The following is a 264,438-nucleotide window of genomic DNA, read 5'->3' on the forward strand; positions in this document are numbered from 1 at the left end:
AAATCATCTCATTGATCGGCTTTTTCTCCTGCCTTAGGGCTTACCCTTGGAATCCAAGTACTCAGGTCAATCACCCTTTTCCTTGATCATATAAATCCCATCCTTAATTAATTATCTCTACAAAACGTACCCACATTTCTCATTACCGACAAGATAAAACGCCAGCAGCTTCAAAATCCTAAAGACTAGCTCCTGCCTACCTCCAGGCTGACCTCTTTCCAGGTACTCATCAAGCCTATAATTTCTCTGTAGTTACCTGTGGTTTCCTCGGCTTCACTCCATGTCTTCCTTAAACGCTCCATGGCCGGGCTTCCCCTGCCTAGAATGCCATTCCCCTCTCCACCTAGGAGCAGTACATCAACTTTACCAGTCAGCTCAGCCCAACATTTTCCTTATGAACATGTTCCTGATTCTTACACAAACACACACGTGCACACTCACCTGTCCATCTGGTCACAGAGCTTAGCTCTTTCCACTGCCTCCCTGTTCTTGTTTTATGGATTTAATAATTCTCCAATTGTCTCTGAGTATGCTGAATAGAAGCTGTTGGTTTTAATTATATAGTTAATAGTTGGTGTCTGTATTTCTCAAATTCCATTTCCACAAGGATCAATTTGTTTTTCTTGGATTACCTTATTCATGCTGCTGGTTTCCCAAACATGTCTGATAATTCCACATTCCACTATTCAATTTGCCTTTCAATTTCTAATTTTTTTTTTAAAGAATCTCTTATCTGCTGATAATGTCCCTTTCTTTCTCTTTGGTGTAGAGGTTGATTTCATTTTGTATATCTATACCTTTATTTCAGGGAAGTATGGGGAAGCACAATTCATATGTTCAAATGTCCTGTCTACCACCCTGGATCAGAAAACCAGCTGACCACCCTAGAATCCACTAAGTCAACAGATCTTTCCTAATCATGAAGAAAAGGCAAACAGAGGGCCTGGGTGGCTCAGTGGATTAAGCCGCTGCCTTCGGCTCAGGTCATGATCTCAGGGTCCTGGGATTGAGCCCCGCATCGGGCTCTCTGCTCTGCAGGGGGCCTGCTTCCTCCTCTCTCTCTGCCTGCCTCTCTGCCTACTTGTGATCTCTCTCTCTGTCAAATAAATAAATAAAATCTTTAAAATTTTAAAAAAAAAGGCAAACAGACAAATTTCTCAAGACCGAAAATATTTAAGAATGTAAGTCAAGAATATTGTAGTTAAGCAATAATTATTTATATTAACTCTGAAGCCTGCAGGGTAAGCGTTTTCAAGGAAGAGGCTACCTCCACATTTTTGAACCACAGTGCCTAACACAGTGCTTCACCAGAGGATGGCTCAATAAAGAGTTGTTGAATAAACATAACATTAACAAAAGTTCTAGAAGCAATCCTCTGGCTTTCTCTTGCTGTGATCCTATCTGTACTAGAATATGGCTCTAATCTAGCTTCTGTACTAGAATATGGCTCTAATCTAGCTTCCTTTTTAACTGGGAGGTAGAGAAATTAGACCAAAACAAAGTACAAGAAACATGTGTGGAGTAGAAATTCCTACTTCTCTTGTGTCGAGGAATATATTTTCTGGATAGGTGAAGCTTTGTGACTGAGTGTGGACAGAAAGGAACACACTGAAGGGGGAAATTCAGTTTGGAGGTTTGAGAAGAGGTGGAGGACCAAGCAGTGAATTTGAGAAAAAGAGTTGACCACAGAATCCAAACCATTTGTGTCTTGGACATCCTTAGCCTTTTTCCTTTTCTACCCAGAATTCCCTAAGAAATAATAATCAATGTGAACCCCATACCCTCTTCTTCCTCTCCCATACTTCCACCCACTTACAGGTTTTTAATCCCAAATTCAACGCTTACAGTCCACAAATATGGAAATTTGGCCAAAGTGTAAACTTAATGTATGTAATAAAACAAAATCTAGGACTGGAATGTCCAGGGGGATTACAATCACATTTAAGAGCCCCAGAAAAGTCTTGATCAATGAGCAAAGATTCAAGAGGCACAGCTGTTTATCTGAGACAAAGTAAGAGTATATAGTATCTTAGCTGTCTTTAGCTGGAGAGCTATTTTGTGGATGGTGCTAAATAGCCATTTATTCCTTCCACAGAGGGGAAGAAGGACTAGATTTTGCTGAGGGTCAAATATCTGAAACTATTCTGAGGAAGAAGTTACAATAATGAACAAAAAAGACTGTACTCGAAAAGTTTAAAGACCAGTGGCAAATACAGACAAGTAAATAGGGCAACTACAAGAAGGTGTGATCACTCTACAATAGGATGATCCCCAGGCATTCTGGGAACATAAAGAGGAACACATGCTTGCAGTGAGGGGTCAGGGAAGTGTTCCCAGGGGGAGTGAGAGTTTCTTTAAAATCTAAAAGATTAATGCATGTTATCCATGATAAAGTCTGGGGGAAGTTATGGTAGAAAAGGAAAAGAGAATCTCATGGCAGAGGAAGCATCCCTGGGGTCAGAGGGAAAGAAAAGTAAAAAAAAGTCCTACTAGGACCCCTTTATGTCTGGGATATTATCTGTGAGGCAGAGGGGGGTGAGATCTGCAACAGGAGAAATAAGCAGGAAAACCACTAAGGGACTTAGGCCTTCACACTAGAGAGCTTGAACTTGACCAGGAGGGCAGTGTGGAGGGCAAGGAACACGTTTGGTGAGATGAAGCAACAAGATCTGATTTGTATTTCAGGATGGTCTCTGTGGCTATATTGTGTAGAATGTATTAAGAGTTGAAATTGATTGGGCACCCGGGATAGGGAGCTCGAGGGGGATTGTGTGGAGCAACCTCGGGAGAGTTGAGAGTGGTCCTAGACTAAAATACTAGCAGCAGATCAACGAGAAGTGGATGGAATCCATTCGAACGATATGTCTGTGGCAGAATCAACAAGAGCAGGGAAGAGAACCTAAAGCCACACACTAAGTAAGCCTCTTTTTCATGGTGCAAGGGCTGCAAAATGGTCAGCTATTCACAGTGGGATCTCCTTGTGGGCTCTTCCTGTTTCCCACCTGTTTCTCCTTCATGTCCCTCATTGTTGCGTCTCCCCTTTCCATAAAGGGGATATTCTTTTAACAACTCTGCTGCCCTCTCCATCTTCCCCTCCAACCCAAATGATTGGTCTCTCATGTCCCCTTCTTGCCCAACCCAATCCTATACACAGCTCAAAGCTAAGGGGCTCCTCATGGAGTTGCTTCTTGAGGCCTTCCATAGAAAAAACAATGACAGCCCTTGACTACCCAGGAACTTTGGAAGAATGAAGGGCATTTGAGGAAGGGGAAGAGGGATTTCCAGGCAACTGATCTCTTTTAAGCTCTTACCTCCACTGGGAGTCAGTCCTGTATCTTGATTTATCCCACCCATGATCCATCAGTCACTACTGATATAATTGCACGTGAGTTCATGGACACACAAAGTGTTCAAACGCACACACCCATCTCCAAAGGACAAACACTAGTTCTCAAAGATAGACACTCTGTGAAATGATAAGGGAATAGCTCAACATTTTCCTAACGACCTCACAGTTTGCAAGGCCCCTCTCTTACACAATAGAGTCAGTGTTTTACTCCCTCCTCAGCTTTTGAGCAGAACTTCTTTCATGTTGGCCGCAATAAGAAAGGACCCATTGCCAAACCTGGGTAACACCCCTCCCTGGTCACTTTTCTCATGGTCACTATTCAGAGCTTCGAGATTTCGCGTCCTAAAGTACTTTATGAAATTCTTCCTCCAAATTACTTATCATCCTCTGTTTCTGTCTGGGATGAAGAATGGTCGGTTAGTCTTACTGTTTTAGATGTATCTATTGGCTGTGCTCTTCTGGCCAATGATGGAAATTACTTAGTGGTAGTGCAATACTATGGAAATGACACTCATTCAAGTAAGACCTTGCCTTAAAATGTTCACTAACCTCCTAATACTGAGTGAACTTTTTTTCTGAGCCTCAATTTCCTCATCAATAAATGACAGGTGGGGCGCCTGGGTGGCTCAGTCGGTTAAGCAATGGGCTCCTGATTTCAGATCAAATCATGATCTCAGGGTGGTGAGATATAGCTCCGCTTTGGGCTCCATGCTCAGCGGGGAGTCTCCTCAAGGATTCTCCATCTCCCTCTGCCCCTCCCCCTGCTCCCACACACTCTCTCTAAAAATAAAACAAATAAATCTTTAAAATAGATTAAAATGATAGGTTAATGGGTCAGTTTGTTTTTCATAATCAATTTATATTGAGTGCAAATATACGTGTAAAAGTAGCTGACATATTATAATGGATGTTCAAAAATATATGTATTTATTTTTGATTAAAGTCAGAACTCATCTCATGCAACCATTAATTTCTGCACATGACGATGCTGAAGCACAGAGAGGGGTAAGATTTTCCCCATCCCACAAAGTGGCAGAGTCAGAAACAGATGTCAAGTCTCCTGATTCTTGCTCAATGTTCTTTCCATTACGTCTTCTGTAGTGAGCCTGGAGTATGTGTTTAAGGAGTTGGAAGCCTTTTATTATAGAATCTGTGCCCCAAGGACATGTCTTCCCCCCACCCCTGCCTCCAAATGTCTAGGTTAATATGCCAGTTACAGTCAATGTCCATGTGGTTTTGCCTTGGATGGAAAAGGTTTTTTCCAGCACCACCTATCCTATTATTCTGTTTTGAAAGGGTAATCTGTCAGGTACATCAAACATTAAAAGCAGCAGGAACATTCTGAGGTTGTAGTGTGTATATTTTTCTCACCGATTAAATCTTCACTCCTCAGCTATCAGGCAGAAGGGAGGAAAAACTGTTCCCCTCCTCCCGTAAAAGGAGAAAAGCTTTTAAAACAGTTGGCAGAACCCACTATTCAAAGTGGAAAAATAAAATTTTCAAACAACATCAGACGAGAAAGGCAAAAGAACACATGTGCTCAGGACAAAGTTTGTTTTCTCTTGGGCTAAAATATTGCTGCTTCATGATTCTAAGCGATTATCATTAGAGCCAGATTGTTGCCAACAATTTTATCAACACAGTTTAATGCCTTCCCTAGGTTACCCTGATCAGAAAAACAGAGTGGAAGTTTTCAGTTGATCTCATCAAATCACAAAAAAACTGACGGTGAAAATGCAATGTTTCTAAATGGCACAGAAAAGGACTGATAGGCAAGACTCGATTTTCTTCTTCTCCTATAGCTGATATGTGTGACAGAAGTTATCTCCAGCACTCTGATATGATCACCTAAATAACTGCCGTCAAGGAGGGCCTGGGCTCTTGAATGTCCTACTGGCATCTCACACTCAATACATTTAAATTAAACAGGTACTTTTCTCCCCCTCCTCCAATTTATTCTCCTTCTAACAATCCTGATCATCCCAAAAGCACCATCTACCCTTGAAGACATCAACTCCTTCTTTCTTCTCTTATCTTTCTCCCATCCCAAATGGTGTCTTAAATCCTTTTTTAAAAGCCCTGAAGTGTCCCCACAGAATCCACTGCCACCATGCTAATTCTGAGTTTCTCCGTTTCTTGATATATCGGCATGAGGGTTTGATGAATTGGTCCCTTCGAGTCTAATCTATATTTCTTATGGTACCCAAATTGCTACTATAGAATGTAAAGCTAATGATGGTCTAAGACTTTCTATGACTCCTTGTTGGCTAGTAAGGCCAATTTTCATCTGGTCTGAAAGAATTTTTTCAGTCTACCCAATCCACTTTTCAGCCTCCTCTCTTGAGCAACTACCACCATGACCTTGCAGCTGAAGCTTTGATCATTCCCAAAGTATTTGTTCTTCTCTATGCCTTTGTTTATGCTGTACTCTCTGCTTGTAAGTGCTACATTACATTTGAATCCCCATTGTCTACTGGGTAGCTTTCTTCTTAACCTAAAAGACTCAAATTCCACCTCTGTCAAGTTTTCTTTAAGAATCCCCAAAGACTTAGTTGGGTCTTTCTCTATGTTTCTGTACCATAGTTAACAAACTATTATTATGTCAATTATCCTGTTGCATTGTAACTATTTGTTTGGTAGGGAATTCTTTGATGAGTTAGTTTGTATTATCCCTATATCCCCAGGTCCAAATACAATGTCCGACACAGTAAAATTCAAATGTTTGTGAATCCAACTATCTATCCCTTCCTGGGTGATAATAAATGAGAGTGATTTTCATGTATAATCTCACTTAAATTTCCAGTTATGAGAAAAGTAGATTGGTTCTCAAGGCACAAAGGTGTACTGCTAATTATATAAAGTGTAAATTACATAAAATTATGTAAATTATATAAGAGCACAGTTTCTGCATATCCCTCAAGCAGCAAGTTGAGTGGATCATAAAACTGAGCACAGGATAGAATAAACTTGGTGCATATAAGAGCTTTCAAAGTAAACTGTAATGTAAAGCCAGTAACTCCAAAAGTGCTTTTTTTTTTTTTTTTTAAATTAGAACAGACAAGGCCTTTGCCTTGCTGTATAAGAGGGTATTGTCAGAGCAGGCATTCATCTTAAACGAGGAGTCCATGTTCAAGGGCAATCAAGGGCATAGACTTGTAACTATAGGTGTCTTCTAGCAGGGTGAGCTATTGTTAGACCATATTGCTAACTTCTTTGGGATAGTCAACATCTTCAATTCCGTGGTCAAAACATCCTGTATTTGAAAGCATGCCTAAAAGGTAGAGAAGTGATTGAGGCAGAATTGTGGAACATTAGTTTGAAATTGACAGCCTGGATTTCAATCCCAGCTCTGAACTCACTACCTCTGTTGACCTTTGCCAAGTCATGTTAGCCTTGTTGGCCCTCAGACTGGCCTGCTCTATGACAAAACAGGGCCTACTTCATAAGATTGTGGGAAGTAATCAAGTTGAAAACAGAGTCTGGCTCAGAGTAAGGCCCTAGTAAATGTTACCTACTATTATCTGTTGACATTGATGGTGTATTTATTTCTATGGTCTGTAGTGAGAACAAAATGCTAACTTCATGTCATCAGCCTTCCCTGCTACTGCTGTGATCTCCTAAATTTATTATTTTTATTTTTATTTTATTTTACATTTTTTTAAAGATTTTATTCATTTATTTGACAGACACAGAGCACAAGTAGTCAGAGAGGCAGGCAGAGAGAGAGGAAGAAGCAGGCTCCCTGGTTAGCAGAGAGCCTGATGCGGGGCTTGATCCCAGGACCCGAGATCACTACCCGAGCCGAAGGCAGAGGCCCAACCCACTGAGCCACCCAGGCGCCCCTAAATTTATTATTTTTAAAGATTTTGTTTATTTATTTATTTGAGAGAGAGAGAGAACATGCACAAGTGTTGGGGGGTGCAGAGGGAGAAAAAAAAGAAGCAGTCTTGAAACTGGACAGGGAGCCCGAGCCAGGGCCCCAGGGTTGAAGGCAGAGGCTTAACTGACTGAGCCACCTAGGCACCCCTGGGATTTCCTAAATTTAATAGTGTAACTTGCTTAGTTCTGGTTCTTCCCCTTCCCGGAAAATCTACTATGATTCAGAGAAAAAGAGCAGAAAGCTAAACACAGTTGAGTTCATGTTTCCTCTATGAACAAAAGTTCAAATATGTAGTCCTGTATCTGATTAGAAATACCTATTCTCTGAGAAAATCAAATCTAAGCATTTCTGGCTGATAGGTGTCCCTTCCGAAAACTGGTACAATCAAAGAGATAAACAATAATTATCAAGTTTGCTTGGATGGTAAAGTGAAGTTTAGTTGAGGAGAGCTGGTGAAACTTGCAAAACACCACTTGGGGAAGCAGACAGGAGAAAAACACCCAGAGGGGAGAAAAATGACAACAATTCTATCAAAGATACTTACAAATTGAGAATATATCAAGGGAAAGCTCGGGCTGACTCAGGGTATATAAGGACATGGGAGAACATTAACTTTTATCTGACTTAAGGTTAAATAAAGATCAATGGCGAGAAATATTTATATGCGCCTATAGAATTCCACAGCAACTCCACGCATTGCTTCTGTAATCAGACATGTGTAATTTGACTCTTGAAAGTAAGTAGTAGTGACCTATGAACCTATGATTCATGACATAATTGTTTTCATCCAATCATCAGAGTTTGGCAGCTGCAGAGGGCAGGTATTAACACCTACCTCTTGGGGATACTGTGATAATGAGTGTTTTCAACAATGTTTTCAATTGAGGAAACTCAGAAACAAATGAGGGATGGTGTCTCGTAGTTATCAGACACAACTATTATTCCTTTTCCTGTAATCAAAGATACTTCAGGCCCATGGCCTCCTAACATTCCTATTTATGAATGAATTAACATTCCTTACCCAAACAAGGACTCTTCCCTCAATTCAGTCTGAAATCAGTATGTTCCAAAATAAAAAGCCTCCTAAATACATCAAGGTCTGGTTCTTGCACCCATTATCAGTGACCCCTTCATCACATCTGGACACTTCTACTCCTCACAGCATTTGACATGGGTGGCCACTACCCTCTTTCTTTAGTATTATTTTATTTTATTTATGTATTATTATTTTTTTAAGATCTTATTTATTTATTTATTTGACAGAGAGAGCACAAGCAGAGGTTGCTGCAGAGGCAGAGGGAGAAGCAGGCTCCCCGCAAAGCAGGGAGCCCGATGCAGGACTTGATCCCAGGACCCTGAGATCATGACCTGAGCCGAAGGCAGACCCTTAACCAACTGAGCTACCCAGGCACCACCCCACCACTCTGCCTTTTTTTTTTTAATGTGTTTTTATTTAGATGGCAGGTCTTTGGATGAACAATTTTCCTTCATCTAAATTTTCCAAAATTTAATCATTCTTTATTTTGTGGCCACTATGATGTCATATTTTTTTTTCTTTCAAGTTATATAAATTCCACTTAGTTAACATATAGTGTATATTAGTTTCAGGTCTAGGATTTAGTGATTCATTGCTTCCATACAACACCCAGTGCCCATCACATCAGGTGCCCTCCTTCATCCCCATCACCTAGTTCCCCACCTCCCCACCCCACACTACACCCCTCCCCACCTCCTGATACATTTTTCTCGGTTTGGTGTCTGCTTTGTAGGTTCTTCCTTGTCTGTCCATTTTAGTTTGCTCCTTTTCTAGGTCCTGTTCTTTGCTTTCTGGATTCTTTGCTTCTGAACAGTATCACCCATTACTATTATGGTTTCTTATGTGAAAAGCACTGGGTGAGGAAGGAGCTCAGCGTTGGACCTGCTCGTCACAGAGGCTGTTGTGGAATATGTGATATTTCATTTGATTCCTTAAGAATGTGGTAAAAGGGGACCATAAAGTTTCTGGTATAAAATTGAAGTTATGCTTGTGGAAAATTTTGTCTCTCATTCTATTGTCTGTTTTAACTTGCTCTTCATAAAGGAAATCATTTCCTCTAAAGGAAAAGAGTTAGTTTTCACGTTAGTGCCGCAAATCTAAAATTAAGCCCATTTTATATTTTTAATTTTTATTTTTATTTTTTATTTTTTTAAAGATTTTATTTATTTATGTGACACAGAGAGAGAGATCACAAGTAGGCAGAGAGGCAGGCAGAGAGAGAGGGGGAAGCAGGCGCCCCACTGAGCAGAGAGCCCAATGCAGGGCTCCATCCCAGGACCCTGGGATCATGACCCGAGCCGAAGGCAGAGGCTTCAACGCACTGAGCCACGCAGGTGCCCCATTTAAGCCCATTTTAAAGAGTTATAGAAGAAAAGATGCTCAGCTCATTCCGTACATGTGCTCATTTGAATTCAATAAGGTATTGAATGGAACAGTTCTGTTACTCTTTAGTCCTTGGGCTTTTCAAACAAGATTTCTTGTGATGGCCGAGTATTTGCTTCCATATGGGGAGAAAAACACACTTCATCTGCATTTCTTATATTCAAATGAGTGGTTGAAAAAACAAATTACACACTTTTCAAAACAAAAGGTTTAACTTATAAACACAGTTTTCAAGATACTAATATCTAACAGAATTCTTTTGCATCACACACACACACACACACACACGCACAGTAAACAATTTAAAGGGAGATCTAGGGGCACCTGGGTGGCTCAGTGGGTTAAGCCTCTGCCTTCAGCTCAGGTCATGATCTCAGGGTCCTGGGATCGAGCCCCACATCGGGCTCTCTGCTCCGCGGGGAGCCTGCTTCCTCCTCTCTCTCTGCCTGCCTCTCTGCTTACTCGTGATCTCTCTCTGTCAAATAAATAAATCTTTAAAAAAAAAGGAGATCTAGGGGCGCCTGGGTGGCTCAGTGGGTTAAGCATCTGACTCTTGATCTCGAACTCAGGGCCATGAAATCAAGCCTCACTTAAGATTCTCTCCCTCTGCCCCTCCCGCACCCACTATTGTACTCTTCTCTCTTTTTCTATCTGAAAAGTAAATAAAATAAAATAAGAGACACCTGGGTGGTTCAGTGGGTTAAGCTTCTGCTTTCAGCTCAGGTCATGATCTCAGGGTTCTGGGATCAAGCTCCGCATCAGGCTTTCTGCTCAGCAAGGAGCCTGCTTCCCCGCCTCTCTGCCTACTTGTGATCTCTCTCTCTCTCTCTGTGTCAAATAAATAAACAAAATCTTTTTAAAAAATAAAATAAAGTAAAGTAAAATAAAAGAAGATCTAAATATCTCTCAACAAAAGCAAGAACAGGAGCTAGGAGGAAAGTCGGCTCAGGGGGGTGTGGATTTGGATGGCTTCCCCGAAGGAGACAGGTGGTACGGCATCTGGATGACTCTGCAATTTTGTGGAACATTTTTATATTTGCAAAGTGCTTTAAAATAACTCCTCCTGACAAGCATGTAAGCCAGATAACCATTATCATCCCAGTTTTTTCCAAAGATGAAATAGAGATCAGCGAAGCAATCTGCCCTCTTCTAAGAGAAAATGGCAAGTGGTAGCAGATTAGAAATCACTGAGCCTGAAATTCCATTTTGCTGGGTGAGCCAGCGCCCAGGACGACCCACTGGAGGAGGGTAGCTCGGCAGTTGCCAAATTTCGACGGACACGGCCACGCACAGTGTGACAGTTCATCCAGACAATTTAGGTCAGAATTTCCCTGTGACCCTGGAATCTCAAAAACAATGTGACCTGAAGGATGGCACACGCTCAGGACGTTTCCCTTAGCCTTCCTGAGGTGGGCCCGTTCCTCTCACATTCGAGTGGGCTGAGATAAGTCACAAGAGGGATGGGAATCGTGAGGAGAGGGAGGTGTTCACCACAAAAACAGGCGAAGTTAGCCGTGTTTCCTGTGTCTCCCGTTTGGACAATTCCCCTCACTGAAGAGGCATCTTTATTTTACTCTTGGCTACCTCTGTGGTGTGCTGGGGAACATCTCTACTCTCTCCGAATAGGACCTGAAATGTTATTTAATGTTTATATTTAAATAAGTTACTATTCAAATTTATGACTGCATGCCATATTAAAATAACTGCTCCCAGGGACCCTCGTGGGTTCTGACCTGCCCCACACTGGCCCAGCTGTAGAGGCCCTCAGAGGCACGGGCACTAGCCTAAGCGCTAGGTATCGCTCAATGTCAGTGCAGATTAAAGAGAAACAAAGCAGCTTGTTTTTCCTCTTCAGCCTCTCTCGAACCAAAACACAGGAGGACCTGAGCCAACAGAGCAAAGCCGCCATGGGCAAATGACTCACTGGAAATCCTGAATGTTTGCTAAGTAAGGTCTTCTGCAGCTTCCCAGATCAAACAGCCCAGGCCCCTCCTTCGGTGGCCAGCCCTGACTCACTCTGGAGAGGGCCGGAAGGCCTGCTGCCTCTGGAAGACACTTGTCTGGCGGTGGCCTCATTGGCTTCTGAGTTCTTCCTGTTCGTTTTGCGTGGTTTTTCTCGGTTGTTGTTGTTTCATGGTGAGAGAATAAGGGCTCCGTATCAAACATTTGGAAAGGACCGGAGGTTTTTTACACCAGCAGGGAAGTCATCCCGTAGAATCCTATTACTGCAACCTGTTAGCCCCCCTCTGTCATTTCTAACACCGAGGTTTCTCAGCCTCCGTGCTGTTGACATTTTGGGCCGTTTCAGTCATCGTCCTGTTTGTGGGGGCCGTCCCAGGCCTTGTAGGATGTTCTGTGCACCCCAGCCTCTACTGGCTCCGTGCCAGCCGCATTCCCCCCAGCCCCGCCTCCAGATCTCCAGTGCTCTCAGTGATCACTTGGGGGACAAAATTGCTCCCATTAAGAACAACTGTTTTAGATGGTAGATTACTGCAGAGCAACAGGGTTGATTTGAGATTCACACAGAGAAGAACTTTGGGAAATTCCTGGCCTAGAACTCAGTCCACACTCTTCATTTCCCAAGGAGGAAGGCTGAGAGGAGTGACTTGCGTCAAGTCGCCCAGTGGATTTGTGGGGCAGATCCACTTAGTTTCTGATCAACTGATTTCTCGAACTCTTCTCTTTGCGTAACTCTTTCTCTTTGCGTAACTGTGGTATCCTTACCTGAGTGTCAGATAGGTGGGACACAATCAACACAGGAGGTCTTTGCGGCTCTTGAACTTCAAGCGTTATCATTCCTAGCGTGCCAAGTGACTCTTCCCTGCTCTTCGTGCTTGTCCCCTGCAGACAGTGACGGGGTGCATGGTGACGCAGACTGTGTTTTACTAAAAGGAAATCTAGCTTTCTTACTTTACAGTTCTTCTGCTCATGTCCCAAAAGTTCTTGTGTTTCAGAGTCTGGTAGCCTCTCTGTTTTTGTTTTTGTTTTCTTTTCTGTTCCTCGTTAGTTTTTTATCTCCATAGGGCAATGATCCAGTGACTTAGGGTACATTGTCTTCCCTCTTTGTTCTGACCCATTAATCTCCCCTGGAAAGCCCCTGCTTCCAGCCAAATTCAAACCCCCATCAACTCCCCTCTGGATGGAGGGAATCGCCTTCTTGCTTTTACCCTTGTTCTGCTATAATCCATAATCCATCCTTCACAGAGCTCTTATTATATTATTATTATTTTTTTAATGTAAATCAGATTATGCCACTGCTCTGCTTAGAATCCTCCCATGGCTTTCTGTTAAATTTAAAACACAAATTCCTTGCCCTGGCCCACAAGGCTTTATGTCCTGCCAACTCCCCACCCCCTCTGCTCTAATGACACTGGCCTTGTGGTTGTTCTCAGACATTCCAAACTCTGCCCACCTCAGGGTCTCTGCACTTGCCCTTTCTTCTGCCTGGAATGCTTCTCCCCCGTGTTCTGTGACTGCCTCCTTCTTAACACTGACACCTCATCTCCAAGGACAATTCTTCAGAGAAGGTTCCCTCTTATTAATGTACTTACCCCTGCCTGGAGCTCAGTCACTCTGGGACATAGTAATCAGTTTCACAACCTTCCTAGTATTTATTGTTATAGCTGCACCTGAAGAATCCTATCTATTACCACCTTTCTTTGCCCTATTCCCCACAACAATGTGTCTGTTTTCTTCACTACTGGATCCTTACTCCCAATACCCACCCAGCAGACAGTCCTTAGGTGCTGAATAAATATTTTTGAATAAATGAATGAGTGATACATCAACAGATGTATTCTGCAAGCAGAATTTAAGATCCTTGCCATCCTTTTCTAATCACCATCACCCTTCCCATTCAAATTCATCCTTCCCCTCCTGCCCCGTTTTCATTGTGCTACCTAATACAGCAGTCATACCCAAAGCCTTGAAATGTTCACTTGGTGACTTTGATTGAATAACCCACGGCCTATCTGACATTAAGTGAGTCACTTAGACTTCATAGAATTTCCCAATGACACAAGATGTCACAAAGAGTTCTGCTTCCTTTTTTTTAACCTTAGTCATGCATTCATTTACCTGAGTAACATCATCTAGTAGTTAGGCCCAAAGCCAAAAGAACCCCAGGGAAACAGAGTTACTTAGTGAACTTCACTTATTTGCATGGGATTACTATTACCATCTACGTCACCCGGATATTGTACCAACAAATGAGCTATTATCAGTAGAACATGTTAATCTTAATAGGAAACATTCCTACATGGGAAAAGGAAGTTATTGATTTTCTGCCTTTCTAATGTGTCCTTTATATGCTTTTTACTAATAATTATATTAATCAAAGGTCAACTTTTGTGCATTTCTCATAAGTCAAGGGGAATCTAGTTGCTTAAGGGACCCAAGAGATTCCAAGTCAGAATTCAAGAATGTTTCGGAATAAAGCAGCAGAGTAAATTTCAGGAATTTCTACCTCCTTCACTCTTGGCAGACTTCAACTATTGTCATAGAACAGAGAAAATCAGAGAGCAAGGAAGCCCCTTATTAGTCACCTTTATTTTATAGATGAGGAAGTAAAACTCCTAAAATCACACACCAGAGTCCTTCAGGCTTGTAGGTAGTCAGTGCCTGCCTAATGCCAGCTTCCCCTACTTTCACTCCAGAGATGGCTCTGTGATGGGGCCTGTTGTTATTCACGTGCCCTTATTCTATTATTGTCCTTTACCTTCCAAAGGTCAGGCTGCAAACCAGGAAGGGGGGGTAAAAATGCTAAGATCAAGATCTCACCAAGAAAAAAGCACATCATTTTGTCCTAATATTTCTAGATTTGGGTCTTTTAGTGAGAAATAAGCACTCTCATTGAAGGTATGCAAATAGGCATTTGGAAAGAATTCAGGTCAGCGTGGTCAACATTTCAAAGCCTTGGCTAACTTGGATACCAGCTGTCTGGAATGCTCCACAAGCTGGAACAGTACTGGATGCAGAAATAAGTAGCGTGGGGCAAAATTCAAGGGGGAAAAAAAATGTTGACTTGAAAAGTATTTTTGGCTGGAAAGAGCCGCCCTTAATTATTCAGCAACTGAATGAGCAGTAAGTGAGCATAGCTAAGAAAAACTGAAGACCAAAAGACAACACCCAGTATAAGGATGCCAGTCAACTCCTTGCAAGGAAAAAAAAAAAAAGAAGAAGAAGAAGAGAGAATAGAAACTAGTGCTTATAAAATATCAAGACCTTGAGGAATTAAAAGGCAAGAGTGTGTGTGCTGTGGACTGTGAAGAAATATTGTTAGTCTTTTCTACCCTTTTTGAGAATACAGAGCAATTGTAAATAAAATTTTTAAAGGACTTCCATTTGTAAAATTTAAGTTCTGTTAACTCAAAAACAGAATTCGTTTCTACAAAGCTGTAGGGCTAAAGCAGTGCTTAGACACACACACACAGACACACACACACGACCTAAGAAGGATAAATTGAGATGGCTCCACATGAGAATTGGTACCATGATCTCCAATCATTATGTGTCTAGGGCTGCAGAAACCCAATTACCTATAAGAGAAAATCTAGATGAAAGTAACCAGAGTAGTTGCTATACGTTGAATCAGCTACTTCTACCTGTTAATATAGAAGAGATAAATTTAAAATAAGCCTTTAAAATGTCAGGCTGGGGGAAAAATGTATCAGCAGAAGTATAGGCAGGCTGATAAAATATGAACACTCTATCGTGGTGTGAATTCTACTTTCTCTTCTATTTCATGCTTCATTTTATTCTTTTTTTTTTTTCTCGTCCTTCTAAAATGTAGCAATAGAGAAGACTAGAGAATCCATAGCTGGGCTATTACATAAATAAATGGATTTCATTCGTAATAGTCGAAGTTAAGTGAAATGTTTAACTCTACATTCAGTTTTCTTCATCCTGGGGTGGTTAAAGCAGCCAAAAAACAAACAAACAAACAAACCAAAAAACCCGATAACATGGCAACTAATATGTGGATATGCTTTATAACCTGGAACACTAAACTTACATTTTAAAACACAAAGAACTGAACCCTAAAAGGCACATTCTATGCAATGTTAAGAATTATGTATGTATATATGTGTGTATGCATATTTACACATATATTTAATACTTCCATTTTATTTTATTTTTTAATACTTAAATTTTAAAATAAATCTGCATCACATATAAAAAGAAGAGCATTGAGATTTGCTGACACTACCCCTTTTTTTTTAATATGATAAAAAGAACAACCATATATATCAGAACAGAAATGATCACAATGTACCAAAATCTAGTTACTGTTATACCTTGGTACAAACAACATAGGTGGTTAGTTGGTTGGTTTCACCAAATAGCAAGTAATTCAGAGTAACTCTCAAGGTGCTCTTACCAGGCCCAAGTTCAGAGCATCTCCCCTCCCCACCACACACCCTCTTCAACTCCTTCACTGCAGATAACAGACAACAAGCCACATCTTAAGGCACACAGCAGCCACAGAACTTGTGTGGAGCGGTTTCAAGGCCCGTTGTACTCATTTTCCATTACAGTAACAAACCACCACAAATTAAGTGGCTTAAATAACACAGATTTGTTATCTTACTGTTCTAAAGTCAGAAGTCCTGAGTCAATGTCACTGGGCTACAATGAGATGTCAACAGGACTGCATTCTTTCTGTAGTCTCCCTCCAAATCTTAGAGGCCCTTTGCTGCATTCCTAAACTCAGGGCCCCTTCCCCTACATTCCAAGCCAGAAGCAAAGTAGCACCTTTAAATCTCTCTGTGTCTTTACAGTTGATTCTAACCTCATTTTCTATCACTGCTTCTTCTCTGACTTCCCTGCCCCCCTCTTTCCTTTATCAGGGTCCTTGTGTTTACATGAAGACCAGCCAGATAATCCAGGATAATCTCCCCTCCCATCTCAGAATCCTTAATTTAGTCACATCGGCAAAGTTCTTTTGCCACTCAACCTAACATATTCATTGTTTCCAGGGATTCAGAAGCTGACATTTTAGGAAGGCCATTATTCTGCCTACACCTTTCCCATTTTTCACTCTATATCCGCTTTCTCAAACTGGAGCAGCTTTCATTTCAAATCCACAAGTTACAAAAGACCTTGCTTCACCTCTGTGTCTGGATATGGGGCCGAAATGTCCTGCATCCCTCAGTGAATTCAAGCTGAGATTCTGACTTACTAAAGAAGAGCCTGCACAGTTAAATTCCTTAATGAAATACGGTTTCTGATGACCCCTTGTGATGGGAATATATGAGTGTGCAATACAGACCTCTCAATGCACTTCTGAGGAGTAATAGAACCCAAAGGACATGTTGTGAATACACTGCTTCTTTGAAACACTAGTCCCTGGGGATCTCTTGTTCCTTATGAACTATTGTAAAATCTCCCTTCATTCATTTATTCCACAGATATTACTGCCTGCCCACAATGTGCCAGGGACTGTGGAAGGCACTAAATACAAAGGTGAACAGAGGGATATAGTTTCTTCCTTCACGAGGAATAGGAACTACAATCTAGTGGAGGAGAAAGACACCTCACATAAACAAACAAATAAATATGTAATTGCAAAATATTACAAATGTTCTACAGGAGATAAAGAGTATTTGGAGCTGAAGATGAAATGGAGGGGGCATGCATATTCAAACCTGGGAAGACCAGTCTTCCTGGTGTAGGTACCCACAGTTGGGAAACTGTATTTAGGAAGTTCAGGAGCAGCAATAAAACTGATTAAAATCAGCCTGCTTTTTGTCATCATCATACACTGGCAAGTCTAAACAGTGTCACTAATAAAACACCTCTCCCAGAAAAAAAAAAAAAAATCTTTTGTTGATCTGAGTCCTAAACAATTGCTACAGTTACTACTGAGTTTTGAGTTTTGATAATATACATGTAAACTACAAATTAGCACATTTTTATTACTTTTCCTTTAAGACACAGTTTTCTACATGGAAGTTAATCAATCAGCTCTCAATGCACAAAGACTCAGTCTTGTGGTCTGAAAGTTCATGCTCCCCCCCACCCCCACACACAAATCCGTATGTTGACGCCTAAATTCCCCAATGTGGTGTCTCTTGGGGAGATAAGTAGGCATGAGGGTGGGACCCTCACAATGGGATTTTTGTTCTTATAAGACAAGACACAAGAGAGATGACCTGTCCTGCACTCTCTATTCTTTAGCATGTGGGGATGCTACAAAAAGATGACCAAATACATAGTAGCAAATATGGTCTTCCCCGCTTTCAGATCTGTCCGCACCTTGATCTTGGACTTCCCAGCCTCCAGACTGTGAGAATTAATGGTTATTGTTTAAACCACCCAGTCAATAGTATCCGGTTACAGCAACCCGAATTGATGGACACACTCAGTGACCTATATCTGTTTCTACATTAGGTTCAATGGGGTGTGTGGAATAATCCAGGTTAACTTTTGTCTCTGTTCAGGCTTCCAGTCTTTGGTTCTTTCCAAATGATAGTAAAGAAGAGTAATGTGCCACACCATGATCAAATGTGAAGGACTCAGTGATGTCCATATTGAGGCTGGCAAATTGGAGAGAAAAGACTTCGTCTTGAGTTTCTTTCCCATTTCTGGGAGAACTGCTGTTGATCGCACATGAAAGTCACAACACAACTGGGTAGGGAAGGACGGGACATAAACCTCTCTCATGGTCAAGGACATAGATAGGCTGTAATGACAGCTGTTACCTACAGCAATGTTTCGGTTAAAAAAAAAAATCAAGAAATTAATCCAAATCCTTATCTGTACCTTGTGCAAATCATCCTCCAAACCTTTAAAGAGTTCACTATTTTGGAAGTTTTTCTTCATGTGTGATATTTTGGGGAAACAGAAAAAAATGTATTCCTTCTTTTCATCATTTTGAAAAGATTCATTGATGGGAAATGCTGCAGACTGTAGGTATAACAGTGAAAAGGCTTTTCTGGACACAGTGGAGTATTCATTTGAAGCTGTACACAGAGTAAAGGCAAATTTTGAAAAGTTAATTCGAACCTTTGAAGTCCTCTAAGATCCGAAAGAAAATGTGGACACCAGAAGATCAGTCAAGATTTTGCTCCCAGCTGAGGCTGTTTTTCTTTTCTGAATTAACTTTTTATCTGGAGCGAAGCTTTCGATGAGGTTAATCAGACAAACAGGTTTGCAAAGAGACAGAAGTGGCTTTGAACAATGTGTGTGAAACACCAGGCATTTAAAATTTTTTCCTTGAATAGCAGCATACGCCAAGTGTGGAGATGACTGATAAACATATAACAAATGTAAGAAAACGGACATTTACATAGGAAAAAAAAAATCAAATTTTGAAAAAGACCAGCAGCAACAACAAAACCAAAAGGACAATGTTTGAGTGCCACAATCATTTTTACCAAGAATTGGACACTCATTCTAAAGCAATGGATCAAATATTGTCAATGTTTCCTGCCATTTCGTGATTTTTGTCTGGCCTTTTGCAGCAGAGGTCTTTAGAAGTTTTCTACCAAATACAAAAAATTCATGATAAATTTTCTAGTGAAGATACTTTAGTGAAGTATTTTTTTGAGTGAAGAAAAATTTGAAAATCTGAAAGCCACTTTAAAAAAGCAAGAATACAGCCAATTTTATAATTTCTGGAAATTACTGTGCAGTAGGATTTTCATGATTCTTCCAAATGTATCCATTTGTTTAAGATTTTCTGAATTATTTTTATATCTGTTGCTTAATATAAAAGGGACTGTATAAAATTAAACTCAATACAAATTATTCTTTGATTCACTGTGAGTGAAGACAGGTTGACAAATCTGGTAATTCTATTAAACCTGAATATTGAAAGATCAACTTTAAGGAAGTAACTGACAAATTTGCCAAATAAAGTTTTAAAAACAGAAACTGTAAAATCATGACACATTATTGTGACAGACAAATATATAGGTATAAGGGTCTTTTTTTTCCTTTTTAAAAAAAATACACATTAACGTCATCACAAAGTACTAACTCTGATCAAGGAGGAAGAGCCTACCATTCAAAACCCAGGGCCAAGACTTTCTATGAAAGAGGAACAGCAAGGGCAAAGACTCTGAATCATGAAAGAACAAGGATTGTTTCAGAAATTAAAAAGAGGCCAATGTAGCTGGAGGACGTGTGCAAAACAGTCTTGGTTTGTGCTTAGAGAAGCAAGCAGGGGCCAGATCCTGCCACCCTCTAGGCTACTGCAATGAATTAAATTTCATGTTAAGCACAAAAGGAAAATACTGAAGTTTCTTAAGCAGAAGAGGGGTGTGATCAAATTTATGGTTTTACAAGAAAACTCAGGCTGCCATGCTGAAAACAAGCTAAAGGAGGGCAAGAGTGAAAGAAGGTTACCTGGGTGATCTGAAGGAACAGTTGCTGGGGCTTGCATTCAGACGATGGTAAAAGAGAGGAGATGAGAAGAGTGGATAGGCCTGAGATCTGGCAGATAGTTTTAGGATCTATATTTGTGGCAAACTGATAGGATTTGCTCACTGAGAGGATGGGAGGAGTGAGCCAGAGAAAGAATCAAGAAGTCCCAGACTGGGGCGCCTGGGTGGCTCAGTGGGTTAAAGCCTCTGCCTTCAGCTCAGGTCATGATCTCAGGGTCCTGGGATCGAGCCCCACATCAGGCTCTCTGCTCGGCAGGGAGCCTGCTTCCTCCTCTCTCTCTGCCTGCCTCTCTTCCCAGTTGTGATTTCTCTCTGTCAAATAAATAAAATATTAAAAAAAAAAAAGAAGAAGAAGAAGTCCCAGACTTCTGGCTTACAAAATGAGTGGTGGTGGTGTCACTGGAGAGACTGGAGCTGGGTGAGGGGTGGGGGGTGGTGTTCAGACGGACATTGGTTTAAGGAAATTCATTGTCTCAGGGCTCAAAGGCAACTTCACGAGCACAAGTATCAAAATGAAAATAAAATACAAAGAGAAGCCCTCATTAAAATATATCTATATATAGTCATACAGAGAAAATGAAGACAAGATCCAGCCCGTGCTTTCATCTCACATGTTAGCTGGCTAAGGTTTAAAGGGGAAAGATAACCCGTCCATCAAGTCAGAGCCCACGAAGTCATTCCTTTCTTCGCTCTCACACTACAAATATTTTAACCAGTTTTTTGTTTTTTGTTTTTGTTTTTCATAATCCCTTTTCCTCTGTATCTTCATTCGGCTATTAGGTCACGGCTCTTGCTGGAGGCTGTGAGCTCGATTCTTACAGGGGGCAGCCTGAGGCTGCTCTCTCCCCCGCCCACCTCCCTCGCCCCCACCATTGTGGACAACGATGGTTCTTCCTGCCTTCAGATATTTCTGGTGAGCCAGACAATCATCCTGAGATGCACAAAGAACGTTGGCTATCAGGACGTGTTCACCCATCAGGTCTCTTCCTCTCAAGTCTATACCCCTAAAGCCATTCTGGGTGGCTTCTAGGCTCTTAAAGAAAAGTGTTGTATTCTAACACTGATTCATAATTCAAATACTGATTCCATATCTAATGTTCTGAAGGCTATGAATGAATCAAAAGGAGATTATTGATCCCTCAATAATGTCAGTGTGGTTGGAAAGATTAAGAATTGGGTAAGGGGGGCACCTGGGTGGCTCAGTGGGTTAAAGCCTCTGCCTTCAGCTCAGGTTATGATCCCAGGGTCCTGGGATCGAGCCCCACATCGGGCTCTCTGCTCCGCGGGGAGCCTGCTTCCTCCTCTCTCTCTGCCTAGTTGTGATTTCTCTCTGTCAAATAAATAAAATATTAAAAAAAAAAAAAAAGAATTGGGTAAGGGACTGTTCTGGTCAGTACAAGATTTGACCTCAACATAGGTGGTTAAGACAATGAAGATGATGGTGTTTCAGAAAAGGCCATTCAAGAGAGTGAGAGACATGAAAGATTATGGGGTTCTCATGATCTGTGGAAATCAAAGAACAGTTTTGTTTTAAGAGAAGAAAAGGAGGGAGGCGCCTTGGTGGTGCCGTCGGTTGAGTGTCTGACTCTTGGTTTTGGCTCAGGTCGGGATATCAGGGTCATGAGACTGAGCCCCATGTCAGGCTCCCCACTCAGCTCAGAGCCTGCTTAAGATTCTCTCTCCCTCTATCCCTCACCCACCCCCCATGCTCTCTCCCTCAAATAAATAAATACATCTTTTTAAAAAAAGAAAGAAAAGAAGAGAAGAAGAAAAGGAGGGCAGATGCAAACTTTAACTGAGACAAGCCAATCCAGCTCAGGGCCTGGCCAAGACCAAAAAGGAGTCAGAAGTTTTCATGAAGAGCAGTGGTTCTGGAAACTGAACTTCTCTGAGGTAGAGCAGCTTACCTGAGAAGAACAACTGATCAGTGTACTTCTAGTAATTCAAGTAAGCCTCATGAGGACGTAGTATGCTAGCTCCATTTTACAGACGAAAACGCGGCATGGAATGCTTGTGTGATTTGCCTCAGTCACACAACCAGCACCGTGGAGTGCTCCGCCACAAACCCAGAAGATTCTGTTACAGAGCCTGCTCTCTTACTCACCACAGCACGTGGCTTCTCGCATGAGTGCTAGTGGTTTGTGACACTCTGAGGGAGGGGCACCGAGATGACCAACGTGAAGTCTGGAAATAGCGACGAGGCACAAGCATAAATGAGTAGCAACGAGGCAGAGCAGAGACAGCATCAGATGGCAAGGACAGAAGCAGGCTGGAGGGCCAGCCTCCAAACAGGAAAAAAGGGTATGAACGTGGAGAACAGGTCTGGAAAGAAATAGCTCCTGGTTTAGTGAGAGGGTGGGATTCAAAGAAGAAAAAGAAAAAAAAAGTTGTAGGGTGTAGGGCAAGCACAGCCCATGATAAGCCTCCCTTGAGGTGGAGTCCTGGCAGAAAAGTGATCTGGCTGTCCCCTGATTTCACTACTCAGGCAGCGACCTTTGTCCCTGCATCCTCAGGAAGAGTCAGGACAGCCTCCGGATGGACAATAAACGGAGTAAAACTTTAGAGTGGAGATCGAGCCTGAAGTGCTTCGAGCACACTCTGAACCTCATCTTCTTTTCTCCCTCCTGAGGTAAAGAACAAATACGATAAAGTATGAAGAAACACGGCCAACGACGTGTGTCAGGGTGTAGAATACTGACGTGCAGGACGGGTGGCTAGAACTCAGTCCTGGAGGTCGTAGGGAGCCTCCGAAGCCTCTTGAGGCAGGAAGAGGACACAACTGGCAGAGCAAGGACCCTCATGTGACCGTGGTCTAGAGGTCAGATTAGAGGGGAAAAAAAAAGGTGACAAGGGGAAAAGTTTAAATGCCACTGAGGCAAGACACGTTATCTGGTATGAGAGTATTCGAGAAGGCAGTTCAAATAAAAGGTAAGAAATATGAGCTTCCCAGCTTCTAGGGACGACTTGTAGCAGCCCCGGGAGAGCGTCTTCCTGCCATGCGAACAGTTTAGAATGTACTTTTGCACATTCAACAACATCCTGGAAAAATGAGTCCCTGTGAACAGAGGTGAACCGTGTAATTTTAGGTAGACTCATAGTTTCCCTTAAAAACATTCTTTCATCCATGATAAATATAGCTTTAAGCAGTATCCCACATGATTCATGTGGGCTGTAACACACCCAACTAGTTTTTCTTTCTAAGAGACCCATGAATCAACTCCCTTTGTCTAAGAATTGGGACAATTTTCGAGGATCAGCCTAACAGATAATAGATACACACCTGAAGCAAGATAGTGTTGCTGAAAATAAACCATTTCTACTCTGGTATTAAAAAAAATTAAATAATCTTCTTTCACCAACTCTTTAAATACCCAAATTCTTTATAACAGGTTATCTGCTCCATTATTTGTTTTTTGTCATTTTAAAAAATTTCTTAACCACTATTTTCAAAGATATTTTTTAAGCACTTAGGATGAAAACCTAAAAGTAACTTTATTTATTTATTTATTCATTCATTCATTCATTCATTCATTCATTCATTCATTTATGCCCAGAGTGGAGCCTAATGTGGGGTTTGAACTTACCACCCTGAAATTAAAAGTCAGATGCTTACCGAGCCACCCAGGTAACCCCCCTTCCCCGCCCCAAAAAGTAGCTTTAAAAATATCTTCAAATCCTGTCACTCAAATTCTCTGTTCCTTCATCAGTAAAATAGGAAATTAGGTTGGATGTCCTCCCAGGAACTAAATAGATATGATTCCATTAATGTTTTCATACATATTTTTCTGGTAATGCTCTTGAAAATAGCTGGGATTTTTTTTTCTTTATATGCCAAAATAACATACAGACTCAGATACTAAACACAAATTTAAGAAATTCTGTAATCGACATCCGTTAGTTATTCCAATCAATCATAATCGTTTTGTAGATACAATCTTTTAATGAATTGTTTACCAGTTGTCAAGTTGTATGAGCGAAGAATTTTTCCAGAATGTTCACAAATATAACAAGCTGGATCATAACAGAGAGCTTTTTTTGGTGGGACCCTTTTATAATGTCTGTTCAACACCACCCTTCAAATCCCTGCTACCTTTCCTGGGGAAATGCTCTCCAACCAGATGATTAAAGGGATGGATCCTTTTAATGTCCCATTTCTGTTTCATGGCCCTCCCCTAGACCACAGTCTACTGGACGAGAGGAAGGCATCCAACACCAGAATTTGGAATGGGAAGAGAAAGAGACAGGTTTCTCTTTCTAGGTAAGCAGAGTGGAAATCTAACATCAGTAACTTTCAGCAATTGTTTCTTTTTTCCATTTGCATGGAAATATAGAAAAAGCTAGTTCACAGAGGTGGGGGTGTGGGGCGCAACCCTGAAATTAGACACACGGAGGTGAAGTGATCAAGTCTCTGGTCTAATTTGTTCCTGAAGCTCACTGTTTCTCTGTCTTAGATTTTGTGAGGGTCCTGTACCCTCACATACGTAAATTCTCATGATTTTCACAAGCTACCTTCCATGTTCACCTCTTCAGGACTGTCATATGACAAGCAGCATGAGGCTGTGTGGCTGGTGTCTCCCCAGCCCCATCGGGTGACCCAGGCACACCGAGCCACAGCTCTGGTGGTCACTGAGAGAGACGTCTCTAGTAGAGTGTGTCCAGGGTGAAAGAAGGGCAGCGGCGGTCTTTCCTTAAAGCAGCTACTCACGCTGGGCAAATGCCACATCATTCCTCTTCCAACGTACCTCCCAGCTGTTGGTCTGGAGGAAAGTGAATCGTCTGGCTGCCCAAAGTTTCTTGCAGAATGAGAGCTCTCTCGTGGGTCCCTCACGATCTCTCAAGCCTAACTCAAGTCACACATATTATGAACTGTGGGGATTCCCTTCATGGGTGTGCTTCATGGCAAAATGCTCAGATTCTGATGGGCAAAGCAAGAAGAGGGAACACAGCTAGTCCTAGCAGCTGTTCCATAAGCATCTCCCCTCCAAGATGAGGGACAAAATAGGCCTTCCTATAGAACGTAGCTTCCTCCTACAGAGCACAGTAGCCCCTCCCTCCTCACCCTCACCCCCACTCCACGTGAAGGCAGGTTAAGGGATGAGCCAGTTTGTCACAATAACAGGATCCTCTCTGCCAAGGAGCCCAAGCCCAGACGGATAGGCTGACTCCCATGAGAAATTCAGAGCCACGAGGTCATTAAAAATAGCTGGCTTTCCTTTTTTCCTTCTTAGGTATTCCTCAGACACTCGAAAAACTCAGTCTCATCAGCAAGCTCTACCAAGACTGCATTTGCATTTTGTCTTTCTGAAGATTCATTTGAATCTGTCCAAGGAAATTAAAATACAGTACAGTTCTCTTTTTAAAGTCTCGCCATAGTCTACGGCTCCAGATCACCATGGCTCCCAAGAGTCTGTCTCATCCCACCTCACCATTTTTTTTTTTTTTTCACAGTCATGGCCATAGCCTCAAGATGACTTGGCTTTCAGTCTGGTAAAGCATTTTTAATAAAAACTTCTGCTTCTGTTGGAAGACTAAGGAATGTGAACCAATCCTCTCACAAATGATGACTAAGAAAGCTGGTGAAATTTTCAGAGACAAAAAATCTTGAAAGCATCACAGGGCCAACAGGATGATGATGATTTACCAATCCCAGATATAGAAGGGATGGGAATCCAAAAAGGTAAGCTTGGATAGTATAGCCATTTGGGGGCTGGAGTTATTTGCCAACTGGAAGAAATGTGCCCAAGAAACTGAGCCATACTTTTGATGACTTTACAGAGCTGGGAAGAAAAAAAAAACAGTGTCCAGAGCCAGGCAAGATAGGAATTCCATAAAGTATCCCTCACTACGGACTGGTAGCTCTAAGAGCTGTGCCCTAGAAGTAAGGATAAGCCAGAAATAAACTATTCCTTTTAGGAACTACAGATACACTGAGTGGCCTGGAATATATCAAATCTGGAACTTGGATGAAGTTTGTTCTGAAGTCTTAGTGTCCCCAAGCACTTGGCTAAAGAAATTATATATTCTTTTTGGTGGACAAAACATCATTCTAGGCTTCATATTATTTGTGCATTCTGTGTTTGAAAAATTATTTGCTGGGGCGCCTGCGTGGCTCAGTTGTTAAGCGTCTGCCTTCGGTTCAGGTCCCGCCTTTGATCTCAGGGTCCTGGGATTGAGCCCCGCACTGGGCTCTCTGCTTAGCAGGAAGCCTGCTTCTCCCTCTCCCACTCCCCCTGCTGGTGTTCCCTCTCTCACTGTGTCTCTCTCTGTCAAATAAATAAATAAAATCTTAAAAGAAAGAAAGGAAAATTATTTGCCAAAAAAACATGTGTTGCATGCAGTCAAAAGTATCTGGGCATTGACAGAAACTAGACGCTGTGACTATAATCCACAGACAACCAAAATAGACTGCAGAGGCTCCAGATATTGAAATTTTATTTCATTTATTATTTTTTAAGATTTTATTATTTATTTGAGAGAGAACATGAGAGGGGGAAGGGTCAGAGGAAGCAGACTCCCCGCCAAGTAGGGAGCCTGATGCTGGACTTGATCCTGGATCATGACCAGAGGTGAAGGCAGTCGCTTAACCAAATGAGCCACCCAGGTGCCCCAGATATTGGAATTTTTAAAAAATTTTAAAAAAATTTTATTTTTTTTTTTTTAAAGATTTTATTTATTTATTTGACAGAGAGAGATCACAAGTATACAGAGAGGCAGGCACAGAGAGAGAGAGGGAAACAGGCTCCCTGCTGAGCAGAGAGCCCGACACGGGACTCGATCCCAGGACCCTGAGATCATGACCTGAGCCGAAGGCAGCGGCTTAACCCACTGAGCCACCCAGGCGCCCCTTAAAAAAATTTTAAAAAAGAATATGAACAACTGTGTTGGCTGTATTCAAGGAGATAAAGTCAAACTTTAACATTCTGGCAGAAAATAGGAAACAAGTGGCAAGTTCAATATCTTAGAAACGAAAATTTTGATACTTGAAACCAAGAAGTCAATCAAAGGGGCACCTGGGTGGCTTAAGTGTTGGACTTGAGCTCAGGTGATGGTCTCAGGGTCATGAGATCAAGTCCTGGGTCAGGTTCCACGCTGGACATGGAGACTGCTTAAGATTCTCTCTCCCTCTCTCTGTCCCTCCCCATGAGTCCCCCTCCCCAACTCATACACATACTCTCTCTCTCTTAAAAGACAAAAAGGAAGTAAATCAACAGACTTAACAGTATAGTAGGCATAGCTGATAAAAGTATGAGTGATTTAATCCAGAATGAAACGCAAAGATACAAGGATGAAAACTACAAGAGAGGAAGTAAGAAGCATAGAGAATACATCAGGAAGATCTTATATGCATTTCACCAGGGATCTCAGAAGAAGGACAGATAACGGGACAGAGGCATTATTTGAAGAGACAAGAGCTGAGTTCTTCTGGAACTGACAAAATACACCACTCATTACACTGTAGCCCTGAAATACACCCAGCAAGATGATTCTTAAAAATGAAGGAAGACATGGGGTGCCTGGGTGGCTCAGTGGGTTAAATCCTCTGCCTTCAGCTCAGGTCATGATCCCAGGGCCCTGGGATGGAGCCCCGCATTGGACTCTCTGCTCAGCGGGAAGCCTGCTTCTTCCTCTCGCTCTCTCTCTCTGCTCAGCAGGGAGCCTGCTTCCCCCACTCTCTGCCTGTCTCTCTCCCTAGTTGTGATCTCTCTCTCTGTCAAATAAATAAATAAATCATCTTTTAAAATTTTAAAAAAAATTTTTTAAATGAAGGAAGACATATCAGGTGTGGTCAGTCACATATCCTGGCTGCCTCCTCTTCCACATCCCCATCCCCATCTGGTGGTCCACTGTTCTCCACATAGGACCAACTGTCCCTGCTGCATCCTTTATTGTCTACTGCAAGATCGTCTGGTCTGGCAGATTTCTTCCATGGCTATGCAGTGCTCGCCCACATGAAATACTCTGTGGCTCTTACGCTGCCCTGGGGTTTGAACAAACTGTGAGATTGTCTCACGCCCATCGGTCCAGATACACCTCAACAGTATTTTCTTTATCCCGACTACCTGGTGATCCTGTACAAATTCTCAAGTTCTGCCATCTCCCCAGACCTCTATTGTTGACCTCTCTGACCTTCACTCCCAAACCTATGGTGGGGAGGGGTGGGAAAGTGACTCTTATCTCTCAATCCTTGGAACCTGGGCAAAACCCTTATCAAAAAGTCCAAGTCTTGACTCCCTCCTGCCTCTCCCCTTTCTCCTGGAAACTCCTCTCCACTTGTAGGTGGGGAAACTGGTTTAATCTGGTATTTATATTCTAAATTTTCTTATGCCCAGAACAGTGGATCTTCCACTCAAAGGACAAACATTTGATTCTCTGTCAAGTGGTTCTTCTGGGTCACTTTTTCCAAGAAGCAATGAAAGCCATAGGAAAAAAAAACGAAAAAATTAAAATAAATAAATAAACAAACAAACAAAGCAACAAACAGAATGAAGAAAAAGAAATAAAATCAACCCAGGAACAGACTTGAATAAATATTTCAAATTATTTTATAATTTATGAAGCCAGAAGTCTAAATTAATGCAAATATATGTATCTATCTATATATAGCTAGATATCTATCGTAGATATATCTATATATCTATAGATATTTTGGGGGTGTGTGTGAATATATACTCTATATATCTATCTATCATAGGTAGATAGATAGATATATCTATGATAGATAGATATATAGAGTATATATTCACACACACACCCAAAATATGTTAAAACTGGTCTGGTAAACCTCTGCAAATTACATAATTTTTGGCCTCATCCACTCTTCATGCTTCTCAGCAGTCTTTTACAAGTTCACCAAAATAGTAGGGAGTGAGTTTGCAATTATTTATCTAAGCCTGTGAGAAATCTCCCATGTAAATGTGCCAAAGTTCATAGTGAAGCCCAGTTTATAGGCCTACCTATTTCAGGAATCCAGGAAGTGTAGGCAGCAATGTGGACTCCTGAAAAAAAGAGAAAAAAGAGAGAAGGGCTTTAGGGCTAGGAGCCAAGTCTTGGGTACTCAGATTCAGAAACTCTGGAAGGAGAGGTGGGCTGCCCTAATTTCTGGGGGAAATGGATCCTAAGAAGATGGGCCTACTGGAAAGCATGGGCCCCGACTCGGGTCTCAGAGAACAAGAACAGGAACTCTGCTGCGGAGGGGTGGGTGCCGGGGTGGGTGCCTCCCGGGGTGCCACAGCCACTTAGTGGAAGCTTATAGAAGGGGAACACAGAATGCGGAGCATGGAGGCAGGCCTGTCCTTCAGGCATGGCAGCCTGATTGTGGGGACAACAATCAACCAATGATAAGAAGGTCCCCTAGGCCAAGTGAGGGACAGAACAAACAATAGCAGTGGGGGGGGGGGGGGCAGGGGGACCCCAACCTGGGCACACACAGAGGCAGCAGGCATGTCTGCAAAAGGCACCGCGGTGGTGTTGGCAACCACAACAGAGGCGAGCGACAGGAGGCGAGTGAGTCACTCAGGGCCCAAGGGAGGGCAGTGTGGGGAGGAGGACGGAGGAAGGAGGCCTCTCTCCTGATGGTAAACAACACCCAGAGGGGCAGAAGAGCCTCTTGATTGCACAGGCTCCGCCCACAAAGCGGCTACTTCGGCATATCTGGGAATGGAATCAAGGAACTGGAATTCTAGACAACTTCTTGGGGTGGTTTTCCAGCAGTAATTGCCCATAGATCTGAGCCACTGGGAATCCTGCCCTGTTCCCTTAGTTTTAGAGAAGCCTCTGCCAGCCATGCTCCTCACAGTGCAAGGTGTCCTGGGGATCAAGGAAACATGCCCAGCAGCATCCCAGACCCACCCATACACAAACCCCATCTCCACCCAGACCGTCCTCCAAGACCCTGCCTTCCACGCCCAAACGACACCGGACCAATTCCAGGGCCTGGTGGAACTCTTCCCCCCATCTGTTCTTCCATAGCGAATGAACCTGTGTGGTGCACACAACTCTAAAAATGAGTGTTTGCCAAGGGGCTTGGTGGGCATGGGCCTTGGACTTGACTGCTGGGCTGACCACATATGTTCTCTAAGCCTCTGGCCCTGGGGCAAGGACAGGAGTGAGGAGAGAAGCGAGCCTCCTCCTTCTTTCCTTCCATCCACACTTGTAGCCTGGGCCCACAGAGGTTAAGGACATCTACTGGTCTAGACCAGACACTTACTCATTATTTTTGGCTCTTTCTTGAAGTCATAGGAGTTTTGTTTAGTTTGGTTTTTGTTTTTGTTTTGTCTTGCTTTACTTTGTTTTTAGGAAACAGAGAGGGAATGAAAGCCCTTAGGGTCCAAATGCCAATTATAAAATGAATGGATGCTGGAATTTAATCCTGCTGTGACTTTTCCAGCTCTTGATTTTTTTTCCCCTTGGCACGTGAAGCCTTGGAGAACAAGGCTTTCATGTTAAGCAGCATCCTAAAACTTTGATTTCATTCAGTTAAAGTAGTATCTGTTGAACATTTATTCTGTGCTGCCCGTTGTCCTAGACAGTGAGAGTTTCAACGAGATGTGAGCCAGGCCATTGGATAATTCAAGTTGTACACACGGGAGGCAAACGTCTCAGCCATGTAAAGGAGTATATTATTTTAAGGGCTACAGCGAGTGCTCAGCTGTACTAGAGCACTAGGAACTTAGTGCATCTTTAACAAGATCCCTTCTTTTGATTCTCTGGGTTGCCACTCCAGGGGGTCAGACACACACACCCCACCAGCCTGTCTACATGAGATCCCTCTGCTTTCAAGGGTCAGGAACAAACAAGATGAGTGAATGATACTTTGTGTGTCAACATTTCTTTAGTGTCTGCTTTTAAGGATTGTTTTTGATTTTTGGTTGTCTGTCTGTTTTTTCAGGCACAACATTTTCAGGTGTTTTTCTTTCTTTCAGTAATGACCCATCCACGGAGCCTACTCACTGATGACATGCTCCGCATCCGATACCCGCCGATGGACTCTGACAGGCTGAGTGTGCTCGTTGTTCCTTTCTGGGGGGGATATTGAGCAATAAAACTTAGGGAAGAGATTCAATTATTCACACTGTTGCTAAAGATCGACCTACATTTTGCCCTAAGTTTACCATTAACACAAATCTAAGACATCTGATTCAGTGCAGACACTTACCCCTGGGGTAGTATCTGTTTCACTTTTTTGCCAATGAAGCTGTGCCATGGAGGATAGAAACAGCAGAAATGGGATGCAATGACCAAGGAGTGAGCTGGAAAGTTCCAGCTGCCCTCCTGCCCTACTTATAGAGAATAGAGATGACTCATTGTTAAGAAGCAAACAGATGTTGACTTGGCTAACACAATCCCATGCAATATTTAAACTCTCTGGGCCATTGCTTCCTCTTCTGGGAAAAATAAAACAGACAGGTTATTCTGTTTGGACACCTGGATAGCATTGTTCAATAATGGTGTGAAAAAAAGAGGCATATGTGTATTTGTTTGAATGTGCTCTTTCTTATGACCTTGACGATGGCCTTCTCCTGGAACATACCTATTTAGAAAAGACAAGTTATACAAAAGCTTCAGCAGCACAGATATGTGAGGTCTACCACTTAGAAAGATATGGAATTTTTAGGTGTGCACACCAGTTGGGAAATTCCCAGCTATCCACGCAAACATAGATGTCCAGAGGCCCAGAGGTCCAGAGGTTACAATCCCGGCTCTATACTAAATAGTTATGTGGCCTTGGCTTCCTTATCTGTGAAATCGAGAAGCTTGACTTTGAAGCTCCCCCTGCCTTTATTCTTTTTATAGACTCTTAAAGAGTTAAAATTACGTACGTCTACTGCCCACCGTCTCCATTATCTACCTACCAAAAGAATAAGTACTTTTATGAGATACAGAATGTTTCTGTTCACAGTTTTCTTCCACTATAGGAATAGGAGAGTATGTCATGGTTAATACTGGGTCAAGGGTAAGATGCAATGTGTAATGGGGTTAAAAACATTTCCTTATTTACCTCATTGAGTGGCGGTAGTCATCCAATGAGATCACATCCTACAGAAGCTGACCATGTATTGTACTCTCTGGAAATGTTCCCTCAGACTTCTTATGTTGAAACCCAATCCTGAATGTGATGGTGTTAGGAGGTGGGCCTTTGGAAGGGGCTTAGTTCTTGAGGGCAGAGCCTTCCTGAACGGGATTAGCACCCTTATAAAAGAGACCCCTGGGGCGCCTGGGTGGCTCAGCGGGTTAAAGCCTCTGCCTTCAGCTCGGGTCATGATCCCAGGGTCCTGGGATCGAGCCCCGCATCGGGCTCTCTGCTTAGCGGGGAGCCTGCTTCCTCCTCTCTCTCTCTCTGCCTGCCTCTCTGCCTACTTGTAATCTCTATCTGTCAAATAAATAAATCTTAAAAAAAAAAAAATAAATAAAAAAAAAATAATAAAAGAGACCCCTGAGATCCCTTGCCCCATCTACCATGTGAAGTTATGGCAAAAAGATGGCTGTCTGTGAACCTGAAAGCGGGACAGCACCTTGATCTTACACTTGCTGGTCTCCAGAACTGTGAGAAATAAATCTGTATTGTCCATGGTATTTTGTTACAGTGGCCTTGATGGAGTAAGATGAAATGTTGATGCTAATAATAAATGTAAATCTATTTACCCAAGAAACATTGGTCTATACTTCAGACATCGTGCTCAACCTTAAGACACTGACCCTGTTTTCCCAGAGCTCACAGGCAGCCAAAAGAGTCCAGTAAAAGGACGACAATTTTTATCCTTACAATTGTTTTCTACCTTTATGAAAAGTTTGAAATGGAATAAAGGAACAAATGGTCAGAGCTCTTTCCTCCCTATTTTCAAGCATTATGTATTTTTTTTTCTTTTATAAATGTCCCTGCCCCAAAGCTGAGGGAAAACACCTGAGATTCTGCAAAAGCTTAGCTGATTCCAGTGCCAGGTGAAGAAATACGAGAAGCTGCAGTCTATTAACTGGTGCACCAAGTACAGGGGCAAATCATTAATGGGCTCCCCAGCAGTGACGAGAGACAAATGGATGATAACCTCACCGTAGAAGATAATAGAAATCTGACCTTGGGCTATGAACAATGTGTTTGGTGGCCTTGTGGCTGCAAAGCCCACTGTCCCCCTTCGCACTTTATGCTTGGATGACACACCACTTACCCGCTTCTGGGTCCTTGAATGTAACCTGCTGGGTCAGGCCACTGCCTTTTTTCATTCCCGGCCTCAGCCCCGGAACAAGTAATTCCCCATCACTCCTCCCTCCTTTCTTCCTCCTCCCCCTCTCTTCTCTTTCATGTCTCCCACAGGCTGCTACTCAGTATTCAAGATGCCACTCCACTCCTTTTCCTGCCCAGAGTCTCCTAATTTCTCTCTCCGCCCACCCCTCATGCCACCCCCCATCCCCCAGTCTCCATGAGGTGCCCGTACCGGCAATCTGTCAGCCCTGGGGTGTCATAGCACTTATCACTGTGTAGGAGAAACTTCTGTACTTTGTCTGTTTCTTTCATAAGCACAGTGGTTCCAGCAGAGTAGGTTTTGTCCCTCCGGGGCATTTGACAGTGTCAGGTGACATTTTTCATTGTCACAATTTGGCAGGGGGGGCGGGGGCGGTGGGGGGGAGCTGGGAAGAAGATGGTGCTATTGGCATTTACTAGGTAGAGCCCAGGGATCATCCTACAATACACAGGGCAGTGGCCACAGCAAAGGACTATCCAGCCCCAAATGCCAGTTGTGCAGAGGTTTGAGAAGCTGCCCTGGACTCTAAATTACTTTAAAGCAGGACATTTTTGGAGGCCTCTTCCATTAGCTCCAAGAGTGCCAGTGCTCAATGCAGGGAATGCAAACCACTGTAAAATTAAATAAAATTCACCTTGGAAATGTCATTGGAAAAAAATCTTCCTATGTATGGTTCTACAAGATAACTAATAACTGAGTATGTACCTCAAGTTAAAGAAAAATCCACACTCAGGATAAAGACAGGTGACACCCCCAGTCTTTCCCTGACACTTCCTCCCATCCAGCTCTCTCCAACGTCACCCCTGTCTCTCTTTTATGCATCTGCACTCTCTTCCCTCTCTACCGTCATGTGTGAATGCCACTGTTAAGCAGGAATTCACACATAGTGCAATCCATTGTTGCACATGTATTTATAGTAGGCATTTGTTCAATTTAATTTTAATATTTAAATAGATCAGTTACTGCCTGGCATGCTGGACACTGCAGAAAAAAACCTGATGAATAAGGAACGAAGCCTCTCCCCATCCCGGGAAATTTCAGGAGCAGGAGAATACAGGAATTAACAGTTTCATTTTCATGAATGCATCACGGAATGCTTCATAGAGGAGGAGGCCTTTGATTGAGGTCTTCACTCGTTTCATAAAGTGCTTTAAATATGCCACTCATCTGTGATCATGTGGTCTTTCCGCTCTGACACCCGACCTGCAGAGTTCTAAGTGCCGCCCCCGGACAGTGATTCAGAAGATTCTGGCTGGGCGCCACCCCTCAGAGTTTGTGATTCAGTAGGACTTGGGTGGAGCCCCAGGATTTGTATTTCTAGCAGGTTCTCAGATAAGGCTATGGCTGCTGCTGCCGCTGGCCTTCTAATCAGACTTTGAGGACCGCTGTTTTGGGATAATCAGCCAGGTATTTCTTGCCTGAAATTCCCTGAAACTCATTCCCTTGCCTGAAATGTAGGTTCTTCACTTGGCTGAAATGATAAATTCCTAGTGTTCGCAAAGAAAACAACTTGCAGTTTTCTGCAAGCAGGAGTGGAGAAACACATTCCAACCTAGTCCTATAACTAAGGAAGGGCTCAGTTTTCAAAGGCAAGTTACTCTCAGAACCACACCCGCTGTACCCAGTGCCCTGGGGGGAATGTAATTGTTTTTTGGAAATATATCAGAACTAACATAACATTCTTGAAGATCTTTATAACTAGGAATAAAATACTGTATTTGTTTATGTGTTCAACTCAGGGCCCTAACATGTAGACTTAACCCTTGTCACAGGCATAATAACATATTTGCAATGCCGTCAACATGTACTTGGATTATAGTTTTTGGTTACTGGAATCTGATGCTTCCATTTAATAATTCCTAGGTTGTTTTCCTTTTTTTCCTCCCCCTCTATTCTCAATCAATATTCTCTTTCTTCTATGCCCTTTGTCTATGTCATTTTGTAATTCTGGTTTCTCCTAGGCTGTTTGCGCTCTCATCCAGTCTTTCATTGGCATGTTTTCAATCACTTCTAAGACTTACTACACAAGGTGAACCATTTTTATGCATCTTAAATCGTTTAGCCTTTGATCTGAAAATAAGTGCTAAAAAACTATAATGCTTGTGAACATATTATGCACGATAGTAAGTTCAGAATAGTTGACATGTTCAAGCTGTATGTCATAGATATGCTAAGATCAACTTCAAGCAGATGAAATAAACGCGGAAGTGCATGCTTTTTTTTTTTTTTTTTTTTTTTTTTTTTGGTACACAGCTTCTTTGTATCTCCTGTTTGTCAGCAGCCATTAGGAGCATGTAGGTGTGGTTTTCAAGGGATCACAGGGCATTCATGTATGTGCATGATGAGGCCACACATGCCTATTTGGGAAATGCATTCAAATACACTTAATAGGACCTCCTATAGAAAGCATAGGGTCCTCTTCCACATCGGACAAGAATTAATTTCTGTTAAGCTTCCTTCACAAAAGAATGTAGTAAAAGGAGGAAACTGAGGCCTTATTGAGAAATGTATCTATAAGGAACATGAGCTAATGAATAACTCTAAGAAAGCTCTCATAGGCTTTTTTTTTAACCTTTACTAAAATAGGCTCATGAAATAAATTATTGATGCCATTTAAAATCTTAGATTAATATGACTGAATACTGTATAAATAATTTCCCTTTTTCATTTTCTCACTTGCTCAGAGCTTTCCAGAAGACCATTTACTCTAAGTTTCAAAGAAAAATATAAACTACAATTTTAAATTTAGACCATATAAGCTACAAAACTATGATTATAAGAATACTGTAAGATTGGCTTTATTGCAAATAGCTTGCATGCTTATAAGTGACATTGTTTCAATGTGTCTGGTCCTTTCTGATTTTCGCGACTTAAGAGTTTTAACTCCTATCATCTCATTTCAGGGAGTTTAAGATTTAAGAGTAGATGTTCAAAAGGCACTCCATACACTGGCCTAGTTTTGCACAATAAGGAGTTTATTTTTTAAACCTTTTTCTAATATACATATTATTAGTCATGGGCTCTTTCCAGAAGTTATTCTGGCCAAAGGACCTTCTGAAACACAACTGAATTCTTACCATCTTAAGAAAGAAATTAATGTGGTGTGAAGGCAAGAGTCGCTTCATCAACTTTCTTAATCTCTTCCCAAGTTTTACTAGAAAGATCTCCTTCTACATTCATTTCTATATTTAGCCATCACCAGCACTGATCATGTGATAACCATGTGCTAAGTTTTATACGCATTATTTCATGTAACACTTAAAAACCACTTTATGAGATGGATGTTAGTAATATCCTCATCTTATTATGGCTAAGAAGATGGAGGTTTCTAGAGGTTTAGAACCTCATCCAAAGTCACACAACTAGAGGATGTGCATATGTGCTGATGAAGAAAACACATAAGGGGAGGATTTGAACCCAAGTCTGAGGCAGTGTGAACCTGGCCCAAGAAACCAGAGTTCTTGGCCACTGAACTGGACTACCATTCATCTCTCCTCACATCCCTGTTCCTATCCTCTAGTCACTTCTGGTTTCTCAGTGTTAAAATGATTTGCAATTTACTGATATGTGATTAGAATTTAGTATACTAGAATTTGTTAAAAGATGGTGTAGGGGAGAAAAAGAAGGAAGAGGATGAGAAAAAAAATGAGCTTTTTTTTTTTTTTCTGGTAAGGAAAGACTCTGGACTCACATATTAAGCAACTAAAACCTATACAGTCAGAATAATACAACCAGGGCTGACTCATAAGATCTTTGCATATGTCTTGGGGCCTTGCACAGGGTAGGTGCTGGGTGAATGTTTGTTGGACTAAATGTGCAATCAAGTGAGTTCTAGAGGCACTGAGAGGTCTGATTATGGATATGACTGCCATTACTAATGAAGAGTGTTAGGAAAATATACATCTCTTATTTACAATAGTGGATATTAACTGCCCATGATGTATTTTGAAGGCTTGATTTGTTCACAATGCTGGCAAAAATTCCTGCATAACTATTCAAACTGTGGTCAGGATAAAAAATGGTAGTGAATGTAACCATATATTACAAGCTTACTTTTCTCTAAATCAGAAACGTTCTAAATTAGCTTAGGAATTTGTGATTCTAGGCTAATTTACAACAAGTACCCATTTATTTCTGCTATTCAGTGTTTTAAATATAAAGCAAGCTATGTCTTCTGCAAAAACATAGTCTTTAACATTGTTTTCTGAATTTAGTATGTTTAAAAATATACTAAAACCAAAATGGGCTACGGATTCCCACATGTCACAGTAAACTCACTCAGATCTAGAATCTTCCTCCTATAATGGAAAACTCTAAAACCCTTCCCTTTCCAAATAGTCCTCACTGTATTTGACAAACCAAGAGATCACATTTACTGACACAAATAATGAACCACTTAATTTTACTGGCAAGACACATTCCCACTGTCACAAAATAAAATGGTCTCAGAAATGAGAATCTATGTGTAGTTTCTCAACTTCAAAACATTTTTATCCTGGCACAAATCATTATAGCAATATAATAAAAGAATGGACTCAAGAAATGAAATCTATTTTTCAACAATCAACACCTATGATAGCAAAGGACTAAGACGATGACAAATCTTAGAACAGATGGCCATGTTCCATCCAAATGAGAATATGAGAAAGGGCTCCTCAAAGAAGAGGGACCAACATGGGAAAGAGCAGTCACTTATAAGGATGCTTAGTAGTGCTCTTTTTAATTTTTTGATTCATGAATCTGAATACGTCATTCTATGCCATTCTTAAACACCTCAAGGGTTCCCATTATCCACAATATAAAATCTAGCCCCCTTACCACAGCTCTCAGTGATGTGACTGAAACTCACGTCTCTAAGTTCAACCCTTGGCACTCCCCAAAACACTCCCTAAATTCTTGTCATCCTAGCTTCAGGGGCTCTCTGAATAGCCCATGGGAAAAACTGCAAGACTTCCATCCAGCAAACAGAGAAATTTGTCTAGGCATCCTTGCTTTAACACACAGCCTCCCCTCAATGAAATGTTCCCTCCTTCCTTACCTGACTCACCTTCCAAATCCAGGCCAACAGAGCCCTTCTTTGAGAAGCTGTCCCAAACCACCTTCCTTTTTTTTTTTTTTTTTAAAGATTTTATTTATTTATTTGACAGAGAGAGAACATAAGCAGGGGCAGAGGGAGGGGAAGAGGCAGACTCCCCACTGAGCAGAGAGCCTGACAAGGGGCTCGATCCCAGGATCCTGGGATCATGACCTGAGCAGAAGGCAGATGCTTAACGGACTGAACCACCCAGCCTTCCCCCAAACCACTTACTTTATTATTACTAAATTATTATTATTTTAGATTTTATTATTTTTTTAATGTAATCTCTGTTCCCAATGTGGGGCTCAAACTCATGACCCCAAGATTAAGAGTTGCATGCTCTATCAACTGAGCCAGGCAGGTGCCCTGCTATTGTTTTATTTATTGTAGGTATTTGTTCCCTTTTAAGTTGGAAAATCCTTTAAGGCAGAGGCCATGTCTTAAATACCTTTGTATCTTAGGCCCTGGCAGTTTCAGGCATATGGTAGATGTTTGATAAATGTTAACTGTTGTGTAGCTGTGGAATCCTGAGTTGACATAAGATATATATTTAATAACTATATGTTAATAGCTATAATTTTTATTTAAAATTATATTCTTGCAATATCTATATGTATACTCTCCCTACATTTTATCTTGCCTCACCTCAAAACTCCTTGCTTTTCTACTGGGTATGGTCTCTCTTACAAGTATTCCCCTGGCTTTATTGTACACCACCACGATGGTCAGCAAAAGGACACAGTCCATGGAAATACCTCACTTCACTTAAGAAGAGAGCTGTCCAAAAGTTATAGAACCAGTGTGTGTGTGTGTGTGTGTGTGTGTGTGTGTGTGTGTGTTGCACACATGCTACTGCATAATTTGGAATGGAGACATGAGCAGAAGATAAATTTGAGTCAGGTCTTGGTTATCAAGACCTTGTCCTCAAAGATTGTATAAAACTACCAATAAAATGATAATAAAGAACATTGATCCAAATGTCTCTTGACTTTTTTAGCTTGTGGCTACAAAGAATTTCACATCATCAGTTATACTCAGACATTCTGGGGAAGGAATTTCAGACCTTTTCAGAGTGTTCCCTCCTTCCCCCATTGCCCTTGATGTCAGAATCGCTCAGGAAGCTCTTAGAAATCACTCCCGGTCATTGCACATGGATCCCCACGTTGGCGGCATTGTTGGCCATACCTGGATTTCTGCAGATTGTGTTCCTCCTGCTGTTTGGTGTCACTCTAAGATTGTCCACAGCCAGTAAGAGAGTGGCCAGGGGGATAATATGCTGTGTTTGTGATGCTCTCCTTGGGGACTCTCAGAAGTGCGGAGTGGCAGTGGGCAGAGGTGAAGAGCAGCAGGGACTTTGGGCTCTGGGTTACAAGGATGGTGAGGCAGGTGTTTTTTCTTTTCTTTCTCCTTCAACTGACACATAGGGTGGTTTTCACTAGAACTGATTTCTAGTATCAGTCGCTACACTTTAACACCCCTTTTCCCCTCATGAACCTTCCAACCTTTGGTCTGCACCTGAGTTTGACTTTTTCAGCAGAACATTTTCCTTACTGTGCACTCCTTATCAAGGACTCCACCTACTTTCATAAAACTTGTCGCCTTGTGGCCCCATCTCCAACACTTGTGCATTCCAGCTTCCAACCTCAAATCCACAAGACCTGTGAAATCTGACCTCTAATGACAAAACACCTATATTGCTTGTTCTTTTCTATCAGGAAGTTTCTCAATACCTTTGGGGATCAGTAATTACAAAGACAGACTCCTAGGGAAGAGGAACAGGAGTGTCACCTAACTTCATGTCACCAAAGTACCCAAAACAGGCTTGAATCAGAGATGACTTCATGATGGCAACTATCATTATAAGAAATACTTTAATTATTGGCATTTGAAGCTTTGGGGAAATCCAAGCTCACTCAATTCAAACTTCTAGAGTGAGTATTGCTGAAAATGATGACCATAAAAAAAAACTGGAATGTGAACTGGATAGCCATTGAAAAATTAAATGGTAGGAAACACATTTGTTTTTCTTTATGCGGGGAAACACAACTCTCTTCTTTGACTTGGCAAATCCTATTGGCATAATATAGTTATGACAGGAACCTCTCTTTTTCTGATGGTAGGCTTTGGTTTGAGTAATTTCCTTCTGCAACTGGGCCACAGGTCAGTTTTGACGATGATGCAACATACTGCATAAACTCAGGTTTTAAATGCAAGAGCTAATTTTAATGTCAGTTACACCAATAAGATTTTGTTGAAGATAAAAAGAGTTTGCTGAATTTTTGTAATTCCATAGGTCAGAAAGAGCAGAGTGTGTCCATTCCTAAATTAGGGAGAGGCTATTGACCACTCTGTTTGAATTCTCTGGTCTCCCAATGTCACGGTGGCTCATCTCTGAGCAAAGTATTGGACAAAGGTCAGATATTTCAGATGACTGAATGTGGAAAAAGCACTAAAGCAATTTCCTAGAAAATGTATCTAATATATTATTCGTTATACTGCTGGGGTATCTCCAGTGATTGAATCATTTATTTTGTATGGTTATACTCTGACATTATAGGTCAGACCAAAATGGCAGATGAGAGCCATAGAAGGCCAGTTGCCCTAAGTGCATATGTAGTTCTCTCTCTGCTCTAAATGCTTCCAGATATTGCAGTTATATGAGGTAAAGCTGGCTGAAATTTTTTGTTTGTTTGGTCGTCTTTGACCTTCAAGGTCACACCCTTAAGTTACCCTCCCAAGTAAAAAACCATGCAGTGCCAGTATCATTGTCCTAGGGGGAAGAGTATACAGCATTTGATTTTATCCCAGTAGCTGGGTAAATCTGCCCAAGTCCTCATAAGCAGAAATTTTCCTTGGAATGGAGGTGGTCTAATTTGCATAAGGATCTGAGCCCAACACTGGCACCTGAATACAGCGGTCGTGCTTTGGAGAACAGTCAATGAGCATGAAAGTGTGAACTGAAATTTGTGGTTCCTCTGTGTGATATGGTGACTTATAATAAGAAATACATATTTGATATTTGTCCCATTTCTAGCACAGAAATTCTAAAGCCCTTGGAACTTCCTAAGTGGTGAGAGAGACATGTGTCTTTTGTTATGTTAATGAGGCAACGGTTGGAATGCCCCCGGGTCACCAAAAGGATGTGGTCGGGTCACCAGGGAAACAAACCCTGTAATTGGAGGGTTGGAAGTTTCAATCCCACTCCCCTGTCCTCCATGGGACTGGAAGGAATTGGAAATTTAACCAATCTCCAATGGCCAATGATTTAACCAAACATTCCTATGTAAGGAAGCCTCCATAAAAGCCCAAAGGGCAGTGTTGGGGGTGCTATCTGGGTGGTGAGCATTTGGAGATTTGGGGAGAGTGGTCTTCAGAGGGAACATGGAAGACTTCATCTGGATGCTCCTGACCCACTGCCTAATTTACAAAAAACCAGTAATCTAGTAAGTAAATTGTTTCTCTGAGTCCCATGAGTGCCTCTCATAAATCGATGGAACCCAAGGAGGGGGATATGGGAACAACTGATCCGTAGAAGCTCAGGTGACAGTCTGGACTTGGATCTGGTGTCTGAAATGGATGAGGAGCAGAGTGGAGGACTGAGCTCTTAACCTGTGTAATCTGACGCTTTCTCTGGATAGACAGCGTCAAAAGTGAGTGAAATTGTAGGATACCCAGCTCACATCAGAGAATCACTTAGTGGTGTGGGAAAACCCCCACATAAACACACTGGAATTAGGAACTGAACCCTTTTTTAACCCAAGGCCCCAAGATGAATGAGTCCAGTCAAAGATGCAGGCCAACCAGACCATCCCAGTGGCAATGTAGGGTTTATCAAACTGTGCAGGACCAGTCTTCATCCATGATGTTCAACAGCAAGAAGCAACAGTGGTATGGTCAGACCTCACACCATCATAGTCATCATCATCTCCATCTTTATCTGAGATTCTTAGACTATTTGAGGGAGGGGAGTCACAAGAAGAAATAAGATTCTTATGGGGATTAGCATAGGAAAGGTTAAGGGTCTCACACAGAAAGTCAAGTACCTCAGATGACTATGGTTAGTAAAAGAACTAAAAGAGCTACATTTACATTATAATTCAGAATATAAATATCTTCTCCGATGACTTTTAATTAAACTTTTGTAATGTTTGACTTTTCCTTGCCATGTAAATAAAATCCAGCCACTAACCAAGGAAGTAGAAGACTCTGGGGCTAAGACAGAACACAGAAACAAAAATAACTTGTTTTTCTAGTTTTACCTCTCTTAGCAAGGCCAGAAAATAGTAGAGTGGTGACTTTGGTAAGACTGAAATGTTTTAAAAGTGAGAATCACCAAAAACACAGCCTCAGCCCATGTAAGAATACACACACACACACACACACACACACACACACATTCTCTATCTGTCTCCTCAAAAACATCAAGCATTAAATGTCTAGAGATTTTGTTTTTTGTGTTGGGTTTTGTTTTGTTTTGTTATAAATCATGTTTTAGAATTCCCTCCACAAAGAGGTGCCTGGGTGGCTCAGTTGGTTAAGCATTTGCCTTCAGCTCAGGTCATAATCCTGGGGTCCTGGGACTGAGCCCTATGTCAAGTTCCTTGCTCAGCAGGGAGCCTGCTTCTCCTTCTCCCTCCCCACTAGTGCTCTCTCTCACTATCTCTGCCACTATCTCTGTGTGTCTCTCTCAAATAAATAAATAGAATCTTAAAAAAAAAAAAATGAATTGCCTCCACAGAAATGACAAGTCTTACATTCTAACTAGTGGCCAAGGCCTGTATTTTATGACTCAGACTCTCAAGTTCATGGTAGGAGAGAGGAAGGAGCACAGTACATTTTAGTTTATTCAGTTTTCTCCAAAGCTACTAATCAGCTAAGGTTACTCTGAAGGTTGAAGTTAAGGAATGATCACTCTCTCTCTGTTTTAAGGGAAGGGAGATATACAGTGATTGTCTGTTTTGTATTAAATTTCCTTTCTAGGGGCGCCTGAGTGGCTCAGTGGGTTAAAGCCTCTGCCTTCGGCTCAGGTCATGATCCCAGAGTTCTGGGATCCAGCCTGGCATCGGGCTCTCTGCTCAGCAGGAAGCCTGCTTCCCCCCCTCTCTGCCTGGCTCTCTGCTTACTTGTGATCTCTCTCTGTCAAATATGTAAATAAAATCTTTAAAAATAAATAAATAAATAAATTTATTTCCTTTCTAAGGACCAGCCGTTAATGCATTAAAAAAAAAAATTAGAGGTGATTTTTCAAATCCAGTTGGATCATCCAGTACCCTCACTTGCTTTGGGGTAAAATTTGGAGAAATCTATTGCAAGCATGTTATGAACTGTGGGACTAAGGAAAAAAAAAAAAAGTAGCCAGTCCCTTCAAAGTCCTTCAGTTGACTGCATTTTTCATGTGCTTTAAATGTTATATGAGAGTGAGCCGGACTCTCCCCCTCCTCTTCCAGCTCCGGCCCACCGCATCTCCACACCCATCTGAAAGATAAAAGCAGGTGAACGCTCTCTCTGTCTACTCAGACTCCTGGAGAGTAAGAGCAACAACTTTGACAATTTTCCAGTGTAGTTAATCTAACCGATGACGTTATTTCACGGCGGTGAGTCACATTTGTGTGGTACTGTGGGACTTGGGAGATTTCCTGCCTGAGCCTTACACAACCCAACGATATAGGTAGAAGAGAAACTGCTCGACTCCTGTTACACAACAGGAGAAAATCGAGCCTCCCCAAGGCCAGGTGATGACTAAAGCCAGCCAGCTAGTGGGTGGAAGGGCTGGCTTGCCTGCCTTCTGGGCCTGTGTTGTTTTTAACCACATTATTATTATTTTTTTAAGATTTTATTTATTTATTTGTCAGAGAGAGCACAAGCAGGGGGAGCAGCAGGCAGAGGGAGAAGCAGGCTCCCACTGAAAAGGAGCCCAATGTGGGATTCAATCCCAGGACCCTGGGATCATGACCTGAGAGGAAGATAGATACTTAACCAAGGGACCTCCTCAGGCATCCCTGCCACATTATTTTACCTCTTTCCAACTCATGTGACTTTCCACCTACCCTGTTTCTGGTACTTGTAGCATTTATATTATTCTCATCGGGTATACGTCAGAGAGCAATAAGCAAAACAGAGGGGCAGACTGAGACAGTTCTCTCAGTAGGCTGCCTACTCTAGATCTAAGGACACATTCAAATCTCTGTGAAGACTGCACACAGCCTTTACATGAAATTACCTCTATATCTCACAACCAAAACAAAAGCAGCAATTAATGTTTGGAACAGGAAAAATTCATAGGCCAAGAAATTTCTCTGAGATACCATGATGGTCCATTTAAAAAACTCTTACCTTTATTGATGTCATTAGTACCCAAGAGTAATTGAAAATATAATTCCACAAATATGTTTAGATTTCATGTTTTGGCATTTTGTGAGCTTCTGAATACGTGAACCCATGTTTGCCTTGGTCTTGTTGCAGTTTAGCACAGTGCCTTGAGTTTACTAAGCATCTTGTAATTATTTGGTTTTGTTGTTAAGCATTTTGACTGCTACCTATAAGCCACCAGACGTTCTGATCTAAGGTGACTGACGGGGCATCATGTGTCTCAACAGAACTTTAAATAAAACTTCCTTGTTCTCGGGGCGCCTGGGTGGCTCAGTGGGTTAAAACCTCTGCCTTCAGCTCAGGTCATGATCCCAGGGTACTGGGATGGAGCCCCGCATCAGGCTCTCTGCCCAGCAGGGAGCCTGCTTCCTCCTCTCTCTCTCTCTCTCTCTCTGCCTGCTTCTCTGCCTGCTTGTGATCTCTGTCTGTCAAATAAATAAAATAAAATCTTTAAAAAAAATTAAAAAAAAACCAACTTCCTTGTTCTCTTAACATGTACATTGACACAGTTTGTTCTTTAATAGATTCACTGAGAGAAATTGTTTGTTATCTTATTTCCTTTTGTTAAAGATTTTATTTTTAAGTAATCTTTATACCCAGCATGGGGCTCAAACTCACAACCCTGAGATCAAGAGTCACATGCTCCACCAACTTAAACAGCCAGGCGCCCCTATGATCCTGTTTTCAACCATAGCATGTGTTGATCAAACTGAATTTTTAGCTTAACAATCACTGTAACTTCGTAATAAACGTGTGTGTGTGTGTGTGTGTGTGTATGTGTGTGTATGTAGGGAAGAAAAGGACCAGCAGTATGTTTGAATTTCATAAGCATGTAGGCATTTATGTATTGTTCCCTCACATGGCATCCCCTTCCTTCATTCTACTATAAAACAATTTTCACCCAAATATGTTTAAGATTTTTAAAAGGGGGGGGGGGGGCACCAGGGTGGCTCAGTTGGTCAAGTATCCAACTCTTGATTTCAGCTCAGATCGTGATCTCAGTGTCCTGGGATTGAGCTCCATGTAGGGCTCCATGCTCAGCACAGAGTCTGCTTGTCTCTCTCCCTCTCCCTCTGCTCCTCCCCCTGCTCTTGCAAGTCTAAAATCTGATGGGGAAGGCCAGCAGGCTGAAGACCCAGGAAAAGAGTTACAGTTTTGAGTCCAAAGGTAGTCTGCTGGTGAACTGGAAAGAATCAATGTTGCACATAACATCCACAGGTGGTCTGTGAGCACCATTCCCTCTGGTGTGGGGGACATCCACCTTTGTTCTATTCAGGCTCTCAACTGATTAGGTGAGGCCCACCCACATCATGGAGAGCAATCTGCTTTATTCCAAGATTTAAATGTAAATCTCCTTCAAAAAGACTCTTACAGAAAGATACAACATAATTTGGACCAAGTATCTAGACTCCTTGTGGCCTAGGCAGGTAAATACATAAAGTTAACCACCACTCATGGTCATTCCTCCAGTTTACATTCTTCATATCCCTCTGTATGTCCAAATTTCTTCTTCTTATAAGGATACTGGTCAGACAAAATTAGGACTCATTTTAACAGCCTCATTTTAACCTAATTACCTCTTTAAAGGCCTTAACTCCAAATCTGGTCACATTTTGAGGTATTGGGGGTTAGAACTTCAACATCTAAGTTTGGGGGGGACACCATTCACCCATAGTCCTCTGATTACTGCTATACTTTACTAGCTCTACAATCTCATTACTACTATCATGCTCCTTGGATCCTCATCATTTTCTTCTTATTACTAACTATTCTGTAAAATACCTCCCAGTTTCAATTTTCTGTGTACAGATGAGATGGCACCAGGAAGCTCAAAGTTTCTATCAAGATTGCATACAAACTCAGCCAGAGTCAGTTCACGAAACACATTGTAGCACTATTGGAAAATAGTTCAGGATATAGGAATTTTGGTCAAAAGTAAATGCCAAAGTATAGAGAAGTTAGGCCAGGAAGATTGGAAAAACCAAGATAGTCTAGCCAAGGGGAGTTTGAAACTGCCTGTGATTACAAACAGGAAGGTTATCCTGCTTAGGGACACAAAACATTCTGGAACCAAAGACTCAGCAATAGTTGTTTATTAGATGTCACTGGAATGGCTGGTCTGGTTTCCTCAATAATAATTGCCGAAGGAAGGGCTACCCTTGATTCCTCATCCAAGCATTAATTATATCATTGCACTTATAGATTTCATGGTAACCTCTAGAAAATAAAAAAGAAATATTGCCAGGGAAGGACTAAGAGGTGAACCCGGGTAGAAGGTATTCCAAATATACATATGCATTCACACTCCACAGATGTTTTAACAGGCCAGCAAATAATGGGTTTTCTCTGTTTCACCTTCTGCTCCGTGTGAATGATATTTGTGCAAAGATAGTAAGATTCCCAAAGATGAATGCTGAGTCGTTTTTAAGTTTCTGTCCCTCATTCAGTGTCTTTCACATCATCTTCGGTCAGAAGATATCTGCTGAGTTTGGTAGAAAGAAGACGTACAGAGTCTGATGATGTTAGCCCCACTGCTGCTCTACCTCTCCTCCAGAAACATGTACCATGTGAAGCTACTCTGCTAACCCTTGAACAAAACAAGGTCATGGCACAAACCTGCCCCGGAGCTGGAGAGTCTATATAGCCCAGTGCCTGGTTCAAGTCAGCCCAACAATCACTTATTTGGCCCCTGCTGTATGTTAAGATGCTGTCGAGTCAATCATCCATTAAAGCAATCTGTGTGTACACGAATATCCATAATTCAAGACAATTTGCTCTATTAATAGAGACATAAATAATGTACTGTGCACAGGAACATGGCTAAGAAACTGAAACTGGTGCCAGACCGTGGAGCAGTTTGAAGGCTGAGCACTACTTTAAGCGCCTCTGATAAATTCTCCTCTTGCCATTCTTAAAGGTTGACAACATATGGAGACACCAAGCCTAGACAGCCTTGTTACCCTAATAGGCACAGAATGCAGTAGTCTTCTTTTTTTTCTTTTTTTTTTTTAAAGATTTTATTTATTTATTTGACAGAGAGAGATACAAGTAGGCAGAGAGGCAGGCAGAGAGAGTGAGAGGGAAGCAGGCTCCCTGCCGAGCAGAGAGCCCGATGCGGGACTCGATCCCAGGACCCCAAGATCATGACCTGAGCCGAAGGCAGCGGCTTAAACCACTGAGCCACCCAGGCGCCCCTGTAGTAGTCTTCTAATTCTGAGAACACTTCAGGGAATAACACCGCTTTAGTGATTAAAGAGCCCAATCTCATTCTCTCCAGAATATTCGGTATGAATAATTATATACCAATTTCTTTGTATTTTGTTCAATGCTTTAGTGATTAAAGAGCCCAATCTCATTCTCTCCTGAATATTCGGTATGAACAATTATATACCAATTTCTTTGTATTTTGTTCAATGTTGTCAAAACAAGCCAGATTTTAAACTCTTTAGTGCCATATGCAACAAGATAAAAATGATCAAAGGAGGGATATTTACATAATCCCCCCAAGGCCAACTTTAGGTGGTTACCAGACCTATGTGCTGCTCTGGGTTCCCATCCATCTCCGGGAGTGATAGGAAAGGAGGGAAAGAATCTGTGGAAGAGAAGGTGGATCACAATTAAAGAGGCTTAAAGGGAGCAGGAGGGAAGACAGAGTACAAGCCACAAGGATGGGGAGAGAGCCTAAGTTGGGGGGTGGGAATGGGAAAGGGAAAGGGGGCAGTTAGTCCTAAATAATAAAATGTGAAAGAATTGAAGAAAGGAGAGAAAAGGATACATGATGCCTATGACTTAGATTCCTAGAATGTCCTTCAAGAGATACAAGCAAAGAACGGATTTCCTTTTTGATATGGGAGGAGAGATGAGATTGTCTACTGAACTGTGCTTCTCGAATGGCACTTTTTTTCAGAGACCGAAACCTTGGGGTCTCCAATTTATTGGGATTGCAATAAAACCTAAAACACTTTGGCTGAGGTGAAATGTAACACATGTACACCTGACATTTCCTAACTAGCAATTAAATTCTGATTTAACCCAGAAAAACGTTTTCTTAACCTAGTGATACAGTTTCAAGACAATGGATAAGGAAATGAAACATTTTAGGGATTTTAATTAGGACATGGGTCTTTGTTGTTGTTGTTGCTTAACTACCTATTATTTTTCCCAGAAGCAAGCTACTTGAAGTATCTAGGTCAGAAATGAAAACCTTCTGCGCCAGCTGAATCATAAATGCAAGCAGTTAATGAAAGCTTCATTTCTTTACAGTCTATGGAATATGGAATACATTAGCCAGTTAGTGTTGATCTCTTAAAATGCCATGTCTTTTATTTATAATAAAAAGATATGTATGTGTGCATTTATTCATGCCACATAAGCGACATACACTGACATATTTATCAAATGAAGTATATTGTAATAACCACAATGCCATACACACACAAAAGCCAGCCTTGCAAATTTCTTTATTGTTAATATCTGATATCAAAGCTCCTGGAGTCCCAAAGCTGTAGCCCAGATAATTAAAAAACAGACAATTTATTGCTCAGTGCTCCAGAAAATCTATACCTCCCCTCAAGCAAGCTAAAAGATTATGCTTAGGTTATAATACTAAAGGGACTGAGTATTTGCATCCAGACCCAAGACGGCTCCACCACAAGTAAATGGGTGAGGGGAAGAATCACACAATCCATAGCAGACAAATACTCTGTCAGAGCCTCTGACATCTGTGAGGTCAGCATGGGACTAGGAATCTAAAGCAGAGGAAGGATGGCCCTTCCAGAAATAATCTGTTATCAACTGCTTCTCAGCATGGCTTATAACATGCCACCACTTAATGGCCATGAACATGACAACCAGCTGGAACTTACTCATTCAGAGCACAAGTAAACTTCAAATTTACATGAACAATAGTAATATATGGAGATATATCTATATCTATATCTACATCTACATATATGAGATACATGTAAGACTGTGGTGGGGAGCCCTTTGCAGTGTTGCATAAAGGAAGAATTTCATCTTCCAGTTGAATAAAAGTGAAACATAGTTCTAAACACAAGTTCTCCTGTTCCCTGAGGATTGTGAAATGAGCGTTCTCTGTTTTCAATGAAAACAGGTGGAAGGGGGTATGCTGAACCATATCCTGATATCCCTATCTCCAGAGTCCCTTCCAGTCCTGAGCCATGTCTCAAGAAAAGAGAAGGTTGGTGTGAAATAAGGAAAAAGAAAATAGCTCCAGAATCAATTTAGGGCAAAGCGGATCCTGGCAACCCACAGTATGTTGTTTGGCTAACATGGTACTTTCTTTTTTTTTTTTTTTTAAGATTTTATTTATTTATTTGTCAGACAGAGATCACAAGTAGGCAGAGAGGCAGGCAGAGAGAGAGGAGGAAGCGGACTCCCTGCAGAGCAGAAAGCCTGATGCGGGGCTCTATCCCAGGACCCTGGGATCATGACCTGAGCCAAAGGCAGAGGCTTTAACCCACTGAGCCACCAAGCACCCCAAAAATTTATACTTAAAATAAATCCAGGGGAGCCTGGGTGGCAGAGTCAGTTGAGCATCTGACTCCTGATTTCAGCTCAGGTCCTGATCTCGGGGTCGTGGGCTTGAGCCCTGCGTGGAGCCCTGCCTAGGGCTCTGTGCTCACTCTCTCCCTCTCTGTCTCCCCCTCCTACTCATGCTTTCTCTCTCAAATAAGTAAATCTTTAAAAATAAATAAAATAAATCCACATTTCTAGCATTTATATTTATAAAATAAAATATATAATTATGTATTTTTGTATGAATTTATAAAATAAAATATATAATAAATATTTATAAGGTTAGAATGGCCATAACTCTCACTGAGCTATGAACATCTTTGATTTACCAAATCTAAACCCATGCATCCTGGGTTGCCCTTAAGTTGAACTGGATTGAACTGATTGTTGGGGGACCTCAGGGGCTGAGTTGACTTGGAGGTAGAAATCACATGACCTGCATGGGGGCAAGTTGGTGTACAGATGGAAAAGGACTTGCCTAGTGCAGAGGAGGAAAAAGTTCCTTCTGTCCTCCTAGGTTCCATGGCTAGGCCTAGGAATTAAACTGACATAAGACAGATTAACGGGAGAAAAACATGCAAATTCTGTTCCATATTTTCATGTGTACACAGGAGTCATCAAACAGAACAAGTAGACTCAAAGATGCCATAGGCCCCAAAGTTTACCTGCCTTTTGAAACAAAGAACAATAAAGTGTGAGGATGTGACAAGACAAAGGGACTTGGGCTGAGGCAGTAATTTGAGGGACAGCAACTAGGAAATAGATGGGGAGACTAATGGGAGACGGGGGTTATTTTAGTAGGTGTCTTTGTACAGACCCACTCCAGGGCTGACTTCCTGTCAACCCCTGTGATAAGAATGTTCTTCTTGGTACAGGGAGGGCACCTTCTTCATAAGACATTCTATGACCAGATTTTAGGTAGAAAGAGGGAACATCCGCGAGTACTTTCTGCATCTGTTCTTTCTCAACCACCTTTACCTCAAAAAGATGAATATGCCAAAGTGGTCTCTTTGGGGGTAGCATGTTCTGACCCCTTCACTAGTCATTAGCAGTCCTGGATGCATTCATTCCATAGACAAATATTTATTAATTGCCTACTGTACCCTTGGTGCCAACGACACAAACATGAAGACAAGGTGCCTAAGGAGTTTAGCCCAGGGAGCATTCAAATGAATAAATAGTGTCAGCGAAAGCCATGTGAACGTGGGCATGTCATTTATTCTTTCCAAGCTCATTTTTCACCAGCAAAAAGGGGGTGACATGTCTCTTTCTTGGGGCTTATTCTTGTTATCATGAGAAACAAATGAAACAATAAATTCCACACTTTGCAAACTAAACAAGATGGTAGAACTGGATTCTTAGGACTCTAATATAATCAATCCTGGTCAAAAATGAGACACACTTCACTCCAAATAGAGTTTTAGGAAGGAAATGGCCCTCTGAAGAACCTATGGCATGGCAATTGAATGTCTCAGGAAGAAGGATGCTACAGAAAGGAATCTTTACTTCCCACCTGTCAATCTCTTCCATCCCCTTCATGCCTCAAGACCTAGGGAGAGAAATGTAGTTCAAAATACATTGTCCAATAGTTGGAAGCAGCAGAAGATCCTTGCCTGACCAACACTAAAGACAACTAAGGCGGAGTATGGATGGTTCTTGGGAAACGTAGAGGTAGGAGAGGACCTAATTAATTGCTTTGGTGGTGGATCCGACAGGGAGCTGCTGTGTTGGGACTGCATCAACCACTCTAAGTTTGCCTGAGCAAGAGATAAAGATGTTTCCTGTTGGCCAAAATGAACTACTCAGGAAAGAATGGCCTCGTTACTCCTGGGTCCTGTTGAGTTGGGCCACGTGGAGGTATGAGGTGACCTTAGTGGAAGAAGGCTGGATGCATACTCCATATCCAAGAACTGATCAAGGGGTTGCTAGTGAACACCTGGGATATGGATACATCCATAGAGGTAAATCAAACTACAGAAGAAAGGAGTCCAGCAAAGGAAGAGTCCATGAGACAGCCACACAGGAGAAAGAATCCATTTTTATCCTAAGTCCCTGCCAGCCAAGATTTCCAAAAAAGGCTGTTTTTACCATCTGCCAAGTCAGAGAGCCAAAGCCACCTAGCCACGTAGACAATGGTCTTATGCGTTTCTCTTTCCCTTCTCCCATGCTGGATTTGACCTTAGAGAGGAGGTGAGCAGAGAACATGCAGGGAGAAAAGGACACAAACCTGCTCACACTCCTACTAGAGACTTCAGGCTGAAGTAGGAGAGATTTTAAGATTTCAGATTTGAGGCAGGAGAGATCTGATGTTAAATTATATCTGGAGTTTTTACCTCGCCTGGCCCTCGACATTGTGAAGAGTGAATTAAAGCTATGTTTATGACTTAAAATGACCATAGGGCCATTGTTTACCTTCCTCAACAGAAGAGACATGAGAGTAGCTCAAATCTTTGCCAGGATCAGTTGAAGATTACCTTCTACTAACAAAGAATCCAGGGAAAGTAGGAACCATAAACAAAGATGCATTTGCTCAAAATCCATATGTCCTGTACCATATGTATGCATCATATAAACAGGAATAATTTTGATAGATAGTAATGTTTTTTCCTCTTCTCAAAATGCAGCTTTTAATAGTGAATTATTGCCAGAGTTGCCATAATAGGCTTTCTCTAATTGCTTATTGTTAAGTCAAAATATGGGGAAAGCCTACAATGGAATGATAATGACTATAGGTCATGCCACAGATCTGAGATTGAAGGTCAACTGAGGAGCCTGGGCAGCATTTTTATTAGAGGGTGGACACATCCCTGATAATGTTAATTCAATCATTCTCCCTCGCTTGAAAATTAGGGCTTTCTTCAAATTTTGGAAACATGAGCAGTTGCTGTATCATGCCTCATGCCTCAGTGCTCAAGTTTCTGTGATCTGTCAGTCAAGTGGAATCCTTAGAAGCACCAACTGGTCCCACTTGGCAATGAAATTGAGTGTAGATGGAATAATTATGCTATGCACCTGTGCCTCTATGCCACCCTAATAAAATTTCCAAAGTGTATCCTCATGCTCCCTGCCACCCTACTCGGGAAATTTAAGCTTCTTATAAAGGAAATTTAAAAGAAAAGCTCTGTGATTCAAATAAGGATGACACTCAAGATTCTGCCATTTGGCGTATTCCTAAAATATGTCTAATGTGCCCATTAAGTCATCTTGTGGTTAATATCTGTGGTTTAAATTAAAATCTCCCCAAGAAATTAGATTTACTCCTGTACTTTAGCCTTGAAAAAAATATAGCCCCGTAGATTCTTAGCTATAAGTTGCATATACAAAGCAGGCATTTATAATTGAGGATTATGAGGGTGGAAACAGAAGAAATGTCCTCCTTCTCCCCAAAGGTACTCTTCTAGATTTCCCATCCTGATTCCTTCTCTCAGTTCCCTCCTTTCTACCCCTACAGCTCCAAATTTTATCTGGAACAGTTTCAAGATTGATGAAGTACCTTCCTTAGTTTCTGTTGTGTTGCCTTGAAGTCATAACGCTTATCTTTCAGACAGTTCCGGCCACCTCCTTCACCCCAGCCAATTGTCAGTGACGGCTCTGTTTAACAAACAATCACCTCAGTGTCATGAAGATCACTGCTAATTAAACTCAGCCAGAGTATTTGCTGGGTGTTTGGTGTCTGTCCTTCATTCTGCATTTTCCTAACATCTTCTTATCCCAAAGTTAATTATACCAGAAGACAGCAGATTGTCTGAACCTCAGGGGGGAATTTTTCCCCAGTTTGCATTTTTGCTGTTATTCTTAGAGCTTTCCTCCTGATCGTTTGTTGAGGAAAGTGTTTTGAAAAATAGACAGAATTTACAGTAGAAGTTTTAAATTTTGAGGAGGCTGATGTTTGGTTAACATTTACTACATGATATTAAGCGAAAGTATATACAGAAATATATGCCATTGTATTTCACCATAGAGGAATGCCAACAGGCATAGAATAAATCGAGACTATAAACAGAAACACATACTGCATTACAATAGCTATTTATATATCATTATATGCTTAAAAGAAATATAAGGTGTGGGCCATGCTCTTAGAGACCCACATAACCTAGTTGAATGGACCTGACTTTTGAATTTCAGGGACTAATAACATTTCTAGAGATAAAAAAAAAAAAAATGGGAGGGACATACAAGATACAGACTTCAACTTTTTCTTCTGTCTAGCTAAACAATAAAAATGACTAACATTTACAAAGTGAAATCTATATGCCAGACATGGGTCTAAGAGCTTTATATATAACCTCCTGACATTTTATAAATATACATAAAACATGAGTATTTATTAATGTCATCAACATATTATCACATACATTATATTATTGATATATCTATACCATACATAGCATCATATACATATATGTATGTATGCATGTGTGCAAATGCACACGTGTGTATGTGTGTATATAGTTATTACCCCCACTTTTCAGGAAACTGAGGTCCACAGAAGCCAGGAACTTCAGCAACGCTGGGATTTGAATACAACCAGTCTGGCCCCCAAAACCTTTAACCACTATACTCACATCAGTTAATGCCATCATTTTGTGAAAGATACTTATCTTAGTACTGAAAGAATAAAGAAGCTGACTAACTGCAAAATAAAGATCTGTTAGATACAACCTATTTACCTTTTGATAAAAGCTACATTGTCTTCATTGTGGTCATTTTGTATGGACCTACAGAGAGAGACTGGCATTTGGGACCCAGGAACAACTTTGAAGAGAAAAGCCCTATATTCATAAAATATAATGGAAGTATGAATCAATTTGTGATCAGGTGAGCTGTATAGATCATAATTGCTAAAGAAGCAGACCCACTATGGCCTCTAAAAGACTGAATGGTAGAAAGGAGTGGGGAGAGAATTTCAGACAAGCACGGGAGATAGGCAAAACTCCAAGGAAGGAGATAACAGAAGTATATGAATGGGGAAGAGGCCAGTTTGGCTCAATCAGAAATTTGACCCAGAATAAATAGTATAAACTATAGGCCCATGAACTCTACAAGACTTACAGTTATGTTTTTGTCTGGCCTGAAAAGTATTTTTTTGTAAAGCAACCTAGTTTTGTTTTGTTTTTCAAAGATTTTATTTATTTATTTGACAGACAGAGATCACAAGTAGGCAGAGAGAAAGGGGGAAGCAGGCTCCCTGCTGAGCAGAGAGCCCTATGCGGGGCTCGATCCCAGAACCCTGGGATTGTAACCTGAGCCAGAAGGCAGAGGCTTTAACCCACTGAGCCACCCAGGCGCCCCAGCAACCTAGTTTTAAAAATACAACCTACTTTCAGAAAAATGCACAAATTGTGTGTTACAGTTCGATAAATTGTTATGAATTTTGAATGCAGCCATGTAACTCCTCCCAGATCAAGAAACAGAACACCTACAAGCATGCCCATAAGTCTCCCTCATGCCCCCTGCCAGTCACTACCCCCCCCCAACAAAGTGATCACTATCTTGACTTCTATCACCATGAATTGGTTTTGCCTGGTTTGGACTTTATATAAACAGAATCATAAAATGTATATAATTTTGTATCTGTGTGTATATGAATGAGATTCATCCATGCTGCTTCTGTAACAATCATGCATTCCTTCTCACCACTACATAGTATTCTGTTTACGAATATGCCACATTTTATTTATACGCTCTGTTGTTGGTGGAAGTTTTTGTTGCCAGTTTGGAGGTTTTATAAATGAAACTCCTCTGAATATTTGGGTACATGTTTTTTGTGTACATTTCCGACAGAAACAGAATTGCTAGATCACAGCACAGGTGTATGCTCAGCTTTGGGTACTCTTGAGCAGGTTTCCAAGGAGGTTGTCCTTGTTTATACTCCCACCGACAGTATCTCACTGTAGTTGTAACACACATTCCCTTAATGATTAGTGAGGCGGCCACTTTGTTTCAGTTGTTTACTGGCCAGTTAAACATCCTCTTTTATGAAGTTCAAGCCTATTTTTCTATTGGGTTGTGTACTTCTTTCTTATTGGTATACAGATTTTAAAAATATATTCTGGGATGATGCACTTATAAAATATGTATTTTTTTAAAGATTTTATTTATTTATTTGACAGAGAGAGAGAGAGAGAGATCACAAGTAGGCAGAGAGGCAGACAGAGAGAGAGGGGGAAGCAGGCTCCCCACTGAGCAGAGAGCCTGATGTGGCCTTGATCCCAGGACCCTGAGACCATGACCTGAGCCGAAGGCAGAGGTTTAACCCACTGAGCCACTCAGGAACCTTAAAATATGTATTTTATATAACAACCCTTTCCACTCTTTTATTGGTATCTTTTAATAAACAGAAATTCTGACTTTTAACTTATGACTAGTATTTGTTGTATCCTGTTTAAGAGATCTGTGCCTCCCCCAATGCCATGAAGATACTCTTCTACTCTCTCTTCCTTAGAGTTATTGTTTTGTTTCACATTACATACACAATCCATTTGGAAGTGATTTTTATGTATTGTCTATGGTGGAGATCAAGATTTATCTTTTTCCATAAAAAATATCCAGTTTTCCCAGAATCATTTATTTAAGAGATTATCTTAACTTGCTGTACTACAATGTCACCTTTGTCATGAATCAAGTGAAAAATCTATGTGTTTTTTGCTTTTGGACTCTGTTCTATTTGTCTATCTTTATATACTTTACATCTGGTAGTGTGTAAGTCCTTCAACTTTGTACTTTTTCTTCATGACTGCTCTATTCTTAGTCCTTTGTATTTTAGAATTGACTCATTCTCACCTACACAAAATAAAATTTAAAACAGTATTGAATCGACAGGTTAACTTTAGAGAAGAATTTGCACCTTTATAATATTGAGTCTTCTAATTCATGAACATGGTATATCTTTCTGTTTATTTAGAATTACTTTAATTCATTTAATACTGCACAGAACACCTTTAAATATTGCCATTATTCGAAAATCTGAAGATTTTATGTACCAATAAGGACTTTCAGCTTCTCTTGAAAATAAGAGTATCTGGCAGGCCCAATTCAATACTCCTATGTGGCAACAATAGGCAAGAGCTGCCCATTGTAAGCAGGACATGTGTTTTTCAGTTCAATACAGTTCCTACCACAAACAAAATGCATAAATCTGGACTCACTAACTTCACTCATTTACTTTGCCTGCTGGGTCCACAATCCGTGAAGGGGAAAATGGGAATAATGAGAAACATGAGAACTAATGTTCATTTACTCATTCCTTAAATATTTATTAAATTCTAATTATTTGTCTTGTTGGGATATGCCAATAAACAAAAAAGAGCACTGTATTGTTATGTTTTCATCCCCAGGACTTTAATATAATCATTTAAGTCCAAATTATAGCAGTGTTGAAAATTTTTAACAAGAAAATATTTTGTGGGGCAATCTTCATTTGGCCAATTAAAGGGAAAAGTCTCCACAGACGTGGAGAAAGAGGTTGTCATTGTTTTGTCATATTAACAGGTAACTTTTCAAATATGTCAGACCATTCTTGGTTCACTATGTTCTGAGGTTCAAAATGGTGGACACAAAATGCCCGGCTGTAATGAGCAATGTCAACAAAGGAGGCTGCCTATGAAGCTTCCATTCTAATAGCAAACAGGCTGGGACCCAACCAGGAAGGTCCTTCAAGTTCAACCTGAGGAATTTTAACATTATTCTCTTACTGATGGGCAATCGGTAGAATTTCACTACCTACTGTTCTGCGTTTCTTAGTATACTCACAGGAGCCTGTTTCTTCATTGCACCCCAGGTTTGAGATAACCATGACCCTCAGGTGAGTAACCAGACTTCTGTAAATATGGGGAGAAAAAAAGAGGGGGGAAAAATGCTCCCATCCAATGAACATTTAGAATAAAAAGAGGTGGTCAAGGGTGAGATGTATTTTCTTTCTATCTTTCTTTCTTTTTAAACATTGTTTTTTAAAGATTTTATTTATTTATTTGTCGGTGGGGGGGTAGAGAGACAGAAAGAGCGCACAAGCAGGCAGAGTGGCAGGCAGAGGCAGAGAGAGAAGCAGGCTCCCCGCTGAGCAAGAAGCCGGATGCGGTGCTCGATCACAGGACCCTGGGAGCATGACCTGAGCTGATGGCAGCAGCTTAACTGACTGAGCCACCCAGGCATCCCTATTTATTTCTTTCAACAAGAACTTGAAGCACCTTTCCCTCTCTACTCAGTATGAATTTGCTATTCCAGGCAATACTATAATACCAAGAGGGGTATGTGTGTGTGTGTGTGTGTGTGTGTGTGTGTGTGTGTGTGTGTAAGAAAGAGAGAGAAAGAGAAGGAGAGATCAGTCAGGGGAAGAGGGAGTGAAAGGGAAGTGCCATTTAGTTGTTACTAATGGATTTCTAAATGTTCCCCTATGTAAAGATTTTTCAGCCTTCTCTTTCTCCTGTGTCTTATGTCATGTCTTGCCATCCAATAAGCCAAACCAGATGCAAGCCCATTAACTCTTGCAGGCCCCTAGGGTACCACTGAGACCATTCAAGGCACTTCTGCAGCTCTGTTCTCTGAGTGGACCATACAAGGATGCTCTTTAGTTCAATACACTAGTGATACATAAAACAATCCCCTGACAGCTTGAAAGAGTTAACCCGTGTCCCTCCCTAAACATCTGGACTAGTGCGTGGGATTGACTGAGAAACTGGGGAGAATAGAACCTAATATCTCATTAACTGGCAAAAAATCCTAGTGACATAGGCAAAAATAGACAGTATCGTCTTTAGTATACAAATGGAAATACTGAGAACCCCTAGAAGGTTTTGCCTACGGCCACACGATAAGCTGATCTCAGAGCCAAAACTGTTTTCAGGTCTCCAAATATTCCATCTGGAACTCTGCCGATGGTTTCCTGCAAATCCAAACTCATGTAGGGAAGGTGTGGATGAAAGCATGTGAGGGGGCAGAGGTTAACTCAGGAGTCCTTGTAGGCCTTTCCAGGTCCACATTTCTACATCTTTTTTTTTTTTTTTCATGTCTCTGAAATGCAAATATTGGTCTGTTTCCCTATAAACCTTGCTTGAGATGAAACTGAATTTTAAGTTTAAGATGAAACAGAATCGGGGTGCCTGGGTGGCTCAGTGGATTGGGCCGCTGCCTTCGGCTCGGGTCGTGGTCTCAGGGTCCTGGGATCGAGCCCCGCGTCGGGCTCTCTGCTCCGCGGGGAGCCTGCTTCCTCCTCTCTCTCTGCCTGCCTCTCTGCCTACTTGTGATCTCTCTCTCTGTCAAATAAATAAATAAAATCTTTAAAAAAAAAAAAAAAAAAAAAAGATGAAACAGAATCTGTAAAACCATCCCTTCCCAATTTCCTTCCTGGACAGTTGTTACAGTCACCTCTGACCACACCAAACCCAACAGCCTTTCCACATTTTACCTCAGTTCCCAACAGTACGTTTGCAACTTCTCATGATTTATTTTCATCTCTCTCCAGCAGACAAGGTCTCTTGTGAAATGAGAGAAGGAGAGGTCAACACACACACACTGGCTTGCTGGCTCTGCAGAAAACATCACCCAAACCCAGGGAGGCCTGCGCGGGAGCTACCAGAAGGCCATAGAGCTACTTGGCACGCTAGTGCCGCCTTTCGATTCCTTGTGAGACAGAAATCTCAACTTTCAGTCACTCTGTGGTCGGAGAGGGAGCTGGGGATAAAGCGGGTGAGGGGTTGCCATGGGTTTGCAATTGGACTGTGACCCCAAGCCCTTCACGCCAAAGTCTAGGATAATAAACCTCGGAGCTAGAAATGAATTTAGATATCATCTGGTCCAACTGACACCTTACCATCAAGAAAACTGGGCCAATAAGGAAGTGACCTATCCCAGGCCACGTGATTCACTAGTGGCCCAGTGGGTGAGAGCATCTCAAGTATAAGGAATAGAAAGACGGAGGCTCATGTTACCTCAGATAATACGGATTTGTTTTAAGGCTGCACAAGGTGGGGAATGTCGGAGGGAGCATAGCCGAACTTCACCCAGTGCTAAACACAGCAGGTGCTTAAGGTACAAAAGAGTAAACACGCAGTCTGCTACTTTCGCTCTGGCAAGCACTCCTTAGATGTGGGCATCTGCTTGCTCTAATCCTCTGCTATTATCGGCATGAACTACTCTCTGCCTCTGCTTTTCCTGCTCTTGTTCACAGGAACATGTAGCTAGCTATCTGTTCTACTTTCTGCTTCTGAATTCCTGCATTCCAGGGCTTCTGGTTCCTCCAGAGGGTTTCTGATTTATTTTCCATATACCTCCTGCCTTTTGCCCCTCTACACGTGGTCAACTACCCTTGGATAGACTTCTATTCAAGTTCCGCCAAAAGGTAGGATCTGATGGGTTCACTTAGTAACCCTGCAGTAGTAGTTCTATAGAGCTCTCCCACCAGACGTCAGGGGTACTCCCAGTGATGGCTGTCGGGATATACCCTTGCCCGGTCAGGCAATCAAGATAGGACAGAGAGACACTGTTAAGTGGTCATCTTTCCTCAGAATGGGGCTCTGGGCATAGAAAACACTTGGAGCATAATAGAGCCCTCTCTAAATTAGTACTTTGGGCTAGATTCCACATTTTCTCAGTTGTAGTGTAGTATTCAGTACTGAATAAGAAGATATTTCTGGAGCCAGGCTGTCTGGAGTTTAGTCCCATGACCATTAGTTTCCAGCAAGTTATGCTTCAGGCAAGTTATGCAATCTCAGATTCCTTATATTTAATATAACGATTACAATATTTCCTGTCTTACAGGGTTGAGGGAGGACTGGGGTAATTTACATGGAATATTTAGAAGACGATCAGACATATAAGTACTCAGTAATGTTAGGTATTATTGTTACTACATTGGGTTGTTGGGTTTTTTTCCATAGCACCTATGATAGTTTTAAAATGTATCTGCAACTTCTTTAACACTTTTCCTACAGAGAATGGAGTCTAATTTATCTCCTTTGAATATGTTCCAATTTAGTGACTTGCTTCTAATAAGTAGAAGGCAACAAAAAAGTGATGTTGCATGATTTCTAAGGCTAGGTCAGAGAAGGAAACATAGTTTCTGCTTCATTGGAATTCTAGCCCTAGGAACTCAGCCATCTTGCTGTGAGGAATCCCAGGACCCCTGGAGAAGCCACACATCTAGGCATTCCAGCTGACAGCCCAGTGAAGGTCTCAGCTGACAACCACTATAACTGTGGGATATGTTAGTGAACCAGTCTTAGCTATTCTCAGCCCCTAGCTTTCAAGTCGTCCACCCAAAGTCTCAGACATCATGGTGCAGAGTAAGTGATCCACTCCAAGTCTGACCAACAAAAATCTGTGAACATCAATGGTTGATTCATAGCATTTACTTTGGAGGTAATTTAGGCAGCCTTAGTAAGTAGAACAGCCTCTTTATTTCCTTACCTCTATGAGAGTACTGTTCATGGGGACTCTCACAGGAATCAAATGACATTGGATTATCTCTAAAGCTTGGCTTCTACATTGCAATGTTTCCTAACCAGAGGGTGGATTTAATGGTATCAGAAGTGTCATCTCCATGGATATACCTGTTCCCCACCCTGAATTTGGAGGGCCATAGCTGAAGACCTTCATCCATACTCATTAGGAGTTTACTAAGAATCTCTATGTGCTTGGCTCACAGAGCCAAGGACCCTGATGGGAAGACCACACTCCCATTGTGGGAATGAATTAGAAGTACATTTGATATTTCGGCATCTAAGCTTCTCTTGATAGAAACCAGTCAGGAACAGAAAATACCAAACTACAGCTTCCAGTAGTAAATTTCTAAAACATTGGCCTTAAACTGTCACTTCTTTCCTTCAAAATCTAGAGAGCTAGGAATAAGACATCCTTCTACAATGCAATGTACTAGAGATTCTCGCTAAGGCAATTAAGCAAGAAAAAGATGTAACAGTCCTACAGATTGGAATAGAAGTAAAACTATTTCTATTTGCAGATGACATGATCTTATATACAAAGTCTGGAGAGTTTCATAGTGTGTCCTTCTGAGTTCTAAAAGCCAAAGGGGGTTTCTCACTCTCTCCCTCCCTCACTCCCTAAATCAGCGATCTTCAAACATTAGTGTGCAAAAGAGAGTTCTTAAAGAAAAATTCTCAGCCTCAACTCCCAGGGATTCTGATATACTGGCCTAGAAAACTTCTAAGAGGCACCCTAGGAAAGTCTGATGTAGATGAATTTCAGAATAGACTTTGTAAAACACAGAACTAAATCTTTGAGAAGTCATTTAGCACAATGACTAAGAGTATGATGTCTAGAACTCAGTTGCCTAGTTCAATTCTTGGTTCTTCTACTTGCTAACTGTGTGAACTTGTACAGGGCACTTAACCTCAATGAGTCTCAGTTTCCCATACTATAGAATGGGCTTAGTGATGGTACCTACCTCACAGGCTTGTTGCAAGCATTAAATGCATTAACATACATGGAGAAGTTAGAATAACTGTTTTGATTGTCAATTACTTGCAGGAGAGGAACCATCTGGCTATCCCTGGAAGCTAGGCCTTGCCTACAGACAACTACAAGATTCAGTGACATCAATAAGTATAGGAAAAAGCACAGTGAGTGCTGGTTCTTTGTTGACCTTCTTTTCTTTTCTCACTTTCTCCTGTCCCTCAAAGAAGCTACGACAAAAAGATACATTTTCTTAGAACTCAAATTAAGTCATGAGCCAGCCAATCTTACAGTTTAAGTCCTTCTGCTTTAACGACCATATCTAATCTTCCATTTGATCATGATATTTGGCATACTACCAAGGTTTGGGATTTTTTCCCCCCATTATTTTGACTTAGGCCCTTAGTGAATTTAAATTTCCATGCTGCTGTTTGGGGTTTGGGGGAGGTTTGTTTGTTTGTTTTACAGTGCATTTTATCAAGAGTTCATTTCCAAATGTGAACACCAGGACTAATATTCCTAAAACTTTATGACTCACAAAATGTATATCTCCCCACCCTACCCCCATTCAGTAGCATGATAGCAAATCTTTAACAGATTGCCTTGCACCTAGGGAGGTGGCTCCCAGTGCTCACATAAATAATTTATGCTGATCAACACTTGCTCAAATTAATGGAAATGATAATGTTGTAAAGAAGGCATTCTGCTGGTTCCAAGTCTCTTCATTGGAGGAACATTATTGGTATCCCTGAATATGCAGGAAACCTGAGAGTAGAAAGCTCAAAAATCACAGGTATAGGCCTTGTTTTTAAAAATGTCTTGAAAGTCAGCTAAGAAGAGCATTTTCTTTCAGTACAAGGTCTAATACATACTATGTACTACTAACACTTCACTGGGGTGGGGAGGGGTGCAGAAATAGCTCTCTCTTTGGCATTGCTATAATTTTTCTATCAGCCAACAACTGTGGTTTCCTGAAGTAGCTAAAATCTGAAAAAAAAAAAAAAATGACACAGTTCAGAGAGAAGGAATGGGAGGGGGCTGGTGATTCATGCATCCTCAGGAAGAGGGTTGGACATGACCTCTGAGACACTTCCAACCCCGTTTTCTTGTTTTTATACCATTCTACTCAAACACTAATTTATAGCTTAATTTTAGTTGCACCTCAAACATGGAGAGGTTTTCCCTCCCCCTTCCCCATTCCCCAGCGTTTTGGTTTTATACCCACCCCCCAACCCTGCCAAAATGGATCAGATGTGTATACAAGTTAATTTGAAGCCACTTTTTTTTTTAACATTTTTTTCCCATTTTATTTATTTTTTCAGCGTAACAGTATTCATTCTTTTTGCACAACATCCAGTGCTCCATGCAAAACGTGCCCTCCCCATTACCCACCACCTGTTCCCCCAACCTCCCACCCCTGACCCTTCAAAACCCTCAGGTTGCCCCAACCTCCCACCCCTGACCCTTCAAAACCCTCAGGTTGTTTTTCAGAGTCCATAGTCTCTTATGGTTCGCCTCCCCTCCCCAATGTCCATAGCCCGCTCCCCCTCTCCCAATCCCACCTCCCCCCAGCAACCCCCAGTTTGTTTTGTGAGATTAAGAGTCATTTATGGTTTGTCTCCCTCCCAATCCCATCTTGTTTCATTTATTCTTCTCCTATCCCCCTGACCCCCCATGTTGCTTCTCCATGTCCTCATATCAGGGAGATCATATGATAGTTGTCTTTCTCCGATTGACTTATTTCACTAAGCATGATACGCTCTAGTTCCATCCACGTCGTCGCAAATGGAAGCCACTTTTTATTCATGTAGTTTTTTGAGGCCCATAATAGTTATCAAATGAGTCCGGGTGGCATTAAAGAAAAACTCCAAACCAAATATAGCTCTGGCATTAAAGTCTGGATTTCACCTAGACTGTAAGACAACACTATTTGCTCTTTTGGAGGAAGAAGAAAGGATATATTCTTGACCTTAAGTGTCCTATTCTTGATCCCTTGTAAACATGAAAAGCTGGCAGCTGGGTGTTTATGTGCTAAACTCCGCCCCCTCATCCACACACCCCATTTGGAGAAACTCAGAGGCACTTCCTGTTTGGGGTCATGACCTCAGGCCAGAAATTGCAACTTAGGCAGAATGAGAACAACAATATTAGCAAGTGGGACTGGCATCTCCTAAGAGCCATCCTGGTCTGCCAACAAACTCAGAACCCAAACCTAGGCAGAGGGCAGCAGGGGAGCTCAGGAGCTCCATTCAAGAGACACGGCCCCTGCTTGTGTCACTTCATGCTGTGTGAGCTCATCTTCAGCACCATGCATGTCTCTGTGTCTGGATCTTTCTCTCTTATACATACGCTCTCCTGGGGGTCAGAGAAGTGGCTCACACACAGGATCCCAGTTCTCTCAAGCAGTGACTTTCATGACAGATCAAAAGGACTGCCAGTAAGGAACCTCATGGGCTGAGCTTTCCAAAATGAATCCACGTAAAAGCTACCTAGTCATAGAGGGATAAGCGAGCAATACCTGTTTCATCCTGAAGGCGACCTTTGCCAGTTTGCAAATCACCTTAGTTAATTAATTCAGGCCTTTTAGTATATGTGCTGCCGAAGCGAGCACAAATTCAGGACTTTTAGTAATGGAACTAATTGAAAACCGAAATATCCATCACGGAACAGAAATAGATCTACTGTTTTTATCAAGGTAATTACCAGGGTAATTGCCAGACGTCTCCTTAGTTTTGCCATGTATTTTTGCCATTTTGTATTTACATTTGCCATGTAGTTTTGCCATCCCATGTAAGCCAAGTCTGCTGGCTTACATGAACTCTACATGCATATATCCTTGGATTAATAAACAAGTGTGTTCTGAGGATAAATTTATAGTCAGAAACTTCCTTGCCAGAGGTAAGGGTAAGAAAGAAACCAAGGGCTATGTTTCTAATCCAGGTTGTCAGCTTGATGTAAATATATGAAAACTTTATTTAAAAATCTATGTCCTGGGGCCCCTGGGTGGCTCAGTGGGTTAAGCCTCTGCCTTCAGCTCAGGTCATGATCCCAGAGTCCTGTGACTGAGCCCCACATTGGGCTCTCTGCTCAGCAGGGAACCTGCTTCCTCCTCTCTCTGACTGCCTCTCTGCCTACTTGTGATCTCTGTCAAATAAATAAATAAAATCTTAAAAAAAAATCTATGTCCTTGTTGTACCTATATTCAGAAGTTTCTATATATTATAATAACATCTTTTACTGGTGAATATTGACTAAACAAATTAGTAAATATATTTAGGATTATTATACAATTTCAAGCTACTTCTGGTAATGGCTGAAGTTTGGGAAATTTCCTCCTTCCCATCTATGGAAGGATTTGAGAAGGTGTTCTCACCTCTTCCTATGGCTCTTCATATCCCCATGATCTCCTGACCAGGTGTCCTTCAGTTACACCTGGCACTGAACTGATCTGAGACTGCTCCAATTCTTCTTTACTCTGAGTCACCACACACAAAGTCATGACTAATCCAACCATGTTAAAAGGAAGTGCTAGAGAATTTTCTTCAAAGCAAGGGTCTCAGACCCAAACACCCACAGGGAACAGGTAGATAGTGCATAGCAATGGTTGGGGAGGGGACAGCTGGAAAGGATGGCCCCAGTGACTTCTGCAGTCTTTCCCTGACTCCAGCCAACGTTTGCTATGAGAAATTATAGGACTGATTTCGCCCCATTTTCTCATTTTTTTTTCTTTTAAAGATTCTATTTATTTATTTGACAGATAGAGATCACAAGGAGGGAGAGAGGCAGGCAGAGAGAGAGAGAGAGAGAGAGAGGAGGAAGCAGGCTCCCTGCCAAGCAGAGAGCCCGATGCGGGACTCGATCCCAGGACCCTGAGATCATGACCTGAGCTGAAGGCAGCAGCTTAAACCACTGAGCCACCCAGGCGCCCCCCATTTTCTCATTTTTAAGAAATCTGCCTTTGTTGATATTTGCCAACCTGTAAATGTTTATAGTAAGTTCAAGTTTGCAAAACATCGTGCTGAGAAATCAAAGCACATGTGTGAGAATAACCAGGAGTTTGTGACCTGTGACTTTTAGTGTCATATTCTGCACATGTCGACACACGTGCAGAAACAGGTCTCAGCCTCAAAAGTGATGGATCCTGGGAGTTTAACTGGTCAGACATTAATCATCCTTGAAAACAGCTTGTGTTTCCAAACAACTTGTTTGGAAACAAATTGTGTAACAGTACTATCTTTCACTCATTTATCAGTTTATTATTGGGTAGATATTTGCCAGTAAAAAGATTTTATTATAGTTTAGAGAAACCCACTGAGCATAAGTACAATAAGTACATAGATTTTTTAAATGAGATTCCCATTCATTTACTTAACTAGGAACTCCAATAAGAAAATTCTGTTTAAAGACTAAAAACGTATGTATGTAGGGGCGCCTGGGTGGCTCAGTGGGTCTGCCTTCCGCTCAGGTCATAGGGCTCTCTGCTCAGCGGGGAGCCTGCTTCCCTCTCTCTCTGCCTGCCTCTCTGCCTACTTGTGATCTCTGTCTGTCAAAGAAATAAATAAAATCTTTTTTTTTAATTATTTTAAAAATTATGTATGTATAAAAGTATGTGAATTATATATTTTATTTATATACAAATAAATAAAACTGTAATGTAAATACAGGCAAAAATGATATACTCAACAAAAAGTAAAAAAAAAAACAATGTTCTGTCATCCAAAATTTTATTTATTCTCAATAATTACTAGTGAGTGACTTTGAGTCAGAGAGCCTGAAATAACACTGAGAGAGGTCAGTGTTCACACCTGCGTGAGGTAAGTAGTTAGTCAACAACAGACAATTACTAGGGTGTATCCATGATGACAAACTTCTAGATGTGTATTCTTCTACAATGAATTTTTTTTAAGGTATAAATGGGAGCGGAATAGATGGGTTGACTTCTGTATTATATGGCATATTAAAACTTTCATATATCATATTAAATATCATAATAAAACAGTCAAGCTAAAAGGCCTCAGTAGTCAATAAAGCCCTTACTGAACAACTAGATGATAAAGAAGGGACTCTTAAGGCAAAATGACTTTCAAGCAGAGATAAGTAAGTTCTGTCCTGGTTCTTAATTAAACAAAAATATCTACAGAGAGTTGTTCTTTGGGGGAAAAAAATGACAAATTTCATGTTCAAATACATGTTCATGGTGGATCGAGCATGAAATATACATGCAAGAGACATTCCATGGAATGTTTGTTATAGAACTGAACAGTCAGTATGCAATACTGATATCTTTTTCCTCCCCCCGCAAATAGTAGCCTTCATTTTCCTGTGGAGATTGTTGAAAGGGTTTTCAGTGTTCAGAGAATTGGGAATCATTATGGGATGCACATTGAAAATAGTTGCTTACTCAGAACAAGCTGAAAGCGAAAGGCTATTATTTCCAGTCTAAATCGTCCTAATGGGATTGGGTCAATCCATTTCATTCCTAGATCTCTGCATTGAAAATGTTTTCCTTTTCTCTCACTGAAATCATCTGTTGCTTAAGAGCAGAGTAATGGCGTTTGCAAACTCCTGGCAAACCTGCGTGAATACCCTTTTTGTAGATTCAAGACTTGGATTCCAGTGCCATATATCACAAAAACGCTGCTTAAAATCAGAGACCTTTGGGGGCGCCTGGGTGGCTCAGTGGGTTAAGCCTCTGCCTTCAGCTCACGTCATGATCTCAAGGTCCTGAGATCAAGTTCCGCATCGGGCTCTCTGCTCAGCAGGGAGCCTGCTTCCCCTCTCTCTCTGCCTGTCTCTCTGCCTACTTGTGATCTCTCTCTGTCAAATAAATAAATAAAATATTTTAAAAAAAAATCAGAGACCTTTGTCTGGACTGAACTGTGAAGAGAAAGTTTTCTTTCCAAATTCACAATTGTTCTTCTGTGAATACCCATAAACCAGTTTGCCTCTTTGACTGTCAGGCAATTACTACCTGCTCTGTTTAAAGAATTTAGAAAACATCCCTACTATATGGGGGTGGTTTTGGAATCTGAAAGCTTCTGCCCCTTAGTAGCTGAGTACTCTTGGGCAAACCCCTTAATCCCTCTGAGCCTTTGTTTCTCTATCTGGAAAGTGGTATTAATATCTACTTTTCAGGCTTGTTGTGAGATTAAAAGAGAAAATGCCTGCAAAGAGTGAAGCACAATAACAAAAATTTTTAAAATAAGTATTTTTTAAAAGATTTTATTTATTTATTTGACAGAGAGATAGATAGCACAGGTAGGCAGAGAGGCAGACAGAGGGAGAGGGAGAAGCAGATTCCCCACTGAGAAGGGAGCCCGATGCGGGGCTCGATCCCAGGACCCTGGAATCATGACCTGAGCTGAAGGCAGACACTTAACCAATTGAGCCACCCAGGCGCCCCTTTAAAATAACTATTTTAGGACAAAAGCACTTTCAGTTCATTAGAATGTAGGCAAAAGAAATAACTTTCCAGGAGAGGTCAATAAATAACCTTCGGAGGACATTCTTCAGTTCCTAAAGTTGGTTATTTCCAATTAAATAATTCTTATTAGTGGTTACTATGATCCTGAAGAATCTGTCTGAGGGGGAAGGGAGAAGAGAAGGAAGGAAAAGGGAGCCGTCTGGATAGCTGAATCCATTCCTTAAAGAATTTAAACTCGAGTTGTAAACGAGGAGATAAGACTTGACAGCAAATGACTATAAATCAGAACAGAAAGTCATCCAGGCAATAGTACAGATGGAGCTAAAGAGCAAGGACAGTTGGGAGGAGGAAGAGAAGGTTATTTTGCCTCTGAATTGTTCCCTTTTATAGCCATGACTCTGAAAACGATGACAAAGCCCACCCCCCAAAATAATTTTTTCTCAGTCAGATAACCCAGAGAATTTTAGAATTCAAGTATATAGATATTTTTTAGATTTTATTCATTTATTTATTCGAGAGAGAGAGAAAGAGCAGGGGGAGGGGCAGAAGGAGAGGGAGAGAGGGAATGCTCAAGCCAACTCCACACTGAGCAGGGAGACCACCATGGGGCTCTATCCAAGGACACTGAGATCATGACCTGAGCCAAGATCAAGAGTCAGACATTTAACTGACTGGGCCACCTAGGTGCCCCTTAACTATATTTTTAACAGTTTGTGGCTAGAATACCTTCATTTTACTGATGAAGAAATTTGGGCCCCCAAAGATGGAGTTAAGTAACCAAGGTAGGGTAAGGTCAAAACAAGAAGACATCAATGGTGCTCCTCCTGCTTCATGCAAACAGTAGATTTTCTTTGTCTGAGTCAACTGGAAATACCCTTTGAACATTATATGTCTCTTCTACCAGAGGAAGAGAAAATACAAGTTGCATAAAAAAAAAAAAAAATCTCTGCAATACTTCAGACTTTAGGTTTTCCATGGCTTTAGTTCTTTAGCCCTTCTCCACTCTGCTTTATGCTAGATAATTTTATTTCTGCCCAGAAGGCATACAAGACTTTCTTTTGATAATTTATTGTTTAACAAGCAAACTCAAGTATCTGGGGATTAATGGCTTCTTTCTTTCATCTTGTCTTCCTTCCTATCTTTCTTTTCTTCCCTCTTTCCTTCCTTTCTAAGACACTGGACTTTGACCTAGTATTCTCAGATTGACCAGAGATCCCTAGGGCTCAAATGTGGCAGGAGATCTAAAGGAGTCCTCGGCGTGGTGAACATATCAGCAGGATTCAGGATAGACTGAGGTCAATGAATAAGAGGCTGTCCACTTGGCCCAAAACTGAAGGAAGAGGGACAAGAATCCCTTAGATTGAGTTTCCCACCAGTCCATACCAGAGTTAAAATTAAGAAGAAAGGAAAAAGGAAAAGAAAAGAAAGAAGAAAGGAAGGTAGAAAGGAGAAAAGAAAGGAAGACAATATTTCTTACATAAATAAGATGTGGGCTGACATTCATCAATGATTTGCACAATAATATAGTGATTATTTATCTTTATACCTCATAAGACAGAGATTATTATTCAACATATAGAGCAATTAACCTCAGCCAGAATAAAGGTTTCATACCTACCACTGCTGATCATCTACCAGGAGCTTTATCTACATTGTTTAATTTTAGCTGATCATCATGACAGCCCTATAATTTTCATGTTATTGCCCCCATTTTAGAGATGAACACAGCAAGGCTTAGAAAGTTCAACTAACTTGCCCAAGATCACACAGATAGTTAAATGGGAGGGGGGACTGGGATTAGGATTCATGTCTTTCAGGAGCACAACCTGTACCATTTTCTCTAAATCAGTCTGTTGCCTAGGACCGTTCACTAAGTCTAGATACAGTGACTGGAGCTCTTACTGAAAACTGGGGTATTTGGGATTTACTCCAATTCATATTCCTGATTATTTCTCAGACTTTTCCATAGATTTGGATTCTCATACTTCTTTACTCACATTTGTGTATTCTATGGTGCTAATTCTCTTTTTGAGTCTGACCACAATCCCACCTCAAACTCATGGCCTCCTGTCAATGTTCCCTTGGCATCAGGTCCATCCTGGGTTTGCTTTTGTTGTTCTTGCCTGGTGCTAACAGTTTACAGAGCCCACACCCACTGTGCAGCCCAGAAGAGACAGTCAGTATCAAGGCAGTTATTCAGAAAAGGTTGAGAGGACCACAGGATTCATAATCGGAAAAGGCTCCTGGTTGAGGGAAGTTGAATGGGAAGAGATCCTTGAGTAGAAAACAGGGGGATGACATTGTATCTAGTAAGGAAAAGGATAAAAAACATGAAAATAAGGATGTGGATGTTAAGTAGACCACACTGGGAGAAGCAGAGGATTGATCATGATAAAACTCTGAGATAACCTGGGGTAGCTGGGTTAGGATTAACTGTGGAAAGTCTCAATATTTTAAGATTTAAACTTACCTGTCAATGTTGTACAGTGAGTTTATGTATAAGAAAGATGGAAACAGGAAAACTAATGATTGTCACTGGGAAACAGGGAACATCCAAAATGACTCCACAGATCTAAGCCACAATAACTAGAAGAATGACTGAGACCACTGGAAGACCCAGAAAATTTAAGAGGCAGATACTATGTAAAGACAAAGAATATGCGTATTCCCTTCCCCATGATGAGTCTGGGGTAATTCGATGATGCTCTAGTAGAAATACTATCAAAAAGTTAGAGCTGAAGGACTAGAACTTGTAAAGTTGGTTTGGGAAAGATTATCCATGCAAAAGTAAGATTTAATTTCATGACAACAGATGAACTAACCAAAGGAATATCAGAGGTAAAATCGGAATTGATCACACAATCTTGGATACATTTACATCTACAACAATTTACTGATGGTTTATGGTATTCCAGGACCACAGAAGATAAAGCCAATTTTTCAGTTTTTAGAACTGACAAGCACACCTGGTTAAGTTTTTTAGCCCTTTTTACATGTTTAATTGTGACAAAATACACATAGCATAAAATTTACCATTGTAACCATTTTAAAGTATACAGTTAAAGTGTACTGAGTATGTTCACATTATTGTGCAGTCATCACCAACATTCATCTCCAGAACCCTATCTTGCAAAATTAAAACTTCGCACCCGTTAAACTATAACCCCGTACTCTCCCCTCACCCCTCCAGTCCCTAGCAACCATCATTCTGTTTTCTGTCTCTTGAAATTTGACTATTCTAGGAGCCTCATGTAAATGGAATCATACAGTAGTTCTTTTGGGGACTTGCTTATTTCTCTTAACATAATGTCCTCGAGATTCACATCTGTTGTAGCACCTGTCAGAATTCCCCTCCTTTTACAGGTTGAATAATATTCCAATGTATGTGTAGAACATGTTTTGTTTATTCATTCGTCTTATCAATGGATACTTGTTTGCTTGGGAATAATGCTGCTATGAACAGGAGTGTACAAATGTCTCTTTAAGAACTTGTTTCCAGGGGCGCCTGGGTGGCTCAGTGGGTTAAAGCCTCTGCCTTCGGCTCAGGTCATGATCCCAGGGTCCTGGGATCCGGCCCCACATCAGGCTCTCTGCTCAGCGGGGAGCCTGCTTCCCTTCCTCTCTGCCTGCCTCTCTGCCTACTTGTGATCTCTGTCTTTGTCAAATAAATAAATAAATCTTAAAAAAAAAAAGAACTTGTTTCCAGTTCTTTTGGGTATACACTCAGAAGTGGGATTACTGGGTCATATGGTAATTTCATTTTTAATTTCCCGAAGAACTTCAGACTGATGTCCAAAACAAGTGCATCATTTTCCATTCCCACCAACAATGCACAAAAGTTCCATTTTTTTTCACATTTTCTCCAGTACTTGTTATTTCCTCATTTTCTGAAAGCAGCTATTCTAATGGGTGTGAGGAGTTATCTCTGGTTTTTGATTTGCTTTTCCCTGGTGACTAGTGATGTTGAGCATCTTTTCATGCGCTTCTTAGCCATATGTATATCCTCTTTGGAATTTCTTTTCAAGACCTTTGCCCATTTTTTTTTAAAGATTTTATCTTTTTATTCGACAGAGAGAGATCACAAGTAGGCAGAGAGGCAGGCAGAGAGAGAGAGGAGGAAGCAGACTCCCTGCCAAGGAGAGAGCCCGATGCGGGGCTCGATCCCAGGATACTGGGATCATGACCTAAGCCGAAGGCAGAGGCTTTAACCCTCTGAGCCACCCAGGCGTCCCCTTTGCCCATTTTTTAAACAGTTGTTTTGTTGTTGAGTTTTAAGAGTTCTTTATATATTCTGGATATTAACTCCTTTTCAGATATATAATTCTAAAATATTTTCTCCCATTCTGTAGGCTCCCCTTTCACTCTGTTGGTTGTGTCCTTTGATACACAGAAGTTTTATATTTTAATGTGGTCCAGTGTATCTGTTTTTTTCTTTTGTTGCCTATGCTTTTGGTGTCATAGCCAAGAAACCATTGCCAAATCTAATGTCATGAAGCTGTACCTTGTTAATTAAAAAAAAACCCTTGTGTTTTATATTTATATATATATATAACATATATATATATGCTATATATATATGTTATATATATATAACATTTATATATATATAACATATATATATACATATATATAACATATATATACACATATATATAACATATATATATACATATATATAACATATATATATACATATATATAACATATATATATACATATATATAACATATATATATACATATATATAACATATATATATACATATATATATATCTATAGGTTTGTTAAGGGTGTGCCTTCAGCTCAGGTCATGATCCCAGGGTCCTGCGATCAAGCCCCGAGTCTGGCTCCCTGCTCAATGGGGAGCCTGCTTCTCCCTCTGCCTGCCCCTCCCCCATTTGTGCTCTCTTGCTTTCTCTCTGTCAAATAAATAAATAAAATCTTTGAAAAAAATAGAATATTTTCACTACTCTGGAAATATTCCTCATGCCAGCTTATATTTAATCCCTGGTCCTATCCCCTGCCCAAGGCAACCACTGATCTGTTTTCTGTCTTTATAGATTTTCTAGCATCTGATTCAATTATGAAAGTCATTTTCAAATGGTCCTTAAAAATAAACTAGCATTTCACAGAATTTAGGGGGAGAGGGAAAGGAGGATCTCATATAATCCTCCATTGTGCTTTGTGTGTTTTTACACATTCCTTTTCACTGATTTGCCATCTTACTCCCTGCCTTTATTTTTACTTTAATCTTTGTCAAAAGCAAATTTGAAAATCGATCTTGTTAGTAAGTGGCACACTTAAAATATGTTATTAGAATGTTATTTAGTCCCTAGCGTGTGTCTCCTGTCACTGAATCTAATTTCCTTCTAAAATAAGGCATGACATTTCCACTAAGGCACCCAGGTGAGTTATATGCCTGTCCTAATCAACAGCCACCTGTCACAATCCAAACAGGTTTCTAGGTTGTTTAGATTCTCTCATCCTCCTTAAGACTCAACTCAGTTCCAATCACATGTACTCTGCTCATGCTTCCACCTGTACGGGGTGGAATTCAGAGGCCTCGGTTGAGATTTAAACATGCTGTAAATGAATTCCTTGAGGCTTTGGTATGTGGAGGCCCACGCCTGTGTTATTTTTCACATTGAGTTCCTTCCAAAACAAGTTATTCACACACACACACACATACATACACACACACACAATGTGAAGAAAAAAGAACAAAAATTAAAAAAAAAAAAAGTTGTTTGGGGTTGGTTTCAATGAGCAAATTACCTCTGATCCCCAAGTCAAAGTCAGAAAAACCTGATGATAAAGAAAAAGGACATAGAACACTAGAGACAGATTTTTAAGTCCAATTTCCTGATGCGATGAGGTCAAATTCTGAGCTATGGGGTTTTTTTCAAAGCTCAACTTAAGAGTAAGAGATCTGTGTTAGGCTAGTCCCTATGATGTGTAGGTGCCCTCGTGAGTTTCATTAAGGATGATTGATGCCTTTCACAATGGAGTATTATGCCTCCATCAGAAAGGACGAATACCCAACTTTTGTAGCAACATGGACGGGACTGGAAGAAATTATGCTGAGCGAAATAAGTCAAGCAGAGAGAGTCAAGTATCATATGGTCTCACTTATTTGTGGAGCATAACAAATAACATGGAGGACATGGGGAGATGGAGAGGAGAGGGAGTTGAGGGAAACTGGAAGAGGAGATGAACCATGAGAGACTATGGACTCTGAAAAACAACCAGAGGGTTATGAAGGGGCGGCAGGGGGGTGGGGGGGGGGTGGGAGGTTGAGGAACCAGGTGGTGGGTAATAGGGAGGGCACGTACTGCATGGAGCACTGGGTGTGATGCCAAAGAACACTGTTATGCTGTAAATAAACAAATAAAAATAAATATTTAAAAAAAAAAAGGATGATGCCTTTAATAGACTGAAACCACTTAATTCTAGTTCAAGAGGAATAGGATTAGGACTTGAATCATATCATGTCACAGCAAGATAAGAGTGTGGGAGGGTATTATCACAGGCCAGGTTATGTTTGTGGCTTGAGGAAGTACCCCACACTCTAACATCTTTGCATATTCAACTCAAAGAAAGCTAAGTAGGGAGTAAATGCCTGTGTCTAGAGGCCAAGGAGTCTCCAGAAAAAGAAAATCTTCAAACCCTAATGACTTTCACCATTATTTAACAGTCCTGAGATCAGTGAACAGGGAAGGCCCCCAAGGATGCTCTCCCAAAGGGGACATTTACATTAAGAGAGGAGAACAACTGGCCAGTGGTCTGGTCTAACGTCATTACCTAAATAATCCGCAGGAGAGCTCTGCACCCTGTATATAACTGAGATAAACAATCTCTCCTGGCCTAAGTCTCCAGTACTATGGATATGCTTTTATGAGCAGCTATGCCTGTTAATATAATAGCAAGCTGTCTCATTGACTTACCAGGCATAAAATGATATGGAGCAAGTATAGCCAAGTGTAACACTACAGGGAGACTTCTACCTCCCTCCCCTGCACACTGGTCCTGAGAAGTTACTGCCAAACCATTGAAGTGAGGATATTGGGGGACCATAAAAGGCTGCTTGTTTTCAACAGAACCCCTATGAGATTGGTTTCTTCAGTTGCCTCTCTGGGAAGCTCTTGGCAGCGAGTTTGGCAATGTTTCCTTTCTGGACTGTCTACCAGGACTTTTTTTTTTTTTTTTTTTTTAAGCAAGAGTTAAAAAATAAATTATAAAGGTTAAAACATTATGACATAGATTTTTATTTTTAGGTCATAACTAAAGATAAAATCCTCTTGCTCTGCAAGAGGAGAATTAACAAAAACATGCCTTCTTGCTCTTTGAGTCTTCAATATAGCAGAGTGACCTGCAGGTGATAATTTAACTTGTATTGGAATTTTTAAATTCTATATGAAAAAGTCTCCCATCCATGCAGTGGATGGAATAAAAGGTATTTTATCACCTTCCCCAAGAAAGGTAGTGGACAGATTCCTGTATTTCTGAGGCCCAAGTTCTTCTTAATGGTCCTTTAAATTTTACTGTAGGAAGGAGGAGAAGGTACCATTTATATTTTAGGAAGATGAAGAAGGAAAGAAGCCTGCCTCCTGAAAGGATTCTAGGATTCAAAAAAAACATTAGTGATTGTCATTTCAAAGACAAGAAGATGTCTTCATATGCTTCAGTCAGGTGAAAGACCTTGTGGGACTACGGTTATGCAGGCTCTTAGAAATGACATCAGCGTCCTTTGGTAGCCTTGGGGCCTGAGCAAAGAGTTCTGAAGGATCAGAGAGCAAGTTGTCTTATCCTTTGGTGCCATCCTTCCTCAAGGGCCCTGCTGCTTGGCAGGAAACCGCATAAACTTATGTGTTGCTAATGTCTGAAGCAGCAGAACCAGACATACAGTGGAAAACTGGTGGTCCTAGCAGAGCCTAGACGGGAAGACAGCAGAGGACAGATACTCGTCAGGGCCCCTTCTCACGAAAGACTACGTGTTGTTGCTTACGTGCCTGGGGATGATCCAGAAGGGGTTGGGAAATGTCTCAGTCTGTTTGGGCTGCAGTAACAAAAAGATCATCAACTGGCTTTCTGATAAGTAACAGAAATTTATTCCTCATCATTCCGGAATCTGGGAAGTCCAAGAACAAGTTGCCAGCATATTCAGTATCTGATGAGGACGCTTTCCCTGATTCAGTGTTTTCACTGTGTCTTCACATGGTGGAAGAGGTGAGGGAGCTCTCCGAGAGTCTCTCTTTTATAAGGGCATGAGTCCCATTCCTGAGGGCTCCACCATTATGATCTAAGCACCAATCAAAGGCCCCAGATCCTAATGCCAACATGTTGGCGTTAGGTTTCACCTATGAATGGGGGAGGCGGGTATTCCCCAACATTCAGTCTACAACAGGAAAGGAGGAGTGTGATACTGGGTCTCCTCATTTCTGGCAGGGGGTGACTAGAGCCAGTTCTGCTTCAATCCAGAAAGAAAGAAAATAGAGCCTGGTGCGAATCCCAGGCCGTGAAGTACTTCATACCCGTTTTATAAACCAAGACAGTTAGATTTGAGGTTTCACAAATATGTTAGAATTCATTTAATCAATTCTTGATTCAATCAGCAGCTAATTAGGAGAAAAAAAATAAATTCAAAGGCTGTGTTCTTAACAAGCTGGTGACGCTAACCACCCTGGAGCGAGTACTTAATCTAATACAATGAGGTAAAACCTACAATGAGCTATTAAAAGTGAGCTATAGGAGCATAGCAGAGTGAGGCCCTAACTCGTCCAGGGGGAGTCTGGAGGGTTTCCAAAAGGAGCGACATTTGATTTGAGTCTTGATGCGTGGGAAGGAGTTTGCTATTTCTCCCAAGGCCAATCCTTTAATGGAAACACCACCAGCCAAACCAACTTTCCACCAGGAGCATGTCGGTGAGATTCTGTTCCACTGAATCAGATAGTCGGCAGCTCGTTCTCCTCTTTCCTAGTTCTCCAACCTCCACTTGGCCACATTTACAGGAACTTCACCCCCAGGCAGCTATCCAGCAGTCACCTTTACCCTTATCCCTCCCCACCTCCATGGCCCCCATCCCTGCAGAACCATCCAGGTTCACTCTCCTGGGCCTCTTGACCAAATCGGATTGGGGGTTGGGGGAGCTGTCTAACATTCTTAGGTAGAGAAAGAAAACTGGTAGGAAATATTCATGGGTCTATGACACGCCTGGATTCCACTCATTTACCCCTTTTCTTAGTATGACCTTTGAACAGGCCATAATTTAGCTTAACTCATATTTACCGAATAGTCTTGGTAGCTACTTCAGGTAGTATCTTAGGTTGAGCTGCTGTAACAAAATACCACAGACTGTTTTAAACAACAAACATCTCTTTCTCACAGTCTGGAAGCCCTAGCAGATTCAGCATCTGGTGAGGGCGCACCCCGCAGACTGCTAACTTTTCACTGTTGTCTTCACATGGCAGGAGCCCGGTGGAGGGTGCTTTTTCTAAGGGCACAAATCCCATTCACAAGGATTTCACCTTCTTAACCCAATCACCACCCAAAAGGCCCCACCTCCTAATATCATTACCTTGGAAAGTAAGAGTTCGACGTGTGAATTTGGGGAAGCCGGTAACAACATGCAGTGAAGGAGCAAAAAGATAGGGGCTATCAGGCCATAGTGGCTTAGAACAGGAGCTCAGACACTAGGGTTAAGCTTAAATTCAGTTTCTCCACCAAATTCTCATGTTTCCCCCAACCTGCTGCTTCCAAACCAAGGAGAAAGGGTCATTATGCCACGGTTTAAGAGCTACTGCTTCTATTGACAATGGGGTATAGCCCTCAGATGTATGAGGGTAGAAGATACATTAAGAACTGCTAAAATTATTTATGTAAAGGGCCTAGTATATACTTGGCACATTGGAAGCATAAATAAATGGCTGGCTTAGGGACATGAAATATAAATAGAAAATGTGTCATTTGGGTAGCTATTCTTTCCTGCCTGGGATTTACAGGCTTGAGGACTCAGAGGAGAACTGTTCACGTGTGAAACTCCCTGACAGCTCTATCCCCACAAAACACTTGGCTGAAATACCAATTAGTGAGTTCTCATTACCTAAACTGTTCCAAATCTAATACACTCGCAAAAAATTCTTTTTCCTCTATTTCCATTCTTCGCCCCCAGGCTATTAGTTTTCAGTATGGACCTGCCACAGATAGCCATATGCTTGGGGAAGAAATAAGACTTCTTCAGTCAGGAGACTAGAGCTCAGTCTGCGGTTATTGTGAATTCCTCCATAAAGTATTCAAACGAAGCATTATGGAATTAAAACTGGTCTCACTCAAAAGCGAAACCTTTATAGGGTAGCTGACCCTAAACACGAGAGGGGTACGCCTGGCATTTTATGTCTTCCCCACAAATTGCTTCCATCCATGTCTCAAGTGCCAAATCTGTTTTCGTGAATTTCAGTTCTAACCGGCAACACAGAGCAGAGGGGCGTGAAAGTTGTACTGGGAGTAGAAGGGGCATTTTGACATTTGCAGATCCCCTAGAAACTGTGAGACTTGCTTTCCAGACTGGCTTCCTGATGTAGAAGAAGCTAATGAGAGACCAGACTTTCTGGCCAGTCTAAGAGCAGACATCAAGTTCTAAGTTTTCTCCTTGAACAAATACAAAAGTCAGAACTTCCACAGTTGGGTTAAAGTTGAGAAGAAAAAAAGAACTACTGGAGTCAAATATAAATAGAAGAAATATTGCAGTCTCATGAAGAAGGATTAGACAGAGCTTTGACAACAGCAGGTGCTGTTTCAGAAAACATGATTGTTCCCAGATGACAAAAAATTTAAATGGACATAACTACAGAGATGTGAAATTGTAGATTTGTTTTGGCCAGAAAAGACATAGAGGAGGTATCTCATTTCACACAGTTCAGTGGTGTGAAGGTGGGTTCTTTGTATCTCGAGAAATATAAAAGATATTTAAGTGATTGAGGCAGAATTTTTTTCCTAAGGAGAGTGATTTATTGTTTCGACCCGAAGTGAAAAAGTCAATATCCTCAAACCCCTCTTGGCCCCAGAAAAACTGCCATTTCCAAACACACCAACATCTGTAAAGCACACCTATTATTTATCTAAGAATCAATAAGATTCAATACAATCTGTAATGATACAATAATTTCTCCAGCAACAGAGGGAAACAGCATCAAGCATGTCAGTTGGCTAACTGCCTATGGAGAGTACTATAAAAAGCAAGTTGAATCAGTAATATCTTTAGTATTTAAATAGCTAGAACTAATGAAAGACAACACTAATGTTGACAAACGTAAAATATACAAAGAAGTCTGTGACGGTATGGGATAAATATTTACACAAAAGTGCATGGAGATGAGTTATTATAATTCATGGCCTTCTAGCAAGCCTTCAGCAGGTGAGGGAAGTCCAGTCAAAGGCAAGTTCAGGCAGAGCTAAAAGCTAACATAACTCCCGTAGGAAGGCTGAACACATATATCATTGTCTAAATCAAGGACTTCTAAAATTTTAATCCCATGCATCAATGAATAATACAAAATTTAAGCATATACATATGTGTATATATGATATATATGTATATATTATTACATGTTATATATGTATATATTATTATATATTGTATCTACATAAATATGTAAATATATTAAAATTATATGCATATACTATTGTATTAACATTGTATACATAAAAACATACTCAAAATAGAAATTGTAAAACAATGAGATAAAGGTAACATAAATAATGGTTTATTTTACTTTATTAATTTAGAAGAAAATATTTTTTTTCTCACCTTTAAAAATCATTAACATCACTAAATTTTGTGTAAACAGTGTGATTTGATAGATTTGGTTATTTTTTGAAAATCCTGGTTATCATTTGTGATTCAGACCAACTTTACATGCATTATTTCTGTACTTGATTTTAATGACTGCCATAGCCGAAAAGTTAATTTCCAATGATAGAAGGATGTGAAAAGAAAATGGACATCATTATCTTGCCTACTAAATCATGGCACTCATTTTTTAACCCAAGCCACCAATTATGCAAAAGTTTTGTTTAAATTTGACACAGTATTCAACTAGGGTGTGGTCTATAATGATTGGGGAAGTAAATCCATATTCAATATATATTTTCCCATCGCTTCAAAATTCAACAGAATTTATGAATTACACTTTTACTTCTCTGGCTGCTGACGGACTGATTCTATAGGATTAAGAGAAATGTCAACTCTGCCATTTTTTCTCCACTATTAAGCGGTGCATGAATTATTATCTTCAATGTCAGATATTTTTACAGGAATCTTTGTATCCATTTGTTCATTTTATGAAGTAGATAATGAAATCCCTAACTCTACTTAACCAGGCACACACACACTTCAATTTGTGTGATTATATGGAAATCAGACAAGAGAGATCGCCATAGCCAGTCCTTTGGGACTGATTAACTGCTACACCTCCCTTAAGAAACTCAAATACCTGTCTGATTGTAGTTGTGCAGGGACTGGGGCCAATCTGTATATTAAATATCAGTGAAGCTTACTTTCTTTTTTCTATATTAACTTGAAGCCATAAATTATAATCTTTTTTTCCACACACCAATGAATGGTCTTGTTCACACCCTGGTGAGCATGTCCTGCACTTTGAAATGAATGTCTTTTCATAAAGATTTGTCTCCTCTCTCCCTAAGGAGTAGGTAAATGTGTGCTTTATGGCCCATGGACTAATTCTGGGGGTGGGGTTACAGGTTAACGATTGCTAATATTTCTAGTGACTTCAGGTCCCTGAGTTAATTTCTTTTTTGTGGAGAGTGCAACTGAAAATTATCATCATTCATTTAGTCCATAGATATTTATTGAGATTCTATTATCTCCCCACTTTCAAATTTTGTATAAAAAATGTGACTAATAGGGGCGCCTGGATGGCTCAGTGGGTTAAGCCGCTGCCTTCAGATCAGGTCATGATCTCAGGGTCCTGGGATCGAGTCCCGCATCGTGCTCTCTGCTCAGCAGGGAGCCTGCTTCCCTCTCTCTCTCTCTGCCTGACTCTCTGCCCACTTGTGATCTTTCTCTCTGGCAAATAAATAAATAAAATCTTTAAAAAAAAATGTGACTATTTTAGGACCAAAATGAATAATCTCTAAATAATCTAGACCAGAGACCTGAAACTTTTTCTGGAAAAGACCAGGTGGTAAATATTTTGGGCTTTGTCGTCCACATCTGTGGTTGTTGCTGCAAATAATCAACTCTGCCATTCACTGTAGCATGAAGGCAGCCATAGACAAAATGTAAAAGATTGTGCATGGCTGTGAGTCAATAAAACTTTATTTACAAAGATAGGTCGCTGGAAGAATTTGGTCTGTAGACCAGTCTTTCAACCCCACATCTCAACAATTGCTTCACTTTTCCTCTGATTTGAATATAGTGATATGGATCTATAATTTTACATCTCTGACTTCTGAGTCATGCTATATTCTTTTACTTGAATAGATAAGAAAATTAAGGAAATCTCCTAAATCAGAACATGGCAGATAGTACTGGCTCAGTAGATCGAAAAAATTTGATAATTATTATTACAGTACAATCAGCACTGCATTATGATTATTACTGTATCCATAAAGAGAGCTATGAAAACTGAAAGCATGTAAATGACAATTGAGTGAGAAAGGAAGCAAGGGAATTTACAAATCTTCAGTACCAAATACGGATGCTGTATGAGAGGGTAAGAAACTGTAAGAGTTAAAAAAAAAAAAAAAAGAAAGAAAAGTCATAACTGCTGAATCATCAGGTAATCATTAAACCAACCTAGAGACAAGCAATGAAGGAAAGAGGGGAAAAAAGGCCTTCATAGCTACTTGCTCATATGTCACAAAATTGAGGCAAAGACATGTTTATTTTGAGATCATCCGGGTCCTGGCCACACTTCTCTGACTCTTTTTGCCTGAGTAAACCTGAATTCTAGGTAATAAAATCAAGAAAGCAAGTGGGACTCAGGGAAAAGGGAGATTTGCAAACTGTAGCTGAAGTCAGGGAGCCTCAGTAGACTCCCAGATCTTGGTTGTTCTGCCATTTGCTTTGCCCTTGGGCAGAGAAGCCTGTGGACTATGTTCTGGCCCATCCTGGTTTGTCCATTCATTCATTCATTCATTCAATCCATATTTAAGGAGCTCTGACAGTGTAGCAAGCATGGTTCTAGGTACTTGAGTACATGAAAGAAACAAAACTCTGGATAAAGGACCTCTCCTGGTAGAACTCGCATTCTAGCACAGAGAGGCAAGAAAAACCAGGCGTGATGACTAAGTGATGATATATAAAAGGGAACTTAAGGGGGGGAAGGAGAGGGTGGGGTGTGAGAGGTGGTCAAGGTCAGCTTCTCTGGGAAAGTAAAACCTACTACACAAAGACCTGAAGGGAGGGAGGGAGTTGGGCCAGCCACTGGGTGATAGAATGTTCTCGAATGATAGAATGTTCGAAAGAGAGAACAAAGAGATCTTAGGACAGGAGACGGCCGACTTCTCAAAAAAAAAAAAAAAAAGCCGAGGACGAATTGGCTGAAAGACAGCAAGTGCAAGAATAATTAGAGTTGAAAGCAAAGAGGTCATTATTGAGGGGCCCAGATCACTGTAGAGCCTTGCAGCCCATTTATTGTAAGAACTTTGGCCTTTCTCTTAGGGAAATGAGCAGCTTTGCATGCAGCTTTGAGCACAGGAGTGACGTGATCTCATTGGTGCTCACCCTAGCTGCTGTGTTAAGAGTAAACTGTAGGAGAGGAAGCAGAGCTCATAGCAGCAATAATCATGGGCCATAATTCATTACCTCCAGCAACTAAGGGAACATTTCGCTTGGGAGCAGCTGCTGCAAACGCTAATCTCCTCTCGCTCTTGATCACTGACCCCTAACTGAAGGTTCTAACTTGCCGCTTAGTTTTGACCTCTGGCCACTGTGCAATCTAATTATATGGTCCCAGGCATCCTTTGGTTCTTTCAAATTTGCTTCAGCTCCCCCCGAAAAGGGGCCTAATGTTCAATCTTTTTCATCAAACAACTTCTAGAGTTCGTTACAACATTAAAAGTCAATTGGTCATTAGAAGCACTTGAAACCTACTCTATGGGATAATAAATGTCCTATCTTGGGTTTCCACTATATACCAGGTGCTATGCTCTCTGTGCATGATTGGTTCATCCTCACAGCCCAGTGAGCTAGTGTGTTATTGTGATGTCTCAGTGGTAAAAATTATGCCTTGATGACAGTAAGCTCTTAGTAAGAACAGGAGATAGACTTCAATCCCAGGAATTGGTTCTACTATATAATATGTAATTAGCTTTGAAATAAATATTTATATCTCAAAAGCCTGGAAAAGAAAAGTGCTCTGTGGGATCTTACTCATATTATTCATTAGTATAGTATATCCTGTTAATATTGAAAGAACAAAGGAAACTTGGAAATTTGAGCCTGATGCTGACCTCAATATGATAAACAGGAGTAAATTCTGTCTAATCGGACAGAGTCGGAACGGGTAGTCACTGGGCAAATAAAAAAAAATGAAATGAAATGAAATAAAAGCTACAGTGAAGAAAGATAAGAAATTATACATGCATATCTAAATAGCTTGTTTTTGCTTCAATCATTTCATTGTGTATTCATTCATCAATCTCTTGTACAACATTGTCTTATAGTCTGATTGGAGTTCTGTTACTTTCTTGCATAAAGCATCAACTTTGATCTCCAGTTTCAGCTTCATTCAGATGACATTTAAAAATAAAGTCAACTGCAAAGAAAGATGAAAATCGACCTCTCTAGATATTTATGAGTTTTCTAATATTTTATAATGTCTTTCACTACACAACTCTCCCCCATAGATTCTATCCAGAGCAATTGTTTTAGTTCTCATGGAAATAGCTCTCTTTTCACCCTTCATATTTCTTTGGTTTTCATACTATTTGATAAATTATGTAATTTCAATAACAAACACAACTGGCATAAGCAGATTTGGGAACAAATTTAGCTAACTCTTGGTGCACACAAAACTCAACCAATGGGGGCAGAAAGGCATGGACATGTTGAACAGTTTTCTGGCTCCCAGTACTTTGTGATGGTCATTGTCCAGCATGTTTTTCCAGGGAATGACAGTGCAGTTACTCTAGTGGGTCAGTTAAATGGATTGATTAACTGAACATCAATTGATGTTCATATTGATGTCTGGTAACAAAATCTTATCGGGAACTGGAGAACACAGAAACTGTGAAGGGCATTAACAAAAAATAGCTGGCATAATCCAATCATTTAACAGATGAGAAAATCCAGACCTTGGGGATATCTTCCCCAAATCACTTCATTACCAGGAAGAGGATCAGATGTGACATTTGTTCAGTGTTCCCTTCCACATTAGAATGTTTCATTTGGTCACTACTCGAGAAATTACAGAAATGGCTGAATTTTTTCTTTTCTCTACTCCTCTGTTTTTCAAATAAAGGGCAAAGAAAAAATTCTCTCACCTGAGACTAATATTTTTATTACCCCAAATATTAGAAATGTTCTACCTTGAGGTTTTTAATTAAAAATAGACTAGCCTTTTTTTTTTTTTGAGTTTTCATTGTCAATTACATGAATTTTTTTTTTTTTTTTGAGATTTCAATGTCAAACACATAACATTAGTGTTTGTCTCTTCCAAAACATGGAAACTCAGGACTGATTTTTCATATATATGAAAAATATAGATATAAATATAGTATAACCCACTGAATTCACAGCGACTCACATTTGGACATTGGTCAGTGACTAGAAAATAGCTTGAAGGTGGGGGAGGGACTGAAATACTAGAAAGACTGAATAAATAAACAAGAAACCAACCTTGCAACTGACTTTTCCAGATATGTTGCCAAGATGCCTAGGGTCACTGGTAAATAGTTCTCGAGTAATACCATCAAAAATATCTAACCAAGGCGAACCATAAGAGACTATGGACTCTGAAAAACAACCTGAGGGTTTTGAAGGGGCGGGGGTGGGAGGTTGGGGGAACCAGGTGTTGGGTAATAGGGAGGGCACGTATTGCATGGAGCACTGGGTGTTGTGCAAAAACAATGAATACTGTTACGCTGAAAAAAATAAATAGATTTTTTTAAAAATGGGAAAAAAAAATCTAACCATAGAAATAATCAGAAATCGTAATATTTTCTTTGCAGAAAGTACAAGGCTTGTACAATGTGTGCTAATGTATATTTATAAAAATGGGTCAAAATATAATGTAATAAAAGTCTAAAAAAGGAACTGGGGAATTAGAACCAGATTCCATATTCTTCTATTCTTAAAATGTATTTTTTTTTTGCTAGAAAAAAATCTATAAAGAATCGATTTGGCACAAATAAGCATGTACCTTATGAATTCCACCTTCAAGTTGGGCCCCAACCTTCCAGTAATAACAAGCTCCTTTTCAGCGTCAAGCCTCATGGTTACTTCCCCCAAAGAGAAATGGTGGGTGCTTACAATCACCTGTGGGGGAGCACAGCTGCTCCCTTCTTTTTTTTTTTTTTTTTTTTTAATTTTTTTTATTTTATTTACTTGACAGAGAGAAATCACAAGAGAGGCAGGCAGAGAGAGAGGAAGGGAAGCAGGCTCTCCGCTGAGCAGAGAGCCCGATGCGGGACTCGATCCCAGGACCCCGAGATCATGACCTGAGCCGAAGGCAGCGGCTCAACCCACTGAGCCACCCAGGCGCCCACAGCTGCTCCCTTCTTGCTGTAAATCCTCACCCTGCATGAAGAGGGTCAGACTGGAGCTGGCTTGGGGGTCACTTGGATGATTATTCTAATTTACTCTGAAGTTTCCATGATACTGGACTCCACTGGTTCTTTTCAAACCCCTCTGATTTTCTCTGTTTCCTCACAGATATTTTTCTTTCATTTTGTTGTGAAATATTAGGATTCCCCAGGGTTCCAGAGTTGGCCCATTGTTCTTCCTAGTCACCTAGTCTCCTAAATGATTTCATTCCCTCTCAGCGTCTTGACGATTATGCTCTAGGGACTCCCAGAGCTGGGCAAATGAGAGCCACCTGAAGCCTTCTTGGACAGCTCTACCCAATAGCCCTTGGACATTTCAAATTCCACTTATGGAAGACTGAACATGGGACGTGTTGCTCTCTCACAACTGTTCTGCCTCCTGCGTTTTTTCTCTCTCTAGAAAAAACAACTACCCAATGCAGAAACTTCTGAGAAAATTCTAGTGATAATTCTTCAATTGGATTTTTACCAGTGAATTTGGATTTTTTTTTAAATATTTTATTTATTTGACAGAGAGAAATCACAACTAGGCAGAGAGGCAGGCAGAGAGAGAGGAGGAAGCAGGCTCCCCGTAGAGCAGAGAGCCCGACGCAGGGCTCGATCCCAGGACCCTGAGATCATGACCTGAGCCGAAGGCAGAGGCTTAACCCACTGAGCCACCCAGGCGCCCCGTGAATTTGGATTTTGACTAGGAGGGTAACTACAGAATCTCGAGATGACACTAGTCTTATTTAAATTAATAAATTATTGTACTTAAGAGTTACCAAAGGTACAGTGATGAATGAATCCACGAGTGGATTTCCCTAAGTACTGTATAACCACTATCATCACCACCACCATGTTTGGCTCTATCATGCCTGTTTTTTCTTCCAACTAAAGCTCTCAGCAGACTGGCAGTCATATTATACATTGAAAATTCCCAAATTGGGTAATCTTGTGCTTTTCTACGAATACAAAAATCAAACAACTGAGTATGTAGGTACATAATTATATTTTTATTCTCCAGCACTAAGAAATAGGAAAAGAGGGAAAGGCTTGGGAGGTGGGGGAGGGGGGAGTTTTCTCAAAATAAAAAGGAAGGGAAGGGATGGATTAGGGGGAAAAGGTGAAAAAGTATTAATTCATTTTCCACTTACATTAATGAAATCTAATCACAGCTGACAACTAACTATTGTGTTGTGGGTTTATAAAGTCAGCTTAAAGGCTGCATTCCTGATTAAATCAAGTACAAGCAGTCCTAAAGTCAGTAATGATAAAGCACGCCCCAATAGTGTGTTAAAATATAAAAGGATCCTCTTTCACAAATCAATGTATTTCTATTTAGTCAGAGCCTCCCACTCTGAAAATACGTCAGTAATCATTCTTCTGTCCTTCTTGATCTTTTGCTACTTTCTCCAAGGCCTGCAGTCAACTGTGGAGGGGGAACAATGAAGTCTTTCATGTGGAAGAAAAAAAGAGAGAGCTCCCTGTGTGCAGTGCTCTCTCTCCTTTTCTGTGTCACTGTGAACATACTAAAAGAAACAAAAGGGAAGGATCAACCCCCTTTCCAGTGGTCAAAAGGTATTTTGGAAATAAAGGAAGAAATCCTTGAGAATGGCATTGTGTCTGTCTGTCTTCCAATTGACTGTCACTGATAGTACGTGTGAAACCTCTTCAATGTCAGGAATCCAAGTCCAGAGAAGACAAGTAAAACACAGACTTGTGTTTTCTCTTCAAAAGCAATGAATGACATTTGGCTAAGGTGACTGAGAGCCCTTGACATTATAGAGAAAAAAATGCTGGCATCAATGAGATTTTGAATGCTGAGCAGACAAATGGGGACAACCTCCCAATCTTAATCTTACTTATTGTTCTACAAAATAATTTTATAAGATGAGCAGGGAGATCGATCCTGGAGCTTACATTTAACTTCAAGGTCAGGAGAGAAGCCAAGGAAAATACAGGGACCTTTGAAAGATTAGTGCTTACAATGGGTTAAGATCTCAGCTGTTCTATGTTCTTTGGAGGAAAGTAAAAGCAAAGCCAGACTATGTAGAAGGAGAGTTGGTGTGATCAAAAGATCTAATCTCTGTGTTGCTTCTAATCCATAAACTGCTTGAGAGGCAAAGGACTCAGGAATCTTTGTCTCTGCTACTTTTTAAAAAGTACATTACCCTCATTAAATATTTTAGGTAGAGGAGTCTTGCTTTAACACAGTGTTCAAAATTTTAAAATAGTATTCCTTTATACAACTGAAGGGGTCTAGCAGAATTTTTTCATCATTAGCTCATTTTGTACTCACTTCAACAAGGATTAGTATTGTGCCCATTACTGATCAGTCACTGAGTGATACCAATTCCGTTTTGTAAATGGAAAGTCAGAGCAATTGGGGAAGCTGAGAGGACTAAGCAAGAATCTTATACTTTGGAAGGAGCACAGCTAGGACTAAAACTCAGTTCTCTACGTGTCCAGCATTAGGTTAGCACATGAACAAATTATATTTAAATAGTGTAGGAAGCTCCATTTGGTAAGAGACAGTTTTAATCCAATGTAACTCATCATAACCCAAAGCAAAAGCAGTTGTCCAAGAATGTTCAACCACATAATCAATATCTAGCCAAATGCGTTTGGAATGGGAGACCAATGCTACATGAACAAGTAGCCATTGATAAAGTTAATTATTTACATCTTCATCTATTTTAACCGAGGACCATACTGAGAATGCAGGGACCCCTGCTGAATCCCACTCGCCCAACACTTTAAGTGTTAACAGCTAATACCAGTTTTAATATTGCTGATTTACAAGCCGTAATAAATTTGTTTGACTGCTCTTCCCTGGAGGCTTGTTTGGATGTGAAACCAAAGGGACTAGTCATAAAGATCCTCATTGTTCTGAATTTTTTTTTTTTAAAGATTTTATTTATTTATTTGACAGAGAGATCACAAGTAGGCAGAGAGGCAGGCAGAGAGAGAGGAGAATGCAGGCTCCCTGCTATGCAGGGAGCCCGATGCGGGGCTTGATCCCAGGACCCCGAGATCATGACCCGAGCCGAAGGCAGAGGCTCAACCCACTGAGCCACCCAGGCGCCCCTTGTTCTGAATTTTGTTGGGAAAGCAGAAAGGGACTACAAAGATAAATACGTTTGAAGCATCGTGTATATTTTCAGTATACTATTAGGTTCAGTCAACTGAAGAGCACAATGCAATGGAGATTTTCCAGGTTCTATATATTTTAATTTCACTAACACTTACCAAGCAGTTAGTATCTGGAATGCATTATATCAAGGGGTTAAAAAGTTATCAACTGGATTTGGGAAAGAGGGGCAGTGAATTGAACACAAGAATCTAACTTCGTTCTCACTAGAAACCCCTGTAAAATCAAGTAAAGGAGGGGATAGATAGATAGATAGATAGACAGACAGACAGACAGAGAGATAGATTTTTAAAGGTATATATTCAAGGGTAAGTGGAGATAATACAACAGCACAGTTTTAGAAAGAAAGCAGACTGATGAGTGTTAACCAAAGGGCCTTCTGGCCCAAGAGGCTAAAACTAACCAGCAATGAGGAAAGCTAAAAACTGACCTAATCTTCATTTCAAAAACCATCAGTCTCAGAAATTAGCAGCATCATATATTTCTCATTTGGGTATTAAGAGCAGGTAAGTAAAGAGCCAAAAGAAAAAAGATTGGTTGGAGGCTGCAATGACTCATTGGATCTCTTTCCCTAGATTCTTTTGGCTATTGCATGTATTTGAGTTAGTCCCCTTCCCAAAAATGAGATCAGAAAGGTTAAAAGGTCTCTACTCTGGGGGAAGCCAAGCATAGTTGAGGATGTGAATTTCATCCTGAAAATGTGTGGGTTAAGTGAATAATTACCTGGCTACCAGCTTGCTAGCAGATAGGCCTTACATTTCTGGCAGAATACTGGGTGATATTTCTCTACGTAATCAACCCAAGTGGAAAGATTTAACATGAGTATCAGGGGTTCCTCCAACTAGAGACCAGTCAAATTATAGGGAAACTCAGTATCAACAGGAAACACTCATACCCTCAGAGATTCCAGAGATTCCAAATAGGAAATCAGATTCCCCTACTCTGAATCAGGAGCAGTCAAGCAAAGATTACCAGAAATCAGAAAAAAAAAAAAAAATCCTAATATGGAACACAGAAGTGAGAATAAACAAAATGAAAACCTTGCAAAAAAACAGGCTAAACGGAGAGAAGGAAATTTCAAAAAAATTCTCATTTATGTTCCCAGAGAGAGGATTTTCTTTTTTAAGATTTATTTATTTATTTGACAGAGAGAGATCACGAGTAAGCAGAGAGGCAGGCAGAGAGAGAGGAGGAAGCAGGCTCCCCGCTGAGCCGAGAGCCTGATGTAGGGTTCGATCCCAGGACCCTGAGACCATGACCTGAGCTGAAGGCAGAGGCTTAACCCACTGAGCCACCCAGGTGCCCCCCCAGAGAGAGGATTTTTATAGATTCAGATTGCTACCAACTAACTACCAACAATGAAAAAGAAAATAAGATGATAGAAAAAAGAATTCTGGGGGCGCCTGAGTGGCTCAGTCAGTTGAATAGCCAACTCTTGATTTCAGGTCAGGTCATGATTTCCTGGGTCATGAGATTAAGCTCCCCTTTGGGCTCTGCAATCTGCAGAGAGTCTGCTTGAGATTCTCTCCCTGTGATCACTTCTCAACCTTTTGACTAAGATCAAGTGTGGAGATTCCTCCCTCTGTCCCTCCCCCAATTCACATGAGCCACACACGCACGTCTGTGTGTGCACTCTCTCTCTCTCAAATAAATAAATAAATCTTAAAATTTCTGAGGGCAAAAAGAACTTTTGGAAAAGAAAATACGGGGCACCTGGGTGGCTCAGTTGTTAAGTGTCTGCCTTCAGCTGGGGTCATGATCCCAGGGTCCTGGGATTGAGCCCTGCATCAGGCTCCCTGCTCAGCAGGGAGCTTGCTTCTCCCTCTCCCACTCCCTTGTGTTCCCTCTCTTGCTGTGTCTCTCTCTGTCAAGTAAATAAATGGGAACTTTAAAAAATAAATAAATAAAAAAGAAAAGAAAATTTGATAGCAGTGGGAAAAAAGTCAATAGAAGTTTTGAAAAGGAATGTTAAGGAAATCTTCAAGAATATTATGAGGCTGAGAGATCCCAGAATGAATGTAGAATATGACAGAACAATCTAATGGTATTCTAAATATCTGGAAACACCCTCACCCAAGGGGAATGAGAAAAAGGTGCTGACCTTAGCAGCACTGCAAACAAATACAAACAAATGGAGTCTCTAAGACTAAAGGCAAAAGGAACTATCCTGGTCACCAGTTGATAAAGTTGTTTCCTTTAGGATGCCAGTTAACAACTATGATACTGTGATATGTATACACTGAAATTGAACAATCCAGTAGGTATATGGGGGATGGGAGGAAGTAGGTTTCTTTCTGTTGGGAGTGGGAATTTTCAGAAAAATGAGGGAAAGTGGCTGGAATGATCCACATGGTAATGGATTAGAGTTGGAGATATCAGTACGAACTTACGTTTGCCTTAATACAGATGCAGATATAACTTAGAGAAATACTTATAGATACACGTATATACAGGAGTTGATGTACACACGTTTTCTTGCCATGTCAGCTGAAGGAGCCACAAGCAACAATACTCCAGTAGCAACACACACACAGATTTTGGTTCCTAATACCATTCTCCAGGGATGCCTTGGTGGCTCGGTCCATTAAGTGCCTGCCTTTCGCTCGCATTGTGATACCAGGATCCCGGGATCAAGTGCCACATCAGGCTCCCAAGTCAATGGGGAGCCTGCTTCTCCCTCTCTGCTGATCCCCCGGCTTGTGCTTTTTCTCTATCAAATGAATAAATAAAATCTTTAAAAAAAAATTCTCCAGTAAATGGAACCAGGCATCCTTGGAGAAATGTCTAATTCTAGGACTAGGGTGAGAAATATACAAAGTAAGCCAGGAGCATCTTACAGTGATGGAAAATAAGGAAATGCTCAAAAATGAAGAAATAAATACAACTTTGGAGGTATATCAAAGGGACAAATGCATCAACTGAAACCTCCCAATTACCAAAGCTGGAACAATCTGAACAACAACAAAAAGTATTTGATTACAACCCAAAGTATAAAGTAAGTATTCGAGTCCATAATGCTATCAATAAATAACTGAATAGATAAATAAGAGAGTAGAGAAAAATTTCCCATGCCGAAAAATTCCAAATAATTTATGTAGATACTCTGCCCTCAATGAGGCAGAGCACAACTGCCCACCTGCACGTGAGCTGCGCATACTAATGTCTTTTGAAAGAATACAATATGGGAAGGCAATAAAATAGTAATTTTTCCAGTACAGAAACATAAGATACACTATCTCAGGCAGGTGATCAAGGTTAGCATGCAAAGTGATGTCATGTTAATAGCATATACCCTACATATAATGGAACAGAAGTGGCTCTTTACTTCTGTCCCTCCTCTCGAAAGCCCATAACCTCAGTCGAATCATGAGAAAAACATCAGACAAATCCCAACTGAGGGACATTCTACAAAATACCTGATAAATACTCTTTAAAACTGTTAAGGAGATCAAAAACAAGAAAAGTTTAAGAAGCTATCACAGCCAAGAGGACCCTAAGGAGGCATGACTTCTAAATATGTGGTACCCAGACGGGATCCCAAAACAGAAAAATGACATTCGATAAAGACTAAGGAAATCTGGAAAAAAAAAAAAAAAAGATGGGCTTCAGTTAATATAAATGTATCAGTATTGGTTCATTAATTGTACCAAATGTACCATATGAACATAAGATATTAATAGGGGAAATGATGTGCAGAGCCCATGTTCTCTTTATAAAATATTTGTAGTTTTTCCATTAATCTAAAATTATTTTAATATTGGAAGTCTATTATTTTTTTAAATTGGAAGGTTAAGGCAATAAAATATTTGAAAAATTAGAAAAAACACAAAGATAGAAAATATGAGAGAAAAATAGTAGTAGTAAGAGCCATGGAACATCTAGACATAATGTCCAGTGTTCAACAAAAGGTATTTCAGAAAGAGGAAAGAGATAACAGAATTGACAATCATCAAACTAAAAATAGTAGAGAATTTTCTAGTACTAGTGAGACCTGAAATTGAAAAGGCCCATTAAGTATGTAGCATATTATATGGAGGGAAATAAAGTTTATATTCACTCATATAATTTTAAAATATCAGAACATTACAGTTAAAAGGTAAGATTTTAAAAGCTTCCATGAAGAGACAGATAAATAAACTAGGTCGGTCACTTACAATGAAAAGATCATTTGATTGTCCACAATTTCACTGAACACTAGAAGATGAATTCTCAAGTAGAATTTTTAATCCTAGAAATTTGAATCAAACTAAACTACTCATAAATATAAGGGCAACTTAGAAAGTTACCTCACATGTACCTTTCTTAGACTTTTAACTTTTTGTCATATTTCTGTAAAATGAATTAATTAACCTAAAAGGAGGAAGTCAGTGGATCTTGGACAGGGTAGATTCAACTCAGTAAGTAATGAAAGAAAGTCTCAGACGACAACAGGTTTGCAGCCATTCTAGCTAGCAACTAGCCCATGTTGAAACAGGAGGATTCCAGGGAGGAGGTACTCAAGAAAAGAAATCCATATATCTGATTCCTGTTGGAAGAGTTAAAGATATGATAAAAAGCAGACAGCGGAAGTAAAAGAAAGGCAATTTAGAAACCATAGGAAAAACAAAATTCTAAACAAGAAAGTCAACATGTTTAATTAGACCACAAACAATATTAACATAGTCATAACAATGCAAGCACTATTTACAGGCATTTATCCTTTAGAATCTACCTATTGACAAAGCACAGAGACTTAATTACAATTCCAAAAGAGAAAGCAAATGTGACCAACCTTAATCATATAAAAGAAAAGGTACAGATGACAGAAGTTAGAAAGTAAAAGAAGGAGAGCTGAAGAGGAGAGTATGTGTGATAACGGCCCAGTCTTTCAGTGCAGGAAAACAAGAGATGGTACGTATAATGGATAGAAAAAAAAAATATTTATTTACCAATTAAAATTATAAAGTTAACCAATAGAGGAATTAGAAGGAGGCACAATTATTTGGGAAGCAGAGATGGGATGGTAGCCTAAGAACACGAAATCCCTTTCTGTTATATAGGAACACAATCTTTAAAGCTGACAAATCAGGAAATAACAGTAAAAGCATACTTTTAGATGAACTGAAACGACTCCAGAATAATTAAAATCCGAAAGTATTAAGAATTAGACACAATTTTCCTTGGAGGATAAGACGGGGTGGGGGGAAGGCTAAGGCCATTGCTCTTTGATATTATTGGAGATTTTTAGCTGGCAAGTGCAAATATTACTTGAATAAAGATAAGAGTTATTTTTAAATGACTAAGATGTCATTCCTGCCTGCCAGGAGGAGTCCAGTACAGAAAACTGGTAACTAAAATGTAAGGGAGGGAGGGAGGAAAGGAGACAAAGAGGGAGGGAGAAGGAGGGGAAAGGACCCAGGTGGTTGGGGGGCGGGTGACAAAATATTTACTGAGTGTCTACTTAGTGCTGTCCATTCTGCGGGATGATTCACATATACTATCTCATTTCAACCTTCTGCCTTTCCAGCGATTTCCTCCTTTTTCCTCTCAACAATGGGGCTTGAAAAGGTAGGCAATTTATTCAAGATCACAAAGGTCCTATGTGCCAGGAATCAAATCCAGGTCTATCAAAGTCTAAATCCATGCACTTTCTCTTCGAGCAGGCGGTCACCTAAGGGCAGAGGATATTTGGATATCGGTCTGATTTCTAAGATAAAAGCTGCCTTCCTGCTAGAGGAAGTTACAGCCCAGGGCAAGCGAGTTAGCGCACAGATGAGGATTTGGCAGGACCAGGCAAGCTCCCACCCCTTGGTGAGGTCTTCTCCAGAGAAGCATACCGCTGAGAGCCTCTTTCTGGTGTCTGTGTCCTATCTAACACATTCAAAACTTTTAATATCTGGAGAGATGAATGCTTCATCTGAACCCATTTCGGGAGTCATGAAACCTTTCTCTTTGTTGGAGCTAGACACCAGATTAACCAGGAAGAGAGATGGCATCCTGCAGATCCTGACCACAGCCAACACCAACCCCTCCCCCCTCCTGTTCTGCTTCCCTGCCTCTCATCTGGGAGATTTGGGGCCGGGCTAATTTGGTCACATTATTTCTCAGCTGGGCCCTCCCTCAGAAATCTTTTTAGGCATTGCTGGTCATCGAATTATTCCTTTCCTTGGAGTCATTCTGTTCAAATTTCTCACCACCTCCTTAAACGCTCAGTTCCCCTTCCTCTTTTCCTCCTCCCCATCTCTCTCTCCTTCCTCTCCCTCCTCCTCCTTCACCTTCTCCTTCTTTTCTTCTTCTCCTCCTTATTCTTTTCCTATCCTCCCTCTCTTTCTCTCTCTTTCTTAGCTGATAATTAGGTCTACCGTTTCTCCAGGAAACACAAACCACTGGTCTTATAAATCCAGTCAACACACACGCATTCTTCCTTTCCTCCAGGTCAGGGGCACAGCCCTTCTCCCAGGCAAAGCTAATGCCTCTACTTTCACTTTCTGTCCTGTTTTTCTGGAATCTGGGCCATCTCTCTTATCTCTTCTCAGTGAGCACCTTTCCCTTACCTGAACCATAGCTAAGCTTCTTCCACGACCCTTGCTTTCTTCTCAGCCCCATTCCCTCTTCCACAGACATTTGTGGAGCACCTGGTATGAACCCAACTCTGTACCCGATGGAGGGACAACTTAGGGGCCTGAAAGAGGCCTCCCTCTACGGAGCATCCAGGCTAGTGGAAGAGCAGAAGATAATGAATATAACATTACAAATTTCCACAGATGCTAGGAAGGAAACAAATGGGGTGAGAGAATAAAAGGGGGGGAGGTCACCAAGTAAGAGTACCCAGGAAAGGGCTCTTCCAATTCCAACCTCCAATCCCAGACTCCAGGCTGTCATCTTGTGCCTGGCTTCTGAGGACCTCAAAACAAGTTCCCTGCTTCCAAATTCCACCTTTTGGTCCTTCTCGCATGTGGCTACTGTAGTCAAGTTTCTAAAGCAGATCACATCTTGTCGGTCCTCTACTAAAGCCTATGGTGGCTTCTCAATGCCTCATACCCTGATGCTTGAGCCCGACACTTAAAAATGCCTGAGTGGTTGAAAAAGAGACTGTGAGATCATGATATAAACAGATCAGTGCTGTGAGGAACGCTCTGCGCTGACTTCCATCTCCAGGGTTCTCGTGGGCTTGTTAGCTTTGCCAATGGCTTTGGCATTTGTTTTGTTTGAGCAGCTACCCGGTGGGAAAGTTAGAGCAGTGGCCTTCTCCTTCATGACCCCTGAGAGCTTCCGAGAAGGAGGCGGGCGGCTGTGGGATCTGCAAAGGGGAGAAGAAGTGACTAAGACTTTGGAGAAAGGAAGGGCGATCCTGAGCAGAAAAAGAACACCTAGAAGATGAGCAGCAGGAAGGAGATATCAGAGTGAGCTCGGATCAAACTTGACACAACGGCCTCTCTGAGCCTCCTTCTTCCAGCTACTGAGAGAGACCAGGTTTAGCCTTCTTCCTTAAGATGTTCTTCGGAAAAACAGTCAATTAAAACAAAATAAAAATAAATTTGTTGCATTTCTCATTCGGTGAAAAGAGTTTCTGGGAATTGGCCATTGAGTGGATTTGCTTCAAGAGTCTAGGGGAATTTGACTTTCTGCTGGTTTGACCGATTCTGTCACAGGGGACGTGAGTTATGTGGGTCAAGTTGAATGCCATGGGCGGAGGAGCTTCTACTCTGCTTCCTTTTTGGTGTTTGGGAAGATATTGCGTCACTGGTTGCTTCTGCATCAGCTTGCGGATAGCAGAGGGTGGGCCTAAATTTAGCTCTCCCAAGCTGCCCCGGAAAGGGGATATGGAACTTGGTTGAAGGCTTGACTGGGAGCATGTTGGCAGCTATCCTGACGAAGCAGAGGAAGTAATGGCCAGAGGTGGGCCAGAGCTGGTTCTGTGAACAGTGAGGTGACCGTCGCATTGTCAGAAATTTTACAAGCCAGTTGTTGGACACAGAAGTTATTAAGAAATAAATTGTTCAAACTTACAGTTAAATAGGTTCCATTAAAAATAAAGATAATGAAATATTCAAAGTTATCGTTCTGTAGTTATTTTACTGCCTCTTACTATTATCTTGCTCTTGAGATTATTTATATCAATTGTATCTGTATTGCACATCTCTTCCCAATCTGCATTCAGTGACACCATCTTAGTAGCTTGCTATGCCAGGGCTGGAGTATTTAAACTACACAAGTTTGCAAATGCTACCAACCAGGGCTCTCCCCCTCCAGCAATAACTGCTAGTCATCTAGCACCATGACGTACAGGCCACATGGCAGGGTAGACTGCCTGCCTGAGCACCTAGAGCAGTCACACCAGCCCTCCTCAGTGGTGATAAGGCAGGACCCAGTCAACAAAATGGGGATGGTCCATGAGTTACACCAGCTACAGGCTTTAGACTCAGACATCAGCAGAACACCCTGGGGGAGCCCCGGTCCCCCTTAGTGATCAGCAGTGCAGGGAGCAGCCCAGACCAGCCATGACACAGCAGAGGTCACCAAGCATTCAAAGGATACCAAGGACACCCAACCTCCCTCTGCCACCATGAGATCACTTAAGTCTCACATTCAGATGCCATCCTGGAAAGAAACAGAGGGAGGAAGCAGAAATCTGAAAAAGTGAGCACTTTATCCAACAGAGATAAGAATTCACCTAAAGAAATGGTTTTTTTTAATAGAACTGAATGAAATTCATCTGGTGGGACTGAAACTGCCCTTATCCCCTAGGCTCGACTGGCTTGGGCAGAGGGGCTAGAGGGAGGGAGCTCTTTGGTGAAGACAGACCAATTAGAGAAGAAAGGAGCCATAGTTTGCTGTTTGTGCACATTTAAGAACAATGTATATGAAATCACACCCTTACTGCCCTGGAGATGTTGAGATTGTATTATGCAGTAAGTATGCTCCATATCCTCCATACGCCAATGAAGAAATGAAGGCTCAGGAAGCTCATGAGATTTACACAGCATCACACAGGTTGGACATGGAAGGAGTCGGGCCTTGAAAGCAAGGTTGGGATGACTACGGAGATTGAGTCCTTTGGTTCGACTGCCTGTCATCAACCCTCCTCGGACCTTGCTCTGGTTCTTCTGTCCATGTAGGTACTGCCGTGTGACTGGGACAAACTAAGGAGGGGGCTTCCTCATGGGGAAGCATCTGGAACAGACAACCGGGAAACCAAGGCAAGTCAGGAAAGCTATTACTTGAGCAGCTGACCGTCAGTAATTTCGGATCTAGGGCAAGAAATGAAATGTTACTGGAAAGGAAACTGAGGTCAGAAGGTAAGCACACACATCATGAAGAAGGGAAGTGGGCCCCAGAGTCAGCAGCTACCAGAGCTGAGGGGCAAAGGGTGACTAAGGTGCGGAGCAGAGAGAGCCAAATCCAGGAACACTGACCAAGCATTCCCTTCTGGAATGCAACGCATCTCACCAGAGTATCAGTGGCGAGCAGGAGCCAAGCCAGGCATGAAACCAACCTTTCTCCAAAGTGTGATGATTACTCATGCCTTACCCCCAACTGCCCTGCATGCCTTAGGACTGCTTTCTCTATCCTCCTCTGTTTGGAAAAACAAGTATTTTTACTAGTTTATCAAAGTAATACATGCAGATAATTTTAGAAATGGCTATAAGACAAAAGGGTTTATAAGAAAGAGCAGTAGTCACCTGGCCGGCCCCCTACCCCTCTGGATTTCAATTCTCCATACTTTGCACTGGACCTCTGTAAACTTGCAAATGCCCTATGCCCTCCCCTAGCTCTCACAAAACCGCACAGGCTGGAACCTGTCCCAAGATTCCTCCCCTGGTTTTATTATCCCAGCAAGAGTGGGAAGAGCCAAACATAAAGGCCCTGAGATATAGAGCTTTGGTGAAAACAAATAGAGTGAGGCCCAGAGCAGGCACAGGAGGGAAGGGAGGGAACCTACCCAGCCCCCTTTTGTTTCACTGATTTCTATGGGCGGATGGATGGTTTCTCCCCATTGTCTGGTGCATACTGTATATTTTGCCAGTTCAAGGGAATGAGTCAGCTTCTCCCTCCCCCTTTATTCCCCATCCACTTCTATGGCAGCTCTCTACAACCTCACTGACTCCCTTTGAGGCAAAGAAGAACGAACCTCAAACACCATTTGAACCCAAAGGCACATTTTTTCATCTTGGGAGAAGAAGTTTGCTCTGGGCCTGGTGTTGCAAAAACTTAAGAAGTCCTTTGTCTGCTGTCCTTACAGACATCATCTGTGCATTCATTCGTTTCCCAAGCATTTGCTAAGCATCCATTCTGGGTCAGGCACGTGCTCAGCACGATGGACAGTTTCATGTGCACTCTGCCCTCATCTTGCTAACTGCCTAGAGGGAAAGTCAGATGAAAAGTGGTGAGAGCACTCACGAAAACAAGGTCTATGGAAGCATCTGGAAAGGCACTGTCCTGCTGACTGAGAAGTCAGGGACAGCTTTCCAGAGTAGGGAACCAAGGTGAGTTTTAAAGGTCAAATCTGAATGAGAGGCTTTGTGGAGAGCATCGAAAGCATCCAGGGGTGTTGGGTGTGGTTGGAGCAATCCTCTTGTGATCAGGACTCCAAACAGCTGATGGATATTCACAGTATCTCAACAATGTCTGTCAGGTTCCTGACCAACAGTCTAAATCCTGATTTTTAGACAATGGCACCTGCGTCCCAGGTCTGGGGATGTTCTAATAGATATGGGCTGTTACAAACCAGTTTCCCAGTTTGAGAACAATCTCCACACCCAAGTCTCTCCATACCTATGGAAGCAACTCTGTTCAGGCTGTCAGCCCTCTCCCAGTTCTTTGGGTCTCCTTGGACTTCTGGTTCAGTTTCCTGCTTCTGGAGGCTCATTTCCAATATTTACCATTCAGATGCTTCCTTCCTTAGCACTCCAAGGCCCCTGAGAGAGGAAGTAAAGTGCTTCTCAAAGCTGCATTCCCACTGTTGCATGAAATTGCATGAAAGACAAAGGGAGCAGGACAGTAGGACACATGGAAGTCCCCCAGAATCCCAGTCAGTCTCCCCCAGAAATTCCACTTTGGTATTTCATCCCTTTGTCTAAATACTTTAGTAGCTATTAAGCTGAGATTCATCCCAGAAAAATAATATTTGGAGTACATCAGTTCCAAACTTTTTTTTTATTTTAATGGGAAAAGGACATAATAACATGGAACAATAGAAAAGCAGACACCATTAAAGAGAGGAAACCATTCCGGTCTGAAAGGTTGAATGATTGAAATGTCATAACTTTGCCCAGGGTTAGACCTGCCTTTAAAGAGAGAGTAGAGGAGTGCCTGGGTGGCTCAGTGGGTTGGGCCTCTGCCTTCGACTCGGGTAGTGATCTCGGGTCCTGGGATTGAGCCCCGCATCAGGCTCTCTGCTTAGCGGGAAGCCTGCTTTCCGCTCTCTCTCTGCCTGCTGCTCTGCCTACTTGTGATCTGTCAAGTAAATAAATAAAATCCTTAAATAAAAATATAAAGAGAGAGTAGAGAAAGGAGATGAGGAAAGAAGCAGAGGGAAAGAAGAGATCAGGAAAGCAACAGAAGGAAGGAGCTAAAGGGAAGGGCAGGAGTCTGAGCAAGTAGAGAGAGAAATAACATAACCAGGACCACATAAATCAGGACAATTTTATGGGAAATGTTCATGAAAATAGGTACTGAAAAGGGGCAAAGGAGATGGGAAGACAAGATAGCAAAATTATGGGTCATATCACACTTGGTCCATATAGAATCATTTTGGCTTTGGCTGGTTGTAAACAAAAAAGAAAGAGAGAGAGAAAGGGAGAGAGACCAGAGAAAAACCAATCAAATGTGCCACTTTCTGCTTTCTTCTACACACAGGTCTCAGCTAACCCACAGGCTCAGCATGGTCACTCCAGGAGAGAATATGTAACTTGTAATGGATAACTTAGAACTGCACTAGGAGTCACCTTCCCGAACTTGTTACATGGAGGACAGTTGAGTTCTGTTCCTTTTCACAGTAAAATTGTTTCTTTTGTCCATTTTTGTGAATTCCTTCTGAATCCTTCTGAAATTACTCCCCCACCCTCCCGGCCTCATTTTCTCAGGGGAAACAGTCAACTGAACAGAGAGTTCAATTGTTCTCCTTTTGTGGCAGAAACCGACTACAGTAACTCTGAGAAATCATTCCAGAATTACTTCACAGCATGAAAAATTCTGCACATACACACTTGCCCTCATGTACACACACACAAACACACACACACACATTCACACACAAACACACACATCTACACACCATCCCTAGGAGCCTTGATCTTGGAAACAGTATTTCACTATCGATCCACTAAAAAGACAAATCCGGGGCTCCTGTATGGCTCAGCTGGTTGAGCGTCTGACTCTTGGTTTGGACTCAGGTCATGGTCTCAGGATGGTGAGATTGAACCCTGAGTCCCTGAGTCAAGCTCCACACTTGGTGTGGAGTTTGCTTCAGATTTTCTCTCTTTCCCTCTGCTCCCGGCCCCCACCCCCACAACCACTCACGTATGCGTGCATGCATGCTCTCTCTTCTCTCTCTCTCTCTCTCAAAATAAATAAATAAATCTTAAAAAAAAAAAAAGAAAAGAAAAACACAAATCCAATTTTAGGCTAGATGAGGACACTTATTTTCGAAATGTCTGTTGGGTACACACTGAGGGCCCTTCTCTGCATATTTCATCAATATAGTGCCCAACAGGGAATTGTAGCTTCATATTATAGAGATCAACCCACTGGTGAGGAAGAGGTCTGTTCAGATTGTTCATCCAGCATTCAGAAGTTTATCTTTCCAATTCACAAAAAGTGTCAGGAGAGAATGTTCTAGTCATGTGTATCTCCTGACAAAAATAGAGAAGAAAATAATGCTGTACCCTAGGAGTTGAGAATAAAGCTGACAAGAGTACGTTCAGGAATTTTTTGAAGCACCATTGGGGAGTACTTACAGATTTAATTGTAGGTGGTAAATTTGGAAAGCCATGTTGCCCTGAAACCATTATTTATTTTTCTCCCTGAGCTTTGGAAAGCATTGATTTGGAAATATGGATTTATTTGCCCATAGAGTCTTTTGGAAAACATGTTCTGGTTCTTTTCATGATCCTAGCCTGTATTCCTGACTTTATATGGAAGTTAATTTCTTTTACCATTATATTCATTTCCTTATTGAAAGCATACACAAGATTCGACTACATCTCTCCAGAGTTTTGTAAATATCCTACTGAGGCTTTCTGGAGAAGGAAGAACTTTAACTCCATGTGGGGAAGGCTGATTAGTAAGAAGGACTGTGGGTCAGTTTAGCATGAAACAGGGGTTTTCCTTGAAGCAAAAGGGAACTAGTTAAACAAGAGAATGGTCAGGTGTGCATTGAGGAGAACTCTTTTGACAGATACAATGCCTCATAAATTCTGACACTACCAAGGAATACTGACTACAAGTGATGTTTAAAAAAAAAAATTACCTATTAGATCACCGTTTTTTAAACTATTTAAGTGGTAAAAAGTTTATAATGATAAAAGTCCTAAACTATACAAGAAAAAAAAGCCACACTGAAACCATCTCTATGAGAGAGGTTTATTGCGAAGATACATAGGAATGTAGGCTCCAACAAGAAATCACTCATTAAGCACATGGCCACCCTCAGTCCAAGCTCTTCTGATTCTGGTATGTGACTGGCTTCCAGGAGCTTTGAAGGGGTAACCTAATGTGCCAGACAGCAACCCAGTATAAATAAATGATCCATCTTCTTTTGTTCAATTAACAAAACACTTTTAATTTCCCCAGAAAGAATGTGGATAAATTTTCTAGCACTGGATATGAAGTAACCTTGTTAGGTAGAGAAAAGGCAAAGATAATCTCCATGTAACAAACCAACTTCCTCCACATATTGACTCCCTAGTTAAATTCCCTGTGGCCTGGGACAGAAGGGGCTATTTGATTAAGAAAAATGCTATATCAATTGTATCAGATTCTACAGGAAAGAAATGATTACAGTCATCATTCTTAAAGGTTACTTTCCCACAATATTCGAAAAAGAAAAAAAAATAGAAAAAAGAAACAATATATGCAACACAATGCCCATAATGTAAAAAGTGCTCTAATAAATAAAAAAATATATGCAACTGAAAAAATGAAGGAAGCACATCTGTTCTTTTGGGGGGAGGGGTTTACACAGCATTTGAATATCCACCTAATGCAGACAAGTATTAACAGTGTATAAGCTCCCACTTTTTACTAGAGTCCCAAGATAGTGGCATGGGGTTATGCAGATGTCAATAACAGAATACTAACTATCCCATCTTACAGCATTAGATTTATTGCATTCCACTGTCTGGCCCTCCTTTGCTAAGCCTGGTTCTCTAACCACCTCACTGCTTCTCTAAGGTCCTCCATATCCTTCTAGCTAAATCGGTTCCTATCTAGGCTAACCAGAATTAACTTTTTAAAAAGTTTTATTTACTTAAGTAATCTTTACACCAAATGTGGGGCTCAAACTCACGACCTCAAGATCAAGAGCTGCACACTTCTTGGACTGAGCCAGCCAGGCGCCCCCAACTAGAATTGACATTTACAGCTTGCTATTAAAGGTCCCTGATTAATAGAGGAAATTGATTAAATAGAGGAAATCAACTGACAGTTCCTAAGTGAAGCAAGATATATGGGAAAAATACAGAGAAAGATGTTCAACTTCACTAAAGATCAAGAAAGAATAAAGAGAACAAAATATACTTTTTTACTAGTAGATTAGCAATGATTAAAAGAATTATTGCAATCCACTGTTGGCAAAGGTGTGGGAAAACAAGCAATTTAATAAATCATTAATGTGAAGGAGCATATATGTTGATGCAACTTTTCCAGAAGGCAGACTGGAAATACATAACAACATTTAAGCATGGATACTCTTTGATCAGCAATTTCATAACTAGCAATTTACCTTAAAGTGGTAATTAATTAGCCAAGGAACAGCATTAACGTTTTCATAACTGCAATGTTTACATTTGCAAAATGGAAACAATCAAACCCACAGAGAAATTGTTAAATTATGATAAATCCTTTTAAAAAGAGTATTATTTAGCAATTTAAAAGGCCAGGCTCTGTTTACTGAGAAACATCTTCAAAGCTTTCACGGAAGAGTAGAAAACTTTGCAGAGGCATAAATATTGTGTAATTTCCTTAAAAAAAAAAAAAAGTGTTTTTCTGAGTAGTACAATAGGCAGAATTCTAAGATGTGCCCCAGGACCTTTGTCTTGGCTTTTACACCTGTGATCATGTTATATTACACGGAAAAAGGGATTTCACAGATGTAATTAAGATTACTTATCAGTTGACTTGGAACTTATCAAAAAGGAGATTATCCAGTTGGGCCTGACTCTTGAATAGTAGGGCTGATGGCATACGGGGAACTCAAAAGTTCAAAACACAAGAAGGACTCAGTGTGTTTTTACTTAGGCTTCAAGACAGAGGGGACCACATGGATAGGATCTGACATCACCTCTAACAGCTGAGAGTGACCCCCAGCCAGTGGTTAGCAAAAAACCTCAGTCTTACAGTCTTATAACTGTAAGGATATATATTATGCCAGCAATCCAAAAGAGCTTGGGAGTGGATTTTTCCCTGAAACCTCCAGATAGTATGTGCGTGTGTGTGTGTGTGTGTGTGTACATACATGATGTGAGATTTTACATATATATATATATATATATATATATATATATATTGCTCTCATAACATAATCTATATGTTATTGTTGCTTCTGGACAATGAGATTTTTGAGGGGTGCTATTTAGTTTATTTTTTATACCACTTTGTATTGCTTGATTTTTCTTCACAAATATAATCAAGATAAATATTTTAATATATGGACAACATAGAAATCATGTAATGGACCTGGAAGTCACTTGCCTCCCTGTGTATTTTCCCTGCAACCTGCATGGGAGAAACACCTTCTCCCTCCAAAGTCAGAGACCAGGAAAGAAAGGCTTTAGGTCCACTGTTGTTTCATCTTTGGTTTGTTTGTTTTTGCCTGACTCACAATCAGAAAGAGTTTCAAGTGTGGAAAAGAGGACAGTTCTTAGAATCAAGAAAGTGGGGTTCAAAAACAATGTTGACAATCACCATCAGTCTTTCTAAATGTGTTTCCTCATTTAGGAAGTGAGGATACAATAATACCTAATGTAAGGCTGTTGCAAAGATTAACCATAACAATGTCTGTGAAAACACATAGCATCATACCAGATGGATAATAATAGCCAACATACATGGAATGTTTAGAATTTCCCAGCACCCACCTGAGTGGCTCATTCGGTTAAGTGTCCAACCCTTGGTTTCAGCTCAAGTCATGATCTCATAGGTCATGAGATCAAGCCCCACCTCAGGCTCTGTGCTCTGTGGGGAGTCTGCTTGAGATTCTCTCTCTCTCTCTCCCTCTGCCCCCCTCCCCCAACTCACACGTTCCTGTGCCCTCTCTCTCTCTCTCTGAAAGAAATAAAAGAAAGAACCATTCTGTGTGCTTTGCCTCCCTGCTACTGAAAATGTGATGTACCCTGGCCATCACCTGGGAGCTTGTTAGATGTGAAGATTCTCAGCCCCCACATAGATCTACTGAATCAGAACCCAAGTTTTAACAGGATCCCCAGGATACTTAGGAGCATATTAAAGTTTGAAAACTATAGCTGTCATTTAATCCTTGCCTTCATCCTAGGAAGATGATGCCACACATCTTTCCCACTTTACAGACTAAGTAATTTGCCCAAGGTTAGTAAGACACAACCTGATTCCAGATGGTCAAGATCCAGAGCCCACAAGCTTAGCCATTCTGCTCTACCGCCTCTCCCAGCAAGTGTCTCACCGAAGATAGCTGAATTTAATTGTAATTCCAGAGCCCTCCTTGTCCCCCTCAGCACTGTCATCCCTATATAGCGATGGCCTGGACTTCATCTCCCAGTTGCAAAGAAGAAAATGAAATAAAATACCATTTTAAAGCCCTTTGGGGTGCTGAGCCAGAGTAGATTTAGAACAAGTCCTTGTAATATCTTCCTCTTTCTATTTTTCTCTTACCATTTATTATTACCAAATGTAATTTCCCATGTTAGTATTAGTCTAAATATCTACATGCACAGTACTCTTCTTCTTACCAAAAGGTCAACCTGGAGAGAGGCACTTACTGTTGATGGGAACTCCATGCTCAGTGAAATACATGGGTCCTTGGTACACATTCAGTTTGTAAGTAAAATCGAAGGTGGATGAGATGTATTCAATTTGAACAGCTGACTCAAGTAGTGATATTTGAAATCTTTGGTTGTTAATAAGACCTAACATTTGCGTGTCACCTTCCATAATGGTTTCTGTATGTCACGGTTCCATGAAATCGACAATCTTAACCGCAGATGTTATTGTTTTGGTCTAAGTGAGGCATTGTGAGTAAGTGGGAGAATTGAGGCTTGAACTTGCACTTGGAACACACCCAAATCTAGCATGTGTATTGCTATAAAACAGCTATCCTCAATCATTATCTTGTTAAAGTCCCGTCCCAATAATACAACCAACTGGGGGAAGATCTGTGTGAACTGCAGAATTCTGAACTTCAATTATATTTAAAGAAGCATGTTTAAAAAAAAAATAATATGAGAGTAATATGCCTTCTGGCAGAGACTTAAATATTTTCCCTACATTTATTTTTATATTATTAATTTGCATGCCGAACTCTTTCTTTTGTAGGTTATGCAGCAAAATAGCATTCATAAGAGCAGCTGGCACATGGGAGACACTGAATAGAAGTTATTTTAAAAGAAACACAAAAACTTTAGACAAGCACTTGTCCAACCCATCACAAATTCTATTTCTCAAAATAAATACAATGAAATCCTTTTTGACATTACTTCATAGGTAAAAAACAAAACAAAACAAAAACCTCTACACTCTAGGGCCTAAGAGTGCTCTGATATATTTTGGCTACCTGTGACCGTCTCTTTTGTGTCAGTACATGATAGCAGCATAGATACAAACCAATGACATTAACGATGATGATCTACCATATTCTTTATTCCTTTTGTTAAATACCAGTATCTTATAAATCTATAGAAAAACAAAACAAAACAGAATTCTTTGGCCCCAAATGGTAACTTCTGTTACCATCATATGCTCTCAGTGCTTTCTTGAGCACAGAGGTAACTGAGTCTCAGATGTACATTTTAGCACTCAGTATAGTTGGTTTTTTAGAGTTTCATTTATTTATTTGAGAGAAAGAGAGAGGGAGAAAGAACATGAGTAGGCAGGAGGGGCAGAGGGAGAAGCAGGCTTCCCGCTGAGCAGAGAGCTGGATGCGGAACTCAATCATCGGACCCTGGGATCACGACCTGAGTCAAAGGCAGCCCCTTAACCGACTTAGCCACCCAGGTGCCCCTCAATGTAGTTTTGTTTGTTTGTTTGTTTGTTTAAGCAAGTGTTGCCCTTATGATGGAGACTCAAGCAGAAAATGTTTTCTTTACACATAAAAATTTCTCAAATTGGAATTTCCAAAGATTTTAAACTCTCTTTTTCAGAGGTTAAAAAAAAAATCTAGCATTGAAGGTTGAATCTTGTACAATACGTGTGTAGAAATAAGGAGGTTAAGGATCCTTCCGGGTCTTGTTGTGCAGGCTGTCATCCCGCTGGGAGGCATGGGTGTGCCTCACCTTACTGAGAAGCGAAGCCAAATAAATTTCCTTTTCACTGTTGTGAAAGGCATGTCATATTTCAGCAACATTGCCAGGGTGGTAGCCTTCCTTTTGCCAACTGGGCGTACATGAGAATAGTTATTTCTGAAAGGCCTCTCCAGGATAATGGCTCTCTGTCGCTATGTGGACATGGGAGGAGCACACCCTTCTTTTTCTAGTGGATGGAGAACGGGTGGCAAAAAAGAGAAAATCCATGTGCTCTAGTGAGTGCCGTTCATGACAGCCACTCTTCTCTGCATGGTGATTTCAAAGGTTACTGACCTTCACATAAGGCAACGTTCCTGTTTATCCATCTCAATAAGTTAAGCGTAGAAAAACTGCGGAGAAAGAACAAGGAGCAGCCCAGAGAAAAATCATAAGAACAAACAACCTAGCAAGGGCTCACTCTGGACAAGAGTTATTTTTATATTTATTATTATAAATATAATATAATGGCATTTATTATTATAAATGCCAATAATAATAACAATAATAATGTCAACTAGCATCTATCATGTACTTATCATGTGCTAGTCACTATTATGAGTGCTTTCTATGTATTCACTTATTTAACTATCACAACTTTACAAAATAGGAAGTGTGATTATCCTCATTTAACCATGCGAGAACTGGAAGCACGGAGAAGCTAAAAATCACGCTCCAGACCACACTACCCATCAGTAGCAGGGGTGGAACTTGCATCCCGCCAGGCAGTTCCAGAGCCTGGGGTCATAAATGCTCCAACATTGTTTCATGGAATCTTTATGACATGACCTATGATTGTTAGAATCCCAAATTATAATCCTCATTTTAAAAAAAAAAAAAAAGTCAGTCTATGTCTTAGAAAGGTAAAGTGTCTTCTTTGAGATTACTCAGCTGGTTAATGTGATAACCTGGGACTTAATGACAGGCCCAAATGACACCGAGTTTCAGTTCATTAACCACTTGACAGTTCTATCACTGAGTTTAAAAATTAAAACGTTAGACTCTACGGCCACATTAAATGATCTGCACATCGCGGTTAGAGGCAGAATGTCACAGGGAAGGAAGCTAGCTGGACGTCACTGCTGGTAGTCAGAAGGGGCTAGTGGTGACAGCCCATTGTCTTCTATGCAAAAGCTTCACCACTGAGCTTCTTAGAGGGCTTCACCAGAGCAAACAGGTGATCAGAAGAAGAGCTTCTCACCTAGAACCAATGTCTGGCATCTGTAAACACTGTCATTTATTCCAGAATCTAATGTTCTCAGCCTTTATCAGAAACCTTCACAGAGTCAAGGCAGGGAGATGGGGCATAAAAACAGCAACACACCTGAATCCAAGCCAAGTATTACAGATAGAAGTAAACATTTGTTACAATGGGTCCTCGCAGAAAGGCCAAGAGATTCAACAGTAACTCCTCGAAAAACCTTGTATGAGATAAAGAAAAACTAGAAGAGGAAAACAAAAGAGGAAAAAATCATGGGAAGAAAATTTACTATGAATAATTAAATTATGTGTGGTTCTGTCCTCCTCCTATCTAATATTATTTTGAATTTTCTATTTTTTAATAATAAGCATGCATTACTTTAAAAATAAAACATAAATTTTTAAGCTTTAAAGAAAGTAGCTGGTTGTAACTTTATGATGGGAAAAAAATGTCCAGTGATGTAACGGAAATTTTTACTTATCAAAGCAGTGCCCTGAAGGGAGTTGCTCAGAGCTGCCTAAATTGCTCCTAAAGTAAATAAATTCTCAACTGGTTATAAGTTTCTGCATAGGCCATGCTTAGATCCACAATGGAGGTCTTCACGTATCACGGTTTTGCTGAGAAAAAGAGAGATGGAGATCCTACTGGAGAGGAAGATTAGCAAACAGGGAGCATGGATATTTCATATCTTTAAAATGAAATCAGTAGGATGAGTCTCTATCGTTAGGCCACCTCACCTGGCCTTTTCCATTTAAAAAGCCTCTCCTAGGCCCCCACCCCGCCATGGCTCAGTGAGTTAAGTGTCTGCCTTTAGCTCAGGTTATGATCCCACGTGCGGGGGGGGGGGGGGGGGGGGGGGACACGAACAGACTGAGTCCCACATCAGGCTTCCTGCTCAGCAGGAGGTCTGCTTCCTCCTCTTCCTCTGTTCCTCCTACTGCTGTGCGCCGTCTTTCTTTCTCAAATTAATAAATAAAATCTTTTTAAAAACTTAAAATTAAAAAAAGCCTCTCCTAGAAGCCACTTTTGGTTAAAGACAGAATGTGGCAAATAACCAGCAATAATGCTCTAAATTATGCTCCATTCCAGTTTTCCTCATTGAATTATCTAATAAATTCACTTAATCATCTGATATTTTATGAAAAATATTCATCTCTTGGGGCACCTGGATGGCTCAGTTGGTTAAGCATCTGACTCTTGGTTTCTGCTCAGGTCATGATCTTATGATCTCATAGGGCTCTGTGCTCAGCATGGAGTCTGCTTGTCCCTCTCCCTCCCGTTCAAATCCCTCCCCACTTGCTGGCGCACTCTCTCTCTCTAATAAATAAATAAATAAATCTTTAAAAAGTATTTGTCTCTTCAAATTTTTTTAATCTTTTTTTTTTTAAGATTTTATTTATTTATTTGACACACAGAGAGAGATCACAAGTAGGCAGAGAGACAGGAAGTGGGAGAAGGGGAAACAGGCTCCCCGCTCAGCAGAGACCCCGATGTGGGGCTGGATCCCAGGACCCTGGGATCATCATCTGAGCCAAAGGCAGAGGCTTTAACCCACTGAGCCACCCAGGTGCCCCTTGTCTCTTTAAATTTTGTAACTACATCCCATTTCAGATGAAAATTTGTGACATATTATTCACTTTAGATGCTTCCAAGTATCAGTCTGAATTTTAAAATATATTGGTTTAAGTATTTTAGGTCAAACCAAGTATAAACAGAAAATATTAAGAAAAATATGTTAAAAAATCAAACTTCTCAAGTTTTCTTATTTCTTATGCATTACATTTCTCAGGGAAGTGAATCCCACTTCAGGTGAGTAATAGTACACTGGAAAAGATGAGGCTGGGAAGCAGGCCAAATCCTAACTTGAATAAATCTTCCTTATCAATAAATATGCACATGCACACCCAAATTAACATCTAATCTATCAGCTTGCTAGGGCAATCACAACAAAATATCACAAACTGTGTGGCTTAAATGAAAGAAATTTATTTTCCACAGTTCTGGAGGCTAGAAGATCACAATTAAGATGATGTCATGTTTTGTTTCTTCTTAGGCCTCTATCCTTAGCTCATATATGACTGGCCACTTTCTGGGTATGTTCTCACATGGTATTTCCTCTGTATTCACATATCCCCTAACTCCCCACGTGTCCTAATCTCTTCTTCTCTAAACCACACCAATCAGATTGAATTAGGGTCTACCCTAGGGACCTCGTGTAATTTAATTATCTCTTTAAGGGCCCTGTCTCCAAGCACAGTCACATTCTGAGGTCCTGGAGGTTAGAGCTTCAACATATGAATGGGGGAGGGGGGAGCCACAATTTAGCCCCTGTCATCTGGGAAAGTGAAAACCTGAACAGTCTACCCATTCTTGAGCCCGTGAGAATGACAACCGATTCACGTAGCATCTCCATAATAAAGTAACACTGTGATTACTTAAAAGAGTGGTTTTTCATCTTCGTCACTACTGATGTTTTGGTCTGAATAATTATTTCTTGTGGGGCACTGGGTCGTATAAGGTAGCTCATTTAGCAGCATCCCTGGCTTCCATTCAATAGATGTCAGTATCATCACCCCTCCCTCCCCCAGTTGCAGCAAAATGTTTTCTTTAGACAGTGACAAATGTCCCCTGGGGAGCAAAATCACCCCTGACTGAAAATCAATGCTTTAAAATGACTCAGTTATTCAGTCAAGGCTAATAAGAATGAAAAAAGAAAGAAGGAAAGTGTTGATCACCCTCCTTCTATTGACCGGGAACTGTGCCAAGGTGGTTTCCCATCATAATAAGTCATAAAATCTTGAGAAATTGATGACAGCATCCCCATTTTCTAGACTGGGAAATGAACGTGAGAGGACGAATTACTTGCCGCTGGTAAGTTGTGGGATAAGAATGTAAATCTAAGTGGGCATCCCAAGTCTGAGCCCTACTAACAGGATCAGAATTAACACTGTCGTACACATACACACAAAAAAATCATACACACTGACAGAATACACACAAAGAGACCAAGATCCCTGTCCCTGTGAGGACCACACATAGGTAATGTTGTTGTCATTTCACAGTTAAGAAGCTGGATAGTTTAGGGGCTAATAGTTGAATAAATAGATCTGGAATCCCAGCTCTGCTACCAACTAGCTGTGCTTCAAGCAAGTAATTGGAAAGCTGTACCTCATGGAGGCGATGTAAGGATTTCATGAGACCATATACATTAACTTCTTAGCAAATTGCCTGGCACATAGGAAATGCTCAATATAGATTTGCTATTATTTATGTGTCAAGGCAAATAATCCAACCAAACAATGCTATGGCATTTCTATATAACCAAGTAACTGGTGTATTAGTTTCCTAGAGCTGCCATAGCAAGCACCATGAACTGAATACATTAAAATAACATAAAGGTATTGTCTCCCAGTTCTAAAGACCAGAAGTCCAAAATCAAGCTGTCAGCAGGGCCATCTTCCTTCTAGACACTAGATAGAACCATTTCTAGTATATTTCAATAAACAAATAGGTAAAGACCTTTGGTCTTTTGGAGACCAAATATTTCCCTTTTAGTTAAATTATCTCTAAATACACAAAATAGTTGGAATTATTGGGCTCTCAGTCTATGCCAGGCACTGTTCTACATGCATTACTTTTTTAGATCATCAGAATAATTCTAAGGGTAGATATTAATGAGATCCCTATTTTACTGAGGCAAGGGGAGTTAAGCAAGTTGACCAAAGTTCACACAGCTACTCAGAAGAGCAAAAAGCAGAACACAAACTCACCAAGCTGGCTCAGCACCCAGGCTCGTCAATACTGTACCACACTCCAGCCTCTACGGATAAGACATTGACAGACTGGGAAGCACATACTGAAAATTCTCCATTCTTATTCCCGTAATATTAAATATTCTTACATACTGTGACTTCGCATAATATCTTCCAACCCCAAAAGTCTAACCCTTTATCATTAAGCTTGTATTTAAGTAAGTATTCTTGAGGTGTTAGGTATAAATCAAATACTGGTAAGTTAAATCACAGATCATGCTTGACAAATACATTTTCATAGATGATTTCACATTTTCACAACACCTTTTGTGGCCAACGGTTCTTAATTCTTAAGTTCACTTGTTGACAGATACTTGGCAGATAAATAGTGACATAATTATGGATAATTCCTCCATAACATCTCTCTCTCTCAGCAAAGGCTGACATATACTAGGAAAGATTGCTATTTAAAAGAACCACCAAAAGAATGTTTTTGAAATAAGGGTAAATGGACTTTAAATTAGATATTCCTCTCTGGTATCGGGCTCTCAAATGCAGCATTAGCTGAGATCTATCAGCATTTATAGCTGCATTCATTATAGGGAAAATCAGTCCTAGTAAAGTCAGTTTCCTCGGGTCCCACAACAAAGCCATGCTGAGTGCGAACAAAAATAGCTCATGGGTATTTTTTAGACATATTTGTGGAAAAATATGACTGTAGAAGGCAAAAACTAACCCCCCCCCCACCAGTCCCTGAGACTCCACAAGCTTGGCGACACTCGGCCAACTGTAATTAATTTTATATACTACTTAGAATGATTCAGTTCCCCATTTAGGAGAGAAACGAGAGCCAGATTAGGAAATCTTCCCTATTGTTTTTCTTTGCAAAATTTAGGGAAAGAACTTCATTGGCAAAACTCTTCATGTTGGAAGGGCTCCTTCACTCAGCCCCCCACAACACAATGCCTGGGAGCAGGGGACAACAGGCAGAGTGATACCTGAAAACACTGCTTTGGGGGAACTTGGGAGGAGAAGACAAGGGAATCTTGTTTCAGTTACAGCTGCGTAATATTGAGAATGCTCATAACACTTAAGCTAAAGGATCACACACATAGGAATCTTCTCTACTCTTTGTCTTTCCCCAACCTGATAGGAAGATCCTAAGGGTTCCTTTGTTTCCTTTATATACCGAGGGAGTGCCTACACAGGGGCAAATGGAATACTGCTAAAATCTTCAGGCCAAATTACTAAGGTAGCTACATGCTACATACATGAATATAATATAAATCATAGAGTATAATAGAACATACAAAAAACATAAAATGCTAGGCAGAATGTAAAAAAAAAATGTAGGAGTTTACAAGTAGCATAGGAAAATGGTTATCATGTAGTGGAAAGAGTATCGGCCTCGGCAATTATCAAGTATTTTAATCTCTGAGTCTGCCATTCACCACTTGTGGATCTTGGCAAATCCCTTAACCTGTGAGCTAGAACGTCTTCATCATCATAATGTGATAGGTCCTTCATAGGTATATCTAAAAAATTAAAAAACCTAAAACTCTGTCCTCTAAGTAGTTTCTGATCTGAAAGCAGAAATACATATAAATGTGGAGTGAAGATTAATCGTGAGATACAACTAACCAAGAACACGATGCTTGACATGTGGGTATAATAATAACTATACTTACAGGGTTATTTTGAGAAATGGATGCGCTAATGTATGTGAAAGTGCCTAATAAACTGTAAAACAGGTTTTGAAGATTCCATGCTATAGTCCCATTTCCATGAGGCAGGTTTTCTGTTTCTGTTGCATTATTTGACTAGAACATTCGCTGTGTCATTCCAACAACAGGTAATGTTGCAAGAGACACACTCAATGTACGTGAGCCCCAAGGTGATCCGGACAAGTGTTCCTCTACCCCCTGAAAAGGCCTAAGTGCCTTGTTTCTCTCCCGCTTTCCATCTGGAACCACTCCCTACGTACACAAGAAATGTCTTGTCATACCTGGGAAAGAAACAGCATCACTACCACCTACAGAGTAAAAATCTCTTTCTTCTTATCAAAGAAAACACAAGCTCAAAACCTAGGTTTGAACAAAATGCTTTTTCCTTGATTAGTTTCACCATAAAGTCCCTACCATCCCCGTTTTTGTCTTTTGGGTTTTTTTTTTTGTTTTTGTTTTTGTTTTTGGTTACCTCAACCACGACGACTAAATGCTCTGGGTTTGAGCTTGGAAAGCTTGCAGAATAGTTACAAGGGAAAGTGATCACATAACATGACAGATGTGATGCAACGGAGTTCTTCTAAAGGAACTAGAGATGACCACAGCGTGAATTTTCGTTCTTCAAGTTATATGAGACTGTGTTTAAATTTAATTCACTTCTCCTTAAGCAAGCATAATGATGTGTTGGGGACACAGGGTGAATCCATCAAATTCCAAAAGAGCCAGTAGCAGTTGGGCAGAAAAGCAAGTATGAGAGGGCTAATGGGCATCTCAGCCCACAGCTTTCGAGGATATAAACAGGGGATTACTTTGTTTGATCTTATAATGGAAGAGCGGGCGAAAGCCTAATTGTGGATGGTAAATTCTGTGCCTTAAATAACCATATAACAACAATCTGTGTCAGTTCATGGCAGGCAGAAACCAGATTAATTTTGGAACACAGCATGGTAGAAAAGAATCCATTAATTCTAAAGACTCTTAAGCCCCAAAGATTGCTGACACCACTGTTTCTGTGCTGCGGTCCTTCCCCCGTTACCACCCCCCGCCCTGCGATGGGCAGCAGTAAATAAATGCCAGCTAGTTAAGCATTTCAGATGAAGTTGGTGGATGAGAACGAGGAGTCCGTCTTGAGAGCAAGGAGTCCACAGTTCAATGGCTCTGACTCTTTGTATTTCAATCATAATCCCACATTCAGGTAGCTGACAAAAATAATAAGGGTCAGTTCAACTCTGAGGCTTGGGATTCCCCTCATAAGTATAATAAATAGGTTGAATGACAAAACCATCTGGAATGACAGGCATCTCTGTGAAACAAAAATCCAAACCAACCTAAAAAGTTGGCCACTAAAGGGCATTAGGCCTTGATGAAAATGTATACAAATAAGTCATAGACCACACACATAAATAAAAGAATATCAACATTCAACAAGATTTGGAAAGAGCAAGTGTGTGATGTCCTTTGAGAACAAAGATTTAGGTCAGGTCACACGTTGAGTATGTCTTACGTTCATGATTAATTAACCCTGCAAAACAAGCAACTACAAAATCTCAGTAGCAAAACAAACAAACAAACAAATCATAAAGCATTTAACACCTGTTAGGGATTCAGCTGCTGTACACTGGGCTGGCGCTAAGCTGTGCATTTGTCTAAGGCTGGTCTGTGTAGGATCAATTTCCCACATCCCTCTTGGACCAGCACCCAAGACATATGCAGGCATATTTCAAACCTTTGCTTAGTCACATCTGCTAATAATTCACTAGTCAAAGCACTAAACCAAACCTAAAGCTAAGGGGCAGGTAAATATACTTTGTCCATCCTAAGGGCCCAGCAAGGATATGAATGTATAATTCCTCTGGCAAAGGGCATGAAAATTGCAACGGATAATTTAATCAGTAACATGGTGGATGTCACAAGGAGAAATGGGTGAATTGTGCCCATACTAGACCTTTATATATCAGGAAACCACTACATTAAAATAAGAACCTCGGATCCTCTGAGCTGGAAAGAACCTTAGTCTACCTCCCTCACTTCACAGATGAGGAAACAGAGGTCTCAAAAGAGGAAGTCTTCCCCACAATCGTGTAACAGCTTAGTGACCTACGCAAGCTGGGCCAATTCACGTTCCAACACGCAACAGAGACTCCCCAGTGGAAGGGGAGGAGCCTTGTTCTCAAGCCAAAGGGTATCAGTTCCAGTAACAAAGCTTTCCTGAAGAGGCAATATTCTTTGTAAAATTCAACTGTTTCACTAAAACACAGAAGTCCTTGGGTCCCCTGGAAATTTCTACCAAAAATGTAATATTATACAGACAACTGCCAAGCTCACATTTTGTATAGCCAGTTATAATTCCTAATTAAAAAAAAAAAATCGGGGCGCCTGGGTGGTTCAGTGGGTTAAGCCTCTGCCTTCAGCTCAGGTCATGATCCCAGGGTCCTGGGATCAAGGCCTGCATCAGGGCTCTCTGCTCAGTGGGGAGCCTGCTTCCCCCTCTCTCTCTACCTGCCTCTGCCTACTTGTGATCTCTGTCATATGAATAAATAAAATCTTTAAAAAAAAATCATATCGGGGCACCTGGGTGGCTCAGTGGATTAAGCCACTGCCTTCGGCTCAGGTCATGGTCTCAGGGTCCTGGGATCGAGCCCCGCATCGGGCTCTCTGCTCTGCAGGGAGCCTGCTTCCTCCTCTCTCTCTCTGCCTGCCTCCCTGCCTACTTGTGATCTCTCTCTGTCAAATGAATAAATAAAGTCTTAAAAAAAAAAAAAAGTCCTCCTATATACTCTGTAATCTTTACCTTCCTCAAATACAACCAGAAATACCATAAGTCACTGCCAAAGTTATTTTTGTTTATTATTTTGCCATCAGTCAATCTGTCCTTACAAGTGTCCAGCACTTCACTCCTCACCCAATCCACACCAGGAGCCCCTTTACCTCTTCCAAGGTCCTCCCTCCTGATATCTCAAATCAACTCATATCCTCTTTTTTTCTCTACATGGTAGCCCTCCATCTTCACAGAACTAGTTTTTCACTATCATGTGTTCCTCTCCTATCGTTGTTAAGTTGTGAAGAGATCAATGATTTGTCTTAATGGTTTAACACCAAGGCCTGACCAGGGCCATGTAAGAAGCCGGTGTGCTGAGTGAATGAGGCCAAATAATCAAATATGAAAAATGCAAGAGGTGTGGCAGCTATTCCAGTCAAACAAACCCTAACCTAGAGCTAGACTTGCATGTGTATGACCAAATCCTTCCGGATGAAGACGACAAATAATTAGCTACTTACACAAAGGAACGCAAAGCTCTATCACATTCAGAGAATAAAATTCTGCATTTCTGCTGTAGGTAGGAAGATGGGGTTGGGGTGGAGCAGGAGACAGTTCCCAGATCCCTCAGATCTTCAAATATTTAAAGGTCCATCCATCAGAAGAAAGAACACTCTTAGTTGGTGGAGCTCCAGGAAACAGAACTAGGACAAGTAGGTGAAGGTAGGAAGAGAAATTATTTACGCTCAAAATATGGAATAGCTGGATAACAATTAGCGCTATCTAAAAATGGACGAGGCTGCCTCCTGTGGCACCAAGTTCCAGGTCACTGGTAGCGTCTGAGGAGAAGCAAAGGAACAACTTGTTAAGAGGAGGTTCGGGGGATTCTTTCTGGAGATGGGGGCTGAGAGGGGATGAGGCTAGGAGTTTCTTTCTAAGATCCTGATTGCCACCCTCTTACCTTCTCCCAGCTTCAGTGAGGCCTGCCGAAGTGGTAGTGGTGAAGTGGTTAAGAAGAAGGGCCAGGGCAAGAAAACCTGGGTTCGAATCCCTCCTCTACCACTTACTAGCTAAGTGATCTTGAGGGAACCACTTCACTTTTCTGAGTCTCCACTTCCTCAGCGGTAAAGTGGAGTTTTCTGCTACTACTGGTTAGGAGGGACCAAGGAGGTATTATACGCGAAGTGCTTCAAACACTGCCTGGCAAAGACTAGGTGCTCCTCAAACGTTAACTTTGATGGTGACTATTATGACTCAAAGTAGCAGAAAGCTAGAAGAGCCAGAGCCCTAGCAGAAAGGACACCATGATGATCTCACTACCATCTCCGGTCCCAGCAGGGTGAACACAGAGTGAAGGTGGTATAGACAGGGTCCACAGTGACAGTCCCATTAGCATGCCAGGCTGCATGGTCAATGTCATGAACAGTCATGGGATTTAGATAACTTTCTGTTTTTTATAACACTTGTTGATTCACAGCCAACACGGGATGAACTTGAACACTACCCCCCCTCAGTATGGTCTCTCCTGTCAAATTGACCCCACGTCCCTGAAAATATAGCCAGCTGCCCATACTTTGTCTGTACATAGACAAAGACAAAACAGTGTATTCACGGGGCAGATTAGGAAGAGACATTTCCAAGAGCTACTGGCAAATGACAAGGAATAAAGGAAATTATATTCAGTGGGTTCTTTTTGGGCCACTTGTTGGTGAGCACACTTGACACTTCTATGTGAGTCCTTTTGCCCCACGTTTATTATTTCAACCCACTGAAATATCTGGAGCAACTTTTCCTTCTGTTTTCTCAGTCCTGAACCCCATGGCTTTGAATGACTCATTTCCTACATCTTCAGACCAGAGCCCTAGCCTGACTTCTCCCATCATATCAGTTATGCACTCCACTACAGTGCTGTGTCAACTTGTTCAACAGTGTTTAGGTCTGAGCTCCTCTGGGAAAGGACCTTGTCATTTCTACTTTCACTTTGCAAGGTGTCACGTGTATTCCCAGCACTGTATAAAAAGCAAGAGCGGGTTAAAGGTGGATTTTCTATGTGTTCAAGTTGCTAAATGAAAACTGGTAACTTCTGTTTCTGATTTAAGTGTTCTCACCCGCTAACACTCACTTTATTGTCATATTTGTGGAGAAATGAAATATCTCATTTTAATTTTAAAAAATATTTTATTTATTTATTTGAGAGAGACAGAGAGAGAGAGAGCACGAGTGAGTGGGAAGGAAGAGGAGAAGCAGACTCCACACTGGGCAGGGAGCCCAGTGTGGGGCTCCACTCCGGGAACCTGGGACTGTGACACAAGCCGAAGACAGATGCTTAACCGACTGAGCCACCTAGGCGCCCCTCTCATTTTAAACCTAATCTAGTTATCTTTTGAGATAAAAGAGGGCTGCCCTTGAGAGTTTAAATTTAAATGCCAGATCACCATGCAAAAAAATTCAAAAGCTTATTTCTCCCTCTAGCAATAACTGATTTTAACTACACAGTGTTTTTTTTTTCTTTACCTCCATGTAGTACAGATCTGATCAAGTTTGTTGAATGAGTAAACAACTAAGAGTCAATGAGAACTCATGGCAAGACTAGGAGATTAAGCTGATTTGGGAATGCTTTTCCCTTTTTACCACCGAGGTAAACACTTACCATTGGTAAATGGCATGGTCATGATCTGAATCCAGATTTCCCGACTCCAAGTCCTGTTAAATTTATTTGATAGTCATTCCTCCACATCAGTGTTTCCCAAACTTCAGTGATTTGCATACCACCTTCAAGATTTTGCCATGTCTACATATTGCCTGTACAGTTTACTTTACATTTTCCTTTAATTTACTTCATTTTGATGCATATGATACTAGATAACAATGGTTTTTAAATGTTTGTCCATATGGACCTCATATCAGCATACAGATGCTGACCCAGAGCCCCTGCCTAGTTCAGAATTTGACCATCTCCCCCTGTGGCACCAGCCTTAACTTCCTAAACCCATTTATAACTCTCAGACTTGAAAGCAACCAACGGTCTAGGGCCACATCACCCTGAACACGTCCAATCTTGTCTAAAAACAACTAATGTAAGAAAGAAGTCTCTTTCATGCTTCTGTCACTTTCAAGGCTCTCTATGAAGCATCTTCTCCCTTGCTGGGCCTTAGAAAGGCCAAACAAGCCTTAACATCAGTTTCCCCTCATGAAACTGACACAAGGAAAAGTACAGTATTGGTAGTTGTGGCTGCTGGGACTACCTGAGAACCAGCAGTGGGAAGCTCTTCCCTCTACCAGGAGAGCTGAAAGTGGGCACTGGAATGAATTACACTTCTCACAAACTCTCCACATTCTCCCTCTCTCCAACCATCTTCCTTTCCATTCCCACTGCACCCTCTCTAATTGAGGCCTTTACCCACCCATTCCTGGGTCCTTGTTAGAGCATCTTAACTGGTGAACTGGGTCCTAGTCTCCTGCCTCTCCCACCTTGTCCACACATCCCAGTTTTCTGCAAGCTCCTTTGAGGTCACTCCCCTGCTCACTGCCTTTCAGTGACCATTTCTCTCATCCCTACCCCATCTACCACCAAGTAGTGTCTAAAAGAACATAATTAAAACCCTGGTAAGTTGAAGAGAAGCCCCACACTCTTCCTGCTCATAATTGGAGTGTATCACACATCTGGGATCTCTTCCCCATCCTGCTTAATACAGAAGCTCAACTTTAGCAATGATTCCAAGAAAGTAAGACTGTACTTAATGCACTCAAAATGGATGGTGAAATGCCTCCTATGTGTCCAAGACAGACATTCAGATGGTTGGTCCCAAAATGCCATATTTGGTGTTAAAACATTGAGATATGTCTCTACTGGTTGTTAAAGAGCCACTACTCCTAATCTCCCAGGTCTCTTTCCACAGTGGATCATATCCCCTCATGTCTTACATTCCTGCAACTAAAGTACAGCAGAGGGCCCTCAGTACCTTGCCCAAACTATGCCCAGCATCTCTTCCAATAGGTCTGTACCTCTGTCCCATGGGCTAAGTATTCTGAATATCACTATTATGGGCTAGATTTTCTCCCCAAAATTCATATGCTGGAGCCCTAACTCCCAGTATCTCAGAATGTGACTATTTGGGAAAATATTAAATTATTTAATTATTATTAAATTATAATTTAAAAGGTAACTAAAGTAAAATGAGGTCATGCAAGTAGGTCCTACTCCAGTATGACTGGTGTCACTAATTAAAAAAAAAAAGGAGACTAAGCCACACACACACACACACACACGCGCGCGCGCGCGTGCGCTCACATACACAGGAAAGACCATATTAAGATACAAGGAAGAGATGGTTATCTACAAGCCAAGGGCAGAGGTCTCAGAAGAGTGTAATCCTGCTAACAGCTTGATCTCTAGCCTCTAGGACCATGATAAAATAAATTTATTTTATTTAAGTCATTCAGTCTGTGACACTTGTTTATGGCAGCCCTATTGACAAATGAATGTAATCACCCTTGATCACAATCACAATTGATGAGGTAAGAACTGAAACTTGGAAGCTGGATCAGGGTGGAGAGGCCACCACTGATTTCCCAGGATGATTTATTATGTGTATTCTAATGCAATATTCTCCATACAGAATTCTTACTACAGAATTTTTAAGAAGAACAAGCCTTTGAAGCCATAGCTGACTACAATATTGGTCTTATAATCAGGGAATTATTTAATGATCCCATTTACCTACTTCCCACAACAGAAGCAACTGTTATGGATCTCCTCAATTTTATTAGGCAATTTTATTAGACAGGATTTTTTCTGTTTTCTTTTATCCATATTTCTCTGATAACAGTTTATGAACCATCACTATATTGGTAACCTTCTAAAAAAATTTTTTTTAATATATTCTCCTTGTTGGGGCAGTTTCATAAGAGGATATAAGCAGGAATCACTTTTTGATAATGCTTAAAGATGTCATTTGTCTCAATTATCATTTTATTAGACTTTTCAAACAAATCAATTCTTCTCACAAGCAAAAAGGAAGATACTGAAGCAGGAGCCTTGGCATCAAATGAACTTAGATCCAAGGGCTGCCTTTGCCCTTGGTCATCTGTTTGAGCCTGAATATATTAGCTAACCTCTCCATGTCTTAGCTTTATCATCCATAAAAACATTCATTGGTGTTCATTCAATACCTATGTACTGAGTAAATCATATGTTCCAAGCCTGTATGTGGGTGAACAAGCCTTATGCCTTTCAAGGGAATAAATATCAAACAAATAATTATACAAAAGAGGATTTAATTGAAATTGACTCAAATGCTATGAAGAAAAAAATAATGAACAACTATCAAGTGTAGATGAGATGGTAACTGATCTAGTTGGATGGAGAATGATCGGAAGGACAGAGGCCTTTCTCTAAAGGAAGTGACTTTTAAGATGAAATTCGAAGACTGGAGAAATTGTCCGACATGAGAGGTGGGAAAAGAAAGAAAAGTTGATAGCACAAGCCAAGACCTTTGCATAGAAAGAAATGTAGTGTGTATATATATGAAATACTAAGAAGAACAATGGTAGAGAAAGAGGCGTTTTTGGAGGACACTGAAGACAAAGGTGGAACTTATATGAAGGCTTGCTAAGGAATTTAGACTTCATTCTAAGTTTAATGGGAAGCCATTCATAGGTGTTTTTTTTTTTTGTTTTTTTTTTTTTTTAAGATTTTATTTATTTATTTGACAGAGAGAGACCACAAGTAGGCAGAGAGGCAAGCAGAGAGAGTGAGAGGGAAGCAGGCTCCCCGCCGAGCAGAGAGCCCGATGCGGGACTCGATCCCAGGACCCTGAGATCATGACCTGAGCCGAAGGCAGCGGCCTAAGCCACTGAGCCACCCAGGCGCCCCCATTCATAGGTTTTAATCAGGAGCAAGACAAGAAGAAATTTAAATCTAGGAATCTTATATGCCCCATGGCAACATATGTACAGTGTTTTGCTATTAAGTTTATAACAAATTCTAAGTTGTTTATTAGCATTCTCATTCATAGCTGAAGAGTGACTTAGTCAAGGAGTCCATAGATGCACTTTCTTCTGATTTGAAAAAAGGAAAGTGAAAGAAAGCAAGGAAGGAAGGAAGGAAGGAAGGAAGGAAGGAAGAAAGAAAGGGGTGAAAAGCTGCTCTAGGTTGCCAGAGCCAATATTTTTGTTCCTCATTTTATAGATAAAAGAAATTAACAGGTCACAGAGATTAACGAACTTGCCCTAGACCACAAAACTAGGATGTGGCAGCTCTAGATCTCCAACACAGGGAAAGAGGTGAAAGGCTCTAGAGGAAGGGGAGAGGAAGGGCAAAAAACCATTTTCCTAAGTTTATTGAGTACCTACTCTGTGCTAAATGCTTTAACTATGTTATTTAATACTTACCATCCAGAAAAGTGGAGTATAAGTAGACGAGAAAACTGAGAGGGGAGAGATTAAATTGTATGTCCATGCCAGGATTTGAACACAAGTCTTCTCAATCCTGTTTTGGAGAATTTGTCCTTACACTGCATGCTCCTTCCAGGTTGGGGCAAAGGGCCTGTGGTCACTAACCACAGTTTCTTCATCATCGACAGCAGGAGGAGGAGAGGTAAATAATAAAAGCATACCTTAAACCAGTGAATAAAACCCACTTTCTTAAGGTTCCCCTGGGAAAAAGCAAGATATTATAGAAGGAAAGCAAGGCCTCTGTCTCATCCTTTATGATTTCTAATCCCAGCCTATCTGATTTCAGAATCTTCTTCTCCAACTCAGACTAAAAAAGACTGATCAATAGATAAAAAGATGATAGATAGACAGATAAATTTTAGAATCCTGCTGAGAACCCCATTTTACCTGTTTTAAAATCCTATTTACTTTTTACTGTACTAGATACTAAGCCTACAATTAAGAGTAGGGTGTAGTTACAGTCCCTGTAACTGTGTAAAATGGTTTAAATCACAGCCTGAGGACTTTGATTGCCTGTGTTCAGATGCCACCATACCCTGTGGCACTTTGGACACTGTGGACACTGTGCCCCCTTTCATAATCCCTATTTCACAGGGTGATTAGAAGAATTAAATGAAATAATGTAACCTTAGCATAAAGTAAGCATGATTATTATAATGTTACCAAATAACTGAGTTTTATACAATTATTTTCTTTCTGGTTTTAGAAACTATGGCAAAGGTAGGACTTCTCAAAAATTAATTATAGCAGGATCACAGCAGTCAATATATTGCTCTGAAATCTGCAGGTGGAAATTAGTTGCAAATAAACTGTTGATCTTATCTTTATAAGTTATTTGATGATATTAAAATAAAAGTCCCAATGAGATTCCCTTAATGACATTTAAAATACATGTCCTGAACAACAGAACAAAATCATGGATGTCTTTAGCGCTTTCGACAAGACATCTGCTTGCAAAATTCTGGGGTTTTTTTAAGATTTTATTTATTTATTTGATAGAGAGCAAAAGAGAGAGAGATCAGGAGCAGTGGGGAGGGGTAGAGGGAGAAGCAGACTCCCTACTGAGCAGGGAGGCTGATGTGGGACTTGATCCCAGGACCCTGCAACCATGACCTGAGCCAAAGGCATACACTTAATGGACTGAACCACCCAGGTGCCCTGCTTGCAAAATTCCTAAAGCATCTTTACCTCTAGTTCTAGTAACTATGGCCTGATTTTTTTTTTTTTTTTTTACGATTTTATTTATTTGACAGAAAGAGATAGTGCACAAGCAGGGGGAGCTGCAGAGGGAGAGGGAGAAGCAGAGTCCCTGCTGAGCCCAACGCGGGCCTCAATCCCAGGACCTCAAGATCATGACCTGAGCCAAAGGCAGACACTTAACTGACTGAGTCACCCAGGCACCCCAACAATGGCCTGAATTTTGATATACTTGAATTTGTTGATATATTAAGTACTCAACCCTGCCTATCTGATCCTTAGTATCAACATTGGTTTTCTATGGCTGCTGTATCAAATTACTACAAATTTAGTGGCTTAAAACAACACAAATCTGGTATTGTATAGGTCTCTAGGTCAGAAGTCAGAAATGGGTCTTCCAGGGTGAAAATGAAGGGGCTAGTGGGCTGAGTTCCTTTCTGGAGGATCTGGGGAAAATCTGCTTCCTTGACTTTTCCAGCTTCCAGAACTGCCTGATGTTTTTTTAAGCTCATGGTCCCCTTCCTTTGTCTTCAAAGGCAGCAACAACGGGTCAAGTTCTTCTCACATCCCATGTTGGTCAGTTCAGGCGCTACAGTGAAATACTACACTGAGTGGCTTAACAATGTATGTGTACTTGTTCACAGTTCTGGAGATTGGAAATTCCAGATCAGAGTACCAGCAGGGATGGGTGAGAGCTCTTTTCCTGGCTTGGAGATAACCACCTTCTCACTGTGTCCATACATGGTGGAGAGAGAGAGACCAAGTTCCCTGGTGTCTCTTCTCATAAGGACACTAATTCCATCATGAGGGCCCTACCCTCCTGAACTCTAACCCTACTTACCTCCCAAAGGCCCCATCTCCAAATGCCACCACACTGAGTGGGGTAGAGTTCCAACATATAAATTTGGGGGCACTCGCTTCAGTCCACAGTACACCCTATCACTCTGACGTCCTCTTCTGCTTCTCTCTCCCACATTTAAGGGCTTGTGATTACAGTGGACTCACTGAGACAATCTAGATGATCTCCTTATTCTACAGTCAGCTGATGAACAACCTTAATTTCATCTGTGACTTCAACTCTCTCTTGCCCTGGTTGGTAACATATTCACAGGTTCCAGGATTAGAATGTGGACATCTTTAGGGATCATTATTCTGTCCACCACACTACCATATCAACCATAGAATCTGGGCAAGCAAATAAACCCAAACTGTAAAAGAACCTAAGGAATCAAGATTCAGTATCACAAGAGTGCTGTACACTCTCAGGATTTTAAAGTCAAGCTGCCTTTAAATTTAAAACTGAATTTGGCATAATTAATCAAAGAGAAAAGTGTTACATGTATCATATGTACATTTATACTTATTTTTATATATTTGTATAACACATCTATTTGTGTTTATTTCATTTATAGAGTTGTAATGGTTAATTTTACATGTCAGTTTGGCTGTTACAGTACCTAGTTCTTTGGTCAAACACCAGTCTAGATGTCGAGGTGAAGGTATTTTTTTAGATGCTTGTTTAAATCAATAGACTTTGAGTAAAGCAAATTATCTCCCTAATGTAGGTAAGACTCATCCAAAAATTGAAGGCCTTAAAAGCAAGGACTGAGATCCCCCAAGAAAAAGAGAATTCTGTCTCCAGACTCCCTTCAGATTAGAGACTCTTAACACCAAATTCTACTGGACTTCTAGCCTTGCCAGCCCCAACAAACTCGTAAGTCAATTCCTTAAAATAAAGCGATAGATCATGAATAGATAATAGATACATACATACATACATACACACATAGATGCATACATAGATACATAGATACATTGATCAGTTTACTACTTGTTTCTTTAAAAAAAATGATCCATGTTAAAGTTGAGAGGAAAACTTGATATTGTATTAAAAATGAGTGAAGGAAACTCAAGGATAGAGGATATATGTGAATATAAGATCATTTCTCTTTCTTTTATTTTAAAAAAAAAATGTTTTTAAAGATTGTATTTTTTTATTTGTCAGAGAGAGAGAGAAAGAGCCAGCGAGCACAAGCAGGGGGAGCAGCAGGCAGAGGGAGAACAGGCTCCCCGCTATGTAGGGAGCCCAATGTAGGACTCAATCCCAGGACCCTGGGATCATGACCTGAGCCAAAGGCAGTAGCTTAATTGACTGAGCCACCAAGGCATCCCTCTCTTTCTTTTATAATCAGAGTTACACCAATAACAATAATTGAACTATTCACTTCCTAGTGAAATCCTTGGTTTCACTCAGGAGCCTGGTACAAATGAGTGTTTGGGCTACAGAAGAAAAAGAAAGTAATAAAAATAAAATCTCAAACCTAAAACATGTAGAAGAATTCAATAATTTCCTACATTAGAGTACAGATTAAACCCCTTTGATATTCCACAGAAGTTCAAAAGAGTACAAATGTTAAAATCATGCCTCAGGCTATTTGAAGAACCATTAGTATCCTAGCCTGTAAGACCAGGGGGGCGGACAACAGCCAGAAGAGTCACAAGTGAACCATTAGGCCCTATCTAAGGCAGTTCTAAGCAATCCTGCCATTAGAAACTCTGTTGTGTTGATGTATTCTCAAATAACATTTTGCACTGCATAAGATTGCCCTCCTCAATTAGAGAGGGTTAAAGAGAAAAGAAAACATGTTACCACCATTATTTTCAAATTGTTGACAAAATAGGCATACTGCTTCGTGACTTGTCTTTGCCTAGTTACCTGTCATTTTAGTACATTGCCCTAACATTCCATAAGGCTAGTAACCCAAAAGTATTCTTGCTGCTAGATGAGCAATACCCTCCTCCACACCCAAGAAATAGTTTTGGACCTTGCTCTATATTGAATGTTCCTGTGTCCCAAGCTTCATATGAGGAATCCTAACTTCCAGTGTGAAGGTGTTAGAAGTTGGGGTGTTGGGGAGCTGATCAGGTCTTGAAAGTGGAGCACTCATGGGTGGGATTAGTGTCCTTATAAAAGAGCTTCCAGAACGTTCCCTCCACCCTTCTGCCTTGTGAGGACACAGAGGCAAGACAGCCATCTACAAACCAGAAAGCCCTCCCTCGCCAAACATTGAAACTGCCCGTGCAGTTTCAAACTGGGTCTCCTGAACATCCCAGCCTCCAGAACTGTGCAAAATCAAGTCTGTTGTTATAAGCCACCCAGTTTAAGATATTCTCTTACAGCAGCCCAACCTAAGACAAACCTAAACTAGGAGTAGCAAAAATTTTGGTAAAGGGCCAAATAGCAATTATTTCAGGCTTTATGGACCACTCGTCTTTATAGTTAGCACAAAAGTAACCGTGAGACATTACAAAATGTCATGGTGAAATTTCCTTTCAATGAAATTCAAATCTTAGGTGATTGTCACCTGTCATAAAGCATCATTCTTCCTTTGGTTGTCTTAAACCATTTTAAAATGCTTTTAAAGTCATTCTCATCTCGTGGGCTATACTAATGCAGGCAGCAGACTAAGTTTAGCCCAGAGAACACAGCTTGCTCATGCTTTCCATAAACCACAGATCCTGAGAATGATAAAACCAGTGAGTTATGTTTAGTGGAAAACATTCGCCCCATGAGTAAGTACAGAAAACACAATTGTATGGTAATTCATATGGATTATTCTAATTATAGATATAAGCGGCTCTACCAGTTCAGATATTTGCCAATATTTAAGTTACAAACCACAAGCGGCTTCATTAGTTCATACATTCATTTCTTCAGCAACAAATGAGTGCACAGTATGCCCCAGACACTGGATGAAGTACAGGGTTGAAGAGGAATTGTTCTCAAAAAATTCTTTTTAAATGACTTCATACACACTGCTTTAATCTGCTTGAGATGTCAGATTTTCTTTTTAAGTTAAAAATTCTCAATTTGTAGGAATGGTTGGCTTCTAGTTTTTCTCATCCAACCCATGCCCTTCAATGATTATCAAGAAGAGATGGTGCCAGCCCAAGTCAAAGATATTTTTGACTTAAGTAAAACAAAGAGCTTTTAGCATGAATGACAGTGAACCTTCAAATGAAATGAAATGAGAAGCTAGGACATGTTTTATCATGTCCATCAGGGATGGTTTAATTAGAAATAACTACAATCATTTCAGCTGGGGAAAGGATACTGTAGATTACCTTCTGATCTCTAATAGCATGAAATGAATTTTTAGATCCAGTGATTAAGGGTAAGTTTCCACCCTTCAGGAAAATAATGGTTACAATGCATTAATCTTTTGCAAATCAGGAATTGTGGCATTGCAGTGACAAGCTGATGATCAAATTGTATTTACAGGCTGCCTCCTAATTACCTGTTTAAAAAAATGAGTCTGTTCTTTATATCTGAGTGTGTTTGAATACGTTTGTAAGATTAGGTATGGCTTCACATTCATCACAGTCCTGTCTATAACTGTAGGAAATTAAAGATAATGTAAATGTCCATCATGAAAGGAATAAATAATGTATTATAATATAGCAGTACAATGGAATATGGCCATTACAAAAGGTTATTCTAGATCAACAGTCATTATTGAACAAAGATATCTACAATATATTTAAGATTTTTTTAGAGCAGGTTACAAAAGAGCATTTATAGTTTGGTCTCATTTAGGGAAGGTCAAACACAGTAGGATCCTAAACAAAATTCTAAAAAGTATTATTTCTGGAGGATCATGATTTGGGTCATTTGGTTTTTCCTGGATTTTTTTCATTTTCTCCATTGTTTGAATTTTTTTACGATGGGCATATATTAAGGATTTGTTTACTTCTTAACAAGCAGATAAAGCTTTTTTGGTTAATAGAGAAAATTTTAAATCAGCAAGATTTTTATGATTAATAAACCACATGATTTATGATAAATAATGAGTTCAGTAGCAAAAATAGGAACAAATACACGGAAGAGTCAGGAATGGCAAGCTTTTGCTCACCTGGTATCGATTTGTTACAACTACTGAAATTTACCCTTAATGTGAACTTTCTGAGAAAGCGAATATATTCCCACTATCCTGCTTCAAGTAACACTGTTCCCCTTGAAAACTTAGAAGAATGTTATGAGCCCATGCTTTCCTCTCCATGCCTATTGCATTCTAGAAGCTCAGTATCTAAGTGCTGGAAAGTTTAGAGATCAAGTCCAGATCACTCATCCTACAGATGAAGGAAGGGAGTCATGGAGGTGACATGACCTCCAAAAGACCCAAAGCTGAAGACTATCAACGTAACCTCTCTCGCTTTTTTGTTGATTACAGAAAGTTGTATACAAATATGTACAGCTTTGTAGGTCAATCATGCCTCAGTAGAGTAGTCTTTATTTATTAATTTATTTTTAAGATTTATTTATTTATTTTAGAGACATGAGAGAGAGAGCATGTAGGGAAGGGACAGAGGGAGAGAGAGAGAGAGTCTCAACCAGACTCCACGATGAGTGTGGAGCCCAACTCTGGGCTCAATCTCATGACCCTGACATCACCACCTGAGCAAAGACCAAGAGTCAGACTTAACCTATCACGCCACCCAGGCGGCCCAGTAAAGCAATCTCTAAAAAAAAAAAGGAAAGTTATCTTTATCTGGTCATCAAACTTTCGTGGTCTCCCAGAATTCCCACACAAACCCAAAACGAAGCCAGAGTTGGGATTTGTTAGCGTTGTGGCCTCTGAGTGTTCCCAGAGCACTGGGGTGGGCAAGGCTGTAAGGACAGGTGGTATGAAGATCCAGGCATACATCTGTGAAGCTGGCCTGGCAAAAATGGAGAGGGAACATGAGGTCTCAGAGGAAGATATGGGACAAAGAAACATCTGTGTGTTATCCAGAATCCCAGGCCAGGAGAATGTCCACAGTGATTACACTGTACCTCCGAAGAGGAGTTCAGGTATGGCATTCATGGTTTTCTATCACTAAAGCGGTAGATACGATCCTAGGGCACATGGAGAGGAGAAAGCTTTAATTTAGGTTTTGGGTGAAAGAAAATATTCAGGAAAAAGACACAATAGCTCTCATTTATTGAGAACTCACTATGCACTTGAACCTTGGCTCTTCAACTGACTCTGAGCTCCCTCCCTGCCAAGACGGTCAGAACCATGACCAGACTCTGACATAGTACCCAGGAGGGGATACAGAAGAAAATGTCAAAGAGAAGGTTATTTCTGTCAAGCGGCCCTCTGCAATTTACAAAGACTTCACAAGCCATTGGATATGGTGTTCAGGACATTTTTGGTGTCCTTTTAGGGCATCATGTTACCATGAAATCTGACCCTACTTGGCTACCTGAATTAATTAGTAGGACTGAACTGAGGGGATGTACAGTAAGTGTACTACTTTCAGAAAGTATATGATTCATCTGTACAAAGTAAAGAACATTTCCCAGGAATATGAGTTGTGATTTAACAAATGCCTTCAGCTTGTCAGAGAAGTTGTAATCACTTATTGCACATACTAACTCCTTTCCGTGGTGTGAGCTCAGCCTATGAAGTCTATAAACTGCTTTGTAAACCAGTTCTCATTTCTTCCCCTCTTGCCTAACTGTATTTCAGAATGTCTGCAAAAGGCACAGATAAAATAGTCACTACAAAAGGGGTGTGGTTCCAGCAAGTTTCCCTGCAGATTACCTCCTTTGTTATGCAGGAGTTTACATTCAGAGTTGTAAACCTGTTACCATTATTCCCCTTCAAGTGTTTTGCTTATTCCCATTTTCCTGCTTTTCTCTTATCTGTGAAGTATCTTTTCTTTTTCTTTTTTTTTTTAAGATTTTATTTATTTATTTATTTGTCAGATAGAGCACAAGCAGGGGAAGCAGCAGGTAGAGCAGGCTGAGAGAGAAGCAGCCTCCCTGGCAAGCAAGGACCCGGATTCGGGTCTTAATTGGGATCATGACCTGAACCAAAGGTAACCCCTTAAATGACTCGCCACCCAGGCATCCCAAAATATCTAGGTTTCTAATGACACTTATTCTAGTAGACCGTTCTTACAACTGTAACATCTCCTATATCCACGTACAGGTTAGCGATCGCACATTTTCCCAAAGTGCATTCCATTAGCTTAACATCTTTGATGAGCACTGTCCAATAGAAATAGAATACAAGCCCCATGCGTAATTTAAAACTTCCTAGTTGCCACATTAAAAAAATATTAAAAAGAAACAGGTAAAATAAATTTTCTTAGTATATTTTATTTAATATGATAAAATACTGTCATTTCAACACTGGATCATTATTTTAAAATTATTAAGAGTATATCTTACAATTTTGGTACTAAATTTTCAAAGTCCGGCGTGTCTTTTACACTTACGACCCATCTCAATTCAGACTAGTCATGTTTTGCACGTTCAGTCATTGCACCGTGGCTAGAGGCTGCCATATTGGACAGCACAGATCTAGATCTTGAATGAAGAAATTAAATGAGATCCAAATTTTATCCAAACCTTCTATTAAGATATTCTCCTTCCTCATCTCTTCCCACTTACCCACCACCACTCAGTTTAGAAATATAGTTCTTTCTCAGGCCAATCTTTCCAATTAACTAGGAAGTATGCCTTAATTTTTAAAAAGATTTATTTATTTATTTGACAGAGAAAGTGTGTGCATGAGGGGGAAGGGGTAGAGATAGAGGGAGAGGGAGAAACTTTAAGAAGACTCCCTGCTGAGCGTGGACCCTGAGATCATGACCTGAGCCAAAGTCAAGAGTCAGCTGCTTTATTGACTGAGCCACCCAGGCACCCCTGCCTAAGATATTTCTATCTTCTCTCTCCCACATTCCATTCTCCCTTATCTGCTATCCCTTCATTTCATAAATGGGAAAACTGGTGCCCAGAGAGGTTGGCAATGCAACCAGGGTCACACAGTGCTCAGTATCTAAATTCAGTCTTCCTGATGACCAGACCGGAGCTCTTCTGATTTCCTTGGGCACACAGCCACTTCCCTGCCTCCTCTTTCTGCTTTAGGGCTCAGCCACTCTTCCTTTTACTCTCTCCAATAAGGAACAGTTGATTTTACCTTCTGGGACATAAAGTCGGGAGGTCCAACCTGAACTAATCCTCTAAGCACAATAGATGGGTTTAGGGATTGCCCACCGGTAGCTCAGAACTGGCAACTTCTCTTTTCAGGTCTTAAAGGCAATGAACCCTCCCAGCAGAGAAGGTTCTTCACTAGTTGACTTTCTAAGCATTCTGCTGCATACATTCACTTATACTCAGAAGACTGGAAGGCTAGATTCTAAAATGTTATTATGGTAATCTTTCCCAGTGCCTCTAGCCATAGGTTATGGGTTATTTTGTGGTTTGGGATTTTTCTACAATAAATACAGGCATACTTTTTGCAAAGAAATGCTATGTGCTAATAATAAAGGAATGTGCCTCATAGCTTTTATAAAGAAATAGTCTGGGGGCGCCTGGGTGGCTCAGTGGGTTAAAGCCTCTGCCTTAGGCTCAGGTCATGATCCCAGAGTCCTGGGATGGAGCCCCACATCCGGCTCTCTGCTCTGCAGGGAGCCTGCTTCCTCTTCTCTCTCTGCCTGCCTCTCTGCCTACTTGTGATCTCTGTCTGTCAAATAAATAAATAAAATCTTAAAAAAAAAAAAAAGAAATAGTCTGATCACCCTGTCTTGGTTTAATTTTCCCAGATCTACAAATAAAAGACCCTTTTTTTTTTAAACCATTTCAGGCAATCATCTAAATATTTTCCAGAGGTAGAAACGCAGACTTAAAGCAGTCTGAGGCCCTCCCACATAAAAATCACTCATCAGTATAAAATGACTTAAGAGTAATTCAAGCTGAGCACCTAGAGTCTTCTACCCAGATTTCTATCTGCAAAACATGACAACACTTGACCACTTAGCAATGGGAAGGGTAACGATTTCTTAACTTCTCCTTCTCCCAGCCACAGAAAAGAAAAAAAGGCGGGGGGGGGGGGGGGGAGCCAAAAGAGAAGAAAACAGAATAGGGCTACAGCCAGCTCCTAATATTATACCGCCAAAGAAATTATGCATTTAAAAAAAAAATCATTTTGTCTTAGGCAACTTTAAAGCATTTTCATTGATCATTTCAATAGATAAAAAAGTAAGATTTCCACACATATCGATCTGTCCTGAATGATTTATACTTCAGCTTTTCACATACAATGGGGAGGTGGAGAAAGAACAAAACCCTGTATTTTCCTGAGACTTTCATGTTCACATTCCATGCCCCAAGAAATGCCTTTCTCTAGGCAGATAGTATTCATAATTTGTAATTTTTGGTACAGATGCACAATTTGGTATAAATCTGGTACAAAATGCATAACTCTTTATCTGTGTTACTATTTCACTAAATCGAATTCCATAACATTTTAGGTTCACTAGCGGAGCTTGCAATATAAAAGAAAAAAAGGAGCAAATGTTTTTGTAGTTCAAGTTGAAAAGACCAAGTGCATACTATTTTTTCCTCAAGTAGAAATACATCTGTAGTTTGGAAGATGCAAAATAGATGTGTCCCCACGCCCAAAAAAGCACCTTACTAGCAATGGCATCAATACTTGGGTGTCCCAGTAAACTGGTATTTGTAGGGGTTAGATTTTGCTCTTTCTGTCTCTGGGGTATGGGATACTGAAAGCTTTGCAAAGAAGCCCAAGAACTAAATGTTCTTGAAAAGAACCCTTCAGGATCACCCAGTCCAATCTCTTTCTTCATTTCAGAGGAACAGCAAACCTTTTGACTGTGGCACAAAATCCTTGCAACTGTGCCAGTATTCTCCAGCGGGTTAGCTGGTGGAACCCCTGGAAGTCAATGTTTTTTGTAGAAACCTATTAAAATCCTGGCATATTTATGCCTGCCCCAGGAGCCAGAACTTTTACTAGCAGAAAATATGATTCTATTCCATATATATGTGTTATATTCAACTACAACTATGTCCAGAGGGGGAAAGGGTGGTTAAATTAAGCATAACACATTATTTCAGATATATTCTGTTAACATTTGTACACTACCTTCTCATTTGGTCTCCCAGATTCATCCGGCAAGTAAGTGGTATAAGATGGCAGAGGTTTAAGAAAAATTTGGAGACTGTGAACTTCCATGTAGAAATTCAAAGTTCATTGTCTTCATTTCTAAAATTAAGGTGAGACAATACAAATGCTAAATCATTATGTTGCACACTAGCAATTAATATAATGTTATATATCAGCTATATCCCAATAAAAGAAAAATGAAAGCACCAATATCATTTTATGTCTTCCCCGGCACATCTCCCCTCCCTGCCTCCCATCCCCACCCCCGGAAGGAAGCCTAGTTTGGTTTTGGGTTTTGGGTGTTGTTGTTGCTTTTTTCCCTTTCTTTCTTTCTTTTTCTTTCCTTTCCTTTTTTTTTTTTTGAGGATTCTAAGTTGGTTAGAGATAAGGCATTTGAATGACTATTTTTGTATTGTTTTCAACCCACTGTGCTAAAATCATGTAGTTGCTGCATGTACCTTATGTTCCTTTAAAAGATGGTTTTAAATGAAAGTGTTTTCAGACTATAAGCCTTCTTTTAATGTTTTTGGGCAATCACCACAATCAAAATGAATTTTGAAAAGTACTCAATTAAAAAGCAATTAAATGTGGAAAGTGACTATTAAAAAGATTACTGAGCAGACATGATGACTCGTCTTGATTTCAGAAGTGAAGCGCTCTGTATGGACAACTGTCATGATATCATTCTGAGTGATTAAAAAAAAGCTACAGATTTCATTTCACATGTAAAATAAAGAAAGAAAAAAAAGAGAGAGAGAGAGAGAGAGAGAGTGATCTGGAATAAAATAGAAGTTGTTAGCACAGTTTACTCCAGGCTGTAAGGAAAGAACTTTCAGTTTTTATTTTATAGACTTCCATATTATTCAACCATTTGTTTTCAATAATTATGTACACCTTTTTTCCTTTATAACCAGAAAAACTTAAGGATAATTTTGTTCAATTCTGTTGACCAGGCAAATTAACTGCAAGATTGGCAAACCTGGCAACTTTTCAAAAAAATTAAGTGCCATATAAAACATTGTTTGCCAATAGACAATTGTACCAAATCAGTAGAGTGAATCTCTGAAAGCTGTTGTTTGGTATTCTACTGGAATCTCTTGCATTAGGTTCCCTACACAATTGAATCTTAATTGCTTCTCACGTGGTAGGTCCTCAATAAATATTTATGAGATTGAACATTGAGTTGTCCTTTTTTTTTATCTACAAAAATAGTAATTTTATATGTTCAACCTAATTGTAGCTGCTCAATGAATCAATGACAACGGTGAAATGAATGAATGAGCATGTCAGCTTCGAATAGTGATGACTATGAACCTGAAAGGCAATACCTAAAATATCAAAGGTCTCAACTAAAAGAAGGTACAAGTTTGAGAACAAGCCAGGGGCCTCTTAAAACTCAATTTAGTGGGGGTGCCTGGGTGGCTCAGTCATTAAGTGTCTGCCTTCAGCTCAGGTCATGATCCTGGGGTCCTGGGATTGAGCCCCACATGAGGTTCCCTATTCTGTGGGAAGCCTGCTTCTCCCTCTGCCTGCCTCTCCCCCTGCTTGTGTTCCCTCTCTCATTGTGTCTCTCTCTGTCAAATAAATAAATAAACACTTAAAAAAAATCAATTTATTGGGTCAATTCTCCCTAAATTCCCTAGTTTTCAAATATATAAAGGAATAGGTTTTCAAAGTCTCCATTAACTAAAGAATTCTAAATCTAGACCAAATAACTGGTAAAAACAAAAAGATTGTTGGTTAGGTATATTTTCTTTCCTTTTCTCCTGAGGAACAAATAAGAGGATCTAAACTAAATGTGTCATATTAGAAATTTTTACTTAAAATGTGAACCAGAGGGGCATGCAGGTGACTCAGTCGGTTAAACGTCTGCCTTCAGCTCAACTCATGATCTCAGGGTCCTGGGATTGAGCCCGATGTTGGGCTTCCTGCTCAGCAGGGAGTCTGCTTCTCCCTCTCCCTCTACCCCTCCACTCCCACTCATGTACGCTCTCTCTCTTTTTCAAATAAATAAATAAAATCTCTCCAAAAAAATGTGAACCAGAAAATAAGTTCTTAAAAAACAGATACATTTTGGGGACACCTGGGTGGCTCAGTTGGTTAAGCGTCTGCCTTTGGCTCAGGTCATGATTCCAGGGTCCTGGGATAGAGTCCCATATCAGGCTCCTTGCTTAGCACGGAGCCTGCTTCTCCCTCTCCCTCTATCCCTACCCCTGTTCATTCTCTTTCTCTCCCACTCTTTCTCTTTCTCTCTCAAATAAATAAATAATCTTAAAAAAAAAAAAAAAGAAGAACAGATACATTCTCAAGCCAAGTTGTGAATTCTCTTCCTGCCCTACTTCAAAAATAAGAAAGGAGTGATTTTGTATGGCGTAACTTGGGTACGGTTCTGCTTGGAAGCGGATGGAAGAGAGCATGTTTACTCTGAGGTTGTGGCTGCATTGTGTGATAAGAAGGTACAAGTGCGTCCAGGCTGATTTTTCTCTCTGACATCCAGCATTTTGCAGTCAGAGAGTGAGTGCAATTTTCACAAGATTGAACCAGCCTACATGTAACTATTTTCCTTATTATTATGCATAATTAAAACTGGAAAAAACAGTAGCAATGTGACCTCTCAGAGGCATGACACAATTGGGCAGGGGTAAAAGGTAAAGAGGTTTCTTTGGGAAAATAAAAAATACTGGAGTTTCTACCATTTCTAATATCTAAATATTGTTCAGGAAGAAAAAGTATGATGTGAACATGTAAGATATTCTAGTCCTGGTTTATTGACATAACATTAGGTTGGCCTCTACAATAATACTTATTAGAAATGTCATAATAATAATCATAGACATAATAACTGTTTGCAGTTATAATGACTGGTTGGACCAATGCATCCTCCCAGCAAACAAAGCTTTTAGAACAGCATGATCCTCCCCACAAGCTGATACCACATGAATCAGTACATGTTCAATTGTTCAAATGGTTTAGGAACTTGGCTTTTTTAAAAAAGCAATTTCAGGATCTAAAATTGTTTCCCTCCTTTAAAAACAAAAACTGTGTTTAACCAAACCAGCTAGAGAGTTACCCATTTATTCACGTAGCAAGTATTTCTTTAAACATGTCCTGGGTGCCCGGTACAGTGCTTGGCATAGGACACAGAAGTGGAAAAACAAACATGCTTGGGTGACTATTTATACCAACTCACACCAAAACACATTCATTAACGTGACACATCACCCTTGGGGGGAGAGATACCATACTTTCAAATGTGATTTTCTGATTTAGCCTCTGCTTTAGCAGAAGGTACACTTCTATATACAGCCAGATTCAGAATTTTTTCAATATGAGTATATAGAAAATATACATGTATTTTGGCCTTTGAGAGAGAAGTGTTGTTGTAATGGAATGGTAATGATAGTATCTACTGTTTATCAAGGCCCCTAATTGCACCTATGTTTAACGTTAGCTCTAACCTCAAAACAACCCTGAAAGTAGGTGCTCCTTCCATTTTACAGATGGTTGATATTGAGAAACCCCTCCCAGGATCAGATCCTGACATTCTGAATGATCTGCAGGTCCAAAGACACAATGGCAGCCTGTTCAAGAAGACAGAATAACAGTGACCATTTACTGCATATTTACTCTGTCCTCACACTGTTCCAAGCCCTTTGGACTGGTTGTTCTAATTCTCACAACAGCCCTGCCAGAGAGATCATCGTGCCTCCACATTACAGATTTAGAAACTGAGGCTCACAGAGGCTAAGTAACGTGCCCCAAATCACACATCCAATTAACAGCCACAGACTGAGCAGGGTTAGAGACCGGGGGCTGTCTGAACCTCAAAAGTTACTCTGTCCTCTCTAAAATACTCCTCATCCTCCACTGACAGCCACTCTTTCAGGCTTTGGTCCATGCTCTCTCCCCTCTGCCTACAATGGCCTCCCCTGCCTCACTCCTACTCGGTCTTCAAGGTCAAGTGCAGATATTATTTCTCCAGCGCCAACCACCTCAGGCAAAATTTGTAATCATAGCACACAGAGCTTGTTTTCTGTTTTTGGTTTTTTGCTTTTTTGCTGCTAGTCTAGCACTTATCACATAGTATTGTAATTATTTGTATGTATTTCTCCCCCGGGGAGGTTAAGAAGACCTTGAGAACAAAAATTGTTTCTTACACACTTTTGAGTTCCCAACACGTGCTACACAGCTTGGCACGTAGGTTGACACTGCAAGTTAATTGGTGGCAGACCAAATACCTCGTGCCAGCATGCTGTAAATTAAAAGGACCTCTAAAAAAGTGACAAGACCAATCCTCCAGCCTCTATTTGGGAGCCACACTTTTTCCTTGTTTTATTTGCCTGTCTGTTTTAAAGACCCTCAGAAGAGTGAATGCTAACACCTCTCTACCTCTCCTCTTTGCAATTCTTCTAACAGGTCACTCTGGGCTCAATCCTGCATCTTTTTGCCCTCGGAGAAAATTCTGTCTTCTCATAGTACAGAAAATACAGAATGAAACTTTCACAAAACCTGCCTTCATTTTTGCCTGCTTTCTGGTGAAATCGGTTGGACGTGCCATACAATTTTCCCCTGGATGCTCACCACAGAGACAGGATCTTTTTTGGGCCAGTAAGTAGTGTGGGGACCACAAGGGAATAAGGACACTGGTGGCAAAGAAAAGGGTCCACAGCAACGTGGTGCCCCAGAGCTTAGCCCCTTGAACAGCACAAATGCATGTGTCCGGATGTGTAACTCCAAACCAATTACCGAGGCTTTATTTTCCTGTAAGGCGGGAAGTAAATGCCTGTTGGACAGATTGGAAAAACTAAGATATAGAAAGAGTAGATTCTTTGGTGGAAACCTTATTATGCTGGGTTTAATCCAAAAGTTCTCACCTTCCAGCCTGCACTTGAACCCAAGAGCAAATTTTCAGAAAATGGATGATAGTTGTATTTTCCTTACTAAGAGAATCGGGTCATCCCCTTAACTCCTTTCTGCTTCAGAAGTAGATATTAACATACAATCACCCTGAATGTTTGTATGCAAAACAGGCAAAAAGATCCGGCTTTTTTGTGTCTTTGGCTTTTTAAGTCTCTCCTGAATAGGGATATTCACAGATAATTGGCGGCGCTGTCTGGACAAAGAGTTACAGCTTTGTGGTGTAAAAACCGTAGCCTGCATGTCCAAATTAGCTCAAGAAATTTCCCATTTCTGAGAGGGCGGCTGGCTGCCAGCTCTTTAAGAGAGAAAAACACACCCTCAGAACATGAATCATTACCTAGCACAGAAAGTGAGCTCACGCGCATACACACACACACACACACACACACACACACAGACATTTTAAATAATTGCTCAAGACTTTACAAAATATGCCTTCAGCACGGTACACATTTTATCAACCAAGATCAGGCTGTCCTTTTTCATCCACCCTGTCGAAAACGGTAAGCTATTTACCAAAACCATTGCTCCAGGAGCAGGCTGAAGGCGTCCTGTAAACAGGGGTGCCAAGCAGACAGAACGGATGAGTCAGAACTGATTTTAGAGTACACACGTGTAGGTTGAACTTAGTGCTTGCAGCTGGTTGTCAGTCCTGTCTTAAAAACAGATTTGTTGACCTTTATGCCTATAACTACTTATCTTCTCACTCCTGTACCTGAAAGGCAACTTTCTTAGAGAAGGAAGATCTAATCAATGCTTTTAGCATAGATGGATTAGGATGACCATTCCTTGGAAATAGACACTAGTGAGCTCACCCAGCTGCAACACAATACAAAGGCAGAGGCAAGGTGACCTGCTTAACCTGGGGGTGGCCATCTGGGTGGCTCCCATCCCTGTCAGAAAGGGGTGCAATGGGTGTCAATTATTTTTATTGTAAACACTCAAAAGTACTGAGACATTATGATCAGATGAATAGTTTTTCAAGTGAAAAGAGACCAAAATAGTTGCCAAATCTAAAGGCAAAGGAATCCAGATGTCTCAATATGTTTCCTTAAAAAGTGGGTCTAAAGCACGTTTTTTAAAACATCCAAGAATAATTGATTGATGTGCTTCTTAGCTGACTTGAGACAACAGATTCCTCAGAGCAATCAGTCATATTTATTTCTCTATGTTAGCTAGAAAGTCAAAGAGAGCTACCAAGTTGGAACCAGGACTATTTTTCCCTTTATAAAAATTTCTGATTTCATCATAGATGTTATGGTAACCCTGTCCAAGAGTCTGGGAGTTTAATCCATCATATTTTTAGAAGTTAATTTAATAGAGTAAAACCTTGACTTTCAAATTTCCTTTCTTTTAATATTGGAAGAATATTTGTCTTTTTTATACTAATTTCTAAGAATTCATTTGTTTGTTTTTAAGAAAGCCTTTTTGGAAAGAACATTTCACATACCTTTTTCAGGCTAACTATACTTTTTTTTTCTTTTTTTTCCCTTTTTAATTGGAGTATAGCTGACAGATTACTTTCAGGCATACAATATAAGTCATTCTACAATTATAAACATCATGAAATGCCCACCACAATAACTGTAACTCTTTTCAATAAAAACTAATCCAAAAGAAGTAAATGCAAACAAAGAATTAAAAAGGAGATACCTTCAGTATTTGAAAAGCAACATTTCTCTTGTATGGTTTATCAGTGAACTCAAAATGCACTTAAATTGGCAATTAAAATGATCTATAAGCATCCTGCCTTGATGGTGAGAGTCCTGGGATAAAATACAATGAGAATGTGTGCTATTAAAAGCTGTGCTTTACACTTAGATACACTGCAACATCCCTGAAATGGTGGGTACTGAGGACATTGTTTCCTTAGGTTAGCTCTTAGAAGCTTCAGGGACACCTGGGTGGCTCAATCAGTTAAGCGTCTAACTTTGGTTTAGGTCATGACCTCAGGGTCCAGGGATAGAGCCCTGAATAAGGCTCTCTGCTTAGTAGGGAAACTGCTCCTCCCTCTCCCTCTGCCCTTTCCCCCACTTCTACACACTCTCTCTCTCTCTCAAATAAATAAATAAAATCTTTAAAAAGGGGGGAAGGAGCAAGATGGCGGAGGAATAGGAGACTGAAATATCCTTGGGTCCCAGGAGTTCAGCTAGGTACTTATCAAGCCATTCTGAACACCTACAAACTCAACAGGAGATCGAAGAGAAGAGCAGCAATTCTAGGAACAGAAAATTGACCACTTTCTGGAAGGTAGGATGTGCAGAGAAGTGAATCTGAGGCAATATTGGGAAGGTAGACTGTAGGGGGTAAGTGCGGTGGGAAGGGCTGGCTCCCTGCAAGCCCTAGAGCAGGGGAGCACAAAATTGGAACTTTTAGAAGTCTGCTCCACTGAGAGACATCGCTCCAGAGGGTAAGCAGGGTGTGGAGCCCTTGTGGGGACACTGTGGTCACAGGACCTACAGGGTCACAAAAAGACCAGGGGTTTCTGAGTGTGACAGAGCTCCCAGGTATCAGAACAGGGAAGCTGGCTACAGAGACGGAGCTGAGGTGTGCGCTCTCAGCTCGGGGTTACCTTAAACCATGGTCTGAGGCACAGTCAGGCCACTGCTCTTCAAGCAGGGACCCCCACAACTGGCAGATCCGGGGAGACTCACCTTCCTCCTCGGGCAGAAGTGGCACGGAAGTGCATGGCAGGAATCTGCTGGGTTTGGAGACTCCAAACAGAGCCGTGCGCCAGAAAGAGAAACGCTTAGTCACAGACTGGGTGAGCTCGGATTGTGGCCAGAGACCAGGGAGACGGGAGGGATTCACTGCTTTTCTCTGAGGGCGCACTGAGGAGTGGGGCCCTGAACTCTTGGCCCCTCTGGGTCGGAGACTAGGAGTCCACCATCTTCATTCCCATCCTCCAAAGCTCTGCGGAAAGTGTTGAGGGAACAAAAGCTCCTGAGCATGAACCCAAGCAGATTACTTAACCTGGCCCCTGGCGAGGGCAGTACAATTCCGCCTCCAGCAAAGACATTTGAGAATCACTGCAACAGGCCCCTCCCCCAGAAGATCAGCAAGAACATCCACCAAGACCAAGTTCACCAATCAAGAAGAACTGCAGAACTCCAGAGCTAGGGGAATGCAACACAGAATTCATGTTTTTTTCCCCATGATTCTTAAGTCTTTCAAAGTTAACTTTTTAAAATTTTCTTTCTTATTCAATTTAAAAAACTTTTCCTCTTTCCTATTTTAACCCTTTTAAACTATTTTATCTTATCAACACCATGCTAATGGACATCAAAAGAAAGCTGGGGTGGTAATCCTTATATCAGATAAATTAGATTTTATGCCAAAGACTATAATATGAGATGAGGAAGGATGCTATATCATATTTAAAGGGTCTGTCCAACAAGAAGATCTAACAATTTTAAATATCTATGCCCCTAACATGGGAGCAGCCAATTATATAAACCAATTAATAACAAAATCAAAGAAACACATCGACAATAATACAATAATAGTAGGGGACTTTAACACCCTCCTCACTGAAATGGACAGATCATTTAAGCAAAAGATCAACAAGGAAATAAAGACTTTAAATGACACACTGGACCAGATGGACATCACAGATATATTCAGAACATTCCATCCCAAAGCAACATTCTTTTCTAGTGCACATGGAACATTCTCTCTGGAGAATAAATCGGGTCTCAACTGGTACCAAAACACACAGATCATTCCCTGCATATTTTCAGACCACAATGCTTTGAAACTAGAAGTCAATAACAAGAGGAAAGATAGAAAGAGCTCAAACACATGGAGGCTAAAGAGCATCCTACTAAAGAATGAATGGGTCAACCAGGCAATTAAAGAAGAATTGAAGAAATTCATGGAAACAAAAATGAAAACACAACTCTTCTAAATCTTTGGGACACAATAAAGGCAGTCCCCAGAGGTAAGTATATAGCAATTCAAGCCTTTCTCAAGAAACAAGAAAGGTCTCAAGAATACAACCTAACAATACACCTAAAGAAGCTGGAGAAAGAATAGCAAAGAAAGCCAAACCCTAGCAGGAGAAGAAAAATAATAAAGATTAGTGCAGAAATCAATGAGATAGAAACCAAAAGAACAGTAGAACACATCAATGAAACTAGGAGCTGGTTCTTTGAAACAATCAGTAAGATTGATAAACCCTTGGCCAGACTTATCAAAAAGAAAAGAAAAAGGACCTAAATTAATAATCATGAAGGAAAGAGGAGAGATCACAACCAATACCAAAGAAATACAAACAATTATAAGAACATAATTATGAGCAACTATATACCAGCAAATTTGATAATTTGGAAGAAATGGATGCATTCCTAGAGACATAAAAACTACCAAAACTGAACAGAACCATAACCAGTAAGGAGACTGAAGCAGTAATCAAAAACCTCCCAACAAACAAGAGCCCAGGCTAGACAGCTTCCCAGGGGAATTCTACCAAACATTTAAAGAAGAATTAATACCTATTGTCCTGAAGCTGTTCCAAAAAAATAGAAATGGAAGGGAAACTTCCAAACTCATTTTAGGAGGCCAGCATCACCTTGATCCCAAAGCCAGATGAAGACCCCATCAAAAAGAATTACAGGGTGCCTGGGTGGCTCAGTGGGTTAAGCCTCTGCCTTCGGCTCAGGTCATGATCCCAGGGTCCTGGGATCCAGTCCCACATAGGGCTCTCTGCTCAGCAGGGAGCCTGCTTCTTCCTCTCTCTCTCTCTCTCTCTCTCTCTTTCTCTCTGTCTACTTGTGATCTCTCTCTGTCAAATAAATAAATAAAATCTTTAAAAAAAAGAAAAGGAGAATTACAGACCAATATCCTTGATGAACATAGATGCAAAAATTCTCACCAAAATACTAGCCAATAGGATCCAACAGTACATTAAAAGGATTATTCACCATGACCAAGTGGGATTTATTCCTGGGCTGCAAGTTTGGTTTAACACCCGCAAATCAATCAGTGTGATACAATACATTAATAAAAGAAAGAACAAGAACCATATGATACTCTCAATAGATGCTAAAAAAGCATTTGACAAAGTACAGCATCCTTTCTTGATCAAAACTCTTCACAGTGTAGGCATAGAGGGTACATACCTCAATATCATAAAAGTCACCTGTGAAAAACCCACAGCGAGTATCGTCCTCAATGGGGAAAAATGGAGAGCTTTTCCCCTAAGGTCAGGAGCATGGCAGGGCTGTCTACTATCACCACTGCTATTCAACATAGCTCTAGAAGTCCTAGCCTCAGCAATCAGATAACAAAAAGATATAAAAGGCATCCAAATCGGCAAAGAAGAAGTCAAACTCTTGCTGTTTGCAGGTGATACAATACTTGAAGAGGAAAACCGAAAAGACTGCACTCCAAAACTGCTAGCACTCATACAGGAATTCACTGTCAGGATATAAAATCAATGCACAGAAATCAGTTGCATTTCTATACACCAACAACAAGACAGAAGAAAGAAAAATGAAGGAGTCGATCCCATTTACAACTGCACCCAAAACCGTAAGATACCTAGGAATAAATATAACCAAAGAGGCAAAGAATCTGTACTCAGAACACTATAAAGTATTCATGAAAGAAATTAAGGAAGACACATAGGAATGGAAAAACGTTCCATGCTCATGGACTGGAAGAACAAATATTGTGAAAAAGTCTATGCTACCTAAAGCAATCTTCACATTTTACGCAACCCCTATCAAAATATCATCAATTTTTTTCAAAGAAATGGAACAAATAATCCTAAAATTTATATGGAACCAGAAAAGACCCCAAATAGTCAGAGGAATGTTGACAAAGAAAACCAAAGTTGGTGGCATCACAATTCCAGACTTCAAGCTCTATTACAAAGCTATAATCATCATGACAGTATGGTACTGGCACAAAAATGGACACATAGATCAATGGAATAGAAGAGAGCCTAGAAATGGACCCTCAATTCTACGGTCAACTAATCTTCGACAAAGCAGCAAAGAATGTCCAATGGAAAAAAGACAGTCTCTTCAACAAATGGTGCTGGGAAAATTGGACAGCCACATGCAGAAGAACTAGACCATTTCCTTACACCACACACAAAAATAGACTCAAAATGGATGAAAGACATCAATGTGAAAGAAAAATCTATCAAAATCCTTGAGGAGAACACAGGCAGCAACCTCTTCAACCTCAGCTGCAGCAACTTCTTCCTAGAAACATCACCAAAAGCAAGAGAAGCAAGGGCAAAAATGAACTATTGGGACTTCAACAAGATAAAAAGCTTTTGGGGGTGCCTGGGTGGCTCAGTGGGTTAAGGCCTCTGCCTTCAGCTCAGGTCATGATCCCAGGGTGCTGGGATCGAGCCCTACATTGGGCTCTCTGCTCGGTGGGGAGCCTGCTCCCACCCCCACCTGCCTCTCTGTGTACTTGTGATCTCTGTCTGTCAAATAAATAAAATCTTAAAAAAAAAAAGATAAAAACTTCTGCACAGGAAACAGTCAACAAGTCAACAAAACCAAAGACAACTGACAGAATGGGAAAAAATATTTGCAAATGACATATCAGATAAAGAGAAAAGTACCCAAAATGTACAAAGAACTTACCAAACTCAACACCCAAAGAACAAATAATACAATCAAGAAATGGGCAGAAGACATGAACAGACATTTCTGCAAAGAAGACATCCAGATGGCCAACGGACACATAAAAAGTGCTCCATATCACTCGCCATCAGGGAAATACAAATCGAAACCACAGTGAGATACCACCTCACACCAGTCAGAATGGCTAAAAATAGCAAGTCAAGAAACAACAGATGTCGGTGAGGATGAGGAGAAAGGGGAACCCACATACACTGTTGGTGGGAATGCAAGTTGGTGCAGCCACTCTGGTAAACAGTATGGGGGTTTCTCAAAAAGTTGAAAATAGAACTACCCTGTGACCCAGCAATTGCACTACTGGGTATTTACCCTAAAGATACGAATGTAGTGATCCGAAGGGGCACATGCACCCAAATGTTTATAGCAGCAATGTCCACAATAGCCAAACTATGGAAAGAACCTAGATGTCCATCAACAGATGAATGGATAAAGAAGATGTGGTGTATATATATATATATATATATATATATATGAATACTATGCAGCCATCAAAAATGAAATCTTGCTATTTGTAATGTGTTGGATAGGGGAGGTGAACCATAAGAGACTATGGACTCTGAAAAACAACCTGAGGGTTTTGAAGGGTCAGGGGTGGGAGCTTGGGGGAACAGGTGGTGGGTAATTGGGAGGGCACGTTTTGCATGGAGCACTGGGTGTTGTGCAAAAACAATGAATACTGTTACGCTGAAAAAAATAAATAAAATGAAAAAAAAAAGTAATGTAATGTGTTGGATAGATGCAAAGGGTATTATGCTGAGCAAAATAAGTCAATCAGAGAACGACAATTATCATATGATCTCTCTGATATGAGGAATTTGAGAGGCAGGGCAGGGGTCGTCGGGGGAAGGGTGGGAAAAAATGAAACAAGATGGGTCTGGGGATGGAGACAAACCATAAGGGACGCTCAATATCAGGAAACAAACTGAGGGTTGCTGGGTATTGAGGGGAGGGATAGAGTGACTGGGAGGCGGACATTGAGGAGGGCACGTGCTATGGTAGGCACTGCAAATTGTGTAACACTGATGATTGACAGACCCGTACCCGTACCCCTGAAACAAATAATACATTATATGTTAATAAAAGAAAAACCTTTTTTAAAAAGCTTCATAATGCTTGGTTTTTGTAGGGGGTCAGATATTTTCTTTTGTTTGGTTGGTTTTTTGGCTGGTGATGGTGGTGGTCATTATGTATGAGCATTGCTATTTCTTTTTTTTTTTTAAGATTTTATTTATGTATTTAACACAGAGAGAGAGATCACAAGTAGGCAGAGAGAGGGGGAAGCAGGCTCCCTGCCGATCAGGGAGCCTGATGTGGGACTGGATCCCAAGACCCTGAGATCATGAGCAGAAGGCAGAGGTTTAACCCACTGAGCCACCCAGGTGCCCTGAGCAGTGCTATTTTTTAATACAAAAACCTTTAAAATGCAATGAAGTCAGGAAAGATAAAAGGCCAACTTACGACTATAAGCTTTCCTTGTGGTCACAATCCTCAATAACTGTAAGAAAAGATGTTGTTACTGAAACAAAAAACCCTTTACTTCTTTTTTTTTTTTTTTTTAAAGATTTATTTATTTATTTATTTGAAAGACAGAAACTACAAGTAGGCAGAGAGGCAGGCAGAGAGAGAGGAGGAAGCAGGCTTCCTGCCGATCAGAGAGCCCGATGCGGGGCTCGATCCCAGGACCCTGAGATCACGACCCGAGCCGAAGGCAGCGGCTCAATCCACTGAGCCACCCAGGCGCCCCAAACCCTTTACTTCTTATTTCTATCCTATTCAAAGTCCTCAAAAGTTGCCTGGAAAGTTACACAGAAAAAAGAAAGGATTTTGACATTATTATTGAATGCATAAAAGAATTTTCATAAATATATAGGGCGATGCAAAATAACTCATTCCAAAATTAGAACTCCTCAAACTAAGTTAATTCAGCCAACAAATTTATTTGTTTATAATCTGGGTATCCACTCATATAGAAGTTTTGAAATATAAAAATGTAAGTACAGTGCGATGGTTTTTCTTGGTTATGAAATGAATAAATATGCATTATTTAACCAAGAAAAATACAATACTTTCACAGTTTACTTTGGTTCTTATTTCTAAATAATATGTTTATCATTTGGAGATTTTCTTATTGACTCCCTGTGACTGCAGAAGTTAGCTAGAGTTGGTGCATAAAATACATCGTATGTCAGAAAGGACATAAAGCATAGATATTCAAAACAAACATCCCTGGATGGGCGACTCAGAGCAAATAGATCAGTGCCAGCCCCCAGAAGTTCCCTACAGCCTTTCTGAGTCAAATCACTCCCTTTCCTTAACTGTAACTCTTGGCTTTTCTTTATACTTTTTGCCATCCAAGAATGCATCACTCAACCTTACAGTTTTGCCTGTTTTTGAATTTTATGTAAATGGAATCATGTAGTACATAGTCTTCTGTATCAGCTTTTTCTAGCTCAATATTATATTTATAAGATTCATTCATATTATAGCATTCGGTTGTAGCTCATATCCATAGCTATGCAGTATTCCACAGTGTAACTATACCTACATTTACTAATCCATTCTTCTGTAGATCGACATTTAGATTATTGCTATGTTTAGACTTATAAATAAAGCATACTCTATAAGCTTTCTTATACATGTCTCCTGTTACACATGGGCACAGATTTCCGTTGGATGTATGCCTAAGAGAGAAATTGCTAGGTCATGAGGTACAGTATCTTTAATTTTAGTAAATAAAGTCAACTGCTTTCCAAATTGGTTTGAAACTAGTTTCCATTCCCACCAGCAGTTGGATGAGAGTTCCAGGTGCTCCATATCCCTGGAAATCGTTGCTATTTTGTCTAAATTTTTAATTTCAGCCATTTTGGATGGATGTGTAGCAGCATCTCCTTGAACTTTTAATTTGCATTTCCTGAGGACCATTGAGATTGAACACCTTCTGTTATATGTATTGACCAATTACATATATCCTGTTTTAAAGTAGTTTTTCAGTCTATTTGCCCACTGTTCTGTTCAATTAGACTGCATTTTCTTATTGAGTCATAGTTCTTCACATATTCTGGATATAGACACTTTGGTAATTATGTGTGCTCCTAACAGCTCTGTATCTGTGAACTGCCTTTTTGCTATTTTAATTATTTTTAATATTCTTAATTTTACTGTGGTCAAGTTCATCAATCTTTACCTCAAAGATTGGTGCATCTTCATGTTCAATATGTTTAAAAATCATTCCTTCCTATTGAGATCATGAATTTATTCTCCTATATTATCTTCTACAGCCTTATTGTTTAGCCTTTCATAGTAAAGCATCTACAATTTACCTAGAATTGGTATTTTTGTTGATGATGTGAGTGGGTTGAATTGTTGGACTTTTCCAGGTAGCACGTTCTCTAACCCAGTGCTCTGCTCTGTCACTTTTGTCATCGCTATGTCATTTTTCATCAATTTTCAGCAGATTCTCTTGATGCCTCACTTTGTAAAATGAGGGTGTTTGTACCCTTACCACTGCCTCCTCCTCATCTGCCCACCTTTCATCTCCCAACATCTGTCACCTAGAGCTCTACTTGAACATCATCAAAGCGAGAGGGTTCCTGTCTGTTCTTAATCATGATTAATGCGTCTATGATTTGTGCACAGGTTTATTTTAAAAGCTGGTAACTGGGGTGCCTGGGTGGTTCAGTGAGTTAAGACTCTGCCTTTGGCTTAGGTCATGATCTCAGGGTCCTGGGATCAAGCCCTGCATTTGGCTCTCTGCTCAGCAGGGAGCCTGCTTCCCTCTTCTTTCTGCCTGCCTCTCTGCCTACTTGTGATCTCTGTCTCTCTGTCAAATAAATAAAATCTTTAAAAAACTAAATAAAATAAAGTAAAAGCTGATAACCAATAAGCAAATTTTGCATTATTATGACTATTCATCACATTATTTGTCAGAGTCAGAAGATGATAATAATTACACTTCTTGCATACATTTCTGATGTCACAGTCCTTTCACCACTCAGAGAAAAATGTACTAGCACCAAGGTGAAATATAGTCTCCTCTCTTACATCTTACCTATCGCTGAAAAATAACTAGGTCTTAAATTGTTTTGTATTTGGAACATGACATCCTGGTAACGTGTTTCAATCTACTGAGATTGTTCTGGTTATTCTTTTTTACCTTGTTAAGATTCACAGGTTTTCCCACCGTGCAATTCTTTGCAACTTCTTATTAACAGCAGCTATTACCTAAAATAAATTTCATTCTTTTCCTTGGAAATATTTTTCTACAAGCCTGCCTATCTCTATTATAAATTACACTGATTTCCTCCTTCAGCCTACTACGTAATTGGCATCCTTGGATCTGTTTCATTATTCCCCTAAACAAGTCCTGTTTGTGTACTCCTGGGAAAAGGCAGAACAGCTGCAAGGATAGAGGGAACACAGCCCACCTAAGGCCACCCTCACTTGCGACATCAATTGCAAGTTTAAAGGGTTCTACATACCAGGCCCGGGTTTGATAATTCACTAGAAGACCTCACAGAACTCAATGAAAGCTATTATACTCATGGTTAAGAGTTAGGGTTAAGAAATAATAGAGATTCCAGTCAGCCAAGGGAAGAAGTATGTGGGGCAGAGTCTAGGGAAGTACCCAATGCAGAACTTCTTTGGCCTCTTCCTATAGAGTCAGGACACATTACTTTTCTAACACTGACTTGCGATAATAAGCAGAGACCAATCAGGGAAGCCCAGCAGAGCCTTGATATTCAGAATTTTTATGGATGCTCCATTACACAGGTGTGACTGATTGTCCCCATGCTTAATTTTAGTTTCCAGTCTCTAGTGACCCAAAGCCCCTCAGGCAAAGACACTCCTAAGAGGTATGATACTGCAGAAGCTTATAGCTCATCTCCAAGAAACTAAAGGCCAAGGCCAGACCTCTTGTGGGGTGAGGATAAATTCTTTACCACACAATCCCACATCTTCCGTTTTCTTGATTTTCACCCTCTTTTTACTGGAGACATCCTCAAGATGCGTGGGTGTAAATTCCCACTTTAAATCTTAGTGATCTGACATTTCACAAAACCCATAAATATGGGCCTTTTTTCATTTACCTGACTTGGTTCTAATGGACCCTTTGAATTGGAAAATCTCCCTTTAGCTCTGGAGATGTTATTTCTTTAACAATGTCTTTCCCTCTACCGTGACTGCTTTGTCTTTCTAGAACACCTACTCCTTGGCTGTTGGACATCTTGGACTAATGCTCCAGTTCTGAGTCCAAAGCTTCTCAAGGCAACTTGGTGACATCTATCCTTGCAGTCCCCTTCTCTGATAGTCTAGAGTGCCGTTGCCTCCTCTTTGCTCCACTTATAAACCTCTTAGAGCATCTGTTTTCCCTCTTCTCATCTGCTCATGACTACCTACAATTCTCTCCATTTGTGGGCTCTGTATATTTTTTATTCTTCTAATATTATTTTAAGTTAGTCCTATGAAGGAGAAAGAAATGTGTGCTTGCCTTGATAGCTCGAACTTGAAGCTACCTTTATGAATTTGAAAGGTTTAAAGGCAGGTGGCTTTATTGTCACAGTATGTTCCCCATCACTACATCAGTGGCACGAGAACCAGCAATACATGCATTTCCTGACCCTCGATTACATAATTTGGGACAAGGGCATCTTAGGAGAATTACAGACATAGAGCCTTCTATGACGCTCCTTCCTTTGCCAAATGACATACACAAGGTATCAAGTTATGACACAATGAAAAGAAAAAAATTACTTCAGTGACTTTATTTTTAAAATGTATTTTCAAAGCTGTTCTTTTCTGAAGAGAAACAATAGAAATAAAGTACAAACTCTTGCCAGATTCCAGATGGCAGCGGTGGTATAGAAGAAAGAACACTGGCTTTGGCATCAGAAGACCTGGGTTTGATGCTGCCTCTGCTTTTGTTGTCCCCCTAACTTGATTGAGTTACTAAACTTGTCTGAGTCATAAGTCTCTCATCTATAAGCAGAAAGAAAACACGTGTCTCACCACTGTCATGAGACTGAAAAGAAAGAACAGTCATGGAAGAACATTCTAGATTGCAAAGTAAATAGAAAATAAAATACTTTCTCCAAATGATGACATTCTCCAGGGGAGGCTTGTGAATTCTTCGGGGGGGGGGGGGGTAGCATCTCGTGACCACCTTTTTTCAGACAAGAATAAGGAAAAAAAAATCACACGAAATCACCTGAATTTCCCAAGGCTTCCACCAGATAGAGAAACATAATCATGAAACTTCAAAAAAGGTAGGTAAGACAAGTTCCTAATTCTGAGTTTATTCACTTATCCTCGCCTTCAGCAAATACACATTCAATGCTGATGATATTCAAAGCACTTTAAAGGATTAAAAAACATCAATTAGATCTAGTCCTTTCACTCGGAAGGCTCCTGTTTGGAGATCATACAGCTACCCATATATCCACAATATGCTATTGGCTATAACCAGGGACAAGCCTGATGCCAACTAATGAGAAACAGTACTCAGCTGAGTCTTGAAAAATGAGTAGGGTTTCAGCTGCCTAAGATAAGTGGAAGTGCATTCCTAGAAAAGGCAACTGCCTTCATGAAGGTTACAGATATGCAAAGTAAGGCTTTGTTCCAGGAATTGTGAATAGGCTGGGTTGCCTGAAAAGAGGTTCTACATGGCAGACGTGGGGAAAGGCCACATAAGAGATGGCCTCTTACAAGAGACTGAATGCTGTGGGCTTTATTCCATAGGCAAGAGGTAGTCTTTTAAAGGTTTTCATTATTGAAAACCTATTTCATTATTGAGAGGGTGCATAATAAAATAGGTAAAATAAGAAAATTTGATCCCCACCACAATTCTATGGCAGAAGTGTTAGTACTATTTGTCAGTAGAATAAATTCTAAACCAGACCTCAAGTCCAGTCTAGTTATCTGGAAATCTATTTCTATTGTAGGAAGAGTAGGTTGATGGTGTGCACAAAATACACTAAAGAGAGGGGCACCTGGGTGGCTCAGTCAGTTAAGCGACTGATTTCAACTCAGGTCATGATCTCAGGGTTGTGAGATTGAGCCCCACGTCCGGCTCTGCCCTAAGCAGGGAGTCTGTGTGAGATTCTCTCTCCCCCTCTCTTCCCTCCTTCCCATCGCAAATAAATGAATCAAAATAAAATCTTTTAAAAAATACACTAAAGGAATGCCTGGGTGGCTCATAAGCATCTGCCTTTGGCTCAGGTCATGATCCCGGGGTCCTGGGATTGAGCCCTCCACTGGGCTCCCTGCTCAGTGGAGAGTCTGCTTCTCCCTCTCCCTTTGCCCCTCACCCTGCTAGTGCACGCTCTCTCTCTCTCTCTCATAAATAAAAAAAATCTTTTAAAAATACACTAAAGAGAGATTCTGAAGGAGTAGAGCAGCTCCTAGAGAAAACCGATCTACTAAGACAGAGTTGGAGTTCAGGAATCAGTGTTTAGCAAAGTAATTAAAAACAAATGAACAGGCCTCTCTTCTAGCAAGTTTGATTCTGCCATGAAGGCAACAGCAACAGGATTCTTCCAAGTCCCCCCAGAGTACTGAGCCCACAGTGCTAGGCACATGGTGTTGCCAAATAGGTGGCGGACACATACACTCCCCTTCAGCCAGTTATGGACACTACTTGCCAAAGACTGAGAATCTCTGTCCCTCAGTGTCTGAACTGTATTAAGTACTCCCAATGGCCTAGCACAAACCCAAGATCACATCACTCCAACAGAATGAAATTAGATCCCTCTCTCAACACGACAAAGATATGTTTGTTTAAATGACAACTGTAGGATTCCCCCCAAGGACTTGTAAGCCATGTGAAAACTCTGAGCACGGAGCTCACAGCTGTCCATTTCAACAGTCAACAGTGGACAACTGGTAAGAATCCAAACAATTTGTTATTGTTTACTGTTGTTTTTCTAACAGCTTCCCTGAGAATTCTTCTCTCAAAATAAGGATTCTTCGGGGCACCTGGGTGTCTCAGTGGGTTAACGCCTCTGCCTTCGGCTCAGGTCATGATCCCAGGGTCCTGAGATCAAGCCCCACATCGGGCTCTCTGCTCGGCGGGGAGCCTGCTTCTCCTTCTCTCTCTCTGCCTGCCTCTCTACCTACTTGTGATCTCTGTCAAATAAATAAAAATCTTTAAGAAAAAAAATTTTTTAAAAATAAGGATTCTTCAGGAAAGACCTTGCCTGTGTTAACAAAGACTTGCATTTGATTTAACTTCTCTAACCCTGAAATATAAAGTGGTGAAGAGAAAAAATTACCTAACATACTGCCTTTCAAGGTTATTTTCTAAAATAGTTAAAACATGAAACTCCACCTTTTAGGGCCCTCTCCAGGTTCTGTCTTGGGGTAAGTGGAACCTCCATAAGACTCCAGTTGACTCACTCACCAAGATCCTAGACCCTTCTTCCGGGTTCCTAAGGAATATAGACAGAAGTATAGAAGCAGAGAATGAACATCCCCCACCCTAATTCCCTCAAGTGGCTGTTTTCTTTTTTGTTGTTGTTGTTTTCTGGTTTTTGCTGTTTTTTCACTTAGAAGATCCTATCTTTACAAGAAAAATTTGTGAAAGCTCACTATCTAAAACTGCTCACTGCAGGTTTGTAATTGAAGGAGACGGGAGAAGGGGTCGGGGAGACACAGAGGCCTCATCATTTGCCCTCCCTCCTGCTCTCAGTCTTCTGCTGGACACAGAATAAAACTATTGACCTTGAAGATTTCTGAAGTAACTTAGAATGTGATTCATGACCTTCAGGATATCAAAGCATAAAAAAACCACTGAGTTAGACCAGGATCCTGGGTGTGAATAATAGAGCAGCCTATTTGACTACCTCACTCAATCATCAGTCCACAATTATTCACTGCATATCTAGGAGATGCCAGATGCTGGGGGAAGTGCCAGGGGTATAGCAGTAAACAAAAGAGACTAATTTCACAGAGCTTCTCTGATAACAAGGGAAGACACTTAATAAAGACATAAAGAAACAAAAAATTCGTACAGTTTTGATAGGATAAGAAAAGGGTCTGAGGAAAAGTAAGATATGATAAGGAAATAGTAAAAGGGTATATATATGTGTGTGTGTGTGTGCGCGCATGTTCTCTCATGTGCTGGGTCACAGAGAGCCTCCCTCGTGAGGATGACTCTTAATCAGGGAGTAAATAAAGTGAGATGTCTGGGACAAGAGCTGTTCAGACAGAAGAAGCAGTAGGTGGGAAGGCGCTGAGGCAAGTGAGTGCTCAGCATGCTTGAGGAAGAGCAAGGAAGCCAGAGTAGCAGGAACAGTAATGAGAGCGAGAGCAGGAGAAGACGAGGTCAGGGAGATGCCCACTCCTCTGGGGACAAGACCAGCTCGCCTTTCACTTTGTTCTGTGGGGGCCAGCTGCCTATTGGGGATGAGATAGAGTTTCAATAAATATATGTGGGAGAGGATCAGAAAGTCCATTATTTTAATAAAAAGAATACATTAGGGGCACCTGGGTGGCTCAGTGGGTTAAGCCTTTGCCTTCAGCTCAGGTCATGATCTCGGGGTCCTGGAATTGAGTCCCACATCGGGCTCTCTGCTCAACAGGGAGCCTGCTTCCCCACCCCACCCCCCGCCTACTTGTTATCTCTGTCTGTCAAAAAAAAAAAAAAAAATACATTAAAGGGTCTGATTTCTTCGTTCTCCCATCAGAAAGTCTGAGGTGGCAAATTTTGTAATGTTTTTGTTTGATAAGAGTTCAGAACATCCTGCCTTTACGCAGAGCATCGTTTCCCTCCCTAGTGACCCTAGCCTTGGGGACAAAGTGTCCCTAGTGTTTTCAGGGCCACATCTCTCACCACATCCCCCAAAGTCTGTTTCTGATGTTCTCGTTACTCAGATTACATAGTTTGGCATTTTCAAAGGAAAGTGGTGACTGGCAAAGGAGAAATGTTGTTAATAGGTTAGAATCCTTGATGCATAAAAACCACTTTTTGTTTTAAATCAGGAAAGAAACAAATTGTTGCAAAATTGATGGCCTCCCACTGTACCTGTGAGTTTGTGTCAGGTACAGTTTTGGTCAATGATGTCACTTACCCAGCCACTTGGTGCTGTGTTAAGCACAATTCCAGAGCTAAACTGGTGTTAAGAGGGTGAAAATTGGCTGACTCTTTTATTTGTATTTTGTTTGTATCTCATTTTTAGCATAATTTCTTAGATAAAGCAATTTTCAAATGAGGTGGTTTTTATGGCAGATTTTATAAAATCTTACCAAATAGGCCAACGTCTTGTGTTTCTTTTTGTAAGGATGGCCAGAGTCCCATCATTCCCTCTCTTGGCACTCACCATCTGCCAAGAAACATGACTGATTCCTGGTTTTCTGATCCCCTTTGCAAGTTGTGAGTGAGGTAACAACAAAAAAAGTCATTCTGTTTGCAACTCTAAATATATCAAGATTGTCAGACTGTTCAAGGGGGAAAATGCAATCTTTGCTTTGAAAATTTTTTCTTAAAGGGACATTTAATCTTTGTTATGATGAGGTTAATTCCAGGTCTCACACACACACACACACACACACGCCCTAAATCTTTGCAACATAGGTAATGCCGTAGCTAAGACTGTTGACTGCAGCTGAAACAAGGAAGAATAAGATATTTTGTAGGCCTAGTATGGGTAGAGACAGGATATTGCATTTGTATCACCTGATATTAAAAGTCAAAAAGAGGGGCACCTCCCAGGTTGGGAGGCTCAGTGGGTTGGGCCTCTGCCTTCGGCTCAGGTCGTGATCTCCAGGTCCTGGGATCAAGCCCTGCATTGGGCTCCCAGCAAAGCAGGGAGCCTGCTTCCCTCCTCTCTCTCTCTGCCTACTTGTGATCTCTGTCAAATAAATAAATAAAATCTTTAAAAAAAAAAGTCAAAAAGAAGAGGGAGTTCTGCTGGTTCTTGTTTTGTTTTTGTTTTTGTTTTTCTCTTGGGGAGTTTGTGTAGTTTGGTCCCTCTTCAGCATCCTTTGTGCTCTCATATATTAGAATGCAACCCAGGTAGTAAGCCTCTTCTTTTTTTTTATCCTTTTGTTTGAGACACAGGAGGGACCATATGGAGAGAGAAACTTAGCAAGCTTCTTGACTCTACCATTTACACACCTGGGTTTATAAAAAGATGTTCACTGTCCTTGGTTTACAGTGGAAGTGCTGTCAAACTCCTTGATGACGAAGAGACTGGGCTACTCCAGTACTGGCCACTCTACCTGCTCCAGGTGTATTCTCTTCAGCTTTTCCTCAAAACAGACACTACTCAGACTAGGGTGACTAAACCATCTAGGTTTGCCCAGGGCACTGAGGGTTTGACTGGGACATACAACTTTCATGCTAAAACAGGGAAAGTGTCAGGCAAAGTAGAAGAATGGATCACCCTAACTTGGACCCCCAGAGAGTATGGAGCAGCTCTTGACTGTGGGCTGTAGTCACTGGGCCTACAGGAACTGCACAGCTGTCTTTTACCACCAGGGATAAGGCCTCCCTGTCCAGGCCTTGGAATTGACCATGTGGATGTTCTCTCATTTGTCTGGTACCAGGATAACCTCTGAGAGTGTCCACATTAGCAAAACGGGCATAACTGTGCCTACTTCTTACTTCCCCTATGAGAACCAGATAAGTTAATATTAACGTGTATAAAGTGCCTACAACAAAACCTGGTACTTTATCAGTGCCTGAGAAATGTTACCTATTATCATTATGATAGTTAGCTAATGCTTGAGGGAAAATGATGCAGAACTTCACATCATAGTTGCTCTCCCAGTGAATCTTAACACCTTACACTTATCTTTCCCAAAATTAGAAAAAAGGAAAGAGAAAGGGAGGGGGGCGCCTGGGTGGCTCAGTGGGTGAAAGCCTCTGCCTTCAGCTCAAGTCTTGATCCCAGCGTCCTGGGATGGAGCCCTGCATTGGGCTCGCTGCTCAGCCGGGAGCCTGCTTCCTCCTCTGTGCCTGCCCCTCTGCCTATTTGTGATTTCTGTCTGTCAAATAAATAAATAAAATCTTAAAAAAAAAAAAAAAGAGAAAGGGAAGGAGGGTGGGAGGGAAGGAGAAAAAGAGAAAGAAAGGACACATGATCATCAGTTAATAAGATTTATCTACTTTCTTAAAAATTAATTCTACCCACAAGAACTGACATTTGAGCATAGTCAAAGTTCATATAAAAATGTTTTCAAAATGCAAATAATTAGTATTAATGCACTGTACTTTCAGAATAAGTTACTGCTCTTATCGACATTATTTATGGTAGTTAAGAAATACAAATGACCTGAATATCCACCAATGGGATAATGATTAACATACTTATGTTATGCTCCTACTCAGCAATTTGTTAAAATGAATAAGGTAGATTCTTATGCACTGACATGAAAAGATCCCCAAGGCATACTATACATATATATATAGCATAATTCCATGTATGTAAATAAATCACAGATATGTCTCTATATAGGCATAAGGACATACAAGCATAAAAACAAGGTTTGTAGGGGTAAATGCATAAGTACCTAAGGATTATCTCTGGAGAGCAGAGAACAGTTCGGGGTGGCTTGAATAGGAGACTCACTTTTAGATTAAAATCATATGTTGCTTAAACTTTATACAAAGAGAATATATCCATATATTAATACTTACAAATTTTTTAAAATAGCATAATGAATAACTGTAGGAAAAAACTCCACCCCCAAATTATTTTGCTACTGTTTTGTCCCTCCTCCTTCTCCCTCATCACCAACATCCTTCCAAAACAGGAAAACAAATTTGTTGCACATGGCAGAGTACCCAGATTACTGTACGTGAGGTGTATGGCAATAATTCAATAACTGATAATGAGAGTTGACTGTAGTAGAGTCCACAGGGTTGCACCTGAGGACAAATGAAAGAAATGGTCATACTGTTGAACATGATTTGTCAATAAGTTCTTTAAAAAAAAAAAAAAAGTTGTTAGCTGTTTTTAACCACTTGGTTTTTAGCCACGCCATCTTAATAATCAGGGATTTTTTTTTTTTAGGGAATATGTTTTAATAGAACACTAAAGTTACATTTTTTTGAGGTCTTTGCAAACTAGATAATGGTAATAATCTGGATTAAATCCTGTATCATGATTCTAGGGAGGTTGGGATGCGCTACCATGTGAGCACATATATAGAGACTTTTCTCTATATATGTATATATATATATATGTATATATATATCTATTTGTCAATATGATCACAGAACCTGAATGGTGAAAATGCTGTCTAGAATATGCTGGGTAGAGAGCTCAACAGGACCCTCTAGGGTTTCATTCCAAGTAACTATGACTAGTTTAGGAAAGGCACTTGCTGCACTGGAAAGAACTCAAGTTTTGGAATCAGACTGAGCAGACTTGACTTCACTCCTCAATAAAATATGTGATTTTAGATATATTACTTACTTCCTTATTCCCCACTCTGTCTCTGTCCAAGAATATAATCATCACTACTTCAAAGGATTATCACAAGGATTAAATATAAGTTATAGAAAAACATGAAGTAAGTACAAAATAAATATTAAGTATTACTTGCCTGCAACTTATATAGTCCCTTTAAACCTTATGCAGTTACCTTGCTGTATTGGTTTTCATTTTTTTTAATTAATTTACTTTGAATTTCTGCCTTTTTACTCTCTTTAAAAATTCTACTTTAACTGTAAGGTCAAGTAATTACAAAAGAATAGAACTTTTTAAAACATTTAATGAACAGAAACCTATTTATTCAAATATGTACTCAGAGAAATCATGGGGTCTTTTCATTGCCAGGGGCTGTAGAAGTCATCTGGTTGAATCTAAACCCCTACTGTAGGAACTCATTTCATCTTCTCCTTCTGAAAGCTGCTAAAAATGGAGCATGCTTCTTAACCTCTGAGCTAGAAAAGGATGAGGGAGGAGAAGTCTTTTTTGTTTAAGACTGATTAATTTATTTGGCGAGGAGGGGCAGAGGGAGAAGGAGAGAGAATCTCAGGCAGACTTCATACTAAGCAAGGAGCCTGATCAAGGACTCAAGATCATGACCTGAGCTGAGAGAAGAGTTGGACACTCAACGGACTGTGCCACCCAGGTGCCCCCAGAGAAGTCTTTTAGAAAGGAAGGAACTGGACAAGAGGAGAAGCCACAAGTGCCCCTAGAGTAGGAGTGCTTCTTCCCACCAGAACCATTGCCCCAGGTGATTTTCAGCTCTCTGCAGGCGGCTGCTTACAAAGCAATCTACTCCTTGATCTTCAGAAAGCTTAGGGACACACATCTAGGATATCGTTCTACAGTCAATGAAATGTATAAGAGAGCATTGGGTTTTAGGGGAATTGTCTTCCTAAGAGTTCAACCTCCTTAAAAGATGACAATAATAATGGTTGCTGAGTTTCTTCTGGAGTTCCTCTGTGTCATTGCTAACCAACTCCTGGTCCATAGTTGCAGTCTAGAATTTACTCTAAGACTAAACTTTTCTCAAATCTCTGAAACCTTCTGGGATGTCCACTGAACTCTATTCCTATTCTTTTGTCCCCTGGACTCCCTCTTCAATCGCCTTCTTGAGGTCTTCAAAGACATTACCTTCTGCTATATAATTAGGAAGCTCAAAGCAGCATTTTAATCCAGCATCAAAAGCTTCAGGAAATCTTCAATTTGTGAGTAGCCTTAGACACATTTCAGTGATAGTGTGCTATTAAGAATCAACAATTTCAGATTCTTTTCTGATTTTATATTATATATATAATTAACATATATAATTAAATATAATTATTTATATTATTATGTTATGGACAAAAAAGCCATGTTTTTTAAATTTATCTATCCTGCTTCAATTTGTTTCATCACTTTTAATTTTACAGTAAGACAGAAGATTTTTCTCTACATATGTTTCACATTTAAAGCTTTACTATGTTGTAAATTACAGTCCAGAAAGGACTTAAATCAGACATATACCAATAACCAAAGCACCTGCTCTGGGATTCTAAGGGTCTAACTTTATCTTGGCCACTCTGGAAACAAGATCCACAGGGAATAAATATACACCCATCTCTATGCCTAGGTCCTCCCATTTATTCATGACTCAACAATAGTAGTGGCTAGCTATGAATTTCTCTTCCATTGACATAGCTTATCTTTAGTTTGGAAAAAGAACTGTCCTCGGTTAAATTGAGAAGTGTTTACATATAAAATTTAAAAGTAGATATAAATATCTTTGTAAGTAAAAAATTCATAAATCAAGCATCTGTAAGCCAAGGAATGAGTACAGATATCATTTAAACCTATGGAAGTGACTGAAACCACTCTGAGAGTACGTTCAACAGAGAAACAAAGAGTGCTCAAGAAGTAAGTAGACTTAAGGAATGTCACATTTAGAAGCTGGTTAGAGAAGACGGAATCAAACAGATTTGGAGGGAGTTGCCTATTAGGTAGGAAGACACCACCTAATCAGAGTTTCTATTAAGTTCATAATTCTGAGATGAGTGATGTACAACATGTAAAAGGGTGGTTCACATTATAAGGGGAAATATAATTATGACATAAATTAAAAGGGGGAAATGCTCCTAGAGAGGCCGCAGAACACTGAACCAGAAGACAGAGGCAAGGATTAAATTCCCCAGCTCTGGGGCACCTGGGTGGCTCAGTGGGTTAAGCCACTGCCTTCGGCTCAGGTCATGATCTCAGGGTCCTGGGATCGAGTCCCACATCGGGCTCTCTGCTCAGCGGAGAGCCTGCTTCCCTTCCTCTCTCTCTGCCTGCCTCTCTGTGGTTTCTCTCTGTCAAATAAATAAAATCTTTAAAAAAATAAATAAATAAATAAATAAATTCCCCAGCTCTGTTACTAGGTACATGACATTGAACAGGACACATGACTTTGGCCTAAGCCTCAGTGAACTCCTTTGCAAAAGGAAAGACAAGAAAACGTAGATCAATGGACTGTTGTGAGAATTTGTCGTGTTAATACACTCGAACATACATTATAAATAAATGGAAAACACAACACAAACATAAGACACTTGCCCTGGCTCTCTGCCTAGTTCTTTAATTCCTCCAGGACAAGAGCCCACCCTACCCTCGTCTCTTGTTAGTCTTCTGCCTGAAAACTGACCTCTCTGATGATATCCACCTGCTTTCAGTGATCTCCTGTGTGTGATATCTAGGACCTTAGCGCCAACTGCCCATTGCCAGAACTTTACACATCCCAGTTGCTGGGCTCTCGCTGAATTACCCACACTGTTCCTGACTTTCTGGCCCACCTACCACCCATGAGCCCAAGTTATGATCTGCTTCAAAGTGTTGTTTCAAAGCCCATCCCAGAGCTTATTACTGAGATTCACAGTTAACATCCATCCCTAGTCTGTTCACTCACAAAGATTTCTTGAAATCTTGAGACCAAAACGCCTTGTGTGTATCTTAAAAGGTGATATCTACAGCAAAATACATATATGTATTAATTCATCAATTTCCTTCACCTTCAGTTCTTGATTTACTTAAATAATAAAGACTTCTGTTTATTTAAATAGTCTTAAAATTGTTTATGACTATGCTAACAGTATCTGGATTGTGTTTGAAAGTCTTCTCTAATCAGGCAAGATATCCATGCTACTTATTTGAAGATTCTTTGATCTAGTTGTTTTCATTGAAAATAAGTACGGTTTTAAAATTACCAAAAGTGCTTCACAATAATTAAATTGCTACTTGCTTTATCCATTCCTTAAAGGAAAAAGTTAGCCAACCATTTGTTGAGCTGGGTTAAAAACCCATCTATTATTGGATTCACTGATATTTTAATTATGATTTAATTATCAATGATTAAAGAGGAAAAAATCATAATTGTGTTATACTCTGAATTTTTTAATTAGTTGATTTTCTCTAAATACTATATTGTAATCCTTTCCCCCAATCATTTTGAAAATAATAAAAATAAAATTGAGTCTCTTTACTTTGATCTTTGAGATTTTGGAAGGGGCTGCAGAAGGAAAGGGAGGAAGGTCACTATGGGAACATCAAATGATACGCACCAATTTTTAAAACCCTAGCAAAGACTTTGTGCTTCACCAAGCTCTACTGAAGCACAAAGAGAAAACGAAGTTACCCATGACAGGGTATTACAATAATGCCATAGAAGCAATTCCTGTCTCCATAATGGGAAGTTACATGTCAAGGTAAAATATCTATGTCTTTATATTTTAGGACTAATAACTTTTATTACTGTTTTTAAGGGATGTCATTTTCTACTTTTTAAGAAATTTAATTACATTTGCTCTTCTCCAACCATCATCAATCCCCTCTTTTGGTCCATGCCTAGAGTATAAAGAAAAAATCTAAGCGAACCTGCAATGACTTTACCTGAATTCTTAAGCAGAATACTAAGTGTTCTAACTTTCTCACAGGACATATCAGTTTACTATAGTTAACTACTTTAAGGAAATAAGCCTGGCTCCACTGGCGATGGGGATGAGCAGTGATGAAATTCAGACCAGAGGAATTTCCGTATTCATTGTCATTGGTTATATGCTCCTATACCATTCTGTATCTTTCTTTCCCAATATTTACCAGTTCATAATTATGTATTTATATGATAATATTGTTAATGTCTTTCTCCCCAACATGACAAAAAGGTCCATGAGAACAAGGGTAAGATCAACTTTTCCTACCAGTGTATATTTCAGCACCCAGTCAGTGGATGTCTAAAATGCAGTAAGTGTACAAAACACTTTTATGGAAATAAATAAGTTAAATAAATAATTTTCAAAGAGTCCTTGGGAATGGATCAGTATCAGTCACTTGGTATGTCCTATGTAACGAAATTCTACAAAAGGCATTTTGAACAATTAGCTGATTACATCACATTTTGAGCATGCCCATTTTCCCTGGTATCTTGTTTCCAGAGGCTGGTTTCAGCCTTCTCTGATGACCACAGAGTGACAGCCCTTTTGCATACTTATATTAAGAGCATTCTATTAAATGTTTTGTGTTTTGTAGTTTGTCTTTAGAAGTCGACCTGAAAATTTAGAACAATAACAATAAAACTCCTTAGAAGCATCTCCCCTAATCTGTTAGACTAATAATATGAGAGAAAAAAACAGGTTTTTTTGAACCCTTTCTCTTCACGTGGTATGAGTGTCTGAAAGACAGGTCATCTGATAGTACAGTAGGGATAAGTGGTTCTCAAACTTGAGTGTGCATCAGAATCACACAGAGGATTTAAAACACAGATCGCGGGGCGCCTGGGTGGCTCAGTGGGTTAAGCCGCTGCCTTCGGCTCAGGTCATGATCTCAGGGTCCTGGGATCGAGTCCCGCATCGGGCTCTCTGCTCGGCGGGGATCCTGCTTCCCTCTCTCTCTCTCTGCCTGCCTCTCTATCTGCTTGTGATCTCTCTCTGTCAAAATAAATAAATAAAATCTTCAAAAAAAAAATAAATAAATAAAACACAGATCGCTAGACAAAGCCACAGAGTTTCTCATTCCATAGGTCTGGTGTGGGGATCTGAGAATTTGTATTTCTCACACCCACCCAGGTTTTGCTGATGCTGCTGGTCTGGAGATCACACTTCGAGAGCAACTAGAGTCGTTGCTGGAAGGGAACCTTGTTAAAATTAGGTTCAATACCAGCCACATTACTGGCTGAAACAGTATCACAGAGAAAATTATAAACGCGTGGATGGAGAGGATGAATTAGCAGAAGGGGCTATATAACATATATTAGGCAATACATTATTAATTAACCAGCTTGCCTTATTACTCTTTGGTTGTTTTTTGTTGTTGTTTGTTTGTTTTCCTAACTATGCTTCTGCAGGAATTATCTTGTTTCATTTTTTTAAGAACTAAAATTCAGGGGGTGTAGGGCGGGAATCTTGAAGTTATTTTTGTTCTTGGTAAAAATCACCCCTCTTTGGCTTCCCTATCCCTCAGCTCCTCAAGCAATTCACTTACTCCTTTAAATCATTATCTGTAAAAATGGATAAAATAGAACCTATCTCAGTGACTTGCTGCAAGGATTAAATGAGACCCTAAATGGAGAAAACTCAGCACCGAAAAGTTTGTAAACGGTAGCAGCTATGTTTTTACCAGTTCCTTTACTCATTCAAGGAAATAAAGTCCAATGGTCAGGGGAACTGTGACTGAAACCACCCCATCTCTAACACAATAGCCCTAAATCGTAAAGGGTATGTTCAGTTATGTTCTAGGTATTGCGCTTACTGTAGCACAATAGTGTTTGATTTGGAAATTTTGGCACAGGGCACCAGGAGAGCATTCTCCCGAACTATACCAAATCACAAAGAAGAACCACCTGGAGAGCTACTTAAAAATACCGATTCCGAGCTCCACCCCAGAAGAACGCAAAGCATCACCAGGGAAGAGGCCTGGGAATCTCTTAAATCATCACCCCAGGTGATTTCTCTGACCAGGAAGTTTGGGAAATACTGAAAGGACCTCTCACTCCATTATAAAGGTGGTTCATGTAAGCCCTAAACATCCTTCCTGTTTGCTCGAAAATTTGTCTTAGTGTTTTGTTCTTTTGAATTGAACTTAAGTCACCTGGAGAGGTCAGCTCTAAGTAGGGTGTTCTGGGGCTGGTGGTGCTTTGGAAAGGTTCTCAGTGTTTTGGGTTCACTCGCCGCCAGTTGCTAACTGGTCAGGCCCTGGGCCTCACTTCTCAATTGCCTCATACCTCCCTTCTGATGAACTTCCTCCTGCAACGTGTCCTCTTTCTGGTCTTTGCCTCAGGTCTAGCTTGTTTGTCCCGCAACTCCATGTCTTGAGCAGAACATTTGGTGCTTTCCTAGTTCAGGACGCTTTGCTGGAATAGTCGATTTCCAGGGATTTTACAGGCTGGCCAAAACAGTTTGTTCCGAACAGCGACGCCGGGGCCGCCGGGGCCGGGACTGGCAGCCAATCGGCCTGCCCGAGTTTCCTGACTCTGCACAACCACCCGTGACCTTGGGCGAGCCGGCGGGCGGGTGAGCGAGCGAGCGAGCGCCGCCTGCCCCGCTGCTCCTCGGCGGCGTCCGGGCGATGCTCTCTGACTGGACTTTAGAACGGAACGGGGGTTCACGGAAACGGGGCAGGGGAGGCTTCTTAAGCGGGCGAGTAGTTATTTTCTTTTTCTCTAGGCGAATCCCTCTTACTAACCCCCGAGGGGGGTTGGGGGGCGGAGGAGGGCGGTGGTTAGGGGAATAAGGAGGAAAGGGAAATGTCTGCCAAGAGCTCGAGACAAAGCGTGAGAACTCAGATGGCGAGAAGCGGGCTTGAGCGAGAAAATCGGAAGGACGAAGGCTGAGGGCGGACAATCGGGTTAAAAATAGAAACGCAGTCTCCACAGGACCCGCTCCTTCCAGCTCCACCCTGGTGCCGACAGCCGGGCCAGTGACTCGGCTCCGCGCGACAGCAGCCGGGCCGAGCTCGACCCCGCCTCCCGGACCCGGGAACTGGGCCCGGGGGCGGGGCGCCGGGCTCGCGACGTCACCGCGCTCCTCGTCGCCGCCGTCGGGGTTTTCACTGACGCACAGACCCCGCCCCCCTCCCTCTTTCCCTCACTGCCCGAGTGCCGGGCGGATAGAGAGCGTCAGTCGGCCGGAGCGCGGACCTGTGTGCGCCTGGACTTGGGGCTCGCTCGCTAGCTCGCTCGCTCCCGGGAGCCACGCACCTTCCGCGGCCGTAGCAGAGGCGACGGAGAACACCACCGGCGGGCCCTCGCGGCGCCCAGGCCTTCCCTGCGTGCGTCCCGGTCGCCCTCGGAGTCGGCCTAACCCGCCGCCGCTGGAGGCGTGAGGTGACGACGGGCGAGTGCCGCGAGCAGCGTTAGCCGCCGCGGCCTCCGGTCCTCCCTCCGCCTCCTCTGCCCCCCCTCGCTTCCCTCCTCCCACTTCCCGAGCTCCGGCGTGTCCCGGCCGCGCTCGGTGCTACTGCAGGAACAAAGGAGGACCCCGCGGCGGCGGCAGCGCCACCTCCGCCACCGACCCGCTCCCGGCCCGCGGCGGCCGCTCCAGGGCGCCCGGCTCACACCTCCCGGAGGCCTGGGCCCGGCCCCACCGCGCCGGCGTCGCGCGCGAGCCCGGCTCCTGCACTCCTGCCCCCGCAGGGTGAGTGGTGCGGAGCTGGGGGAGGGCGCCCGCCGGCTCGTGCCCGGCCGGGGGATGGGGGTTGGGAGGGGGCCCGGGCCAACGCGGGCCTCTGGCGGAGCCCGAGGAGTGGCCTCCGGGGGAGGGGAGCCCGCCCGCCCGCTCAGGAAGCACAAAGACGGAGGCGTCATCCTGTCGTCGTGGCCCGAGGTCCGGCACCCCGCGCCCCTGGCTCTCCTGCACCCGCACGGTCCGGAGAACAATGCCTGGCGTGTGGGCTCTGGGCCTCCCTCGGGTCCGTCCCGTCCGCCTTCGGCGCGGCGCCGGGCGTGGGCAGCCGGACCCGGAGAGACAAAGGGGCCGCCGTGGCGGCCGCGCCCCCAGCCCCTGCTCGCCCCACGCGCCCCCCCCCCCCCCCTTTCTCCAGTTAGCTGCCGCCTCGGAGGAGGAGCCGGTCAGGGCCGGGGGTCGGTGCGGGGCCGGCCTGGCCTGCGGAGCTGCAGTTCTGCATGACTCAGTGGTTTTTGGAGAAGGCTCCGCTGGGCTCTCCAGAGTAAGGCCTCGGCGTAAGGGCATGGGGGGAGGGCTGAGGCGGGAGGGGGGACCAGTGGGACCCGGACTTGTTCGGAAATCCGCTGGAACGTGGGTGAGGGGGGGGCTCTTCTGTCGTCGTGTTTTAGTTTTGCCAGCGTCGCCGCGTTACTCGCCCAAGATCCCTTTCATGAAGGAAATGGAGCACCTTCCTCTTTGTTTCGTGCATTTAGGCTGGAGAACGAAATTCTTGCTCGCTTCCACGCACTCCGTGGAGCTGTGTTTTGAGAAAAGTCCCATGTTTATTGATGCCGCCTAAGAATCTGGTCTAAGGACGTTAGGGTAAAGTAGTGTATGTAGGTCACAAAACTCCTTGGTTTTTAAACCTGGCATTCAGGTAATTTACAGACTTAAAAAAAAAAACACTAAAATTTCATTTTATTCCTTAGCTTTTTAAAGTAGGATTTCAGAACTTAATAGGTGAAAATATTGCAGTTTTTATCTTACATGTTTGTTTTGTTTTCTACTGTTGGCCAATAAAGAATTTATTGTAGTTTCCCCCTATTTTTTGTCTCAGGCCCGGTTTAAGCCTAGAAAGGAGACTTTAAAAATCAGAGTAGTCTCCTCCTCTTGGCAAACAGAGAAGGGAGATCTGGAAAGTAAGGACTTGCCCAAGGTCACTGGTTTTAGTTAGAAGTAAATTAGAGACTAGAACTCAGATCTCAAGTCCAGGTGAGTAGGCATTTTTCACATCTAACCTGCACCTGAAAACTAAATAAGAAAGGTGTAAGAGCCTTTTTTTTTTTTTTTAATTCATATTTGAGGCTGGTGAGTTTTTCTGTTACATGTCCAGGTTTTAGTTTTCTTTAAACTACAAGTTAGAGGAAGCCACAGACTGTAAAAATACACATTTCAGAAGCTATACAAAATATAAAAATAAACATTTCCTCTGTACCTGATAGAGCTGGCCCAGGAATGCACAAGTTTCTAACAACAAAACTTTAAAGTTACTGAATAGTAATGATACTGTATTTTTCTAAAATGGTGCCAAGCAGGAGGGAAACAGCACCTAATGGCAAACTACTCCCTCCCTCAAATTGCTGCTGAGCAGAAGGATTTAAACATGAGGATTCTTTCTGCCTCGGTGCTCTCTACTGTGCTTGGTTTTTATAAACAAGCCTGACCATTTTGGCTTCATGAGTGATTAATGATGCATCTTAGTTGAAATTGAGATTGTTTGCTAGCCCTCCCTATGATAAGAAAAAACATTGCAGAGGCCTTACTCGCATCTTTTTGTCTTGTTTGCTTATTATATTAGATATATGAACGCAGCATCCTTAGTTCTTGGGGTTGTGTAGGAGTTGGCAGGCTCTAAGATATAAATAGAAGCTGATTTCAGAGGCCCCTGTTGACTAGGCTTTATGTGAGAGCCTCCATCCAGCTCAGCCTGTCACATTGCAGCCTTGTGACAGGCTGAAGCGCACGCCCATGTGATCTAAGCTTCTGAGAAATATTAAGGCAGGCTTTGCACATGTGATGGCGTTTAAAAGCTGGCTTTCTAGGGGGGGAAATATACAAGATGGGAAGCTGTGTGGAAGACTAATGTCCTGGTGTCTCTTGGGTTTCAGTTGCAGGCTATTTATAGTAAATTCAGAGTAGTTTTCTGAAGAAGAAAAGGTGGGATACTTTGCAAGTGGAAGTGGGTAAAATCATTGATAAGATTCCTCCCCCCCCTTTTTTCATATAAAGGAAAAGATTTTAAGAATTGGATTCACTAATGTTAACGTGGGTTGACTCAAATTTAGACCAGTTTGCTATTAAAAAGCCACTGTCAGATGACCCTGGAAGTTAGTATAGAAACTGAGCTAGCATAATTAAACTGGCTTCCAGAAATGAACTTTCTGCATAGGGCAGATAACCACACATTGTGGGGGGAGGCATGCAAATAAATACATAATTTATTATTTGAAGCATTTTTGCACATACTAAAATTTTTAAAACCAAGCTAAAAATATTTATTAATAAACTTCATAAGTGATGTTGAAATGTTTACACTACCGTGCTCCAAAATGAGTCAGCTAAATTCCACTTACTATTTAAAGAGACCATGTCTACTAAATTAGTACTATTGTTTGAAGTAAGTTGTGGTTCTCCATCACCCTCCATATAAGCTTGATTGACTTGAAATATTTCTTTTTGCTAACAAAAGGAAAGATTACTATCATTTAGCTGTTGGGGAAATATTGGCAGGATTCTGGCCAAGTCAATATTGATTAGTCCTCCAACCCTTTTTTATAGTCTTGGTAAAAAGTGTTAAATACTTGTTAAAACTTATTTTTAGTAACTTACTAAAGAATGTATTCTAGTGTGTGTGATAGTTGGGCAAAGCCATATGAAATTCTAGGAGATGACAAGCTCTAGCTTGAAGTACTTTCGTGCACTTATTTGAAATGTTTTTAGCTTAACAAATCATAAGTAACCTCCATTGTCAGCATTAAGGCACATTTAAAATATGACAGTGACCACAAGTTACACAATCTCCCTTTGATAAAATGCTCTCAAATAAACTTTTTGTACATAGATACTTTAAGGTGATATGGAAACTTCTCCACAGTTTAAATTTTTCATTGTGTGTTTTCACGTGGGAAAATCTACTAAATTTAGTATGGCATTACTGTATTTGTGCTAAAACTTCTGGAAAAACAAGGTAGCTTGCTGTACAAAGTTCTTTTTGGTAACCTAGCAATGAATATTAATTACCAAAGGTTGTATGTTCACATTGCTTTATTTTGCCATATTGAAACAGCTTTCAAAGGTTTCATTTCCTGATGTGAGGAAGACAACCACTTGTGAAAAGTTCTAATAGAGCCTTTGGCTGGAGAAATCTGTAGCTGATAATTTGTGCATTTGCAGGTTTCTGGGCACTGATTTCACCCAGATTTCACACCTCAAATGCAGCACTTAAAAGGAATTTCATAAGTGGCTGACCCCTAAATTCTTAGAGTTTTGCTTGTTGGTGCTAAGGTAACAGGAAAGGCTAGGTGACCTACCAGCTCTCTTTCCAGTGTTCTGTAAAGGTGTTGCAACATTTTTAAAAGTACAGTTGTTCTGCCCTATAGCAGAATTGTTGAATTATGGTGAGGCCCAAGTATGTTATAAGGTATTTTAAGAATGCTTTAGAGCTACATCCAGTATGTGACCAGTTTAAAGAATCACCAGTACCTATCAAGAGTTGATACTTGTGATCTTAGTAGATTTTTTTCATTTGAAAGTTCCATTTTATATATTTTTAGCAAAAAACACCATTTGATATGGTCTGTCTGTAGTACAGGAAAGCAGAAAGTGACTTTAAGAATGCCAGTTGCCCAGATTGGTTTAAATGTAATTCCGAGATCTGGCAGAGTGACCTTTTCAGAAATTGAAACAAAGATCGTGGTGATAGGTGAAGTAATACATTTTAATGTTTTTTAATGCTAAAAAAAAAAATTTGTTCTAAAGAATGTGAAGTCCTTATAGTTCCTTCTTTATCATGTTAAAAGACAGTTTATTTAATGCCCATTGTTCTTTAAAAACAAAAGTCATAATTTTCTTGGACTGCTCTTTAATGATTAACATAATTTGGGCCTTTGTTAGAAATACGCTTGGTGTTTAGAAGTAACAAAGGTGCACTGGTGGCTCTCATGCTAAATTTTGTGATTTTACTTTGGTAACATGCTAATGAATAAAATTTTGTTTTTGTTTTGTTTATAGCAGAGAAATATGGCTCAGGAGACTAACCAGACTCCAGGGCCCATGCTGTGTAGTACAGGATGTGGCTTTTATGGGAATCCTAGGACAAATGGAATGTGTTCTGTTTGCTACAAAGAACATCTTCAGAGGCAGCAGAATAGTGGCAGAATGAGCCCAATGGGTAAGTTTCCAAGGAAAAAACCCATTTGAAGAACTGGTGGACAGAAAATATAGAACCAAGAATTGGGTCCTAAGACTGAGAATCAGTACTGAGAGCCCAAGGGGAGAAGACCTGAGAAAAGCTTGAAATTAAAGCAACAGCCCAAGTACTTGCCACGACTGCATCAGGAATGAATGACTATCTATCTGCAAGCATCTTCTAGCTTTTTTGTTTCATACTTGGGTTCACTGGATGTGACTTTTTCATATATGCTTTTGTTTGGATACTCACTTAATTATAGGATTCTGCAGCGCAGTGAAAGTGCTTAAATCACTAATCTAATTAAATGCAAGTATTTGTTATTTATTAATAGTCTTGATACTGAGTGTTTGTAGTCTTGCTCTTTCTTACAAATCCTTTTTTAAAATAGGAACAGCTAGTGGTTCCAACAGTCCTACCTCAGATTCTGCATCTGTACAGAGAGCAGACACTAGTTTAAACAACTGTGAAGGTGCTGCTGGCAGCACATCTGAAAAATCAAGGTAAGATCAACCATTGCGGGCTTTTGATAATAATGCAGGGAGGAACTAAAGATCTCTCCGCTACCCATACCGTGCTAATTATGAGTGTTCTTGTATAAGGATGTTAATTTATCAGATGCCCTTGACTTTGCTTGTGTTGCACAGTCTGGATTCCAGGATCTTTTAATACGTGATCTTATAGGTCATTAAATAAAGATGTATATTGTAACACACTCTGATACTCTTCCAGGATTCTGTGTTGAGAATGCTGTGCTTTTATTTTCTTGTAATTGAGGTTTAGAGATTGTAGAGAGTCCAGCTCTGCCGACTCTATGCGAATGTGACATGTGACATTTCGACAAAGCTGCCCCTTTTGCCCTTAAATTACAGGCATAGCTAAAAGTTCCCAGTTGGCTGTAGTAGAATATGGTAACCCATCCAAGTGTGCAGTCTTGAATTGATGAGCCATTTATCAAATTGTTTTCTTTATTCTCAACCATGTGTGCTGGGCATCCAACACTCTTTAAAATTTTTAGAGTATTTAGCTCCAGTGATCATGTTGGAAATAATACATAATTTAAAGTTGAACTGACAACTTATCTTGCAAAGAATCTTAACATCTTTAAAAATGTTTGCTTGAACTCAAATAGAAATGTGCCTGTGGCTGCCTTGCCTGTAACTCAGCAAATGACGGAAATGAGCATTTCGAGAGAGGACAAAATAACTACCCCGAAAACAGAGGTGTCAGAGCCAGGTATGCTTTCTGTTTAATACTAGTTCCATTCTGGATTTAGTAGTATGAGGAAGTGTTGGTGGGGGGGGGATTATTTCCTTCCCGTTGAAGGATTAAATTGGAGAGAAAGCTGTAAAATACAGACCAAGCAAGAACCAGTATCTTGAAAGTCCCTCAAGTGTAACAGGTCATTCTTTATTCTTCTTTCTTCTCTGCCCATGCCCCTTCCCTAACCCCACTCCACAAATCAGCAAAATTTATAATCTGGGGACTGGAACTGTTAAGAATGTAATGAACTTAAAAGGTAGTTTACCAATATATTTTAAAGATCTTTAAATCACTAAAGAAAGTATTATTCATAAGCGGGTAATTGTATAGATTAAATTTCAAAGCTATGAAGAAAATTTTATATCAAAAGCAGCATCAGTCTTGATATTGTCAATATTGTAGAAAATATTGAGGACAAAAAACATGTTGAACACTAAGAAACTTTGAAACTGAAGAAGAGTAGGATCCCTTTCAGATTTTGTAGGAGTTAAAACTCATTATGGAAGGGCATTTTGTTTCATTGAGTGGCTTCGCGTCTCTGCTTCTGTGGCGCAGTGGGAAGTGCACCGGTGCTGCCAGAGATTGGCTCGCTCTGACTTACCTGTACTGGGCCCTGGAACAGGCAGCTCTGTGCTCTTCAGGGCACATGGTTCTTTTATTCCTGTACACGGCGTGGACTGAGCACATTATGAAACTTTATTGTGAGGGAATAGTATTTGTGGATTTGTAATCTGCTTTGGAGGCTGGCTTTTGCTAACATCACATCACAAAGCTTATGTGAATTATAGCAGTGTTAAATCTGTAAAGGTAAAAATTCTTAAGTTCAGGTGAATCCATATTTAATATTTTGAAATGAGTTCAGTCCTTCTGAAAAAGCTGACGACATTAGTGTGTTTGTGAGGCTTTTCTTCCGTTTGGGTTTAACACAAAATTACTTTGACCTTGGAACAGTACTCACAGTTTATATTTGTAGCTAGTCTCTGCTATTCTTAGTAAGCATTCTATAGTTTGTTCTCCTTTGCCTTTACTGAATCATTTTCCCCTTGTTAACTTCCCTTCTTCCATGTATGTCCCAGGAATCACGCTTCCGTTTTCTGATGTAGCCATGGGTGTCACCCACCCACCCCCAACTAGTCCCACAGATTCTTGACCATCACACCATCAGGGAAAACTGTATTAAGATTGTCTTAGAAGATTATTAGGATAAAGAGTAGGTAGAATATTATTCTTTTAGTCTAATATTAAGCTGTTAGTCTAACTGAATATGTTACTAATGCAAATAAATTATACATTTGGGGAGAATTTTAGAGTGAGCTGCCCTGAAACCTATCAGCTTGCTCTAGAGTTTGGATTTATGCTTATAGCATTAGTGCTGGCCTTTTGTTTAAGCAGTAATTTTAGCATTGCATACATTACTTTGCTATTCTTTGGGCTTGGATTAATACTAAAATTCAGTGCTTCTGGTATAGTTGAATTTTATAAAAGTAGAATTAAATTTGGTATTTTGTTTTAAATAACTAGTGGTAACGTGGTGAACTGTAATTTTATCTTCATATTGACAAGTTTTATTTATGTCCTGTATGAATTAAAATTTAAAGCCCTTTTAGATGGAGAAACAGACTTTTTAAAAGTAGATTGTATTTCTCATTGTCTAAATTCCACACCGGGTTTAGATAAGTATTACAAAGTAAATAAAAGCTGTGCTTTAAAAATTCTTGTTTTGCCTGTGGACTCCTTAATGGTCAAAATTTCACAAATACTTAACAGTCCTAAAGACTGTGTTTGCTGGGCGCCTGGGTGGCTCAGTGGATTAAGCCGCTGCCTTCGGCTCAGGTCATGATCTCAGGGTCCTGGGATCGAGTCCCACATCAGGCTCTCTGCTCAGCAGGGAGCCTGCTTCCCTCTCTCTCTCTCTGCCTGCCTCTCTGTCTACTTGTGATCTCTGTCAAATAAATAAATAAAATCTTTAAAAAAAAAAAAACAAAACTGTTCAGATCTTCTACCATATAAAGCATTTATTAAAATGGCAAAATGATTATTGTAAAATGTTGGGATCTGAAGTTAATTAAGGTTTAATGATTTAGGTTTTACTTGTTGCAGTTTGCTGGATTTATATAGTCTGTCTTTTGTATCAGTATAAAACTGACTTTATTTATTATAGTCAAGTACCTTAGGAGTTGGCAATTTTATTTACTCAGTAATAATGAATGTGAACTGCCCTAATTAGGAAATTTGCCCTTAGGCAAGTGCAGTATGGAAAAACTGGGCATGTGACCAGCATCTCCCAGGTCTTTAAAACTTAGGATTGTTCCCTAGAACTAGCTGTTAAGAGTGACTTAAAAGGAATTTGAGTGTAGTAATCATTTTTTTTTTTAAGATTTTATTTATTTATTTGACAGAGAGAGAGATCACAAGTAGGCAGAGAGGCAGGCAGAGAGAGAGGAGGAAGCAGGCTCCCCGCGGAGCAGAGAGCCTGATGCGGGGCTCGATCCCAGGACCCTGAGATCATGACCTGAGCCGAAGGCAGCGGCTTAATCCACTGAGCCACCCAGGCACCCCAAGTGTAGTAATCATTTTACAACATTTAGAGGAGTATGTGTTGATTGGCAAGAAATTCTCAGATTGGAAAGAAGTTCTGATATTAAAGTAGAAGATTCTGTATAGAGCACATTTTTTAAAGAAAGGCTTCATAAATGTTTTCACTAAAAATCTTGCTGTCTCTCTTAAATATTTTTTTGACTTAAATAATTGTCAGTGTGAACTCTTGACAGATACCTCATTTTTCACCCTTGTTTTTCAGTTGTCACTCAGCCCAGTCCATCAGTTTCTCAGCCCAGTACTTCTCAAGGTGAAGAAAAAGCTCCTGAGTTGCCCAAACCAAAGAAGAACAGATGTTTTATGTGCAGAAAGAAAGTTGGCCTTACAGGTACTACAGAACATAGAAGACAATGTGTATTTTATTGCTAGGATTTAACAGGGAGCTCCCTAAGAGACTAGTTGGTCTTAACACCTATAACAAAATGCCTGACTTTCAGGAATTGAAAGTTTCCAGAGTGGACTAGAAAGGGGGCAAGATGGTGGGGAGAAGTTGTGTTTGATTCCCATTTTGTGTCTCTAATTCTCTAAAACCTGTTACTAGCTTGAGGCCTTCTGAATTACTTTGCTTTATTGCACTGATAAAAATTCATCCTTTTTGATTCTTCCTTTGTTCTCCTGGGGGGAAGGTAGCTGAACTAAACAATAAGCATCATCTTCGAGCCAGCCAGAAAAATGTTAAAATACTTAACTCTACCCTTTAAATCTCAGAACCCCATAGCTCTCTTTCCCTATTTTTCTCTTGAGGATGCCTTACCCAGTTTATATGTGGTAGGAGGAGGATTTGCATCCAGGTCAGTCTGGCTCCATAGCCTGTGTGATTTCTACTCTGTGGTATCTACGGGAGTTTATGGAAGGGTAGTTACTTGAATTTCTCACTGTGTCAAAGGAGGCTGAAAGCTCTTTCACAATTTAAAGTGGCAGACTCTTTAATACTGCAGAGAGCCATGAAAATCTGGCTCCTTTTCTGTAATGACTGAGGCTTTTTTTCCCCATTCCTTTTAATTACTGCAAATTCCCAAGTGACTCTCCTTCCTCTTGTGTGTACAGGGTTTGACTGCCGATGTGGAAATTTGTTTTGTGGACTTCACCGTTATTCTGACAAGCACAACTGTCCTTACGATTACAAAGCAGAAGCTGCAGCAAAAATCAGAAAAGAGAATCCAGTTGTTGTGGCTGAAAAAATCCAGAGAATATAAATTACTACTTGTGAAGAGACTGAAACTTTGTTTTTATTTTAATATATCGTAGGAAAACATTAAAGAGCAGATGCATGGCCATTTTCCTTTGATGTTCTCCAGAGTTTTACTTTACACTTGTCTGTCTTATAATTGAAATTTTAGGATGTTTGGGTGTTTGTTACAGGCAGAAATGGATAGATACAGCCCTACAAAATGTATATGCCCTCCCCTGAATAAAATTGGATGGAAATCTGCACAGCAAATTGAAAATACACAGATAGGGACAAAAATTAGTTCCCGTGTGCCAAACATAATACATGAAAGCTCTGCATGTTTGCAGCATATCTGCCTTTTGGAAATGTAATCAAGGTATAATCTTTGGCTAGTGTTATGTGCCTGTATTTTTTTAAAAAATGGTACACCAGAAAAGGACTGGCAGTCTACTTCTACCATAGTTAAACTTCACCCTGTTAATTTCCACAACATGTTCTTTGGAAGCAGGAGGAAAACTAAAGAGGATCAGACCTTTCCATGAAACCAGTATTTGGTGCCATATGTAGACCTGGTTGATTTGTCTTCTAAAAGCTGTCAAATAAGACATTCTGTGAAAGGTAAACATCGCGACTGGTTATCATGAGTAAAGCCATCAGGCCCACAGGGTCTTGAGAGATCTCTGAAGCTTATTGTGCTAGCCTGCACCAGAAGATGTCTGCATTACTCTCATTGCTAAAAGTGTTGTGTAGCACAGAACTAACTGCACTGGGATTAATTTGTTTACAAGAAGAAATTAAAACTACATTTGGTTTTTACATACAGCAGCTCTATTGAATAACATGCATCTGAATTTTAAGTTGCAAAGGTATCTGAAAAGTTAATTTTTCATGTGCATCTTTTGTTGAATGTTTTGGTTCAAGAAAGAATGTTTAAAGCTTTTTTAAAGACTTCAGTTCTTAATGTAACTGTACCCTTCTGCATGGAGAACCCTAACCAACACGGCTGCAGTAGACTTCTTAGTGGTATCCAGCACCACGTGCAGAGGGCCGCTTTATCATATTAATTGTACTTGGGTGTAGGACTCTAGTGTTCTTGGGTGTATTGCATGGGCTGCATTATCTACAGCATTGTACAATAACAACTAGAAGAGGCAGTATACTTCACTGATGCTTGTCTGGTAATATCACTTCTGTGTTATAATGGAAGGTTTTTGTGATGTATGAAACTTGTGTTTTTTTATATATAAATGAGTATAGTTAGATTAGTATTGTGGTAATGCCTGTTTTCATCTGTAAATAGTTAAGTATGTACACGAGGCACTACTTCTGATTTATTGCAGTGTTCGGTCCTAGTTTTTACTTTAATTAAAGCATTCGGTTTTGCTTTCAATTTTATGTACCTTAGTTCTGAGTTAGATCTGCAGATGTGTACAGATAGTTCATATTTATGTATTGCACATAATCATGCTATTCAGCATTGATGCTATATTGTATTATGTAAATAATAAAAGCCATGTACAGAGGGAAGCTTCCATTTGTCCATTGGGTTTTTAAGCCACAGTTAGAAGTCACAAAGGGGAATAGTTAGAAATTGTTTCAGCCTTTGTAGTTGTATATGTAGACTTTGCATGGCTATATTGTGAATTTTTTGAATTGCTGTCCCTGAATAGGATATGTTCAAGTCAGAACCATACATTGAATTTTGTGAAACATCAAGTATGGTACACGGTGGGCAGTTTATTTTTGAAGAAATGAATAGGCACTTTCTAGGATCACAACCATCTTAGAACTTAGGAGAAAGGAATGGTATTTTAGTTACCATTGCCTGTCTCCCTTTTCCATTCTTTTGATTGACAATTTGTGTACAAAACAGGCATAGTTTTATTTCTGTTTTGGGTTTGGTTTCAATGTAGAGATGGGCCCATGGGGTAGCTGAAGCCAAAAGCAGAACCATGACTTTCAAGTGATGGACTTTGAAATGGAAATACCCTGGTTTGTGATCATCTGCACCAGTCCATTAGGTGCTGGTACTTCCGCTTCAAGTGGGGGAAATCCATGAGATAATATCCAGAAATAAGAAGATACTGAAGAACCACAATTGAGGTGAAAATTGCAGTATTAAGAAGGGCAGTATTTTTTTTTTTCAAAGTTTAACATTTATTTCCCCTCAGTGCTCTACTCTGTCAACATTTGCTTTATATATTTTAAATCCGAATCAAGGTGGTATCTGGGGGATAAAGAAGACTTAGTAAGATGATGGGTCCTTCACTGGACTGTAACTTTGTGCAGGATGAGATGGTGGTAATGTTTCCATAATTTTTTAAGCAATATTTAGAACAGATTCGGACTTGAGGATTTAATTTGTCAGGAGCATCAACTGATTGCGGAGAAAGTGTAAGGCAGCTGGGAATATTCAATGCTAACTAGACTTGATTCAGACCTGAGTGTTCTTTGGGCAAGACGGAGTGGACTTTGACTGGAATGTACATTGAGATCTTAAACATTTGAAGAATATACATGTTTCTCTTGATACGGACTCATGTCTGCACACTCCCACTCCAAAAATGTTCTGCTGGGACAGACCATGGTACAAATTAACTGTGACCTAGGCTAGTCCTTTAATCCAATCTATTCGGTGGGCCTTTTCTGTAAAACGAGAGCTTCCGGTTTGAACAAAGGTGGACTTCTGCAAAATTTGCAGAACTTGTGAAGGAAAGAACTTTTTTGAGTAGTATGTCATAATGGTTAAGATAATGGACCCTGGAATCAGGATCTGTGAATAAGGATGGTAACAGTGGCTGGCACATAAGTATACCCTAATAAACTTTAAAGGCTATCTTTTTATAGTGGCTTTTAGATGGACAGAAAAATTGAAAGTACAGAGATACCCCAGATAACCGTCTCCCCTGCCCCCAACCTGTGCATAGCCGCCTCTGCTGGCATCTGTCACCGGCATGGTATATTTGTTAAAACTGTTGAACCTACGTTAACACATGATTAGTAGTTGACAGTGCACCCTGGGCCTTGCACACTTTATGAGCCTGGACAAATGTATGGTCAACTGTATCCATCGCTATAGCATATGGAGTATTTTCTCTGCCCTAAAAATCTGCCTATTCCTAAGCCCTGGCAACTCCTGATCTTTACTCTTAATTTTGCCTTCTCCAGAATGTCCTATGGTTGGAATCAAGCAGTATGTAACCTTTCAGATTGGCTTCTTTCACTTCTTAGGAATACATGCGTAAGTCCCCTCCATGCCTTTCATGGTTTGGTAGCTCATTTCTTTTTAGGGCTGAGTAATAACATGTTGCCTGGAAGTGCCACAGTTTATCCATTCACCTACTGAAGGATATCTTGGTTGCTTCTACGTTTTGGCAATTACGAATAAATCTGCTTTACAACGTGCAAGTTTTGTGTGAACATAAATTTTCAACTCTTCTGGGTAAATACCAAGTGTGATTGCTGGGTTGTGTGGTAAGAATATTTAGTCTGTAATTCCAAAGCGATGCACCATTTTGCATTCCTACCAGCAGTGTGAATGAACCCACTGCTCCACATCTTCACCGATACTGGGTGTTGGTCCATGTTCTAACGGGTGCAGTAGTATCTCATTTTAATTTGTATTTCTCTGATGACGTATGATGTGGATCATCTTTCTGTATGCTTTTTGACATCTGTATATCTTATTTGAGGTCTTTGGCCAATTTTTAATCAGTTTTACTATTAAGTTTTAAGAGTTCTTTCTCTGTTTTGAACAACAGTCCTTTACCGGACATGTCTTCTGCAAATATTTTCTTCCAGTCTATAACTTGTCTTCTCATTTTCTTGAGCTATTATTAGTTCTAATGCCCTAGAATAATGACTTCCAAAACTTGGAAAGTCAGTTGAATTGAAATTCTTTGCAAGTGGCTAAAAATGGGTAGAGGTCTACTAAGTAATGTAATTGCAACATGTTAAGCATTGTGAAAATACAGTGTTATAATTGTATTTTTTGGAGTTAGTAACATAGTTCAGAACCTGATTTATCAATACTGCGAAGCCTTGCACATCTTGTCCCATACAGGCCACTTCAAAGACACGTGTACATTTTAGGTAACTGTCAAAACTTGGAAAGGCTGTTTTATCTCCTTCACATTGTGCACAGAGACTTAATTTAACTCCTGTTTGTTTAATTGTTTGCAAAGTTCTTAGAGTGATTTTTGTCCATTAATATGAGCTTGTAATTTTGGAGATACTGATGGGTGTGGTTGCTGGTTGTTAACAGTAAGACTGTGTAGTCAAACTGCATAGAAGGGTGTCGGTGGGGGAAGCAGCTGGTATGGAAAGTAACTTGAAATTTGACAAGATAGTTTCTTATGTTTGTAGTCTTCTTTAAAACAAGCATACATGAACAACATTACAAAATTGCCACTTGATACCCATAGCTATTCCATATACAAACTTTTTAAATTCATACAAAACCAAAGAGCACTGTTAGTGTGTTTCCCCGCAGAGCACATTTCTGTTCTTACCCTAGAAGTGAAAGTTAGACCATTTTGTGACATAAATGTAGGACTCCATTTTGTCCGCAACAAAGTACTACTTTATTAGCTTAGATACAGACGTTATAAAGTCAGACCTCATGTTACATTTAAATTAACAGCAAGATGATTGAATTTAGAGGTTGCTTTCCGGTTGGTTAATCTGTTGTGAATAAATTTTTTTCCTGATGGTTTTGACTTAAATGATCACAGAACCTCAGGTTGCATATATCTGAAATGATCGATAATGTAACCTTGGCTGTTCAGGAATTAGGGTAATGGATTAGTTTACTCAAAAGTTAACAGGAAACCAGGGTGCCTGGGTGGCTCAGTGGTTAAGGCCTCTGCCTTCGGCTTGGGTCATGATCCCAGGGTTCTGGGATCGAGCCCCGTGTCAGGCTCTCTGCTCAGCAGGGAGTCTGCTTCCTTCTCTCTCTCTCCTGGCATCTCTGTCTACTTATGATCTCTATCTGTCAAATAAATAAATAAAATCTTTAAAAAAAAAAAGTTAACAGGAAACCTAACACATTCTTAAACTTTAGTTGAGTAGATCTATTCATTAAATAGCGTTGGAGCTCAAGAGTCACAGGGAACCATGGAATAGTTGAAATTTGTAAGGGAAGCATAGAGATAGTGGCTTTATTGGACACCACTGCAAACTGCTAGCCCAGGGTAGCTCACAGTTTCAGTTAGATCGCGCTGCATTCCTTTCAATGAAGTGGGTTTCTGGCATTTGCTGTGATCAGTGTCACGTTCTTAGGGAATAAGAAATGAGTGGTGACATCCAGTTAATAATTGGTTATTTAAGAGTAGAATAAAAATACCTTCAGTTTTTGTGTTATTTTTCTTAAACACACATTGTTAGAACAGAAATGCCCATTACACTGTTTTAATCTAACTACTTACTGATGGGGAAAAAAAAAAAAAAAAGCCAGCTAGAAAAAAATATAAACTAACCCAGATGAGCTCAATTCAAACACTAGTGTTTGAGTAAATTTCTCAGATTGACCCTTTGTATAATCCATGACGAATTAAAAAATGGTAGTTGATCCTTGCTACATAACATGCGTCTGCCCTCTCTCCTCCCTGTCACTAAAAATGTGTTCAAGCATGCAGATTAGAATACCATGCAAATAAATGATTTCGATTTTCTGTTGTGTGGCACTGCATCTGCTCTTTTCTAGAAATGCAAGGACTGATAATACTTAAAAAAAAAAAAAAAAGGAAAAAGCATTTCTTTGCAGAAGACTAGCCCTAGTGTTATGGTTCCACATCCACTATTAGGAGAAAAGTATTTCCTTACTTGGGTGCTGTTTCTTAAGGTACCCCTCCTCTAGACGTACCCCATGTGCTTAGCAGTATCACCCACATATTCAAATATTTGGTCTCTAATGTTGTCTTGCACTAATAATTGCCATTATAAAAGTGATTCTGCTATAAATATTCTAATGCTTAAATACAAATAGTTAACCTGCCACCCCACCCATTAGCCTTTACCATCTGTGTTATATTTAAATGTCTGCTAAAATTACACATGCTTAAACAAGTTTCATTTTCAGGTCTTCTGCAGTTTATTTATTTGGTCGGCATGAAAATGAGGTTGGTCTGAATATCTGGACCAGCATAACCCAGTTTTTTCAGGGGCTAGATTATAGCAGTTGACAAAAATAATATGAGACTTCAGAGATTTCATAAATAATGACTTTTGTTAGAAAAAGTGCAATCATTGAGGTGCGTGGGTGGCTCAGTGGGTTAAGCCTCTGCCTTCCGCTCAGGCCATGATCTCAGGGTCCTGGGATCGAGGCCCAAATCAGGCTCTCTGCTTGGTGGGGAGCCTGCTTCCCCCTCTCTCTCTCTGCCTGCCTCTCTGCCTACTTGTGACCTCGCTCTGTCAAATAAAATAAAATAAAATCTTAAAAAAGAAAAAAAAAGTACAGTCGATAAGTATCAAAATATGTGTTTATATTCAGGCATTGCCCTTCGGTATTCAAGCGCTAGGCATGTTTATTTGGGTCTTTGATTAAAAGAAACTGAGGCTTTTAAAAAAGGTAACAGTTTTTTACTTGGTTAATTGGGACCAAGAATTTTTGAACTAAAAAAGGCATCTTTGAGGACCCTAGTCAGTTGTCCTAGCTAACCAGTGATCAAATCTTCCCGGTGATGTACAGCCCTCACACAGAAAGCCGAACTGGATTGAATGTAGCACTGAGTTACAGCATTTCAGACTTTATACTGAAGTTACTTGTTCAGTGGCATGCATTTGTAGAGCTAAGGATCAATGGCTGTTTTTAAAATGAGCTAGATGGATAATATGTAAGAGAAACCAGAATAAACAGGCCTATTAAAGTTGAAACAAGAGGCTTCTCATGGTTTGGGTCTATGAGGTTATGTTATTCTCCACTGAGAACTGAGAGGAGTGAACAGATTTGTCTATTTGACCCTGAGCTTCCCCCATGGCCTGGGCATGCTGAGTGTAAGCCCAAAAAGTGAGGCAGACATGGTTCTGGTTTTCAAGGAGAACATGAGCTAGTGCAATGATCTTCTGAATTACTTAAGTGGCCATGTGGATTCTAGAATTGAGAAAGTAAATTTCTTTTATTTGATTTTTGGGAGGATGTGTGGTCAGAATTAGTGTTGGTTATAGCTATAGATAGTTATAGATATAACCAGCTATAGTTAGTTGAAGCCTCTTCTCCCAAGAATAATACACCTTACAAAATTTGCCACCGTTGCAGGAGGAGAGTAAATTTTTCATTTCAAGGTGGGAAAGCAATAGAGTAAGTGTTTTAATATTACCAATGCAGCTAATAACCCCTGCCAGAGACCATGCTCACAGATGTTTAAGCAGCCAGATTCTGATCTGTGCAGTACAACCATCGGTCATTTTGCAATCAATTAAAATTACTTTGGTGGAGTGCAAATGAAATCCCACTGCTGGTTCCTCTCTGCAAGGCCAACAGTGCTTAAGCCAGGATCCATAAGTTCCTGAAATTACATGCAAAACTTGTTGCCTGTGTTTCTTGGTAGAATTTTCAAACAGATCCATGACTCAAGATTCTGGATCTAAGTGGCCTTCCTCGGAAGATACTTGAGTATTTTAAGAGGGACCTAGCTGTTTACAAGCCAGGGATACTAAATCTGCCTGGTTCACCTGCTGCCTCTCTGACAATATTTCAAGGAAAAGTAGTGCCTTTTCTCCTACTGTTAGAAGCATCAGGGGCGCCTGGGTGGCTCAGTGGGTTAAAGCCTCTGTCTTCGGCTCAGGTCATGATCCCAGGGTCCCGCATTGGGCTCTCTGCTCAGCGGGGAGCCTGCTTCCTCCTCTCTCTCTGCCTGCCTCTCTGACTACTTGTGATCTGTCTGTCAAATAAATAAATAAAAATCTTTAAAAAAAAAAAAAGAAGAAGAAGAATCATCAACAATGTTCCCATCAACTGAGAGAGGAAATGGATTGGTGAGTCACAAATACAGTCCTCCAGTCCTTGTAAAAATAATATTGCCATTTTACTTTGCTTTTCTCTGGTTTCCCTCTCAAAGTGAGAGCAGGGTCTTAAGGCATCATGCTTTGCATGCTAAACATGCTTGCAAGCCAAGAAATATGAGTTTCAAGTGTGTTGTCTTACATAATGATTGTCTTAACCCCCTACGTCCAAATGTCCTCTCACAGCACTGCCTGAATTGTAAGGGTACTGTTGTGTGGTGAAGAGAAACACAACCATGTTATTTCCAAGGCTAAAATCGTACAGAGCTTGAAATTTTACTCTAAGTCAGTTCAGTACAACATCACTTTATTATTGATGCAAACTTTCTCCCTGAACTTGTAGTCCAGTATGCTATTCCTGGAGGGGTATCTTGGAATCCATTTTGAATCTCTTCCAATGCTTACAGTCCTTACCAGTGCATTGATCCCGACACTGAAAATGGATGAGATTTGCCTAATTCATGCCTAAGAGTGGCAATGTGGCCTAAATCTTTTAGCAGAATCATTCCCAAACCTGTCGACCACCAAAATCAACTGGAAAGTTAAAAAAATATATTTACACATTCTTGAGTCTCATTTCATTTCCACTGAGGCTATCTGAGAGAATCCGTATTTTTTGACAGATTTTGTCAACCAGATGGAAAACACTGTTCAGAATATACATCTCCTCTCCCGCAAACTAGCCCCATACAGTGTATGGGTGAACATGGGCTGTCCAGGGCCTCACTTGTTTGAATGATTGTAAATGTAGCTTTCTATATCTATGCATTATCCCCATTTTATTATTTTTTTTAAGATTTTATTTATTTATTTGATAGCCAGAGATCACAAGTAGGCAGAGAGGCAAGCAGAGAGAGAGGAGGAAGCAGGCTCCGTTCTGAGCAGAGAGCCCGATGCGGGGCTTGATCCCAGGACGCTGGGATCATGACCTGAGCCGAAGGCAGAGGCTTTAACCCACTGAGCCACCCAGGTGCCGCTATTATCCCCATTTTAAAGTGCCGGTATACATGGTTTCTTGTTAAAACTCTTATGCATTTTTTGTATCCATGTCTTCTAATACCATGCGAGAGTATTTGCAGATTGCTAACATAAGAGCAATGCCATTTTGGTTGTAATCTATGGTATCTCAATATATAGCTTAGACATTTCACCTGGAAAATCCTTCCAAAAAGTAACCACTTACATTGTTCTTTGGAATTCCGTGGAACTCGACCAAAAACTCAAACAGTAAATACTGTTCCTTTAAGCTTCAGAGCTTATTCCAACCTCATTTTCAAATTCATTCATGGTACTTGCTCACTTTTCTGCAGCTTCTCTGCCTGGGTGCTCTACCCATTTTACTTACTTATGCATTGATGCCTTTTTATTTACCAGCCTTGGAAAGAAGTTATTTAAATCTGTAGTCACACTTCCCCAGCTCTGGAGGAGGGTTAAGGAAAGGTGGTGGGAATAAAGGATCTTTCTTCCTCTTCATTATCTAGAAAAGGTGAGCAAGAATCCAGGACTAGGAAATCAGACAGCTAACAGTATACCCACTGTCAGTTTTCTGGCACAAAGTCAGAATCTCGTTCAAAAGCATTTTCAAAAGCAGCAGACACCCATTTATCTAAAAGTAAGTATGTAACGGAAGATAGATGTGCATATGCAGTTATCACCGAGTCTTGGTTTCCTCTCTGCCAGTGCGCCCCAGGCCTGCATGCACTATGCTGTGGGGTGTGGAAGAATTACTGGAACGGCTTTTTGATCCCCAAACAGATGGGACTGAGTCCTTCAGACAAGTGGGCCTCAACATCTTCCCAGGAACAGAAGGGAACCACGGCCCAAGGGAGACAGAGGTGACCTTAAACGAAAAGCCTGGCATCCTTAAGTAACTGTGTCTCCAAAAAAGTAATATAGTAGAAAAAATGGAGGACCTTGAGAATGGATAGATGTGGGCTCAAGTCTTTGCTTCAGCTCTTCCTAGCAATGTGGTTTGAGGCGAGTTATTTAATCCCTCTGTTTTCTCAAGTGGATCTAACAAGATGACTTTACAGGATTCTTGTCCCAATTAAATGAAACAACATCCAAAGAACTGATTACAGCATTTAACACAGAGTTGGTGCTGATGTTTAAAAATACTTGCACACCCTCTTTGCCATCTCACCTCACCTCTCCCACCTGCCTACACCCCCGCCCCCACACACACTGGCCAAGTTAAGATCTGAGCTAGAAGGAAGTAGAGGAGACATTGATGTTGAACTCTCAGTAATTATTGAATAAATAGGATGGTTCCTCTCCCTCCTGTGGAAGGGAAAAGGCTATCATCACGAACTGTAGCAGTGAAGACCCTCAGATTAATATTTATCTAAGCCAGATTACCTGGTTGCAAGAAGGTCATTGGCTATAGCTCCAGATGGGTGGAGTTGGGAGTCCAGGGCAGATGCAGACCTCTGGTAGGTGTTTAGAAGGATCCATGAGGTCCCTGCTATGGAGAGCAGCAGACTTTGGGAAGTGGTGCACATAGTGGCAAATGCAGAGTAGGCTGAATGACCACACACAAGGCAGTAGAATTCTCCTTGAAATGGGAAAGGTAATGGTTTGGGGGACCTTCTTAGTGAGGTGGGGATGAGCTGTGTACAGCTGACATAGCCGCCTTCAGATAGTAGCCTATGAGCTGAGTTACAGTTTTCTCTTCTTGGTGCCTTCTGACATGAGTATTTGCTATGTGCTGAGCCATCTTGTAATTTGGCCACAGCCCCTCCATAGTGACCAGTGATTCAACTTCAGAGTAACCTGTTGTTGTAAATTACCTGTAGACAATTCCCACAATCCCGTGAATGGGACTGAACTAGATTTGACTTTATGTGCCGAACCAGGACCAATTTGTTTTAAAAAATTCCTCTTCATCTTTTCTCTCTTAGGGAAATGTATCACAGTGCATAAATATTTGAACATGACAAATTTAATGTGGCATTTTCCACCAGTACTGCAAAAATTGAGTGAATGAGCTTCACTGAATTTGTCCATTATAAGAATCCTATGATTGGAAATCAGCAGTTAGTCATTTGCTTAACAAAGTTGGGTCAGTAATGAAACCTTAAAAAGCCATGAGTTACAGTCATGGAGTATCACCATGGTTCTTCTGGAATGAGCTGACCTGATCTGGTCTCGTACGTAGCAGATGTAACCAAAGGGACAATTCCAAAAACAGTCAGGCAATTATCGGTATTCTTTATCTGATTGTATTTTCCTGCATCTACCCAGCTGCTAACAGTTGCTGTTCCTCATGAAATGGCTTCTAGTTCGTGGCATTCCAAGTTGGACATCCCAGCTCCAGCACAAAATAACCCTTTCATTTCAAAATCCAGTTTGCATCATGAAGAACTGGTTTTGACTTGCCCATGTTTCCCTGGTATGTAGTGATTTCTAAGAATTAGGGGCTGTTGTATGCTTTTGAGCCTGTAGCAACATTCTAAAACAATTAGATCTTAACAGTGCTCGCTTCGGCAGCACATAGACAATTAGATCTTAACAAATACTAATACATCAATGATCTCTTCCTTGAGACTTTGGGGAAAAAAAAATGGGATGTCTCCTGCGCCATAATGTTGTATAATATCAATGATATCTTAATGTCTTGAAAGATCATTGTTGAGCCTATGTGTTGAAATGAACTGATTATTAGAGGAAGAATTAGAAGTGATCATATAAAACATAATTTTTGATGTAATATTTGTTTTCTTTTTGAGTTGGGGAGTCAAAGGACAGAATCCCCCTCAGTTGAATTCAAATATATCTATTTACATGTCTTTCACCTCCATTCATTTGCAAGCCTTTGGTGCCCTCCTTTATATCACTCATATCTAGTGGTACCTTGCACACAGTAGAAGCCTAAAGATGGTATCATCTCTTCAAGTCCGGGTTCTCTGTAAGTCAAGCGTACCAGTTTCCTAGGGCAACTGTAACAAATCATCACGAACTCACTGCCTTAAAACAACAGAAGTGTATTCTCCCACTGTTCTTGAGGAATCTGAAATCAAGGTATCAGCAGGATTGACTCCTTTTGGAGGCTCTGAAGGAAAATCCATTCCATGCTTCTCTTCTAGCTTCTGATAGTTGCCAAAAATCCTTGATATTCCTTGGCTTGTAGCTGCATCGCTCCAGTCTCTGCCTCAGACTTCACATGGCTTTTTCCCTTTTATGCGTCTGTGCGTCTCTATATCCACACTGCCCTCTCCTTTCTCTTAAGATGACAGGCATTGAATTTAGAGCCCATCCTAATCCAGTATGACCTCATCTTAATTGATTACATCTGCAAAGGCCTTGTTTCTAAATAAGGTCACATTCACAGGCACAAGGGATTAGGACTTGAATGCATCGTTTTGGAAGACATAATTCAACTCACTACATAAAGGATATAATGAAGACTGAATCATGTGCCCTAGGAGTCTTGCTTTAACTTTTATAATATGATGTAGAAAAACCAGTTATGTTGATTACAATCCAGATATATTTTTACATGAATAGTTACCAAGACTTTATTAGCAGTCTTTCCACAGATAAAAGTTATGTCAATGTGTGCTATTTCCTTGATAAAACAGATTCAGTAAAGAAAGAAATAGCGCTCTCTGAGAAGTACCATGATGATTGTAAAAACATTTATTTTCTTATGACTCTAAGAAATGTGGGTATTTATTTTCATGTTACGTGTTTTGAAAAAATTCAGAGGAAAGTGATCTCTGGCTATGTGGCGGAAACAATGCTGAGGACTCACCCACCACCCCGCCCAGATCCTCCTGCACCCCCCCACAGGAGGACAACTATTCCCAGGGTTCCTTGCACTCAGCCAGGTGCCAGACTCTGAACAATGAACTGTGGACGGAATTGATGTAAACCACGTCTAAGTGACCCTTGGAAACATTCTGCTTACATCTCCTTCACCCCCTTCGCTGCTAGTGTGACTCTGGGACCACGTTTTCCCGTGGCATAATTACCAAATGGAGAAGGGCTACCTGGCCATCCTGCAAGGTGACCTGAGGGAGGAATGAAGGTGCTCTGTGTTACTGAGCAGCCCAGCACACTCAGACAAGCTCTGCATCATGCAAGTTTGTAACATCACCCAACTGGAAGGAAAAAGAGTTCCGTGTATTTAAAGTCCCTAGAATACAAAGACTGGCTGTGATGTATTGATCTTTGCCCCTGCACCCTGATTCCCAGTGTCTGGTTCCTCGTGATGTTTTTCTTTACATCAGGAACTGAGTTCCTTCTAAAATCAGTATCCACATTTTTTTTCAGCCGTCATACTACTCATAATGAAAACTCACTATTTTGCCTCTTATTTTTTAACTAAATAAAAGAGAAAGAAGCAACAGTAAAAACGGTAAGAGTTTCCTATATGTCAAGCTCTCTGCTGTTAAGCAGGTAGAAAGTATTGGCTTTAGACGAAAAGAGAATGATCGTACCCTCCAGATTTGAGGAAACAGCCAACAAAGACATCAAACCATCCTGCAATATCTACCAATCGGTTACTTATTTTATTCATTAGAAGTTTATCAACATACAGAAAAAGTTACGAAACCTCAGCAATTCATAAAATATTCTTAAAAGGGAAAGGCTTCCGTTGCCCTACCCCCACCTGAGAGCAGCGGCTGTACCAGGACCAGCCAGAGCCAGAATGAAGCAGGAGAGTTTACAATCCGACATCTTCACAAATACCGAATCCAGTTGCGACAGTCGGGACAACTGGGGGAGGAGGTTTGGGGGGCGGTGCAGACCAAGGAATTTTAACCAAAATGACTAGAAAAGTAGGAAGAACAATTACAACAGACAGATCTGAACAGCCTGCTCTGATGAGCTAAAAATGAGTCAGACCTTCAGTCTGATGACAGCTTCGACAAGAATTCTGGAAGTGACAATGAAAGGAAGGCTTTTGGCATCCAGATCAACACAACTATTGATGGGGCCCCGAGGGGTTGATGCATTTAGCAAATTATTGTTTTATGTACATTTTACCTTTCAAACGCTTCAGTAAACCAAGGATAAAAATAAAACTTCATGTTCATATTCCTGAAGTGAAGATGCTTCGAGAGTTTGGTAAACCCCCAAGCGTCAGTCCAGAGTTGGCAGAGGTGAGAATGAATGGTTTGTTTGCTAAGCGTGTGGCAAAGGTTTTAGAGTCCGCGCCCTCTGCAAACAAATGCTGCAAATTCCTTTGGAAACATACAAAAGAACTCCTATGCTGATTATGGCTCATTTTTTTAAAAAAAATTTTATTTCAATCCAATTAACATAAAGTGTTAATTGTTAGTTTCAGAGGTAAAATCAGTGATTCATCAGTTGCATACAACACCCAGTGCTCATCACATCACGTGCCTTCCTTCACGTCCATCACCCAGTTACCCCATCCCCCCGCCACCTCCCCTCCAGTAACCCTCAGTTTGTTCCCTTTAGTTAAGAGTATCTGATGGTTTGCCTCCCCTTCTGTTTTCCTCTTATTTTATTGTTCCTTCCCTTCCCCTATGTTCATCTATTTTGTTTCTTAAATTCCACATATGAGTGAAGTCATATGGTAGTTGTCTTTCTCTGTCTGACTTATTTCACTTAGCATAATACCCTCTAGTTCCATCCTCATCATTGCAAATGGTAAGATTTCATTCTTTCTGATGGCTGAGTAATAGTCCATTGTGTGTGTGTGTGTGTGTGTGTGTGTGTATCTTTATCCATTCACCTATCAGTGGACATCTGGGCTCTTTCCATAGTTTGGCTATTGAGGGCATTGCTGCTATAAACATTGGGGTGCAGGTGTCCCTCTGAATCACTACGTTTATATCCTTTGGATCAATATCTGGCAGTGCAGTTGCTGGGTCATAGGATAACTCTATTTTTAGCTTTCTGAGGAACTTCCACACTTTTCCAGAGTAACTGCATAAGTTTGCATTCTCACTAACAGATTACAGCTCATTCTTATTCAGCTTCCTAACATCATTTTTTAATCTTAGTAAATTGAGTATTCTTTTTTACTTTAGTAAACTGCTATTAAGTCAACTTCTTTCAAAATATTCGTAACTTCGATTTGCCTTTTTTCCTATTTAAACAAACTGATGAGGTTTTAAATATTTCACTAAATGTGTAAATTTTTAAAAATTAATGTGCATGTCCCTGGCACTGAAAAATAATATTACCAGAATTGGGAAATTTCAACGGTAACTGGGGGTGGATCACAGGAGTGGGGGCAGCATCTAAAGGTTTAGGTACCATGTTGGTCCATCTTCTAGAAATAAGAGGATTTTCTTAAAAAGAAGGAAACCTTTCAGTCAATAATCAAGGTTTTTTTTAAGGAATCTAAAATCTTACTTCATTTTAGTTAAGGATTTCAGTCCTCTTTCCCCCCTGCTTGTAATAACATGAACAACGAGTGGAGAGTCCTTATTTTGCCCCACTTCATGATTAGAAAATAAATGCCCTCCCAGACCACTGTTAAGGAAGAAAGTATTTGCGACACCTGTTCAAGAATGGAAGGGCAGACTTTATGCAGAACCATCCTAAGTGTAAAGACTACCACAATGTACTCAACTCAAAAAACAAGTGGGATTTAAAGCCAAGAAGCAGGGAAAGGGTCAGTGGGTAGAAAATTACTAAGAAGGTGGGCACCTGGGTGGGTGAGTCACTCAAGTGTCCAACTCCTGATCTCAACTTAGGTGTTGATCTCAGGGCCATGAGTCCAAGTCCTGTGTTGAGTTCTACCCTGGGCATAGAGCCTACTTTAAAAGAAAAAAAAAATTACTAAGAAAAACCTCCCTAAGAGGGGTCATGAAGGATACTGGCAAAACCAACCTGACAAGAGTGTTGCTAAAGACAGGAAGGCCAGGTTGACCAGCCAGACCTGCAGGTGATCTGACCAGGTATCAAGGGCGATCAGACATCGAGAGTGGGGGAGTCTGTGTAAAACTTAGCAAGATTTCTCACTAAAACTAGACATGCAGAGACAAACACGGAAGCCCAAAAGTCAAGATCTACTTGAGAACAGAGGTCAGAGGAGCCTGTGTAAAGACTGGTCAAGGAAAGAATCTTTGTCACCAGATAGAAGCGACCTGGGTGTCAAGACAATCTCAGGCTGCTTCCGTGTCTGTCCTAACACAGCTCTGTGACTGCAGGCAAGTCACTGTCCCACTGGGATCTTCCATGTTCCTGACCCATAAAATGAAAGGGCTGCTTTAGACAGCATGCAGGTTCTTATCTGCTTTAATATTTTGAGGTTCCAGAAGAGGAGTTTCCTTATTGAGAGCCTCATTTCATCTTAAATAGGAGGACAGAATTAGAACTCAAAGTTAGAGGCTCAGTCAGTGGCTCTCTCCAGTGAAACCCTCCTCATTTTGTCTGAACGTATGCTGGTCTTCCAAAGTGTCCCCATGAGGCGTTCTTCCTGGCCACGGACATCTCTGTTTAGACTTCTCCAGCACTATCCACCAACAAGAGACTTTCATGTTCCTTCAAGCTTAAACTGTGGGTCAGTTCAAATTCAAGTATAGAATCTGACAATGTCTATACTCTTGTTTCTGGAACGAATCAGTAGACTCTGAGGGAGGAGGCTAAGACGAGAAGGGAGTGATAAAAGCATGTGAGTGGAATTACTATCTTCATTGGCCTCGTGCGTAGTCTATGAATTGAAAAGCCAAAAAATCTCCATAATCCTCACTTCTCGATTGAAGCTCGACAGAAAGGCCTGAATTTGTTGAGGCTAGAAAAACATGTCCATGAAACAAACTTCTGGCAAACAATGATGACAGAACCAGAGAAATCATGTTTTGAACACTCAGTCTCTTCACAAAGGCCATGACTTCCTCACACAGTTTGTTTCACTGAAAAATGTTCTCTCTCCTCAGACAGAGCTGAACTAAAATGTGAGAAGCCTCCCGCAACTTGGCTACTCAAGAGCGCCACTTGGCTACCCCATATTTCTGAAGAGGGCTGCCTGCACTTTCCCGGATGGACAAGGGATGCAGCCTCCATGAGGAGATGGAAGCCATTGTTCTCCTTCCCCCACAGCAGCTTCTTGACCTTTTAGCTTAAATCATGTCTCTTTGAGGGCCTGGAGTTCCCTCTTCATTTCCCCATCAGCCCCCCTAGCAGAGCACATCCCCTTTCCAAATAGCTCCCACCTTTGATCACTAATCTTCCCATCAGTTGTCAGTGAGCGGTCCATTCAACATTCCAATCTTGAAATCCTGACGAAGACAAATGAGAAATAAGCCCGTCGTGAAACAGCGCCTGGTGCATTAAAGTCTCTCGATTCCCTTTGCTTCCCCTCTGCTCTGAGGCCTGGATATAGAACGGAGACTGGGTTTCAGCGACAGATGGCAGAGGATAATCTTCCATTTTGTCATAAAGTTAACCCTCAGAGGGGCTGGAAAAAGCTTTCTCTTGAAAAATCGGTGGTTTCCTATTTCCTTGCTTTTAACTAGAAAAAGCATCTCCTTCCTGATTTTCAAGACAGAGAACATGCCTTTCAAGTGAGCCCACCCTGCAAAATGCTAAGACCCTCTCCATTTCATTTTATTTACGCTTCTGGGAGTGCCTTGCGTGTTTTAATCAATGCTGATTTGACTGCATTTGAGGCTTAGTGATATATAAGAAAACAGGGCTATTAAGGACATTCCAATAAATGAACTCCAGAAAAGCTGTCTTCCCGTATTGTTTGTTGACATTTTTATAGAGGACGGAAGACTAAAGGAAATACGTTACTGAAATTAATTGTTTAAAGTTGATAAACAGGGACTATCCATGTGACTAAAAACATGTCTTTAGATCCTACACTGGCTAAGAAAGCACAGGTTGGTAATCCAGATGAAGCATTTGTTTTATCCCGTGAACAAGTTCAGCCAGAGGGGGTTATGATTCCGTTGAGTGAAGAGAGTTTGTACTAAGTGTTAGAGCAAAGCAGGGAGAATATCACTGAGACCAATAGCTTCCAACCTTAATCAACAGATGACAAAGAAGTCAAAAGACAAATTACCAGTAAGGCAAGAAACCGTGGGTGTTTTATGATCATCTAAGGAAAATGAGAGTGAAGATGATTCCAGGTATGGCGGGACAGAGAGGTCTAGCTCAGAAGGAAGAAAACACCTTGCCCGGCACGTGTCTGAGCTAAGTCACAACACACTCAGGTATAAGCACTCACACTTGGATTTGGGGAAAAGCTGTAAAAGGAGAGTAATTCTTCATGTGGCTTTCAATAATAGAGATGCCCATGCTCCTTCATATGGCTCTGCAGAATGGTTATGATGGAGAACATACATACACAGAGGAGGGTGGGGAAACCTGGATTCCATTAGAATCCTGAACAGGGGCAAGCCATGCCCGCATAAGTTAATAATCTCTCTCTCTCTCTCTCTGTCTCTCTCTCTCCCTCACTCACTCTTTTTCTCTCCCTCCCTCGAATTGCTCTCCTACATTGAGCATCTGACCCTAGAGACCTTGAGGAGCAAGAATAATCCTTTCGTAAGGAATGAGGGTGTGCAGGAGCTGGAAGGAGAGGCGCCCAAGGTTGAAACCTGGTTCTCTCGCCTCACACACCATTGCTCTGACAAAGTAATTGCTGCTTCGGCTCCAAAGGAAGAGAGTCTTCCTGGGCCTGAAGGATATTGCAATCATTGTTAAAGGGGAAAGGCAACTAAAGTAGCAAAGAATAACAAAAAAGGATTAGCTGGGAAATAGAGGAGCTCTAAGACCTACGGCATGGCATTTTTCTCCAACATACTGACCATCATCACATCCCCGAAGGGTTTCTTAAGTGCTTCCTTTTTCAGGGTCGTGACCCAAGACTGCGGACACTCCAACCTCCCTCCTAAGTTTTCATTATGTAGTTCCCCATTAAGAAAGGGGCTGTCCTTGAAGCTCAGAAGATTGTGTTTACCTCTAGGCAGAAAAGTGATGAAGGAGAATATCTTAACATGAAAAATAAATTCCATCTACTCGTCCACATATTTCTCAAGTTTTTGTAAATGAAAGTTTCTCACAGAGAAACTCCTAAGTGGTGTTTGGGACTTACAATATCATGGATACATTTTGTTATGTAAAATTATCTTTTGAGTGCTATCGCAAGGACCGGACCACCATTTCCCACAACTTCAGCCCCAAAAGTAGAAACAAAACAAAACAAAACCCTCCAAATAACTAAGTCACAAATTTTGGATCCCACCAAAGTAGGAACTATCTGCACTCAGATTTAACAACCTTTAGGTGCTGGTGATAAAGGGAACAGTGCAGCCTAACTCAGAAGTGGCACATAGTATCTTCCCATTTGCCCAAAACTAAGTTAACTAAATCAGTGACCTTGAAGATACAATGGTCAGTAGATTGGTTGAGGTTGGAATCAGGTTCCAGCTACCTAAGAATAAAGAAGGCAGGAAGGGAAGTTTCTCAGGAAGGAGAAAGGACAAGGCAGATCCAGGTAAAGTTCTTTAGGATGGGGCAGAATTCGGCAGACTTGGGAAACACAGTTACTGTGGTATCGAACATTAGTTGGAAGGGTGAAGGCATATGGCTCTACCACTATCTCAAAAACGCACAAACTTGGGACTTCTGAGGACTACAGACCTAGCCTCTGGAGTTACAGTTCTGCCATGAATTCGCTATGCTGGGTTATCAGTTAAGGACTTGACCTTGGGTCTCACTCCATCAACAAATAATACCACATATAAAGAGGGTATAATATTATATTCCATAACACTTGCCACAAGAAATACATGTGTAGGGCGCCTAGGTGGCTCAGTTGATTAAGCAACTGCCATTGGCTCAGGTCATTATCCTGAAGTCCCGGGCGCGAGTCTCGCATCGGGTCCCAGCTCCGCAGGGAGTCTGCTGCTCCCTCTGACCTTCTCCCTCTCATGCTCAATCTCTCTCAAATAATAATAATAATAATAATAAATGTGTATAGCAATTCATACATGCATAACCTATATCAAGAAGATGCTTTGAAAGTAAATGATATGAAGACAGCAGTCAGGAAATGCTGAGTGTTATTAGCAAAATGAGTGTTGCGTCTACTGCCACTATGTGCTACTGCCTACTAACGACATCATCCATTCTGGTCTTCAGAGTTCAAATGCTGGGGCTATGGGACTGGTGAACGCAGGCATGGGGGAACACAGTACTCTTACCAGCATGTCATCTTGGAAGCAAAGGAGTGATTTCAGGAATGAGGAGGTCACAGGAGAAGCAGCGGAATAATAATGTCTCAATGATCAGTGATTATCTCGAGATAATGAATGCTTCTATGAGGCAGCAAGCATGGGGGAGGAGAGGAATGAAGTGATGAAAATGGCCCTAATTGGGTTTTCCTGTAATGGAGTTATGCACCGGTCTGAATTGGTCAGGTTAGAACACTGGGTAAAGATCCCTGTGTCGGTCATGTGAGACCTCTCCTCTCTGAAAGCATCTTTTATTTTGTAATTACTTTTTAAAGGCGGGTTTGTGTGAGCTTTGGGAATTCTCGTTTTTATTTCTTTCCAGCTTATTTTTGGCCTTCAGATAGCTACTCCAAAGTTAATGAAGTGGCAAAATTATTCCTAGGAACAAAGAAATCGTTGAGAAAGGGGTGGGAGGAACAGCAGCAAGTTAAGATAGGCTTCAGTCCTTCATTCAAGCCTTGAGTATAAACAATTTAAAAGCTAACGCTTTGATCATACTGAGCGCTAAATATGCCAGTGTTTTACATAAATAATACCTACGAAGTAGGTACTATCATCCAGGTTAACTGGCCCAGGACACCCAGATAGGACGTGGCAAAGCCAGCATGTTCAAACCTAGACCCAGTGTATTTACGCTCCTAATATTGTGCTGTCTGGCTTCCTGGTGGGCCCTAACTGTGGGTGGCTCTGTATGACCAGCATTTGGTCCACGGAGCCTTCCCCTATGGAAGGGTCCTAATGGCAGCTGGACGCTTTGTTCTCCACGACTCACCCACCAACAGGCCATGTTTCCATTGCTGACATCTTCCCACTGCTGCCTGGAGTTGCAATTCTTATTTATTTTCCTTAATGGAAAGTAGAAGCTAAGGTTATTATATGTATTCAAATTAGAGCTGCTCAGGGGTGCCTGGGTGGCTCAGTGGGTTAAGCATCTGCATTCTGCTCAGGTCATGATCTCTGGGTCCTGGGATCGAGCCCCATGTTGGGTTCTCTGCTCAGCAGGGAGTTGGCTTCTCTCTGTCCCTCTGTGCCCATGCTCTCTTTCAAACAAATTTTTTTAATTTAATTAATTAATTAATTAATTAATTAAATCTTCTAAAAAGTATTAGAGTGGTCAGGGAAATGGACTTCCGTGAAGGCTTAAAAGGCAATCAGAAACCTTTTCTTTCTTTTTTTTCTGATAGAGAAAGGAGAGAGAGATTCTATTGTCTTGATCTGAGCAGCAAACTATTCTATCCTTGCTTATCAAGAATAGGTTGCTAGAAACATTGCATTTTTTTTCTTAGGATTTGGTGGGTGAATTTTTTTCTTGATATTCAGCGGATAAATATGTCTTAATTTTTAATACTCTTAACAAGAAAAAAATTTTTGTGAAAGTTAGAATATATATTTTATTTTCATGGAAGTGTCTGGTATTTCTTATCACAAGTGAGATGATAAATTATTTAATGCAGGCAAAAAAGGGAGACAAGAAAGAAGGGCTGTCAGAATAGTAGAAATCCAATTCGAGGAATTTCAGCCCCCAGAGAGGGAAGTCATTGCCCAACATTTCCCCCATCTTTTTTAGGGCATGTAAAATGCCAGATGAATAATGAAGAAGACTCTGTGACTAAAAGGAGGGGACTCCTCGGTCAGATCACCTGGCTTCAATTCTGCTTCCATCACTTACTAGTGGACTGAATCTTTGTGCAGGTTACTCAGTTCCTCCGAGTGTCGGTTTCCCCATCCGAACGAGGGATAAGCATGGTTCCAAATTCACTGGATTGTTGGGAAAATTTAATACAATCATCTATGTAAAGCTGCACAAGATAAATGCTAAATAAATATCAGCTATTACTATATTAATATTTAACTTACAGGGAGGCTTCTTAGCTTTGACACAGCAGTTAGCACACACTGAGTGTTCCCGAACAATAGAAAGGGATTTTCTCACGGTTCTGGAGTCAGAAATCCCAAATCAAGGTGTTAGCAGGGCTCTACTTCCTCTGAGGGCTCTAAGGTAGACTCCTTGCTTGTCTCTTCCAGCTTCTGGCTGCATCACTCCAACTCTGGGTCGACCTCAATGGCCCACTACTCTACGTGTCCTCTTCTCTGTCTCTTATAAAGACTCGTGTCATTGGTCTTAAGGCCCATGTGGGTAATCCAGAATGATCTCATCTCAAGATCTTTAACTTAGGGATGCCTGGGTGGCTCAGTTGGTTAAGACTCTGCCTTCGGATCAGGCCATGATCCCAGGGTCCTGGGATCAAGTCCTGCACCGGGCTCCTTGCCCTGCAGAGAGCCTGCTTCTCTCTCTGCCTCTGCCTGCCACTCTGACTGCTTATGTGTGCTCTCTCTCTCTCTGACAAATAAATTTTTTTAAAAAAATCTAAAAAAAAAAAAAAAGATCTTTAACTTAATTCCACCTGCAAAGACTCTTTTTCCAAGTAAGTTCCCATTCACAAGGCCAGGGTATTAGAAGGTGGACACATCTTTTCAGGGGCCACCATTCAATTGGCTACAGGTGTCCAGCATGTCATTCCGCATCTCTTTCAGTTTCATTCTTATTCTGATCTTATACTGTTTCCTAAATGCTGAAGGGCCGGCCTTGACCCAAGAAGCACTTAGACCATGGCAGATATAAAAATAAAAGAGCTTATCCCACAAAGTAATGCAAATCAGAAACAAGGCAGCTGTGAGAGAGGTGCAGATGGAGACCCTGGAGGAGGAGAGGCCGTTTTGGAAGGGAGACGGTAACTGAACCAGGCGGTAAGCACCATGTGAAGGGACAGGGACGGGAAAATTAACATTCCACATAGAAGAAACAGCAGAACAGATGCAGAGAAGCAGAAGAGCATGGGATATGTATTTAAAATAGCAAAGGGTTTTTGCTTTAGAACAAGGGTCTGCAAACTATGACCTGTCCATCCCTCTGTTTTTGGCTGGCTCTGAACGAATGATGTTTTTCATATTTTTTAATGGTTGGAAAATACCCCAAGGATAACGAACGAGAAGTTTGGAACATGTGAAAGTTATACAAAACTCAAATTTCAGGGACCATACCTAAAGGTTTATTGCAATCCAACTACCCTCATTCATTTACGTATCCTCTATGGCTGCTTTTGTACACCAATGGCCGAGCTGAGTAGTGGCTAAAGCCTGACCATTCACTGTGGGACTCCTCACAGAAAAAGTGTGCTGACTCTTTCTTTAGAAGAAGCGGAAGGTGCATAAAGGCAAATAAAGGAAGAGACGACGTGCTGGTTCCCTCTACTCACTCAGCCTTTTGTAGGTCTCTGTTCTCAAATTTGCCTCATTTTTTCCTGCTCATCGGAATATACTACTCTAACTCTCTCAAGGCTTTCTTTGGTTGTTTGCTAAATTACCTCATGGCTGATTTTGCAATCCTCTTTAAGCTGTGGTTGAATCACAGCAGTTTAATGTATAACTTATTATACCCTCTAGGTAATGTATTTGGAATTTAGGAGACTCCAAAATGCAGAACTGCGCCCTGCCCCCGCACCCCCCTCCCTGGGGAGATTGGTGGGACAGAGGGGATTTATTTGCAAACATGAGTCTTTCTTGACCCTTCATGATGCACCACATAGGCAGCCAATTCTTCTACCAACCAAAACCAAATTTAGTTGACTGTTAGTTTTATTATTTTCTTTTCGATTGGTTAAGGTAATAGCCATTTGCTGCTTAACTGCCCTTTGGGGGAAGCAAAAATGGCAGGAATTACCATGCAATAATTGTCAACCATTGAGAGTTGTGTCTCTGTGCCCCCTTTAGTTAATAAGGCAGCCCTGGTAGCGATCATTAAGATGGTGATTTTTCCATGAAGGAGAAAGCAGCTCCCTGATGAACCGGAGCTGAGATTAGAAATGGCAGAAGCAGTGTTCTCAAACTTCAGCATGGGGAAGAATTGCCAGGGGAGCCTGTTAAAATGCATTTTCTCGAAAAAAAGAAAAAATAAATAAATTAAAGTAAAATGCATTTTCTCTGGTGTTTTCCCCAGGGAATCTGTGGGGCTTCAGCGGAACTCAGGACTCTGCAGCAATGAGTTAAAAAGGAGGAGGAAATGGAGGATCCAAACTGCATCCCACAAATCAATCTTGGATATTTTGTTCTTCACCTGGTCCGAGAATCCCTCAGTCATTATAGTTACAGATATACTCGTGCATAAGACAAGAATATAGACAGGGACATCGCTCTGAAAACTTTCCTATTCTCACGTTCTGTTTAACTACCTTTATTGGTCCCTAATCTAAGTAAGAAATAACTAGATTTGGGGTAAGGGCTAGTCTTCGAAGGCTGGTCTTTATACACACAATGGAGTATAACTCAGCCTTAAAAGGAGGGAATTTCTGCCATATGTGGCCGCGGAGATGAACCTTAAAAACATTACGCTGAGTGGGGGTACCTGGATAGTGCAGTCTCAGCTGAGTGACCGACTCTTGGTTTCAGCTTCGGTGGTGATCTCAGGATCATGAGATCGAGCCCCACGTCTGCCTCTGCACTCAGCAGGAATCTTCTTGAGTCTCTCCCTCCCTCTGCCCCCTCACCACACTCACTCTCTCTAAAATAAATAAATCTTTAAAAACAAACAAAACATTACCAAGTGAAAAAGCCAGTCACAGGAGACAAATTCTGCATGATTCCACCTCTGTAACATCTAACATAGTCAAATGCATAGAAATCCAAAAGTAGAACAGTGGTGGTTGAAGGGAGCGAGAGGGAGCGATGGCGAGTTGCTGTTCAGTGTGTAAAGTTTCAGTCATGGAACACGAAAAAGCTCTAGAGATATGCTTATAGTTTACCATAATGCACTGTTCACATAAATATTTGTTAAGAGGATGGATCTTGCATGTGCATGTGTTTACCACAATTAAAACACACACACACACACACACACACACACACACAGGCAGTATAAATGGAGATTCAAACGGGAACTCTGGACAGAGGCTGCTTGACGGAAGCTCACCTCTCTCAGTAACACTGTAAACTTGGATGGGATCCTAATCTCTCCGCAGCCTAGTTTCTTCATCTGCAAAATGGGAATAATACCATGACCTATGTCTTGGAGTAGTTGTGAACATTAAATAAACAGAATAGAGACTGGCCTGCAGCACATTTCGATAAATATAAGCACTTGTTGGTGAAATTCTATGTGTCCTCATGTACCTCTTAAGAATGATCTGAGCATCAGGAAACGTCATATTTAAATGAGTTATACTGTTTAAAGATTTTATTTATTTGAGAGAGAACATGAGTAGAGTGAGGGGCAGGAGGAGAAGCAAACTCCCCACTGAGCAGAGCGCCCAGTGAGGGGCTCAATCCCAGGATTCCAGGATCATGACCTGAACCAAAGCAGACACTTAACCAACTGAGCCACCCAAGTGCCCCAAATGAGTTATAATTATGCCAACACATTCCAAGTTACCCAGGGACGTGTTCCTTAGAGACAACCCTCATTTTCTGTGTGTTCATGAAAATGATCCTCGTATTTATAAATCTCAGGTTGAAACTTACTTTTGTTTTTAATAACTAATGTGTAGTGAGCACCATATGCCCAAAACTTTAAAAACTGCTTTATGTGATTCAGTTCTTGCATTACTAAACTTATGGGTTAAGTACTACTACCGGCCCCATTTACAGATGAGGAGACAATGCCACACAACTCGTAGGTAGGGAGGACCTGGGACTCAAATCAAAGTCATATGACCCTATTCTTTTGGAAAAGTAGTTCTCAACACAGAGCGATTTTGCTCCTCTGGTAGGCTGAATAATGGGCCCCCAAATACATCTATGTCCTAAGCCCCAGAACTTACAAACATTACCTTATGTGGTAAAAGAGACTTGGCAAATGAGATTAAGGATCCTGAGATGGGGAGATTAATTTACGTAATCCAGGTTGCCCAACGGATCCTTACAAGATCCTTTTAAGAGGGAGACAGGAGAGTCAGAGTGGAGGAGAAGGTCATGGGAAGGCAGAAGCCAAGATTAGAGTGTTGTGTTTTGAAGCTGGAGGAAAGGGCCACTAGCCAAGGGATATAGATGGCCCCTAGAAGCCAAAAAATGACAGAGAAACAGATTCTGTCCTCAGAGGCCCCAGAAGGAACTAGCCCTGCCAATAACTTGATTTTAGCCCTACAAGACTCATTTTGGACTTCTAACTTCCAGAATTATAACAGAATAAATTTGAATTGTTTTAAGCCACTAATCTTCTTGTAATTTGTTATAGCGGCAATAGGGAACTAATACAGTCCTCCAGGGGACATATGGCAATGTCTGGATAAATGACATTTCTATCTGTCATATCTCAACTGGTAATATCTAGTGGGTAGAAGCCAGAGATGCTGCTAAATGCCACCCAATGCACAGGACAGCCCCCCACCCCCTAACCCAACACACACACAACAAGGAACTCTCCAGCCCAAATGTCACTAGCGCTGAGGCTGAGAATTCTTGCTTTAGCACCTGGAACTGGTAGGTCTTCAGGGAACCGCAAACATTTCTGATTTTGAGTTTTCCATTCATCGAGCACAACTCAACCAGATATTGAGCACTTCCTGGATGCGGACATTGTATCTGCCTGGTTTATCGTTAACTCACTCAAATCAGTCATGGTATCAAAGGACGTTTTTTATCTATAGAGTATAGTTCAAGCTCCTCCCTCTGGGTTTGAAGGCTCACCACAGCTGACCCTAAACTACGCTTTCAATATATATTTTTTAAGATTTTATTTATTTGACAGAGAAAGAGAGGGCATGCGCGCACATGAGCACAAGCAGGGAGAGAGGCAGGCAGAGGAAGAGGGAGAAGCAGGCTCCTGGTGGAGCAGGGAACCTGATGTGGGGCTTGATCCAAGGACCCCAGGATCATGATCTGAGTTGAAGGCAAACGCTTAACCGATTGAGCCACCCCAGGCATCCCTCAATATTATTTCTTATTAGTCTCCTTCACAAACCAAACAACCTTGAAAAGGGAGCCCCCCCCCCCCATGTAGCCCCAGTGGCAGGAACAAATGAACTATCTTCTTGATGAAATAGATCTATGCTCTTCCAGCCATGGTATACCATTTTAGATTCAAATTCCACAGGAATAGTTTGCTTGTTCTAATGTGGTCACATGATCTCCCCCAGCCTAATCACTCATGGCCAGTGTGATCTTTTCTCACGTGGCTCGGAGAGAAACATTGGTGACTTTGAAGACTTCTCCAGAGGACTCACTCTAGTGACTTGCACACAACCCATATGCAAATATTGCTTAAATGAAAGACTGAATGAAACACCAAGTCATTGGGACTTATTCTGACCTTTATCTCTGCCCCTTGTTTTGTAAGTATGGCATGGTGATTGTGTCAGGTTTAACTTGAGCATTATGTGGCAAAAAAAAATTTTTTTAATTAAATATCAGGGCACCTGGGTAGCTCAGTCAGGTAAGGGACTGCCTTCAGCTCAAGTCACGATCCCAGGGTCCTGGGATTGAGCTCAGGTGGGGAATCTGCTTCTCCTTTTGAGTGCTTTCTATTTCTCTCAAATAAATAAATAAAATCTTTAAAGAAAATTATATTTCAGGTTCAGAAATATGCTATTATTAATTTTCAAAGCTTTCTGCTTTATAATAAAATTGAACAAAGTGGGGGTGCCTGGGTGGTGGCTCAGTGGGTTAAGCCTCTGCCTTCGGCTCAGGTCGTGATCTCAGGGTCCTGCATCAGGCTCTCTGCCTGCCTCTCTGCCTGCTTGTGATCTAATGAATAAATAAAATCTTTTTTAAAAAAATGAACAAAGTGTGTTGAGCAAAAATCAGACTATGCTTCATACTCAGAAATATGTAATTTATTTTTTTAAAGATTTATTTATTTATTTATTTATTTGACAGAGAGATAGAGAGCACAAGTAGGCAGAGCGACAGGAAGAGAGAGAAGCAGGCTCTCCACTGAGCAGGGAGCCGGATGCGGGCTCGATCCCAGGACCCTTAGGATCATGACCTGAGCTGAAGGCAGCTGCTTAACCGACTGAGCCACCCAGGTGCCCCAGAAATATGTAATTTATTAAATAAATCAAAAAATAAATGTTTACAATTCATAGTCGATCAGTCTGGGCTCACCACACACTTTTTGTTCAGCCTAGTAAACTACAACCCATAGATTAAAACGGCCCACTGTTTATTTTATAAATAAAGTTTATTAGAACATGACAATGCTTTTTTTTTTCTTTAATAATGTTTTTCTGTGGCTGCTCTGGTGCTACACGACAGAGCTGAGTATTCATAAGAGCAAATCCTGTGGCCTGCAAAGCTAAAATGTTTTCTATTGGGCTTTTTACTGAAATGGTTTCTGACTTCTGATCTAGACTCTACAAACCTCTTTATTGTGATGTACTCTAACCTCATGAAAAAGCTCCAGATCCCACCCTCACCCTCTTTTCTCACTCCAAGAGGAGATATTTATGATCTGAATCAAAGACAGACAAAGGGCACATAGAAGCTGCAGTGACATTTTATTGGGGGGGAAGGGAGCCAAACTCTCTTCCTATTCATGATTTATTCTCCGCCTTCTCATGCTGTCTTTGGAGATAGATTGCAGGGGCAAAGTGGTACCACAGTGGTACTCAGAAAAAGTCATGCAGTTGTTAGAGCAGATTCAGTTTCCAAAGAGAAAAAATCGGAGAAGAGTCTAATCAGTTTGCATTCAGCCCGCTGACCAGGACAGGAACTGAGACAGCTCTGGAGAAAAAAATGAGTCTAAAACCAGCATAACCATGGTGTTCATTTTTTAGCTCTATTCCATTATGGAAAATGTTAAGATATTACAAACTAATCCTTCTCACACTGAACAGAAATTCTATGCATTGGGGTTGCAGTTTTCTAGAACTTTCTTTTCCACATGTTATGGGCTTAATTATGTCGTCCCCCCCATTCAAATAATTGAAGTCTTAATTTCTTGTATCTCAGAATATAGTATCATTCTTTTTTTTAAGCTTTTATTTATTTATTTGAGAGAGAGAAGGTCAGAGGGAGAAGCAGACTCCCCATGGTGCTGGGAGCCCAATTCGGGATTGGATCCCAGGACTCCAGGATCATGACCTGAGCTAAAGGCAGTTGCTTAGCCAACTAAGCCACCCAGGCACCCTCAGAGTACAATATCATTCTTGAAGATAAAGTCTTTAAAGAGGTCTTTAAAGAGGTAATTGGGTTAAAATGTGGTCATTAGGGTGGATCCTAATCCAAGCTGTCTGATGTCCTTAGAAGAAGAGGAAATTAGGACACAGACACACAGAGAAAACAACACCCTATGAAGACACAGGAAGCAGAGCATCTACAAGTCAAGGAGCGCAGTCTCGAGAAGAACCGACCATGCTGACACCTTGACCTTGGACATCTAGCTTCAGAATTATGAGATCATATATTTTTGCTGTTTCAGCCACCTAGTCCGTGGTATTTTGCTATGGCAGCCCTAGGGAACTAGTATACAATGTATCAGCCTGCACATAGGAGTAGAAAACCATCATACCTTCCCCTCACCAGGTTAAATACCCGCTCTCCTCTCCTACGTTTCATTTTGGCTCACTGACTGGTCCAATACCATTTCCATTATTTTTTAATACACATATTTTCCAAATGTCTCTATCCATTGATTCAGCAACTCTACCTCCATGAATTTTCCATTCTAAGGAAATTATCCCAGAAAAGCACAAAGCTTTATGCACAAAGATTTACATCACACTGAAGCATATTATTCTCTCCAACTTTAAAAAAAAGGGGTATATTATATATACTTTATTTTAAAAATAAATAAATAAATAAATAATCCAAAATACACGTCTGGTGACATTTTCAAATAATATGAAGATATGTAAGCAAAAGGTGAAAATCTCCTCTTATATTTACCCACAAATGCACTTCTCAGAGAGAAACATGGGACTGTATCATTGGCACATATGATTATAAATAAATGCTCCTATATATTTTTAAACAGAAAAGGGAAAATTATTATACATAGTATCAGAAATGTTTTCACTTATGATATCACGGATACCTTCCTACATCAACTCAATTTCTCAGCCTTCCCTGTCTTCACAATTCATGCTCAGTTTTAGAGTCAGGTTGTCATCCTCCTGTCCTTCCCTAACACTCTGCTGAGTGTCTTTCTCTATGCTGGGCATATTAACTAGCTCGTCTAGCACATACGACCATAGTTAAGAATAATGGCCCTGGAGTCTAGCTGCTTGGGTTTGAATCCTAGAGTGTGGGTTTCCTACAGCTGCTGTAACATATTATCACACATTTGGTGGCTTAAAACAACATAAATTTTTCTATCATACACCTGCAGAAGTCAAAAGTCCTAAAAACAAGGTGTCAGCAGGGCTGTGTTCCTTCTGAAGGTTCCAGGAAAGAATCTATTTCCTTGCCTTTCCAGCTTTTGAAAGCCTCCTGCCCTCCTTGGTTCATGGCCCCTTCCTCATCTTCAGAATCGGTGGTGTAGCCTCTTCCAGTCTGTCTCTCCCCCTCCATCCCTCCTTCTCTCTCTCTCTCTCTCTCTCTCTCTCTCTCACACACACACACACACACACACTCCCACCTCTGGTTTCACTGTTACATCTCCTCTGACTCAGATATTGTCAGTCACCCTCTTACGAAGACCCCTGTGAGGACATCCGACACACCCAGATAATCCAGGACGATCCTCCCCTCTCAAAATCCTTAACTTCATCACAGTGGTGAAGTCCCTTTCACAATTAAGGTAATGTCACATTTCACTATTTTACCCTGCAAGTAATTTCCATGTACAGTAATAGTCACAAATTCTGGGGATCGGGTGGCGGACATCTTCGAGCACCCTCCACCTACCCCACCTGGAAGTGCCATCTTGTTAGCAAGATACGCCGCAGCCTCGACATCTGTCAAAAGAGCGGAGATCATCAAGATCATCCCTACACATAAGGTTGCTGTGAACATCCAGTGAGTTCATTCATGTGAATGAGGCCTGCAGTGTGGTGTGTGTTCAGTGGTGTGAGCAAATATTACAACTATACAGTTATCTATGTATCTTATTGGCCCTACAGTAGTCTGCTAGTTCCTTGAAGAAAACAGCATTCCCAGGGACTAGTGTAGGGTCTGGGACATAATTACATGCTCAGTAATGTTTGTTAAACTGAGTTGCTCTACCTAGGAGACCATTATTTAGCCTGCAAAAATGATAGAGAATTTGCAATGTTATTAAAGACTGTTATGTTGTCATATTAAGTGACAAAAATGAAATAAAATATGCATAGATAATCGCAGCTGTTTTAAATGTGCAGAGCTAAAAATGATGCATAAAAATAGATTGGAAGGAAATATGCCCAAACAGGAACAGTTGGTGGTCTTCGAATGGTGGAATGATGGGCGATTTTGTCTTCCTATTTTTACCGTCAGATTCTATTTATTTTTAACGTGTAAAAATAACATATAGCTGATTTACACACACACACACACACACACACACATCTTGCTCTAACATGAGAGGCGACATTATACACTGAGTAAGAACACGGGCTCTGAGCCCCTATCTGGGCGACCGTCTGTCCCACCCGTCACTTAGGAGCCGGGCACACTGCCCTGGTAGATGTTGTTGTTGTAGTTGTTGTGTTTCTGTTTCACAGTTTTCACCTGAACTGAGGAGAGTGACTGTCCAAAAAGGGCTGCCAGGGGTCCATTAAAACCCAGAGCCTCCCACAGCACACACAAGAACCTGAAAAACGGTTAGCCACCCCTCTCAGTTATTCCTGAGGGAATGAAGCCGATTCGAACACACACAGAATGAGCTCTAAGGAGGCATTTGTTGAGAGAAGGGAAGCAGAGAACATAGAGAATAAACCTGGCTTGCTACATCTCGGGATCTGGGAGACTTACTCCATGTAAGCCCCTCTCAGGTAAGGAGAGGCCAAAGCTGCTATTTCAAGAGCATTTTGCGAGCATTCCGTTTTTAGTAACAGGACTAACTCCCTGCCCCGAAATCTCATTCAGATCCCCAGACAGAAAATAGATCAAAACAGCTGCCCTGGTAAAATGGGGATCAGGCCGGGCCTTCTGAGCTCCACGACACTCTCACTTCTCTGAGAACACTTTGGAAAGCACTGTTCCCACACAAACCTAACGGGTTCACAAACTGTCATTCTGCCAACTTCTTCTGGGAAAGGGGGCACTGTGTCATGGGCACCCTAGTGTGGTTTTAGGGGGCAGCTGGGGCCAAAGGGCGTCTGAGGAACAACTGTACCCGGGCTTCTGAACCACTTGGCACAGCGTTCGTGCATGTCTCAAGACTGTTCCTTAGGAGCCGTGTCCTTATTTGAGCCAGAACTACACAAAGGCATTGTCCTCAAACACTGGTCCTCCTCTTTCTTGACTGGCCCTTTGTTTACCCATTCATCAGCAGGTGGTGGCTGACATGTTCCTCTTTGATTTTGTGGCCCAGGAGCAGCAGGCTAAGACCTGAGCTGAATAAACATATCATTTGGCACTGGCAGGGTTCCTGGTAGCCTGGGTCAGGCGAGGTTTAAGGAGGATTAGGTTAAGATTAGAAAGGGGCTTGAGTTATTTTTTTCCCCCTGTGGTCTCTTTTAAGTGCCTTAGGGTTTTGTAAGAGGAAAGTGGGCTGACAGCCTGGGCTCAGTTGCTCCAGAAATAAAAGTGGTGAGCTTGGTGTTCTTTTCTGGAAGATCAGAGTACTGTTTCTCCCAACTGTGGTTTCTCCCGAGAGGGTCCCAGGCTCTTAGGAATTTGCTGAAAGCTCTAAGCCTTTTTTTCTAGAAAACTCTGTGCATGTGTGCACACATGCACACACACACCCATGCACACAATTCTACGTGGCTGGCATTCCAGGCCAGAGGGATTTTAAGAGACTGTACAGCTCACTCCCGGGAGGCTGCTCTCTTCCTGGGCCGAGCTTGGGGGTGCCCCACCTGGCCGTCCTTCCCAGAGTCACTCCTCAGTGACCACTGATCACGCTGAATGGACCTTGTTGTCACACTGCCAGGTTTCCTTGGCAGTGTGGCCTTGGAGAGGCTAGCGGGGGGCTCTGGCAGTGGCTCTTGTTTATTACACAAAGTCTTACTCCCTGGAGACAGCTTGCAAACCAAAACTGTTTCATTTCCCCGCGACAAACAGGTTAGAATGGAGAAGGGAGAAAAACAAACATACAAACCAAAAAAACAAAACAAAACAAAAAAAACAGCCAAGGTTCACACCATTGAAAACTTAAGCTTAATCCTTAGATTCTCTGAAAGGTTGTCTTTTCGTCCCGGTGTCTGATTTTGTTTCTGGGGTAATTGTGGTTAGTTCTGCCTCCGACAAAAGAGGCTGATGGCTGGAATTTTTGTCCTTGCTCCTCTCTTCTTCCCCACCACTATCATCTCTAAAAGGGGTGAGGTTAACGGTTTTTTTTTTTTCCCCTCAGATAAATGGATGTTCCCATTTATGGTCAGACACTGGAGGGCCCAGTCTACTGTTTATTTACTGTTTGACAGTGGAAAAGTCATTAACGTCTCTGAGCTTCAGGTTTGTTTCTAGAGATTAAAACAGTACCTGCGGCATAGAGTGGTCATGAGAAATCCAGGAGGGGCAGCTTGTTAGTAACGCTCTCACTCCAAGTGACCATTTGGGAATGACTTGTCATACATATTATAAACAGATTCGTACCTGCCAGTGGCACGATTTCCCTCTAGGAATCCTTCTGCGACCTTGAATACAAACATAAACTCTCTCTGATCTTGTACAAGGAATTTCTACACATACATCTGGGATGAGCCACTATTTAGGTGGCATCATCTGGGGGCCTGGTTGAAGCTTCTAATCATAGATAATACTCTTATCATGAAGGTAAGAGAACTGGTGTGCCCAACCTAGGTTACTGTGTAATAAATATATTTTAAAACATTCAGACTCTGCTCTTTATTTTAATACCACTGTCCTATCAGGGGGGCAGACCGTATAGGTTTCCATAAAAGTTAACATTCATGGGAGCACTTTCCATGTGCTAGTAGATGTCCTATAAACAATTTACCTGGTCTAATCCTTCCACTAACCCTCCAGATACGTTATTATTATTATCCCTGCCAGTTTATAAATGAAAACAGAGGCTCAGAGAGGTTAGGTAAATGGCCTGGGGTCACAGAGCTTGTAAATATCAGAGTTGGTGGTAAATCTCAAGCCTCCTGCATGATGCTGCTTTGATCTCTCCAAAATTTTATGAGACTGTGTGGCCGCTCTTTACACTCCTGAGAACAATAATTTTCAGTTGAGAAGTTCATCCTTGAGCTCTTTGAAGGACCTGACAGTCTCTCCCTAGTAAAAATCTCAGATGGCTTAACACTGTCCAGAGCAAACTCAGCTTGATTTATTTAAAGCAGTCTTCACATTGTTTGTAATGCTACTGGATCATTTATTTTTTAACCTCCACGGAGAAGAAAATTATGTAAGTGTACACATCCTTCATTGCTCATCAATCGGGGGGGGGGGGGTGATGGGGAGGTAGGAGTAACAGTGTCCATTTACATCATCCAAATGTTTGCTACCAAACATAAGGAACAGTTCTTTAAAACTGTGCACAAACTCCCACGGTAGTGCTTGTAAGCACTCACGCCCTGGGCTCCAGCCTATTTTCTCATTTCTATTGGCCCTGAGCATATTTTAGATCTGAACTAAACTTCTTTATGGGATTTTTTTTCTGATTATAAAAGTGATATACATCCATTGTAGGAAATTCAGAAAATATAGTAGAGTATAAAGAAGCCAATAAAATCAGGCTGAATTTCTTAGTGTGTGATCTGGGCCCAGATTCAAAGCTCGTTTGGCTTTGAATAATACCTGTGCAGTTATTTCTGTGAAGATCTATGAAGAAAACCTCTTTGATTCTAGGGCAATTTCAATGTATTTTACCTTAAGTCATTTTAAAGCAGCCAAATGAGAAAAAAGAAAAATTTCCCTGCTTCTAATTGTTACAGACGAGTCTCTGGAGAATTGTTGAATGGAGGAGCAGTAAGTTTCTGACATTCCCAAATGCTTTGTATTGTACGGCAAACTGGATTCTTGCCTTAATACTTAAAACTTCCAACATGATCTAGAGTCTTGGGTTTCCAAAGCTGTGGTTTTAAAAGCCTAAGTAACTAGAAATGTGATTTCCCACTCTCCATTTCTGTCCACTTTCCTTCCTAGTCATGAAAGATTAAAATATTATATCTAAAAAAAGAAAATTGCAAAAATTGAGTTTTCCATAATCTCATGTGGCTATCTGCAATATTCACTATTTATATCTCATCTGAACGTGATTCAAAGACTGAGTTATTCTTTCTTACTGTTCCGGCCATCAGATATTTTAAATCTATTTAAAAGGTGTTTTCACGCACAGACTGTATACGACCATGAAAAAGATCATACCGTTTCCTTGCCTGTGTCCCTATATCAACTATATTCAACTAATACTGCGTGTATAGAATGTCTCCAGCAGCATGTAAAAAAATTAAATAGATAGGAGCTTTGTTTTCTTCTGTTTCACTTGGCCTGAAAGTTAGATCAGAGTTCATTCTAAACAGTGGCCCCTTCCATGTTGTCTGCGGGTCTCCGTCCTTTAAGGCAATTAGTGTTTTCAAATTTATAATCCACAATTTGAGAGGCATTCATTGCTTATATAATTAGTTGTTTATGTAATATTTATTTATTTGCATTTCACTTCACTTCATCCAGAGAACTCAATGTGATTCATAAATATTAACACATCGTAATTATGTTTCATCGCAAGAAAAAGATGATGTATGGACATTCGTAGTTTTAAACCATTGTTAGCTTTGCAACTGACCAAGAAAGCTGACAGTAAGATTTGTGGCTATCATTTATCTCCAACTTACAATGAATCATTCTTCTTTTTGTGTCAGGTGTATGCTCTTATATGCTGAAAAAAAAGTCTGGATGATATTTTAGCATTGCCAAGTGATAACCAGAAGAATGTGATGTAAGTTTACTCTTCCTAAGTAATTCTGCCTCTGAAATATTAGGGATGTCTTTAATTACATGAGATTTTAATCTTAGCGTTCTCTAAATAACAGATACCCTACTTCTAAAGTGACCTCTAAGAGCCAAACAAGAAGTTCTATTAATTATGAGTTTTCCAACCAAACAAAAGGTCCAATAATTGTAAGTCTGGCATTTCCTAGGATGAAAAACAATGAACAGGCCAGCAAACGCTGTTTTGATACCTAGTTAGTATGTCTAGGCTTGTGCCCGTCACCTTGCCCTCTGGATCCTTGGAACATGTGCAGTCTTCTCCTTCTAAACTTCAGATTCCTGACCTATATTATTTGTTGTCATTGTCTTAGCTATTGTCACTACTTTTCAGTTCATTCTCTTAGGGTGGTGGAGCTCTATGCTGTGAATTATGATTTATAATCTCTTGTCTTGTGTTTATGACATTCAGCTTCTTTCCAACATGATTTATTGCTGACCTTGTTTTTACCATTTGGGCATGATGCTTTTGTATTTCAAAGCTGACCTCTAATCTTGTGTGTTATATTTTGTTAATCTTGAGCAATGGATCTGGGGAATTACAGCTGAGAGGGGCTGAAAACGCTGCCAGAAACGTGGTGGCAGCTGCTATGACTCACCAGCAGGGCCAAAAGCCACTGCAGAGCGCCGCTCAGAACAGGAACTTGTTTGGACTACAAATCTGAGTCACTCTCTGACCTAGTAATGCTCCATCAGAGCCCCTGACTCCAGGAAAAGGATCATTTTCTACTTCATAGTGAATAACAATGTCTGTTTTTCCAAAAGAATGAATAAAGTTGTATCGTCCTCTTGTTTACTTTTAATTATACATTTTTCCTTGCAATATACCAATTTAATAAACAAGTACCTGTGTATATCTCAATGTCTCAGTAATAGTCCTCATGTTCATGTTAGTGTCTTTAAATGTTGACAACTCTATCATGCTAGCCATTTGGGTCTGCGAACTTATGAAACAGATGTGTCCCCATGGGGACATAGTTAGATGGTCTTCTCAAAGCTTACAATTTGGATACATTTAAATTAATACTAAAGGAAGTAATCACATTATAAAATTATAGTTTCCCCAAAGGCTTCTGAGTTGAGATCTCTACTATCCTAGAAGTTGGCAATCATTGGTCTTAGGTACACCTTAGACATCATAATTTTCATTAAGATTAATTATATTAATTGCTTGGTGGTCCATCCCTACATTTAATGACCCATTTTCTGAGATACCTTCTTTAAAAGTAATAGAACTTTCTACCAAAGAAATGTAAGACCAGTATTTTTTTTAATTATTATTTTGCAACAGCCTTCAGTAGAAGCAGAGAAAAAGGACCATTTTTTCCCTTCCTTCCTTCCCTCTGTCCTTCCCTCCTTCTTTCCTGATTTACACTCTAATAAAAAGAAACTATATCCTGGACACAAGACATTGGCTAGCAAGGCAGTATTCTATTACCAAAACTTATTTCTTACCTTTACCTGGTTGTAGATTCACCAAACTCTACAAGACGTGGACCACTGAAGAACACCTTTTGGAAAAAGCACAGGTTTTATCTTTAGATGTAGCTACATCCAATACGTCTCTTCCATGCAACCTACTGTGTGACTCTGTACAAGCTAACCTCTGTCTCAACATTTGCAAAAGGGAGAAAACAACAGCTAACCTGTAGAACAGTGATAAGGATTAGATTAGATTAGAAATATAAAAACCTAAAACAGGGGCGCCTGGGTGGCTCAGTGGGTTAAGGCCTCTGCCTTTGGCTCAGGTCATGATCCCAGGGTCCTGGGATGGAGCCCCACATTGGGCTCTCTGCTCAGCAGGGAGCCTGCTTCCCCACCCCCCTCTCTCTCTCTGCCTGCCTCTCTGCCTACTTGTGATCTCTGTCTGTCAAATAAATAAATAAAATCTTTTTTAAAAATAAAAAAAAATAAAAATCTAAAACAATGCCTTCTAGCAGTAGCCACTCTAGATATGGATCTAAGGTAATTAGTTAATCTCTCAAATACTCTAACAACATTCATCAAATCCAGCAGTTTATGAAAAACTCTCTCCAGTAGTTTATGAGAAACAGTAAGGGGTGCCTAGGCGGCTCATTTGGTTGAAACTCCAGCTCTTGTTTTCAGTTCCCTCATGGTTACAGTATCAAGGCCCGTGTTGGGCTCTGTGCTAAGCATGGAGTCTGCTTCAGATTCTGTCCCCCTCTCCCTCCCCCTCTGCCCCCCTCCTACTTTCTCACTCTTTCAAATAAGTAAATAAAATCTTAAAAAGAAAAACATCAAACTTTCCTTACATAAGAATACTAGTACCTTTCAAAAAAATAGTACTTTCAAAAAGTACCTTTGCTTTCTCTGTACCATCAACAATGACTTCTTTTTTTTTAAATATTTTATTTATTTGACAGAGATCACAAGTAGGCAGAGAGGCAGGCAGAGAGAGAGAGGAAGGGAAGCAGGTTCCCCGCTGAGCGGAGAGCCTGATGCAGGGCTCGATCCCAGGACCCTGAGATCATGACCTGAGCCAAAGGCAGAGGCTTTAACCCACTGAGTCACCCAGGTGCCCCAACTATGACTTCTTATTCATCTTACTTATCTAGCCAAGGAGTATACAATAATTGAACCAGATGAAGAGAAATCAAGAAATTCTGTCCTGGCTCCAGGTTGGCCATAGTTGATAATGAGATTTCAAAGAGGAATAATATTGTAAACACACTGAATTAGAAAACTGAACTGCAAAAGATCCAAAAAGACAAGAAAGAAGCTGTATATGGTTCAGAATTGAGAAAAATCTAAGATGAAACTCAGGCAAGGTGTTCTGAGGTACTAGCAAAATGGAAGGGGCTGGTGCACCAACTCCTGGTAGTCACTTAACCTTGGAAGTAATTACAAAGAAAAAGATCCACTCAGGAGGGTGTCTAAGGAGATAAGTTCTAAAGAGGCACTCCAAAAAAAAAAAAAAAAAAAAAGAAAGAAAGAAAGAAAGAAAGAAAGAAAAGAAAGAAAGAAAGAAAAAGTGATTAATAGGAAATAGGAGGGGGACCAGAATAATAATGAAACTTCACCATGTCCCAAAGGCTGTTTGAGCCTGTCATCTGTTTCTCCGAGCAGCCCCGAAAGAGGGGAATCTCACTATCATTATTTTACAGATGCGGAAATGAAGCTCAGGCATGGGTACGTGACATCCCCCAGTCCCAGAGTAAAGGAACTTGAACACAGATCTCCAATTTTAAGTTCATTATAACCCTCTCTAAAGGAACATCAGATGTGGCGGTTTCACTGAGGACTAATGACTTTCATTAGCTTTATTTATGACAGCAGGTGGACTATCTTTCTGCCTTGAATATGTTCACCTGAATAGTATGGAGAAATGTTTAGAAGCCTTAATTATAGTCACTGTCTTTCAGGTTATCCTGTCTCTAAATGTTTCTTATGTCAACATACTAAGTATCTGAGGAATGTATATGTCCCAGAAGACACCTCAGGCACATACACCCAAATTTTTTTTTAAGATTTTATTTACTTGAGAGAGAGAGCACAGAGAGACAAGGAGAAGCAGTCTCCCCACTGAGCAGAGAGCCAGATACAGGGCGGCTCCGTCCCAGGACTCCAGGATCATGACCTGAGAGGGCAGACACCTAAACCCCACCGAGCCACCCAGGCACCCTAAATACTCCCATATTAATACCAATGAGGACTTGACCCCAAACTCATATTGGGTTTTCTACCCTCAGGACCTCAACCAGGCTCTAACTTCAACTTTGGGTAACTAAGACTTAGTAGAAAAGCAGATTGAAGATAACAGGCTTGATGATCACACTCGGAATCACAGAGACATGTGTTGGTCATCTTGCAGGATATTAAAAAAATAAAACTAACTGAAACAATAACACAGAGTAAAGTACATACATCTTAAAGTGTACAGCTTGAAGAATTTTTACACACGAATACACCCATATACTCACTACTGTCAAGCTATGGAACATTCTTGGCACCCGCAGGAGTATCTATAAAAATGAACTTCCCAGGGATGCCTGGGTGGCTCAGTCCTTTAAGCCTCTGCCTTCAGCTCAGGTCATGATCCCAAGGTCCTGGAATCCAGTCCCACTCCGGCTCCTTGCTCGGCGGCGAGCCTGCTTCTCCCTCTGCTTGCTACTCACCCTGCTTGTGCTCTCTCTGAGACATGAATAAATAAAATCTTAAAAACAAACAAACATAAACTTCCCTTCTCTAAGCTGTCAATGTGTAGGAAGATGGTTTTTGGCTCCAGACTTAATTGGACAGACACGTTCAAGCAATTAAGACTTGAGGGAGTTCTTAAATATTCAGAGGAAGGCCCCACGGTAAGTATGCGAGTCGGTTAAGCTTGTACCTGATACTGCCGGTCTGGGCTGTTACTCTGTGACACGTCACCGTCCTGCGCCACTCCCAGCTGGTTTCCCTCTGAGCAACCGCTCCACCCTTTCACGTGGTTTGACTCAGCCTGATCCCACCCCCAGCAGCTGCAGCGTTCGATGACAGGAACTGGGCCTGAGCCAATGAGCACGCTGCATTCCTTTGCGCACCGCGATAGGCTGAGGGATAGGCATGTGACCCACCTGCAGCCAATGCAATGCCGTCAGACTGCCGAGACAGAGACCAGGCCCAGCCCCCTCCTTCAGTTGGTGTGAAGCTCTGGAAGGTGTGTGTCAAGCGGGCAAAGGCCATTTGCGAGGGAGCCAGTATCAGCGAGAGCAGAGCCAACAGACGGAGAGAAGGGAAGCTGATCTGACACGGCGGAGTCCCTTATCCACCATTCCTGAAATAAGATCCAGCCCTCGACACTGCAGTTATCAGACTCCCGGAAACTCTTACGGAAACCAGTTTGAACTGGGTTTTCTGTCACATGCAGTCAAAATGACCGGACTGAGAAGTGTCCGAAAGGGCTAAGTCATTCTCTGTAAAAGAATGAGGGGGATTTTTTTTTTCTTAAGAAGTGAGCGCATAGGAAGGAATAGAGAGAGAGAGAGACTGTCAAATTGTTGCAGATAAGGACGAAAGCCTTGTTTTTTGAGGACAAAAATGATTAATATTGTAATCATGCTTTTTGTATTCTGTGTTACATAACTTTCACCTTCCCAAAACTTTAGTAAATCTGGCTTCATATAAGAATACCTCCTGTGACTGGTGTGCATTTCTGGGTTTGCATGTGTCTGTGTCAAGTGGGGGGGGGCAGGTAGGGAAGACTGGGTTCTAGCTGTACTGACATAGTACAGAATAAAGAAAGCAATAGGTTAGGAAAAGACCATCCCTAAACTCAACGAATTTAGCAGAATAGGAGCTTGAGGTCAAAGGTGGCCACAAGAATGTAAGCCCTCCAGAAATTCATAGAATCACTAAGAAATTTATTCAACCTTCCACAAATCATGGGATGGAGGATTGAGCCTATCTCCTGTAGGTCTAAGGGGGTGGGGGGCTGAGTAACCCCAACCATGGCTCACGTTATTTCTAAGTCTACTTGTTCGACAATGACATTTCTTGCTAGTAAGCATTCTCTCAATCAATCCTAAATTTGGATCCATTAAAGGAAACAAAAAGGCCAACAAAAAACTATATGCAGAGCTGAAAAGAAAAACAGCAATGACAAGATGTTTTCCAAAGTGTCTTGAAGTAAGAAACTTGACAGTTAATAAGCAATTTCAGTTTACTGCGTTGCAAGAGGTCAGTTTCCCCATCCTCAAATATATCCAAAGAAAAACAAAATGCATGCACTTCCGGTGTTTAATGTTGCTGCCCAAGTGGTAATGGTAGGCCCACATGAAGTTCACTTATCTGCAGTCCTCTGAAGTTACTAGTTAGTCCCAGATAAAATATTTAGCACTTGAGAGTAATGATACTCACCACCCTGGGGCTTCGTCTGTTCAGTTAACATTTATTATATCCTAACTGCACTAGATGTTCTGTGGTATAGACTATAAAGTAGGCATAGTCTACACCCTCAGAAATTTCATGCAGACCAAAAAAAATTATATATATATATATATATATATATATATATATATATATATATATACATTCTCCACGGCTTGTTCCATGTACAAGAAAGCAGTAGTGTTTAAAAGCTAAGGCAAAGAGGAAGTGGGAGATTATAGGTTGGGTTACCCAGGAAACAGACCCTGAGATGAAAACACTTTATTAGGAAGTGCCCTTGGGATGAAAACCCATGGATGGGAAGGGAAGGAGAGAGAAGAAAGCAGGGTGGGGCAGAGAGGGGGAAAAAGTAGTGGCATAAACCAAGGCCTGAGGTGGCCCGATGAGGAGCACTGAAGCTGGGGTGGCCTTTTTGGGTTGCTCTTAGTTGGGAGGGGGAAGCCCAGACCAATTATTGGAAGCTGGCTGCTCCAGAAAGGGCTGTGACATTGGCTAGAACAGTTCTGAGGATAGTCGGTGGACATCCTTCCCAGAAAGAGCTGGAGGAATAAATTCTCCAGTTCTGATAGAGGGACCTGAGTGGCATGGCACCTGCCATTGGCACCCCCCAGAAATTGTTTAAGGTTTTGGAATTCAATATAATCTAGTGATGCTCTAGACATATTAGCCCCCCGAGGCTTTTGTGAGTTCAGAGTGACTTTTCTAGACAGATTGGCTGTGAGCAGGTACTCTCTCCATACATAGCCACCTTATTAGCCTAGTTGGTGAGAAAATTTTCCCAGACCGGGAAAGATGTTAATCACCCTACTTGGGATAATAATGAAATTATTCATATTAGAGCAAAGTGGTTCCAAATTGGTTCTGGAGTCAGACAGAATGTCAGTCCTTTCACTGGAGTGGTCTGTGTGCTTTGCAAATAAATTCACTTAGACCTTTGTTTGGTATGGGGGGCACCAGATGGTTGACAATGTCTGTCATGGGAAGGCAGCTGGGACGCAGCTCAGTTCTTACTATTTGCAACTTAAACCTCTGCTGTCCATAAAGAGAGCAAATAATCAGGCTTGTGGAGATGCCTTGAGTTCAGAGCTATTAGCTACCAGCTCTGACTTCACACATTATTTTCAAGCACATTATTAGTGCCTGGGAAGTGACACAGGACAACCAAATGAGGTCTTTCTGAGCTCTCAACCAAAAAGAAATAATAAAATTATCCTCTAAGAAATTGAGGATCATGTCCTGTCAAGAATGTTCCATAAGAATCCCAAAGGTAAATTTCTGCTGTGCTAAGTATTGTCCAGTAACATGGAATAAAAAGAAATGCAAATTCTTTCCTTCATTATTCAGACAGGACTATGTGCAGACACTTAAGAAACATGGGAATAACGCTGCATCTACTTATTTCACAGATGTGGCTGGAACATGCCCCATTTCAGGATAATGGGAACGAGCTCAGTGCATTATTGTTCCATTAATTCATTCATATAATGGTCCCAACCGCATTATAAAGACCAGCACCTTGCAAATGATTGGCTTGGTGTAGCAGAAGCAAGTGAAAATAATACGAGAGACAGTTTGGCCAGGTCCAGTGCTAATTTGATTCATCATCACCTAAAAAAAAAAAAAAAAAAAAGACATATCAGATGCTCTTAATTGGAAATTTTCTCTTCATTAGAGAAATATGTCTTGACATGTTTTTATCTAAGAAGCACCATGGCGTTTGTACAGAGTTTGGGGACAGCTCTGTGCAAAGTTAATCATAGCCTGCTCAGTTGATTATAGCATGCATTCTGGTTGCTTGTCACACGAGTAGAGGGAGCTTCAACGGCATGACATAAAAGGACTGGACGTACCAGAGAATTATGTATTGTGTTATTTGTTAAACTTTAGAAATGAGACCAATGTTTAATGCTGAAGACCTCTAATCAGCACTGGATTGTTCAGACTCGAAGCTGTGTTTCTAATAATAGCAGATAGTGGGATGGAGGTAACTTCCATTTGCAAGGAAACATGGTAATTGAAAGCCCATTAAAATTTCTACAGATAGAGTTAGAAATTAATAACGATGAGTTTATTGGGGGGAAAATGGGAAAATATTTGTGGAAATTCTTCAGCTGTTAGAACTTTGCCTGTCCCCGAGGAAATACTGGGAGACTGACACAGAGTAACTCACCCTAATTTATTAGTCTTGAGACTAACTGAAAAGTAGCACCTAAGAAAATGAAGATACCATAGTTACTACACTAATAATTGTAATAAGCCAGGGTAAAATGAGAAAATACTCCCTTTTTCCCCACAGTGCTTTATCAAAATCTGAATAGTGTGCTGAGGAATTTTTACATTTTATCATAGTAAAGTGTACTACAGTAGAGCACTGGTTTTAGAATAGTCCTTGAAATCTATCTGGACATCTCGCTCTGTTTTGCCTTGTTCATAACCTGATGAGCCATTTTTCTTAATGAGGAAGGGGCTTTATTACATCATTTTTTTCAGTAGATAATTTTTTTTTGTAGACTTCATTTTTTAAAGCATTTTTAGGTTCATGGCAAAATTGAGCCGAAAGTACAGAGCTTTCCCAGAGAGCCTCAGTCCCCACACACCCACAGCCCCCCCCAACCCACGTACCACCATCTCCCACCAGACGGGCACATTCGTAACAGTTGATGAACCTCCACTGACAGACCATTATCACCTAAAGTTCATCATCTCCGTTAAGGTTCACCCTTGGTGCTGTACACACTGCGGGTTTGGACAAATGCACAATGACACGTACCCACTGTTCTAGCATCATACAGAATAGTGTCACTGCCCTAGAAATCCTCTGTGCTCCGCCTTTAGATAATTATTTTGAGCATAATTAAAATAACAGATGAGCTCTAAAGACAGTTCTTAAAAATCAGCAGCCTGAAAAAAAAAAAAAAAAGTCTACCTAGCTCACAAGATTTCTGCCTATATTTACCACTGTTGTATATTGTCTTCTGAGCTGTCAGCATTTCTGCTGGGGGCTCACCATACAGAGGTCAAGAATATCCTAGCCACCTGAAACAAATACATTCCCAGCTCACCTGAGGCAGTGGACAGAGCGGATTTCCATGAAGACTATAAAGGGGAACAGGGAGACACGTTTTCATTAATCCTATTCAAATATTCGGGCAAGAACCCCTTTCTGCTCTGCCTTGGTCTGTGGCTTAATTCTTCAGTTCATTCTCTACTTCCCCTTCAGTTCCACCTCATTTGTTTAAATGAAACAGAAAGCAAATTAGGAAAAGCCCAAAATACTTTGACGAATTTAGGTCATTGAAAAGGCCCAAGGATTTTTTTTTTTTTTCTTCTCATTAGAGGATGGAATCCATTGTTTGCTCAGTTGGCCAATCGAGAAGTATACATGGCAAGCCCATGGATCCCAGCCCCCGAAGCCCCCAGCTGGGGGTGGGGGGTGGCGGGGAGCACACAGCAATGATGAGGACACAGCCTTTGACTTTGCGAAGTGGAGAGAAGTCCCTGTCTCCTCACCTTCCTGTCCCCTCTTCCTTCCTTCCCCTACTTTTCCAATATACATTTACTCAGGCATAGACCTGAGCCTCCCTATACATCATCTTACTAAGATCATTTTATGGCCTTGAATAGTAAGGGTTTAGAAGCATTTTTTAAATGATTTTAAGAAATCGGATTTTCTGGGACGCCTGGGTGGCTCAGTTGGTTAAGTGGCTGCCTTCGGCTTAGGTCATGATCTCAGGGTTCTGTGATCGAGTCCCTCATCAGGCTCCTTGCTCAATGGGGAGCCTGCTTCCCTCTCCCTCTGCCCCTGTCCCCCAACTTGTGTGCTCCCACACGTGCTCTCGCTCTCTCTGTCTCTCTCAAATGTGAATAAAATCTTTAAAAAAAAAGAGAGAGAGAAATCAAATTTTCCTTTGTCAGCCCGTGTTTGTGGATTTGATGCTACCTCACAGTCAACTGTACTCAATTCATAAATGAAGAACCACTTTCTTGGATCAGCAGGGCAGTAAGGAGATGTGCTGGTCTCGTTAATCACTGAGTGACTCATTAGTATGTGGATAAAATATATCACTGGCGATGGTGTGGGAGAAGGTGCGCGGTGTCCCATGGAGTATGAACTGGGGAGTCACAAAGACCTGTATTTGAATCCTCCGTTACTTAGTTGCTGTGTGATCTTGGGCAAACTATTTTCCTTCCCTGACCTTGCTTTCCTAGTCTGTAAAATGAACCCTTCCTGCCTTAAAACACAGAGAGTAAGAGTTAAATGTGAGTCGCCCCCAAGTTGCGCCAGGCCTCACCAGCCTAGAGGCATGAAGTGGATCTTCTTTAAGAATAGTGTACTAGTTTGCTAGGGCTGCCATAAAAAATACCACAGATGAGGTGGCTTAAACAGGAAAAATTTATTTTCTTGGAGCTCCGGGAGCTGGAAGTCCAAGATCAGAGAGCTGGGAGAAGCCTCTGGCCTTGCCACGCAGATGGCTGTCTTGCCTCCGTATGTGCTGCCCCGCCCCCTGTGCGCCTGCGCCGGGCATCTTTTCCCTCCTTGTAAGGCCACCGGTTGTGTTGGATTGGCGCCCACCCCAACAGCCCCACTTTCACTTAATCACCTCTTTAAAGGCGTCATCTCCGAATTCCGACAAACGGGGAGTCAGACCTCAACATATGAATTTGGAGGGATACAATTCGGTCCGTAAGAAGGAAGCACCTGGCTTGCGTTTATTTGCATGATGCACAACCACAGCTCAGTTTGAGTCCCAGAAGGTGTCCTTCAGGTGCTTCCAGGGATTGTCAAGGGCTTCTACTCTTGCTTTGCCCAGGAAGTCACTTTAGGGACCCCCTGCCTCACTGCTCCTGCTAGAGTCCTTAGTGAGAACACAAACGTCTGCACCCAGGGTGCCCTGCCTACAGCGGAGGGTGCCCAGGCATGGCGGCGCACCTGCCTTGCACCACAGTCACGCCCGCCCAGCTGACGCTGCTCACCGCGCTCCACGTCACAGCCCATCGCTGGGCCTCCAGCCAGGCTGCCTCTCCCTCTGTGTCTCAGCATCCCTCATGAAAACAAGTGCTTCATCATCTGTCTGCCACCTCTAGCCCTAGAGGACTCGGAGAGTATAGAACCAAATGCCATACTCTGTTCCTTACTCTCCTTTCTCTACATCGGGCACCAGGACACGTCCTGTGCCTCCCCCCCTTCATTGACTTCCCCCAAACTTGCTACCAGGTCGTGCACATGCTCAGACAAATCAGAACCCCCATTTCAGTTTAGGGCAGCTCTTCTTTACCTAGAAACCTTTGCACCTTCCCTGCATGTTTCTTTAACAGGGGCCTGGACAGGTACAGTGCCATTAGATTCTCATACTCTCTCTGCCACTTGGCATCTTGTAGTGGTTAAAAAGGGGGCTCTGCATTCTCATTCTCATGGATCAGAAGAATAAACATTGTTAAAATGTCTATACTGCCTAGAGAAATCTATACTTTCAATGCCATCCCAATCAAAATTCCACCGGCATTTTTCAAAAAGCTGGAACAAACAATCCTAAAATTTGTATGGAACCAGAAGAGACCCCGAATTGCTAAGGAAATGTTGAAAAAGAAAAACAAAACTGGGGGCATCACGTTGCCTGATTTCAAGCTTTACTACAAAGCTGTGATCACCAAGACAGTATGGTACTGGCACAAAAACAGACACATAGACCAGTGGAACAGAGTAGAGAGGCCAGATATGGACTCTCAACTCTATGGTCAAATAATCTTCCACAAAGCAGGAAAAAATATACAGTGGAAAAAAGACAGTCTCTTCAATAAATGGTGCTGGGAAAATTGGACAGCTATGTGTAGAGAAATGAAACTCAACCATTCTCTTACACCATACACAAAGATAAACTCGAAATGGATAAAAAACCTCAACATGAGGCAGGAATCTTTCAAAATCCTAGAGAGCATAGGCAGTAACCTCTTCGACATTGGCCACAGCAACTTCTTTCAAGATATGTCTCCAAAGGCAAAGGAAACAAAAGCTAAAATGAACTTTTGGGACTTCATCAATATCAAAAGCTTCTGTGCAGCAAAGGAAACAGTCCACGAAACAAAGAGGCAACCCACGGAATGGGAGAAGATATTCACAAATGACAGTACAGACAAAGGGCTGATATCCAAGATCTATAAAGAACTCCTCAAACTTAACACACAACAAAACAGATAATCACGTCAAAAGATGGGCAGAAGACATGAACAGACACTTCTCAATGAAGATATATAAATGGCTAACAGACACATGAAAAGATTTTCATCACCATTATCCATCAGGGAGATTCAAATCAAAACCACATGGAGATACCATCTTACACCAGTTAGAATGGCCAAAATCAACAAGACAGTAAACAACATGTGTTGGAGGGGATGTGGAGAAAGTGGAACCTCTTACACTGTTGGTGGGAATACAAGTTGGTGCAGCCACTTTGGAAAACAGTGTGGAGAGTCCTCAAAAAATTAAAAATAGAGCTTCCCTACTCTATACCACTACTGAGTATTTACCCCAAAGATACAGATGTAGTGAAAAGAAGGGCCATCTGTACCCCGATGTTCATAGCAGCAATGGCCACAGTCACCAAATTGTGGAAAGAACCAAGATGCCCTTCGATGGACGAATGGATAAAGAAGATGTGGTCCACATATACAATGGAGTAATATGTCTCCATCAGAAAGAATTAATACCCAACTTTTCTATCAACATGAATGGGACTGGAAGAGATTATGCTGAGTGAAATTAGTCAAGCAGAGAAAGTCAATTATCATATGATTTCACTTACTTGTGGAGCATAAGGAATAACACAGAGGACATGGGGAGATGGAGAGGAGAAGTGAGTTGGGGGAAATCAGAGGGGGAGATGAACCATGAGAGACTGTGGACTCTGAGAAATAACCTGAGGGTTTTGGAAGGGAGGGGGTGGGGTTTGGGTGACCTGGTAGTGGGTATTAAGGAGGGCATGTATTGCATGGAGCACTGGGTGTGGTGCTAAACAATGAATTTTGGAAGACTGCAAAGAAATAAAATAAAATAAAATAAAATAGAAAAAAAGAGGGGGTGTGTGCTCTGTAGCCGGCTTGCCAGGGCTCCAATCCTGTTCTGTGATCATGGGCCAGAGACCTCCCTTCCTTAAGCTTCGGCTTACTCCTCTATAAAGTATGTGTAAGGAGAGTTCCTACTTTGTAGAACTGTAGCAAGAGTTAATGGTAATACACGGAAAAGAACGCCTCCCTTGCCTGGGACGTCATGCTTATTATCATTCCCACCTAACACTCTTTGAATGGTGACTCTTTCACTTAGTTCTTTCAGTGATCCGTTCACTGAATTCTCAAAGAATCCCAGGAGGGAGCTGCCATCCTGATCTCGATTTTACAGGTGAGGAACTGGTGACATCAGAGACCCGGATGGCAGGCTGACCAGCCGCACTGTCAGGATTCAGTCCAGTTCGGTGTGACTCTGGACTGACTGCTCTCAGCACTGTACTCAGGAAATGGTATCTATGGTGACTACAGTCACAATCAATTAGTCAACAGATTTTATATAGATGTTAGGTGCACTTCAGTAGGTGGAGTGAGAAACACAAGGGTTTATAAGAAGCAGCGTTTTCTTTCAAAGATTTATAACTTCATTGGGATCGATAATCTCATTGAGCTATGGTTTCTAGTGAAACCAGAACTGAAATGACACGGCACTGTGTGCAGACAAGACCTGGGAACAAAAAGGTGGCTCAGTCGGTCAAGCGACCCACGCTTGATTTCGGCTCAAGTTGTGATCTCAGGGTGGTGAGGCTGAGCCCCATGTCGTGCTCCACGCTGAGTCCGCTTGAGTTTCTCTCTCCCTCTCCCTCACTCTCTGCCCCTCCCCCAGCTTGCATGCACTCTCCCTAAAATAAATACATAAATCTTTAATAAAATTAAATAAATCAACCTTTAAAAAAAAAAAGGTGGGAATGAAACACTATGAGCCCATGGCCAACCACCATGGTCAAGGGAGGCTTCATGGAGAAGGCGGGCATGATGTCTGGAACAAAGAAGCTTTGTACCTGTTTGATGGTTGACTAAAATTAGGCAGGCATTGAAAGAGTAAGTAGAACCTGGAGAAATTAGGAGGAGGAAGGAAAGGCATTTCAGAAGATTGAGGTGAGCAAATAAACTGCGAAATTGGAGGAAATACCAATATTGTTTAGATTCATAACTTAGAATGACCCTAAATGCGTGGATCCCCAAGACATTGGAAGCGAAACTACTTCTGCCAAGCTCCCTAACCTCTTTAGCTTCAGGGCATATTGGGGTAAAGAAATGAAGCTTCCAGAAAGTATCATCCAGGAACCACAGAGCTGAGCCAACCCAGGCCTCGCCAGCTGCCTGAGGACTGAAAGAAATAAGTATCTTGGTTCCAAGCACTGTTCTAAACAGCTTTAAAAAATACTTGGGGAGAATAGAAACGTACCAATGTTTCTCAGTGGGTTTTTATGTAATTATAACCCAAAAGTGTCTAAAAACGATAAGCTACATGTTACCAAAGCAAACAGAGAAATTGTGCAATTAATTTGACATAAACCCAGTGATGAAGCCAGACAGAGGGCTTAAAACTGAGACAAAAGAAAGCCAGCTATGATGAACGAAAACAAATGAAGACTTCGTGGTGCTTGATTTTCAACATTTGACCACAAAAGTCAAAGAGTAATAGTGACAATAAAAAGCAGTTTTATTCAGTGATGTCTGGCCACACAGAATGCTGGGAACTGGGTTTTATGTATGAAACGCTTTCCTAGCACAGTCCACCCGAGACAGCAGGACAGGACACGCATGGGTGACAGCCCATCAGCTCCTGCCTCCAAGGCTATTTGAAAGAGAACATGCCAGGCACTGTGCACGATTAGAAAATTGGAGTGGACATCAGGACACAGTCGTCTTACTTTTAGATCCAGGCAGGAGGGGTCCTGTCCTGGGACACATGGTTTTGAGGGTTCTGTTACAGCCTTCTACAAACAACATCCCTCCTTATGGGCAAGGAAGTCATGGGGCTAAAGGGATGTGGAATCCAGCAGTCCCCTCCTCTACCTCCACGAAATGTCTTCCTTTTTGAGGTCTTCTGCAGACCTTGTCCGTAAGGTCAAGGGCAGTAGACTTCACCAGTGGGGTGATAATCTCCAGCCATAAAGTGACCGAAGATCTGCTACTCAAAGGGGCAGTCTGGGGTGTTTATACCCCTTGCATTAAAGCTCCTCATGACTGAGAACAGGGCTGGGGTAAGAGGGGTGAGCAAGAGTCAGGGCTCAGGTCTCCCTATCCACCATGTTCCAACATGGTACTTAGGACAGTCTGAAAATTCTAAATTCAAACCTAGTCCTCTAGGTCATTGTAATGGTACATATGTCAAAGTATTCTTTCTCAAATTAAAAGTAATAAAAGTATTACTTCTCAGATTGTCCACTTCTTTTATAACTTTTAAATAGTTAAATATAAGGTATATGGATCACCTTGGTATCCTTGCCCTGGGTCCCACAAATGTTGGTGATGGACCCAGGACATACAAGAGAGTCTGAGAGAAAGCAGAAAAAGGAGGAGGACATAGAAATTCTGGGTCCCTGAACCCTGGGCTAGGAAGTCCGTGGCATGGATGGGGGTCTATGAGAACTGTGTCTATCACCAATCCCATTCTCTTTCTCTTTCTTCTATCTATTCTGAATAAATAGTATTGACAACGGGCAAAACGGAATTCTTAATGAAATGCCCCTCAAGAGTCAGATGGAATTTAAAAAGTCAATATTTTTATTTAAGGACCCAGAGATTTGCTCATTATTTCTCAGCAAATATGTTAGCATAGAAAAGGCACACTTTCCTGCAGCATTTCTATATCCTATTAAATGAACAAACAAAAAACCGTAGTAATTACTGCCTCACACAAAAATGGAAGGTCCAATGGGACAGAGATTTTTGTGTATTTTATTCACTGAAATATCCCTTGTGTATATACCCAGTGTCCGGCGCAGAGCAAATGTTCATCAACTATTTGTTGAACAAAATGAATTAATATGCATGTTTAGATTACTGCTGTAATTTGGGGGGCTAGTTTCCACAGAAAACTCGTATTTAGGAGAATCGCAAATGAGGCCCGGGCTTTCTATTCCAAGGAGAAGTCTTTTGTTAGTCTAAGACGCTGTGCCTTAATGACAAAGGTATCTTCCATTTAAGGTTTCAGTGAATCTGGCCTCCCTCCAAGAAAGGTAATGCTCTACGATTCACCAAAGACTTTGCCCTTTGAGTATAAGGTCTCCGGGAGAAGAGCTGCAGGACCAAGTGTCTCCCATTTAAAAAATAACTTAGGTGTCTGCAGCTGAATTATATTCAAAGCCTCTTCTACATGGGATATCTCACTTGATTAGCTCAAAAACACAGGGAGGCAGGCAGGCAAATGATATTTTCTCTATTTTGTTGGAAGTTGGGTCCTTGAATCCTGGTCTCCTGACCTACTGCCCTCCCCAAGATGTATGCATGTAGTCAAAACGAATAGGTTGGGGCGCCTGGGTGGCTCAGTGGGTTAAAGCCTCTGCCTTCAGCTCAGGTCATGATCCCAGAGTCCTAGGATCGAACCCCACATCGGGCTCTCTGCTCAGCAGAGAGCCTGCTTCCTTCTCTCTCTCTCTCTCTCTCTCTCTGCCTACTTGTGATCTCTGTCAAATAAATAAATAAAATCTTTTAAAAAAAACGAATAGGTTGCTCATTTATTGTTTATCAATGGAAAGATGTGTAAACGCAAAAAAAAAAATCAAATTTAAACAATTGTTTGGAATAAGTCAAATCACTTTCAATTGAACATAAATATCCCAAAGATGCTTTCAAAATGCGTTACTTTCGTCTCGGCTTTCTGGGTAGCTCCTCCTCTTCACCCTACCTTGCAAGCTTGAACCTGGGCTTTGTCGCACTTCCTTAAAAGCAAAGCACTCATTACCACCTATTTTTTTTTCTGTTGAGAACAATGTTTTTTGACTTCTTGTTTGTGATCTGAAATGAACCTCGTTTTAAATATTTCCTATTTCCTGCACCCTAAGCAAATTACAGAAGAGACAAATGCACAAAAATGAAAGTTCACGAACCAAAAGTAGAAAGGATGTGAAATCTTAATCGTGAAGGAACATAATTTTTTAAAAGTACGCCCCCTGCTGGAGAAGTGGGGACATGACAGCTGGAAAGGAACAAAATTAGAAAGAACCAAAGAACGGTGCAGTCATATTGAAGGTCCAATCTGACACCCAGAAGGCTCCACTATCATTTAAAGACCCCTAAAATTAGAGTCTTGCTGCCTGTTCCAATTAACCTCAGTCACAATCTCAGTCCAGAAAATTCAAAGTTCAAGAGTAAGATAACACACTGTTGAGTCCTCTGTAGATAGAAAAGTCCACATTAGACCAAGGGATTTTTCTTTCACATACTATTTATGAGAACACTTTAGAAGCAAATAAAAAATTTACCTCTTGAAAAATATTAAATAACATTTAGAAACAAAAAGCCTACTAGCTGAAATAATGAAAAATATCATCTTCCTACTCAGTCTTCTGTAGCTTGTGTGTCTCTCAAGACCCAGCTCACCTGTCGTCTTCTTTGTAAGCTTAATCATACCCCCTTAAAGCGGATTAGCCATTTTCTTTTCCGTGCTCCTATAAATAAAATTTGCATTTATCATACTAGAGTGAAATCGTTTATGTATCTTTCTCCCCAAAGCAACTCCAGAGACATTAAACAAGAACTACAAAAATTATATAAAGAGTTCCCCTTAAAACTGAATTTCACACAGTATTTTAGAAAATTATGGATTATTAGAATGAGAAAGTATCTGAGAGTTTACTCATTAAAATATACATCTTCCCCAAGCTTCCCCTCCCATTTTCATTATCTAGATGAAGAAACAGAGTCTATCAAATATCATTCTATCAAAATAAGATAACTACACCCATTCTCTAACCCAGGAATTAGCAAATTAAAGCTATTATCCCTGTCTTTTGATTCCAATCAGTGTTCTTTCTGCTTCAACACAACCACCTCCTCTCTACATGATCCCACAATAATACATCCTGCCAAACTCTTCAGGGGTACTTAATTTCATGTCCTTGAATTTCCTAAAATTATGTGCAAAATCTGTATGCATATATTTAAGGTCTGCCTGTAGAAGAGAGGCCTTCCCTCTGTAAACATTCATGCATGCATAATTCACGCATTCATTCAACAAATATTTGTCAAAGACACTACGTGTGATCCTCAACAAAATACAAGCAAACTGAAACCAGCAACAAGTGAAAAGGATTATTTATCATGACTAAATCTGATTTTTTTTCTAGGAATGCATGATTGATTCAACATCCGAAAATCAATCTCATAATATACCATATTGCTCTAATGAAAGTCAGAAAATAATATGATCCTCTTTTTGTAGACACTGGCAAACTGATCCCAAAATTCATGTGGATATTCAAGGGACCCACAATGTCAAAACGATCTTGCAATAGGACAAAGCTGGAGAACTCAGACTTTGTTGTTTCAAAACCCACTATCAAACTACAGTACGGACCTAGCATAAGGGTTGACAAAACGGATCAATGGAACAGGATTGAAAATCCAGAAATAAACCATCCCATTTATGGTCAATTGCTTTTTGACCAGGGTGCCAAGACCATTCACTGGAGAAAAGATAATCTCTTCAACAAATGGTCCTGGAACAACCGGATAACTGCACACAAAACAATGAATTTGGAGCCTCTACTTTACACCATGTACAAAAATTAACTCAAAATGGATCCAGGACCAAAATGAAAATGCTAAAACTGTAAAACTTTAGGAAGAAAATATAGAAGTATATCGTTGTTGGATTACACAATGTTTTCTTAGTTAGAACGCCTAAATCACAAGTAATAAAAGAAAAATAAACAAAATGGACTTTGTATAAATTAAAATTTCTTGTGTTTCAAAGGACACCATCCAAAAAGTGAAAAGACAATCCACAGAATGGGAGAAAATATTTATAAGTCATAAGGGGCTTAGACCTAGAATATATCATAAAGGATTTGTATTTAGAATATATACTTACAATTAAACAATAAGAACATAAATAACCAGTTTTAAAATGGACAAGGGAGGGGCGCCTGGGTGGCTCAGTGGTTTAAGCCTCTGCCTTCGGCTCAGGTCATGATCTCAGGGTCCTGGGATCCAGCCCCACATTGGGTTCTCCACTCAGCGGGAAGCCTGCTTCCCCCCCCCCCCACCTGCCTCTCTGTCTACTTTTGATCTCTCTCTCTCAAATAAATAAATAAAAAACCTTTAAAAAAAATTTAAAATGGACAAGGGATTTGAATAGGACTTTCTCCAAAAAAGGTATACAAATGGCCAATAAGAACATAAAACAGGGGCACCTGGGTGGCTCAGCGGGTTAAAGCTCTGCCTTCAGCTCAGGTCATGATCCCAGGGTCCTGGGATGGAGCCCCGCATCGGGCTCTCTGCTCCGCGGGGAGCCTGCTTTCTCCTCTCTCTCTCTGCCTGCTTGTGATCTCTATCAAATAAATAAATAAAATCTTTTAAAAAAACCCATAAAACAATACTCAACATCATTCATTAATAAGGAAATACATATCAAAACCACAATGAGGGGGGCACCTGGGTGGCTCAGTGGGTTTAGCCTCTGCCTTCAGCTCAGTTAATGACCTCAGGGTCCTGGGATCGAGTCCTGCATCAGGCTCTCTGCTCAGCAGGGAGCCTGCTTCCCCCTCTTTCTCTTCCTGCCTCTCTGCCTACTTATGATCTCTCTCTCTCTCTCTGTCAAATAAATAAATAAAATCTTAAAAAAAAAAAAACCACCACAATGAGGGGCACCTGGTTGACTCAGTCTATAGAGTATGTGACTCTTGATCTCAGGGTTTTGAATTTGAGCCCCCCATTGGGTGTAGAGATTACTTTAAGAAAAAGACACACACAAGATACCATCTCACGCCTATAGGGTAGCTAGAAGAAGAAGACAACAGTAAGCATTGCTGAAGATGTGGAGAAATAGAGACTCTTGTACATTGCTGGTGGGAATGTAAAATGGTGCAGCTACTTTGAAAAATAATCTGGAGGTCAGGCATAGTTGAAAGAATTTTGTTCATGGCTCCTCCACTAAGTAGTTTAAACTCACACCTGGCAAGGGCTGCACTTTGAAGTGGCGTCTATGCTTCGGTAGCCCCCAGTGCCAGACACAGTGCCTGGCATTTAGTGAGAACTCATTCAGTATTGGCGGGGGGGGGGGGGGTTGAATGTTGAGACACCCATGAGAATGTGACTTAGCTAGAGCAAAGCTGAGTCTCAGAAAGGGCAGCTCTACCCCATTCCCCCATTCCCAGCTCTCCCAAGATGTTGTGTGTACCTTGGGTTGATCAAACCTTCTCTAAGTCTGGGGAAGTTTGGGGAACCCCTTAAAATACAGTCCTTGTTCATGTGAGACCTTTCCTGTTCATTACTCTTCTACTTCTCCTTTCCCACCCAACCTTCAAAGAGGCTACTCAAATATCCCTGTTTGGCTGAGGTCCAACAGTCCCAGGGGAAGAACATGAACTTTCCCACAACTGAAGTTCATGCACCCCTGTGTAGCAGGAGGTTAAAATTCAAATTGCGAAAGACGTTAAGATGTAATGGCTTTGAATGTCCAGTGTGAGGCACTAAATCACCATGCACAGAATCTTAAAGGCAATGGATAAGAACTTGCTACATGATCATCACAATCTCACGCCACTCTAAGGATGCGCAGGGTATATGAAAGGCCCCAGGATAGTGGGGAAGGGATTAGGTGAAGATGTTCTCTTTGGAGAGTGCTGGATTAGGAGCCCCATTTCCTCACGAATCTAGAGTGGGAATGGATTCTTCAGTGGAAATTTCAAAAGGTCTGAGATGCTGGTCTGGGGAGTTGAAGGTCTGACTCTTGCCTGGGTCATTCAGTGGGTGAGAGAAAAATTGCTTAACTGCTTTGATGACCATGCTGGGAGAAGTCTGAAGCTCTGGTTGGGAACGCCAAACAGTTTCAGTGTCTTGGGTCAGTGGATAAATGGGTGCCTTCTGTGGGCCAGAGGTGGGCCGTGTAGCACCTGGAGCTGGAAAAAGGTCATCTTGGGCCTCTGTGATTGGAGTGCCAGGAGAAGGAGGTCTGCAGCATCAGGAGGCTAGGGCAAATGCTGAGGCTGAAAAAGTCACAAGTCATATATGGAATAAGCTGCATCTGCCCAGGCTCAGGGCACTCGGGAAGGGGGCAACAGCATGAGGGGGAACATCTTGAAAGCAGATCTCCAGCCCCGGTCAAGACAATGACAGCCCTGGCAGACATTCTGAAGTTACCCGAACTAAAATCACTCAGCTAAGCTGCTCTTGGATTCCTGATCCACAGAAAGCATGTGAGATAACAAATGTTTATTAGTGTTTTAGGCCACTAAATTTTGAGTTAATTTGTCATGCCGCAGTAGCTAGCAAATACAGAGTCAAAAAAACGGGCAGTAGCTCTGGGTACAGGAGAGATACCAGCCAGCAGAGGGAGCACGTTCTCTCCCTGCCGCATGGTGGCTACTGACCCAGCCCACAGCCAGACAAACTGAGGAAGTGCCCTCATCTGGGGCAGCCTTGCAACAGCCAGCCGTAAGCAGTAATATTGACTGGAGACCCTGATGAGCTCAGGACAAAATAGGGAAGTAGATCAGGTTTTTTTTTCCCCCTAAACTATCTTTAGAATCTTCGTACTGATTTATAACTCCTCCTCCATGACCCCCATCCTGACATCTCCCCGCAGCACGCTCCCACCCTATTTCACTATCTCGTTTTATAAACCACCTCAAATCAGCACATGCTGAGAGTCGGCTCTGTGCAAGGCCCTCAGAAATGAACAAACCACTGTCCCTCTCCTTATGGAGACTTCCGTGTATAGACTACACGGTGTTAGAAACATGTTTTTTTGCTTCTAATGTCAGTGGTGGATGTTAAATTGCAGAGGCTGATGCAGTAGGTCTGAGATGAGGCTCAAGAGTCTGGATTTCCAGGAAGCTCCCAGGTAAGGTCACTACTGCTGGTCCTGGGACCGTGCTCCAAAGCACAAGGCTCTGAAGCACTCGGCATGCATAGAGATGGAAGACCGCACAGAGCAGCCAGCATGTGCACGGACTCTCAGAAGCCCTCACTGCCTGCAAATCAAAGCACATGTACAGTTCTTGTTTCTTAGGAAGAGGTACAGGTTGGTCTTGTCTTGTGTGTTTTTTGTGTAGGAGGTCTTCACTAAGAAGTAAGCAGGGCACTACAAGAACAAAAGCATTCTATTTGTTCGGTTCCTAAGTCAAGACTTCTTAGGTTGGCAAGGACCTTCACAGTCCTCTCCAATCACCCAACCTGTGGCTGAACCCACTCCATGTCATCCCTACCAAATTACTGTCTGAGCTATATTTGGATACTTCTAGTGATGGCAAGCTCACCACTCCCAAGACAGTCTACTTCCCCTCAGGGCAGCTCTGATTTTAGAAAATTCTACAGAATGAACCAAAATATTTTGTCTCCGAGTTTCCAATTCCTGTCTGAATTTTACTTGTAAAGTCATTTAAAACAAGTCTTCATACAGGCAGAGACAGCTCCCTGATCTGTGTCAAATGTCCCCTTCTCCGTGTTAGAACATTTTCAGTTTTTTCACTTGGTGCTTTTGGGCCATGCTGCTTGATTTTAGTTGATTCTTGGATGATTCCACTGAACATTCTTCAGCGTGTTTCCATTTGGAAACAATGACAGAGTCCATGTAAAATAACAAAAGAAGAAATTCTGGAAGAGGGAAGGAAAGTGAGAGTTGAAGGCAATTTTTAAAAAAGATTTTATTTATTCATTTGAGAGAGAGAGAGAGCATGAGCAGGGGGAGAGGCAGAGGCAGAGAAGCAGACTCCCCACTGAGCTGGGAGCCTGAATACTCGGGCCCAGACCGAAGCTTCTCCCAGGTCACGGTTTCTCAAGGCAGTGTCCTCAGAACACCTGGATTAGAATGACCTCAGGGGCCTGTTTCAATATGCTGATTCATATGCCTCATCTGCGTCCTACGAAATCAACGTTTTGGGGGTAGGGGCCCAGGAAGCTGCGTTTTAAACCAATTATCCAGCTTATTCTGATGAGCATGAAGTTTGGAAACCATTGCTCCAGGCCCTATCCTGATGGCTCTTTGTTGCACCAACTGATGGAAAATAACAAAAGACAGGTCTCCAAAGAAAAAGGTCAAACACTGCAAGCCTTCTGAGAGAGAGAAGTAGAGAGACTGGGAGAGACTGTGACAGAAGTAAAAACTCGAACTCCTTTTCGTATAGCCCAAGATCTTCCTGCCCTAATCTTACTGCTTAAACTTGACCCAGGGTCAGCACACCTGTCTGGGTTGGCATCAAGGGCCTCAGGCTCCCTCTAGAGGCCAATTGGCATAAGGGCAGGGAGAAGAGAGGTAACTGAAAGAGCTTGTAACAGAGGGCGAAACCCTGGAAAGGTTCATAACTAACCATAACTAACCCATCTGGCACTCACATCCTCTACAGCCTTCTAGCACAACAGTTCTCAAAGTGTGGTCCAGGGACCCCCAGGGGGTCTACTAAGTCAAAACTACTTTCATAACAGTATAAAAATTTGCCTTTTTTCTTCTCATTCTTGCATGGCTATGAAGAGATTTTCAGAAGCCACAAGACATGCTGGAATCACAAGAGATTGCCTGTAGATGCAGCTTTAAGAATCCAACTGTCTTTCAGTAAGCCAGACATTAAAGAGATTGGAAAATGTATGTAAAACAATGCCATTTCTAAATTTTTTATTTTGAAAAATATAGCTGTTTTTCATAAAATTATTTATATTAATATACAATGGGTTTATTACCACTGTTTTTAAGTGAATTAATAATTCTTTTTCTGTTTTGACAACTCATCTATTAAGTACCTATAGAGATGATGCATGTAAACAGAAACTCTTTGGGGTCCCCAATAATTCTGAAGAATGATAAGCTTCTAAGGTTGAAACACTTGAAAATCCCTGCGCTCAACCTTGACTGTATGCTGGAATCAGCCTAGGAAGCTTGAAACAAATATTGATGCCTGGGTTCTATGCCCAGAAATCCTTATGCAATGAGTCTGGTGTGTGGCCAAGGTATGGGGAATTTAAAAAGATCCCAGGCAATCCTAATGAACAGCCGAGGTTGAGGACTGCTGCTCTAAGCTTCAGGCTTTTACTGGATGTCGAAACAAGCTTGGCCATGACCCAGTAACAGAAAAGCAAATACCATCCGCAAAGGCAATTTGGGGAAGAAAAGCAGGAAACAGTAGAGCTATTGAGTTTCTCCCCCAAAAGAACAACAGGAAAGGGAGATATTGTGTGCCTCTCTCTACCCATCGGAGTATTTCTCTGGCCAAAGATGTTGGGTTTATTCATAGATGACTGTGTCACTGGATGGGACAAAGGAGGATACATTAAAATGTGACCCAGGTGAGGATTAGAGCAGCTTTTGGGGACATAAGGTGGTAAAATCTATCCACAGAGCTTTCTCCAAAGAATAGGAATCAAGACAAATCGAAAGGAAACACACCGGATAATCAGGATGCTATTCTGATTGGGAAAACGCCAGCAAGCGGCTGGGGGTGTGGGGAGGGGGATTTAGGCCGCATAAGGAAATACATTCCCCAGCATGATGGACACAGGCGAGTTTTCACAAGCTCCAGCAGCTCTCAGGTGACCCACTACTTAGCATGACCAGGGTGATGCGAGGAGAGGCAGAAGGTGTAGCTAAGTCCTCGGGGGGCGGGGGTGGTGTGAATTGGATGGCAGGCTATGAATGGAGAGATAATCATACTGTATGCATAGCTCTTAAGCTGGGAGGACTCTTGGCGTTTCAGGTAACCTGCTGCTCTTACTTACCTTTTGCACTGGTTATTCAATTCAGGTAGAGAGTCGTCTCAAACTCTTTTGGTAATATGGCCCCTAATAAATATAAATTATTAAGTATACAGCTGCTACGGGGGGCGCCTGGGTGGCTCAGTCAGTTAAGCATCTGCCTTTAGTTCAGGTCATGATCCTGGGATCCTGGGACTGAGTCCCACATTGGGGTCCCTGCTCAGTGGGGAGTCTGCTTCTCCCTCTCCCTCTGTCAAATAAATAAATAAAATCTTTTTTTTTCTTTTTAAGTACACAGCAGTACACACCACTGCTATGAAGATGGTCTGCTATTGAGCAGAAGGAAGAGAAAGGAAGAAAGAAGTTCATAATAATAGGAGTAACTAGTATTTGTTGAGCATTTACTATTCCAGGCAAAATATTAAGAACTTATGCATTATCTAGTTTCTGTTCTCAACAACCCTATGAGATAGTCCTATAATGATTCCCATTGATAAAGAAACAGAGGCTAAGTGGAAGTCAGTTTCCAGATGACCCCCAATAATCCTCCCCCCTGGAATTCCCCTAAAGTAGACTTTCCCACATTGAATCAGGACTGGTCTGTGCACCAACAGCACACAGAGGAAGAAACTGTGTTGACGTTCAAGGCGACATAATGAAATGCAACGTACATTCCATCTTGGCCTTTTGGATCACTTGATTTGGGGAAAACCAGCTGCCGTGCTGTGAGGGCTGCATGAAGGGAGCTGAGGTTAACTTGCCACTTGAGAGTGAGTCCCCTTAGAGAAGAATCCCCCAGCCCTAGATAAGCCTTTGGATGACTACGCTTCGAGGTAAGGTCTACTGGCAACCTTATGAAAGACCCCTAAGCCAGAACTGCCAAGCCAAGCTCTTCCCAAATTCCTGATCCAGAGAAACTGTATACTTTGTCAGTGTTCCCAGCAGGAATGAGCTCACGGCCATAACCTTGATAGTACACCTTTATACTGGCTTTTCTTCCCTCTCCGTGTCTCTCACTCACACTCTTGGGTCCCTCACTCCTGCCCGTGGGGACCACCTTTCAAAAAACTACCTACATTCAAGTTCTTCTCTCAGGCTATGTTTTTAGGGAGATCCCAAGTGAACACAAACATCAGCTAAGTGGGCTTTTTCAGAGGTTCAAATGACGTTCTATTAAAAATGTATTGGGAAAGGAGTTTAAAGAACAAGTTCTGGGCGCCCAGGTGGCTCAGTTGGTTAAGCGGCTGCGTTTGGCTCGGGTCATGATTCCAGGGTCCTGGGATCAAGCCCTGCATCGGGTTCCCTGCTCAGCAGAGAGCCTGCTTCTCTCTCTCCCCCTCTCCCTGCCGCTCTGCTTATTTGTGCTCTCTCTCTAGCTCTCAGTCAAATAAACAAATTTTTAAAAAAGAACAAGTTCATGCCACTCCCACAAAAGGTTGGTTTTTTTTGTTTGTTTGTTTTTCTGGTTCCCAAGAAAATAGATTCAGGAATTCTGAAAGTAGAGAGCTTCGCCCAAACTGACTTGCAGGACTCAAAGGACTTCAAGTTTTGTTTCATTAATGTCCATAATTTTCAACCCTGAGCTTTACCCATCTGCAGAGCTGACCTTGAAATGTTGTTGGTGACAACATTTCCCACAAGATTCCAAGGGCAGCTGCCCTGCCGACCGGGCTCCTGGCCAACATGGTCTCACCGGCCTGTTTGGAGTGAATTTTGACCATGAACCAGAAATTATCAAATGTTTAACAAGAAATCTCTAAAGAAAAACTCTAGCCATGGCTTGGCTCTTTTCGTGGACCACTATAAAATATTTCTTTGACTCAGCCAAGACACATATTCTCTTGATATCTTCGGTATCCTAGGTTTAGTCTATATAAAATGTTCCTGAACATTAAGAGTCCGGTGAAGCCATCAGAAAATCATATTAACATCCCTACATCTGTGGACTTACAAGCCAGATCCCACTGAGCAGGTGGGTCAAATACTTTCCAACAGGATGTCTCCAGAGATTGTAATCCCTGAGCTGACTTGAAATCAATTGTTTGGAGTGAAGAATGTATTTCCCCACAGAAAGTTATGCCTAAGGTAATCAACTCACCGTAGTTACTGAGGACTTCTCCAGTTTCAGCACTGATCGTTCAACATCCCAGAACACCCTCAGCCCAGAAAACCAACAGTCCTGGCAAACCAAGACAGAAGGTCACCCTATTTATTTCAGATGGTTATGTTTCGGGTTCATTCACAGAAGCCTGTTTAACCCTTGGTCTGGCTGAAATTTAATCCTGATCGTGAGTAAGTTCTGAATAAGACAAGATAAGATAAGGCAAGGCACATCAAATAAACGAATAAAAAAACCCCGAAATCTTGCCATTTGCAACAATGTGGATGGAACTAGAGGGTATTATGCTCAGCGAAATAAGTCAATCAGAGAAAAACATTTCTCATATGATCTCACTGATATGAGGAGTTTGAGAAACAAGACAAAGGATCATAGGGGAAGGGATGGAAAAATAAGATGAAACGAGAGAGGGAGACAAACCATAAGAGACTTTTTTTAAATTTAATTTTATTTTTTCAGTGTTGCAAGATTGTTTATGTACCACACCCAGTGCTTCATGCAATACGTGCCCTACTTAATACCCTTAATCTCAGAAAACAAATTGAGGGTTGCTGGGGAGTCGGGGTGGGAGGGATGGGGTGGCTGGGTGATGGCCCGTTCGGGAGGGTACGTGCTATGGTGAGCGCTGGGAATTGTGTAAGACTGATGAATCGCAAACCTGTAGCCCTGAAACAAATAATACATTATGTTAATAAAAGAGAAAAAAGGTAAGAAAATAAAGAGATAAGGCAAGGTGCCATGGTGCACTGGAAAATTTCAGGGCTGATACAGGAAAAAACAGGACCAGGAGATGGCAGTATGGCACAGCATGCGTCTCCGGCAGTGGTAGGATGGGCTATGGGCTTGCTTGAGAAAGGACGTCCCTCTCTGGAGGAGATCTTCCAGATACTGTGGGGAGGGGCTGCCCGCCAGGGTACTAAGGCCAGGGAACTCTGAGGGAAGCAGGGAATCAGGAGAAGGGGCTGTGTGCCTAGGCAATGCCATTCAGCTGTAAGATGGGAGGCTCTGATTCAGAGCCCTGGAAGGCAGCAGCAGTTTGGGGTCTTATATAGCCTATGAGGTTTATCTTGCGCATGGCTTGCTGTTGCTGGGTGCAGTTCCCTGAGGTATGCACACCTGGCAGGATCTAGATCCTAAAAATATACTTGTTTGGGCTGTATTTAAAGCAATTGGCTGTGCAAGGATTCGAGGTTCTTGTCGGCAGGCTCTGGGCTAACAGTCCAGTATACAGAGCTCATCTCTGCATCAAGACTTCTAACCATGGGTATCAGAACACATAGCACTCCAGCTGCAGCCTTGACAGTGAGAACAAAAAGTCTCCTCCGCAGATGGCCTTCTGCCTCCTCCTCCTCCCATCCTGGGCTTCCTTCCTCAAACACCGGCCATGCCTGGCTCTCAGACTTGGAGGGAAAGATCCAATGGGAAGGAGGAGGGGATGGCAGTGGGGAGCATCCCCCACTGATGGATCAGGAGCACTGGGACGAAATAATGGGACGAGTGCAGACAGGATGTAAGGAACTCAAGTATTGATCTGGGACGTGAGAGGAACTGTCATGGGACCTACAAGTCAGAATCTGCCTGCACCCTAGGGATGAACATTGTAAACAGTTGTTATCTTTATCCTGACTGTCCTCTGACCCACCACTTTTTTAATTTTCAGGAATACCCCACTCTGTGAGGTGTCCATGGAATGTGGTACCCCACCCCTTCCCTGAGGAATGTCTGGATGGGGTCTTCCTGTTTCATGGAATCCCAGGGGCCAGGATGCCCACTGGATCATCAGATGGCCAGGAACCAAAGTGGAATGGCAATTAGAATCATTCCCCAAGGCAGTGTTCTCTGATGGCCCCACTGGCAGTATCCCCTGAAGTGGTGTCCACAGAGCCCTGAGCACACCATTCCTGTAGCCTGACCTTCGCTGTGGTTCCAGCCAGTCAGCTTCACATTGGATCATGCCTAATTTCTAAGGCTGATCCTACAGCCTCTGTGATGAATTTGTCAACAGCTATCCTTCCATTAGTTGGGGTCATTCTGTTGTTTACAATCAAGAAACCTGATCAATACAAATGCCATGGCCTCTTTCCCACCCAGAAGTTGTAGATTTCTATGTCTCCAGGCTACTCCAGATCCGTCCTCAAAGTCTTAAATCAAAGATCAAGCACATTTTTTTCCCCTGAAAGACAAATTCTTTCCAAGATGGTCCGTCCTCAAAATGTAATGAACAATTTCCATTATAGTAAGTAGACAGGATATGTATCAAACTCTTCTTTTGATGGATAGGAAAAAGATCAATTAATTAGCAAATGTGAAAACATTTTTATTGACCTGAAGATACAGCAATTTGAGAAAAGCAAAACAGTTGACATTGTTTTCAATTATTGTCACAGCAAGATGCCTATAAAATTCGTGTAATTGGATTGAATGGCACTGTTAACGACTCTTTGGATATGTACACATCCAGTCATACACTTTAGAATTTGCAGAGGCAAATCAATTTAATATGCTTTATTCACTTTCTGGGTTGGGTACTGGGTTTTATCTCATTTGAATAACACACATCAGATGGGCTCTAGTTTGCATTTTTGACCACTAACATACTTTCCAATTCTGCCTTTTCCCCATCATTATTTAGCACTGTGATTGCGTTAGTCATTTCTTTTTTTTTTTTTTTAATTTCATTTATTTGACAGAATACAAGTAGGCAGAGCAGCAGGCAGAGGGAAGGGAGAAGCAGGTTCTCCACTGAGCAGGAAGCCTGATGTGGGGCTCAATCCCAGGACCCCGGGATCAGGACCTGAGCCGAAGGCAGAGGCTTAACTGACTGAGCCACCCAGGCGCCCATGTCAGTCATTTCTTAGACAGGACATTAACCACATTCATTACCAGCTAAATTATTTTATTCAAAGGGCAGTAACAAATCACCCTCAACCTAGACAATTGAGTATCAAACCCTTTTGTTTTAAAGATTTTTTTTTTTATTTGACAGACAGAGAGCACAGAGAGAGAGAAAGAGAGAGAGAGAGGAAGAAGCAGGCTCCCTGCTGAGCAGAGAGCCTGATGTGGGGCTCTATCCCAGGACCCTAGGCTCACGACCGGAGCCGAAGGCAGAGGCTTAACCCACTGAGCCACCCAGACACCTCGAGTATCAGACCCTTTTAACTGTGGTCTACCTAGGTTGGCTGAAAGAATGTTGGTCCCAGCTGCCCTAGCTGCTCCTCCTTTCCAAGGAACAGCATCTCAGCAGCATCGTCAAGTTTGACTCCACACTCTCTCTACTGATTCGCTGCTATCTACGGAGGGTTATGCATGTGTCTGATTCGGTGAGAGGATGCGGATTATTTGTTCTCCTGGTGAACAGCTTATATATGATCATCAAAACAAAAATCTACAGGAATGTGTGTCAGTGTCAAAGGCAAATTGTGGGTCAGTTTGAAGGCCAAATCATAGGGAATTCACTGTTGCCAACCAGGAGTTCAAACAGTAGAGAAGTACAATTCCATGACCAACCTGTCTTCCCTCCAACCCTCCCCCCTTGAAGAAAATATTAAATATATATATCTATATATATTTTATAATTTTTTTTTAATATGCCACAATTTTTATTGCAACGTGGCCATTATTGTGAGGGCGGGGTTTGATCTCAAAAACAATGTTCCATTTAAGGCTCTTTTATACAGAAATTGCCATCATGACTGATATTCAAAATATTTTTAGTGTTGCAAAACTTAACATGGTAAACATAAACTCCTACACTTATTCAGTAGTGTACACTCAATGGAAAATGAAGAGGCATTAGTAACAGCTATTTCTTTTAAGATATGCAGGTAACAGGAATGAATACTGAGGTACTAGGATAAGTTGATGACACAGTTAACAAAACTTAATTGGCATTCCTTTTGGGGGAGCGGTGGGAGGTTAAACTCATTACAAAAAAGTGCTTTCAATGCATAGTGTTATATCTGTGCTGCCATGTCACAAAAATAGGCTTGCCAAGGCAGGTGAGGTGTATGAATGCTTGAGCCTCACAGAACTGCAATCAAGTGCAACTATAAATAATAATACTGAATAAAGTTTACCATCTGACCAGTGGATAATACTTTCAAGGCATTCAATCAGCTTACCCTTTGCAGTATTCTAAGCTATTCACATTGACAATCACTTTCATTGTAGTGCTTGCTGCAAGGGAGGCATACAACCAGTTGTTTTGGCTAAAATATGATGGGAAGGCATTCCTTGGATTCTACATTAAAGTAACAGTATTAAACAGTCTAATGGCAATCACTGATAGGTTGCTTACATGAATGATATTTCCTTCATTCACTGTATTGGAAGGACCCAGTGGGAAGAGAAAGGAAAACAAAACAAAACAAAACAAAACACCTAATACTATTTCAATTGATTGAGCTGGAGAAATGGAAGCTCCTTAAGATCCAGATGGCACTTGACTGTCATTTTATAAGGGTTTTCCTTCAAGTGAAACTACTACATTGCCTCCCAATTTCTCTCCAAGTGTTGAACGGTCCTTTATATCATCCAAGCCATTTACTTGCCACTCATGTTTAATGCCTGTAAATTTCTTTTTAATGGCATCTTTAGAGCTAGCATAAATCATCTTGCTTTTTAAAGGTGCACTTTCAGGAGCCCAGAATATAAATACTAGGTCTTCTTTCTTAGACTCTTTTGTTTCGTATGTGGCATCGTACAAAGCATATCGGCAATCATTCAGAGGTAGCAACTTCACAAAAGATGTGTAGGGGTCCTCTACAGTATCACCAATGTCACCCACCAAGATCTGCTTTGCTTCTTCTACAATTATTTGTCTTTTGTCATCGCTTAAACAGAAGAGAACGGCTTTCTTTCTTTTTTTGATCTCCTCTTGTGTAGAAGATTTCCTTACTTTCATATCATTAAAAACTTTGATGACTTCATCATTCACTGTAACTCCAGAAGCCATAGTGCCCGCGGCTGTGGCTGCGGCGGCGGCTCGGACTCCGGCTCTTGTGGCACTGGTAGGAGAGGGAGGGGCGGGCGGGCAGCGGCGAGTGCGGGGCACGCCGGGAGCTGCCTATTTTATAATTTTTACAATTTCTACGTATGTGTTTAATATATATGGTGCCCAAATGTGAAGAAAGCTGTGTCCCACAGGCCTCTAGCAATCATACAAGCACTGGAAGGAGTTGCTCTCCCCAACCTAGCGCAGAGCCCCCTGGAATCCTTCCTCTTGCCCTCTAAGGATGAATCTTAACATTGTGCCAGAAAAAGGAAAAACATTTAAAGGGACCAGGTCACTTTTTCATAGATAAGGTAACAAAGCATGAATCTGAAATTAAGAGGTGATGAACTGAAAACTGCTGGGGCGCCTGGGTGGCTCAGTCATTTAAGCATCCGAATCTTGCTTTCAGCTCAGGTCATGATCTCAGGGTCATGGGATGGGGATGGGGCCCGGGTCAGGCTCTGCATTCTGTGTGGAGTCTGCTTGTCCCTCTCCCCCTGCTCCTCCCCCAGCTCATGCTCTTACTCTTGCTATAATAAATAAGTTTAAATCTTTTTTAAAAATTAATAATTGTCATAACACTGTACATATTGCTCCAACCATTTAAGTCTAACTATTGGACTAGAAAAAAAAAAATCCCTAAGTCAAGTGGTTTAAAATAGCCACTGTAGGATTTTCTCTCATGGGTCCGCAGATTCCTGAGGCCAGCTGGGCCATTCTCGTACTCCACATTATGACCTCTGGGGCTGTGGCCTTCCGGAGGCTCAGCTGGGCTAGAAGAGCCAAGGTGGTTTGCCTCCATGCGTTACATCACCCAGAAGGACTAGAAGGCCGGACTCAGTTGAGATGCTGGAAAAGCTGAGTCTCTGTCTCCACACAACCTCAGACCTTCTTCATCTCCACGTGCCTTCTCCATATGGTCACTCCACATGGTCTCTTTAATAGGTCTTTTTAGCCAGACTTCTTAAATTGTGGTCTGAGAATGGAAAGAGCTTTGGGACATAGCCTTGAGCTCCCTATCACTCCCCAGGCTTAAAGGAGGTTGAATATTCACTGGTGGAGATTCTCAAGAAGGGATTCAAGCATCAGCCAGCTGGCCAGACTGAATGCCCTCCCAAAGCTGAGATTCAAGATTTCTAAGACTTGACATTCTTCATTGGACTATATGACAACACCAACGTCCCAATTTCCCTGCTAATGATTTCACTGGACTGTCTAATCCTAGCAGAGGACACGGTGCCTGCTAGTTAGTAATTGGTTTGCATAAGCTAGAGTAAGCCGTATTTGAATCATGCATGTATCTGCAGAAATTGAAAATAATTGACCAAACCACAAGTGGTGTTGTTGAATTTCATATTTGGTGAATATGTAAGACAGTTTGCATTGCATTCTCACTTCTTAAGCCACATTTAACATACCCATGGAGGGGCGCCTGGGTGGCTCAGTGGATTAAGCCGCTGCCTTCGGCTCGGGTCATGATCTCAGGGTCCTGGGATCGAGCCCCGCATCGGGCTCTCTGCTCCACAGGGAGCCTGCTTCCTCCTTTCTCTCTGCCTGCCTCTCTGCCTACTTGTGATCTCTCTCTGTGTCAAATAAATAAATAAAATCTTTAAAAAAAACATACCCATGGAAATTCATCATTCTGAAGTATTGCCACATGCATGATTCCTTTCTGATGGACACATCTTTGCCTTTTATCTTCTAGGAACTGAGGTGCCTGACTTGAGCAAGCCTCATTTGAGATTTTATACTTTTGTTTCATATTCTCCCTTGTGAAACTGTCTTCACGAAGGATGGCGAGTAAATGACATCTGTTTGCATTGAGAATATGGTTTTCTTTATGTCTGGTCTATTAACAAGTCTGGGTTCGACCTAAGAGATTATTCAGTGTTTGCAAAGGAAAAGAGTATGGCCAGCTTGCTGCTAGAAAAATACTCTCCCAGATTTTACGGTATTGTTACAGTCTTTAATGAAAATTGTGCAGTTGTGTCCTGCTGGGTATCAATGTAAAATTAATTTGGTCTTTTTCTCCCTCTGCATCTTGACTTTTTGGTGGGAGACAGTGGTTGTTGCCCAGAGCAGCTTGTTCAAGCTTTGGCCACTAGGTGGTGCACTCGGTAAACATTATCTCCCCCTCCTGGGACCCCTTGCAATCTCACCTCTTACTCTCAAAATGCCCATTTTCTATGTTGGGTCAGAGGGCCAGTTTCATTCACTATGAAATAATTATATTTATCTTAGCATTTAAGCCACAGTGAACTATAATTTCTTTCAACCCGATACATCCCCTTCAAATTCATCTATGTGGTCATAGAAGGAAACTGAGCTGCTTAAAATGAGTGCCTCATCAGTGGAGGCATGCAAGCAAAGGCAGGAGAGCCATCTGGTGGAGCCAAGTTGGAAACATGATGACACTTTATCTCTGAATACTTTAAGTGTATTTTCAGGTCATGATCCTGGGGGCCGGATCGTTTCCACCACACTGTAGGGCCTATTGTGTTACAGAACCTGGACTGGATCCTGACGGAAGAACCAAGAGGCACTGGGAGACTTTGGAGGTTTATTTAATACAGGGGTGGGGTGGCGTGGGGGCGGTGGTGGTAGGGGGTTGAGAGGAGACTGTTCTCCAAAGTTCTGAGCCCCCAGCACAAGCAGGGAGGGTAATTTGTACCCTTCTACTTCCACATACTTGGTGCTTTTGGTGCATGTGGGAAACGGGGTAGGAAGGAAGAACCTGGAAGGGCTCTGAGACGGGGACGGGAATTCCCGTGCTGATTTGGCCGGCCATCTTAGAGTACAGTTTTTTCCTTATCATTCCTCTTCGATGCTCCTTTAAACACCTAGTTTAGAGGGTCATCATTATCATCTACTGTGGGCCGATAGCCCTGCAAGGCTAGTATCTGGGCAGCAGCTTGTCCGGTACCAATGCTTTCTGTGAACTTAGCAATCCACCTTAAGGTTCCCAAGGTTGCCCAATAAGCAATACCAAGTTTCTAGGAGAAAGTCCAGTCAGAAGGGGCAGCAGCGTAAAGTCCAACTCCTGAGGTGAGGGATATCGCACCGATGATAGCCAGGGACCATAGCAAACAGATGTCCATCTGTCAGTAGGTCTCACCGAAGGTCAGGTGGGGCGGGTCCATGGTTTGGTTGGGCTTTCCACTGGTGTGATTCGTCCGACTGGTGACCCTTCTTTAGAGTGGGGGACCCACTGGTTGATACCTGAGACCTTGAGGGAAGTAGGTGTGGTTAGAATAACAGTGTGGGGCCCTGTCCACTATGGTTTTGAGGGTGTCCTTTCTAAAACTTCTCAGGAGATGCCTTAGAGTTTTCCCCAGGGTTTGGAGTTGTTGGGACACTTCTAAGCTTCCAATCTGTTTGAGGTCTCCTCTAAGCCTGCTTATTATGGGCGGTGGCCTACATGGAGCCTTTGAGGTAAATTATAGCAGCAATCTTTTAAGTCCCGTTGACTAGAATAAACAGTATCAATGACCTCCAATAGTCATGCTGTACAGAAGTATGACATTCACGTCCAGCCATAAGGGTAGCTGGGTTTCAAGTCTGATAGGCTTTAGGTATTATTTCAGGTGTATCCGCAAGCATAGTCTGGTATTTAATAAGCCAGCCTCCATCATCCATGGTGGCCTTTGGTTTCTAAGACAAACCTGGACCTGATGTGAAGTCATTACAGTCAGGGACTGTCCCACAGTGAGCTTTGAGGATCCTTTTACCAGAAGGGTTGTTGTATAGCTTAGCTAAAGCCTTTGTTTGCAATTGTACCTCAATAGAGGTGGCTTCTAGGATAAATATGACTAAAAAATTTAATACCATTAAGAAGACCTCTTTGAGGTAAAATGTTAATATTCTAATTACAAAGGATCACAGGCAAGTGGGAGAAAACTTATCTCAGGAGATAAGGGCATCCCCAAATGCATCATCCAATCCAACTACAGAGAAAGTGGGGCCATCCATTACCTCTACAAGTCTGTAGTTAACCCTATGGAGTGGTGCCTGCTCTGGCTTTTAGGGAATGATATCATCATTCCAAACACACAGAATTGGTCAAAGTGCTAGCTGAGTTATACAATTGTTGGGGAATTAATCCCATTTTCCAGCTGTTTAAATAATTATGTGCTCATGGGATTCTGTTATTATCCCCACAGAATAACAAGCAAGAAGACTGTCTAAACGAGCTATTGTGCAACTTCCCTGAAGTTTACCTCAAGTTGTCTAGCTCAGGTAAACAACACACATTTGAAGAATCAAATCTAGGGGCGCCTGGGTGGCTCAGTGGGTTAAGCCTCTGCCTTTGGCTCAGTGGTGATTTCAGGGTCCTGGGATCAAGCCCCGCATTGGGCTCTCTGTTCAGTGGGGAGCCTGCTTCCCCCCCACCCCCCTCTCTCTACCTGCTCTCTGCCTACTTGTGATCTCTCTGTCAAATAAACAAATAAAATATTTTTAAAAAGAAAGAAAGAATCAAATCTAGAATTTAACATCCACAAAGGTGGGTTATTTAAATGTAATTTTTCTAAGATAACCCTCATTTCCAGCGATAGCCAAATCAGGACTTATTTATTTGAAAAACAAGTCCAGGCACGCCTGGGTGGCTCAGTGGATTAAGCCTCTGCCTTTGGCTCAGGTCCTTACTCAGAATCCTGAGATGGAGTCCTGCATCAGGCTGTCAGCTTGGCCGGGAGCCTGCTTCCTCCTCTCTCTCTCTGCCTACTTGTGATCTCTGTCAAATAAATAAATATTTTTTTAAAAAATGAAAAACAAGTCCAGTTTTAACAAACTTGACCTAATCATTTACATAAGCTCAGCAAAAATAGTGGGTGATCATATAGATCTTTTAGAATCTGCTCTGCTAGAACTTTTATAAGGAATCTCTAGGTTGAACTTTTAGTAGCCTCTCCAAGGCAGAAACCAGGCCAAGTACTTGCCATCAGACATGCCTGCAGTACCTGTAAGATTTGGGCAGATTCCTCTTCACAAGGTCCCCAAAGTATCCTGAGGTTCCTGCACCCACCAGGAAGTGACATTCTTTACTCACCTGGTGAGGCTGCTGGGAACTCTGTAAGCAAGGTACCAGGCCAACATTTCCAAGGGGCTTTATGACTCCAGGTTTCATAAAGCTGTTTCATAAAGCTGTCCATTCCTTAATGCTGTTTGGTCCTATCTGAGTCTATGCATGTCTCTCTCAAATATGACATTCCAGTCAAAGCCTTGGTAAAATAACCAATGTTTCCAATGGTGTCCTGTTACATGGAGAATGGTTCTTAATGAACTTATGCAAATGACTAGGACTGCCATGGAAGAAGAACTACTTACCAAGACTTTTGAGTTTCAGAGAGTTCAGATAGAAAAGTTGAATGCTTTAATTTGCTTACAAATGATTATTTTATCATGTTTCCGTAAGTCACAGAAATCTTGAGTTTCCTTAATCAGGAAGAGCGAACATTAAGGAACCAGCAATGTTTTTCAAACAAGGATCACAAAACTACAATCGCCTTTTTAGTTCATTCAGTCCCCATCACTGATTCTTGTTCAGTCTGAATGCAGTTCAGTTACTTAGTTCTGGAAGTTCTTTACTCATTTCAGTTCTGATCTTAAAGATACTGGGTACCTGCATTGTCCTAAAGGTCCTTTATATTAACCTCCTTGAAGATGAAACTCATTTTGCAAGACATTAAGAACAATTATAAATGACAAAAAACTCAGAAATGAATATTGTTAATGATCTGATAGGAGATTCCACTATGATACGATTGACAAGGAAACTCAGTTATTCTGTGATACGTAACTCTCCAACAGCCAGAACCAGAATGTTACAAACCAACCAAGCAAGCCTAATTAGTCGACAAGACTTTTTTCAGGATTTAAATCTTGGGGAAGTTTGTTAAAATCTTAGAAAGTTTTAAAGCACATGCCTAAATAAGATTAGGGATGTGAAAGACCTAATAAACGTTAAAGACTGAGAAACTGGTTTTTCTAGGCAGGCAGAGAGAAAACAACTATTTGCATTTTCTTACCAAGAGCAGACCAACAACTGGAGAATACTTTCTTTTTGAACGGAGAGAAAGCAGACTTTCAATCTTATACCAATGCACTTTAAAATCCATTCATTTCAAACTTGGTCCGTCCTGACTACATCCAAAATTCCATTCCAAAGTTTTCCCTCCATAAACCTTCTCCAACTTTCCTTCGCATTCAGATTTTGTCCCAAGCCATTTGTTTCCAAACAAACATCTCATTTAGGACAAAATTACCCTTTACCTTCATCAAAAATGCATTCCCATTCCTCATTTTTCTTACGTATCTCCTACTTTTCCACGTACAGAGTTGGTTCAGTTCTTCCCTATCAGTCTTAGCAGAATTTTACACTCCTCAAAGACCTTTATCTCCAGTGAAGACTAAGGAGTAATCAACTATAAATTGTTACACCAGAATTCTTTTTTTTTTTTTTAAGATTTATTTATTTGACAGATAGAGATTACAAGCAGGCAGAGAGGTGGGCAGAGAGAAAAAGAGGGCTCGATCCCAGGACCCTGGGATCATGACCTGAGCTGAAGGCAGAGGCTTTAACCAGCTGAGCCACCCAGGCGCCCCACACCAGAATTCTTTAGATGGCAAATCTGTGAATCGGTTAGGCACAAAACATGTTTACCAACAGATTTAAATATCCTTAGTTTCTTTGTTTTTTCTTTTAAGATTTTATTTGACAGAGAGAGACAGCCAGAGAGGGAAAAGGGGGAGTGGGAGAGAGAGCAGCAGGCCTCTCGCTGGGCAGAGAGCCTGATATGGGGCTCGATCCCAGGACCCCAGGATCATGACCTGAGCCGAAGGCAGATGCTTAACAACTGAGCCACCAAGGCGCCCCAATATCCTTAGTTTCTTTGCAGTAGGAATTCAAATCACAAATCTATGTCCAGTAATTAATGATTTAGCACTTTATCCTATTTGGGAAAGACCTAAATGTCCAATGAATTCAATTCCCATTTATCATCCAAGCAAAACTTTAAAGTTTCAGTTTACCAAAGACTTTGAAAACTATTTCAATTACCCAAGAAAAACTTCAAGACAATTCACCACCAGGGTAGTCATCCTTTTGCTAACAAATTCCAACAGAGATAACACGAGGTTATTTGACCTTCAGTAAACTTTGACAGGATAAAAGTTTCACGTTTAGGGCTGATAACTGCAAAAACACGTCTATCTTAATTAAACCAACGAACTTGAACACTGAATTATGTTCCACCTGGATCCTCCCCACGATCGGCTTTCCCCTGGGACACGTGGGGAAATCTGGAGTGGGTGGTGTCAGGTCCAGGGGGCGCTCTTCTCACTCCTAGACAGTGAAGGGAGGAACCATGGTGCCTGAGGCATGGAGGATGATCTAGAAGCCAGTAATGCAGGCTGCACCCAAGGTGGTGCAGAAGTGGGAGACGGGGCATGGGGAGGCAGAAGAGACGAGGTGCTGCCAGAGGGCAGAGAAAGGGTTCCTGGTTCAGGAGCTCATCAGTTCCCGAGGGGCAGATGCCATGTTTTCCCGCCAACAAGGGTGGGGGCAGGGGGACAGGCAGTCCCTGTCAGGCCAAAGACCAGGAATTTCCCCGAGAAACAAAGGGAGTTTCGGCAGCTGCTTGGGAACATTCCTTAAAGTCCCTGACCTGAGGGATGCCTTGGATCATGACCTGAGTGGAAGGCAGGTGCTTAACCGACTGAGCCACCCAGATGCAACCCCTCCACCCCTCCTCAAACGTAAGTATGAAAGCTCCTGTTATTTTACATGCTGTTTCTGTCTGGGTGAAGTATTCTGTGGGCTGTCAGAGCTGCTAAATCAGATGTCTCCCCACACGTGCCACTGAGAAGCAGCAGGAGCACTGTGCTCCTGCAGCTCAGCTTTAGGCCCTGGGTCAGAGAAGGGCTGCAGTCCCGCACTTCCTGTCGGGCTCATCCTTGTCCAGAGCTCATCCCCGTTGCTGCCCGATGCCCCTAGGCAGGGCCTCCCTGATAGGCTTTGCTTCCTCACAGCCTTTGGGCTCTTTTACTTGGGTTACAAATATCCTACTTTGGTCCTTCCTACTAGCACAGAATTGGACCCGTGGGGGCAGAGTTTGGACTACCTGAAGCCAGGAATCAATATATGGGAATTGGTCAGGGTGTCCGGGAGTCCCGACCATAATTCTGTAAATGACCTGGACAGTCAGTGGGTCTCCGGGCACCCTCAGAGGGCCAGTCAACCCCAAAGATGGCCCATTCCAGCTCACATAATGTGCCTAATTTTCCAGGACATGTTTTGATCCCATAGTCTCCTGAGAAGCCCTTCTTAAAATTTTCGAGCATACCATCTAAGACTGTAGGCTTTAAAGAGCTTCCAGCCATGGTGAGCAGGGGCTCTCTCGTCCACCCTGTGTGTGCCCTCCCTGGGTCCTTTGTGCAGAGACAGACAAAGGGTGGGTGCCTCTCCAGATGCCTGCCTGTCTGCCCCTTGGCATTAGCGAGTCCTTATAAATCCTGGACTGGCGCCCCAGGGACTCGCCTCAGACCTTATGAGGTCACCACAGAAACAGGTTAGGGCCCACTCGGACTCCTAGGCTTCTGGGGACCCTAAAAGTGTCCGCCCGTGGAGCCACAGAGTCAGTCCGCCTGACAAGCCCGGTCAAACCGCACATTTCGTTCCCGCATTCACTCCAGAAGTTATGACAGTTCCTCCCGCCCTGGGAGGCCCTGACCTATGGCATTCCTTTTGGAAATTCCTTCCTGTACCCGCTTTGCGGGGTGGGGGGGGGGGGTCCTGACCCGAGGGACCTCCCCCCTCCCTGGGAGTCCCTACCTGTGACACCTCTAAGAGGTCTCTGGGAAGTAATCAGTTTCCCCTTCCACCCTGACTGGCGGGGGGCGGAGGGGGAGCGCTGACTAGTCCTGGGGTCCCAGGCCTTACCAGAATCCAACGTGGGGACCAGGTCCTCAAAGGCCAGGCCTCCTTTGAGTCCGGGAGGGAAGAGCAGGGTGGAACCGGTCGCGGGCGACCAGGCGGGAGACTGCCGGAAATCAGCCCCGGCGCGCCTTCTCCTTTACGACTCTCGTTGCGTCGCCACCCGGTGTGGCCCCAAAGCAGTGACAACAATGGGCCCGTGCAGTTGGGTTACCCGGTCGGAAAGCCGAAGGTTATGGAACCTGGACTGGATCCTGGAGGAAGAACCAAGTGGCCATCAGAGACCTTGAAGGATCGGAGGTTTACTTAACACCGGTGGGCTCGGAGAAGGCTGTTCTCCAAAGGTCTGAGCCCGAGCACAAGCAGGGAGGGGGGTTTCTACCCTTCTACTTCCACATACTTGGTGCTTTGGGCACACGTTGGGGGAAACGGAGTAGGAAAGAAGAACCTGGAAGGGCTTTGAGGCCTGGAATTCCTGTGCTGGTTTGGTCGGCCATCTTCGAGAACAGTTTTTCCCTTGATCAGTTGTAGCTACGGATGCTTTTAAATAATTGAGAACTACCTAACAAGTGAAATTTACATGAAGTTCTAATTTTAGTGCTGCAGAGACAGAGTTGAGTAGTTGTGACAGAGACTTCTGAGGGGCTCTCCTTGCTGGCCCACACAGCCCCAAATGCCTACTTTCTGGCCCTTCCCAAAGACAGTTTGCAGACCCCTGATCTAATCTGCAAACATTATTCAGATCTTGCCAATTATCCCACCAGCATCCTTTACCAGGCCTTGAATCCAACTCTGTTATTTAATTTTTGGGGGCCTCAGTCTCTGTTGTGAAAGTAAGACAATGATGGCCCCTTCCTGTTAGGTTCTTGTGAGGATTGAGTGGCTTCAGTATGAATCAGTTGGAACAGTGTGTGGTATAAAAAAGGATGCCTCTGATTACATCAATCTTAGTTTACTTCTCATCTTTTAAAGAAAAGTAAGGGGAGACGTCAGGAAATTCTTTTCCTTTTCACAGAATGGGGGGGTGCACCCGGTTGGGGTGTCCTCCCTCTGGGGTATTTGTGTCACCCTACCAAGGACTGCAGAGTCCTGCATGACTCACATGTCCTCTCCTCTTAGAAGCTAAGAGACATTCTCTCCTGTCCGGTGTGTAGCAGAGAAGCCCACGGAACATGGCAGCTATTTAAAATGCAAAGGATTAATTTCACATTGGGAAGTGCAAACGTAAAGAATTTCATCCGGTAACCAAACGAACTGATGGTCTGTGTTTCAGCTCACCAAAGAAGAATCCTAACTCTAACTTGTGTGACTGTCAAAATGGCAGAAGATAGACCCCCACGCCTGTCTCAAGGCGACGGAGTATTATTAAGCGAGAATATAGAGAAAGCTCTCAGGAATGAGGATGGGTCCCAACTGGTTGCTGCCGGGGACTCTTCATGGGCACTCTTACTGAGAACTGGCCCAGAAACATGTGGCCCTTAAATTCGTGGCATGGGTTGTTTTGTTTTGTTTTGAATAAGGATTCATGAATGGTTAACTTCTCCTTTGAGACCTGGTCATTTTTTATTTTCTATGGTCACAAGTGTAATTATTAGGAAAACACTTGAACCCTAGTAGTTGGGACAGGGTGGTCTGGTTTTTCTTCCTTGTCTTTGTTTTTGTTCTGTCTTGGTGTCTGCATACCTGAACTACCTTCTGAGCCTACTCAGGGGCCTCTTAACCTCTCCGTCTACACCTGGACTCTTTACCAGCTCAAGGTCAGCTGCATTTGCCAGGGCGATAAGAAGGGACAACAATGTTGCATATGGCAGATAGGTCTTCATGTAAGAGTTGTAGGATTGCCAAAAAAAAAAAAAGAAAGAAAGAAAGGAAAAAGGGTGTAGATTATTTAATACAAAACTCTTTTGGGACGTGCAACAAGGAAGCACATAACAGATCTTTGGGGAGTCTTTTTTTTTTTTTTTTAAGATTTTGTTTATTTATTTATTTAAAAGAGAGAGAGCGTGTGCGTGCGCACATAAGCAGGGGGACCAGAGGCAGAGAGAGAAGCAGACTCCCCACTGAGCAAGGAGCCAAACACAGGGCTCAGTCCCAGGACCCCAGGATCATGACCTGAGCTGAAGGCAGATGCTCAACCGACTGAGCCACCTAGGTGCTCCCTTGGAGGTCTTAACTGGGGCCAAAAAAAAAAAAAAAAAGTTACCAGAGATCCAACACAGCTTCTCTTCTCTGCTTCTCAGCATAGGCCTGCCCTGTGGTCCTATTTTTCTCTGCTGGCTGAATCTGCTTACACATCTGGCACACCCACGGCTCGTAAGAGCCAAACCCAGAGGGAAACACACCCTCGGCCTCTGAGTACAACTGTCATTAAGGATCCTGCCATATAACCCATGGTAAGTTTATTTGGGTCCTGAATCCTAATTCCAGGAAAACAGCATTGGGTTGGCCTACGTTGGATCAAGTACAAGGACTAATCATCTGTGATGGTGGGGGATGGGGTGTCCTAGGAAGGCATCCGGCGTGGAGAAATGATCCTAACCCTTTTAGGATAGATGGTTCAGCAAATGCTGCCTGTTCTCAAGAGAGCACATGCCTTTCCTCCCCCCCCAAATAAAACCTTTTTTGACTGCATAAAATTTGAGATGTTTAAACAGCAAAGAATATCCTTAACAGAATAATTAAGGCTTAAAAAGCATTACAAAAGGAACAAGTACTTGCAAAATATCAGCTCCTCCAAAATAACGTGAACTTAGGATAAAACTTATAAAAATATTCCTATGTTTAGCTGGGAGTGTGTTTATCTGAGGGTTTTTTGGCATTGTATTTAAAACATTGATATAAATATTTAGTAACTTCTTAGGTTTCTGATAAAAACTCACAGCATATACACATTATCTTTATTGTTTTAAACATCTTCATCCAGTCATGTCAAACCTCTATCAATTTTGGGTTAGTGTAGTGGACTTTTTATTTCAATCAAAATAAAGTACTTACACTATCTTAGAGGAGACAGAATTGAAGTGGAAATAATATAGTCATAAGAATTATATTAAAACCATCTATATTGGGAGTGTTGTTACTTTAAGAGAGAGAGGGAGCTTTGGCGGGGAGGGGCAGTCGGAGAGAGAGAATCCCAAGCCGACTCCATGCCCCAGTGGGAACCTGGTGCGGGGCCGATCCCATGACCCGATAAAAATCAAGAGTCGGATACCCAACCTACTGAGCCACCCAGGCATCCCTAAAACCATCTATATTTGAAAAACACTGCCTTTGGCAATAAGAACAAATGTAACACTAATTAAATAACTGCAGTCAAACTTGAAAAGAGAGGAATCAGAGTTATTCCTAAAGAGAGAAATCAGGTGATTGCAGATGTTCAGGGTCACCTGTTGCACACCTGTCCAAACCCACAGGTTACCCAGATCCTGGCCTCAGTGCTTCCTTGGGAACCTGATGATCCAGGAGATTCTGTGACACGGGGCCTCTGCGCTTGGCTGCGTGGGGAGCTGCAGGGAGTCATGAGGGAAAGAGCTGGAATCTAAACTCAGCTTCAGCCAGTTTGTGTCTCTTTGGACCATGTTCTTTGCTTAGCTCATTGAGCTTTCTGTCATGGACAGAGCTGCCTGCCAACCATCTCTGCTGGCAGGACGTGGTTCTTTCCAGTCCTTCCTCCGAGGCTTATGTCATCTGCCAGTAGGGGGCGCACTTCTGAGGGCAGTGGCTGATGTTTTCACACACCGTGGAAAGTTTCTCCCTCTCTCCAGCCGTGGTTACTCCCTCCTCAACTGGTTTTCTGTCAAGTTGCTACATTCTTGAGGCAGTTGAGGCAGTGTTTCAACGCTTAGCGGAAGCTCTTGAATCTCACTTCCGAGGTGTGAATGTTTACTCTGTAAACATACTTGCCCGGACTGCTGACTTTTTCTTTGATTTCTGGGCTCCTTATTCCGTTGGCTTTCTTCACGTAATTCTTCAATATGTCCTTGTTTTTCTTTTTCAAGTCTTTTAAGTTAACAGCGTCAATGAGTTTCTTCACATCAACTTCTGATTCACAGACCAAGCGACCTCCACTTTCTGATTTATTCTGTCTATTGTCAAGTTGCCAGGCAAACTTAACCATCTTCAGTGCAGTTTTGAGTATTTGACCAGTGCTTGTCATGTACCCCCTTGCTTCCTCCTCAGACATTTGCTTCTGTCCCTGCGGTTCCTGCACCGCCCCTTTTCGGAGCTTCCCTACTTGGGAAAGTTTTGGGCTTCCCTGAAAATAAGTGTTTTCAGCCAGAGCATCCATCATCTCCCTCAACAGTTGTTCTACGTTCTTCTGAGATGCTTGTAAAACGTTGTTACCATCAGTCACTAGGGGGCAACGGGATTTTGATGCATTTTCAAGTGGTTTTGTCTGTCTTTGAAGTCAAGCTTTTCTGTTCTTTTTGTTCTGTGCTGTTCTGTTCTGTTCTTTCTGTCTACCCTGTCCTCTGGTGAAGATGCTAACCTGTTGGGATATTTACTGACTGCTGCCAGACTCGGTGTGGGTGATTCAGAGGACTGGCCTCCTCCCGGATGACTCTGGGGCTCCGGCAGCCTCTCGTGGAGTTTTTAGTATCCTTCAAACCGAGCAGAGAATCTCTTACTAGCTCTTTTTCTCCTTAAAGTGGGTTGGTTCTTTTCTGGAACAAAAATCACAGTAGCTTAGACCAGAGTGTCCGACAGAGACCCGAGGACACTCAGGCCTGACCCGAGCATTTCTCCACCTCCACCAGGGCACTGAGCAGCGCCCCAGGGCTGGCTGGGGAGATGGCATATGGTCTTCGTCAGGCCCTCCGTGACTCCAAAGGGGCCGCGGCTCTGTCTCTGGTTGCCAGTATCCTGTGTTGCCAGTATACCACTGACCCACGTAGTGCCTGGCAGACAGGTGAGGCCATCAGGGGGCTCTTTTCTGCACAAACAGAAAGTGATCTTTGCCCACTGCCATTTGCACTCGTGGAAAACACTGCTGCCAGAGGAGTCCAGCCGTGAGCTCTGAGCACTCCAGACCTGACCTAACATTGCGGGACGCTGGGGAGGTCAGCGTCTCCACCCAGGAGAAGGCAGTGCATAATGACAGGGCACACAGCAGTAGAGACGCCTGGCCCCACCCCCAGGGGTGAGGTTCACTCTCCTGAGTTCAAGTTTCCTTTGGCAGCAAGGATGCCTGACCCTGCCTACCAAGGTCACAGGGGTCTCCCTCCCCGGGAAGCTTCCCACCTGGTTTTTTGGTCAGTTCAGCTGGGTAGGGACAGAGCCCTGAAAGGCCTCAACAAAGGTATTAACGCACAGCTCTGGATTTCAGTGTCAAAACAGCTGTGTGTCAACAGCTGGTGAATTTTCAGTGGGGCCAGTGTTCTCCTTTATATCCATGGATTTCTGGATCGGGGGGCTCCACTGGGAACTGGGGCCAGGCCACTTCCATCATGTGACTGTACCATCTTTAGCTCTGACTCCCAAGGTTGTCCCCCAATTTTCCTCCACTCTGTGAAGTCCCTTTCGGAGAGGGAACGGGTTCTTGTTTTGGCTACACTTGCTGCCATTTACTTCTTTTTTTTTTTTTTTTTAAAGATTTTATTTTATTTATTTGTCAGTGAGAGAGAGAGAGAGAGCACAGGCAGACAGAGTGGCAGAGGGAGAAGCAGGCTCCCTGCAGAGCAAGGAGCCCGATGTGGGACTCGATCCCAGGACACTGGGATCATGACCTGAGCCGAAGGCAGCTGCTTAACCAACTGAGCCACCCAGGCGTCCCACTGCCATTTACTTCTTTAAGCAGCATCTGACTCTCCTGGTATCGCACCTGGGACTCTGCCAGGAGCGACTTTTCCCTAGTTGCTTTATTGGAGCGAAGCTAGAGAACCGTGAGTGGAGGCTGGTCTGGGGTCCCAGAGGGCACCAGGTTCAGGCCCCAGGGGCCCCTATGGATGTGGAAGAGAGAGAGCCTCTGAGCAGACTTGGGCTGTGGACATGGTCAGATTCCTGGTGAAGTGATCGTTTCTTTGTTTATCCTTCAGTCCTTTCTTTAAGAAGAAAAGTTTATAACCTGTTCCTGAAGAATTCAGCCATATGAGGAGAAAAGAGATTAGAGGGATGTTAGTCTCGGCTCTTTGATTTGCAAGTGGCAGAAACAAAGCTAGCAGGAGCATGATCCCCCGGAGGACAATGAGGTGCCCCACAAAATGGCAGAGCATCGGGAGCCCCAGCAGCCCTGGGGTCTCTGGTTGGGTCACGCAGCACAGGAGCTCCTCGGTCTCCAGTCCCAGAGTCAGGAACAGGCTTCTGGATGATTATGGGCAGGGTTCACCCTCTCAGGTTTCTCCTTGTGGCAGGAACATGGCCACTGGCATCTCTCTCCCCACCCGCTGGGGCGTAGGTCTGTCTGTACTGTGAGCTCATCACGTATTTGCCCAGGGAACAGGTAAAGGACCCTTGTTGCACACAAGGCTCCTAGTTCTGGACTCAGTGGCTGCCATGTCTTCTCTTCACTTTTCACGCCTCTGATCCCATCTGGTCCTTGTCTTCACCAGGATGGCCCTCGTCACTACAGTGGCTTCCTGTCCTCACCAAGGTACTTGTTCGTAATAGAGTTTGGAGGCTCTAGTCCAGACCCACTGAATCAGAGTTTCTAGGATGAAGGACCTGGAAACCTTCACTTTGAATCAACACCCCTGGTGACCTTTATGGTCAATGGATTAGTCCACCTCAACCTTAAATGCTCCTTTGGGAACACCATTTTGAGAATCTTCATAGAGAAAAGAAGTCCTGTTCTTCACAGCTCAGAAACTGCTTCCTCTGTGACACCTTCAACACTAGACTTGCCCCTCTGTTGTCCCTGCCCACCACATACCCAACACACCCTAGCTTGCCCCTCTGAGCACTCCACACCTCTGTCATAGACTTCTCTACATACTTCTCTCACCTACCATCCCAGGTTGAGTTCCTCAAAGAGCTGGACATTGTTTTTAACCCTCAGCACTGGGCCATGTGCCTGGTATCTGGTGTGCATTTACTAAAACATCACTTGAGTGAACACGGTCTAAGAGGTACCAACTTCATGATCAGCAAATTAAACTTTTTTTTTCTGATTATATTTTTATTTTTTATTTATTTCTTTTCAGCGTAACAGTATTCATCGTTTATGCACCACACCCAGTGCTCCATGCAATACCTGCCCTCCCTATTACCCATCACCTGGTTCCCCCAGCCTCCCACCCCCCTCCCCTTCAAGACCCTCAGGTTGTTTTTCAGAGTCCATAGTCTCTCATGGTTCATCTCCCCTTCCAGTTTCCCTCAACTTCCTTCTCCTCTCCATCTCCCCATGTCCTCCGTGTTATTTGAGCAAATTAAACATTACTTGACAGGCTGTTGTTTATGCTTCCTACAGATACAGATTTCTGTCTTTTTTAAAAGAAGCAACTCAGGGGCGCCTGGGTGGCTCAGTGGATTAAGCCGCTGCCTTCGGCTCAGGTCATGGTCTCAGGGTCCTGGGATCGAGTCCCGCATCGGGCTCTCTGCTCAGCAAGGAGCCTGCTTCCCTCTCACTCTCTCTGCCTGCCTCTCTGCCTACTTGTGATCTCTCTCTCTCTGTCAAATAAATGAATAAAATCTTTAAAAAAAAAAAAAGCAACTCATTAATCTTCAGTATTCAGTTTTACAGACACATGAAAGGCCTAGGAGAACAGCTACGTACATTTCAGGGCAATTTGACTTATTATCTGCAATTTCTGTTAGAAGCCATCATGCCGTGAGACATGGCCTATAATACCACAAACTAATGAAGTCTTGCACATATATCTTTTTTTTTCTAATATTTTATTTATTTATTTGACAGAGAGGTCACAAGTAGGCAGAGAGGCAGGCAGAGAGAGAGGGAGAAACAGGCTCCCCACTGAGCAGAGAGCCCGATGCGGGGCTCGATCCCAGGACCCTGAGATCATGACCTGAGCCGAAGGCAAAGGCTTAAACCACTGAGCCACCCAGGCGCCCCTCTTGCACATATATCTTGATTTCTCTCTCATTTTATCTGTGCAGTAATTTTAAAAGGAACATGAGGATTTTGTACAAGTTATACATACTGGGTTTTTCTCCCTCTATAGGTTATAATAAAGAATCCATTTGTGAGAGAGGGCACAGTTGTCCTGGGCATTAAAAAAAAAAAGGAAAAAAGTGTCCCCAAGCTGAACACAACAAACACAAACCCCAAAGCCCCACAGCTTCTCTTTCACACCCATACGCCTGAGTCATCACTGTGTGGTTTTACTTGGATGCAGACATTCAAGACATGTTCACGATGCCGGAGGGTTGGTGGTGCTTACATAAATTAATCCAGAATATGTAATTGGCCAAGCCTGATTCATCTGTCACAGCTCTGCCTGGAGAAAAATGTACATGAATTTTGAAAGAAGTATGCGCACTGCTTTTTCTGAGCCTCTGAAATTCTCCTTTGAAATAGCAAAATTCTCTCATTTCCTTATCTATGGGTTTGGTTTCCGTGACTCAGTAGAGATTTCAAAGTGTTTTCCAAGCACAAAGTCGTCCCTCGATTTGTTCTCAAGTTCAGGTGGCAAAGCAATCAACTTTTGCAGGAAAACAAAAACAAAAAACAAAAGCCACCACTAAAGTAGCTTAAAGCCTCTCAAACGCTCCAGGAAGCAAATTGAGCCATTACAACACAAGAGTCAGACTCATCCTAGGATTACTCACATATGCCCTGTGGCTTTGTTGGACAGAAGTAAAATGCAAGTCTGATTTGGAGACCGTCCAAGATTAGAACAAAAATTAATTTCACAGTGAAGCTACAGGTTTCAGTCTTCAAGATATGAGAACCTTTTTTTCCCCAAAGATTTTATTTATTTGACAGAGAGAGATCACAAGTAGGCAGAGAGGCAGGCAGAGAGAGAGGAGGAAGCAGGCTCCCTGCTGAGCAGAGAGCCCGATGTGGGGCTCCATCCCAGGACCCTGAGACCATGACCTGAGCCGAAGGCAGAGGCTTAAACCACTGAGCCACCCAGGCACCCCGTGAGAACCTTTTGTCATCAAACTGAATGATAATCTTTCCAGGGACTTTATTTCTGGTATGTTGCATTTTTCTGCTATGACTTTGAGTTCTCTTTCTACAAGAGAAGAGCGAATGTTTGCTGACTTCCCTGTAAGGATGGGCAGAGTCCGGGCAATCAAGGAGGGCTCAAGGGGCCTACAAAACTCCATGTCAGCTGTTCATATTTTCTTGATCACTTTTTTTTTTTTTAAGATTTATTTATTTATTTATTTATTTATTTATTTATTTGACAGAGAGAGAGATCAGAGAGGCAGGCAGAGAGAGGAGGAAGCAGGCTCCCTGCAGAGCAGAGAGCCCAATGCGGGGCTCGATCCCAGGACCCTGAGATCATGACCTGAGCCGAAGGCAGCAGCTTAATCCACTGAGCCACCCAGGCGCCCTCTTGATCACTTTTTATGTTTAGGTAAAAATGCTTTTTTTCTGAGTTTCCATGGAAAGATTGCCCACTAAAGGTTTTCCCGTATTTTTTTTTTAGCAAC

The 264,438-nt window shown here is 41.5% G+C and overlaps 2 protein-coding genes and 2 long non-coding RNA genes across 7 annotated transcripts; 1 reads left to right on the forward strand and 3 right to left on the reverse strand.

The window, feature by feature from the left end:
* Nucleotides 1-28,984: 28,984 nt before the first annotated feature.
* On the reverse strand, nt 28,985-167,374 carry LOC123952763. Its single transcript, XR_006820709.1, has 3 exons — nt 166,961-167,374; nt 135,702-135,821; nt 28,985-29,032 (listed from the first exon to the last, which is right to left on the reverse strand). It is a non-coding gene; the product is annotated as an uncharacterized LOC123952763 (long non-coding RNA).
* Nucleotides 167,375-167,428: 54 nt separating this feature from the next.
* On the forward strand, nt 167,429-179,368 carry ZFAND5 (zinc finger AN1-type containing 5). Of its 2 annotated transcripts, XM_046022212.1 has the most exons (6): nt 167,429-168,371; nt 172,632-172,791; nt 173,201-173,312; nt 173,942-174,045; nt 176,873-176,998; nt 177,718-179,368. In XM_046022212.1, the coding sequence occupies exons 2-6, from the start codon at nt 172,641-172,643 to the stop codon at nt 177,864-177,866; spliced, it is 642 nt and encodes a 213-aa protein (XP_045878168.1). In that variant the 5' UTR covers nt 167,429-168,371; nt 172,632-172,640; the 3' UTR covers nt 177,867-179,368. The 2 variants fall into 2 exon arrangements, with proteins under 2 accessions (XP_045878168.1, XP_045878169.1); XM_046022213.1 differs by lacking the exon at nt 167,429-168,371 and having other exon boundaries at nt 168,955-172,791.
* A 14,219-nt stretch (nt 179,369-193,587) lies between these two features.
* LOC123953586 lies at nt 193,588-218,490 on the reverse strand. Of its 3 annotated transcripts, none has more exons than XR_006820890.1 (4): nt 218,381-218,490; nt 215,488-215,543; nt 194,980-195,045; nt 193,588-194,409 (listed from the first exon to the last, which is right to left on the reverse strand). It is a non-coding gene; the product is annotated as an uncharacterized LOC123953586 (long non-coding RNA). The 3 variants fall into 3 exon arrangements; XR_006820892.1 differs by having other exon boundaries at nt 194,980-195,139; XR_006820891.1 differs by having other exon boundaries at nt 193,588-195,139.
* A 26,031-nt stretch (nt 218,491-244,521) lies between these two features.
* Nucleotides 244,522-246,004, reverse strand: LOC123953105 (cofilin-2). The gene has a single exon (XM_046023050.1). The coding sequence runs from the start codon at nt 245,907-245,909 to the stop codon at nt 245,409-245,411; it is 501 nt and encodes a 166-aa protein (XP_045879006.1). The 5' UTR covers nt 245,910-246,004; the 3' UTR covers nt 244,522-245,408.
* Between the last annotated feature and the right edge of the window lie 18,434 nt (nt 246,005-264,438).

This window comes from Meles meles, chromosome 11, assembly GCF_922984935.1.
Source record: "Meles meles chromosome 11, mMelMel3.1 paternal haplotype, whole genome shotgun sequence".
NCBI lineage: Eukaryota > Metazoa > Chordata > Mammalia > Carnivora > Mustelidae > Meles > Meles meles.

Coding starts and splice junctions, on each gene's coding strand:
- LOC123953105 (XM_046023050.1), bottom strand. CDS start 245,909: ATGGCTTCTGGAGTTACAGTGAATGATGAAGTCATCAAAGTTTTTAAT.
- ZFAND5 (XM_046022212.1), top strand. CDS start 172,641: ATGGCTCAGGAGACTAACCAGACTCCAGGGCCCATGCTGTGTAGTACA. Junction 173,313..173,941: donor AGCACATCTGAAAAATCAAG/GTAAGATCAACC, acceptor GAACTCAAATAG/AAATGTGCCTGTGGCTGCCT. Junction 176,999..177,717: donor AAAGAAAGTTGGCCTTACAG/GTACTACAGAAC, acceptor TTGTGTGTACAG/GGTTTGACTGCCGATGTGGA.